Raw genomic sequence first — 245,104 nt, 5'->3', positions numbered from 1 at the left:
CCACCCATCCACCCATCCATCCATCCACCCACCCACCCATCCATCCATCCATCCACCCATCCATCCATCCATCCATCCCCCACCCATCCATCCATCCATCCATCCATCCACCCACCCACCCACCATCCATCCACCCATCCATCCATCCATCCATCCATCCACCCCCCACCCATCCATCCACCATCCACCCATCCATCCATCCATCCATCCATCCACCCATCCATCCACCCATCCACCCATCCACCATCCACCCATCCATCCATCCACCCACCCATCCATCCATCCATCCATCCATCCATCCATCCATCCATCCATCCATCCATCCATCCATCCATCCATCCACCTCTCTCCACTAATGGAGCCTTCCACGGGCCTCGTCTCTGGATGCTGGGCTCTCATCTGATAACATCTGTTGGGGCATCATCTGATAACAGGCTGAGTGTTTTCATCACTTAACCTCTCTGGGTTTTACTGAGACCTGAAGCCACCTCGTGGTCCCTGTGGAACCTGCTGAGCCGCGTTCAGTCGCAGCTCCTGGAGGCGAGCGCGTTCCTCCTCCTCCAGCAGCCACCTGAAGGCTGCTCCTTTCATTCCACCACAGATGAAGCCAGACTCCTTCCACTGGCTGTTGGGGAGCATCCAGGTTTGAAGACGGACCCAGATCCAAGCTTGAGTCAGGTCCAGCCCAACAGCCAGCCCGTTTATTCCCACGCCACAACCGTAAACACGCCAATGTTCACCCAAATCCAGCCAAAAGCAAATCAGCCCATCTCCTGGCTGTTGCAGTTCCAGTTCTGGTTCTGTTGATATCAAACACACACTTCCAGCCTGTAAACACTCCCTCCCTCCGCTCTGCTAATAAAGCTTCGGGCTGCTGCGGTTTATGTGTCGGCTGGAATGTCGCAGCAATTAACTCCCATACATGTGCGCCACGCCGCCATTAATGAACACAGCATGTCCCCCCGCTCCTCCTTCCACCATCTTGTGCCTTTTGCTTTTCCCTCTGATCGCCGTTGTGAGGGTTTGGAGCTGCTGCAGGTCCGGCCCGCGGGCCTGTTCTGGCAGGCAGCGCCGTGCAAACAATGCTGCTCTTTACAACAACTGAGCTGTGGAATATTTATTATTTGGCCGAGGATTCTGCGAGAAATTACGGCATTCGTCGGCGGCAGAGAAGGGGCCCCGGCGAGGTGGTGGTGGGGGGTGGGGGGGGAATTCCCACTTTCTCTGCAGGCTGTCTGATCAACATGCAGGTCTGGTCCGGTGTTGACTGACGGATCATCTCACTTCTTCTCTTTGAAAAATCTCCTGCTGTAATAACTCATCTGACTTGAAAGGGGTTTCCACAGATATCCTGATAATCTTGTCTCAGAGGAGCTCGTTCTTGTCTCGCAGGAATCTTTTCCAGAATCAGAACTTTTCCTGGACCCCGAAGCCATCGTGAGGAATCACACTGGTGAAACACAACCTTTTTTATTCTGAACTCTGACAGTTTCCCCCAACAATTAAAAGGTGAAGTTCGACGCCTCGCCTCAGGGGGCAGTAGCGAGTCACTGTGGACCCTGGATGACACCCTGAGACCACGAGGAGAACTGGCTGTTAGCATGGTCGCCTCGTGGCAACAAGGTCCCAGATCTGCGTTTGCTTGTTCTTCTGCACACGTGCGCGCCACAATAACATGAACTTCACTTCAGTGTGTGGACCCAGAAACCAGTTCCTACCTTCTCTAAACCGATTGTGCTGCTGGGGTTGTTGTTACGTGGTGGTTTGATTTGTATATTTGTGTTAAACCTCCAGCCTGAGAGTTTGTGGGAAGATCCAAACAGACGGAGCGAGCGAGGTGCAGCTGTGCGGCGCTGCTGAGCCTCGTTAAGCTTTTCACACGATTCAGCTGATCACGCTTGGCTCAAAACCCACATTAAATGATCGTCGCCGAGGCGGCAGAACCTCGTATCTAAGGAGGATTGATATTTAATGGCTGCGTATATCAGTCAAACTAAAGCTGCTACTTTAAAAAAAATACCGCTGAGGGTTAGAAAAAGACTCCGTCTGGGGCTGAATATGTCACGGGGCCACCCAGAAGAGCCAGCGCAGCCATTTGTCTGATTTCATAAGGCCTTTTATCGTCGCGCTGAAGACGTGCACGCGTGCGCCAGATGGAAAACGGGCCGTGTTTTTCCCCTCGGCACGGAGAGCCGGGCATCCTCGCGCTCTTCTCATAACAAGAGCCTCAAATGTTTTCCAGGCTGGATGGCAGCAGCCTCCGCGTGGCCCCGTCGGAGTCCTGGACGAGGTCCTGGACGAGGTCCTGGACGAGGTCCTGGCAGCGTCCCGTCCCTCCTCCTGCTCGGCCAGGGCCGCTGATATTCACGTCCCCGGTTTGCAGACAAAAGGTGGATGTTTTGAAGCTGTGGCTGCATCTAAATCTGCCAGAACCTGGAATATTTCGGACTTAAAGAGGACGTGTTGGACTATTGACCAAAGTCACAGCAGATGATTAAAGAAAGCCGTGATCCAGCCGGGGATCATGGATGACAAGTCAGGCTGGGAAAGGGAGGAGCAGAGCAGGCCTGCGGCACGTATGTCTCTGCTGGCCTGAATTACTATCATTATTGTAATGACTCTGTAATGTTTTCTTTCCTGGGCCAGTAATTGTTACCAAACCCGCTGCTCAGCGTTGCAGGTGGACAAATTGCCGGCGAGCGTTTTCTTTCACGATAGCGAGCGACGTGATCATCAGGCCTCGGAGCGAGGGCTCTCCCTCTGTTCCTGCTGCAGGAGCCGCCGTTTGGGGACGTTCCACCGCGCTGAGATTGATAAAGCGCCGTTTTTAAGCGCACGGCCTGTTTAAATCTTTCATTTTGTGAAGGTTCTCAGTTTAATGTGACGAGCTACAGCCTTGTCATGAATGCCTGCCATTCTTCCCCATTTACACCTCCACCACAGAAGGGTGGGATCCACATGTATTGACCCTTTTAAACTTCCATGGCCCATATAACCCATATAACCCCCCCTCACCAACCACCACCTGCAGCAAACTGTCCATGACTCTTAAAACCAGCCAGATGTTGCTCTCAGACTGGGAATCCTGGGACTCACCAGCAAATGGAATTCTTGTGACGCTGATGCAAATGATCTGTTTGTTTAAACTTGATGGTTTGGGGGCAACAAATCCTGCAGTCTAAACTACATTTCCCAGAATGCCTTTCAAATATATTCTGGGGAACATGTCTGGACTTGAGGGGAGAGGAGAGGAGAGGAGAGGAGAGGAGAGGAGAGGAGAGGAGAGGAGGAGGAGAGGAGAGGAGAGGAGAGGAGGATAGAGGAGAGGAGAGATGAGGAGAGGAGAGGAGAGGAGGAGAGGAGAGGAGGATAGAGGAGAGGAGAGGAGGATAGAGGAGAGGAGAGGAGGAGAGAAGAGAGGAGTCTGAGGCTTGTTCATCCTCACTGGACACTTTATTAGGTATTAAATGCAGAACAGCAGCCTGCTATAATATTCTTATAATATTCTCTGGCCACTTTACCACATTTTCTATGTTCCGGGAACATTTGCAGTATTTTCTTTAAACATTCACATTTATGCTAAACATTCTTTCTAAAAGCTGACAATGCAAATGAAAGGTTGTGCCGGTCCAGTGCGGCTCTCTGCAGGGTTCCAGGGTAGAATCACGTCTTTAATCAGTGGAATTTCATGCTGCATCAACACTGACACTACTGTCAGTTATTTGTCTAACCAGCTCTTTTCCTTTCTTCCTTCTTTAAGGAAGGCAAACACACATCAAAAGGCAAATTCCACCTCTTTTCAAAGATCAGTAATTGCCAGTATGAACACACACACACACACACACACACACACACACACACACACACACACACACACACACACACCTGATTTTAATCACCGCGCCATGACGTCTGAACACCAACAGCTCAGAGCAAAAGACCTGAATGTGAGAAAAGTTGGATATGATCCAGGATATTCTGCATTTTACTCCGGTTCCTTGATGACTAGTCCTCCAGACTAACGATCTCTCGCTGGACCAGTTGGAAACAAACAGCACAACAAGTTGTGAGTTTATTTTTTTCCTTCTTCTCAGTGAGCTGAGCAATAATAACGTCAGCATGAGGCGACCTCCAGATAATATAAAGCTAATCGTAGCTAAATGGTGCTAAATTAGCCTGTGTTGGGAAACACAGGCGTTGTTAGCTGGATTAGCTGCTTCCATGTAATCATCCACCGTTCAAATAAACCAGTTATGCTGAATATTGAGTTTCTTATTTCAAGTCCAATGTTAATAAAAGTGGCTGAGACTGTTCTTTAGCCCAGTTCGTGTCACACAATCCCCAGTTCCAGCATCTTTCACACATGTTTCTCCAGGCCGAGCCTGGCCTGTTGTCTTTGGCGTGCGCCCACCAGGCTGCAGAGTCACCCAGTTCCACCGTGCACGGAGACGTGTTTCTGGCCGGTGACTCATGCAGCTTGTGGAACCACGTGAAACCGCAGCTCCGCGTCCTTGTGTGAGTCTGCCAGGAGGCCGGCAGCACCGTTGGACCGTGCCTTACAAGTCTTTCCATCCCCAGCTAAACTTGCAAACAGCTGCATTTTCCATCAGAAGTGGTTTCTTGAGATGACGGCTCTTTCTGAGATCCTCCAGCGTGGGGGTTAAACGCGGACGTGGGGGGAGATATATGGCCCGTTGGCTGGTTTATGAGTAACAGACTTCACCTTCGCTCTTAAATGTGTCCAGCTCGATCAGCTGGTGGCTGAGCTGCGTCACACAGGGTCCGAGCCGTGTTTACCCAGCGACACCGCTGTCAGTCCCGGGGGTTAACTCACAGGTTCATAAACTGGATGAAGGCCAATAAAAAGGGCTTAGAGGGCTCTTTGTGTGCGTCGGGGGTAGCTCCCGAGCGCCCTCTAGCGGCCACAGCGAGTTCGGCTCTAAAGAAGGGATAATTGTGGGATGGAGAGCACCAGAGGGGGCGTTTATAGACCCCCAAAGCTAATGTGGCAATAATGTCTGATTTGCAACATTTACGTAATGATGGGGGGGGGGGGGGAGGAGAATCTGAATAAGCAGCGAGCAACTAATCACTTAAAATCAAAACGTCTCCTCAGCGACGCCGTCTCGGAGCTTTTCACGATGCTGCGCAGGCTAAATGGGTGTTTTATGCAAATCCTGCCGTATGTTTCATCTGCTTCCATCAGGAGCCGTCAAGTGCTCAAAGCTGCTAACGAATGATGGTGATGCGCCTCAAGAATCGGGGTCAGCTCCGCCCCCGACCTGCCAGCTCACCTGACCGGTCACCGCCAACGTCCAAACCTATCGTCCAAGTGTCCAAAACCACTTTAGACCGTTGTGCTGTAATAAGAGAGGTGATGGGAGGTTTTGCTCAGTTAGGGAGCTCCTGTTGAACTTTCCCCCCTGCATTATGGGATGCACCGAGTGTCCTAAACAGGGTACGCCAGTGTAAAATGGCGCCGTGGGAGTGGCTACTCAGGCCTGTAGGGGGCGCAGGCTGTACGCAGTAGGTGCTGCGATGGAAACTTTCAGGGAGGGAGTTTTTCTGGGTTTCTGGGACTTGTGGTTGAGGCCACATTAGTTTGGCCCGGCAGCAGTAATAAGAAATGCTCTCCGAGACGGTCCAGTGTAGAAGGTCCAGCCGAGCCTCACGTCACGTTAGAAGGGACCGCTCTCTTCCTCCGGTAGCCAGTTACTTCCTCTGTTCCACTTTCCCCCCTCAAAGTGAGGAATGGGTGCGAGCGCAGGCCTCCCAGCGTCCTCGCCACTTATCGCCGGAGCCATACGGTCGCAGCACAACCTGCATCCATCTCCTCTCAGATCCGTGCTGAAGTCACGCTAATCCCTCTGGTCGCGGATGTTCGGGATGACCGGCGCCGCCGCTGCCAGAGCTCAACCGTGACAAAGCCGCCAGATTGGGGGGCGGCTATCTGCGCCCGTGACGCGCGGTGCAGGAGGTTGCACTGAACTGGTTCACCGGCGAAGCGGCTCGGGCCTCCGGGCGATCTCTGCCGCTCCTCCCTCCAATGAGGGGGGAGTCCCAGGCGGCCCAGAGCGGGCTAACCACTATCTTGGATAAATGGGACAGATGAGGTGATCTTTTTTTGCCCGTTCTTGAGGGTTTTGATTGATGGGAATTCAAGGGCAGTGCAGGAATTCGTCCCTGGGGGGTTTACGAGGCTGCAGCACTGGATCCTGGACACTTTGTCCGCCTCGTTGGACCAACCGGTTCTGACTGAAGGGTCCAGTAATGACACTAATTTGGTGTTTACTGGCGAAACAGTGGAGGCACAGAAAATAGCGCCCCCTCTCTGCTGGTTGAGTCTAACTCAGTCTTTCACCTGCTGCCCCCGTGCGGCGAAATCTGGAAGTGCAACACTAATATTCAATAACGCAATTTTCTCCCACTTAAATTAGAATCTAATCAGCTCCAACAAACAAACGTGGAATCAGCAACAAGTCATGAAATGACTTCAATTAAACCTGCTTTTGTGTTCATTAGTTCCCATCCATTCATTTATCTCCTCCTGACCTTCCTCGTCTCTCATTTGGCCTCTCGCCTCACCTGAAGCTCAGTTTTCCACCTTGTTTTTCTTTTACTTTACTCGGAGACAGAATTCAGCTCTTGTTGCCTACAGAATGTACTCAGTTACTTTCAACACGCCTCACAGCACTCGTCAAGGTCAGTGCAGCTTATTAATGAGCGTGTAGCTTTGGGGAGTGTTAATAAAAGGGGAAAGTCGGTCCTCTTCAGACCCCAGGACATTGTCCAGCAGTTGTTGTGTTAATCACTTAGGCCTAATTAATATCATGCATATCATTAGTGTAATGAAGATTCAAATGCCAGCCTGCATTAATTACTGGTGTGGAAGTCATCTACAGCTCTACGGCGAGTGTTAACCTTCTGGCACTTCTAATTTACTTGACAAAGTGAGAAAATCACACAATTTAAGTTTTAATATAAAGTGAAATACAATTAGGAAATATGACAACTAGTAAACTTGGAAAATCTTTCCTCGTGTGTGTGTGTGTGTGTGTGTGTGTGTGTGTGCATGTGTGTGTGTGTGTGTGTGTGTGTGTGACATGATCCATGTGAATAGGACGATCTAGAAAAGCACCCCTAGACTAAACTTTCTATATTTGTGAGGACATTATCTCCATGACAAAACAAACCAATGAGTGACTTCCAAGTTGGCTAAATTATTCTTGTCTGTGCATTTTAATATTTTAAATGAGCAACTTGTCCTGCAGGAGGAGCAATTTTATGAATAAATATATAAAACCGGGAGGTGCCCATATTATGAGTATTTGGAACCTGTTGTGTGTTGCTGTGCACGATGATCTCTGCCGAGTGTAAAGACGGGGACGCCTTAATGAATCCTCCGTTTTAACATAATTAATTCACACACAGACAGATTGAGTCAAACTGTGATCCCCCGCAGCGGAAGTTAATTGTCAGGTTAGACAGTTTGCCAGCGGAGATTTGTGCTGTGAATTCTAATGATTTTCTCTTCTTTCCCTCTGACGGCGCGATGAATACATGAATGTGAATCTCACGCTTTAAATATAAAGCACAGCTCCACATCTTGAGCCATGTGGAGCGTTTTCCTGTTTTAAATGAAATGGATCGGGACTAAAAGTGCTAATAAATAAGGAACCTGTCATCTTTCGGGGGTGAGTTGATGGTTTTGTGCATATTTAATGATGAGCAGTGTGTGCTAATATTTACTGCCACCATTTCATCCATGTTGGTTCCGTTCCAGCGTTTTTGTTCCTCAGGCTGAAGAACTCTTAACGGGCCCCAAACACAGACGAACGTCCATCATAACCCACCTCCGGTGCCATGTTTTGATTGTCACACGTCCCAACTTCGACGCCCAAGTGTCAGAAACACCAGGTCAACAGGAAGTTTTGAACTTAGTTTGCAATCATTACCAGTGAGTCACGTGTTTTAAAATGCTGCGAGAAGCTGATGTCCTCACCCCTCCACGCTAAAGTCAAATTTGGCACTTTTTTAATTAATGAAATGAGTTCATTAGTGCTCTCAGGGTTAATGTGTTGTCCTACAGCAGATTAGTGCGAAGACACGGGCGTTTCTGGAGCCCAGTAATTAGATCACAGTGGGCGCTGCCTGCTTACGGAGGTGGAATAATGAAAAGTCGTCACTCTTCGCAGCAGCGTCTCCGATTACTGCTCCAGCTCGAGAGGAAAAAGCCTTCAGCATCACCTGGAAGAGCTGCTCAATTAATTCAGTCTTTTGCATCAGTTCAGCAGGGAGGCGCCTTTTGTTGGGAAACACTGCCACCCGCAGCATAGAGGTGGTACTGCAGGCGGTGGTTCTATAGCTGTTTTATTACCTCGGATCAAATGTTGCTACTCATATTTTTAAAGGGGGGGATTATGGCACAAACCTGTGCGTGGGGGTGTATTTGCAATCTTGAATCAACACCAGGAAATCAGAGGAGTTACAGCAAATGACTGAAATTGTCTTGCTGCATGTAACCATAGTAACTGACTCTTCTTCCAGGGGAGAATATTAAATATTTTGCCGAGAGACAAACAGAAAAAGACATATTTTCTTTTCATGTAGTGAAACGTGAAGTAAAAGATGTAAAAGCATCTGTGTGCTGCTGACTTACTGTAAAAGGTTCATTTGGAGGAAGGATAGAAATTGTGTGTTTATCCAGAAGCTACCTGGCGAGCACCAAAAATAGCTTTGAATTTAGCTGAACAACCGGGTAAACTTTAATTCCCAGAGCGAGAGGACATTTAAAGAGCCCTCGACAACGAATAATTCCAGGATTTCAGCAGTGATCGTCTGTAAATGTGGACGGATCATCTTACACGTCCACTCTTGTGTTTTATTAATTGTATTTCCAGAGTTAGAAGACAAACATCATTTCTATTATTGGTGTTATACTGTCGTCTTTTATTAATGTAACCGCCTTGAGGGGGTTTATTTATTTATATTTCCCAGTATTTACTGTTAAGCTTCAAAAATGAACATAATCCTCTTTGTTTGTCCCTCCCACTGGCTCGTTTCTGAAGAGGACAGCGTGGAGATAAGAGGGACATTACACTCCGCCAGCAGATCCTCCCAGACTCGCCAATTACCATGCAGAGGTTGTTGTCTTTGAGATAGGCAGCCGACGAGGAAGAGGAGGGATTATGAGGCTAATTCCCTTATAACTTTTCCCTCATTAATCTTTGTGGGGGGATATGAGACTCTTTAAATGCTAATGTCCACTAAAGATGTCAGCGGTGACATTTTCAGACATGTGAATCGAGTCGCCGACGTTATTTTCAGGAACTTCTTGCCCATTTAATACCCCCCAAATTAAATAAAACCCTTCCCACAAGGTCAGAGACACGTTTTCACACTCGGGATGGAAGGAAAGCACCAACTGGGACAAACAGGCGGTTTAATTTGAGCACGATTAACTCGACATGACAGTTGTGGACGTGATCGCGTCTCCGAGGGTCGACCAGAACACACCGACACACCCCAGCAGCTCAGCGCTGGCGCCGGTACCAGGGAGGACAGTTCCCCCCTTCACTGCAGCTGTGTGATGGAAGGATGAATCAGACCCTCTCTGCCTGTCGCCCCCTTTATCACCCGATCCGCCCCGTTTCTGAAGAACCTCAGGTCTTCTCAGTCTTCCGTTGCCCCGTCCCGATTCTCCGATGAGAAACGACCTTTGAATTCGACATCGAGTCGCTGATTTAAACATGAATCGATCACATCTGAGCACAGAGCTGAAGTGAAGGGCGGCTCCTGCCGCACCTCCACGGCACCTGGAGCGACGTGACGGCCCGTCCAGGCGGCCCGGGACGCGGCGCTAGAGGTTGGCGTAGTACCGGTTCCTGTTCTCGTAATCCCTGTAGGCAAAGTGAGCGTCCCTCTTGCTGTGGGGGATTCGACCGAAGGGCGCGTGGTCGTTGAAGCAGGTGTCGAAGACCTCGTCCACGATCTTCTCCGCCTCCTTCGGGCTGATGTTCCTCACCGCCAGGATGGAGCGGAGCGCCCGGCCTCTGACGCACGCCTGTCCGAGGAGGGGGAGGACGTTAGAGAAGGAGACCCAGAGACCTACCGGAGGCGTCCACGCACAGCTACCTGATGATGCTCCTTCAAACCAAAGTTGAACCTCGCGACCTCGTTGCCGAAAGCGCAGTCCCCGCTCAGGTTCGCGGCTCGGATCTGAAACGGGGGCGTGAAGACATTTGCTCCGCTCCGTGGAGGACAGAACCTGAACAAGGACCTCCGTGGAGGACAGAACCTGAACAAACCGCGAGACTCACCTCCGAACAAGCAAGATGTCTGAAATTGTTGAACCAGTCCACGTGGGCCCGGCAGTGGTCAAAGGCGTGAATGAGCTCGTGCGTGACCACCCGGTTCATGTGGGCCTGCTGGTGGATGTTGTTCTGACACAGGACGATCTGCAAGCAGGGGGCACGTGAATCATCCGTGACGGAGCCACGGGTCTCGGGTCCAGACTTTGGTTCTCACCTGCGAAGAGGCGGCGTCGAAGCCGCCGCTCACCGTCCCATCGCACTCCTCACAGGTGAAGTGTCGGTCATTTAACACGTTGCTGTGTTGGGGGGGACAGAGTCTTAAAGGTCTTCATCACGCAGCGTTTGACTGACTGGTTTATTATTATTATTATTATTACAGCAGATAGTCTCTGCAAGAATAAACAAGTCCTGCAAAGGTAAAGTGTGAAATCAAGCGCGGGGTAATTTATTAAACATAAAGCATACATACCATCCTGAGCTTTTCATGGCACTGAGGAGGAGCTGCGCATACGGACCTGAGGAACGTGCACACCACCATGACAGCAGCTCTTTATTGTTGACAGGAGCTAATGCTAACTGACTTAGCATATGCTAAATGCTGCAAACACGAAGCTCTAGTCCCGTCTACGTCCCTATAGGCATGTTTGCCGATAACATTCCCCATATTCAATGTGCACTGATGATAACGGGGGGAGAAACTTTGCAATACTCACTGGTTTCCTTTGCAAACCTGAGCATGACCTGACACTTGTGATTGAAGGTGAACAGGCTCTCGGAGAGCGAGGTCTTCGTCTGCTTCTCCTTATTCCTCGTAGGGAACAAGTGATAACCGTAATCCTCTTCTTGTTTACTCTTGTCCATCGTGGCTTCCAGTGGAACCGTCAGTGTTAGCATAAGTTGCCCTGGTTAGCTCTCGGGAGCTACAGAGAGGACATCGCGGTTCAGCCAATCACAGGACGGGCGAGAGGTCAAAGGTGACGATTTACGGTGGAATAATACAAATGTTTATTAGAACAAGAAAACAAAGACACGCGTTGCATTCAATTTGGATATTTCTTAAATAGGATTGAGTTAAATTTAAAAAATAAACTGCACGAAAGAACGCCACAACGAAGATCGTCTATTTAGAACAGACCGCTAACTCCGAGTCGAGTTCCAGTTTCAGACGATGGTGAATATTTGGCTGGTTTTAATTATATGCGACCACATGCAGTCAGTTGTTGTATGCATACGTGCCATTTTTAAATAAAATCTACATTTTCCAGAAGCCCAACATGGTTCGGGGGCTCCTGAATGTATGACAGCCAGACCTGGGACAGGAACACACAGATGGGGGAACAATTTGATATCCAGGAAATTAGAAACTCAAACTAAGGTCAAGATATCACAGGCTCAAATTAATTGGTGTTTGATCATTTTACCATCAACAGATTCAACACATGTGACAACAGTGTTACGACTGCTATCGACTACCTTTAGTCACCCCGGGCAACTCTAGAAATACAAAATACAGGGTAAAATTCTGGCACCATGAGACACCTGATTCTTTGTGCCTCCCCAGGAAGCACAAGTTGCACATTATTCCGTGTCTCTAGTGGTATGTTAGCCTGTGAATTTACCATTCAAACTAGGCTTCTATCCCTGGCTAAAAGGAAACGCAGGGAGAAAACACACCACTAATTGCTGGTGTTTGTCCATGACTTTCTTGATATAGAACATTTGTATGTATGGACATACACACTACCAGCCAAAAGTTAGGACACATTTTCTCATTCAATGTTTTTTCTTTATTTTTATTATTTTATTGTAGGAAAAATGTGATATAACATTTTGGATTCCTTTCAGTAGACACCCTTTGCTGTGATGACAGGGTTTCAAACCCTTGACCTCTGGATGAGCGTCATGAGGCGGTCGCATGAGATGGTTTTCACGTCACTTGTGTACTTTATCGAGGTTAATATGTGGAATATTTTGCCTTGTTCATGGAGCTGCATCAGAAGAAGGTTGGACAAACCGTGAAGCTCAAGGAACTTAGTTTTGATGCCTTTGGTGAGAACATACAATGCCACGAAAAATAGAAAAACCAATAAATAAGGTGTGTCCAATCTTAACGGGTAATGTGTTTATTGTGAATGTGGATTTTTATTAAGAATTAAACGCTTGTAAGTCGACCTATTTCATTCTCAAAGGTGAAATCGGTTTATTTGCGTCTCTTTGCGACCTCCAGCAACAGCCAATAGCGACGCTGCTTATTGAGGAGTGTGTTGCGCAACACTGCGCAAAGGATGCTGGTCGTCGGGCTGTCATGGCTACCTCCGTAAACACGTCGCTGTAGCTAACGGCAGATTTCCCGGGACTTTAAAGCGAGAATAACGTAAGGTACGTTTCCCCTATATCTGATATCTATAGAAAGACGCTACAGCTATAACACAGCGAACGGCGTCGCTCCATTTTCACTTCATTTTCTTTAGTTTTGAATCTCCGTTAGCTGGTTAGTTAGCTGCAGATGTATAACTGTGTGGTTTCAACAGTTTCCTTTCGGTTTCAGCACCGAACCCACTGCAGCAAGTAGCAAAAACTATCAATAAAACCAATGTGTCTTTCACAGGGGTTAGTATGTCCGGGACAAACAAAGCCATGGATTTGCATCTTCAGATGCGGCAGAATACTGAGGATTTGGTGAGCTTTATGAAGGACCTGGAGAGCTGGGAAACGGACATCAAGAAGAAGGACGAGGAGCTGCGGAAAGGAAGGGTTCAAGAGGGACAGGTTGGATTGTGCTGCCATGATCCATCATGTGCTGTATGTTCGGGATGAACCTAAGGTGTTCCTTTGGTGTCTGGTCTAGATGAAGCTTCCGCCTGTGCGCAACAAAGACTACAAATCAAAGATGAAGGCAAAGAAAAAGAAGAGCGAACCAGCAGCCAATGGACAAGCAAAAGGGGATGAGAACAAAAAAGATCCGAGGATAAAATCCTACGACTATAGCTCATGGGAAAAGTTCGATGTGGTGTGTGTTGATTTTAGACAGTGACTGAAATCTGTGGCTTCCTGGACTGATTTTAAAAATCTGATGTTTACAGGACAAAGCTCTGTCCGAGGTGGATAAGGAGGACAGTCCAGCGGATTCTAATGATTCCGACTCCGAGGAAGCTGCCCCTGATCGGGAAAAGGCACTCGCGGAGAAAGAAAAGGTGCGGAGAACTCTGCAAAACCAGAATAATGTGTGAAGCTGCCTAAGAACAAAGGACCCTTTTGCTCTCAGGGGAACGCGTTCTTCAGAGATGGCAGGTACAACGAGGCCATTGAGTGTTACACCAGAGGCATGGGCGCGGACCCTCACAACCCGGTGCTCCCCACAAACCGCGCCACCGCCTTCTTCAGACTCAAGAAGTGAGCGGAACGGACGGCGCCGTGGCTGGTGAAGGTACGTGGAAAGAGACGGAGCACTGCACTGAGGCTGTCCTTCACAGGTACGCCGTGGCCGAGTCCGACTGTAACCTGGCCGTAGTCCTGGACGGCAGCTACGTGAAGGCGTACGCGCGGAGAGGAGCGGCGCGCCTCGCCCTGAAGAAGTACGAGCCCGCGCTAGAAGGTGACGCTCCGTGAAACAGGTAGAGCGTCAGAAATGCGGAGCGCCGCCTGACATCTTCTCATGTTCAGACTACGAGACGGTCCTCAAGCTCAGCCCCGGCAACATGGAGGCGCTGTGTGAAGTGAAGAAGATCAAAGAGGTGAAGCCTGTGCCGTGTTGAGGGGGATCTCTGAAGGTTCCTTTCCCTGAATGGCTTTTGGTTCCCTGCTGGTTGTAGATTCTTGGATGCCAGGGTCCAGCCGGTGTGAGTGGAGCAGCACAGCCTCCGGAGGCTCCCGCTCTGGATCCTGATCAGCAGAGCCGCGTGGAAGCGCAGCAGAGACAGCAGGAGGCGGTTTTCCATAAAGACAGGGTAGGCTTGGATGTGTTCGACCTCTTTTCCCCAGTACAGGTCAATATACACTCAGAGTTTGGCTCCTTTGTGGTGTGAAGGCTGCATTTTCTGTAATTCCTGTACGTTTTTAGTATATTAATGCTCAGTCGCTTTCATCAGTGGTTGAATGTCATTAACTACAGTTACTCAAGTGCTTCACTGGGTCCAGTTTTTACTCCTTTAAACTCAATCAGAGCTTGTAGAAGGCGAGCACTAAAGCAGCGGTTCGCAGTGAAAAGTGCCTTTAACATTTAAACATCGAAGGTGACCCGGGTGTTGATCCTGTTCCTGTCAGGGAAACGCTTATTTCAAGGAAGGCAAGTACGAGGCAGCCGTCGAGTGCTACAGCCAAGGAATGGAGGCCGACAGCATGAACATCCTTCTGCCTGCCAACAGAGCCATGGCCTTCCTCAAGCTGCAGAGGTCAGCGCCAGCATGTGATCTTCAGGGGGACTTTCTTTGAAACGACAGGTGCTTGTTAAAAGAAGAGCCACCATGTGCCACAGGTACGAGGAGGCGGAGGAGGACTGCAGCAGAGCCATCTGCCTGGACGACTCCTATTCCAAGGCTTTCGCCCGCAGGGGCACCGCACGAGCAGCTTTGGGGAGACTGCAGGAGGCCAAACAAGGTCTGCTCCTAAACAGTGCTGCCCATATGGATCACGTTTGTACCTGAGTTTGCATGGTTGCATGTTCTAGATTTCGAGGAGGTGCTGAAGCTGGAACCAGGGAACAAGCAGGCCCTGAACGAGCTCCAGAAAGTGCAGATCGTACGTTTGTGCATCCCGTAATCTCCCAGTGGGATATTGGCTCTGATAATGTGGGGGAAAGGAGCAGCTAAGTTTACAAAGGGCAGCAACCATTTTAAAGATACTGAAAAATGATCAATGGAGAAGAATGTCTTTGTCCCTCATGTGTCTCTCTGTCAGGCACTGAATTCCAGCAATGTTCAGCCTCCTGACGGCACCCAGAGGAGGACAGTTCAGCCTATAGACAAACCAGCACATCTGCGCTCTGCTGTGAGTTCCCACCTCTCCATTCTAACATCACTTTCCCAGCTTAAACCTTATTTATTAGACTCATAAAAAGACTTAAGTAGGTTTTGGACTAAAACCTTTAATTAAAGCTAAAAAAAACACGAATGATGAAAGAAAGCAAAAATCCATATTTGTAGTACCTGCAATTGTACAGCAGGTGGCAATAGAGAGCTTTCGAATTCAGGTTTGTGGCTGTGGTTGAATATATATAATTTAGGATTTACTAGGTGTCAATTGCTGAATGTGTGACGTCCTTCAGAAACCACTGAGGAGGATGGAGATTGTGGAAGTGAGCGGCAGCACCGAGCACCTGCCGGCTGGGCCGAGGTCGGTCATCCAGGACGAGACGAGGGAGGCGGAGGAGCGCTCGTCTCCGCTGTCGATGTCACCCACCGCCAAGATGATCAAGATGGGGGAGCTTGCAGAAGTCTCCTCACGGTCACCTGACCCGTCAGTGGAACTCTTAACGTGTCGCTAAATATTAGCAGCAAATATTTCAGCCCATCTGTCGTGACTGAGATCATATTTTGTTATTTTGAGGATATAAATTCCATCATTTCCTCTGCTAAACACGTCCTTCGCTCCTCTTTCCCAGCGTTCTCTCTGGCACTCGGTCAGAAGGACCAGCGCAGGAGGCAGGAGTGGATCCCGCTCCCTCTCCGACCGACGCAGAGCTGCCTCCTCCACCCAGCAACAGCTTCCAGCTGGAGGCTCAGCTCCACACCATTGGAAACCAGCCAGAAGTGGTTTACAGATATCTGAGGGTGAGCAGAACAGGCTGTAACGGACGTCTCCAGACACTGGAGATCCAAGAGATGAGCCTGGAAAAGCTCGTGATGGAAACACATGAGGCAGCATTGTGATTATTCCCTGCAGCAAATCAAGCCGGAGGAGTATGGAAACATCTTCCGCAACTCTCTGGAACCAGACGTGCTCCACAACATCCTGAGGACTCTGCGGGATTTCTATCTGAGGTGAGTTTGAGGCAGCGCGCTCCTCTCGCCTACGGGTCCTGTGCGTTAACAGCAGTGTTGTGCAGGAGCGAAGGGCCGGCCGTCACCCTGGAGGTGCTGCGCAGCCTCGCCGCGGTGGGGCGCTTCGACATGGCCGTCATGTTCATGTCGTCTGCGGAGAGAAAAGGTGGAGTTCCTCTGGCGCGCTCGCTCGCTCGCTCGGCAGCCATCTTGTTTTTCTCCTCATCGAGCCTCATCTGCTCTGCTCTTTCCGTCCCACAGTGGTCTCAGACCTGTTTGACTTCCTCCGCCAGGCTGAACTGGAAGCATCAGTCGTCACAGCCTTGCAGAAGAAGTACGGGCTGTGACGTTTGGATTTTATAGGTGAAAATATGCAGCTATGTTCAAGTTTGAATAAAGGTATATTTGTTTTGTTTACAAAGTTGGATTGTTCGGAGCTTCTCCACGGAGACGCTGTGATTCCTTTAAGAATATATACATTAAGGAAAGGTTCTCTTCGAGCAAGCTGATCACGTGCTCTGTAAGTCAAACTCGACCGATGCCGCCCTCGTGTGGTGGGACACTGGTACTGCAACCAACCCCGGAAGTAACTTTACAATTGCGTCCCGATAAATTCACATTTAAACTTGTGGTTTAACTAAATTAATGAGATTCCCGATGAAGCGTAAGATCAAGCAGGGTTTAAAGACACCGGCCGAAATTTAAATGCTTGACGAAATGTCACCGCATTCTTTACTAAAAAAGAAAGATGTCGCACTGCAGAAACGGCTGAATTGAGGTAAAATCCTGCAAATTTAAAGTTAGAACCGCCGCCAGGTGTAAGTGAAACTGTAAGTGTGCGTGCGTGTGTTTTGGTGGGCGGTCCGGTGTCTCTTGCCCGTTAAGATTGTGGGCTCGGAATTCTGCGTCTTCCCCTGAACATGCCTTTTCAGCCTTTTCCTGCAGGTATGTTAAAACTCGTAAAATAAATGAATCAACCTGGGTCAGAAGTTTTCCATATCTTTAAGCTACGCGTGGTTCTTGGTTGTGGAAACAGCCACGGTCAGAGAGAATCATCAAAACGCACACACCAGCTGTCAGTTTAGTAAGAACATGGGCTGAAAGGCAAATTAACAACACATCGGGTTTATTCAAAGTAGAAACATCAACAACGACAAATTACGAAATGTAGTTCATTAATCCTAATTAATCACCCAAGAAAAGGTTTGCTGCTGCTGTTACCGGCGCCAGAGCTAGGGGTCTCTGGTCCGGCAGCATGAGCCACTCAGGCGGCGGCGCTGAGCGGCTAAGCTACGGTATAACTACCTGTGGATCCAAACACACGACACGCGAGTTGTCAGCTCACGCTACTGCTGCGCAGTGTATTTTATTCTTTGCACATGCGCAGAGCAAAAGCAGAGCATAGACTGTTTGCTTGGACCCACTGGTGTTAAAGCACCCTCTACTGGTGCAAAGTGGCAATGATTTCTGCAAACCGTATAAAGGTTCAAATATTAAAATGAAAAAGAGGGGGTGTCTGTTAACATAATAAACTATATGTGGCTATTTCAGACCCACTACACTCTCCCCTGCTTCAAGAGATGTCTCCAGACATCTAGAACCAAACTAACAAAAATATTAAAAGAAAATGTCTCAAAACAGTCCAATTGTCAACGTACAGTTATGTGTGTATATGTATAAGTGTGTGCCAGTGTAGGTGTGTATGTGGAAGCATGTGTGTGTAAGTGTGTGCAGGTGTAGGTGTGTATGTGTACAGTGAAGTCTGGTCTCGTCTGTCCTTCAAGTCTTGTGTGTCTCTAGCATGTCCACACTGCTTGTGCAGGGTAGAAACAATGTTCGGGGACAGCTGGGTAAAAGGAGGGTATGGGACATGGATTGAGGGGTAATGGGAGATGAGACATGGGGTAAGGGGCATAGGCGAACATCAGGTTTGCACCTGGTCCCCAAGACTGGTATGATGGTTGTCCAAGAGTGTCATATGTGAGCATTTCTCGAGGTCTCTGTGCTCGAGCTGACCTCCTCACAGGTTGCACTTCCTCCTCAGACAGTTCCACTGCAGGCTCATCATTGTCCTCCTGCTCTCTTGAATCAGCCTCCTCCGCAGTGTCATCAGTTATGATTTCTCCTTGCACTTCCTGAGCTGGTGGTGGAACAGCTGCCTGCTGGTCTGGTGTCTGCACTGGATCTGGGACGGTGACAGGATCACGTTGTTGTTCAGTTGACATTTCAGTATGTCTCAGTGGTTGAAACTCTGGGGCTATAGGTCGGAGCTCATCTGGTGGGTTAGACTGAGGACTTGCCGGTCTGACTCTCCTCCTGCTATATACTGGAATTGTTCGAAGGCAATATGTGTATTCCTCCTCTTCCTCAGAGTGTTCAGACTCCTGCTCCACTGTCTCTCTGTTTCTGTAACAGTCTGTCTGTCTTTGTCTCTGTCTAGGTGCGGACTGACTCGGTGGGACTTCTAAAGGCAAATCATTAACAGGTAGCAGAAGGTTGCGATGCAGCACACGGAGAGTGCGTTCTCCTGTTTCTGGTTGAACTCTGTAAACAGGTCCGTCTCCCATCTTTTCAACCACTTGATGAACCTTTTCCTCCCAATAAGCTCTAAGTTTGCCCGGACCACCCCTCTCCGACAGATTCCTGACAAGCACACACGATCTCCAGGCTGCAGTGTAATACCTTTCACATGCTGATCATAATACTTCTTTCCCTTAGCTGAACGCTTCCCACTGGTTTCTGAAGCAATTTTGTATGCTTCCTGCATGCGTGAAGCCCATTTCTGTGCATACTCTTGCCTGGACCGTGGTCCCTCTTCAGGTTTCAAGTCAAAGAGCAGATCTACAGGCAAACGTGGAGCTCTACCATAAAGAAGAAAAAATGGTGAATAACCTGTTCCCTCATGTCTTGTACAGTTGTACGCGTGGACAATGTGAGGTAGGTGATCCTTCCACTCTGTTTTTTTCTCCTCCTGCAGAGTGCGGAGCATCTGTAGAAGTGTCCTGTTCAGGCGCTCGACAGGATTCCCCTGCGGATGGTAGGGAGTGGTTCGTGAGTGGGAAATTCCTGCGAACTGCTGAAGTCTCTGGAAGAGACTGTTTTCAAACTCCCGGCCCTGATCATGATGTAGCTTTGCAGGGTACCCGAAGCGAGGGATAAAGTCATAGAAGATTTTCTCAGCTGCTGTTCTGCCAGATTTGTTTTTTGTGGCATAAGCTTGACCAAACCGAGTAAAGTGATCTACCAGGACTAAAATGTACTCATAACCACCTTTACTCTGTTCAAGATGTAAATAATCAATTGAGATGAGCTCAAATGGGGCACTGGTTGTTATAGAACCCATAGGTGCTCTCTCTGGTCTGTTTGGATGTTTTTGTTTAATACACTGACACTGGCGAATCACATAATCTTCTATGTCCTGTTGCATAAAAGGCCAATAAAACCTTTCTCGTGCTAAATGTATGACTTTATCAGCGCCCACATGTCCCATGTCATCATGCAGGTGTTTTAACACGGTGGCCTTCAGTTTACTGGGGAGAACCAACTGTTTCCTCTGTCCTGTCTGTCTGTACAAAATCCCTTTGTCAAGTCTGAGTCTGTTCCATTCGTGTACCAGTCTGCGTGTTTCTCGTCCCATTTGTCTCTTTCCTTTATCCTGAGGACTCCATCCATTTTTCTTTAGGTTTATCACCTCACAGATAGGAGCATCTTCTTTCTGTGCATCTCTGACACTCTCTGGTGTGATGACAGGGGTGCCTCCAAAGTGTGCGTCACTTACATCCGACTGCAGCTGTAATGCAGCCACCCACGGCACATCACCGTCTTTTACAGCTGTGTCTCCCTGCCAGATGGCGGAGACTACATCAGGGGACACTGTCTCTGTGAACTCTTTCAGGTGACCATCAAGATGCACTGGGTGTCTTGACAGGGTGTCAGCATCAGTGTTTGACTTGCCTGGACGATATTTGATGGTGAAATGAAAGTCGGCTAATTCACCCACCCAACGATGTCCGACTGCGTTCAACCTGGCTGAGCTCAAAACATATGTAAGGGGGTTATTATCCGTGTATACTGTGAAAGTGGGGGCGTAATAGAGGTAATCTCTAAATTTATCACAGATTGCCCACTTTAACGCCAGGAACTCAAGCTTGCTAGAATGGAGATGGTAGTTTTTCTCAGCAGGCGTGAGTGTCCTGGAGCCATAAGCAATAACCCGGAGCTTGTTTCCCTGCTGTTGATAGAGCACAGCACCCAGACCTTCGTTCGAGGCATCTGTGGGAGTACAAAAGGTAAGTCATAGTCTGGATAAGCCAAAATGGGTGGACTGGTTAACATATCCACCAGGCGTGATACTACAGCACTATGATCTGGTGTCCAATAAACAGGTGTTTTGGATAAGAGCTGACCACTCTTAGTATTTTTTGACTTAACCTGGTAGCTCTCTGGCTAGGCTCACTAGGACTCTCTATCAGCTGAAACAGAGGTCTTGCTATCCTAGAAAAGTCCTGTATGAATGTTCTGTAATAGCCTAAAAAACCTAAGAGGGCTCTGACCTCTCCCACATTCTTTGGCTCTTTCTCTTTCAAATGCTGAACTGCCTCAATATCTTCAGGGTCAATCTGAACACCTTCGCGAGTCACTAAGCGGCCTAAATACCTGACCTGGCTTTTAAACAGGTCACATTTTTTTGGACGTAATTTGATACCATACTCTCGCAGGCGACAGAGCACCCGTCTCTCAGATCTTCAACATGGTCATGAAAAGTCTTGGAAAAACAGAGAACGTCGTCCAAATATGGAGAACAGCACTCGTCCCTTAACCCGTCAAGAACTCCCCTACATCTTTGAAAAGCCGCTGGGGCGTTTGTTAGACCAAATGGGAGGCGGGTCCACTCATAAAGCCCCCAGGGTGTGCTAAAGGCAGTCAGATGTCTGGAGCTCTCATCGACAAACCCTTGATGGTATGCACTACCCTGGTCGAGTATGGAGAACCATGAGTACCCCCCCAGACTGTCTAACAGATCTTGGATGCGTGGAAGAGGGGGGTCGGGGATGGTTTTCCGATTCAAGCCTCTAAAATCAATACACAGACGCAAACTCTTGTCCTTCTTCCTAACACAGACCACTGGAGATGAGTAGGAAGAAGTAGACTTTCTGATCCAGCCCTGGTCAAGAAGATTTTGTACATAGTCCTTCACCTCCCTGTACAAGGGCTTCGGAACAGAGTTGTAGGACGTCTGCACTGGCGTGTCATCCTTCAGATGGATTTTCAATTGCAGGCTTGGGATGCACCCAATGTCACAGTCATCTTTGGCGAAGACATCTGACTCCTCATACAACATGTCTCTGACTATGTTTTGTTCATGTCTCTCCAGGTGCGACACATCAACAGGGGGATGCCATCTCTGTGTTGTTGTGTGTCCTCTGTCTTGTTTTTCTCACTTGTTCCTCTTTGTTTGTCTGTGCTAACCTGAGCTGAGGATGTACTAACAGTGTTAGGGGACATGGGTTCTAACCCACCGGGAGAACAGTTCACTGGTTTAACTTCAGTAACTTCCTCTAATGTTCCTAAAACTGTTCTCTTAGGGAGGTAGATGTCATGTTTAGTGGGGTTTTGAACAGGTATCTTGACAAATTTTGTGGACCCACTTGGAACATCAACTAAGGCCTGAAACAATCCAACCCCTCAGGACAGTTACTCACTACATCGGGTTGGAAGAGCATAACCCCACCACTTGGCCATTCCCTGACTCTGCACCTCACCTCACAAATCTGCCCTGCAGGAATGGTGGAACCCGTCTTCCCTGTTCTCACACTGCACTCTACAGCTGTCTCACCTGGGGTCAACATCTGGCAAGCGGCAACTAGGGCTTCGACAGCACTGTCATTTATACTTAAGGTTTCTTTTAATAAAGCAGAAATATCAACCTCACTTCTCTGTTCTTTGATTATCTCAACTAAAACATTGCTGCCTAAGAGAGGACAGTTGAGACAGTTCTGGCTGATTAGCATTGGCACTTGAATGGTGACATATCCACAGTGTTTGTTACCGATTTGGAGTTCAACATCTGCCCATCCATCAAAGGGGACAACTGTGCCATTTGCTGCAGAAATCACCAGCGGCTCATCAAGAGGGAGGGATTCAAGTGGCTGGATATTGACATGGGGGAGTGCTTCTTTCATCCAGCCTCTCCCCACCATCGTCACTTGAGCCCCTGAGTCAAGCAACATCTGGAGAGGAACACCATTGAGAGTACATGAGACCATACATCGCTTTCCTATGAGCTGTGCTAAGCGTTTCTTTGTTGGTGGTTGACACTGTGCTTTTGTTTTTACAGGACTTGCTGCCTTAGACATGCTGGGTTGGGCTGAGGGTTCCTTAGCTGTCACGGTCACTGGCTGCCCTTCTCCAGTGACCTCATCCCGTTTCCCGACGTCCTCCTTTGAAGACAGCCGACCGCCCGATGTCCAGCTTGGCCACATACGAAGCAGTGAGGGCAACTCATCTTGCCCTGCTGAACACAGTTGCTGCATCTGCCACGGGCTTCAGATGTTGGTGGCATTGGCTGGGCTGTGGCTGAGTGTGTGTTCACAGGGGTGGCAGTGTCAGCAGCCTCACCACTTGAGCCAGCTGTTTGGTCAGGGAGGACACCTGTGCAGTCAGTTCTTCAATAGCGGCACGGTTAGCCTGTAACTCAGTGTCAACTCTAGTCTGCTTAGTTGAGTCACTACAGTCAAGCTGAGCTGGGCTCACAGTCACTGGTCGGTTTTTAGCTACTGTGCCAAGGCGTCTGAGTCTCTCTGTCTCCTCACTGGTAGACTTAGTTATCTGGTCCAAAAGAAAGTCATCACTAACCTGCGAGTCTGTGAGAAGAGGTTTGAGATCATAACGAACATGGTTATTTTTCTCATTCAGACCTTGATACAAAGTGTGAAGAAAGGTGCCCTGAACCAGCTTTTTGTCGTAGCTAAACTCTGCACCAGGTTGTTGTGACTCAAACAAAACACGCTGTTTTAAACCCATTATCTTGTATAGGAATTGTTGAGGACTCTCTTTGTCCTGTTGTTTAGCATTATTTAACTCTTGAAAAAGTTCAGTGCTGCTTTTGTCCCTGATATGTGCGCGGAGAAACCGCTTTAGCTCATCAACAGTTAAATCACTTTTGTTTGTCAACATTTCTCTGAATGTACCTGGTTTGATTATTTTCATCACAGTGCGAATCACCTCTGACTCAGTAAAAACCTCCTGTATACCTTCTTCGATTTTTACAAAGGTTACTGTATGACATATCAGACCCACATCAGAGATTTGTCCACCATGTACTTAAATTCTCTGCGTGGGAGCAGAGCTGCAAAATCATTCACCCTCAATACCTGGTCTCCCATGCTGGATGACAGACTTACTCTACCATGGGGAGATCCATCAACGCCTGCGGTGAAAGCCCTGGTGACTGTGGAAGTGTCAAAGTTCCTTGCTGGCAGTCCACTGTCTCTTCGTGAAGGTGCTGGATGCATGTGAATGTCTTTGTTCATCTGCAATGGCTGTGTGGGAATGTTGTGGTTGTGTGGGGGTGGTGGTGGATTGTGTGACTGTGTCGTGATGATCAGAATGAGGTGAAGTGGATAGCTGCTCCTGGTGGGGTGATGACTCCTCCACTGGCTGTCCTGTCTCCGGCGCAGTCTGGCGAGCTTCACTTCCACCGGGGTCTGTGGCCAGCAGGTCACTCAGCATGTCATTCAGGATAAGGAGTTGTGTCATACCTTCATCTTCCATCACTTAATTTCTCACTCCTGAGGTAGTCCACAATCAGGTCATACAGTTCTGGTTCACTCAAATCTTTAACCTCGTGAGTTTTGCTGCCATCGTCTATTGAACTCACCACTGCCAATAGCTGGTCTGTACTCAAATATGAAAGATTCTTCTGGATCTTGAAGATCAGCATCCGCCGTGGGGTGACAGTGGCCATCTTGGCGTTACTCTGGTGACTTCCGCTCTCTGGATGACGCTCTGGACTGCAGCCTTCCCTGAAGCTTTGGGCACCGTTTCACGTCGTCGCGACACTCACTTCACTAGGCAGAAACGCTAATGATCCCGGACGAGCCCCCAAATGTTACCGGCGCCAGAGCTAGGGGTCTCTGGTCCGGCAGCATGAGCCACTCAGGCGGCGGGCGCTGAGCGGCTAAGCTACGGTATAAATACCTGTGGATCCAAACACACGACACGCGAGTTGTCAGCTCACGCTACTGCTGCGCAGTGTATTTTATTCTTTGCACATGCGCAGAGCAAAAGCAGAGCATAGACTGTTTGCTTGGACCCACTGGTGTTAAAGCACCCTCTACTGGTGCAAAGTGGCAATGATTTCTGCAAACCGTATAAAGGTTCAAATATTAAAATGAAAAAGAGGGGGTGTCTGTTAAATAATAAAACTATATGTGGCTATTTCAGACCCACTACACTGCCAGTATTTATTTGCCCAAGTCTCGTGTGCAGGGATGTGTGCGTGCGTGCGTGCGTGTGCACTCTCGCTGTTAAAGGGGCGTCTCTCTGGAGTCTCTGGCTGGTCTGAAGGTCAGTATTTCTGTGAACGTGTGACCTGCAAAACAGGAATAAAATGTAATTCATCTTTACCCCGCTCTCAACTCTCAAGCGCCCCCTGTGGCCGGGTCCGGTACTGCAGCGACAGGGGCGCCGCGTCTCCTCACGTTTCCACTGGTCCAGCTGCAGGTCGGTGTTGTCCAGGGTCTGATCATACGGCAGCGCTTCCGTCTCCTCATCAACGTCTCTGAACTCGCTGAAGAAATCGAGATCGAGAGCCTCGGAGGCGCTGACCCGCTCCTCGGGGTCCAGGAGCAGCATCTTTTCCAGGACGCACACGGCTGTGGAGGTCACACACACACACGAAGGTCAGTGGGATGGAAATCAGCGCACCACTGGGTCGGCACCAGGATCTCAACGTACCGTTTGAGCTGGATTTAGAAAAAATGGAGTGCAAATCTTTCTTGGGCACTTTGGGAAGACTCCTGATGTAGTTTTTGGCCTGTCGGAGAGGAAGTGACGGAAAGATTGTTGGATTTCTGAAGCACTTAAAGCACCGATTCTTCATATCTGTCCTTTTGTTTTTATTGAACCTTTAAAATAGATGGCTATAGTGGCCAGTTGATATCAGACGGCTAAGCTAGGCTAAGCTAAGCAACTAGTCTAGTTAATTCCAGTTTTCCAGGCTGGCTTCCGCTCATTTGGAACCTTGACTGGTTCTGAGATTTTCAGCTGGTGTTAAATGATTCCACCAGTTTAAGGTGACTCGATCCGGTTGGATGCTGGAGGAGTAAACACGCACATCTTGGCTCTGTAGCTTCACCACAAAGTCACCCGTCGGCGTTCCCGTGACCTTCATGATCTCCCGGAGCTGATCCAGGTCTGGGAGGAGTTTGGGTCAAGTGTTCTCACTCACTGATGGAAGAGAGGGTTCTGATCAACAAATTCTGGCTACTTCCAGTCCAAGGATACGGTCGTTTCCCTTAAACAGCGGCCTTCCCAGCAGCATCTCCGCCATGATGCAACCAGCCGACCAAATATCCACTGGAAAAGAGGGAGCATTATGGGATGGATCCACCCGGTTTTGACTCTCTTCCCACACATGCTACTGCATTGGGATGAAGGAAAGGTTACCAGTTTGTGTGTAGTGCATCCAGTTGAGGATGACCTCAGGCGCTCGGTACCAGCGGGTCACAACGTAACCGGTCATCTCTGCGTCCGCCTGCCTCGCCAGCCCAAAATCCAGGATCTGGAATAGCGGGAAAAAAAAGAGGCTTAAATGTGCGGCCACCTTTGATATTCATTAATTTAGCATACCTTTAGCTCACAGTCTGGATTTATGGCCAGATTTCCTGGTTTGAGGTCCTGAGGAAGGAAAAGAAAGACAATTCCAGACTGTTTCCACACCAATATTGATGGAATTCTGTTCTTTTCTCTGTTCCTGCCTGTGTGAAACAGAATGAAAGAAGAGAGAACAAAAGCCCCCACCCCCACAAATGTGTCTGAAAGGTTCACGCACCCTGTGGATGATCCCTGCAGAGTGGATGTACTGGGGAGAGAACACACACACACACACACACACCACACACACACACACACACCCACACACACACACACACACACCACACACACACACACACACACACACACACACACACAGGTGAAGTCAGTCCAACAACATCAGGATTAACAGAGACCAAACTAACCCGATGGTTCCGTTTCAGGCTCATTAAACCCAAACTAACCAGCTTTAAGCACCTGTTTAGAACAAAGCATCATACATAAATGAACAGGTGTGTGTTGCTGGGTCGCGTCACCTTGAGTCCTCTGAGCATCTGATAGACGAGGAACTGCACCCGCTCGTCCGTCAGCCGCTCCAGCTTCATCAGCTTCCCCAGGTCGGTGCCCATGAACGGCATCACCAGGTAGCTGCAGACAGGGAACGCAGGACGGGTCAGGACAAAAGCAGCCGACCGTCCTCCCGGGGACGCTCGCACTCACAAGTCCCGCAGGCGGTCCAGGGACACCTCGGCGGTGAAGACGTCCAGCAGCCCGATCACCTGCGGGAGAAGACGGACATGAGAGCAGCAGGAGCAGCGGGATGGGACGGAGCGGGATGAGGCGGAGCGGGATGAGACGGAGCGGGATGAGACGAGACGGAGCGGGATGAGACGGAGTGGGATGAGATGAGAGGGAGCGGGATGAGGCAGAGCGGGATGAGATGAGACGGAGCGGGATGAGGCGGAGCGGGATGAGAGGGAGCGGGATGAGACAGAGCGAGATGAGATGAGACGGAGCGGGATGAGACGGAGCGGGATGAGACGGAGCGGATGAGGCGGAGCGAGCAGCAGGAGCAGCGGGATGAGACAGAGCAGGATGAGGCGGAGCGGGATGAGACGGAGCGGGATGAGATGAGACGGAGCGGGATGAGGCGGAGCGGGATGAGATGAGACGGAGCGGGATGAGGCGGAGCGGGATGAGATGAGACGGAGTGGGATGAGACAGAGCAGGATGAGGCGGAGCAGGATGAGACGGAGCGGGATGAGATGAGACGGAGCGGGATGAGGCGGAGCGGGATGAGACGGAGCAGGATGAGGCGGAGCGGGATGAGATGGAGCAGGATGAGACGGAGCGGGATGAGACGGAGCGGGATGAGGCGGAGCGGGATGAGATGAGACGGAGCGGGATGAGATGAGACGGAGCGGGATGAGACGAGACGGAGCGGGATGAGACAGAGCAGGATGAGATGAGACGGAGCAGGATGAGATGAGACAGAGCGGGATGAGGCAGAGCGGGATGAGATGAGACGGAGCGGGATGAGATGAGACGGAGCGGGATGAGGCGGAGCGGGATGAGGCGGAGCGGGATGAGACGGAGCGTTACGTTTTCGTGCTTCATGTGCTTGAGCAGACGCAGCTCCCTGTAGGCTCGCTTGGCGAAGAGCTTGGACTGGAACGGGCGCTGCAGCTTCTTGATGGCGACCTGTGACCCCGAGCGCCGGTCCCAGGCTGAGCTGGAGGAGGCAGGAATACTCAGGAAACACGGATTCATGGAAAGCTTCACTTATTCTGGGCGCCAGTTCATCCAGATCTGCGCGAGTGGGGGGGAATTCTGATCGTTTTAATTCTTCCTTCCTGCTGTGGACGTGTGGAAACCTCCAAACATTCACTTTTCTGTGATGGGGGGTCGATCCTCCCCCAACAATGAGACTGAAGGGGGGGGGGGGGGGTTCTTTGTTGACCGTAACACAATGCATCCCAGGCCTCCGGGCCAGCTGTGCAGAGGGCCCCCACAGGCAGGAACGACTCGGGTCCAATAAAAGTTGGACTAAATGACAAAAGTCTCCTGATTTTCCGACGTTTCTTTGGGGGAAAACTTTTGTGACGCACTTTTTAAAAAAAATGCGCACAAAAAGCAAATTTTGACACGTTTTCTTTTAAATTTGTCCATCAGATGATTAAAAGTCAACTTGGTTCTTACCACACGGTTCCGTAGGCTCCAGTTCCGATCTGCCTCAGGTCCCGGTACCTCTCCGGAACCTCCCACACGGTTCGGTTGACCTCCTGCCGATAGAACCCGGTCCTGGAGCGCAGAGCCATAAACAGCGACTAACCCGGCTCAGCTCGGTCTCATCCGAACCCAGACGGGCTTTTCCTTTAACAATGACCCGCAGAACCGCAGCCTGACCCGCACACAAGCGTCTGCGGGTGCGGAAATTCCTCCAGATGAAGCGCTGGTGCACCAAAAACGCCCCCATCGCGCACGCGCACGCGCGCACTCACAGACAGCATCGGCCGCCTCAGACGGTCCAACCAGTCACACACATTTCACACGCGCGCGCGCACACACACACACCACACACACACACACACACACACACACACTGAGGCCCGGGGTGTGTCTCGGACAGGGATGACGGACCCCAGTCCTCCAGGACCACGATCCTACCGGGATTTGGATCCTCCCGGGTGGGAATCGGCCTCATTCAGGGCAGAAAACGCCAGTTTTCCACCCGGTAGGATCCAGATCCCGGTAGGATCGTGGTCCTGGAGGACTGGGGTCCAACACTCCTGGTCTAACATCAACGCGTCTGTCCCGATATTTATTATTTCTTTTCTGTATTTTATGAGCCAACAAATGTTGGAATTCTGATGTTGGTGCTCCTGCGGCGCGTTTGGGCCACACTTGGTGACGGTACCAGAGGCTGCTGCCGGTACCAGAGGCCTCCGGTGTGAGGAGTCCCGAGTGGCGCGCGCGCCCCCCCCCCCGTGTCTGTCTGTCTGTCTGTCTGTTCTCAGGCTGGGCGGAGCAGCTTCCAGACCCCACCCCCCCCCCCCCCCCCCCCCCCAGGTGATCTACACACACCTGAACATGATCTCCAGTTTGAGCGTGTTCGTCTGCTCCCAGCACCACTTGGTTTTGCCCCCCCTCGTCCTACAGCCTTTCAGCTTTGTCCAAAGCTCCTCTCTGGGTCCCGTTCTGGATCAGGTTCTGGATCCGGTGCCGGTCGTGTCTTTGGATCCCAGCAACGGCGGCAAGTCATCATCATTATTAATCTAATTATCTTTAATAGGAACTTAAATGTCTCCGCTGTGCAACAATGTCCTCACTTTGCTAGTAAAAGGAATATTTTGGAGCTCAAAAATAACAACTAACACACAGAGTTTGCTGTTTTATACCGGAAGCTGTGACTTGAGCAGATAATGATTCTTTGAATGGTGCGTTCAGGTGCAGCAGAACACGTCGGTGAAAGAAGCAACAGATGAAAAGTGGTTCCGGCGTGTTTATTCCTCAGCGGCTCCTCCGCCCTTCACCACGCACGCGCACGTAGGTCACATTTACATTCTGTTTGTGGTCACATATTCAGATGCATCACGTGCACAACCGAGCCAGAATGCACACGTCACTCACCGTGACGTTCACAGATTAGCATCTCTGCACACAAATGCTACATGGAGCGTTCCAGCCTTTACTGGGAGGAAAACAATAAAAAATCTCACCAAAATGGTAAAAGAAGGTTTCAGCGGCAATTATTCCCCAAATTATTCCACTTTTATAAACGATGTCAATCCTCTTAGATATCAAATTCAATGGATACAAACATTTAATACCATAAAAGCAGCCATTATTTAAGAAGACGATCCGTATTTTTAAAGAGCAGGGCACGTGTTTGGTCATTTTGCTTCTCGTTCGGGGGCATTATTGGATGGCGAAGGTCTCCTCAGGCTACAGGACAAGCTAACGTCTTTGAGTCCACCATCTTTAGTGGCTTCCCTCAGGAAACCCTCCGTTTGTATTCAAACAGGAGGGTTTAAACAGGAAGTTTAACGATATAACCGGCACATGCAACGATTAAACCTTTGATAACTAGAAAACAAAGTAAAAACTGCAGGCGGTGGTTAAAATATGGGAGAAGGGGGGACAGAAGCAACCAAATAAGGCAACTTGAGGAGTGTGGTCCCATCGCTCTGGGTGGAGGGAAAGGTTGAGGACTTCTCTCCCTCCAGACTGCTAATAAACTGCCAGCAAAGCTAGTGGATGACGACGGAGCACAGATGCTAATGTCAGCAGCGGGAGTGACACTGTAAACACTGTTCCGGCTTTGGCGGACCGGATATTGATTATGTTGCTAATTCAAAGCACAGTCGGTGTTTAGTACTGCAGGCAGGCGGGGAGGACGTCCATCGGGTCTGCGGGTCTCCAGCAGCACCAGGGACGCTGCTCACAATGAAAAGGACTCATGCAGTGATGTGGGAGGCTGAAGCTAAAGTGTTAGCCTTCCAGTAGCAACGCCGCATGAAAGCTGCGGCCGTTTCTGGCGTCACCTTCTCCCACTTCCTCCTTCCTCCAGAACCCATTGAACCGTCGCATGGGTGTGAGTGCAGTTCCGCTCTGTAAAGTCCACACGGTTCCCCTTATCGAGCCTCCGGAGGGGAAACGTAAAGAAGAAGCGGCTCTGGCCTCCTCCCGCTCGCCGCAGAGCTCAGTCGCACCCTGTGGAGTCAAAACAGGCGGTCAGAGCTGATGGGGGGCGGCTGTGGCGTCCCTGGTGCCGGACCTACCGCGGGCCTACTGCTCCACCGGGAGGCTGTCCGACTTGCTGCCGGAGACTTTGAAGCTGCTCAGCTCTTTAAATATCAACTCTGTTCACAGGACACAAAAACGAAGGAAAGGTCAGGTCAAAGGTCAGAGCCAGAATGGTGGCGTCTTACACGTGGAGCTGCTCAGTTTGGTCTATTTTCTCATTAATCACCATCAGAGATCAGTTAAATGTGCCAACTTCATTCTTGATTATTAAAATACGGGGCTGAAAGTGGGAGTTCCACCATTATGACAACGCCGTCGGCCATCTTGCCTTTCCACTCCTCTAGAGTCCGGTCTTTGCTCTCCAGGCTTTGATCGTAAGGGGGGGCTTCAGGCTCGTCGTCTGGATCGTGGTACTGTGAGAAGTAGGGGTGGGCCAGGGCCTCGCTGGCAGAGATCCTCCCATCACAGTCCAGAATCAGCATTCGCTTGAGGAGGTCGACGGCTGGCGGAGACACGGGAGGAGGTCAAAACCCAAACTTACTGAAACAACTCGGGGTTCGTCCCGACCGGAGCAGAGGCGCCACCCACCCAGAGGGTTCGCTCCCCGGAAGATCTTCTCCATGTCCTGAGGAGGCATGGACGGCAGAGACTGGATGTACTTCTGCGCCTGCAAACACAGATTCAGCTCAGCTCAGTGACGGTGATGGTCACTGAGACCGACGGTCCCAGGGACCGTCGGTCTCAGTGACCATCACCGTCGGTCTCAGCGACCGTCGGCCTCAGCGACCGTCGGTCTCAGCGACCGTCAGTCGTTGGCGCCCTCGCTCACGTGTTCAGAGCAGATCTTCTTCAGCAGCTCGGCCGTCGGCGTTCCCACCACCTCCATGATCCTCTTCAGCTGGTCAATGTCTTGACGGGGGACGAGTTAAAGACCACAGCAGTGCACGAGTGTAACGCTCCCACCCCGTCGGCGTCTGAATCCCACTAAGTCTAACACAACTGTCCACGTCGATGACATCATCGCTGCACGCAGGCGTCGGCGCGCTGAGGAAGGATACAGTCCGTTCCGGGGAAAAGCACTTTTCCTTTCAGCAGCTCTCCCATGATGCATCCCACTGACCAGATATCAACTGGAAGAGACGCCGCAGGGGTGTAAATGTGTTAACGTCTTCTGAGATACAGAGCTAACATCTCACTGTTGCTAATGTCTCACCTGGTTGCTAATGTCTCACCTGGTTGCTAATGTCTCACCGTTCTGGTTGCAAACGTCTCACCGTTCTGGTTGCAAACGTCTCACCGTTCTGGTTGCTAACGTCTCACCTGGTTGCTAACCTCTCACCGTTGCTAACGTCTCACCGTTCTGGTTGTAGTGCATCCAGTTCAGCATGATCTCCGGCGCTCTGTACCACCGCGTCGCCACGTAACCCGTCATCTCGTCGTCCGTCTGTCTGGCCAGCCCAAAATCCAGGATCTGCAGGACGGGAGGACAGACTTTGTCGTCAATGGTGAGTTCAAATGAGCTAATGAGGCCCCCGCGGGTCTCGACGCTCTCACCCTCAGCTCGCAGTCTTCGTTAACCGCCACGTTGCTCGGCTTGAGGTCCTGACGGGCGGCGTAGCGGGAGAAAGAGGAACGGTCAGAATGAAGTGGTCAACGGGCAGAGAAGGAGGCCAAAGAAGAGACTCACCCTGTGGACCAGTCCTGCCGAGTGGATGTACTGTTGGTGGGGGGGAGGGTGAGAGAGGTCAATAGTGCAGCTCAACACATTAGTCTCTGCCTAAAGGGGGGCGGCTTTAGTCCCATCCATGGAAACCAGGGACCAGCTCGGAGGAAAACTCACACGAACGTTTAAACATGATGAAAACGAAGAAAAACAGACGCGTGGCCTCAAGGTTTAATGGCGACGCGGCACCAGACGTGCACCAGAACTCGTATTCCACGGAGCAGCGTTACCTTGAGTCCTCGCAGGAGCTGGTAAATCAAGAACTGCACGTGCTCGTCGGACAGCTTCTGGAATTTCACGATGTTGTTGAGGTCGGCGCCCATCAGGTTCGTCACCAGGTAGCTGGAAGGAAAAGAGAGTGCGGGTCAGGGTGGGGGTGGGGCAGCTGCACTTCAGAGGAGCACATATTGGCGCTGCCATGGCAACAGCCAGACATCTCAACGAGCATGCGTTCCCCCAGGACCCCCCCCCCCCTCTCTGTTTAACGCCATATTTGCATGGTGAACAGGAAACGTGGAGGATTTACAGCTCGCTGAAGTCCTCCAACGCTGCAGCCGGCGTGAAGACGTCCAGCAGCCCGATGACCTGCAGAGACGAGGGGAGCGGATCAATGACGGCGTCCGTCCGTGCGTCCGTGCGTCCGTCTGCGTGCAGCGAGCACTCACGTTCTCGTGTTTCATGTGCTTGAGCAGCCTCAGTTCCCGGTAGGAGCGCCGGCAGTGGATGAGGGACTGGAAAGGCCGGGACAGCTTCTTCACCGCCACCTTCTGCCGTAAAACCACGTCGTAGGCGGAGCTGCAGAGACCAGAGGTTCAAAAAGATCAAAAACTGGAGGTTCAAATCGTTTTGGCTGGAGTGACGGCAGCGTTTTTAGCAACATGGTTAATGAACGGATAACTGGACTACAAATAAGGAAGTTCGAATTATTAATAAATCACGATAAAGTAGAGGAAAGGGTGAAAGACGTTAAAAATAGTGCTGTGGGTTGGTTTCCCCTGCTCATCTTTGATATGTACGATATGTAAATGTCCCCGTCAGAACACGACCTGCTGTCACAAGTTGCCAATATCGGCGCCAAAGCGGAAGGAAACGCGGCTGATTGTGAAATGTGCCCAAGCTGTGCTGAGTCAGCGAAACCGAGCTGGGTCAGAGTGGAAGTTTCAGGGCACCGAGCGCATATCTGAAGGCAGGAAGCTGATTATCAGGAAATAATCCTCCACCGAGAGCAAAAACTCCGACCGGAGCCGCCGAAGAGAAGCTGAAGTTTCTGACGGGTCACATGACACGGCTGGGAAAGGAAGAGGGAAAATGATCCAGTTTAACCTTAATATAACCGTTTGTTCCTTTCCTGTTGAACCAAACGCACAAGCAGACATCACTGTCCAGACCTCCTGCTGAGGCGGCAGACGCCTCCACAGACGCGACGCTGATCTGCTCTGATCCGGCGCCGCCTCGTCAGAGCTCCGATTTTTTGCTTTTCATCATTTGTCTCCCGATGTATTTTTAGATCCGGAGCCAAATGGAATACGTATCTGCTCTCCGAAGGTGTTCCTGGCTGAATCCGACGCCCCGTTCGCATGTTTGTTGGAGAGCAAAGGAGCGCCACAGCCTCCCTCTCTGAGGCGCACGCACGTATGGCAGACGAGCGAATGTGTTCTGTCATTCCACATCGGGAGACGTCGCCTCCAAATACCCTCAGACGGGGCAGCACAACGGGGCCGGAGGGTGAAAGGAGGCACGAGGGGACGTCGGCAGCAGGGTCTCCTCACGTCTGGGTCTCAGCCGGAACCAAAAGGAAGCCCGATGTCCTCCCAGGACCCGGAGCAGAGCTTGTGGAGCAGGATGTGTGCTCGCGCCTCTTATCAAAACTCAAACAGCTGCGTGTTAAATGATTAAACGGCCTCTTGCGTCTCCTGGAGAACCTCCCTTCCTCTCCTGAACCAGCCGGCTCTGATTTCCAGGTCTTCGGCGGGCGGCGGGGTTCCAAACGCCGCTCTATTAAAGGATTAGACCGTCGTTACGAGGTCCGCCACCCTTGGAGATCAATGACAGGGTCTATTTCACTGGGCACCCCCAGAGGAAGCATGCGGGGCGATCTTCACCCCTCTTTATGTCCCACTCCGAGGGCCCCCTCCCCCAGCCCACAAAGGCTGGAGATGAATGTTAACAATGGCGTCCCAAAGAGAGAAAACACAGACCATAATATCACAGAGCGGCTCCATAACAGGTCTCTTCTTGGGCTGATAACATGGTCACCAGGTTAAGTTGAAATCCGGCCTGAATGGTTCCTCCAACGGCTTCCGAGGCTCGGAGGGCAGCTCCAGCATCGGTGATTCCCGGAGCTGCTGATTCATCCCAGAACTCCTTCACTCTTCCGTTCCCAAGGCTGCTGCGGCTGATCTCCGTCAGGAAACGCCGGCGCCCTGGTGCCTTCTGCCATTAGTCTTGAACTGATACCGACTGGTGCCGCCGCCATAGCGCCATGGCAACAGGCTCCCACCACTGTATGGAGAATATGATCAATAGCCAAACTAATATGACGCTGACAGGAGACCCAACATCAATGTGAGCTGGCTCGGTGGCCCCCTGGTGGCGGGATGCAGCACAGGAAAAGGCCCCGATATCGTCGGTGACTGGAATATCGTAATCTGAGTTCAAAATTGTGAAATGACATGACTGACTCCTGAACTAGAGAAATCTGTAGGTTTCCATGGTGCCGCTGGTAAATGTTGCACAGTCCACTCCATCATAAGAGCGGCAGGAAATGACAAAGCCTCACGCATGACGAACAGGTTTGACTGGGATACTGCGGCCATTTAAATTTAAATTAAAGACGAATATTAACAGACGGGGGGGTTTGGCCACTGGGACTGTTGCTCAGCGTTGGGCCAAAATTCGGATCCCCTTAATTTTATGTTTGAGAGTGAAAAGTTACGTTTGAGGTTCAGGAATGACGTAAGAGCAGGAAGAGACATGAGATGGAGACAGACAGACAGGCAGGCAGACAGGCAGGAAGACAGACAGACAGGCAGAGAGGCAGACAGACAGACAGGCAGGCAGGCAGATTACTGCGATCTAACTCTCTCCAGAGATAAAACAGTATTGACTGATAAACAGCATTAAATGACTCTAATAAATGACTGAAATGTAAACATTGACAGTCCAATGATCCAGTTTAAACCGGAACCTCCGACGCTGATGGCTGGGAGAACCACGCCAGCCAAGCAGCGGAGCGTTGCTGCATTATGCCCAGCAGAAGAATGTGCAGCAGCCTCGCCCTGCGCGCACGGGCGCACGCGAACACTCACCACACCGAGCCGTAGGCTCCGGAGCCCACCGGCGTCAGGTTCTGGTACCGCTCCGGAACCTCCCACACCGTCTTGTTCAGCTCCTGCCGATAGAATCCCGATCTGGCGGACATGGTTCGACAACAGACGGACGGAGACGACCGGGGAAGAGAGAGACGCAGGAGGCGTGGAGGAGGACGCCGACGCTCTGCTGCCGCCGGAGCCCAAACTGATGGTGTACGCACACGCGCGCGCACACACGGCCCTTTCTCGCTCTCTCTCTCTCTCTCTCTCTCTCTCTCTCTCTCTCTCTCTAAAACGTATCAATTTTAATGCCACTTGCATTTATGTGGGAAGCACATAATGATCTCCACTGGTGATGGATTATTTAATGCATCCAATTAAAATATGTCCATAGTTCATTTAAATAAACATGAGATTACGCTCGGAGGTCGATCCATAGCTTATGATGAATCCGCCCGCAGCTAGATGCTATTATTCCTTATATCATTTACGTTTTGGAAATAAATAAATAGTAAGATTGTGATTGTTGGGAACAGTCGGGATCGATCCGGCGTGCGAACACGTTGCGTCCAGGTCGCAGTCTCCTCTGGGGGCGCGGGTTCGAATCCCACTTCTGACACAACCTTTTCAAACTTGCTATAATTTTACTGCATTACCATTTTTGGCAGAACGGAACTAGTGTTCAAGGAATATCTGTGCAAATATAATTATTCAATTTAGAGAAGTGAGTATCAAGTCAATTAGGACTCTGTAAACATGGACGTGCTGCTGAGGGGCCAGCAGGGGACGTGCTGCTGAGGGGCCAGCAGGTGGGGCCACAGGGCAAGAGTCGGAAGCAAGAGCAGAACCACTTTCAGTGGAGGGATTTGATTTTAATTTTATTTGTAATTCTACTGTTAGAACAGACATTTTCTGTTATGGTTATTGGATCATCACACAATATCTAATCTTTACCCTTAATCTATAATTGTGTTGTTTTAACATCTGCAACCACAAACGAGTCAAATTAAGGCTTGAATTTACATATTTTGACAGACAGTAAAGTACAGACTGCTGGCAATAAATGACCTAAAGTAACTGTGGTCCTGAAAGCGCCACCTATTGTTTCATTCATAAACTGCACGGAGGGGAAAATCTAAATTTTCATCATTACGGAACGAAATGAATCCAAGAGAAAGCCGCTTCTATCTCTATGGCGTTGTGCTCAACATTTACCGTAATGCCTCGTATACACAGAGCAAGTGGAATTCGCGGGTCTGCTGGCTCTGCTGCTTCTGCCGAAGTGTTGGCTGGCTTGACCGCAGTCTTTCCACTTTCCTCAACACCACAACCAGAATGAATCTATAAATCGATTATAATGTGTTTGTCGTGAGCGCGTTTCATGGGACATCTGCACACCCATTTAAGGAAGGAAGCAGCGCTCTGGCGCATTTAAATATGTCATTTCAAAGTGTCATTCACACGGTTTTGTATGCAAAAAGGATGTTTAAGCAATCACATCCCGCCCGCCTAAAAAGGTTGGGTCCTTTACCATCCTGTTAACGTGACTTTATATCCAATAACTGACCGAAACTTCTGGAGATGCGTGAAATTTATACAAAACTGGAGTGGCCGCCGCCTGGTTGGGATCCTACAGACATGAACAGTTGAGCCACCTTTCTGCCTGACAGTGAAACTACAGACTTCCTCACGCCTCTTCAGCGTGCACCTCCTCCCATTTTCGGTACTTCTCGTCAGTCTCAGCGCGCTTTTACGCGCAGCGGAGCGGCGAGCGCAGAGCGCGTCGAGGATCGCGACTTTTGGGGCTGTTTGTTGCTGCTGCCGGCACCGCAAGATGCTGGTCCTGGTGGCCGGTCTGGTCTTCATCCTCTGGGGGGCACCGCGCTGCTGCGGCGGGTTTACATTTGTTGGAGATATTCGCCACTACGCTGTTGCCACTAACACCGTGTACATCGCTACAGAGGACAGTTTGTTTCAGCTCAGCCACGACCTGCGCCTGATCCAGACGCTGACCCAGAGAGGGACTTTGGAGAAAGCCGAAAGGGTGGGGGACGAGCTGTTTCGCCGGGTTTCTGTGGCGGCTGGCGCGAACGCAACTTTCACTGTCAACGTTTTAGTGCCCTATGTTGAAAACAACACCCTGGTCACCTGCGGAGTGACTGACAACACGCATGGATACTGCGAGGTGCTGGACCTGCGGGACATTTCAAAGGTAATCCACAGAGAAGCGTTCCTGTTGGGGCCCCCGCGGCGCAAAAGCGCGTCCGTGGCATTTCTGGTGAATGTGAAGAAGGATAAAAACGAGACTTATATCCTGAGTGCCGTAGAGCAACGCAACCAATCCTCAACCACGAGCTGCACATCTGGAACAGGGGCCGTGATCCTTCATAACACGAACGACGACCAACACGGGTTAATCTTTTCACCAAATGACGAGTTTAGCCGCGCTGTGATCAAAACTAACAACGTGGAGTTTGTGGATGGATTTCAGAGGGGCTGGATCATTTATCTTTTCTCCAACGTGCCCTCAGGAGACAAGAACAACAAAGTGCGTCTGATTTGGTTGAAAGGTGAAGGAGAAAAAACGGAAATCTTCAAGTCTCTCAGAGGAGCCACTCTCACGTCTGCGGCCGATCAAGGCAGCCGACTTGTGGCTTCCTCCGTGGTCCCGGGTGGACCGCGGACGCTCTGGACCGGTGTGTTCAGCGGGGGGAGAGGGGGGACCCAACTGGTGCTGTTTGACATCAGCCCCGATCTCAAAGAAACGACGTTCGAAGATCCAGACTTCTGCTTCGTCCAAGGAAATAAAGCAAACGTGAGTAAAAGGAAGGCAGAAGATGTTTGTTCTGCAACATCAAAACGTCATTTTGAAACAGCAGTTTGCCATAAAAGAGGGAAAACATGCTTAAAAGGAAGTTTCTACACAACGTCAAACCTTAAGAAAGCGTGATTGCATGATTACAAGTTGCACAATTAGGTGAAATACAGCGTGAGTGAGGGAGGAAGGTGGATTTTGCTGACTGAGGCATGTTTTCAGAGTCAAGAACTGGTGGACGAAGCCTAGCTGAGAGATACTGAGTTGATATTTGTGTTTGTGTCTGACAGCCAAAGCTCCTGAGGCCAGTGAGGGTCCTCTTCAGGCAGAAGCACATGACCTCTGTGCTGGCCGTGAGACAGAAGGCCTGGATGGTTTTCTTCATTGGGACGGAAGATGGGCAGCTCATTAAGGTGAGTATAAAATACAACATTTAGATTAAAAGGAACAGACGTTTCGGCTCGCAGGGGACAGGTTTTTCCTTTTAACAGAACATATTGCAGAGCGAAGCTGCAGTTCCTCCAAAGCTCCTCTCAAAAGCCTCCATAGTAACTTTAATTTGGAGCCACGATATGACTGTGATGTGTTTAAGTGCAGCAAATTGACGTTTATCTGGAAGTCCTCTTGGCCAGAAAAAAACCATGTCCCTGCATTACTGTAGCTGGATAATGACCAGCCTGCTCCCCATTTGTAATTTCCTCTTCCATTTCTCCATCACATCGTCTCCTACCATCCTTTTACTGACCTCAAACAATAACTGGCACCCCCCCCCTCCCAATGTGACTAAAGTCTGTGAACACTCCACTTTAGCACTTTCCTTACAGTAATAGCCTCTTTCAAGCTGGGTTCCATCTTAGAAAGGGAGCATTACATCATCAGGACAAAGTGGACAAATGTGCCTTCCCACTGATAAATGCAGCATGTACAGCAACAGATGCTCGTTATGCTGGACAGAGAACTCATCAAAGAAGAAAGGGATGCTATTCAACCATAATCAGCCCGAGAAATCATCCTAAATGAGCAGATTGCTAACATCGGTCTGGCAGGTGGGCAAAGCAACACAACGGAGTCGTTCTAAGCCAGAGTGGCATGAGGATGATGCTGTTGTAGGTTATCAGCATTAGATAACCATAACCCTATCTGCATTAGCAGATAACCATTAGACTGTCCACAGCACCCGAACCTGTGTGGGTGGGTGGGTATTCACATGAAAATATCTGAAACTGGGTTGGTTGAAGCGGAAAACATCCCATCACAGCAGCTTTGTGTGGTTACATAGAGGAAGTGGACGTGGCACACACACACACACACACACACACACACACACACACACCCACCCACACATTTCCATGTACAAACAGAAAGCAGCATCCTATTAACTGTGTGTTTCATCGGTGTGATCTCATGTTTGGTCAAAGGAAACTTCCTGTATGAAAGTCTCTATCTTGAGTCAAAGTTCCAGAAGCAGCAACACTGTCAGGAACTTCACTTTTAACCTTGGTCACTCCAAGTGTTTCACATCAGTGTTTCACAGTTCCGACCACTCTCAGAGCCAGAACTAACTTCTCCTCACCAGCTCGCTGTGGACAAACGCTACCACGCGGCCTGTCCAAAGGTGCTGTACAGAGCCAACGACGACCGCCCTGTGTTTCCCAAAATATACCTGGATCAAGTGGATCACAAACATCTCTACATGGCTTTTCAAAACCAGGTAGGTGGATCCATGGAGGTGGTAACATTGGATCTCTGGTGCATTGTCTCAAAGAGTGGTTGGTGTTTTCAGGTGAAACGTGTCCCCGTGTCCACCTGTAGCTCGTACACCACCTTGCAGGACTGCTGGTCTGCACAGGATCCCTACTGCGTGTGGTGCAGCTCTAAAAACAGGTTAGAGACACGACGCCTGGCCTTCAGACAAGCAGAGACTCACTGAAAAGCTGCATTTTGGTGGTGAAAAACGCAACATTTTCTTTCCACAGCTGCACCTATGAAGAAGCCTGTGGAGGTTCAGCCTGGTTGTCCATCCCCGAAGAATCCCAGCACAAAATGGTGTCCTATGAAGTTGTGAAGACCACTGATGAGGTCCTTGTGACTCTTTTAACATTGTACCTCTTTGGTATATAGTGCACAGACTCAGGAGCTCATTTCCTTGTGCCTGGTTCCTCTCGAGGGTTCTTCCTGGAAAAAGGAAGCTGCTCCAGCCACTGGGGTCAGACTCTGGGTTTCTGCCTATTTCTCTGTTCAGCACTCACATCCTTCCCCCCTCAGATCACGATCACCGTCCTGGCTCAGGTGACCGTCAACCAACGCGCAGCGTCAGACTTCACCTGTCGGTTCTCCACAAACTCCGTCCAGTTAAGCTGCAGGACCCGTCCGACGTTCCCACAATGCACCTGCACCCTTCCGAGGGGCGAGCTTCCTGCTGAAGGTTGGTGATGGAGAAGATTTGTTAAATGGTAGCAAAGGAAGACTCCACCTCGCTCTGTATTCCTGGCGCAGGTCTTCCGGTGGTGGTTGAGATCACACTTGGAACGACACGTTTGGAGGAGCACATAAATATATTCAACTGCACAAACATCCGTGACCCTCCAGCATCTGTTGCGTGAGTGCAAAATACACACGCCTCATTTCATTAAATCAAAAGAATCCCACAAACGTAGCATGAACGTATGTGGTCGGAGAAAAATGGGTTTTTGACTTGAAAATGCATCGAGTTGAACTATCCAATAACTTGTTTAACTTGTTTTGACGGGTTATAAAGTGCATTGCTGCAACGACCACAGCAGGAAATGAAACTGGCTTATTACGAAACAGCAACGCTAGCCCTGATCCTTTGAAGAGCCGCTGGCGTGCGCCAGCATTACCTAAACTGTGGTGTGGTCGTCATGTTCTCCATTCTCAGGTGTCGCCAGTGTCTTCAGATTGGTTGCAGCTGGAGTCCAAACGGCTGTACCTGGGCAAACGCAGGAGAGCGGAACGTAAATACACAGTTTTCACTGAATTAGACCGCTGAAGTGTCTGATTTTGTGCTGATCCGATGAACTTCGCCCACTTTTCCCTGCAGGAGAATGTTTGTCAGAAGGTGGAATCAGGGCTGAACAGCACTGTGAGTCGGTGTCGCTCACCTTCAGCAGAAACTGGGCAATATTGGGTTCAAACTGACGATCTGTGTGTGACATGGTCAGGGCCCAGAGATCTTCTCCGTATCCCCGAATGTCGTGTCTTTCTATGGCAAAAACCACGCGGAGCTGTCGGGTCGGAACCTCGCCGGCGTGACCAGAGTGAGGATTCAGGCCAACATGGACTGCAAGTGGCAGGAGTGAGTCGGACTTTCACACAAATATTAACGTAATAACAATCAAAGCTGGTCGCTCCAACAGGAAATGCACATTTATGAGGCCCACATGTATAATGAGAGGACTTTTGAGCATAAAGACACCTTTTTACAATGTTTGCTCCCCTCTCTAATGCTCAGATCTCCTGTCTGGAGTAACACAGGCACCAGTCTGACCTTCCGCATTCCCAGCGCAGCCAGTAAAGGCGCCGTCCAAGTGTGCGTCGTCCTCAGCGACAACAGTTGCCACGGCGATGCCACCATCACGTACCAGTCGTTGCCATCTTGCAGCGGCATCACGCCGAAGAGCAGCTGGGTCAGGTGTGAAAGCGGCCACTGACATTATTGTTCAAGCAGCGTTAGAATACGAACAATAACTGAAGCTTTGTTTATTATAAAGTCTGTTTTTATTTTACAAGCAATCAGAGATAGTGTGTGTGTGTGTGTGTGTGTGTGTGTGTGTGTGATGTAGCGGGAACAGGGTGATCACACTGACGGGCTCCCATCTGGAGTTTGTGGATGGGGTCATGCACAGAGGCGTTCCACTGGATGTTCACCCTCAGATCAACAGCAGCCTCCAGGTGAGCCTGCAGGTCTCTTGTCATACGTCACTTTAGACTCGTTCACAAATGTTTCTGTTCAATCTGTTCCCGCAGATCCTAACGTACCACACACCTGAAAGTTTTGGGGCCCCCTCAAGAGACGTGCTGTTGAGAGTTGTCAATGAAACCTTGCCCTGCTCTAATATAACCTACCACCCAGACCCCGAATTCACCAGCTTCACCACCGTAAATATACAGGGCGGGGTTCGCGTCACCATGCAGGTAACGGCCAGCGCGTTGAAGCTCACGCTCACAGAGGTCAGCAAGACTTGAAAAGCTCACCTTGTGTTTAGAAAAAGGCCGACAAGCTGGAGATACAGCCAGAGGAGCTGTCCGTGTGGGGCATCTATGAAGGAAAAGAGCATCCCTGTGAGATGGAGACCACGGAGAGCACTAACCACTTTTTCATCTGTGAGATTCAAACACCACAAACTATTGCATTTAAGGAGTTAAAGGTAACAACACGCCTGAGTGTGTGAGCTTGGAAAAGTTCCCAAACCGGTGACCTTGTTACAGTTTCCGTTTATCTTTCACAGATCAAGTTTGGGCAGAAGACGGTGACTCTCAAGAGTGCTAGCTGGGCTCTGATACTGCTCGTCCTCCTGCTGATTCCCTTCATCGTAGTCCGTAAGTGTGTGAAGACTGGGAGAGACTGGGAGACACGCCGGCCGTCCACTTCTAAGGCTCTGTTTGATTGTTTGGACTCGTCCCTCAGTGGTCGCCATCGTCTACTGCAATAAACAGAAGAAGCTCACGGCTCAGATGAACAAGCGTATGGAGGAGCTGGAGCTGGACGTCAGGAACGACATCCGACAAGGTCTGACTTACACACACACACACACACACACAATCAGACACACACATGAAATCACCTCACCTCGCTCCCCCCCCCAGGTTTTGTGGATCTGCAGACAGAAAAAGCTGATCTGATGGAAAATGTCGGCACGATTCCCTTCTTAGACTACAAACACTTTGCCTCCAGGATCTTTTTCCCTGAGGTGAAGCAAAGCAGCAAATGTTGAAGTGACGTTCACAACTGTGAAACAAACTATTGAAAAGTTCCCTCCCCCCCCCCAGAACGATTTGTTGATGAAGGCGTGTATCAAAGACATCGGCCAGGTGAGGATGACCCCCCGCTGTGTTCCAGGTTGGTAGCACAAATCATCAGAGCTGTGATTGTGTCCGTATCAGGACGCCAGGCAGAACCAGCTTGACAAGTGTTGCCAGGGATTATCCAAGCTGCTGCAGGACCAGCTCTTCCTCACGTCGATGGTGCACGCTCTGGAGGAGCAGAGGAGCTTCACCATCAAAGACAAGTCAGTCACGCGCTCGGCTGTAGCTCCGCCGCCACGTCTGTGCTGTCTCTCAGCATCTCTCGCCTCCTCTCCAGGTGCGCGTTAGCCTCGTTGCTGACAGTAGCGCTCCACAACAAGTTGTCGTACCTGACGGACGTGATGGAGGCCCTGCTGAAGGACCTGATGCAGCAGAACAGGGGTGCTCAGCCCAAACTGTTGCTGCGGCGCACAGAGTTCATTGTGGAAAAGCTCCTGACCAACTGGATGGCCATCTGCCTCTACGGCTTCCTCCGGGTAAGTCGCCCTCCCTGGAGGTCACCGTTGGGCAGCGTCGCTGCGTCCACATCGGTGCTGTGCTCCGAGGGGTCGGAGCTCCTCGCTGCGCTCCTTATACCCACCTCTTGAAGCAGAAGAAGACAAGTAAAAGTTGCACAACAACAATCCAATTGTGAATATGAAGGTTTGGTTGGACAAATAGATCAGTTTCATGGAGGCCATGAAACTCCAGCTCTGCTGTGGTCAACTTACAGGACCAACGCTCTATTAGGCAGCCAACAAGTGGTGTTTGGGAAATTAAGGAAGTGCTTGTTTCTGTCTAAATATAAGTTAAGCAGTTGACATGAGGAAGTTGACAAAGGATTTCTGGTTTCTGAACACAGGAGAGCGTCGGCCAGCAGTTGTTCCTGATGGTGAGCGCTCTCACGCAGCAGATTGCAAAGGGCCCAGTGGACTGTGTGACGGAGAAGGCGCTGTACACCCTCAGTGAGGACTGGCTGCTGTGGCAGGCCCAGGACTTCAGCTCACTGGTACACACACATCTTCACATTTCCCAGACACTCAGATTTGTCTTTGATCTAACAGGTAACAGGTTCCGATGCCCCATGGGCATCTGGGTACAACAATATAGGCAACATCGAGCCTTCCATGACTGCTCAACAGTAGTAAGAAAAGAAAATGTCAGTCTCAGACACCTTTATGACGCCTTGTTCAAGACACATTGGCAAACTGAGAGTTGCCGCAACTGGTGCTTAACCACTTCCTCTTTTTGTTCACCCTCTTTATCCTTTAAAGCAGTTGCGTTTTCAGTGTTTTGCTCACTAACACGATAGTCAGTCCACCGGGGGGTCCCTGGAACGAGGCCATGAGCGCCCTAAAACCAACCAGGGCTCTTATTTCTTGCTGTCCTGCATGTGATGGGACCCTTTTTGGTGGCTGAAAATGCTACTATTTAAAAAATCCACCTGCTTTCGACGTATCAAAGTGATGCATTGACACACATGCCACTTTAAGGTGTGTGTTTTTGATGTTTGGAGGTGGAATAAAATGATGCCTCATGTTTTGTTGCAGTCAGAATTTTAAGAATCTTTTGAGTCTTTTGAGTGTAGCTAGGTGAAATTAAAATGGCCTAGAATGAGTGAAAACAAGTTTGGTTGATTAAGTATTGTTGCCAGGCACTTAAAAGTTAATATTCCATAAGATATTTATGTCATCAATAGGCAAGACCTCATTTAGTAGCAGAGTGGTTATGAGATAGACCTCATAACCACACAAAGAGGAATACTCAGTGTAACTCCCACCATGTGTTTGGAGGTTAAACACTACAAATACGTGTATATTTATAGTTTATCGACTCCTTCAAAAAAGCTGTCAACCTGCAGGTGCGAGGCGTCCGCCTTCATCAGTTGGCCATTAGAAGCCAGTTTCCTCTCAACCCTAACCCTATAAACAACTGAGCTAAAGCTAACCGCCATCGCATGTTTCCATTAGAGCCTCCATTAGTGGCAGAAACAAGATGGAGACTGATGCTGTTGTTGCTTTGCCTCAGCCGCACCTTCACTCCTGTATCATCTCTTGTATGAACCATTGTGACTGTGAAAAGAACAGAAATGAAGCCTTTTTAGAAGGTTTTTATGCTTGTGGCAACGACCGAGTTCAGCATCAAAGCCCAAACATCTGGTCTTTCTGTTCTCTGGGGGCAGAAGCTGAAGGTGCTGTTTGCAGTGGGCAACGATGGAGAGGTGAGCGAGCCTCTGGAGGTCAAGGCCCTCAGCTGTGACACGGTGGAGCAGGTCAAGGAGAAGATCCTCTCCACCTTTAAGGCCAAGTTTGGTTTCTCCTACAGCACCACCTTCAGGGATCTCTGTCTGGGTAAGGAACAGGCCAGGTTCTCCAAACGAGCCCTGAAATAGTAGCAACAGCTAATAGCACCGCTCATGAAGACTGTTGCTGCGGATCGTCTCTTCAACCATTTCATGTCCTTTATCCTTCTTATCCAGAATATGAGAAAAACGGGTCCTTTGTACCTCTGCAAGAAGTGGACGCGAGCTCGGAGGTGATTGGGGACGTGACGATGCTGAACACGCTCAAGCACTATAAGGTGAGACGTGGGGGGGTTGTGACCAGTGTCGTCACATGACCAGCTGGTCGGCCTGCTGGAGTCCTGCAGGGGTGGAGTTGTGCTCCGCAGGAGGTTTGTTCCTGCCAACACTGGCGCTTCCCTGGCCAACACATGATTACTATACGTTTTAGTTTCTGGATCTCGTCTGCTGGTACCCAATATTTAGGTCGGAAGACGCCCAGATCCAGATCCTTTCACGTTTCCTGCATCCCATCATCTGTTCAGCGTTGTCTTGTCCCCGAGATGGACAAGACAACGGCTGTTTTTTTTCTACGCAACATTTCCTCTGGCCAGAATCAAATTTGGACCAACATGATTCATTTCAGTGAGTTTTTTTCCCATAGAAGTGAAGTTTCTGGAGGAAAATTGGTTTGTAACTGCTTGATAATTTGATCAGTTGTTTTTGGGAGCATCACAGCGAGAGGAGATTATTGATTATTTCAGACAGGCCTGGAACACATCACAGATGTGCTTCTCAAACTAAAAATGTTGTCTAGTCAGCAGCAGACTAACCAAGTCTAGTCCAGAAAGACCTTCAGCTGCCTTGCTGACAGTCTTCCTGTTCCGTAAAGTTAATTTAAATCAAGGAGAAGCGTCTTAAAACAGACACAGGTTATTTCAGTCACCCCAGGAGAAACTGTTTCCAAGTTCCTGGGGTTACACATATCTACCTGGACAACTAACACAACACAGCTGGCCAGGAAAGCTCAGGCACGCCTATACGTCCCACCCCCCCATCATGGGCTTCTTCTTCAGAGGCACCATTGGGAGCATCATCACTGGCATTACTGTGTGGTCTGGAGGCTGCAGCGCCTCCTGCCGTAAAGCTCTGCCACGCATCGTGAATGCTCCTCTGCTCTCCCTCACAAACATGTTGCACACCCGCCTCACCCAAAGAGCCATCAGCATTGTTGAGGATGACTCCCACCCCTCACACCCCGACTTCAGCCTCCTGCCTTCAGGGAGAAGGTGCCGAGACCTTCGGGCCCGCTCCACCAGACTGTGAGGATGCTGAGCTCCATCCACTACCTCCCCCAGCTCCTGCCCACTGCCCCAGGACCTTAACTCTGATAAATACAATTGCACTCCACAAACCCTTGAAATTAGCACGTAGAGGGACATTTCTGTATTACTGACTGTTATTCTAGCCACCTGCCTCACTTCATTGTATTGCACTGTCTGTACATTCATGTTTTTGGCAACTTATTTACCCTTTTTTGCCTTATTTATATTTTTATTTTATGTTATTCTATTATTTTTTTAATTTTTCATTTCAGTTTTAAAGCACAATAAGCTAGAGAGAAGAGAAACGGTATTTAAGTTCATCTGTATGTTCAAAACATGGAGCGACTTGACAATCTTATCTTCTAATTTACACATTATAAGAATTGACCAACTTCTCAGAAATAAGGCGGATGTTTCAGTGGTTCCTTCTAATGGGGGAGTATCAAGGCCGACATTTCTGCATCTCAAATGTCTCTGCGCTCGTGTGTGCAGGTTCCCGACGGAGCGACCGTCAAAGTGCTCTCAGGGAAGACTCATCCTTTGAGTCCACAGAGAAGCGTGAGGGGTAAGAGGCTCAGGTCTGGGCTCCAAACACACCATCAGCTCAGCATTTACACCACAAATGGGGGGAAGTTCCGTCTTCAGGTCATAGACAGACGAGCAGAATGTTCCACCACACAGCAGCAACTTATTTGCTTTCTTTGTACTTTAATGTATTCAGTGTCTACTTCTACTTCTGCTCTTTTGATATGTCTTCATTCAGATGATGAGAACTTTTCTGGGAAATACTTCCACTTGGTAGGTTTTACCCTGGTGGAGGAGTAATTACCTCATCTATTGCTGCACGCTTGTGACGATCATGACTTCGTTTTTCTGTTTTACTGTAGATTGACCCAGATGTCGACGAGGATAAAAGAAAGAACCCGGAGAGGAAGAAGTTGAAGCTAAAGGAAGTGCACCTGACCAAGCTGCTCTCCACAAAGGCAAGAGGAACCGCTCACAGAAGTTTAGCCAAACCTCAAGACAGTTCTGTTCTCCTTTTAAAAGCAGCAGCACCTTCCATATCCTCCTCGTGCAACACGAGCAGGCTGCCACTAAAGTTGAAAATAACCCACCCAAAATGGCTCCTAAAGATCGCAAATTGGGCCTCAGCTTGTGCAATAGAAGATAAAACTCTCCAAATCAGATGCTTTGATGTTTGTCTCTGACCCTCTGATCTAATCATCACGCATCCTGGTTTTAACTCTTTAAGGTGGCGCTGCATTCGTTTGTGGAGAACCTCTTCCGATCCATATGGGGGATGCCCTACACCAAGGCGCCGCACGCCGTCAAGTACTTCTTCGACTTTCTGGACAGGCAGGCGGACGCCATGAGGATCACCGAGCCAGACGTGCTTCACATCTGGAAGACCAACAGGCGCGGCTGGGCCCTCGCAGGATGTGGATCGAGCCGATCATTTGAAGTCTAAAGTCCCTTTTCTCTGCTTCGGTACAGTTTGCCCCTCCGCTTCTGGGTCAACATCATCAAGAACCCCCAGTTCATGTTCGATATGGAGAAGACCCCAAATCTGGACGGCTGCTTGTCGGTCATCGCTCAGGCTTTCATGGATTCTTTCTCTCTCAGCGAGACTCAACTGGGGAAGGTAACGTGGCACCAGATACTCACCCAAAACCACAGGAGCGCAGTTCCTTAAATGTGACCTTCTTCCAGCACGCACCCACCAACAAGCTTCTCTACGCCAGAGACATCCCCATTTTCAAACAGGAAGTGAAGGCTTACTACAAGCAGGTCAGGGAGCAGCCGCCAGTCACGGCCTCGGAGTTCAAGGACTTCCTGCAGCAGGAGTCAAAGGTCGCGCCCGTTTCAGGGCAACATTTGAGGGGAAGCGGCGCCGCAGGAATCGGCAGGTGCTGATTTCTCTTTGTCATTTCAGAAACATGAAAACGAGTTTGACGATTCGGTCGCGCTCAGAGAGCTCTACAAGTTCATCCGTCAGTACTTCACAGAGGTCAGCCAAGGGCGTTGAGGCCACTATGGAGCCCTGCCTTCTAGAGTCCAGTCACTTTTAACGCTTTCCCACTTTCTCCATCTTTCCTCCGCAGATAAAAGAAAAACTGGACAAAAACGGAGCACCGAGTGAGCTGGTGGAGCAGCTGCATCATGTTAGAAACTCTTTTGATGGACTGCAAAGCTGCTCCTGGAACTGAGCGGCTGGATTGTATTTAATTAGGTAAATAAAGGCTCAGACGGGAAGCCCAGCGCCAGTTATTCCGTGGGTCAGAGGAGAGTTTGACCACGATGTATCCCAGCAGTCACTGGGGCAAGAGGCAGGAAGACCGGCCGAATGGGACCCCAGTCTGTCAAAGCGTGTGTGTATGTGTGAGGGTGTGTGTATGTGTGAGGGTGTGTGTACCCAGCCAGACAACAGGCCCATATTTTAGATCTACATCAGCTCAAGTCAGTGAAGGCAACACATTCTCCAGAACGGAGGCTGTAAAAATATCTGCAAAAATCTCCACTGTATGATTGTCTAATAAAGAAAAACATGAAATGACATCTGCTATGATTCTAAGTCCCCAACATACATATTTTTGGATATTGCGGTTCAACATAGCGGAACAGCACAGTTGATACTGCTGATGTTAAATTTAGATTGAACTCGAGTTTACAAAAAGCTTGAATGTGTAAGCAAAAGTGAAAGCTTTTAAACCCATGTCTTTTACTATATAGTGCAGTTAAGCATTATAGTGCAGAAAGATTTAACTCTTTTTAGATATTCTGGTATGTTGACTGTGAAAAGTCATTATTTAAAGCCAATAGTAATTATTTTAAAATCAAATTAGAAAACACAATAATCTATTGATTACTGGGAGTGATTCGAAATTATGATCTATACTTTTGGATATGACATGTTGTTGGTTAAACATTCCTTTTAAAAAAAAAAAAAAAGTGATTATTGCTCATTTGGATTATTTGATTAAATACATTAAGGGCTGTAAATGTCGCCCCCTACTGGTCACCCTCGGTATTAAACAGGTATAAAACCGTTTAAAATGCGAGCCGTAAACATAGATATTAATCTACAGAGCAATATGGAAAAGTAGCGAGGCCACTGGTGGAGAGGAACCATGCTGCTGTTCAACACAGATGCAACAGCTGCAGCAGCAGAAGGAAAAATGCAGCAAACAAACGGAATCAGAACAAGAGAAACCGGAGAAACGCAGGCTGCAACTTCCGGTTCTGGGTCCCCGAGTTTGGCCCCAGACATTAAACTGAGGTGTCGCCATGTTTCTCGCTTGTTTGTGAAATAGAATGAAAAATCACACCTCTCGTTAGAAGCCGATGCGAAATAAGCGAATGTGTTGTGGACAATGTTTTAACAGTTATGTGACGGATTTGAGCGTTACGACGCAACTGTTAAAGGGGAAAACACGTGTTGGTGGCGTCGGTGCTGATGCTTTATCACAGACCTGACTTGTGCTAATCATCTAGCGCATTAATATGCGTTGTAGAGCTTTTCAGAGACACGTTGATGCTGTCAATGTTGAATAATTTGTAGTGTGTAGTTCCAGCTCATGGAACACAAGCTGGATTAAAAGCTGCATTCTAATATGGTAAATATGTATTCATGTTATTCAAAGCGTCATCTTTCATTTCCCAACCGGGGTATTATTCATTTATGGTGATCTTTGGAGCCTGAGGTTGTTTTTTTGTTTTGTTTTTTTACAGGAAATTGGTCAAAGGCTGATCACGGCTTGGTTCCATGCCCAGATGTTCTGAGTGGTTTCTCTCTGTCTTCCAGGGCTGTTTGGAGGCTCCTTGGTTCTTCCTCCCCCCCCAAACAATAAAGCTTGATGGTGGGAACGAACCACCAGGTCAATGCAGATTATAATGTCAGAAGTGTTTTCACAGGCAGGTAATGAGAAGGAACATGACAGCTCGGACATTATATTGTTAAGAATTTTATTTTAATATAATGCTGACAAATGATTTTTCCTTTTTTAATCGAATTTTTCTCAAAAGCCCCAAAGCGCCCCCTGGCGGTCCCTCCAGGGTTCCGCGGCCTGTTCGAGTAGCGAGACCAGAAGAATTGGGTTTTTAAAATGTTCTTTTCTCCACTTCCAGTGAGTCGTGATTGAAGAATCCCGGTTACACGTGCACTGAAGGACAAACTTGATAAAATGAAGTCATAAATGACGATAACTGTGATGTACAGTTGAGCTTTGTTAGTAAGGAAGGTGGAGGTGGTCTTGGTGAGGTGGGGGCTGTTCAGGGCTGTTCAGACCACAGGGGTCCCTCAGCTGCTGCTGGAGGTCTCCCGATCATCCAGCCTCCTTCAGACTTCCGCCCTCTCCTGATGCGGCTCAGCCTTCACTTTATGGCTGCAGACACAGAATCTGAATTAATTTAGCTCATGTAAAGTCAGACGGATGTTGGATAAAGCATCAGAATCTTTACTCCTCAGCTCAGCGGCGGAGGCGAACGGAGCGGTGTAGGAGGCCAGGATCCTGACATCGCTGCTGCGGGGGTCCCCAAACAGAACACTTTCAAAGTCTTTCCTGGCTCGCAGCAGAGTCTTCGTTTTCATCTCGTACATTTTCTCACAGTCGGACAAATTCCTGAAGGGAGGAGAGGAGACGGAAGGTTGTTCAGACACAAGCCGTCGCTCGACGCCGCCACTGACTTTAACCTTAACGAGGGATTACTTTTTGACGAAAGAAACCTCGAGTTGCAGCTCCTCGGTTTTGGCCTCCAGCAGCTCGATTTTGTTCCGGAGCTTCTTCTCCTTGTGTTCTGTCATCGTCTTCCTCTGGAGGACACAGGACACACAGGGATGAAGGACTGGAGGCAGATGAACGCGTTACCCTCATTAACTCGAACTTCTTCTGAGCGGCTGCTGCTCGCTGCATCTTCTCTTTGGCCTCAGCATATTTCTGCTGCAGCTTCCTCTTCTCCTCCAGACTCTGGTTCTGGCTGTGCTGCAGCAGCCTGAGGGGGGGGGCAAGCAGTGTGTGGTGTGTGCTACGCTGGTGTGTGACTGTGGCTACGCTGGGTGTGTGGTGTGGCTACGCTGGTGTGTGACTGTGGCTGCGCTGGTGTGTGTGTGAGTGTGGCTACGCTGGTGTGTGTGAGTGTGTGGCTACGCTGGTGTGTGTGAGTGTGGCTGCGCTGGTGTGTGTGTGAGTGTGGTGCTGGGCGCTGTTGGTGTGGTGAGTGTGGCTGCGCTGTTGTGTGTGAGTGTGTGTGGCTGCGCTGGTGTGTGTGAGTGTGGCTACGCTGGTGTGTGTGAGTGTGGCTGCCGCTGGTGTGTGTGAGTGTGCTGCGCTGGTGGTGTGTGTGAGTGGCTACGCTGGTGTGTGTGAGTGTGGCTGCGCTGGTGTGTGTGACTGTGGCTGCGCTGGTTGTGTGTGAGTGTGGCTGCGCTGTGTGTTGTGAGTTGTGGCTACGCTGGGTGTGTGTGGAGTGTGGCTGCGCTGGTGGTGTGTGTGAGTGTGGCTACGCTGGTGTGTGTGACTGTGGCTGCGCTGGTGTGTGAGACTGGCTGCGCTGGTGTGTGTGACTGTGGCTGCGCTGGTGTGTGTGTGTGGCTACGCTGGTGTGTGTGTGTGTGAGTGTGGCTGCGCTGGTGTGGTGTGTGTGTGTGTGTGGCTGCGCTGGTGTGTGTGACCAGAGCAGCCAGGGTACCTCTCAGCCTCCTGCTGGCTCCTCTCAGCCTCCTGCTGGCTCCTCTCAGCCTCCTGCTGGCTCCTCTCAGCCTGGACCTGTGTGGTCCTCAGCTCCTCCCTGACTCTCTCCAAGCTTCCCTGTAGCTGCTTGTTGGTCTCTCTCAGCTGTTCTTGGCTGTTGGACACGCTTCTCAGCTCTTCCTCCAGCTTGTTGTTGCGCTGTGAGGTGAAGCGCCGTGATTACAGGCGTCCAAGCTCGTGTTGGAGCCTCTGAGGTGGTTGGTGTGCTTTTACCTGCTGCAGCTCACCCATCTGGACTTTATGGCTTTGATGTTCCAGAATCTGTGAACGCTGCTGCTGCAGTTCGGTTCTGGAAGACCCAAAAGATTTCCAGGTTATTGTCATTTGGGAAATTCTAGGAATACAATTAAGCCACAGCCAGGTTCTTAGGGAAAGACTAACTGCACCTGAGGTCCTTCAGCTCTTTGGACATCGACTCCTCCCTGTGTTTAGCCTGGTTAAGACATTCCAGCCACTTCCCTAGTTGGTCCTTCACTGCAGCGTCCGTTTGGGTCATGTGCTTCTCCAACTCTAACCTGACAACGGCGACGGTGGTGCGTAAAGAGCGTTTGGCTGGTGACGCTCGCTCAAACCAAGACTCACCGTTCCTTCTGCACCTGTGCAGCTTTATGCAGCCCCTCTTCGTGGACCCAGTGCACCTTCCTGCACATCTCCTCCTCCTTCTCCATCAGGACTTCCCGGAGTTGGGTTATTTCAGCTCTCAGCAGCTCCACTTCTGTCCGCAACACTGACGCACACATACGGAGGAAATGATCATTGGTTTTGATCCCATTGGAAAGACTCCAGACATGAACGTGCTCGTTACCTTCAGTTTGACCCTTGTAGGCCTCTTTCTCCTTCTCCAACTCCTGTTGAGAGAGCATAAACTCCAGCTGGAGGCTGTTCACATCCTGTTTGTGGGAAGACTTCAAGGTTTCCATCTGGAAAGAGAAAAAAGCAAAGTTTGCTTCTTCTGCCTGCCAGCCCCAACAGGAAGTGGCAGGAAGTGGCAGGTGCTCAGCCTACCTGGCAGGTGATTGTCGTGATCTGCCTCCCAGCTCCGTGTAGCTGTTTGCAGAGCCTGCTGTTCTCCTCGCAGCTCAGCTGCAGCTCTTTCTGCTTCGTTTCCAGCTGTTGGCGCGCTGACTCCAGCTTTGTCTGGCGGAAAACACAAGCGGTTGAGTTGCGGGAACAACCAGGCCGAGCCCAGATGACGCCGCTGCAGCCTCACCCCCAGAGATCTCGCCAGCTCCTGAGAATCTGTGAGCTGTTTGTTCAGAACTTTTGCAACGTTGTCTGCTTGCTGTCTCTTCGTCTCTCTCTGAGCGAGAAGCTCGGCCACCTCGGCCTCCAGGCCCTGGATTCGCACCTTCAGCTGGACTCTTTCCTTCATCAGAGCCTCCAGTTTTTTGTCATTAGACCTTTGATCTGAACTCTGGAGGCGAGCCGCCAGCGCCTCCTTATCTGTCTGCAGACAGGACATCTGCAGAACACAACAGAAGAGGCTCATTAAGTGCTGGAGAAGACAACTAAATGCTTCCTGCTCCAACAAGGATACCTCAGCCTGATAGCGAAGCCTCTGGGACTCCAGTGCACGAGCATGTTCCTCCCTCTGCTGGTCTGCCTGGGACTGCAGGCGGAGGCACTCGTAGCGCAGTTTATAGTACTCTGCTTTGTACTTCTCTATCTCCTGAAGAGACGGACACAAGGGTGCGTTTTAAGTGATGAGGTTCTTCCCGTGCTGTTGGCCTGCCGCGGTTGCCATGACAACGGGCCACGCTTCATTGTGAATGTGATGCCGAGGGAGAGGCGCCGACCTCTTCCAGTTGAAGACGCATCTCCCTGACTGGAGCGTCCATCTCCTGCTGCATCTGAGCTTTGAGCATCTCCTGCTGCAGGGGGCTCATCGTCTAGGTTACAGAGCAGCACCACAACAGGTGTCAGCAGAACTTTGTTCACAGGAGTCGTCAGATCCAGAAGGTTCATTCTGCCCCCTTGGAGACGTCTCCCAGCTTCACTCACCTGCTGCTGGAGCTCTTCCAGCCGCTTTGATTTGGCCAGGAGGCTTTTTTGGAAGTCCGCTGCCTGCAGCTTCATCTGGTGCTGCAGGGTCTGTTTGTCACTGAGGAGGTGTCTGATTTCATTCTGAGCCTGGAGGAACTCATCCTGCAGCCTGAACAATTGATGAACAGACTCACATAAACGTCCCTCACAAATGATCCCCTAAAACTGACGAATGGCCACATTTGCATGTTTTCTCTGGGTTCTTCAGTTTCTTATCAAAGCCCAGATGGGAAATTAGGACTATAAGGATGAAAATTAATAAAAGTGGAAGTTATTTTATTTTCTAAAGCCAAATATAGGCTCTGAGTTACCAGAGGAAATATTTGCCCAGATTTTTGTACTAACATGGTGGGAAAAAACTGAATTTCAATATATTCTCTTAATGTGCAACGATGATAATTCCAGTGTCGATGGTCGTTGGTGCTACCTGGTAGTTAGCTCCTTCAAGGTTCTGTAGTTGTGTCTCTCCTCATTTAGCACCTTCTGCAGCTCCTGTTCTCTCAGCCTGAAGTGACCAGTTAAACTCGTCCACTCGGTCCTCGTGCCATGGTGCAGGATTTGTGGAGGTTGAGATGACATCATGAAGGTCAAAGCTAAGATCAAAATCAACATAAACCAAACCAAACCTGAACCCTCCAACAGTTAACTGCAATTCCACCACTCAGTTATTAGCTTCCTGACTGTTTGACATTTATCAATCGAATAAAGAGTCACTGGTGTTGAGTAACAAAGACCTGGAGGTTACTTTATGCTGTCTTGATGTCTTTTCACTTTGATGTTGTGGACTTCAAAGGCCAAAGCTGAGGGTGCTTTGTGTCCCAGATCTTGCCTTCTGGGCCTGCTCCCCCCCTTGAAGCCACATTTCTGGGCTTCTTGGGAGGACCTGAAGCCATCATTCAATCCAGGAGCTTATTTTAACTTGACAGAGTTGCTCTCAGCTCAGGAGTGGCTCCAGTATCACCACTAATCGTATAATACTGGTGCTGCTGGTAGCTCAGTGTGTTGGGAGCTGGGCTGAGAAGCAGAATCCCGTACTGGTTAAAATGGCTTTGTTGGAATCTTAGAATTATTGGAAATGGTGCATTAAAACATTGATCTTTTTCCCTTTGATGTTGTGGACTGTAAGGACAAAAGCTTGCCTCTGTTCTGGACCTGCTCCCCCCTGATGAAGGACAGGACACCATTAACCAGGTGGAGGAACCTGAGGTGAACTTTGTGGAGCTGGTGCGCTCGTTGCTGTTGTGTTGAATATTTCTGCTCTCAAGGATTTGGCTCAAAATGAAATTCAGATGCTAATTTTGCCTGGATTATTCTTTGTGCCATGAAACTTTAATCCCATATAAACCGTGGAGCGTTGCTGCCATCATTTAGTTGAACCCAACTGCAAAGTAGTAACGCATTGCATTAAAGTAGTGTAGTAAAGTAACGCATTGCATTAAAGCTAGCATGCTAGTTAGCTTAGCATGATTACAAAAGGAGAATTTTGATTATGTTGAGTTATAGAAGTAAAATCTCATTCCATTTGCATCTTCCACTGAGGCCTTTTAGTTTGACTTTTTGGAGGAAGGCATCCATGTACTGACAAAACAAACTTGTACATCTGAAACTGAGCAAACTTTCAGACAAACATATAATAACACTTTCACCTGAAATGTTCCACAACAACATAAATAAGGCTGTAATTTAAACATCAAACTGGACGTGACTGAAAGCAAAGTGTTCAGAGCTGCGTTCCTCCACCAGATTAAACAGTTCTTCCATCAGAAAGCATCTGTTTTATGAGTCTGGTAGCAATCGGAAGGGAGGTCATCACTGAAGGATCCTGGGCCCGTTTTGGGGTGGTTCCACCATCAGCCGGTCGCAGGTCCTGCTGAGGGGCGGTCAGAGGTCCTGCTGAGGGGCGGTCGCAGGTCCTGCTGAGGGGCGGTCAGAGGGCTGAGGGGCGGTCAGAGGTCCTGCTGAGGGGCGGTCAGAGGGCTGAGGGGCGGTCAGAGGTCCTGCTGAGGGGCGGTCAGAGGTCCTGCTGAGGGGCGGTCAGAGGGGCGGTCCGAGGTCCTGCTGAGGGGCGGTCAGAGGTCCTGCTGAGGGGCGGTCAGAGGTCTGCTGAGGGGCGGTCAGAGGGCTGAGGGGCGGTCAGAGGTCCTGCTGAGGGGCGGTCAGAGGTCCTGCTGAGGGGCGGTCAGAGGTCCTGCTGAGGCGTTCAGTTCCTTCAGCTGCTGCTGCTCGTGCTCCAGGTCCTCCATCCTCCTCCAGAGCTCAGACGTGTCCTGATGCTGCTCCGCCTGCACAACAAACGCGTGGAGTAGAAACAATAAAGTTTTCTATCTATTAATTGAACCAGATGTTCTGAGTCCCATCAGAGGCTGGGGCAGGTCTAGTCAATCATCGGTGCAGAACTATGCAGACGTGCTCACTGGCATGTTGGCTAGAAGCTCCTCGGCTCTGGAGACAAAGGCTGAGGTGGAGGTCACGACCCCGGGGGCTTCGCTGTAGCCCCCCTCAAACAGGACACGTTGAAATTCCCCATGTCTTCGCAGCAGATCCTTCAGCTTCCTCTTATGAGCTTGTTCACAGAAGGACAAAGTTCTGAACAGGGAGAAGATTGTTGTTCAGCTGGGTGAAGAGATGCAGAGCAACATGTGAAACCAGGAATGACCCCATTAAACGTCCAAAACAAAAGACGCGATATATTCAAAAAATAAAAATATTCAGACGCGATTGTGGCGAAGAGACAAAGTTTTACTTCTTGGCTGCAGAAACTTCCAGCTCCAGCGTTTCCAGCTTGGCCTCCAGCAGCTGGACTTTATTCTGAAGTTTCCTCTCCTTGGTCTCCGTCATCGTCTTCCTCTGCAGGTCACACAAGCAAATGTCTTTGAAGGTTGTAGCGGGTCAGCAGCTCTAGAGCTTTAGAGGGGGGGACATTCTCTGGGACAACACATCAAAAGATGACCCGGTTTCTCCAGACGGGTCTGGAGGCTGTTTTTAATGGGCTTAAATCGCCGTGCGGCTTCTCTCGCTGGTTCATTTCAATTCTGATTTATGAAGAAACTCGACCTTCTTCTGAGCGGCTGCTGCTCGCTGCATCTTCTCTTTGGCCTCAGCATATTTCTGCTGCAGCTTCCTCTTCTCCTCCAGACTCTGGTTCTGGCTGTGCTGCAGCAGCCTGAGGGGGGGGGGCAAGCAGTGTGTGAGTGTGGCTACGCTGGTGTGTGTGTGTGTGTGGCTACGCTGGTGTGTGGTGAGAGTGTGGCTGCGCTGGTGTGTGAGACTGGCTGCGCTGGTGTGTGTGAGTGTGGCTGCGCTGGTGTGTGTGTGGTGTGTGTGTGTGGCTGCGCTGGTGTGTGTGAGTGTGTGAGACTGTCGCTGGTGTGTGTGTGACTGTGCTGCGCTGGTGTGTGTGAGTGTGGCTGCGCTGGTGTGTGTGAGTGTGGTTGCGCTGGTGTGTGTGAGTGTGGCTGCGCTGGTGTGTGAGACTGTGGCTACGCTGGTGTGTGTGAGTGTGGCTGCGCTGGTGTGTGTGAGTGTGGCTGCGCTGGTGTGTGTGAGTGTGGCTGCGCTGGTGTGTGTGAGTGTGGCTGCGCTGGTGTGTGTGAGTGTGGCTGCGCTGGTGTGTGTGTGGCTACGCTGGTGTGTGTGAGTGTGGCTGCGCTGGTGTGTGTGACCAGAGCAGCCAGGGTACCTCTCAGCCTCCTGCTGGCTCCTCTCAGCCTCCTGCTGGCTCCTCTCAGCCTGGACCTGTGTGGTCCTCAGCTCCTCCCTGACTCTCTCCAAGCTTCCCTGTAGCTGCTTGTTGGTCTCTCTCAGCTGTTCTTGGCTGTTGGACACGTTTCTCAGCTCTTCCTCCAGCTTGTTGTTGCGCTGTGAGGTGAAGCGCCGTGATTACAGGCGTCCAAGCTCGTGTTGGAGCCTCTGAGGTGGTTGGTGTGCTTTTACCTGCTGCAGCTCACCCATCTGGACTTTATGGCTTTGATGTTCCAGAATCTGTGAACGCTGCTGCTGCAGTTCGGTTCTGGAAGACCCAAAAGGCTCATTGAACATGACATTCCACTCAAACATTGCCGTCTGTTCCTTCTCCAGGTGTCAGCCCAGCAGCACCCTGAACACTTGCCGGAGGCGCTGCAGCTCTCCGGAGGCCGACTCTTCTCTGAGTTTGGCGCTGGAGAGCCGCTCCTCCCAGTCGGCCATTTGTTCCCTCGCTGCAGCCTCCTTCAGCGACGCCTGCTGCTGCATCGCAGAAAGATGGTGCTCCAGCTCCAACCTGACGACGGAGAAAGGCTTTTCACAGAGCCCAACAGGGAGGCTGGAACAGTGGAGCGCAGCTCCCTGGGAACAAGACTGACTTCTCTTCCTGTAACTCCACAGTTCTACGGAACTCCTCGTCGCGGACCGACTGCACCTTCCTGCACATCTCCCTCTCCTTCTCCACCAGGGCTGCCTTGAGTTGGGTTATTTCTGCTCTCAGCAGCTCCACTTCTGTCTGGAACCCTGACACACACACACACACACACGTGTGATAGGTGGGAAACATTGGTGGTTCTATAAACTCTAAATATACCTAAAAACTTTGTGTGACAGTTTATTCTTACCTTCAATCAGAGCCTGAAGTTTGTTTCTTTCCTTCTCTAACTCCCCTTGAGAGAGCGTAAATTCCAGTTTAATGTTGTTCACCTCCTGTTTGTGGGAAAACTTGAGGCTTTCGACCTGAAAGCCAAAAAAAATCAACCACCATAATGTGAAGTAAATGGCAGGAAGGCAAAATCCTGGCGAGACAGCATGAGGGTACCTGGCAGGTGAGCGAGGTGACCTGTCTCTCTGCTCCGTGCAGCCGTTTGGTGAGTTGGCAGCTCTCCTCATTGCTCAGCTGGAGCTCTTTCTGCATCTTTTCCAGCTGCAGACGCACCGACTCGCGCTCTGCCTGCACATAAACGCCTGATCAGATCAAGAATGCTAAAACAAATCTCTCAGTCAAAGAATCCAAGCAGTATTAGCGACAGCTTCACCTCCAGAGATTTCAGTGTCGCCTGAGACTCTGTGAGCCGCCTGTTCTGGATGGATTGAGTCTTCTCTGCTTGTTGGCTCAAAGACTCTTTCTGAGCGAGAAGCTCGGCCACCTCGGCCTCCAGGCCCTGGATTCGCACCTTCAGCTGGACTCTTTCCTTCATCAGAGCCTCCAGTTTTTTGTCATTAGACCTTTGATCTGAACTCTGGAGGCGAGCCGCCAGAGCCTCCTTATCTGTCTGCAGACAGGACATCTGCAGAACACAACAGAAGAGGCTCATTAAGTGCTGGAGAAGACAACTAAATGCTTCCTGCTCCAACAAGGATACCTCAGCCTGATAGCGAAGCCTCTGGGACTCCAGTGCACGAGCTGTTCCTCCTCCTCCTCTGCTGGTCGGCCTGGGACTGCAGGCGGAGGCACTCGTAGCGCAGTTTATAGTACTCTGCTTTGTACTTCTCTATCTCCTGAAGAGACGGACACAAGGGTGCGTTTTAGGTGATGAGGTTCTTCCCGTGCTGTTGGCCTGCCGCGGTTGCCATGACAACGGGCCACGCTTCATTGTGAATGTGATGCCGAGGGAGAGGCGCTGACCTCTTCCAGTTGAAGACGCATCTCCCTGACTGGAGCGTCCATCTCCTGCTGCATCTGAGCTTTGAGCATCTCCTGCTGCAGGGGGCTCATCGTCTAGGTTACAGAGCAGCACCACAACAGGTGTCAGCAGAACTTTGTTCACAGGAGTCGTCAGATCCAGAAGGTTCATTCTGCCCCCTTGGAGACGTCTCCCAGCTTCACTCACCTGCTGCTGGAGCTCTTCCAGCCGCTTTGATTTGGCCAGGAGGCTTTTTTGGAAGTCCGCTGCCTGCAGCTTCATCTGGTGCTGCAGGGTCTGTTTGTCACTGAGGAGGTGTCTGATTTCATTCTGAGCCTGGAGGAACTCATCCTGCAGCCTGATACCAAACAGCAAAGAGTCACCTTCTGAAGATCCACATTAAAAATTCCACCCACAGAAATCCTGATAGATACCGGTCAGTTTTGCTCTACCTGGTCGTTTCCTCCTTTAAGCTCTGGTACTGAGTCCTAAAGTTTTCAGACTTAATCCTCTCATCGATGAGCATCTTCTGAAGCTCTCCTTCTCTGCCCCCCAACTGAGCAGACAAGCCCAGCATGGCTGCAGTCCGCCCCAGGCCAGGCTGCATGTTCTGGGCGGACTGGTTCGGAGCGGTCGAAGACATGTCAAATCTGCAGGGAAGGAAAATCCGAGGAAACCAAACTGGAAACCTGCACCGAAATCAAACAGCAGTGCATGAAAGCTCAGTCAAAGAACAGACTGCCCCGTTGCTCTGTTGTCAGTTACTATGGAGGCTCCCAGAGGGCCCCAGCCACTTGTTGCAACCACAAGCAAGGAGCTCAATCAAGCTCAAGATCTCTGAACAGCTGCCAAAGATCCTCTTTCATGCTCCTCGGCACCACATTTACCAACCGGTGCTCCTGGATCAGAAGCAGCTGGATTAAACGGGAGAATTTTTAGGACTGAAAGAAGTTGAACACTGAGTAAAAACTAGATGAGCGGCTGAGTGATTTAATAACATTTCAAATAGTGAGAACAAAGTGCAACAAGGGCGGTGAAGCAACATCTGCATGAGCAGGTTGCAAGTGTAAACAGTCAGTAAACAGTGGAATTACTCCTCCGCTCACCATCATGATGGGCCTCCAAACGCAGCCTGTCACCTCACAGCTGAAATTATTTGATTTGAATCCGCTGAAAGTGTTCAACGCCAAATGTTTCCTGATCACGGCGCCGTGATTTCAAATCCAGGCGGGAATAAAAGTGCAAATTAATGAGGCTCCATAATTCCAGTTGGTTCCTGCTTACAGCAGCAAGGACACCGGCTTATTACCGACGTGGGGGTTATTATTTTACACATCTATAAATGTCTTTACGCTCTCGTTTATAAAGGTAAACCGCAGCATAATTACATAAATGTTGCCAGTTTAAACTTCGTATTGTCACCGAATTACACTCTTCTTCTACGCTTTCTAGTCTTCCGGTACTGTAGCCGCCACCGACAGCACTTCCGCCCCCTGCTGGCTGGAGGCGCAGCACAACTTACACTGGTGACCACTCACGTCCATAACAATCAAATTTTATTACTTGGACAAAATATGAAGCATTTCAGATCATACATCTCTCAGACATCAGTTTCAAGCTACATTCCAGGTTGCAAATAGTTATGGTTTGTTAATCGTTATTGGTTTGTGTTATTGTTTAAAAAGAGTCAAAGATAAATCTATTCTGCATTTTCAACTGTTTCACAACAATTTTGCAAATTAAGATTTTCAGTGGGATTACAAATTAAGACCAGTGTTACATTCCAGGAACAGTAGTCTCATATGAGCGATGCCTTTAATAAAAGCCTGACGGACATACCTTAGTTCAGGCTCATTAAATGGGGAGCGGCGCCAAACACGTGAACCCAAACAAAAGTCGGCAAACAGATTTTTTAAACAGAGTTAATGTGAAGTAAAACTGCAGCAGAGCCCAAAAGTGTCGTCACGATCCGTGAGAGAATGGCAGCAGAGATCAGTTATTATCAAAGGTTAAGCTTTAACAGTGGGCATATTAGTCAAGAAAACACCTCCCCAATGAAATCCCTATAAAAAGCTTGATCCTTCACACGTACGATTAAATACATAAAAAAATAAATTAAAAAATATCAAGGCTATAAACATCTGAATGGCGAACGAGGCCAACTTCCTGAGTGGGTGAATTATCGTTCTCGGGTTCCTTTTCAACTGGAGCTGCAAGAAAGTGAGACGAGATTAATTCACAGGGGAAAAAACGGCGTAAAATTCAGCTGACAGGTATCGCGGTTACCTGTCGGCGGCGTCCGGGTCGGCCTCGGCGCCGACGTCGGCTTTGGACGCGGATCCGCGCAATTTGGTGGGATCTTAGAAGAAAAAGAGAAGGCTGGGAAAAACACCCGGAACGAGAGGATGAAACGGAGAAAATTCATCTACCTTGAACCCAGCGGATCTGGGTGGCCGGGCCGTAGCCCAGCTCGTTCTTTGCGGCTATTCGGAAGACGACAGCGGGTCGGTTGGAGGCGGAGCAGTCGATGTGGGCGTTGTCCAGGTGAGCCTGGCCGACGGAGCAGGAAGTCTTTGTGCCGCGATAGATCCTAATAAAGGCCATCTGCCCCGGGCTCTCCTGGCTGCTGGAGCGACTCTTCTTCACAGCCATGTACATGGAATATTCCAGGATTCGGCCGGAGGGAGAGGACGGAGCTTCCCATGTGATTTGGACCGAATCATTCGCCTGTCCAGGGAACGAAAGAAGACACGATGAAGGATTGCTCCACTCTAAACGAACCTAGCGACCATTTATGATATCCAATTTAACCTTATCAATTTAGCACCATCTACACCTTTTAACCTGTCAAAAGAAAGTTATCACTGGATTCTGCTGCACCGATCATTCCATCATCAGATCCCGGCGGGAACGCCGCTCACATCCGCACCTTTGTGATTTTAACAGCAGAGGGCGCTCCGGGGAAACCAGGCTGGCAGGTCTTGAACTCGCTGACGGGGCTAAAGTTGCCTCGGCCAAAGCAGTTGATGCCCGCGACCCTGAACCTGTAGGTCTGCCCTGGAGCCAGCTCCTGCTTCTCTCTGCCCCGGTAGTCCTGCGGCCCAGGCAGCCTCCTCTGCAGCGCAGCAAAGCCGAGACAGTGAGACGGAAGAGGCGGGCGACCACGCGCCTGCGGCAGCGCCGCGAGCTCACCTCTTTGGTGTGTGAGGGCCGGCTGCTGGGGGCCGCGCCGGTCTGGTCGCCGGTGGCGGGAAAGAAGTAGTGGCTGACCTGCGAGTACAGCGCCTTGAAGACGCCCACGTCAAACCAAACCACCTCACCGGGAGTCTGAGGGACACGGAGGGAAGTTTACAGCCCCGGTCGGGACGAATTAGTCATGAGAGTCGGCAGATGAGCTCCAGACCTGGTCTGTGTCGGGGCGGAGGTCCGCTCTCTTCCCAGCTGGAGGCGGCAGCGCGTCTGTAGAAGCAGAGCGAGAGCCGGGTTAAGCGTGCAGCAACAGGCCCGGTGAGGCATCGACACTGGTCATTACCGCCTGACTGCTGCTGCTGCGCAGAGCCGCTGGCGCCCGCCAGCTGGCCGCCGCCTGCACAGACGGCTCAGTCAGACCCAGCGCAACAGGAAGCTTTTTTCACTCCGCTTCGGTTTGTGGATCCACTTACCGCTGAGGTGCGCGTCGCGGCCCTCCACTGCCCCCCTCCCGCAGCTCTTCCCTCCCTGGGCTCGATTCTCCGCTGAGCCGTTGGAGGATTTTACTGCCCCTTCCTGCCGCGACAGCGTGTCCGTAAGGTTAGAGAACCCCGGCTCACGGGGGCAGTTAGCGCTCAGCTCTATTTGCTCTTATAACTGAACATGGATTTAGGGATTTTCTAAGGTTTCACATCTACCTCTGCGTGTTTTTTGCATATTTTTGCGCCTTTAGGCTTCAGCTGCTCTGCAAATCTGAAAGATCAGAGAAAAGGTTCCATTAAACAGGACCTGACAGGCATTACCCTGAAATGTGCCCCCCCCCCCCACCTGCAGGGTGCTCATCCTTCCCCTCTGCTCCACTTGAACTGACTGGTTTGTCTGACGGCTCGGTGGTTGCGGCCCTGGGGGGACACGCCGGTTGGGCCTGAAGCAGGTAGCAGTCCGCTGCCGCCAGGGGGCGCCACGCGACGTGCAGCATGCTGACGGTAGATCTGATGAGCAGCACCGACTCTGGGGTTGCTGGTCGGTCTGAAGGCGACAATCAGGAAACGATTCTCACGCGTCCTCGATCTTCAGCGATGAATTGAGGGTGTGAAAAGCTCCTCCCCACCTGTCTCCAGGTACCACAGGTCTTTGCAGCACACCTGGGTCACACCTGGGTGGTTCCAGCTCTTGCGGTACCCGTCGCGGCCGCTCCAGATGTAAATTCTGGAGCCAACAGGGACAGCGCAGTGGCCGGCTCTGGCTCGGGGACTGGAGGCATATGGGTCTTCGCTCTGTGGCCCCTGGCTGTGCAGCTGGGATTCGGTGTCGTCGTGCTGCTCTGGGCCCAGATTCTGCCAGATCAGGGTGTCTGTGGCGGGAACACATGAGCTCAGGATGAAAAGTCCAAATACTCCGGGAGCATCGCACAAGAGAAGCCGGTTGCTGCACTGACCCAAATGCAGCACACTCAAGGATTTGGTGCAGATCCATTTCGTTCCTAAATCGTCGATCCGCTCTGGTTCTGGAGCGGGAATCCAGCCTCCGAACACGTACATCCTGCAGACAAAGACGGCGTCGTGATCAAAACTCGGACCCACGGAGACCGACCGCGCCGAAGTGCCTCACTTGTTTCCAACGACGGTGGCCGAGTGGAGACTCCTGGGAGTCGGAGGCGAGCCTCTGGCTGGGACGGCCGACCAAACCATCGAGTCTGGAGAAAAGATGAAAGGGTTTTCAAATGTTCCTCGTTAATGCTGATAACAGGCTGGTAACAGGCTGATAACAGGCTGATAACAGGCTGATAACAGGCTGATAACAGGCTGATAACAGGCCTACCAAGGTCCAGCTGCCACAGGTCGTTTAACCGGCATCCTTGCATCCCACCAAAGACGTAGAGTTTTGGAGAGCCGAGGCCGGTGTAGGAGACGGTGGTGTGAGACTCCCGGGCCGAGGGACCGCCACCCTTGGTTTCTGGGATGCTCCAGCCTCTCACCCCCGATGCCGCCTGCAGCTCTAACTCGTAAAAGTCGTCCAAGTATCTGAGGATGAAGAAAAATCTCACTTATTTAATTCTGAAGCTTTACAAACGTAACGGCGTACAGATTATACCCAAACTATTTGACAGTAAACCGCAGACAGAATCATGTGATTTACATTCATGGTTGTGCTGAAAAATGAGATTAAATCATTTGCTACATTTTATTTGCTCCAATTCTTAATCTATACGTCCTAATTAAACCTTTTACTGGGAAAACTGATGAAAGTTACTTGTTAAAGCAACTGTTCTTCAAACAAAACGATATTCTACGATGTCGCCCGGCGTCGCAGGGAGGCGTGAGGGGACGTCTTGTATGAAATCTCCCCAAAAACATGAAATATTTGACCGACCTCGGGATATTGCCGTTGGGGTCTTCACTGTCATTGGCCAGGCCTCCAAAGACGTAACACTTGTTACCAACAAGGGTGAAGCTGTGTCCGATCCGAGGGCAGGGAGGCGCGCCAGTCCTGGGTGCTTTGGGCTTCAGCTTTTTCCACAGCCAGCGACTCGCCTGAGCGATAAAGCAAAAAAGTCCACAAAGGCACCTGGACCAGAGTCGGAGCTCCAGACGTGTGATAACATTACCTGAAGTTCATACAGGCTGTTGCTGTACTTCCCAAACTCAACCATGCCACCAAAAACCAGAATACGAGTACCTTCACACACAAAGCCGTGGGCAGCACAGCCCGGCGGGATGTCACCTCTCACCGCTGGCAGAAACCACTGCTTTGAAACTAGAAAAATAGACAAAACATCGTGGTTAGACTCTGCTTCAGACATTTAAAGACTCAGTCCTGCTCGTCTCACATAGTTCCTCACTTTGAAACTGGTGCAGAATGCACAAAACTGCAAAATGTGCACCGTTGAATTTGAATATGCATCTCAGATAGCAAGTTAACGTATGTTTTTGACAAAGCAAACTCGACCGTACAGGTGCTAGCTAGCAAACGGACTTTTGGAGTCAACATGGGACTTATAAATAATGCATAGCGGTAAAACAAAACCAATGTTCGCCACAGACCACAAAATTAACAACAAACACTCGGGGTAAAAGTCCCTTTTGTTTGCAGTCGCTGATTTACATGCTAAAAACATTAGCTCCTATGCGGCTAAAGTTCTTTAGCTACCAGCTAACGTTAGCTCACCGGTGTTGTAGACATGGAGGTGTTCCTCTATCCCTTCGTTCCCGCCGCCGAACACAATGATCAGCTCACGTACAGCAACAGCGCGGTGACCGTGTCTGGACCGCGGTGTCACTCCTGAAACCGAATGGACTTTCCTCCACTGCGGATCCTCGACGTCTGCGCTCATTTTCCTGTTGGGATCCTGAAGTTTGGCGCTGTTGACGTTTCAATGGTGTGGGCGGGGCGAAGGAAGCTCAGCCAAAGAGGTCAAACGAGGTGTGACAGCTCACTCTGCGGGATTTTCACGAGAGGAAAGGAAAACTGTCGAAACTCATTTATTAGGATGAAAATCAAACATAATTAGAAAAGGCGCGCAACCCAAGATTCAAAGGTTCAAATATTTATTATTTTTGTGCAATTTTGTAGCAATGCACGATGAAAGGAGTGTGATTTGGATTCAGTTTTAGGATAATCGCCGATTTTGAAGTTATGGTCCGATATCGAGGTGCAGAAATACAATTTGTCACAATCTGCAAGAAGTAAATTTAAAAAGTTACGTCTTACTGTTGGTCTCCATGTGCTTTGTATTTACAATAACTATTTAGACATTGATAAGTTGCGCGTGTTTATCTATTTATACGACGTGCTCGGCTCGAACCATTGTCTCAAACGTAATGTAAAAAATGTATCTTGCACCCTTCTATCATTTTGTGTGCATGTGTGTGTACGTGTGTGTGTGTGTGTGTGTGTGTATGTGTGTAGGAAAAGGAAACCCTCTTTGCTCTGCAGGAAGAAGTGACGTCAATGTGGATCGGGTCAACCCGCTAGGCGGACATACAATATTTGTGTGTGTGTGTGTGTGTGTGTGAGAGAGAGAGAGAGAGAGAGAGGAGAGAGAGAGAGAGAGAGAGAGAGAGAGAGAGAGACGCGACACTGCGCCAGAGGAGGAAGTGCGCGGGTTCTCCGTCTGCGCGTCCTGACTTCCTCCGAGGCAGCGGACAGAACCCCTTCAGACGGCGGCGGCAGCACCACGACATGGAGCCCCCGTCGTAAGGAACTCGCACTGCTGTAAAACGCAAACATACAGTTCCGAGCGGAGAGAAACGAAAGAGCGGCGGCCGTCCGACAGCGGGGTAGGTGCAACTTCTGGTTTCCGGATATTTACCAGTTCCAAGAGATTTGTTTACCAAAGATTCAAAAGTAAAATCATCTAATCTTTGCTTTTTGGGGAACTGGTATCTTCGCCTTGCAGCCGTCAATTGGAAAAACAGGTTTTGACTGCGCGTAAAGCGGAGTAACTTGTGCGTAAAAGTCGCTAAAACCGTGCGTAAAATCTGAAGCCATGAATATGCTTCTTCTTGAGCACACGGGCGCGCAGAAAATAGGTTAGTGCACCAGCTCGTGTGGAAAAAGTGAGTCGCGGCTCCTTTAAAAACATCATCGTGGACTTAGTGGTTTGTCTGGACTTCGCAGTTTAATTGCCATGTGCTTCCGGATTGAAGCTGGCAGAAGACAACGTTTTAAAAATGACTCAGTGGTACAAAACAAAGAACTGTTTGAGGTCCAACAGAACCACCCCCCCCCCCCCCCCCCCCCCGATTATAAACACACACGCACCACAATCAACTCGGTTAAAGGATGTGAAATCCTGTTGTGGTTTAATTTGTTTCTTTAGGAATGAAAACCTTGAACGTCTACTTTTAGAGTGTAAACATGACAGACCTGTGACACTAAGTATGTGCGCGCGTGTGTGCGCGCACGCGCGATTCCTGCTTTGCTTTTATTTGGAAATGAATTTTTCCTCTAGAGCAAATTAGTGAGGTCGGCGGGTGAACACGGTGGTTTAGGATCAGGAATAGATGCATTCTCCAGACGTGTGCGGGTGCGCGCGCGCGCGAGAGAGAGGATGCGAGCACATGTGCGTGCGTGTGTGTTTGTGTTCCTGGTAATTCCCGGTAACAGGACGTCCTACCTCCCGGAGAGGGAAGGCCTTTCTCCGGGAAGACGCCCCACACACTGAATGACAGGAAGTCTTCATTTAGACAAAGAGACGGTTCTACCGTCCTTCCGCCTCGCTCTCTCTCTATCTCGCACACGCACGCGCGCACGCACACAGGCAGGAAAAGGGAAATGAGGACGTACGGTCACGCTGATGGGTCATTGTTTGCACTTTCCCTCGGTGGCGTCCATCCTTTCGGAGATTTTCGGGGCGTTTTCCTGAGTTTCAGGTCTAATGAACCTGGATGAAGTGACCCTTATTTGGGGGCAGGTGGGGGCTGTGAGAGAAGCATCCAAGCCAACACACGCCGTGCTTTTCAGGTAAATATGTCAGTTAGACTCTTGCTTGACTTGGCGCAGACCACTGACCACATCCTGCTTTATCACCATGGAAACATGCAAAAGCCAACCGAAGTCTGTCGCACACGAGAGCAACAGGACGTCCAAACGTGAACACGAGCGCGTTTTATGATTTCTGATCCTGATTTCTGTCCGATCCTCACGTCACCTGTGACTCGTACCTGCAGCCGTCGGGAGGACGTGGAATAAAATCAAGATTTGTGATCGAAGCTGTGTCAGAAAAAGACTGTGTCCAGTGTTGAGGGTTGGCAGGATGTTCCCGGGCGGAGGAAGTGGGCCGCTCGCCTCCGGGCGCCAGTTCTGTTTGTGGTTTTCGGCGGACTTCAGCGTCCGGTTCCCGTATGTGCAGACGTTGGCTCTTCCTGCTCTTTCCGGCCCACCTTTTCACTCTTTTCATCCCCGTTTTGTTCCCTTTTCCGCCGCTGCCGTGCTCAAAGGTGCCTGAATTCAAAATCCAGATGAGATTTCCTCATGAAGCGGGACATTTTGACGGGATTTCGGAATACCGCGCGTGTCCAGAACTCTTTCCCGCTTTCAGTTTTTTAAGCTCAGAGTTGAATATTGTGTAACTGAGCTGGTCTAACGACCTCTGGAACATTGTCTTATCTGGAGCGCTTCCTTGGAACTTTGACCTCACGTCTTGATCCGGTCCCGCAGATCGCCCCTGCCTGGTGGCCTCCTCCCATCATGGAGAGCTCCATCACACTCTGGCAGTTCCTGTTGCAGCTGCTGCTCGACCAGAGCCACAAGCACCTCATCTGCTGGACGTCCAACGACGGCGAGTTCAAGCTGCTCAAGTCTGAAGAGGTGGCGAAGCTGTGGGGGCTGCGCAAGAACAAGACCAACATGAACTACGACAAGCTGAGCAGAGCCCTGCGCTACTACTACGACAAGGTGCGTCACAGCTGCGCCCCTTTGTTCTTCGTGGAATAAAATCAGTTTACAAATGAGTTTCCTTCTTTCTTCCCCAGAACATCGTCAAGAAGGTGATCGGGAAGAAGTTTGTCTACAAGTTCGTGTCGTTCCCTGACATCCTGAAGATGGATCCCGCGCTGGTGGAGTCGGGCCGCTGCGGCGAGGAGGGCGTCTCCGCGTCCGGGGCCGAGGATGCGGGCGTGAGGACCCAGTACCTCCACTCCGGCTTGTACTCCTCCTTCACCGTCAGCTCCCTGCAGCAACACCGGCCAATCAAGATGGAGCCGAGGTCGGACCCCCCCGACGACGGCTCCTCTGTCATCCGATTCAAAACCCACCACGGACACTCCTCTCTCCCGCCGACCCCCTCCCCCAGCAGCGAGACCTCCGGTTCCTCCCGGCCGCCTTCGGAGCATCCTCAGTCGTCCCCCTGCCCTTCCTCCCCGCCGCAAAGCCCCGCCCACCCACGAGCAGCGCGGCAAAGTCACACTACACAGACTGTTGACCCAGAGCCGAGCGCAGAACCTCTGAACCTGTCATCGGGTCAGCGCCGCAGAGTTAGGTCACACAGCTCGACGACCCCCGAGAGGAGAGGGTTGGCTGATAGTTCACCTCTGAGAAGCAGAAAACCCAAAGCTTTGGAAATCTCAGCTTCTTCCCTTTTCCTGACAGGAAGTGACCTCGTCTCCATCGCCCTCAACAGCCCGGCCCTCCCTTCAGGGTCTGTGACCCCCGCCTTCCTCACCACGCAGGTACAGACAGAGAACCCGCGAGATATCAGCCACCGTGGACCAACACCACACACACACACACACACTCACACACACACACACACACTCACACACGCAGAGTTAGTACTTTTTTTGCTTGGTCTGAAAAATCTGACCCAGGTTCTTGCGTGAGTCAGGGGAGAAAACAAAACTGAGACAGACGACTCGCGTGTTGAAAGTCGGGCTCAGACAGGAGGAGGTGAGGGAGGGGGGAAGGAGGGAGGGAGGGAGGGAGGAGGGAGGAGGATCCTAAGTGAAGCCATATGTCCCTGACCAAAGCAGGACAGCATCCATCCAAACGTGTCTCCGCTCCTGCCGACACGGCGCGTTTGTGCCGCTGATGCTGATGTTTGCAGAGGCCGGAGCTCGAGCAGATGTTAGCAGCAGCTGGATGCAAACGGGCCTCATCGGTTGCCGGAAGTTTCCTTTGTTGAGTACGTTCATCAAGTTGAATAGATCCGAAAGCTCAAAAGTCCTTTGGTTCCTCGTCTCTTTACTGAAGGTCCCGAGCGTTCGGGGTCAGAAGGTTCTGAGCTCTAAAGCACGAGTGTAAGATGAATCCAGCACTAACGTCCTTCATGTTCTGCCTCGTAGACCCCCTCCGGCCTCCTGCTGACACCCAGCTCTCTCCTCTCCAACATCCACCTGTGGTCCAGCATCAGTCCAGTGGGGCCCCTCAGCCCCCCACAGCTGCAGAGCCATGCCAGCCTCTTTCAGGTGATATTTGCTTCTCTAATAGTGACCTGGGTGGGGGGGGGGGGCACAACGGGTTCACACTGTCGACCCAGACAGAGGTGGCTCTAAGCAGGAGGCCCAAGAAGCTCGAGGTTCTGGATGTTGTCGTGCTTGTCTGGCTTGCCTGTGGGGGATGGGCCCCCAGCCAGGATCCAGGCTGGGGGGGCCCAGGAGCCATTCAAAGCCCCAGTGGCCTAATGGATAAGGCACTGGCCTCCTAAGCCAGGGATTGTGGGTTCGAGTCCCATCTGGGGTGATTGTTGCTTTTGGGGTTCAAGTCCAAAAACTGGAATGTCCATTTCAGAGGACTGCCGAGGTGCCCTTGAGCAGGGAACCAAATGCTGGAGGGACTCAATATTGCGTCATTATTAATGTTTTTCTATCAACGTTGAGAGATTCTGAGAAACCTGAAGATCTTCGTTTCAATCATGAATAAACCAGATTTGGCTTCACTGCTCGTAACAGCAGAAATTTTTATACGTTCTCGTTAAGCTAAGAGGGTCCTGGGTTCTAGGACAGTCCTGGGTTCTAGGACAGTCCTGGTTCTCGGACAGTTCTGACCTCTAGGACAGTTCTGGGTTCTAGGACAGTTCTGGTTCTAGCACAGTTCTGACCTCTAGGACAGTCCTGGGTTCTAGCACAGTTCTGACCTCTAGGACAGTTCTGGGTTCTAGGACAGTCCTGAGCTCTAGGACAGTTCTGGGTTCTAGGACCGTCCTGGGTTCTAGGACAGTTCTGCCAAAGACAGCCGGGACGGGAGGTGATGAACAGAACTCTGTCTGCCGTTATAACTTTTTACAGTAAATCCCTCCCTCATAAGCACAGGACATTTCATTTGACACCACAGGTTTGCTTTACTGTGTGTGTGTGTGTGTGTGTGTGTGTGTGTGTGTGTGGGTGTGTGTGTGTGTGTGTGTGTGAGTGTGTGTGTGTGTGTGGGTGTGTGTGTGTGGGCGTGTGTGTGTGTGTGTGTGTGTGTGAGTGTGAGATGTTCAAAATAAGCTACAGATGTTTCCGTTTGGGTGTGGAAGAGAAGAGGGGAAGCTTCCTGTTGGCTGTGGGGAGTGGGAGGCTGCCTGGTGCCTGGTTGCCCCCCCCCCCCCCCACTCACATTTCTGACTCTATATTCTGGTTCTGATTCCTGACTCTATATTCTGGTTCTGGTTCAGTTCCCCACACTGCTGAACGGATCCATCCCGCTACCTTTACCCAGCCTGGACACTTCATCCCCTCTTCTGCTCGCATCCAGCTCCCACAAGTCCTGATACCATCCTGACCAGCCAGAACTGGGCCCGTCCAGGCCAAGCCAGACCGGAACCGGACGAGGAAAAGAGCCGAGCAGCCTTGAACTCTGTCCCTGGAGCCCAACTTGCTCCCATAATGGTTTTAGTTCTGAGCGGAAACCTGGTTTTCTCCGTACCAAAGGAAAGGAATGTTTAATCTCCAAAAAGATAAAATCAAGTTAAAAATGGCTGTAAAGCAACTTAGAAACTGCAGCGTTTTCTTTTTTTAGGAAATCCACAAAGACGTATTCAGAATGTTATATTAGGCCCGTTAAATGGTCCCAGAACCAGCCAGTTCTGGTCAATAGATCAATATTAGAATTTCAGCTTTTCTGGATCATAAATTGGCCACCAGGTGGCGCTTTTTTTACTTTGTTTTTTAGGATTTACACTAAAAGCAAATTTATGTGGACATCACGTAGTTAAAGGGTGGTTTTATTTGCCTGAATTATTGTTCCTATCCTTTCTTTTCCTCTTATCTAACCAGTCCTCGTTAACCAGCCCGTTAGTGACCTCAGAGGACGAATCTCTGGGTGACGCCTGGCAAAAACAACCTGCTAGATAGCAAAACCAAACATTTGAGCTCTTCGAGATGCTGTGAAGATCTTTTTCTACATTTTGTTTTGCACCTGGACCGAAATGCTTCAGACCGTCTGTGCCTTTGAGATTCCAAAATGTATTTTTTATGTTTCATGTCAAAGTTGATTAAAACCTTTTCTTGGTTAAAAAAAAAAAAAAAAAAAGCCCCTTTCTTTCTGTAAAATGACTTTTTTCCCCTCAAAGAACGACAAAGTGTTTCTGAAAAAGATTAAATTTACTTCTGACGGTTATGAGAAATAAATAGTTCCAGTAAAAACGTTCCCACCAAGTGTCGGTGTTTCAGCTTCACAACACAGCAGGCGTTCATGCATCAGGCACGCGCACGACTTCACCTTCACAGAAATTCGCTCAGATTTTTCCAAAACAAACCCCCCCAAAAACAAACAAACATTAAAAAGGTTCAGTTTTTACACATTTACAATCGTTAGCCATTGTAGAAATCTCCATGCATGTTACCGTTCGTTAAAAAAACGCTGTTGCACGTCGTTCCCAGCGGAGGAAACGCTTCAATTCAAGTATGAAGTGTGAAAAATATCATAGAAGCGTTCAGATATACAGCTGGACCAGAGGAAACGAGACCTTCGCTTCGTTTTAAGCTACTTTCAATGAGAAATGCAGGGAGTTTAGCATTAATATGATGAGACTTTCCTCCGGAAACGGAACAATTACGACCGTTGAATGGAAACTAACATCAGCTACAATCAAAGTGACAGACGAGCTTATTTAAAATTCTGTCCAGAATGCAAAAGTCTCCCGCTTTAACATCACTGCCACCTGGAAATTGTGCATCATGTGTTTAAAACATTCAGGAAGGGAAGGGAAGCCTTGCTCACACCTGTTGGTGCTCGTGTGCTCACGTTTGTGCATGTGCAGTGTACAAAATCAAACATCACCAAGTGTGCTGAGACTCTGAAGCGGAGGGAAAAGGCTGCTAGTTATGGTTAGCTCCTCATTAATCTACCACGCAGGCAGGAGGTGTCTCCAACTTTGTGCTAAGCTAATTCAGCACCCACCTGCTGCTAGCTTGGATGCTCCCCAGCCAGCGGCGTGTTCCAGTGCTTATTCTTTAGTTCAGTAAACATGCGCCCCCCCCACCGGAGATTTCTCAAATGGCTTCGTCGCCATCGTCACTGTTGCAAACGACACAGTTACATTAATTCAGCATTTCAATTTGAAATCTCTTCGTTTCCTCGTGCGCCGCCGCCGGATAAAAACACGCCACATGACTTGTTTCACAAGGAAAGGTCAAGAGTCACAGAACAATCTTAATACTGCGGGTAAACTCTCTGGTAACAGAACCAAAACACACACACACACACACACACATTGAAGTGCAAGTTAAAACACCGTTACTGCAGTGAAATCACCAAGGAAACGGAGCAGAGGGATGCGTTAGTCTTTGAGAAACACTGGCGGTTTTTAAGGTGTTTTAGGAAAGGCTTGCCCACTTCCTCCGGGATGTCACGTGACTTCCTGTTGACGATTCCTGTGTCTGCAGCTCAAATATGGTCCAGTTGCTTGGCCTGTTCTCCCAGTTTGGCCGGACTTTGTCGACAATGGTCCTGCATTTCAACCATTTTAACCATTTCAACCATTTTAACCATTTTAACCATTTTAAGCTTTCTGCGTGTTTTTTAAAGAAATCTATGTTTCTACAAGTGTTCAGCCTTCCAGCAAAAACACCAACCTGGGTCACAACGTGCACATCCGTGGACAGTCAAAGGGAAACAGTCACCTCGCCGACTGCTCAACTGTGTGTGTTCACATCATCCACACACACGCACGTGCACGCGTGCGTGTGTTCAATACAGTAGTGACTTAGCAGCAAAATATTCAACCTCACCTCCCCAATAAATAACACAAAGTAGCTTCAAGTCAGTCGCTTGTTCCACAGGGACAGAGTGTGTGTGTGTGTGTGTGTGTGTGTGTGTGTGTGTGGGTGTGTGTGTGTGGGTGTGTGTGCTGTATCCCAGGGGGAGGTGGGCCCATGCGTGACACTGGTGGGGCGCGATGACAGTAGTACTTTAGAAGAGCATGCTCTGCCGCCTGTTGATTTTGCTGTTTCCTGAAAGAAAAAGCCAGTTGCATTATGGGATACAGTCGCAGCAGTATTGGGTGGCTGTAACTACAGACTGGGAACCTCCTGCCATGACATCAGAAAACCTGCTGGTTTTGGTAAACGTCCCTATGGAGGCAAGCGTGCCGGCCCCTCACCTGCGTCCGGGAATGACGAGTTCCTGTATCCCAGGTCTTTCTGCAGCTGCACTTCCTGTAACGTGAATAACGACACACCTGCAACACAGGAACGCGTGTTAGCATGCGGCGCCAGGCAGAGAAGAAGACAGGCGTACGATCAGACGGGGTTCTGAGCGCGCTCACCCTCCGGCAGCGTGTGCACGTTCATCCCGAGCTGCCTGAAGTACGAGTGTTTCATGGAATCCTCAGCAGAAATCCTCTTCTTTGACTCGTACTGCGGAGAAAACAGGAAGTTAAGATTGTGCTGTGATTGTTGGGGAAGCAATCAGGGGTCCAATCAGATAAAGGGAGGAGCGCCGTGCGGTACTCTGCCCCCTGCTGGCAACATCTGGTACTGAAGGGGCAAAAGTCCGCAGCCTCAAGAAATTACGAGCAGCGATTTACTGCTTTGGGAATATTTATTGTCCGGAATGAAGCAGGATGCGAACTGCAGCTACGCCGCCGTACGTTGCTTCGCAGCTACAGAAAGGAAGACTCACTCTGAGGAAAGAGAGCAGCAGCTCCAGCCCTTCACTGTCCACCCTGCAGGAAACAAAAGGAGAAGAGTTCACGGTGGCTGACGGGAACGTGCAGCCGTTCGGATGAGGAAGGAAACGGATCGCTGCCTGTGTGAATGTTCCATAGGACTTCCTGTGAACACACACACACACACACACACACACACGCGCGCGCGCGCGTACCTGGGGGCGTGGTTGATGATGGGCTGCGGTTTGTATTTGGGGAAGTTGTAAGATTTGAACTCTTCGATAGAGGAGATTCCCGGCCAGTTCCCCTCCGTGGGCGTGCCTGAGGCCACAGAGAGCAGATCGGACGTTAGGAGGACGGCAGGAGAGCGGAGCGGAGCTCCTCCTTCACTCACCCAGTAACCTGAAGATCAGGTGGAGCTCGTCCTCCACGGTGGAGCCAGGGAAGAGCGGCCGGCCGGCAGCCATCTCGTAGAATATACAGCCGACGCCCCTGCAGGAGACCAACCAGAGACAAGCCCGTTCACCTTCACGTGCACAACCATCTACTGAGGGAAGCCCGTCTGCCGGCTCGTACCACATGTCGATCTGCGTCGAATACTCCGAGGATCCCAGCAGAACATCCGGAGGCCGGTACCAAAGGGTCACCACCTCGTTGGAGTAGGTTTTAGTGGGGACGGATTTGGCCCTGGCCAGACCTGCCGGACACACGAGGACTTCATCCATCCCATCAGGAAGCACTAAAGCAGCTGGTCATCGTCCCTAATCCAGCCGGGTCTTCTGTCCCACCAGGAGGACAGAAGACCCGGCTGGACCGGGTCGATGACCAGTCCCGGTCCCCTCTTACCGAAATCCGCCAGTTTGAGTTCTCCTCTCTCGTTGATCAGGAGGTTCTGGGGCTTCAGGTCCCGGTGGAGAACCTTCCTCTTGTGACAGTACGACAGCCCTCGCAGAATCTGGAAGAGGAAGATCTGGAAAGGAAGGAATGGGCATCATTTCCTGGGGAACTCCGCCCTGGCCAGGCGACGCCGTCGGGGAGCTCCGCCCACCTTCACGTTGTGCATGTTCATGATGTTCCCACAGTCGTCCATGTACTGCTTCAGGTCCTTGTCCTGCAGAAAGATGTGCACGGTCAGTCACGCGCACGTGCTGCAACCGCCGCCCGTCTGCACGCCGGCGCTCCTACCAGGTACTCGAAGACCAGCATCAGGCTCTTGTCGGTGTGGACGATGTCGTGCAGCGTGACGATGTTGGCGTGTTTGAGGTCCTTCAGTAGTGAGACTAGAGACAACAGAACCACTTACACACCGTCTGTACCGGCGTTACTTAGCGACGTTTCAGATTATTGGCGAGGAAGAGGGCGATGAGGCGGGATCACCTTCTCTGATGGCGGTGCAGGGGGCTCCCTCCTCGTGCTCCAGCCTGATCTCCTTCAGCGCCACCAGGTTGTCTGTGAGCTTGCTGCGTCCTTTGAACACCGTGGCGTAGGTTCCCTGAAAGCACCACGTGCACGCACAGGTTGAGTGCGAAGGGATTTACGGGTTGGATTGAGATTCCGGGTCACAAATTCCGTACCTCCCCCAGTTTGTCGAGCTTAACGTAGGTCTCCAACTTGCCGAAACCGATCTCCGACTGAGGCGCCGACGGGACGGGACGAAAATAAAGACATTAGAAACATGTCCCTGTGACATTTGTGACTTCCTGAGCACATTCTAGCATCAATGATCATCTTCTTCCTTTGGAGCAGCTGAAAATATCCAGCTAGCTTCCAAGAGAAGTTTGACGGGAGGACAAAAGCTATTTTTATGCCGCCGATTAACATTTTAAAGCTTTTTGCTTGTAACACAGGTTGGATCCGTTTTCCGGGGAGCCAGAGGAAGGCTGGCATCTCCACGTGCAATAAGGCTCCACTGACCAGCGACGCTCGGCGGGAGCGCCGGCTGAGCGGCTGGTCGAAGGGCGGGCTCCCGAACTGCAGCTTCTCCAGGTAGCCGTCGGGAATCCGGATATCGGCCGGCAGGGACAAGCGCTTGTTGATGTCCTGGGAGGGACAGAGAGACTGGGTTCATCTTGTGGTTCCTCTCATGGATCTGATAAGAAGCCCCCCCCCCCCATCGGAGGACCGTCACGACACCACAACCTGAAGCGCTTTGTTTGATTTGTGAGGAATATTCTGGAACCCTTATTTTTATAAACCTGCATCTATAAGGACACACCGGCTGGATTATAAATGCTACTGCTGATTTCTCCCATTCAGGGGTTTACATAAAGTGGGCATGTGATCGCGACGAAGTCCTAAAAGTGGCTGCCTGATGTGTGGACAGATAAGGTCCAATTCTCGGGCCAGTTGGTCCACAAATACCACCGACTCCTCCTCTCATACTTCATTACTGGAGCTCTTTGTCCTCCTCCGACGGAGCCGCCCGGAGAAAATGCCAGTGTTGTGACAACAGTGGATCCAAATGAAAGCTCGGATTATGTAGAGGTTTTCATCTTATGTAACGAGCACAAACAGGGAAAACATCACCAGATTCGTGAGCATAGGATCTATATTTGTAACAACCTTGTCCCCAGTTCAGTTCTCATCCTCAGAATTGACTTCGGGATGGGAAAAATATCATAAAATCTAATAATGTGCAACATCATTAGAGCGCTAATGTTTTTATTAGGGTGATGTTAGAGGCTCTTTTTCATCCATCAGCCAAGTTTTAGTCCAAAACAAGGCAATATGGTGACTTACGCTCGTCTGCCAGCAGGGGGCACTAGGCCCCCAGCAGTGAGGGTCACTCCCCTCGAGATGAACGTCCATAAAACACTTATTTGGGATGTTTAGATCAATGATCATTGATTTAAATAGCGTCTGCTACAACCAGTGCTCACAGAATCTGACCCCAACAAGCAACTGGAGCAGGAAAAACTGCCTTTTAATGGGAAGAAACCTCGAGCAGGACCAGGCTCCTGGGGGGGGCCTGCTGGCATCACTGGTCTCCAGCAGCAACGTGACTGATGAATGAACAATGGTTGAAATAAATGGCTCCGAGCGCTCGATAAACTTCACAATCCACACAAGAACCACTGTGTCATCGAAAACTAGCAGAGAAAACGGTTCCCCTGATGAGCATGAGGCTAATCATCAGAACAACTCAACCCAACCGGATACACGTGGTTACAGAGAGCAAAAGGAGGCTTGACCCCCCCACTGGAACCCACCCTGGATAAAATGCCCCTCCCCCCCAGCTGCCAACAAGGAGACGGCGTGCGTTCACCTCTCACCTCCATCGAGATCCGTCGATGTACGCGGTTCCGTAAACAGACCCCGGTCGGTGACTGCACCTCGTCTGAGGACGTTCCCGACGCCTGATCGCTTTCGCCGTCCGAGCCCATTTTCAGGTTCTCGTGTACGATATCTGGACAGAATGGAGAGCGCAAAGTTGTGAGTGGGCGAACGTTAGCGCTGTTTTCTGACTGCTCAGCAGGGCGCTGGCTACACTCCCCTGGCTACACTCCGCTAGCTACACTCCGCTGGCTACACTCCGCTAGCTACACTCCGCTAACTACACTCCGCTAACTACACTCCGCTGGCTACACTCCGCTGGCTACACTCCGCTGGCTACACTCCGCTGGCTACACTCCGCTGGCTACACTCCGCTGGCTACACTCCGCTAGCTACACTCCGCATCTCCTCCTAAAGCTCCGGGCCAAACAGAAACATTCTGACCGGCAAAGCTTAAACCAACGCAGCACAGCAGAGCAAACATGCTGATGTGCACGCGCACGCACACAGTTAATCAGTAGCTTCAGTCATTTTCCTCTGATCAGTCTTTAATCAATGTAAAAATAGATTTAAAAAACAAAAACCCAAAAACTGTTCTGTTATTTTGTTTCGTCCTACATGGAGTCCAGTGTGTGTCCCATTAGGCTAAAAGAATCTGACGACTTTAGCAGGAACCAGGCAGCTTTAGCAGGAACCAGGTAGCTTTTGCAGGAACCAGGCAGCTTTAGCAGGAACCAGGCAGCTTTAGCAGGAACCAGGCAGCTTCAGGACGCCGAAACACTGAAGCTAAAACCTGCGTCAGCACCTGGAACAGGATCAGTCCTGCAGTTCATAATATCCCCATCATAAGAGAGTCAAGAGCCCCCAAAAGCCTCATTCACACACAACAGCACGGACATGTCACCACCAGGCAGGAACGCTCTGAGAAAGATGAAGCACGGCATCCCCAGTTTCCATGGCGACCAGGTTTTTAGCCATTTGCTCGGCTGCTGGAGCTGTAAGGCTGAACTGCACCTGTTGTTGTCATCACTACTGAAAAAGGTCTCCATGTTTGGATGAGGACGTCTTAGCTGGGCTCTACCAGGTTAACGGGATCTAACATGACTGTCTACACTCAAGTCCAGGCTCTCTCCCCCCTCCAAACACCCGTCCTTCCAGGACCTCTCCAGAACCTCGCGCTCTCTTTTGGAAGCTTTGCATTCCTTTGCTACCTGCCTTTCTTCAATCTGCTGTCCAAGAAAATGATCTCATGCGTCCTACTTTCTCCCACGTGCACCTTCCTCTTCCTTCCTCTGTTATCTGGAGCGAGTCCATGTCGGCCCTTGTGCTCCACCTCAAGTTGCTACTTTTAAAATCCAATAAAACCTTTGTCTCCTGCCTCCTCCAGCAGCTTTGGCCACTAAGCACAGAGGGGAATCTGCGTCCATGTCCTATTTTACCGTCCTGCTTTAGATCCTTTTATGTAGGTCAGGGTCCAGTAGGAGGCCCCATCACTGCAGCACACATCCACAGAAATTAGGGCCACACACTTCCTGAGCTAAGGAGCTCTAGATCATGTTGGGACGCCAGAAGGAACCTTTATTTTGGTGGAGCAGCATGAAGCCATCCCCTGTATGTGACGGGACGCGTTTCATGGTGAAAATAACGGGCTCCGACTGGAGCTGCGTGCTAAACGGCGAGCGAGCCCGGAGGGGGGGGAGATTCTGGTCCTCGGAAGCGTACCGCCCCACTCTGACTGCTCCTCAGCCCTCCGCCGGAGATCTGCTGCAGCCGTGAATCATCCCGACAGCGACAGGATCCGACTTGCTTCTGAATGAATCACCTCGCGCCAGCTAGCGCCACTCGGGACTGAAGCCCACATCCGGCGGGGGGGAGAAGCCCTCCGCGGCAGGATGGGAATGTCGGAGCTGTGACACGATTCCTGTTTGCTCCCTTTCTCCCACCACTCACTTCCTTCCTACGCGTGCGTGTGCGAGCGTGTGCGTCTCACCCAGGCGGCTACCGTTGCGCGGAATGGCCATGAAGGACCCCAGGGAGCCACCGATGACACTGTGCGGGCGGCGGAGGGGGGGCTTCTTGAAGGACCCGGTGTACTGGTGCAGGAAGGAGTGCATGCTGTGGGAGGTGGGGGGGCGTCCGTTTCTCATGAAGGGCTCTGATGGGGGAGGAGAAAAGAGATCTGGTCAGACGTGCACATTTGGACTCTGTTTAACTCAGACAGGAAAGGCACGTGAAGGAATGTGGGTCGGACCCGCGTCACGAGAGCCGGGCTGACAGGTCTAAACAGCCCATTAGCCAACACACCCTCTGCCATGATCAAAACCGATCCGTCGGAACAAGAGAATCGACCTCGGCCACTTTTGAAGTGGCGCCGCCTGGCTGTGCTCCAGCCCGGCGGTCCCGCGGAGACGGGCAGAACGTTGCGTAAGCAGGAGATGTTCCACAGTGTTTGGACTCCTCATTCTCCACAGCACAGTGGATCCTCTATCCAGGGAGGGCGTCCTGCTCCCACTCCTCTTACGCAATCCAGCAGAAAGCTGCTCCGTTCCAGCCGGGACGCTCGTCCCCTCTTTATCCACACGGCTTCATTATTCAGACGCCCCGGGGATCCACTGGACCGGGGCACAGGGCGGCTTTCTCTTTCATGTGCCCACTCACGCCTGGACAGGAAGATCGGGACAATAATCAGAGCCGTGGAATTTCCTCCCCTGGGTGAAGGGTGGCGCTGCCCGACAGGATCGATCCGGATCCCCAGGAGGTGACGGGGGCCAGGAGGGAGGGGTGCAAACCCACCATGATGTCATCAGGATGCATTTGTGGTTTTAGTGAAGTGGGTTAGAAACGCTTGTTTCCAGCCTGGTCGACCTCCCCCGGTCCCATCCTCATTCTGACCTTTGAAACCCGCTTTTAGAATCGGAGGGAGAGTAGTTTGGGTTCTTCCCGTGCGCCGTAATTCCTGAAAGGAAGAGTCTGAATGGTTACCGCTGTCCTTGGTGCCCCCGTCCTCCACGGTCATCTGCTCCGCCAGCTCTGACAGGGACTCGTCGACGGTCTGGCTGGGGCGCAGCGTCAGCGACAGCCGCTTCTTTATCCGCTTCATCTTCTCCATCCCAGCGCGGCGCCTGGCCTGTGCAGGGGGGGGGGGAACAACAGGGACACGGACTTGAGTGCACGTGTGAGGGCGCCTCGTGCGCCTTCCTCTGTGGCGAAACCCGAAATATCCGCGCGCCTGAATAATGCAAAGCTGCTTTTAATCCGATATTTACCTGAATAAAGCATGAAGGAGGCGGGAAGAACGGACGAGCCACACACACGCCGACGCGGACGTTTGGGCCCACACACACTTTCACACCCAGACTGGGAGGTGTTTCATTAAGGGGGGGGATTAAGATTAGGACTCCGAGTCGTGTAAGTAATGTTCCAGACAAGCGCGCTCACACTGACGCGCGTCCAGGTCTCAGGAAACACTCTGGTCCGCTGGGCCGGGTCCAGCGTGTGTGTGTGTGTGTGTGTGTGTGTGTTGTGTGTGTGTGTGTGTGTGTGGGAGGGGGGGCACTGGATCAGGGGAGGAAATGCTGGGAGGAAGTGTTCACAAAAGAGCTGCACCCATCCAGCCCGGTACAGGACGCACTGGCCCAGAAGCGCCACCTCACCGGGGTCACGGGCCTCCTTCAGAACTACCTGACCCACCTGGGGCGGGATCCACCTCCTGCACGACACATGATGCTCGTGCACGTGTGGAGATCTGGATTTACCCTCAGCTGGGTGGAGGTGCTCTGATTAATGCCAGGAAAGGGGGGTAATAATGACTAATTAATTAGAAGACGCAGGAACTCCAGGATCAGCAGATGTGTGACATCAGAGGAGCGAAGCGGAACCCTCTGATCTCCACATATCTGCTGCTTCCAGCTCTCTTTGTCCCGCTCAGCTGGAGTCCAACAAAACAAAGCCATTTGTGTGACGTGCACGTGTGGGGGGGGGGGGGGTGTTGGGGGCTTGGGGGGGGGGGACGCTCCGTACGCGAGCTGACGGGGACGGAGGACGGATTCATCCGCGGCAGCATCTCCGAAAACTTCACCTCCAATATTCTGACCCACATTCCACCACCCCCCCCCACCAGAGCTCCTCTGCTTCACACCGAATGACTTCCAAGCATATTATGGGCTGTTAGAAGACTTCAAAGCTTGCAATGGGAGCAGCCAGCCGTCTAATAACCGGGCTACACACACCTTCCTGCCCCATTTGCATTAGATCAATGTTTTCTCAACCAACCTTGAAAAAATATCTGACGTAATGAAAATGAAAATCTATGAGAGCAAATGTGTTGGAGAAGGAAGCTGAAGGGGGGGGGCGGAGAATGGAGCCGATATCAGAAAACAGTCACAACAGAGTCTTTGTGTGTCGAGGAGCCACAAAATGGCCGTGACGCCTGAACGCGTCTGCTGAGAGGCCGTCGGGTCACCCTTCTCCCGGGTGACCCGACACGCCCACAGCACCCAGAGAGCCGGCGCTGACGGCCCGGCTGGAAACGGAACCGTCCAGGTATCAGCTAGGCTAACGTCATAGCAAGGCTAAAGAAAGGAGGATTTCTGGGGAAAGGTTCTTCCTTCCTTCTGCAGGTTTGTGTCACAGCAGCGTAACAGAGGTGGCGCTGGAGCGTCTGAGATGATGCTGCGGAGCCCCAAGAGAGTCCCGCTCACATGAGCGTCACAGCTGCTTTAAAATAGACCCGTTCTTCTGCTTCCTGGCTTCAGCGACCACCAGAGGACAGGAGAAGGTAGAAACACCTGTGTCACACACCTGTGGATCTTCGTGCCACCTAACACTCATCTCATCGGCCCTTTGATCCCACCAACACGCTCCGGTTCCTCCATATCTCCTCATTTCCACGGCTACTTTCATCATGAGGGTGCATCTCTAAGCATTTGGGACCATCAAACGTCTCCACTGGCTTCACAGCAGCTTCCTCATTAAAACCATCACCATAAACGTCTCCTCCACGCTCGTAAATCACCCGTTATCACGTCGGTCTTTGAGGAGCAGCCGCAGGTGACACACGGGGAGTTTCCCCTCATACATGGAAACGTTACTGAGGCAACAAGAGGAGCCTCCTCCAGCCCATAATCCCTCTGGCTGACCCTCACCAACCATTCCTGGGCCATTTCCAAGCTGCCATATTCAGCTAAATCCAGCTTTGGGCAGATTTTTGCAGCTCTAATCTAAACAAAACAGCAAGTTTGTGTTGTTGGGGTTGGAGTTGTCGGGCTGGGGGGGTCGGTGGGGGGGGGGGGGGGGCGTTCCCTTGACCTCAGGTCTGTGCAGCTCTGAGAACATCCGAACGGAGCCTCGGTGCTGCTGCTCTGGGTGCGTTCGGCTCAGAGACTCAGGGGGGGTTGAGGCGACCCACTGTGAGGGCACAATCATCCCAGTGAGGAGTTTCCCAGCTCGGAGGGACGGACGTGCACCAAAGAAGATGCTGGAGGGGCTCCAGAACCCGGAACACAGGAACAAGCACCATAACCAACACTAAGGGTCGGAGTTATCCCATAAAAGCATAAAAGGATCAGCTCAACAACACGAGTCAGCTGCTGCCGTTCTCAACCAATGGGTCTCATTTGTCCCATTATGTGCAGGTCCGCGAACGCACCACGGCCGGCACAAACACAGGTAAATAAAGTCGCTTCCACCACAACCCCGTCCGTTCAGCGAGACTGTGGCGTACTCTGTTAGAGCATTTCATTATTGATGCAACTGTCAATTATGGGATGTTTGAAAGCCGACCAACTGGGCAGGAAGCCGAGACGACCCGGCTGACTCGTCAGCGATAATGAAAGATGGAAGTTCTCAAATCTCCACTTTGAGCTCTTACGCAAGGACCTGACCACCACATGAACCTGGCACCTTTCAAGATAACTGGACCGCTGCTCCTCTGGGGGGGGGGCACAGGAACTGAGGGTGTCACGGGAGAAACGGCAGCGAGCACGCAAAAAACCACGAAAATCTCACGTGGTGGCATGACTGCCGTCCATCCTTAACAGTTTAACAAGTCTTGATGGGACATTCTCACACACACACACACACACTCGCCAGGCGCCGCCACTCCCCTGAGCACAGGCGCCAGATCTTCTGCCCCCGAGGCTTCTGGGAACAGGTGTCCGTCCCCCCAGGTGTCCTGGATGTAGATTTATGTGTTTAGGGCCCTCCACGTATCCCATCATCCTTTGTGATCACACACGCCATGAGCAGAAGCTATTAATGAATAATTAAGGTCATTATTAAGGGCCCAGCATGAAGGAATGAAGCTACTGGCCTCTCTTACAGCATTGATGCAGCCTTTCTTGTGCTATTTCACATGTAAAGTGTCCCAAAGCGGATCAATGAGGCTCTGAAGGTGTGATGCTCCCTTTATAGTGGTTAGGGAGCAGGGAAGGAGTGAAGCGGACACAGGAACCTAATTCTGAAGACGCTGTCCTCACCTGCAGCTCATACACCCACGGTTCCTGTAGGGGGCGCTCACAGCTCCGGTCCACGTCCCCGGGACATTTGACCCCACACTGGGCTCACTCCCAGTCTGACATCCCAGTCTGGCACCAGTCCAGAGCTGGGCCCCAACTGCTGCTTAAATCACCTGTTAAATGAACTTCCTCCTGTCACTCGGAGCTTCTGCAGCGTCAGAAATAATCTGATTAGAGCGGATTATCGGCACGTGCACAAGCACACCGTGTCACACTGAGTGTGATGCCCACAGGTGACAAAACATCACACGCAAGAACAAAAAGAGCCTAAAATAGACGCTTCCCGCCAGTGTGCATCCTCAAAAGGAGGCGAGGAATAATTAGAGATTCCTGGTTCCCATTAAAAACTCATCCAGAGACCAAACGAGTCGCTCTCTCACTCCTGCAAGGCCAAATTCCTTCAGCTAACAAGTGCAAAAAGCCCCAGATAAGAATCAGCAACGGTGGGAATAAGTGATCAAAGCTGCCTCTTCATCTTAAATTAAGTATCTCATGGAAACAGAGCATCATCAAACTCGACCAGCCTCATGGCCAGAATATATACGGATGTTATTTTTAGAGTCCGGTAACTTCGGCATCACTGTTTTCCTTCATTGAGCAGATATTTTTACCCGAGGTCGGTTTCTCTCGCAGCGTTGCTCCACTTTAAGGGCCTTCGAAATGTGCACGTGGGATTCAACGGCTTCGCTTCCTGAAGCAAGAAAATCAAGAATATTGGAAGCAGGAAAAGGATTCGACAGCAGTGACGGTGCGGAACCAGTGAGGTCCAGTCAAAGTGGAAACGCTGGTGGCCTTTTCAGAACCCTCCTGAGACAAACCCAGGGGAGAAAGTAACCTCACAAACAAACTCCAAGATTTAGCTTCTCACGTCGCTGTGTGACAGCGTGTTTACTCATCCTGAATAGCACAACGCTAACGCTAACACGCTAACCGTTCCCACTCAGCCTGTACAGCGAGATGGAATAATATACGGCACAGGGTCCAAAATACTGCATGGTTTACATTCTTTTCCTCAGCTGTGTGTGTGTACGTGTGTGCATTGACATGGCAACCAATGTGTGTATAATTGTGCGTTCGAGGTGAACCCAGCCCACACTCACTGTACTCAACCTGAAGCCCTACAATTAAGCAGACCCCCAAAAAAGCCCAATAATTGCTACTTTCCTGACATAATTCCCCCCCTCTGGCAGAGCCGGGGCAGGAGGAGGCTTTCCCACCAGCCCCAGGGGCTGCTAGCCAGACCACCTATGGCACTCAGCAACAATTGTCTACTTTTTTGGAGCCTTTTAATGATTATTGTTGAGGTAAAAATAGCATGTGTACAACAGCAATAAGGATGAAACGTGGAGAATGTCTGCACATTAAAAATATGGATGTTAGCATTCAAACATGCCAACAAAGCTGCTGACATACCAGCAACAAGTCAGAGGGCGAGTGCTGCCAGGCTGGTTGTCAATAGCAACCGTGATTTGAAGGTTGCTCGTCAGGGATCGGCGGCGCTTCGCCGGGACTTTTCCACGATTTAAGGGAGCGTTCCGGACGCCAGTCAGCAGCGTTCCCCGGAATCTGCTCCCGTCTCACCTTCACCCGAAGCCCAACGCCCATCGACTCTGGGCCGTCCTCCTGCTGCCAGCCACACGGCGTGCAGGCCCATCGATGCAGACGCTGCTACGTGGACGCTGGAGGTGGCCGTTAGCGTAACGACTTTACCCTCTGGGGGCGTGTCGCCTGCTCAAACATCAGCCCGCGTCTGCATGTGGGTCAATACACACGTTCAAAGAGCCGCGGCCGGTTTTTCCACATATAGGACGGAGAAACGTGAAGCAGGTCAGGGCAGGAAGTGGAGAAAGAGCCTAAAAGCATCAGTGGTGATTCGCGTTAGGGACGGACGAGCGACCAGGGATCGATACCACCGTCTGCTGCCGACGTGAATACAAGAGGACGTCGCCTCACGACATCATGGACTCACACGTTCATTGGGAATCTCGTCTTTGCTTTAGGTCAACACGGTGCCATTTAGGCGGAGCAGCAGCATCTTGTGTAAAACAATGTTGTCACATCTCACTGTTTCCAGGACAACAAGAGGCCGGAACATCTTTGGATTCACTGTACTGTTGTTGTTGTTGTTGTTGTTTAGAAAGATGCAACTGGCCCCAAAAATTGCTAATTTGTACTGTGAAAACATCATTTTAAATCATTGCTCTGGTCTGTTCTGCTGAACATTGTAACTCTTAGTAACGTGCACAGAAAAGTAGGATGAATGTAATGATCAAGATTTCAACAATATGATGAATGTCGAGGTCACGACCGATAGAATCCTGCATGTTTTCCTAAATATGCATTCAATATTAGCAAGAAGGTTCCTTATGATGCCTTTCTGCCCCCAAACAAACCACATATTTACAGACGATGTCAAAGGAAAATTTTGTTTTTATCTCACGAAAATGGCTCTTAGACACGCGAAAACTGAAGTAAAAACAAAGTGAGACTCGCTCTTAAATATATTAAGATTTATGCTCAATAATGTTATTCAAATGTCGTTTCCTGTCATTTCTTCACAACACTGTTCTTCGTCTTTTCATATCGCTCTATATGTAACGCCACGAGGTCCATTATCGGACACACGCGAGGGGCTGAAAAAACAACAAATGCACAGAAATTACCTGAAAATGGCGAATTCCGTCGGTATAAACGAGTCCTCGGAGCGGCCAGGCCCGGGCACTCTTCCCCTAGTTCACCCCTTCAAAAAAAACAACCTATAATACAGCTTCGCCCGTCTTTGTTTTTGAGTCACACGTTCCGACGGAGACGAGAATCCCCCCGGAACACCGCGGAGGTCGTTGGGCTGCGAGGACGAACCCGGGAGCCGGAGAAGGTTCCGACCGTGGCCCTGGAAGCAGCGAGAGGAGGTTTGGATGAAGATCTCTGTCGACACGGGGGACGGGAGGAGCAGCAGCAGGCTTCCGTCAAGCCGCGTCTGTTCCGTGACCCGCAGCTTCCGGTTTCAAAATAATCACACATCATTTTCAAAATAAAAGAGCGGGTCTTTCGGTGAACTGGAAGCCGCAACATCCACACAGTAATCTCTTATTTAACTGTTTTAAACACATTTAAAAGGACCTTTTTAGTGTCGAATCACCATGTAATGGCCAAAGTTGTACAGGTGAATTATATTATTGTGGAAATAAGACTACTCCACTGTAATAACATAAACAATGATAATGGATTATACAAATAAACAACATTTTATAATTTAATAGGTTAGTGTTTACATCCATTTTAAACTATCTGATGACACCAAAGGGCATAAAAGATCATTAACGAAAGCATCATTTAACGTTTCAAGTCAATAATCGTCATATGGTGGCGTGGCGCCCTCTGCCGGACAAAACAGCGATGTGCGGGTGATAACGCATCACAAAAACGTACTTATTATATGTTAGAATTAGAATTTGACTGGTTATAATCTGTCTACAATCCGCGCGTATTATATAATGAGGTATAAACGTCATTTTATTCAAGTCACGTGATACCGTGATACTTTACTTTCTTTACCGTGATACTTGATGGTGCGCTTGTTTTGCTCACCGCTCACCGATCTTTGACCCGTTACCCGCCCTGTCTTTGCTCTTCGTGCTGTGCGGAACTTCACGGACTCCACCGGAATCAGCCATGTCTCGGGCTGCGGAACGACTCCGGCTTCTCACCGCCCAACTGGACCGGCCGTGGGCCCAGATCGTATCTTTTTACCCAGCTCTGAATATGCGGAGGCCGCGTTGTCCGACAGCGGCGCTCCGCCACGCCGGTGCCCCGCTGGCGGGTCTCAAATGGAGGAGAGAACCGCTGCTGGAGGCGCCTCCAGTCTTTCTGGTGTGCTAGAACCTGCTGAGGAATTCACCTATTAACACCGGCAACGTCGACTGTGCAGTTATCTGTAATTATTTATGCGCATGTTCTGTTAATGAAAAAGTGGTCGGTGGTTTCCAGAGTCTTTAACTGACTTCGATCAGACCTCTGAGCCAAGTTCAGCTGCAGCTTTACGCAGCAGTTTTCCACGAAGATTCAGGTAGGAGCCTTTTTGGTTGTTGAACGCCTGATGTTTATCTTCAGTTGGGAGGTGACCCCGGGCTCAAAGGTTGCACCTCCCCATTATTATCTAATCCAGATTCAGCCCTCAGCGTCTCTCCAGGCCCTCCGTTCTTCCATTTGGCCCCATTTATTTGATATCCAGTCAGCTTTTGAGCAGAATGTCTGCAGGTTTAACAGCAGAACGAGCAGCTTTGTGCCACAAATGACTCCCTATTTGTTTCAAACCTGCTTGCAGACGTCTGGATTTGTGCAGTGACTGTTTCAACCCTGCTGCTTTATATTCTCTGTTGTTCACGTTCGTATCTATTGACAGATACACATCAGATACTGGTGTTCTAAGTCCGGAACAGCGACTCTTCTACGAGCAAAATGGCTTCATACTCATCAAGAATCTGGTGTCTGAAGAGGACATCGATCGGTTCAGGTGACGATCGGGGCCTTTTTGACCACTACAAGCACAAAAAGAGTCACTGAACATTTTATTTACTGAGGCAACAACCTCGATAAACACGTCTGTTGGAAATATTGTGTGTTTTCTTTAGGAAGGAGTTTGAGCGACTGTGTCGAGAGGAGGTCAAGATCCCAGGTCTCGTGATGATGAGAGATGTGGCCATCTTGAAGTCTGAGTTTGTCGCGGATCAGAAAGCGGTGTCCAAAATCCAGGACTTCCAGGAAGATCCTGAACTGTTCCGTTACTGCACTTTACCGCAGGTACGCAGTCGTTGATGCTTCGCTCCCCGTCCACCGACATTTCAATTAAAGTTTAACTTTGTGAACCTTGGTAGATTCTGAAGTATGTGGAGTGTTTCACTGGAGCCAACATAATGGCCATGCACACCATGCTGATCAACAAACCCCCCGATGCAGGTACTGATCCAGTTAGCACACGCGAGCCCTCAGCACCACCTAGCGGCCCGGAAGCGCATTACACCCCTGTGTTCCGTAATGGAACACATGGAATCAAAAGGAATTATCCCCAGTTTCATAACTTGGCAAACAAAGATGCTCTAGTTTTAACGCCATCGCTAAGTTGTTCCTCCGTTGTAGGTAAGAAGACATCTCGCCACCCGATGCACCAGGATCTGCACTACTTCCCCTTCCGGCCTGTTGACAAGATTGTCTGCGCTTGGACTGCGATGGAGAAGGTGAACAGGGAGAACGGCTGCCTGGTCGTCCTCCCGGGAACACACACCGGCACCCTGCAAGAGCACGACTACCCCGAATGGGAGGTATGTGTGCACCTGCTCCCCGGGGATCCTGGTTCCATCCACACGATCTCACCCTCCGTCACGCATCTGCAGGGCGGCGTGAACAAAATGTATCACGGAGTGCGCAACTACGACCCGCAGCACCCCCGAGTTCACCTGGAGATGGAGAAGGGCGACACGGTCTTCTTCCACCCGCTGCTGATCCACGGGTCAGGCATGAACCAGACGCAGGGCTTCCGCAAGGTTCTGCACCCACAATCCACCTCCTGGCCCAGGAGAGACTGGTTCCGGTTTGGCTCTGCTGATATTGACCAATGGTAAAATACTGTGTCACCCGTGTCCAGGCCATCTCCTGCCACTACGCCAGCGCTGACTGCTATTACATCGACGTGAAGGGAACCACACAGGAAAACATCGAGAAGGAGGTGGGCGAGCTGGCAGCCAGGAAGTACGCCGTGGCGGGCGACCTCACCTTTCAGGTGCTTCACGCTTCACAGCAACTTTTACCCCGTTACCAATGAAAAAATGAGCTTAAAATGTGAAAGATCCATGAAAACCCAGCACCACAAACATCACACATTGATACCATGCAGAGTAAAACATCATTTTACGACTTTAACAACCTTGAAATGATGCAAAAATCAAAACAAAACCTTGTTGGCTGCTTTATGAAGGAATAATCTTTAAATCTTAGAACGTTCTGCCTCCAGCGGCTCAGTCTTGTTTCCACTGACAAGTTAAAAATGGGAGAACTGCTTCCAGGATGTGGAACTGGCCTTCAAAATAAAAGCACTATTCTTACGAGCAGAATAAACAGGATAAATAATGAGCAAATCCAAAATTCTGCTTTTGTTCTGTGGCGTCGTCGATCTGACCCGTCGTCTGTTTCAGGACACGTGGGCGTTCCGAGGCCGCCTGGTGCAGGGGGAGCGGATCTCCCTGTGAAACCATCCCAGCAGCGCGATGAACATGGAAGCGTCCGGCTCCTTTAATAAAGCCACTCATGTTTCTGCTGCCACAGACTTGATTTTATAATGGGAATCGGTTCGTTTAATGGATCTTTTAATCCACATTTAGGTTCAGTTGAGCAGAGTGAGCGTCCGATGAGCTCACAGAGGCCTTAGGTCCACACAGCCTTAGCCACAAATATTTAAAAAATATTTGTTTCCTCGATCGTACTGATAAAAAAACTCTATTTTAATAATGCTGATATTAATAAATCATTGTAAAACAATGGCAACGGCCTGTTTCCGTGTCATCCTTCATCTGTGGCATTTAACCAGGATATTTGATGAATTGCACCCTGGGTAAATTTAGATGAATCATCCCTGAAGGTCCCGACACTTTGGATGCTCTGAAACTTGAATTTAAAAGCCAAGAAAGTTTTCAGCTGCTTATTTAGTCACATGACTTGATAGTCGCTGAATTATTGGCCGTTCTGGGAAGTTGCTCTGACAGTTAATTAACGAGCATCTCATCATTTGGATCTGAGTGAAAGCCAAAAGGATAAAAACGGACCTACGATTCCCTCGGTTGAGTGTGATTGGAGCAGGTTCTCGGATCTAAAGATGCTCCCCTTCAGTTGTTCCCTCTCCGTCAGAGTTGGGGAACGTCCGTGTTTCCACCCATTAACTCAGGAGCTTCGTTTTAACTCATGAATGTGTCGTTATAACCTCCAAATGCTGAAGGAATCTCCATCGATTCACTTTCCAGCTGTTTCCCCTCCCTCTGGGCATTTCCTCCTCCCTCTCACCTTCCTCCCTCCTTCACCTCCTCCTCCTCCTCCTCCTCCTCCTCCTCCGCTGGGTTCGTCTCACTCCGGAGCGACGTTCAGTCCAGCCTCAGCCTTCGAGATGTCCTGGAGTCCAGTCATGGGGTCTTTGCCGGCCATCGTCCTCATCCTCACCTGTGAGTACGGCTGCTCAGGGGTGGGAAAACTGGGGGAATCAGTTGAACAGCCACTTTAAAGGGATTTTTTAGAGCTTGACCGTAGGACAGGAGGACGGTGGATTTCGTATCTGAGCCAGGAAGCATAAATAGCAACGTTATTATTGAATTATTTGCATTTTTGTCCTCATTCTCCAGTTTGCAGCATGGCTGAAAACGCAGCTGTGCGTGACGACTCCAGAGCGCTCCGTCCCAGAGGTGATTCTCCTCTTCCTCTCTTTCCTGCTGTGTGTTCTCTCCATCCCTGCTGCCAATGATGCATCTTATCCTCCCGCCACCAGGGGCAGCGCAGCCCGTGTTCGTGGTGGGGTCAGACGCCTCCAACTTCTTCAAACGCCGCGGCCGCCGCTCGGGCCGGTACCACGCCGAGCTGTTAGGTACGAGCCCAGTTTACGTTTCATTGCACTGTAAAAAAAAAAAATCTTCACATTTAATATCACAAATGGTAAAGAGGTCAAATTCATTCAAAGCTCTGTTATCAAACTCTTTCCCGACACAAAACACATGTGGGTCAAAGTTCTGGTTAAAGTTCTGCAGCCTCCTTCTGTAGACTCACCCTGCTAATTAAACCATGACAGAACTCCAGGAAACACTGTAAAAACCACTGGCAGAAACAAGGGAATCAGCCAAAGTGTGACAGGATGAGGCGCTGCAAGCTCCAGCGAGGCCAGGTGGTCTTGTCATCCTTGTGTTTCTATCTTTGTGGGGACCTTCAGACACAGACTGACTCTCAACCCTCAAACACTCCTTTGAAGTTCCAAGGAGCAGCCAAAAGGTCCTCACTTAGCTAGTAGAATGAGTATGTTGGGACTCAATGTGTAGCCACACACACACACACACACACACACACACACACACACACACACACACACACAGGAGCCGTTAGCAGGAGTCACAGGCCAGTGTGGAGCAGTCTCACTCCCTCAGCGATACAATGAGTTCATTCACTTCTCCCCTGCTGTCGGACACACACCAACCACAACACACGAGAACGAGGCGTTTCTGAATCGAAGGTGCATTCCTGCGTCGTTTCATTTAAAAGCAATTTCGCTTTGGAAGAGACTCAACAGGGCTGCACCAGCAGAGCAGCAGAGCCCGTTCTTGGACAGTGATGAAGCGGTTTAACGGTGGAGCCACAGCAGCACCTGCAGAGACCGTTACCGGAGTTCACAGACCATAATATTTATATAAGCTTGTGCTCGGTGTGTAACCAGCCGTGGGTCGAGGACGCGGCCCTGAGGAACGCCAGGGCGACAGACTGTAGCTGAGGCAGGGCAGTCGGGACCTGCAGCACACGTTCATTAGCATAATTAGCAGAAGTGCTGGTTGCTTTGATCGATTCCGCCTCCTCATTGGGAGGACGCTGCTGCAACACACGCCGTCCGTTACACAGGTGACACTCCTGACTTCCTCCCTTTCTCCCCCCCCCCCCCAGCTGAGCAGCGAGAGAAGAGTTTTGCAAGCGAGCGGTGGAGGGAGCACAACGAGAAGCGGAGGAACGTCTACGAGAACTACGCCGAGGAGCAGCGCAACGGTGAGGAGCATGACCTCAGAGCCTGGGCGGCAGGTCGGCCACAGGCCTCTGGACCGCAGCAGGACGCTGGAGGGGTCCATTTGTGGTCCCCCCACAGCCGCCTGCCCCCCCCTGCGGCTGTCTGTGCGCCGCCACAGGGCCGCAACGAGCCTCCCCACACTGGGACACGCTCCCCATAAAGAACCCTCTGGGTTCTCCATAAACTGGAGGGTGGTGAGAGTCAGCCAGCGTTATTTTAGCCGCCAGATTATCTGCCCCTGTAAAGGCTGGTTTAGACCGACTGCTGCCCCCCGGGCGCCTCGGGGAGCTTTATTTCAGACTGCTCCCGTCCTGTGATGGCGTGAGAATAAACCAGCAGAGGAGGAAACCCCAGAACAGCTCTGAGGTTCTCTGAGGAAGCGTTTTCATTCCAGGTGGACCAAGATTGTGAAGGCTGTGCTAATAAATCCTGATCTGTGTCTCCAGAGCAGACGGAGCGATCCAGGGAGATGAGCGAGCAGATCCGGGAGTATCACTACGACGGCCTGTATCCTCGCCGATACTGGTTCCACTGAGCAAAAGCTGCTTCACACCAGTGCCCCTGACTGGTTTTCAGTCCGGCCTTGTTTACCAGGCTTTATGCTAGATTTGTCTCTTCTATCTCTTCATTTAAAGGTAAAAAAAAGTCTAGTTTAATTTGTGCATGTTTGTTTTGAGTGCATTTAAATGCAGAAACCTTTAAATCAGCCCGGGGCCGTGATTTTTCAGAAATGGCTGAAAGTCTTTAAGTATGACGAATAAAGTCTAAATCTCGAGTACTTGGTGTGGACATCTGGTATTTGCACTATTTATGGGGGGGGGGGGGGGCGGAGGCACGTGGAAGTGTTGCTGCAGAAGCCATCAGCCTTAAAATCTGCCCACATTCCTGACTGGAAATATTAGCCAGTTCAGAAAATAAAAGCTTGGAATGGGACGAGAGGCTTTCTGGAATTCCTAAGATTCAACAACTTGGTCACACAGCAGTGACATTTGTGACCTCTTGACCTTTTCTGTTGTCATGATTTCACACATCAACAGCATTGGTCTAAAATATGATTAAACTAATAAAACAGAAGAGACAAGCTTTCATTGTTCTGTGACAACAATCCTCGATCCCTAATCTGGATCCTGACCAGGAAGTGACCGAAAGTCCTGCTTTCACTGACATCATGACTTTCTGAACAGAAATAATCTCAGGTAATTACAGATATTAAAAAGCAGGACACTGGCACCGTGTTTCCCTCACGTCTGTCCTCGCGTTCCTGGATTTAGGTGTTGGGTGGATCCACGTGGACCAAGATTCCTCAGGGTCACGATCAGAAGAGCCTCCTGCAACACAGACGCTCATCAACCTTCTGAGGCAGTTTATTCAAGAAAAAAACTCATCTCACCTTCAGTATCTTCGTTAGCGTCCTCCAATTTTCTTTTTTCAGCGTCTGTGGGCATTTTGCCCCAAATAAACCCACCCCGGTCCTCAGTCTGTTTCTCTCCGAGGGGCAAAAGCGGAGGCCGCAGCCTGCGTCTCGCATCGTGCTGCCACCTAGTGGCCGCGCCCGCGCACTGCACCCAGTGGAAAACATGAAAGGCTGCAAAACGGCAGCTTTTTTCTGATTAATTCAGAAAACAGTTATTTGCACCGTAATTCAAAACACCGAGATGTGTATTGAATAATGGCAGCAACATGCATCAACTCAGCAGAAGCTCGCTTTGACTTTAAATGTCGCAATATTTTATTTTGTTCCATCAATTTCAGTGAAATCCAATATTACTACAGAGCTAAAAATTCCCAGCAGATGATAAAAACATAATTCAGAGGGACACATGGAGGGAACGCCGACCAGGAGCCGCTCAGCGTCGTCACTTGCTGTTGAGGAACTTGCCGTGTTCCTCTCCTCGAGGCAGCAGGAGCTCCGCGCCGATCTTGGGTCCAGTTTTCTCCTGAACCGACACACAGAGCCGATGAAGATTCCCGCAGATATTTTGCCGTTTTCACCAGATAACGATGAGAAATCTCACCTTCAGCATGCCGTCACGCTCCCATTTAAACAGCCCACAGTTGCTGGAACCACACGCGGTTGTCGTCATGTGACACTGAAGAGCGATTGTTATTTTATTTTATTGTTACTTTTCTTACCTGCAGTGCTTATTGGGCAGTCGGTCCAGCGCGATTGCTCTCTGTCCACAGGGACATTTAAAGAAACGCTTGATGGCATCGTGCCACCGTAACGCATGATTCTGCTCCACGCAACGATCCGCCGGCTTGAAGTAGGTGTAATTGCACTGGGGGCAAAAACACGAGCGCTCATTACTCCCCGGGACATTTGGACCTGATCCGTGTGAGTGCGACTACCTTCTTGCAGGTGACGGCGCGACACTTCATCTCCCGGATGCCCCTCATCTTCTCCTCCATCTGCTCCTTCTTCACCAGGATGTTGAAGTAGCTCTCCTGCAGCTGGTACTCCGCCTGGCGGAGAAGAGCAACGCGGGACCGAGGTCCAAATCACACAGCGGAGGACAGCATCCCAGACGCATGGAGCCCGGTCAGTCAGTCACAATATCTCACCGTCACTTAAAATTCGAAATGACGCTTGTTGGAATCTGAAAACGCTGAAAACAGTGTTTTCAAACTCCGGTTCAAGTGGATAAATGACATTAGATTGTAGGATTTGGATCCGAAGAGAAGCATGTGTCGCTAAAGAGTTGCGCGTTCGTACCGCCTGCAGCACGGCACCGTGGCGAGATTTAGCGTTGAGGATCTTTTGGAACTCCTCCGACTGCAGGTAGAGGAGCTGCTCTCGCCTCTTCTTCTGAGCTGGCCCCTCGTCTGTGTCACAGGGCGACTCTGCACAGGAAGGGAATGAAGAGCAACCTAAGACTCAAGCTAAGAACCTAAAATAACAGCAGGATGTTACCTTCTGGTGGGGCGAGGTTCTTCTCCACCCTGGTGCTGATTTCAGAACTGTCCCCCCTCTTCCTCTTCAGGGCGTTGGGGTCTTCCTTGGCCAGGCCCATCCCTTTGGCTTTTAGCTTCCTCAGGGCGGCCATCTTGGCGGCTGACAGGCTGAGAGAGCTGGCAGCTGGAGCCTGCGGGGGGCTTTTATCAAAGAAGAGAATGTCCTCCCCTTCAGAGAAGCCTCGTCCCAGTGTGGGGGCGTGGGGGGCGGCAGGGCTTTGAGTCCTCTTGGGAACCTCACACGCTGCTTTGGGGGACATCAGGGCACCCTTACCCTGCGAGGAGGAGGTGGTGGAGCAGGACGTGGTGGTGGTGGAGGAGGAGGAGGAGGAGGTGGTGGTGGAGGAGGAGGAGGAGAGGAGGAGGAGGAGGAGGAGGAGGAGGGTCGGGGTCCCGCTGAGTTCTGCAGAACCCTCTTCTGGATCTCCTCTGCTCTCTGCAGGCGTTTCTGCCGAAGCTCCTGCTGCTTCTGTTTCTGCTGTTTCAGTAATTCCTTCGCTGAGATGGACCTCAGAGGAGCTCCAGTTGCATCTTTAGAAGCTGAAGGCAGATAAAAGTATAATGAACAGAAATAACTGGTGCCGTTTCACAACTGCTGGCAGAATCCAGATGATGAACTGCCAGAAACAGGTCGTCGTTATCGAGGAAGGGAAGGACCAGGATACCCGTCTGGCTGCCCTGGGCCAGGTGCCGCTTCAGCTGCAGGGCCCCAGGCGTCGGCACCGACATCAGGCTCCTGAATTCGTTTGAACAACCCGAGACTTCCCCAGACTTCATAGCTACAGAACAACACAAACACCAAAAAGCATGAGATTTGTCTTTGCTACGTCTGTAATTCCGATGCATCGTTCTCTCCTGTTACGGAGCGTCACGCTAACACGCTAAACACACCAACTTCTGCCCCAACCCTCAACAATCATCGCTGATTTTGGAGTGAATCGGGAATCGCTGCTCCTCACCCAGACTTTTGGCCTGTGCGAGGAGCTGAGCTGAACCTTTCACGAACAGCGTGTCCAGCGTCTTCTGGACGGGTTTGTTTGGTCTGGACGCCGTCCTGCAAAACACGGAGCGGTGACTGAAGAGACAAGGCAGCAGCAGCAGGTTGTCACAGCAACACTCAGATCAACACTGATGCCACTGGATGCTGTGTCACCAGCAGAGTGAGAGCTCACAGGGAGGCGGCGCAGGCTGGCGAGGACATGCCGCCGTAGTGGAATCCCTCCTGACACAGACGCCCCCTCAGGCCGCTGCCCTTCACCTTATTGGGAGCCTTCCAGAAAAGGAAGACTGCAGCTCTGCCCTCTTTGAGCTCATCTTCTTATACTGGGCCTTGACGTGATACTGGCAGTACTGGCACTCGAACTGGAACAAAGAGGAGAAACAGGTGCAGGTTGTGTCACCACATCAGCGGTCGGCCGTGAGGTTGCAGGAAGACGTTGAGGGGCGCACCAGGTTCACTATTTGAGAGCATGGGTCTCCGTTCTTCTTCGCGGCCTTGCAGGTGCCAAAGTCTTGAGCTTCCCCCATGAGTAAGACCTTCTGTGGGTTGTCCACCGTCAGGCTTATCTGCTCAGTGAAAATACAGGACATTTTCAACCATAACATGCAGGAATTCATGGAGAAACTTACTAAATCTTTCATTATGCTGGTCTAGTTTAGCCTGTTGCTCGAGGGTTAAGGGTTAAACCCAAACTAGAGATGTTCCTTCCATCATCTACTGCTTTTCCCTTACAGGGTCAACAGTTGTGAGCGTCCTGACTCCGCCAGTGTCCACTCACCCCGTCATATCCATCCTTCTGCTTCATGGGGTTTGCGTTGAGGAGGCCGATGACTGTGCCGAACTCCGTCTTCCAGTGCTCTTTATGAACGTCGCCAAACAGGAGCAAGGACACAAACACGTCCAGGTTATGGAGGTCATTCAGCTTCCAGACGCTGAAGGTTTTCCCCTGCACGAAAAAGCACCACTGACTCCGAGAATCCAATACGCTGATATTTGGAGCGACACAAAGACAGCGGCTCCTCTCCTGCTCGAGAGCGAAGCAGGAAGCAGGAATACACCTACGCTGCTGTTGCTTTTCTGCGTGGTCTTGTTGACCACCACAGCAAACGTCACCCAGTCACTGTCTTCCAGCTTCTCTCGAGCCAAACGCTCCGGCAGCTGAGACAGGCGAATCATTCGTCGGTCAGCCATCTTGCGGTCCATCTCGCTGGAGGAAACGCGTGGTCTTCTGTAGTAGGAAGAAAGGCACGACTGACCCAAAACCCAGAGGGGAAATTCTGGATTTTCTTACACGCCAGGTCGAAATTCACGTCTCCGGCGTCCTCACTCACCTGAGTCGCAGGCCAGAGTACTTCTCAACAGCTACATCTTTTGGAATCTGTGGAAGTGAGGGGGCCTTTGGTGGTCCTGGAGGTGCTGCAGGCCTCTTCTGGGACGACGGGGGTGAGCGCAGAGGAGCAGCGGCCTCGCTCGGAGCCTCTGGTGGCTGAAAGGAACTGCTGAGCTTTATCTCCACCAGTGGGCCTCTGTCTCCTAAGGAAGAGGAAGTTATAAAAATACACCCAAATCATAACTTTATATGCCAAATAATATATATCTGAGGCACAAATCTATTTCAAGCGGGTTAATAAAATACAAGATATTACCTGAGGTGCTCGGTTTGGGTTTGTGAGCTACCCTCGCCCCGTGCTTGAAGGAGTTTGCACTGTTTAGTTCCTCGAGGAAAGCAGAGGACTCTTTGACGTTTGCTCTGGCTGGAGGGGAAGAAGATGTTGCTGGAAAGGAAACAGACTTTCTGATAAATACCTCCATGAACAGCTGCCGGTTTCTTTAGAAACTGTGCACGTTATGACCAAATGTGCACTGTTACCCGCTTGGGTCCCCGTCTTCTGTGATGCACTGGTTGGCTTGGCCCTGCTCTGATTGGGAAGTACTGGTGTGGGACCAGATGGCTTCTCTGGAGTCTGCCCTGAACCTGGAGACGGCTTGGAAACCTTCTGGGAGGCTTCCAGCTGCTGCTGCAGCCGCTGCATCTGCTCCTGCATGCGTCTGAGCTCCTCTGAGGACGAGACCTTTATATGCATTTGGACATACGGGCCAGAACTGTACATCGGGTAAGAAGTAGAGAAACGAACCTTGTAAATCCTCCCTGGACTTGTTCAGGGTCTTACATTCTTCTTCGCTGCCATTTTTTTGAGCTTCCTCTTCAATTTCAATATCGTCCACATCTCCAAAGAGACCCGACACTTCATCTCCTGCCCCCGTGTGCTGCCCGTCCTCCTCCACACTATCTTTATACTCTTCCTCCTCGTTGTCATCATCAAACAGACTGTCAAAGTCCTCTTCCTGTTCTAATGGGTTCTTTTCCTGCTCTTCAGTGTCAGCTTCACCTCCACAACCTTCACTCTCAGTCAGCAGGGCCGTCAGAACGTCCAGATCACCTTTGAGGAGACACTCATACGTTATAATGTTTGGATCTTATAAACTGTGCAGTAATATGGTTTAAATATGATACTCACGGTCCATTGTCGAGATGATAATAATTTCCAACAGCCTGGCACCAGATATGAAGACAGAGAATTTCTAATTATCACACAAATGAAAATAATGCAAGTCAGAACATTCTTACGGAAAATGACGACTAGATGAATATTTTAAACTCCACATTCTACATCACATTAAAGCAAAGTGCTGAAATTAGTGAACGTTGAGATTTCTACGTAAGTTTCCATAAAACAGAGATTAGTGCAACGTTTGCAAGTAGGACCATAAATGGTATTTCTATTGTATTTACTATGTATCTATATATATGAAAGATACTCGGTTATAACCTGTGATTTACCCATTTTATTTTAGGTTGAAGGTAACAAGTTTATGTTCATTTCCCTTTTTTACGCGTTTTATGCCATTTAGCGACTGCTCAAGCGCACTTACCTTCTACTGAACCGGCGTTACGGCAAAGGTCAAGGTTCAAAATGATCTAGTTTTGCAGTCTAACGTATAAATATAATCCAGTGATCATATTTGATTAAAAAAAGAAACATTAATCCGCGAACTGTTGTTGAGTCGAAGAGGCGAAAATCTAATCTGGCGCTAAACGAAGGACCCTTCTGTGTTGTCAAAGCCGTGGTGGGCGTCCAAAGATTTGCCTGAAGTAAAACACTGGCTTTATTAAAACCGTGTAGGTTAACAAACCATACGTTCTAGTGTCTTCTCGATTTATATTACAGTAACATTAGTGTGTTTAAAAACACTGGGAAAACATATTGAAAATCTACCATAAAATTTCTATTAAGTTCTTAATCCAGTTGTTTGGGCTGATTAAAAGATTTCATCTTCAGTTGTTTTCCTAAAATGTGGTCTATATATAAAGGGTTGTTTATGCATGGGTAACTTTTAAGCATGTATTAATTTAGGCTTGAGTTTTTTTCTATTGATGTTTATTTATATTGCGCTTGTGAAAATTTACTTAAGATTCTGAAAATTGCTGTGACTTTTGCTGTGACATTTGGAAGTTTTACAAAAATTTTACATTTTACTCAAAATGACATACTTTTTAAATGCAGGACTAACCTTTGGATCATTTGTTTAAAAATTGTGATTCACTGTCCTATTTTGGTCGTTATTGAAAAACACACATAAAGACTTTTGGGAACAGAATTCTCTCCAGTTTAATTCTTCATTCTTAACACACTGTACCATCTGAAAACACTTCATAAGCAACATAACAGTGCTGAACTGCTTTCACATTACCTTGCACAGTCTGTCACATCAATATATTAAAGAGTTAGATGCTGCATTTGAATGAATAAGTATTATTTGCAGATTATAATACAGTACATGCACTCATGTCGAGTGCCATCTTGGTGCACATTCATTTTCCCACTAAATCAAACTAATAATGAACAATATACACTTGAGGCAAAAAAGTTTTGAAAGACTATGATTTGTTCAAGACTGTAGAAAGTCACCATCCTTTGCTTTGATTTTCTAGAATTATCTTCAAAAAGTTGAAAGATAGTTCCCAACACTACAAATATAGTACAGCTCGGAAACAGAACGTGTGTCCCACGGAATATATGGAGGAAGACAGAGGAAGGTGCAAAAAGAGCTCTGCTGATGCTTTCATGATGGGGGACTAGTTGATGCAGTCCATGATGTGAATCTGCAGAGTGTCCAGATCAGGTAGGATCTCATTACACTTGGGACAGGCGTGTTCAGGAATGCCCACTGGATGTTGCCAGTCGGTTCCTAAAGATCAGGATCACAGGCTTGTTAAATGAGTCAAAATTACAAACATTCACCTAGCAAATGTGCACATCCAGTGAAAACTAGTCTAGATAGTAATTACACATGTCCAAAATAAAGGAAAGGCATGAATAAATATTGTTTTAAATATGTTTACCCTTATAAAAAGCTTTTATCTGACAAGTGTATGGCCAAGTGGGGTTTCCATGCTCAACTGTCCATGGTGGACACTTGCAACCTCTCTGTTGATGTTTCCAGCTAAAGCTAACTGAAACAGTTGGCATTCAGCTAAGCTAAGCTAAGCTAACTGTGTTGGTCAATAGACATTAGAGTGCAACCACAGTTGGCAGGAAAGCAAAGCATCTGCTCACCTCTTCCAACCAAAGAGGCACCAGCTCCGTGTGGATTTCCGCCCACATGTCTCCTCTGCATTTCATTCAGCCCCTGGCTGCAGAGAAACACAACAATAACCCGTTACAAAGGACACAACTAGAGGACGTATAGAAGAGGTCATTTCTGACATTATCGGAGAACATCAGGACCTCGAAAAGAACCATCTAACAGTTGTGGTCTTTGATTCCATACCGGCCCATTGAGTCCAGCTCCTCCTGCAGATGGGTGTTCTGTTTCTTCACATACTCCAGCTGTGTCGCCAGGCGCTCCCTCTCCTCATGGAGCTTCTCCCGTGCCGCTCGCTCTGCGTAGAAGTCTGAGGAATACACCTCCGCCTGCACACACAGCAAACACGTTCCCATGGGGTCAACGCCAGGTCATATGGAAAGATCGGAAATCAGGAAAAAATGTATGTTCTCGCCAACCTGGGCCTGGAAGACGGATATGGTTTCCAGCTCCTTCTCCTTCTGGAAGATCTCTTGCTTCATTTGATCAATCTTGCCTTGCTTTGTTGCAAGGGCCTCTTCAGCAGCAGTTAGCTGAACCTGCACCTTGTCCAGCAGCTCCTTCTGCACCATCTGAGTCTGCGGGGCCAAAAAGAAAAGGTCACTCCCTGGAATTTTGAAATATTTTGGGGGACTGTTGCTCACATAAGGCCTGTTATTAGTTGGGACCCTTAGCTTCAGTTAAAGCAGCTTATATTATGTATGGGATGTGGTCAGGTGTAACTAGAGCTTAGCGCATTGTTGCTTATGTGTTCATTAAAAAGCATAAAAGGTGGATTTTGCTAGCCTGTATTTGGCTGCAAACAATAGCTGCAGCACAGCTCAAACACTTTCATCCTGTCAAAAGGGTGGAAGTAGTGGAACCAACAACCAGTGTCAATCTCTTTATGACCTGATACTTAAATGAAGGTATCTGCTAGGCTAAATAAACGGACCTCTTTCTTCTTCTGTTCCTCTTTGAGCTCATTGTAGTCTTCGAAGAGCTTGGTATAGGCATCCTTCAGCTGGGCCAGGGTGTTCCTGTGAGGGGAGACCACAGCGATCAAAGTCCGCTGGGATTTTAACAGAATCAAGCCTTCGATTCAAGGTTGTGCCCGACGTTACTTTGACTGCTATTTTTAAAACCAGATTTCTAAAAATCCAATGAAAACAGGATGGAGAGCGTGTTGTCTCAGGCAGTAACGCCTCCGTGTGTGTGGCGAATCTTTGCTGCTCGGACCTCTCCTCTCCTGCCTTCCGTTGCTCCACCCGACACTGCGCTTCCATGCTGTCCAGCTGCAGCTTCAGCCGCTGGTTCTCTGTCTGGACGGCCTGTTTCTCCACCAGCTGGGCCTTCAGGGCCACCACATCCTGCTCCACCTCCCGACATCTACAAACAGGATAAACTCAGACACTTCCCCCCCAATTCCAGACAAATAAAGCCAACAGATGAAAGTCTTCTTCTGGTTTCACTTAAAAACCGCACAACCTGTCCTGCAGGTTCTTCTTCATTCCTTCGGCTTCATCCAGCTTGCTCTGAGCCTGCTGCAGCTCCTTGAACAGCGTCTTCATCTGGGATTTCATGCTCTCCACCTCCGACTGCGCCTGGAATGTTCGCCAACATCTTATCTCATCTCTTGTCTGATCTGACAGAAATCTTTAGTATTCCATCATATCCAGCGAGCTTTGATGTGAGCTTTGATGTGGTGTCAGTACCTTATCCTCTTTGCTGGGCTCGTCTTTGACCTCTGCTTCTGTTTGAGTGGATCTTTCTGTTTGACTCTTCCTCTCTTCCAGTTTTGCAATTCTGTTGAAAACATTTGATTCAAAGTGAAACGTCCAACAATCTTCCGAGGTTGTGCTACGAACGCCAACGGGCGGCGTGCGTCTACCTGTCGAGAGACGACTTCAGCTCGGTCTGCAGCAGCTCGGCGCGCTGCGTCTCGTTCCTCAGCGACTGCAGCAGCTGGCTCACCGTCGCCTCCGTGTCATGTCGGGACGCCGTCATGCTCAGGTCAGGACGTTTGCCGTGCTCCGCTCCGCAGGCTTCGCTTAAGCCATCGACGCCACCGTCCTGAGAGCAAATAACATCACGCACGCGTCTTCCAATACGGACCAAGAGGAAAACATGTCGTGAAAACATGTCGTGGTGAATATGTGTACCGAAACCCGGATGATCTCGATGAAAGACCCGTCGTCGTGCAAGTCTTGGTCAGCCTTGAGCTGCAGCTCGGAGTTCAACGCCACCAGGTCGTTCTTCTCCGCCTGAAGGCGTGCGACCTGTGCACGCAGCGCATCCAGCTCTGCGCTCTGATTCGATATCACCTGTGCACGACACCAAAAATCAACGACCCGGCATAATAAGCGGTGACAGAGCTAGCTTTATATCAGCCATTATTTCCTCACGTGCACGCCTCCTGCTGCACCCCCTGGTTTCCCGTCCTCTCCAGCTCTCCCGCTCAGCTCCTGGTTCTGGCAGGTCAGTGCCTCCATTCGATCCCGAGCCTCCTTCAGCCGACTCTCCAGAAAGTCCCGCTCTTCCCGCTGTTTTTCCCGCCACGCTGCCAAACCCTCGAAGCGCTCCTTCATCGCCAGGTTGGTCTGACGCAGCGACTCTGAGCAAAGGGCACATGTGAATTTACATAAATGTCCTGGGAGGATCAGGGGAACTGCTCAACGCCCCAGCAGACACCCACGCTCACCCTTCAGGTCTCGGTTCTCCTGAATGAGGATGTTCATCTGATGCAGGGTTTCCTCCAGCATACCAGGATTACTGGGAGAATGGGGGACCTCGCCGTTCATCATGGGGCCTCCAGATGTCATGCTGAGATGACACATCAATTAGGGTCAATAGAAGGACAGAGGAGAACGTTCACGTGGTTTAAAGCAGAGTCCGATGTTGTCCTGCTGCAGATCGCATCTCATCGGCTCTGCAGTAGATCTCAAAGATGCTCTGTGACCCAGCCAGGGAAGCGCCCGCTACCTGTCGCGCAGCTAAGGCGCAGCGCCGCCCAATCATGTGTTTGCAGCACCACCACAGGAAGATAAACATCTGCTTAGAAATTGGTTTCCTTTCATTTTCGTTTTCTTGACCACTTTTTTCCCTTTCAGGGTCACAGGGAGCTGCTGGAGCCTCATAGATGCCCACCAGGAAACAAGCCTAGCCCAGAGATCTCCTTGGAATTAAGAACTAAACTCCACATGAATCATTTTAATATGAGCAAAGTGTCAAAGTCTACAAAGATTTCATGATTTTAGAAGAAAATATGTGAACAGGTAATTAAAGGTACTAACTAAGAAAATCATCATATTTTGGGAAGCAAAAACAGGGACACCATAAAACAAGTCGTTGATTGATTTTTCTATGGTTTTGTGTCTAAAGAGGCTAAAGGAAAGAGTTTTCTGTTAATCTACGTGTGACATCTGATCAGTGACTCAGTGGTTTCAGCAGCCATGAAGGCTGGTCGCTTCTCTCTGAATAAGAGCTACTTTAAACCCGAACGAGACAATATGGTGCAATCTGCCGGCGGGTTATTGTTAAAAAGGGATTCTGGGAGGTCATTTCGACCAGTTCTTTTTAATCTCTCACTTTCTTTGGATGGTCCCGTCCCATTTAAAAGGTAAACAACTCGAAGTTGAAAGTAACTTACACAACGCGGATGTTGCCTCTGCCCCTTTCCCGAACTGCGTCATGTCGAACATTAAAACAACTTGGAGGGTTTGGACTCACCTGCCGTGAGCTGCTGAAGCGGAGACACGATGGGTGGAGGTTGGAAGGGAGAATAGAAAGAGAAACAAACGAAGAGCACACTTGTGCGTTTGTTTCTGGGCTCCTGGAACCTGCTGGCGATGCGGAAGCGCGAGCTGCTAATTAGTTTTCAAAATAAAATCACACCGCGGCGTGACTCAGATTTTACAGCGACAACAACGACCAAAAGGACAAAAATAATGGAGAAAATATTATTTTTAAAGTTCAAATCACGAAGCTATAGTTTGGCTGTAACGGTTAAGGTGAAAGATAAACCAAGAACCGAACTGCGACGTTGACGTCTTCTGTTGGAGCGTTTATTGTGAAGGTACGTTTCCGTGTTTCCTGTGGTGAGATAAAGCAATAACAGTGTTTAGCCTTTATATTGCCTTAAAGTGACGTCACAGGCCAGGTCTCGGCCTTGAGTGGAGCAGTATAAATGAGCTGTATGTGCGTTATAACACTCTGACTGACGATGGGTGTGTTTGCTCACCGCCCAGGGAGGGGCCAGTCACCTGACTGCGGGAATTCCCATTTTGCGTCCCCTTGGCCTTTGGAAAGACTGACGCAGGGATGTTTGCTCATTCACTTCACCTTAAAACGGGAGTAGAGACATTATTCTATTTTGATGAAACGCACAAATATCCAGTTAAAATATTTAGAAAACAGAAAATAAATCTGAGAATGTCACATTATTTATTTCACTCTGGCAAAGTGGGAAACACGTTAATTTATTAAACTCTTATATACAGGCGTGTGCCTAGTTATGTCCACTAGATGGCAGTGATATATCATTCAAACCTAACGCGAATAAATAAATATTCCATTCACAAGGCTCTTGTTAAAAAAAAGAAAAAAAGATCAGTGCCGGCATCATAAATATAAGAAGAGTATTTAAATGAGACTCACCTTCCGTTCCATCACTTTAATCTCAACCTTTTCTGAAATGAGACTAGACTAGATGACCAATTTAAGAATGATCACAAACGGGCTGTAAACACTGAGCCATTTCCCGGATCTATAACACTGAGTCTGTTGTGTTTGATTCCGATTGCGGGGCACAGTTTAAAATAATGAATAACACAACACTAATTTTGTCATTTTTCAGCCATGCGCTGCAACAAGTGCGCGTGTTCCCTCGTGAGAAGCTCAAATGTCCCACCCGTCTTTGAACGCACCGTCCGCGCTCCGGTGAGGCTCGTGTGGCTGCTGACACAGATGATAAAACCGCGACAGCAGCAGCAACAGGTTGGAATTGTTCAAGCTGAGTTTCGACAATATTAGTGGAAGGAAAAGGCAACTTTGCTTAGTTGTGTTTTTAAAGAGAGACCAGTGCTTTTAGAATATAGTGCAAGTAACACATGTATGCATTTTAACTTTTGGTAGCTTTGGAGCATCAAGGTACCTTTAACCTCAAAGGGGGTAATATTTTCTCAGCGACGTATCATCACATCATGCACAGTTTCTTAGAAGCTTTCCCACATTTCGGAATGTTTTCCGTGGTTCTCCTGACGGCGCTCAGCGTTTTAGCGCATCTGGACACTTTTACGCACGGGTGCCAGTTGCCCTCGGAATGGCGACCTTTGAGCGAGGGCTGTCGAGCCGAACTAGCGGAGATCATCGTGTACGCCAGGGTCCTGGCGATCCACCGGGAGCCTGTGGGCGGCGGGACCGGAAGCCTGTACAACTCGCTCCCGTTTGGGTTCAGTTATGGGTACGAGGGCGCAGAGGAAGGGCTGCTGTACTCCGCAGAGGTGGAGTTGCTGTGCGACCAGGCCTGGGGCAGCATGCTGGAAGTGCCCTCTGGATCAAGGCTGAATCTGACCGGGCTGGGTTATCTATCCTGCCAGTCCCACACAGTGATGGAGAACTACTCCTATTTCTTTTTCCTCAGGTGAGGCGCAGAGCCTGGACACACTGGATTTACGGTCATAGTTGCTCGGAACATTTTATCATCCGTTCACTTGAGGCTAAACTTTCCACATTACCAAGTTTTCTGATCTTCAGGCTCTTCTCTGCTGTTCCACTGTGTGACACTGACACAATGATATCAGGGCAACTATTACATCCCTTTACACATCCACTAATTGACCCTGCTGTTTATCTCCTTTCTAGGATGGATGAGAACTACAACCTCCTCCCCCACGGCGTCAATTTTCAGGACGCCATTTTCCTCGACACGAGTGAGAACAGGCGCACGTTCTCCAGCCTGTTTCAGTTCTCCAACTGCACCCAAGGGAGTCAGCCATTCCACACCTTCAGTCCGGAGTGGGACGTCCAGGAGGACAGTCGGGTGAGGCACACACTTACGGATTTTTTTTATTTTTTTTTAACTAACCCATGATCAACTCAGGACTCTCATGCAGTGTGATTGGGTAGCTGGTTGCCATGGTAATGCTGCCTCTTTTCCTTGGAAGACCCCCTGGGAAGAAATAAGATTAAAATGTATCTTTCATTAATTGCATCCGCCTCCTTGGTGTTTGGAGAGGATGCCAACAGACTTCATATCTTCTCGTTGCCATGGAGACAATAGATTAAAAGCACACAGGCAAACAGCAGGAAATCAGACATACGGTTGCTGACGATTTATGAATGTGAGCTGCAAGAGAAGTGTTTGTTTGTACAGGCACACGCATGTGTGTGTGTGTGTGTGTGTGTGTGTGTGTGTGTGTGTTCTGAGTACCAAAATTTGCATTCTACTAGCAAAGTGAGGACATTTTGGCTGGTCCTCACACTTCCACAGGACCACAGGAGGCCTGTGTGTGGAGGCTGATCACAGGGAGATCAAAGTGAGCCGAGCCACTCGACTGGCCGGGACACGTTGTCCGATTCCTCAGACGGGATCCTGTTTGTCAACGGGTCAGAGGTTAAATATCTGAGCCCGTGTGTGTGACTGGCAGCGCTGATCTGGGGTCAGAACCTGACCTGTGGAGATCAGAGGAAAGGCCTCAAAACCTCAAACCTCCATCATTTAGTAGCCACCTGTCGGAGCTTCAGTCCTGCAGCGCACGTTGAGCTCAGTTCATTCCCCAAAACTGGGCCGTGGCAACTGGACCCAGGGATCGTGACAATCTGCTCTGATGTCATCGAAACAGGGCAAATGTTGCAGGATGGGGGCAGATTTTAGAGCCAGACGCTGAAGTCGTGCTGCATTTGAGTCCAAACGTGCGGCTGCTTTACAGTTGATCTCATGTTGTTCGGAGCCATGTTCACATGTTCTATTGGTCCTGAGGATGGAGTAACAACAGCTGTGTAAAAAGGAGCCATTTCTGCTCCAAAACCTTAAACTTTGACGAAAGCTTGCTGCTAAAATGATCTCATTAAGCTTTTGGGCGTGACCTTTAACCCCACAAACATTGAGTGTATTTTACACACAGTTGAAAGCCCAAAGTGGCTCCTGATGTTGCGTGGTTGTCATGTCGCCATGTGTGATCTTCTTACTTTCATTTGACCTTCCCTGACCTTCCCTGACCTCCCTGACCTCCCTGACCTCACCCTGCAGCCTCACACATGCTTCACTGGTCAGGAAATGGATCTATACTGCAGTTATTTTAGAGTTGGTAGCAAAACCTCAGCAGCTACATGAGGAAACGGCAGCAATGCTGGCAGAGGTGCGTCTCTTCTCCCTCTCTGACCTCCAGGGGCCGACCTGTGATGTGTGGGGTCAGAGGTCAGCGAGGCAGCGGTTAAAGACACGGCTCGTTTCAAGGACAAGCGCTTGCTTGTCGAGCGTGTGACCTCCAGGCGGGACAAAACAGGTGGTTTGCTCTGAGAGCGGGAGGGACCTTCTCCCCTGTCCTTCCCTTCCTTCTTCTGTCAGCGTGGTGGTTTCAGCTCCATGGGAACCAGACCTCCCTCCAGAAGCAGACAAGAGACTTCCTCCATTTTCCTGCCAGAACCTTCAATTAGGTGGTGTTAAAGACTCCTCTTTTATCCTTAACCAGCCTTAACCATGACCAGGAGACTCCGGGAAAACCACTAATCAGCCGCTGAATACAGATGTCCTCCTATCCACTGAACTCTTTACATCTTCTTCTTCTTCTCTTTTTTTAGTTTATTTATGTGATCTGACTTGATACATCACAGAAAGTGACAGCAGGGGTTTTATAGGAGCTTTTTGTCATTAACAGTGGAATTTCCAGCCGTAACTGTCGAGTAAACACCTCCAACTACCTCTGACGCCTCTTTAAGTTTTTATACGGACATTTAAAAGGATTAACACACACACACACACACACACACACACGCACGCACGCACGCACGCACGCACGCACACAGACACACACACACACACACACACACGCACACAATCATGTTTTGTGTTCAGTGCAAGTGCTCAATTTGAGCCAAAATAAGTCGACTACGTTGCTACAATTTGTACAACTTTGTAGTGTTTTTGGTCACTTTAGTTGAGTTTAAGTCGTATTTTCCCCCCATTTATCTTTGACTTTCTATTAAAGTGGCCTTAAAGTCTGATCCTGAGGCCGTTTCGCTTCTCCTGCCTCCTCTCTGTGGCTCCTATCTCTTCATCACTTACCTCCTCCTCCTCTTTTTGTTATTGTTTTTTAAACCAATGCCCAGCAATCCTTGCACACACACACACACACACACACACACACACACACACACACACACACACACAAGCTGAAGCCATAAATTGTGTTGTGGGGTCTCACGCTGGGTCTTTATATGAAGAGAAAAGGAATTTACGAACCTAACTTCTTCTCTTATTGTGCTCCGTCTCCTCGGTGCGTTCAGGACAATCTGGGACAAACGCTGAGGTTTTAAACCTGCAGCCATGAATTTGAGGGATAAAAGTGAATAAAACATCAAGGCTACTGCTTCATATTAGATGTGCATCAATGACTTGATCTCAGCTCACGTGTTTAGGAATAATCACTTATTTCATAAAGCTTTTTTTTTTTTATTTGGAAAAAGCTTTAATTTTTCCAGTCAACAACTGTTTTACTGAATTTAACAAAGAGTTACAGAACTCTTTTTTTTAATGTATTTTATCCTCCTGGCGAACTAAACGCTGTTTGCACAGATGATGTTTAACAGCAGGCAGGTAACAACCGGATGTTTTGACAGGTGCTGAACGTTTGTGTGTGTGTGTGTGTGTGTGTGTGTGTTGGGGTTCCTGCGGAGAGACGCACCGTAACCATGGGAAGCTGTCAGTCTTCCACTGTCATGTAAAAGGGAGTGTGTGAATAAACGGAAGGGAATGTCTCCTCTTCCCAAAACCAGCAGCTTCACATTATTTCCTCAAGAAATCATGTCGGATTTCTGCCAACAAATCCACTCCATTAAAATAATAACGATAATAATAATAATAATAATACTTTATGTGTGGATTTACCTTTTTAAGAGTGTTTCAGAAGGTAAATCAGGCAGACAGAATTATTTTTCTTTCCTGTGAAACACACAAAGAGCAGCTGCTCCACTTCCAATGAGATAATCCGACTTCTGTTATCGGCTTTGGGAGGACGGTCGGAAGAACGTTGGCTAAACATCTCCTCGGCTTCTGCAGAGCGTCCCTGAAACACACGAGCGTGCTGCCTGCATTACTGTACGTCTGAGTTTCCTCGTGCGCCTGAACGCGTCACCATACTTAACACATGTTGTGATCAGAGCAGTGACCCCTGCTGACCCCGCCGGCCCCGGGTCGGATCGGCTCCGCTAATGAGATGGAAAATTAGGGCCCCAGAAACATCAAAGGGCACGTTTCACACACTCACCTCCACCTGGAGCTGATGAAAACTGGCTGTGTTTATTTAAAACCTTTTTTTGTCGTTTTGTCCAACATTTACTCTTAAAAGATGTTGTTATATGGAGCCAATGTTCTATCAGAACTTGTGTATTTCTGGAATATGCATTAGTTTGGCTCTTTTGCATCACATTCAATGTAAATTCTGTAATATCTAGTTGTTCTAAGCAGTACAAACTCAAGTGTTGAGTTTATTAAATTCACTAATAGGGGAGATTTGGTTAAAATTCAGTGCTATAGGTTGAGAAAGGTGCAGTAAGCCGAGTCTGTGCACGTCTTCCGTGACTGTAGGTGGAGAAATGGAAGTGCTGGTCAGCATTTTCTTTTTCAGTCCTCCCTCCAAGTGTGCAGGGATTTACACTAATATCAAAGATTCCTTTTCTCTGAGAGGCTGCAGGGAACATCCACAGCAGCACTGCGCCCTGGTGCTTCTGGTCTTGTGTAATGACGACCGGCTGTCCTCTCCCCCCCCAGCTGATGTGCTCCTCGGTCCAGGCGGCGCTGTTCGAGGAGGAGGAACGAGGCCGGGAGCTGCAGGAGCGCCTGGACGCCGTCGAGCGGAGGAACCGGCAGCTGAAGGAGCGCGTGCGCAAGGTGAAGCGCTCCCTGAGGAACGCCCGCAAGGCCGCACGCAGGGCCGAGCAGGAGGCCCGGGAGCTGCGGGAGAAGCTGCGGGCCGCCGACAGGATGGCGGGGCGTCACCTCAACACCATAACGCAGGAAGAGCCGCAGCCGGGGCGCTACACGAGCACGGCAACACGCCAGCGGACGCAACTTTAACTCCCCGGCAGCCAGACTGGAACGAGCGGATGGAGAGACTGCTGGGCAGCCGCCACGCGGGGACTAGCTCACCGTTGTAGGAAGCTTCTGCACACTTTGAATAGGTCTGAAGGTTTCAGCGTCCACTCACCGATAGTTAGGACAGATGTTGGACAGGAGGAAGAGCACAATGCTGCTGCTGCTGTCGTGTCTGAAGCCATCGCGAGTCAGAATTCGGCAGGAATCCAAATCTCTCGAGAAGAACCTTTAATTTGACGCTGAACATCCAATAATGATCATTTCCAAAGCAAAACTGTGGAGGGACGTGAATGAGATGAGCAACGATGAGCAAAAGTCCCCAGAAAGGAGCAAACTACAGTATAAACCCTTGCTGATGCTAATTATCTTGAGGCTGATGCAGAATGTAGCCGTCATAGAAGCTTTTTTGTGCTAAGCTGCATTTGCTGAACCTTTTTTATGTTCTCGTTATTCTTAAACTCTGTAATTATACTTTGGATCGTCTGGAGATTTGTAACAATAAGTAAATCACATCAGTTACTCAGTAAAAAAGAGTCAATAAACACACAGAAAAGTGCGTCTGTCTAATCAAATGATGACGTGTCTGCCTGAAGCTAACGATGCTTCCCTTGTAACGAACCCATTATTACCCTCAACAGCGCAGTTTTATTCTAATAATACATTTTATTTAAAGGCCCTTTTCTAACACTCAAGGACACTTTACATGGTACCATTTGGGGGTGTGAGGGTCATTTGGAGCTGAATAAAAGTGGTTAATAGCTAATTCCTAATCCTGTATTTTGAATAGAGGCAGATTAGAAGAGAAAAGGTTCAGTCAAAAGGTTGAAGAGCAAGAAAACAAATCAAAATAATGAGCTGAAAGACGCAACTTGAGTAAAGCCGACGCAGGAAGTTCATCACAGTGAGCAACGCACCATTTCTTGCTTGTTTTTCTGGCTCTAAAGTCCGATTCGATGCATGTCAGCGTGAACACGGGGGGTTTGGGGGGGTCGACGTCGGCTATTAAGGTTTGGGTGAGTGGAGTATAAAAACAAACAGCTACACACACCCAGACGTTCAGCTGGGCCACGCAGCATCACACGGAGAGTGTAAAGAGAGGCTGAGGTCAGAGGAGCCGCTCCGCGTGTGTGTGTGTGGTGTGTGTGTGTGTGTGTGTGTGTGTGTGCGTGTGTGTGCGTCTGCTCCATCAACTGACTGGAATGTGTCTGTGTGGGCACCAGTGTTCCGAACAGCAGGGCGCCGCTGAAGTATTCCTCTGATTTAGTGGAAATGTCCAAAGGCTGGAGGTAGGGGAGGTATCACAAGACCGCGGCGACCACGGGGAGGAGACGGTGGCGAACTAATGAGGCCGGTGGAGACTGGAGACGACACACACGACACAAACGACTGTACAAACACACCAGTGAACAAATAAATGACACAAATGTGTTTTGGGCTTTTATCCCATCAACACCTGTGGCACCGTCCCAACGCCGCCCCGCTGGGTCCGGCGTTCCTCTCTGATCAACACGTCAGCGTCGGACACGCTGGATTTGTTGACACGAGTCAACAGGAAACAGAAGGATTATTATTATTATTGGAATCGGCCTCTGAGTGTCTGTGAGGCACCGGGAGACGAGCGCGAGCGTCTCAGACGCTGTTTAAATAAAGCTGAACCGGATCGGTGACAGAGGGCAGCTGATGCTAATGTGTCTCCTGCTGACGGAGGACAGGACAGAGGACAGAGGACGAGGACAGGAGACAGGAGACAGGAGACAAAGACCAGGTGCTTACGTCATACATGCAAACACGTGTGTGATCGCTCCATTCGCACCTCAGTGGCCACCAAAGTCCTGATCCTGAAGCTGGAGGACCCATAAAAGCACCGGGAGGACGTCCGGAATTACAGGTCCAACATTCATGAGACAAACTTTACTGTGAAGAAACAGCGCCCCCCCGCCGGGCGGTTGGAGTGCTGAGAATTACTTCACCAAAAGAGTTCCCTGAATGCATCACAAAAAAAGACATCACAAAAAAAGAAAATTTGTAATTTGTTTTTATTTATTGATGTTGGGAGCTATCTTCTCAGTTACCTAGTTACCAACCACATGTTGGTAAAATGACTTTTTTTTTAAATGTCATTTTTGTGTAATTAATCACGGTTTACTTTACGTGCCGGAGCAGCATGTTGCTACTTTTACAGTTCATAACTTCCATTGTTCTTTTTATGCAATAGCACAAAATAAGCAGCCAAACCAACTGTGAGCTCGTCTGTGCCCTCACGTGCACTCTTGAGAGACTCTTGATTCAACTACACACTTGTCTACATGCTGAAATGTAAACTCCGATCATTTTTGCCCAGCGTGTGTGTGCGGAGCCTGGATTTAATGCTCTAATAATGTGGAATAACCTCCGAGTGGGAGCCGCACGTGCTCCCTTGTTTGCACCATCTGTCTCCTGCCCGCCCAACATCTGCTGCACCACAGGCCAGCTAACGCGGCGGAGAGCGTCGGGATCCACGGGTCCTGCAGTTTGTTTAAACAAACACGGAGCTGAAGGACACGTGGCCCCTGTTCCCAGAACGGGCGCGAATGAGGAGCCCAGCCAGTCCTGTTGTGGTCATTCAGGATTTATTCCAGGAGAAAAGACAAACAGAAGACAATCAGCGGCTCCGGCCGCCATCGTGCCAACTCTTGATATGTGCGCGTGATTGTCGAAGGCGTCTGACACACAAGCCCCGTCGACACAAAGGTCGAACCCGTCCTCATCAGCACGCCGGCCGCTGCGGGCCTTTCTCGCCAGGACGGCGCTCAGAATGCCTGTTAGTTGTGGTCACATGCAGGAGAGTAAATACAAGACAGGCCGCGGACGGGGACACGCGCGGGCCGGGGACGGGGACACGCGCGGGCCGCGGACGGGGACACGCACGGCCGGGGACGGGGACACGCGCGGGCCGCGGACGGGGACACGCGCGGGCCGCGGACACGCACGGGCCGTGGACGGGGACACGCACGGGCCGGGGACGGGGACACGCACGGGCCGTGGACGGGGACACGCGCGGGCCGCGGACACGCACGGGCCGTGGACGGGGACACGCACGGGGACACGCACGGGCGGGGACGGGGACACGCGCGGGCCGCGGACGGGGACACGCACGGGGCGTGGACGGGGACACGCACGGGGACACGCACGGGGCGTGGACGGGGACACGCACGGGGACACGCACGGGCGGGGACGGGGACACGCACGGGCCGGGGACGGGGACACGCACGGGGACACGCACGGGCCGGGGACGGGGACACGCACGGGCCGTGGACGGGGACACGCACGGGGAGACCCTGGAGCCACAGCAGCGCACGTTTGAGCCTGACGAGCCGTTCTGCCAGGCGGACGCCGTCAACAACAATACTCACAAAACCATTAAATTAGCTGATTAATGCACAACAGTGACGTTAGCAAAACGAAGCTTAATCGCCCTCTTGTGGCAGGATGCAGTTTTACTCCAGTTTTAACACAAATTGCTGTAATTTGAAGGAGGACTCACTACAAATAGTCTCTGTCCTCTTTAAATGCTTAAAGATCCGTTTTTGATGTCAGTTCGTTTACATCCCACTTCCTGGACACTGTAACTACGGCAACGTGGCTAAACGTTGATATGGAAATCAACACATCTGCTCCTCTGGGGTTTTTCTGGAATACACAGTCAGATTAGAAGAAGAGAACCTAATTTTCTGCTAGATGAGCTTAATTTCCGTTCAATATTGTTTCACCTTCTTGCCAGTTTACAAGTTGCTTAATTAGCCATTTTGATGTTTTTAATTTGAGTTTTGTGGTTTTCAAAGCCAAACCGGCGGTCTGAATTCCAGAGATCAGGAGCGGCTCATCTCTGCTGAGCACAGACTGTGAAAGTGACGCGCTGTCTGTGGCGCCGGCGTCTCCACCGTGTTACAGATCACAGACACAAACACACCGGGAGAAGTCCCAAACGCTGAAGCGGAATCCTCAACGCCGTTCGCCTCATGCTGGCTTCCCCCTCTCCAGCCGCCATGCGGTCCGACGGCGAAACGTAAGAAAAACTCGCCGGAAAACGGTTCCAAAGAATTTGAGCGGGTCGAGGTCGTCCTCAGTCATGGCGGGAATTCTTTGGAATCCTTCCTTAAGTTTGGTGAAAAGAAAAGCCTGAGTTCAGGAAATAAGAGTGAGAGCCACAATGAGGAGGGGAAGACAGGCGGCGCTAGTGGGCCGCCGCCAGGCCGCCGCCAGGCCGCGCTGGACACACGATGAGAGCAGGAGGAGGGAGAAAAGGGGAAAAAGCTGCTTTTTTAATAAACATTGAACATTCCGTGGAGGATACAATCAACGTTGACAAACTCCGGCTCATTCACTCTCCTGTCAATATGTCAAAAATGGTCATCGGACTCCACGATGTATTTACAGCGGCATCAAATGGAAAAATTCATCCAGAAAAGTTGAACAGCAGACATCTATACATTCCCAAATGTTCCGAACGACGTCACATTTCATGAAGCTTTGACACGTTGGCTAATGACTCCTCTTTAGTCCTTGAATAATACTTGAGATTAAAAGTAAATTTCTGCACAATCTGACGGGGGATCAGCGTCTCGCACGTCCATCTGAGGTCAACGTCCAAGGAAAAGAGCGAAGAGATGCTGTTAAAGATGCATAGCCGTCGATGGTATATGCATACTGGGAATGGACAGAGGAAGGGGGACATTGCAATAAAGCCCTTATGTAGCTGGAAACCTCATCAGTAACACAAAGATAATTAAGTGTAACCCTACACACTCCACCAATCTCCTGTCATTTAAAAAATAAACTGCAGCTAACGAGCACAAAGTCACACAAACATCGTTTTGTTTTTCCCTTCAGACAACAGAAAGATTGCGACGCTAACACCAACGCAGAGCGACATTCAGCATTGTGAAACAGTAGATCTGTGTTAGTGCGTTAGCCTGCTACAGAGCTCCGAACCCAACACAACAGCAAATGTGGCTGACTGCAGCAAAGCAGCAACTCAAACGTGACTTTTGTGTATAAAAAAGGTCAAGAACGTCGACTAATCTCCGCTTAATCCTGAAAACAAAACCAGGCAACATGACGGAGCTAATGCTAACATGGCTAAGCTAGAGTAGGTACATTAGTGATGGAGAAAATAGGAATTACCGAAGTGTCCTAAATAAAGAGCGGGATTGGAGCAAAGTCAGACTATTTTTACCATATTTTTAACATCTCACTCAGCTCCAAAAATGGCAACCGATTAGAAAAGGATCCATTTCGCTCTCGATCCACTGGCAGAGTTCAGCCCTTTGATTGATTCCTCTGGCTTTGCAAACAGCTTCTTATCAAACAAGATCTGTTTGGAACCAATTTGGCCCCACGAGGAACCAAATTATCTCCCTTCTCCACTTTGTCTGGGCTACGATTTTCAATAAAGGGATCAGCGGGATTGCATCCGATCAAACAGGACAATCTGATATGTGCTAGAACAGCCGACACGTTCCGGGTCGCTTGGAAAAAGGCCCTCAGAGTCCACAACGTGGTCTCAGACTCCAGTCGGAGGGGCTGTCTCACCACAAGTGGATGGTTCATCCACGGCGTGCTCTTATTGTGGCGGGTCGTTGGGATTTGAAACTACAATGAGCGGAAAAGGAATGCAGTCCTAAGCTGTGAAACGGGACACACCAGGCAGAAATTTAAAATTCCCACCTTTTCCCGTGCAAACTGCTTCTTCCCGCCTCATCGGGCCGGACGTCACCGAGCGGACAGCCTATAGAAACGTCTAAAGATCAAAGTTAACCTCTGCGAGGATGTTGTAAACACAATATTTGGCTCGTTACGGAATCCGTGCGGGGGTGCAGGAGGACGGCGGGAGTCCCGATTCTTTGACGTTGATGCTACGAGAAAAGCCTCAGCGAGGTCACCGGTGATTCGCCAGCTCACAGTGCGGCCGCAGTTTTCCCTGAGCGCTTCTCAACTGGGCGCAGCCTGACGACGCCATCACGTGACATCATGGCTTCTCTGGAGAGGAAAGGAAGGTCGGGAGGCAGCAGCTCCTGGACCAGCACGGGACCTTCTGGACGCCTGTCGCGTTAAACTAAAGCTAAACTAGCAAAGGCCCTGCTTCCTGTTTTATACACGCACGTCCCTTAAAGGGTGATCGTTGTTAAAAAAATCTTATAAAGTAAGAAAACAATAAGCAACTCAGTATCTCCCAGATAAGGAGTTGTGCAATGCTCCGGTATCTCTTATCCCTGGCGAGCACCTGACCTGTGCAAAATACGTGAAGCGCTGACACGTGCGTCAAATCTCAACAGTCTTTAAACTTTAAAGCACAAACAAGCCGACCAAAATGATTAAAGGTGCGAAGCATTGCGCCAAATCAGGGGGGTGGGGGGGTGACCTGATGAAAACGGTGCTGTAGTTCCCACAGCGACCACTAGGTGGCGCGGAGCGCTGCATGACGCGACAACTGGCCCTTCTTTATAACTAATTTAATTTAAATGACTAATTTAATTTAAATTACTGGGATACGTTAAAGCGATCGGTTCGCGGGAGACGACCAATTCCTTATCACAGCGATTGTAGTGACGCGAGAATGAATTTGACGGTGACGTTCTGTAAAATGACGGCGCTCAACACAACCGTGATGAAAAAGTCCAGTTGCCATGGTGACTAATTTGAGAAAAATGCTTAAAAAAGGCCAAGAGCAGATCGGAGGGAATTGATGCTGTGTGACATCAGCTACACCCACCATGACCCTCCAGTGACAGCAGCCGTGGTCATCGTGGTCGCCACGGTGACGCCCACAGCAGTTGGCGGGTGTGTGAAGGGTGTAACAGGATTCAATGGGTCGGAGTCCTCTGCTCTCCCAGGAGCAGGGCGGGGAACTGGCTGGGAGGACTGGAAGCTTGGCGATGGACGAGCCGACAGGAAGAGGCCTGGACGGCGTGGAACCCTCCTCCTCGCCCGTCAGGCCACGCCTCCCCATCCCTGCTTCACAGCGCCGTGGCCTCCCAGCTGGTTCCCCGGGGGACCTGGCGTCACTTGGTCTCCGTGAGCACCGGGGCGGGGACCGCCGAAGGGTGTGGCCGGTTCAGCTCCACGCCGGTGGGGCTGGACGAGGAGGCAGCGGACGCCAGACTGCAGAGCGTAACCGGAGGGGCTACACCTGAGTGGGAGGAGCCAGATGAAAAATGAGCGAGGGTTCCCGGTCGGCCGTCCTCTGTGTGCAGCTCACTTACATTCCTTACGAGCAGCTGCTACGTTGTTGCTGTCTAAGGAAGCAGGCGTGTTCGGGCTCTGCGGCGTCTGGGCGGCGTTCTGGGGCGGGGCTAACTGGCTCTGGTTCCCCTGGGCTGGCCTCGGCCGGCTCGGCGTGTTGGCGTCCGCGCTGCTCGCCGCGCTGCTGCCGAGCTGCAGCCGCCTCATGTGGCGGACCACGGCGGTGGCGTTGAAAGCTTGCTGATGAAGAGAAAAGAATGATGAATGCGCGGCGGTACTCACGGCGAGAGCGTTCACGATCATCGGAACGCGGCGGGCGACACGAGGCGGAAGCGGCGTTCCACGGACGGGGAGACGAGCTCCAAGCAGCATTTACCCTCCACTTGCTCTTGGCAAAGTTCTTTTTGATCTGCCTGCTGACGGACTCGTGGATGTTTTTGCAGAGCGCCGTATCTCCGGCGATCCTGACACACACACACACGCACACACACACACACACACACACAACACACACACACACACACACACACACACACACGTTAGGCCGCTGCCTTCCTTTGTGGCTCCGTGCGCAGCGGCGTCCCTCACCAGGGGTGTCTGAGCGCCTGTTCGCAGGTGAAACGCTTGGCTGGATCTTTCTCCATCAGGTTGGCGATGAAGTCCTTGGCTGAGGGGGAGAGACATTCCAGGTGACATCATTCGTTGGTGGGGGGGGAATGTGAGCAAGAACAGAGAGGATGGAGGGCGTGGGGGCTCACCTGAGTCGGAGATGTCGTCCCAGTACGGAGCGTCAAACTCGTAGTCGGCTTTCAGGATTTGCTCGAAGAGCTTGGAGTCGTTCTCGTCGTAGAAGGGGGGGTAACCACAGAGCCTGGGGGCAGAAGGATCAGCCACACGCTCCCGTCACTCGCTCCTCGGGATCCCCTCTTATTACTGAGTAAAGGTTATCCTGGAGGAGGGAAGCGTGGGCCGATCCGTGCTCGGTTCCACGTCAGCTCCTCGCTTTTCCCTTTATGTTCAGCGCCGCTTCATCACCTCATTAGTCTCAATCTTTTCCTAAAAACTCGTTCCCTGTCGAGCTTTTCTCCTCGCTCGGCCCTCAACATCCAGAGCTGCCGTCCTTACTTCACTTTAATCCTCCAATAAATCTCCTCCGTTATCTCTCCCGTCTTTGGCTCTAGAAATGAGGTCACCGTAGAGGTCACGGCGTGGGCGCCGGCAGATTACCACGAGAGCTCCCCAGTCCGTCCCACTGCCTGACCAGTGCTCCCAGAGACACATGGCAAGAAGGACTTTGGACAGGACTCAAAAACGTCCATATTTGACCGTAAAAGTCCACGTTTTATGATTCAGCTCCAGCCAATGACTGACCACAGTTGTGATTTAACACATTCATAGACAGTAATTGGCTGCGCTGAGTTAATTGGGTTAATGGGATTACTGGTTTGCCACATCGGTTAATACAACTTAACTCACTTCCAATGTCGTCCCATCGGAACGAGCCAAGAAAACCAACAACACAGCTGCTGCTCAACAACACAGAATGTCTACACTCTGCTTGCCGTGTGTAAATAAAGGTCTTTGATTTTCCTGTTTGGTTCAAGACCCACCTGACATCCGGCCAACAGATGATTTATGCCACCGGACGCTGGCTAACGCTAACGTTTGTCCTTTGTGACAACTGCTGGTCTAAAATGCAGCCGTGAAACTGGACAAAAAAAGGGCCACACACACACGTGCACACACATGCACGCGCACATCACCCCAGGTGATTATCATGGCTGATTACCTGATGTGATCTTTCCACCTGAGCGGCGGCTAAAAGCTAACGAGGGCTGAATCCCGGCGCTAATTGTGCTAATTGTCAACAGGAGGATGAGGAGTAAGTTGAGGAGGAGAAGGGAGAAAAATCCTACCTTGCAGCTCAATGTCCATACAAGGCCACTCACACGGGAGTGTGTCTGATGTCGTAATAAACACACACTGAAGCCGATGCATGTGCACATGTGACCTTTGACCTTATCAGATTCCATCCACAGCTACTCTCATAGCTGAAGCATGACCAGGACCCACCAGCTCTGTGAAACAATGTGAATGTGGTTTCCACCGTTTTACAGCTCGCACTGCGTCACCACACTCTGCTCCTATGTGTGTGTGTGTGTGTGTGTGCACGAGGCGAGACATTCTGCAGTGTGTGTGTCACGCTGCCCAGAAGCAGAGAGGCATCATCCATCTCCATAAACGTCACTGCGAGTGTTTCTATCAGCCCACGTGCTGCTGGCTGCTCAATGTGCTCCGATGGGATGTTTTATAGCATTTTCCAGCCAAAATAAAAGCTCATTTTAGCCAAATTACCCATTCGTTACAAGACATTAATGAATGTTTTGGGGGGGCAGACGAGCTTACAGGATGTAGGCGATGACTCCGATGGACCAGCAGTCGACTGCCTTGCTGTATGGCTTCTGGGCAAGAACCTCTGGAGCTGAAAATGGAAGGAAGAAAAGTCTGTCTGGATTGTTTCACTCTCTCTTGCCAGCTTGTGGTGCCGCTGAGGTGCTTCATCTCTTTTCAACACAAAAACGGCCGTTTTACGAGGCAGAAAACGACGCAGACTCTCCACATCTGTTCCAATTAAAGTCACACGTCGGGCAACGTGCAATGTTCCGCAGGAGGCCCAGATTCTAAAGATCCTGAAGATTCTAAACACTGAAATTGTGCCCCGCTTCAACAGCCAAACCAACCAGAAACCGATACGATAAACGATACTTTAGAGGTTTGAGAGGGAAGACGAACGTTTTGTTCACGAGTCTACGACCACGCGGCACCGCCGATGGATTTTAGGAGGTTTGTGAGGCAGACTGGCCTCCCTCTGCAGCTCATTACCGGCCCAGGACAGAGCAAATTACTAATGACAGTGAGCCCCCCCCCCCCCCCCCCCCACGCACTCACACACACGCACACACACACACATGCACTGGGCTGGATGGAAATAGACCTGGCACAGATCGGAGAAATATCACACAAATCTGGGGCAAAGTCTAAACTGCCCGAGTGTTTATGTGTCTATTCTGACTCATTGTGAGTGTTTGTGTCAGTTTTCCAGACACAAAATGGACATTTTTACACTCTGAGGTCATCGCGTCTATAACAACTTCAATAAGAAGTCAAATCTGCTGAGCCAGAATAAATTCAATGTGTTTTTTTTTAACTTTTAAACTTAATCTATGCTATTTTTAGACTGCTGCACAAGCTGTTTGCCAGGATGAGTATAAATGCAGAAAATGTGTCGCTTTACAGTCTTTTCTTTCCCAAAAATCCACAATACTGATTAGAAAACGCCGTTCCAGACGCCATCACACCCGAAGACGCTGGTTTGGATGGAAACGTGTCTGAAAATATTCCAAAGATCCAGAAAGATTTAGGTCAGAAAAGATAAAGAAGAGTTGTGAAGAGCAGCTGGACTCACCTACGTATCCTGGTGTGCCACAAGCAGTGGACATGACGTTTCCGGTGCCCTCCATCTTAGAGAGACCGAAGTCGCTGATCATGATCTTTGACTCGTCTTGGGAATTAAAATACAGCAAATTCTCTGGCTGAACACAAAGAAAAGGGGGTGAATTACAGAGTTTCACCCTGAGCAGCAAATGAAATACATTAAAAGATGTTAAAAATCATAAAGTGACTTTTTCCCCTTCTCTTTTTATACACACTGTGCTGGTTTATGAGAGTCTGTTGGACCAGCACCCTCCCTCAAACACACAACCAGCTCAACTCTGGCACAAAAACACAACTCATGTGTCAAAGCGGGGTTATTACTGCACTAAATCATAATGGGAGAGAGAAACAACAGTGTGTGTGTGTGTGTGTGTGTGTGTGAGCGTGTGTGCGTGCGTGTGTGTGTGTGTGTGTGTGTGTGTGTGTGTGTGCGTGCGTGTGTGCGTGCGTGTGTGTGTGTGTGCGTGTGTGTGTGTGCGTGTGTGTGCGTGCGCTGCCTGCCTTCAGGTCACGGTGCACGATGCTCATCCTGTGCAGGTAATTCACAGCATCTAGGACTTGTCTGATTAATGTGCTGGCGTCCTTCTCGGTGTAGAAACCCTTTTCCACAATGCGATCAAACAGCTCGCCACCGGAAACCCTGCAGCAGAAACAGAGGCGTGCGCGTGCGCGCGTGCACGTGTGTTAATATTCCTTCAGTAGTGGTTCACTGGTAAGAAACTGAGCAGAAAATCATTTTTTAAAAGTTCCAAATGCTTTGCATGTTGTTATCTCACATATTGCATCATTCATTTCATCTTATGTTACTTTGCTTCTTTATTTCACTGATTTTTACAGCATAAAACAAACGCAACATGAAACGTACATTTTGATACGAGAGCTGACAGCGCCCCCTACCGCCACCAACGCGCATATCACATTTGATTTGGACTTGGACGTATTAATTGTGATAACATGCAAATAACTGGGCTATAACTAGTTATACTAGTTTGGATCAGAGTACCAGTCACTTCTGCAGTGTTCTCACAAACGGCAAGTTTACATTCAACAAAACAAAAGGCACACAAATTTGCTTGCATGCACTAACATGCACTAACATGCACTAACATGCACTAACATGCACTAACATGCACTAACACGCACTAGTGGCATCAGATGTGTTGCTGTATGATAGCAAACACATTCCTTTAAAACGGGTGAGGTTTAGGGTTAGTCATCACAGCAACACATCAGATTAAAGCCTGCAGTAGTTAAGCTCTAATGAAGTGGGGGGGGGATAAGGAGAGAGGAGAGAGAGAGAGGAGGAGAGAGAGAGGGAGAGAGAGAGAGGGGAGGGAGGGGGAGAGAGAAAGGAGAGAGAGGAGAGGGGAGGAGAGAGAGAGAAAGGGGAGAGAGAGGAGAGAGGAGAGAGAGGGGAGGAGGAGAGAGAGGGAGAGAGAGGGGAGGGAGAGGGGAGAGAGAGGGAGAGAGAGAGGAGGGAGGGGGAGAGAGAAAGGAGAGAGAGGGGAGAGAGAGGGGAGGGAGAGGGGAGGGAGAGAGGGAGAGAGAGGGGAGGGAGAGAGAGAGAGGGAGAGAGAGAGGAGAGAGAGGGGAGGGAGAGAGGGAGAGAGAGGGAGGAGAGAGAAGAGAGAGAGAGAGAGAGAGAGGGAGAGAGAGGGAGAGAGGAGAGAGAGGGAGGAGAGAGAGAGAAAGGGGAGAGAGAGAGAGAGGAGAGAGAGGGGAGGGAGAGGGGAGAGAGAGAGGGAGGGGGAGAGAGAGAGGGAGAGAGAGAGGAGAGAGAGGGAGGGGGAGAGAGGGAGAGGGGAGAGGAGGGAGGGAGAGGAGAGAGAGAGAGAGAAAGGGGAGAGAGAGAGGAGAGAGAGGGAGGGAGAGAGAGAGAGGGGAGGGGGAGAGAGAGGGAGAGAGAGAGGGGAGGAGGGAGGGGGAGAGAGAAAGGGGAGAGAGAGAGAGGGGAGAGAGAGGGAGAGAGAGGAGAGAGGAGAGAGAGAGGGGAGGAGAGAGGGGAGGGAGAGAGAGAGAGGGAGAGAGAGGGGAGAGTGAGGGAGGGAGAGGAGGGAGGGGGAGAGAGAAAGGGGGAGAGAGAGAGGAGAGAGAGAGCAGGGGAGGGAGAGAGGGAAAGAGAGGGGGAGAGGGGAGAGAGGGAGAGCGAGGGAGGGGGAGAGATAAGGAGAGAGAGGAGAGGGAGAGGAGAGAGGGGAAGAGAGGGGGGGAAGAGAGGGAGGGGGAGAGAGAAAGGGAGGGGGTGGTGTGGTGGGGGGGGTTCAGAATTAATTGCTAATCCCGTCACTGTTCAACAGGGGCAGTAAAGTCTGTGAATGATGTGTAGTTGCATAAGATCATGGCAATCAGACACCCACACAAACACCAAAACACACACACACACACACACACGCACACACACACGTTCACTCGGTATGTGAACACACAATCACGAATATTCGTGCCTCCGTTAAAACAAAATGACAACCGTGAAAGTCTCGCATGCGAAGGCACAGATCAACGCGTGCACGTTAGACTAAAAACACAGTGGCCACAACATCAAGCAGCAAAACAAACTAAAGGCTTAAGAGATGTCAGACGATGGCGTCTCTCGGAGCAGATTGAACACAGGAAGGTCACCTTGAAGGTCACCTTGAAGGTCTGTGGCAGCCTGAGCCACGATTGCTCCAAACCAGGGAGATTATCTTGATCAAAAATACATTTTTGCAAGGATTCACTGCTGCTTTTGTAGGTTAAACCTAGTTCAGGATCTGTTTACACACCATTTCATTTCCATTGATTTACACAGCTGATGTTTCCTTTTCAACCGTCCTCATCTACAAATGTTAAAACAGGTTCTCCGCTGGCTCTAGTCTAGTGTTCCTAAAGACCTCCACAGTGTCAACAACAGGACTGGAGGCACCTAAATGGGCCACAAGTTCATTCCAACGGCTCACAAAGACCAAAAGTCTTTTTTCCTGACTGCTGGGTTGTTTCATTCCTATTACATTTGTTAATTATTTGTTGTTTCCAGTAGCAGCAGGATCGATCCAGCGTCCACATCGGTTGCATTGATTTCCATAGCTGCTTCCCTAGCACCAGGTTACATAATACCGGCTGTGATGGATGAGAACGACGGAACCTGCCCAGCTGCCCTGATCCCAACTGGAGCTATTCCAAAACCATTTCTCCTGGATCTCTCTCTCTCCATATAAACGTACGTTTCATCTTGATTAGTTATCACTACTGAAACGCCAAAACGAGGAAGAAAAGTCTTTAAAGCAGCTGTGTGCCAGGAACAGCTGGCAGCGCTGGAAACGGACACGGAGCTACTCTTCAATGACTTTTCTGGTTCTTTGACCACTGAGAGATGCACCAGGAAGCCAAAATACATATATAAATGCAACAACTAGGCTAAAATATCTGGCTTGATTGACAAAATACATGTAGAAAGATGGTTATTCTGCCGAAGTGTTGTTGACAGTAAGAGGAGCTAAAACATGACCGATAAAGGGTTCAGAGTCCTAAAATCCCTCATTACATCAGGCTCCACTCAGGAGACCTGCGCATGAATGTCCCATTAGGTCAGACAGTAAAGTGGCCGATGGCTGCGTTCAAAATAAGTGCTTTCATTAAACACACTGAGCGAGACTTCAAAACCTTGTCACAAATCTGACCTCCGACTGGAGAGTGAACCCGAGCCATTAACAGATGGCTGGGAAAAAGTGCTCCACACACGTGGGGTGGCAAGAGATGAGGGAGGGGTAAAAGATGAGCAGGAGGCTTGCACTTTACAATAACAGTCCGTAAAGTAACAGTCCATAAAGTAATAGTCCGTAAAGTGACAGTATGTAAAGTGACAGTATGTAAAGTGACAGTCTGTAAAGTAATAGTCTGTAAAGTAACAGTCTGTAAAGTGACAGTATGTAAAGTAAGTCTGTAAAGTCACAGTCCGTGAAGTAAGAGTCTGTAAAATGACAGTATGTAAAGTAACAGTATGTAAAGTGACAGTCCGTAAAGTAATAGTCTGTAAAGTAGCAGTCCATAAAGTAAGAGTGTGCAAAGTGACAGTATGTAAAGTAACAGTATGTAAAGTGACAGTCCGTAAAGTAACAGTCTGTAAAGTGACAGTCCGTAAAGTAACAGTCTGTAAAGTGACAGTCCATAAAGTAACAGTCTGTAAAGTAACAGTCTGTAAAGTGACAGTCTGTAAAGTGACAGTCCGTAAAGTGACAGTCCGTAAAGTAACATAAAGTAAAGTAACAGTCTGTAAAGTGACACTCCATAAAGTGACAATCTGTAAAGTAACAGTCCGTAAAGTAAGAGTCTGTCCACTAGATGATGAGCAAGCAATATTATTTATTTATATAGCGTCTGTTACAATCAAAATTGTTTCTAGGCGCTTTACAGAATCCCAGGACCTGACCCCCAACAGACAACAGTGGCAGGAAAAACTCCCCTTTAACAGGAAGAAACGTAACGTATAAATAAATTAAGAGTAAGCAGTATGGAGGAGGAAAATCACATTAATTAAAAGTACAATTGCAAATTTGCCAGGCATCGTAGGAGTTGGCTGACCAAGAGACCGAGGTCGTTTCTTAATTTACACCTCCACTAAAGGTCCTTCCTGCTGCCAGCGAGACACTGGATACGTCAGCGGTTTCAGTCACAAAGTCTGAGCAGATAAAACTTTGCGATTCAAAATGTTCGTTCCATCTCCCGGTGAAACTACAACAAAAGTATCTCAGCATCAGACTGCTTCTCTCATTTGTTCTTAATTTAAGATCTTTTATTTCCTGTTATTAAAGTGGACCGACCTGGAGCAGCAAGTCATTGGCTTTAATGAGCAAAAATGTGTCCGTTGGCTTTAAAACAGAAATAAATATTCGTTAATGCTCATTAGCTTTGAATAGATCCTGTGAGATGTGATAATTAGCTCATCGACAGCATAAATCCCGTTAAATATGAGCGCTGTCGATCGAGCCGCTATAACGTGAACGGGTCTGACTCAACAGCGCCCTGCTGGGACGTAAATCTACCTCATCGGGGGAAACTCCCCACTGTGCAGCAGCGCCAACATCCTGTTGCAAAGCTTCCATCCTCACACTGTCACCACCCGCTTCCCCCCATAACTGTCGGCCATTTTGTTTGCGGGTAATATGGCGTTCGGGGCCGTTTCCAGCGTGCGACATCACAGCAGTAAATGCTCTGTTTTGTACAGCTGTGTTAAAGATGCAGTCAAAGCAAAGAGCGGATGTCGCGTGAATGTACGCGGACACGTCACACAACAAAATCATATTTTAAAGAAAATCGAAAGAGACGGGTGGAATTAAAGCAGCTTGAAATCTAAGAGTTTACCGTTGCCACTGAATGCCAATAAAAAGTACATTCATTTAAAAAAAAGAAAAGAACTAAAGCACCCAAATAAGAGAAGATGGAGAACAGATAATCCACTGGCATTAGGTCGTAAAGCGCTGTTGCGTAATCCTCCGCTGTGACTTTCACCTGAACTTGACTGAAATGTTTCCGGCGTTAGTGCCAAACTTGACATCCAATATCTTACGTAACCACGGCGTGAAGCTAGAGCAGGTTAGTGGGTGAGGACAGGCGCACCACAGCGGTCCTGGGCGCCGGCGTTGCGTCTCGGAGGGGAAAGGTGGGCTTTGTTCTGGTGGTCGTCAACTTTGAGAAATTAAAACAAGATTTCTCCTGCTAGGAAACACAACTGATCTTGAGGTTTACAGAATCTTGCAGAGGAAGAAGTCGAACTCACAGCTGCATGATCAGGTAGAGGTGGTCCGGACTCTCGTAGATGTCTTCCAGCGCCACAATGTTCTCATGTTTGATCCTGCAAAAGCAAGTAAAAGCATGTAGGAACCTGTACGACAGGCAGCAGGGAACATCCCAGAGTGAACGGCTGAACTCTGACCATGTCACAACCGCCACTCTGTTCCTGCAGAACGCACGGCGGGCGATGTGGCCACGGAAGATGGCGCTCACGGTTGGGAACCAAAGCTTTGCACAATTATTACCATTATTAAGTCCCAACATAGCTCGACCAGTTTAGCCAGTTTGCAACTGAAGAGCAGAGAACATGTTGAAAAGGTGGAGTAAACTCCTTCACTACTGGAGACATGGGCGGGAATCATGTCCCCACTAATACAGAAATGTGAGTGTGTGTGTGTCTGTGTGTACTGTCCTCACACCTAGAATGTGTTGTGGGTTAATCGCCTTTAACATTGTAAATACAGGTATTTGCTCTAGTCCATACCACCCACACACACACACCCACACACCCACACACACACGCACGCTCACAGGAGCTAAGCCGTGGCGCTCACACCTGACTCGTGCATGCAGGTGAGCACGTTGAGAGGGGATAATGCGCACGTCTGCGAGCGCTGCCCTGATGATAAAGTGCTGGGAGCTGGAGGGAACATTGAGGAAACCCTCTCACATTTCAGCCACTCTGCACCACTCAGCTGCTCCCATTCAGGGATTTCTTCATCTGTCCTCTCCTACACACAGAAACACTGAAATCCAACAGTGTTCCGCAGCTCTATACACAGTAGAATTAGCTTAGCCTTGGCTGATATTTATGCTGTTCGATGGACTGGAAATGAATCTGAAACCCTTTTCTTCTCCTTTCTGGACCTTGAATACTCCTTTCTCATTTGAGAGGCTTTTTATTTCTACAATCAGGTGGATGAAATGCAAAGATTTAACCTCTGTCCAGGTGTTTAGCATCTAGGACCTCCGACTAACTCGTTGATGGAGGAATAAACCAAAGCCTTGATGGTCATGATCCAGGGGCCAACGTGGGGTAAAGTGGTCTGAAGGAACAGGTGTCTTCGCCTCATTAGCTTTCATTCCTTTATAACGGCCTCTGTGTTGTTGCAAAGTTTCCTCCGCTACGAGTTAATTGTAGGTGTATTAAAATTGGGAGAAAGTCAGACATCGACAGGATTTAAATAATAATAAGGTTTTATGGCCAATTAAAGCAAAAAATGAGTGTAGCAAGTTGGAAACAACCTTTGATTTAGGAGCAGCATCCAGGTTAGTCTGTGAAGCCATCTTAGAGCACGTCCTGCTGGGCGACGTGCGCTCGGCTCGCTGTCTAATCACACTCATTTATCTAACTTAATGTCTTCTTCTCTCACGACTGTACACGAGCTTTAATCTCGCTAACCTTGTATGCTACAGCTACATTAACAGAGTAATCGCATTTAGCAGCATTGTTCCACAAGGAACAAGGCTGTGGCTTTGGATCGTGACCTGGGGGTGGGAGTTCGGGGTAGCGCGGGGGGGCGGCTTGGACCAGAACGGAGATGCAGGGTTGCCACGGTAACCGGAAAATAGAAGGCTCATGAGGCTAACTGAACTCACCTTCTCAGCACAGCGATCTCGTTCTCGATGCTGCTCTCTTTCCCCTTCAGGGCCTTTTTAGGGATGCACTTGACGGCGAACATGCGGCCCGTCAGCCTCTCCTGGGCCAGGACCACCTCCGAAAAGGCTCCTCTGTGGGGACAAAGACATCCATCGTTCACCAGCAGATCAATAACATTAGAATGTAACGTTTGCCGGCGTCCTCCTGCTCCTCCTGTCAGCTGTGCAGAAGAGAACCTGGTACCAACCGAAAAATGGTTTGAAACGGGTCCAGGTGACATCGCCTTTCTTTTGGAACAGGTTCCTCACACCTACAAGCTGCACGTCTTCCTCTGGCCCCCTCAGAAACGGCGCCTAAACGAAGCCTGGGGGGGGCTGAGTTATCGACACAAACCTTTTCCATTATTTGGTCTTTTCCAGCGCTCAGTCGGGACATGGCAGCATGTTTTTTATCCCTTGATGGTTCAGGCCAACACGCCAGCACAGCCGCCAGCAGATGAAAACATCTTGATGTTATCGCCCGCCCCCCCGAAGGCCCCCGAGCCACAAACACTGTTTGTCCTCCACCGCTGCCTCTAAAATACCCGGAATGTCGGACAGCGTGAAAATGGCCGCCCCAGCGCGGCTCTGCTCCCTATATTAGCAAACACCGGTGCGAAAGCGATGCCTCGTGCACGTCTGCACAGTAAATAGAGAAGTAAACGATGTCGGATCATCCAGGGAAACTCACATTTCATGCCGACTGATTTGATTTATTCACCGTTTGGATTTCATTTAATACAGATTCAGGCTGCGATAAACACTCAGAAGCTAATAAAGCGCCATCGGAGCTGCTGGGTGAAACAACAAGCTCAGACATTTCCTCCTGTTTATTCGACTAGAGCGACACTTGAGAATAATTCGCAGTTTTTATTATTGTGCATCAGTAGGAATTACGTGACAGTAATAAAACAAAACAATTAAAATCCAGCCATCTCTTCCCGCATGTGTAAACAGGTGTGTGTGTGTGTGTGTGTGTGTGAGAGAGGTAATGATAAATGAGGATGAGCCTGCTGAAAGTGAATCTGTCCTAACTGAGCTCTGTTCATCCTCAGATATGTCACACTAGTGTAAACTTCCCCTCCTCTTCTCTTCCTCTCTCCCCTGCAGGAGAGGAGAGAAAACCCAACACACACTGATGGTGAACCTCAAAGTGGCTCTTTTGGATGGATGGATGATGGATGGTGGATGGATGGATGATGGATGAATGGATGATGGATGAATGAGTGTGTGGGTGGATGGATGGATGGATGGATGGATGATGGATGATGGATGGATGATGGATGAAGGATGGATGGATGATGGATGGATGGATGAGTGTGTGGGTGGGTGGATGGATGGATGGATGGATGGATGAATGAGTGTGTGGGTGGATGGATGGATGGATGGATGGATGATGAATGAGTGTGTGGGTGGATGGATGGATGGATGATGGATGGTGGATGGATGGATGATGGATGAATGGATGATGGATGAATGAGTGTGTGGGTGGATGGATGGATGGATGGATGATGGATGGATGATGGATGATGGATGAATGGATGGATGGATGAGTGTGTGGGTGGATGGATGGATGATGGATGGTGGATGGATGGATGATGAGTGTGTGGGTGGATGGATGGATGGATGGATGATGGATGAGTGTGTGGGTGGATGGATGGATGATGGATGGATGGAGGATGGATGGATGGATGGATGGATGGATGGATGGAGGGAGGGATGAGTGTGTGGGTGGGTGGATGGATGGATGGATGATGGATGAATGAGTGTGTGGGTGGGTGGATGAATGGATGGATGGATGGATGGATGATGGGTGGATGGATGGATGATGGATGTATGATGGATGATGGATGGATGGATGAGTGTGTGGGTGGATGGATGGATGGATGGATGAGTGTGTGGGTGGATGGATGGATGGATGGATGGATGAGTATGTGGGTGGATGGATGGATGATGGATGGATGATGGATGTTTGCTCAGTTCAGTGCAGCAGTAAATCCTCCGCTGGTGTCACACAGCTGCCGTGGGGCCAAACACAAGTGTATCATCACAGAAGTAAACACAGTTTTTGTGTAGCTGCTCACCAGGAACACACACACTCACACACACTCACACACACACTCACACACACACTCACACACTCACACACTCACACACACACACGCACACACACACGCAGCGATCATGCTGTAGCATCATCTCAGCTCCACATACGACAGATGGTCGTGATGACGTCAACAGGAGACAAAACAATGCATCGGTCTGCTGTTGCCGTGACAACACACAACAGCTCCATTGACGGAGAGACACAAATGAGCATCTTGACATGTTCTGCTGTATAAAAGCGCTCGTGTCACACGAAGACGTGGACAAAGGCCACACAACAGCAGCAATACTTGGATTTTCTTCTGTCTGTGGAGATTTTCCAGCTGCCATTTGTCCCAGTGTCCAGAGACACACACATTAGGGTTGTTACCCTGTGTGTGTGTGTGTGTGTGTGTGTCCTGTTCAGTGTTTTCTTGTATATTCCAAGTGTATGAGCTTCTGCACCATTCTGCTCAGGCAGAAATAACCCGGTAATAACCCAGTCGTGCTGAAGCACCTCCACTGGTACCAGAAGTGGGATTGAGTTCCAGCGCTAATCCAGATAAAAGCTAAATGGTCCAATAGAGAAGCAGAACCACTGAGGGGACATCATTTTAGGTTGCGCGCCAGGCTGTCTGCACACATTATGAGGAGTGTTTGCTAACGTTCTGCCACACAGGACAACATGATCCATTTAACATTGATTCCAGCAGTAATGAGCGGCTGCTACGTAGCTGTGGAGCAGCCCCGCGTCCTCACGGCCGCTGTTGTGACCACGGGCGGCTGAAATGACTGTGTTTAATGGCCTCCCGTCGTCTCGAGTACGACAGAAACGAGAGGACGGAAACGACATTAACGACACAGTGGTTGTAATAACTCATTAATGACACGGTCACATGTGCCGAGTGGGTTTTTACAACAATGTCAGAGGTTTCGCTTCCATCAGGCTTTCTTCACCTCTCAGATTCCAGGTTAAAACTGCTCAGCGAGCCGGGCGTCACCTGGAGTCACCTGACCGGTGAGTCGGGCGTCACCTGGAGTCACCTGACCGGTGAGTCGGGCGTCACCTGGAGTCACCTGACCCGTGAGCCGGGCGTCACCTGGAGTCACCTGACCGGTGAGCGGGCGTCACCTGGAGTCACATGACCGGTGAGCCGGGGTGTCACCTGGAGTCACCTGACCGGTGAGTCCGGAGGTCACCTGGAGTCACCTGACCGGTGAGTCGGGCGTCACCTGGAGTCACATGACTGGTGAGTCGGGCAGGTCTCCTCCACTACTTTTCAGTCCCTTCTGTCTCGGGAGTCTTTCATCTGCTCGGTGATCAGACTTAAAGCGCTTGATTATTTCGTTTGGAATTTTGGATCTCGGAGTGCAAAAGTCTGATCCTCTCTCAAAGGCAGTGGAAAACGCTGGGATAATTAAGTAATTATGGCTCCGAGCATCTGCTTCGATATTTATCGGCTAATTAGCAGCGCTAGCGAGCTGAAGGTGAAGCCAAAGCGCCTCGATCACCCCAACTGTGACCTTCCTTCCTTTGAAGTAGCCCTAAAGCTGCACGCGCTCCTAAAAATGGGCCTGGAACAACTTCCTGTCATAATCTCTGGAGATTTCATTCGTTATTTACCAAAAGTCTCCATGTAAACACGACCAGCGCAGCCGCTGGTCGGCTGCTCCTCCATTTGTGCAGCCAACAAATGTTCAGGAGCAGCCGTACCTTTTTGACCCGCAGGTGGGAACCTGCTGAATGAAGTTGCTATGGCAACAGGAGGCGCGACCGTACGGATTTTATTACATCTCACAAACGCAGGGGAGATCTCAGAGTGAGTTATATGCAAAGAAAAGCGCACGTCTCTGCAGCGACCGAAGGGAAAGGGTCCAAGATCTGCCTCCCTTATGTCTCCTTGTGTTTTTAGAAATGTGAGTGTGTTCCTGCCTTTGGTGCAGTGTGTGGAGGCTTAAATAGCACCGTTGCCACGGCAGCAATTAGGCACCAATTATAGACTATATTCTCAACATGGTTCTGACAGCAGAAGAGGAGGACGTGAGAGAGAGAGAGAGAGAGATTCCTGCAGCCTTTTGTGTAATTAAGAGCAAAAAAACCTGGAAACATTGAAAAAGTCAAGACATTCTGGTCCCACCAATTACCCAGAAGGCTCCTCTCCCCCGGCAACGTGAAGTGAAGCCAAGCTCTCTGGTCCATCATCGTGCACCATCGTGCACCATCGTGCCCAGCGATGGCGATGCTTTAACCACTCAATATTTGGAATATATGGAAAAAGGGACAAAAAGGGCAGAAGAATGAACGGAGGACCAGGCGCTCTATATAAACAGGCACCCAAACCAGCTGGTGTGATACGGATTCGCCATGGCAACAACCCTGACTAGGGAGTGCCAGCAGAGTTCCCTTCTGTTGACATGAGTCACCATGGAAACAGCCGGGTTGGGCGGAGCTCCGCTCATTGAAGCGTGTTTATGGTTGTTTTGGCTCTTCTTTCATTACGTTCTGCTTCGTCTTCTGTTACTTCCTGGAGATTTGGGGTCAAACAATCAGAACACAACGACGGAGGCTCCGTTTGTTACATCGGAACAGTTTCAGGAAACAGGTTGTGACGTCACGCAAACACGCTGCCAACTAGTGGCCCGGCGTGGGAACTGCAGGGGTTCCGTATTCGGATGGACTCAAAACTGCTGCACGACTGGCGCAAATTAAACCAAATACATGCAAAAATGGTGCAAACGCCTTTGCAGGATACAAATGTAGATAATTCAGTGTCCGGTGAGCAGCTGAACTCTTGCGCTTTTGAACAGTTTTAAGCTAAACAACCATCGTTTAAAGCCTTTCTTTCAGGTTTCAGTGATGGCAGTAGTGGCAGTTGATGACTAGAACTCTGGTGCAAAGATCCTGGCGACCCCCAACGTGCGCCGGAGCTCCGCAGCGTCTGCAGAAGCCACGAGCGGCGTCTCGTCCCAGCGTTCGCAGTGTGAAACCGACCTGCTACAAGTGTAAAGATGACGTGCTTCGTTGCTCAATACAGGCGTGTTCGTGCGTGTTCCACCCTGGTGAAATCAGACACCCCCCCACCCCCCCGCTGGCGCCCTTTACGTGCATCTCGTTCACACTCCTAACTGTGCTAACCGCCATCACGCCGCTGCAGGTGTAGCGCGTTAGCGGGGTCGTGGTTCGGGGGGGCCGTCGCTCATCTGTGGTTGAAACCGTCCAGAGTGTCTCGGGGGGCAGAAGAAGGTCAAGGTGAACAGGAAGAAACCTGGAGCAGGACCGGACTCTGAGTGGGGGACCCTCCTGCTGATGGCTGGGGGGTAAAAGAGGAGGCGAAGGGGGCAGTTTAGGAGCCATGACCAACGATATCACCCCAACATCAGGGCTGAGGTCAGGAAATGAAAGAACTTTGTTCCTCCAATGAACTTGAACAGTGTCGAGTTATGCTGCTCCAGAAAAACACACACACACACACACACACACACACACACACACACACACACACACACACACACAGAGATTTAAGTACAGTGGTGGGACTAAAAGAAAGTAGGTCTGAGGTGAGCCACTTATAAGTGTGTCACTCATGTGAACAACACAGCTTAGCCTCTGTGTGTGTGTGTGTGTGTGTGTGTGTGTGTGTGTGTGTGTGTCTAAATGACCTGTCCAGAAGACAGAGTGGCTCCTGCTGCACTGCTGCCGTGATGTTGGGAACACTCGTCTGTTTCCACAGCAACCTTCTGTGTGCGCCCGCCAAATTAAAAGAACTTTGCAATTTGATTGATCTGGGATAAAACTCAGCTGATGTAAATGAAACTCATCCAGGAACCAACTGAACGCTCCAACGTCCGAGGGCCTCCGCCACCCAACTCAGGCCAAACAGAAGCTAAAACACCATCCCATAAAAACCCAAGTGAAATTTTTAATGGGTTTACCGACCACGAGGCCGCAGCAATTATTGCTTATTTAACGACGCTGCAGCGGCTCTAAAGATAAGAACCAGTATGTGAGGAGCATAAAAATAAGAAATGGGCCGAAGATCAGCAGAGTCAGCGGAGGCCTTTCTCATTAAATCAGCCCAACAAAATCCACTGACCTTTGACCTTTCCACGCAAACGAGGAGCAGAAATTTAAAAGAAACGGAAACATTCACCATGTGGATGCCCTGGAGAGGGCGGCGGTCCGCAGTGGTCCAAAGTCTGAACCGTTTATTATTCCAGTCCCACAACAATGAACAGAGAAAGTGGAATTTATCTTTTCCCATCTAATTGCAGTTAATGGTGATTAATCCGCCGCTGCCCTGTGATAAATCATTCGACAGCCCCACCGTGAGATAATAAATCACCAGCACTTTGGGCCTGATTATTCAGATTAGCGGCCCCGCTCACGGCCCCGCTGGCGGCCTGATCCCGAAGTGCTGACACACGTGCGATGCAGCAGCTTTCAGAGCTGCGATGACAGGAAACGCGCCTCATTGGGCGCCGCAGCGCGCAGCGGAGCAGGCATCTGCCCGGCTCGGCAGGAAGAGTCGGGAGTGCGAACCGGTTTTTACACGCCCTAACAACAGCAACAGGAGTTGCTACAGCTGCGAGAAGACGGCGCCGATAACTGACGTGCTAACCGACGGCTGCGCTGCTAACAAGCTGTGGGAGGTGTGGGAGTGGGACACGACCACGGTTCTCCTCCCAGCACGAGGAGACGAGCTAGTCCTGGCTAATGCTAGCTGCTAACAAGCTGTGGAGGTCTGGGAGTGGGACACGACCACGGTTCTCCTCCCAGCACGAGGAGACGAGCTAGTCCTGGCTAATGCTAGCTGCTAACTCAAAAGGACTGCGGTGAAATCACGTGATTATTCTAATACTTCCCTCCTGGCAGGCTGGGAAGCCACCAACATCGCATTTAATTACAATCCCCCTTTTTCACTATTTCCGTCTCTCGTCTTTCGCTCCAGTAGCTTTAAAATTCCGCACTGGCGCCGTCAGAGGCGGTAAAAGCTTTGAGGGGAAATATGCTAAGCTGCTTTCTGGCTGTCCTTTATGCTGAGGCTTCACGCCGCAGAGGCACCAGACGATGTTTCCAGCTAAACGTGCTCATTTGTCCCTCGTACCTCCGCACATTCGTTCAGCCGTTTCCGAATCCCTGCAGGAACTTTGATGTCCTGCGTGTTTTTGACCTTGAGCGTCGCTAACGAGGCCGATGGAGTTGATGCGGAACATTAAAGGCAGGAGGAGAAAACAGCACCAGGAAGGATACAGGCCACACAGTCAGAAAGGGAGCACCAACATCCCAGTAATGTTGCCTCCTCACGTCCTCACAACGCCACCGACCCCCCCACCCTCCGGCCCCCCGACCCCCCCACCCTCCGGCCCCCGCCGGCCCTGCTCAGGTTCATCACAACAAGCAACACTTGTTTCCCAGCAGGCCGCAGCTCTGATTTCCACCCAAACAGCAGATGTTGTTGTTGAAGCTCTTTCGAATTGTGCAACGGGCCTGAAAGCAAATCCCCCACTCAGGGGCATTATCACCCGTTCTCCGGCTGACCCACGGCACCTGCATCCATTTTGTGTTGCTGTAAAGCTCTCGGACCTCGGCGCCGTCCCCACGTCTCCGCTCATATCGCGTCAGTGGGTCCGACTTCATCTTTGTGCCACAACACTGATCTAATTTTGGTAAAATAATGTGGAGCCGCCTCACGTCTGTGCGGATGAGAAGCTCCGAACGGGAAAACGTGAGCAGACAATAAACGCTTCTCTCGTCCCAGCGGGAGACTGAGGGCAAACAAAGGTGCTTTTATCTGCAGCTCAGGGCGTCAAAAGAGGACTGGAAAGGTCAAATAACCGTCGAACAGATGAGATCACGTCCTCTCCGTTTGCTGGAGAACAACCGCGCCCCCCAAAGGAGCTCGCGATGATCAAAGCTGCTGCGAGCAGATCAAAGCACATCTTTGGTCACTGAGTCAGGCGCAAACATTTCAGCATCTCGTGTTCTGCTTAAAACCAAAGGCTCCGGCGGCGTCGCCTGAGCAACCGCCTCTTTTTGCCCGCTGGTTTTATTTCTCGACGTTAATGAAGAAGCTCAACGCGGAGAAACTGCAAAGCGCCGCGCTTTAGGAGGTGGAGCTGCTCCTGATGGTCCGAGTGAACGTGCTGATCTCAGCACGACGCCGCCGCATGATGCAGCCGCCGCATGATGCAGCCGCCGCCGCATGATGCAGCCGCCGCATGATGCAGCCGCCGCTTCACGACGCAGCCGCCGCCGCATGATGCAGCCGCCGCATGATGCAGCCGCCGCCGCATGATGCAGCCGCCGCATGATGCAGCCGCCGCATGATGCAGCCGCCGCATGATGCAGCCGCCGCTTCACGACGCAGCCGCCGCCGCATGATGCAGCCGCCGCATGACGCAGCCACCTCATGACGCCGCCGCCACCGCATGACGCAGCCGCCTCACGATGCAGCCGCCGCTTCATGACGCAGCCGCCGCCGCATGATGCAGCCGCCGCCGCATGATGCAGCCACCTCATGACGCCGCCGCCACCGCATGACGCAGCCGCCTCATGATGCAGCCGCCACCACATGACGCAGCCGCCGCATGATGCAGCCGCCACCACATGACGCAGCCGCCGCATGACGCAGCCGCCACCACATGACGCAGCCGCCGCATGATGCAGCCGCCACCACATGACGCAGCCGCCGCATGATGCAGCCGCCACCACATGACGCAGCCGCCGCATGATGCAGCCGCCACCACATGACGCAGCCGCCGCATGACGCAGCCGCAACAACATGACGCAGCCGCCGCATGACGCAGCCGCAACAACATGACGCAGCCGCCGCATGACGCAGCCGCCACCACATGACGCAGCCGCAACAACATGACGCAGCCGCCGCATGATGCAGCCGCCACCGCATGACGCAGCCGCCTCATGATGCAGCCGCCACCACATGACGCAGCCGCAACAACATGACGCAGCCGCCGCATGATGCAGCCGCCACCGCATGACGCAGCCGCCTCATGATGCAGCCGCCACCACATGACGCAGCCGCAACAACATGACGCAGCCGCCGCATGACGCAGCCGCCGCATGACGCAGCCGCCGCATGACGCAGCCGCCTCATGACGATGTAAGCTGGACGTGGATGGTGGAGGCTTAAAATAGAGCCCTGATCCGATAATGGACTGAAGTTTATGATTAATACTCAGAGGTCTGGACACACGTGGGAGCACAAACACACACACACACACACACACACACACACACACACACACACACGCACACACACACAAACATACACACACACACACACGTAACTTTACATTAAATGCAATTAGCCAACAGCTGGCGAGCGTGTGTGAAGCAGCGTGACCTCATCTGGCTTTAGCTCCACCAGAGAAGGTCGGCGACAGCAGCGCGCCCCTCGGCCCGGCGCTGGGATGGAGGGAGGGCGCGTGGCGGCGTGACGTCACCACCAGCCGCCTCGACCAAAACAACCACGGCTCGATGACTGTGGCGGCAAATGATAGGCGCAAATAAACAGGCGAGCGCAGGAGAGGAGGAAAAGCTGGCAGGAAAAGAGGGGAGGACGGAGCAGATGGACAGATGGACGGAGAATAAGCCTGCTGGCGTGCTGCGAGCGGCAAAATCCGGTCGACACATGCGAGCAACAAAAGTCAGTTATTTCATCAAAAAGCGCTTGGTTGTCAAAGGGGGCGTTGTCATGGATACGGCCGTCCTCACACGTGGAGCCCACAAAGTGAATTCTCTTTGGTTTCAGAGACGTGCGCGACCTTTAGCCTCAGAAATGTGCTCGTTTTACTGGATTAAAAGCATCAAATTCATCTTTTGTCGCACAAAAACGGCAAAAAAACCAAAAACTAACCACAACCGCGAGTTGGGGTCAACAAACTAAAAGAGAAACACAAACGAGGGAAGACACGTGGAAGAGGGTTAGCTAAAGATACAAAGAGACGGTCGGGGGGGGGGGGGGGGGGGGCAGCAGGGAAGTAGAACATCAATTAAGGGCAGAATGGCCTAGATGCCACAGTCACATTCCCACAATGCACCACCATTATAGCTTTCACGTGCACGCTGGCCCCCTCACACGTCCTTTCACCCCGCCAGCGCCTCAAACACGGGGCATTAATGGGTCTGGGGGAGAAGATGAACTGGGACACTACGGATTAAAGCAATAAAACGGGACCAGGAGAAGATAAATGGCGCCTGCCAGCACCAGAAAAGCGGAGATCAGGTAGCGAACACACACTCATGCACGACCGCAGGGACACACACACTCACAGTGGCGTGTGACCCACGCGTCCGTGACATCACATCCCATCAGGTCGCTCAGAAATGCTGACGCGAAACATCCAGTCAGGCCACTCTTAATTCCCCTGCTTGCTGCTGGCCCTGAACGCACCACGCCACCTCGTTAGGCCACCTCGTTGTTGTTCTGCTGATGCGGCCGGTGCAACGATCCGTCAGCAGCTTCGGTTAATGAGTGACGGCGAGGCGGCCGACCGGGCCGGTCCAGTTCTGCCCCCCAACCTGTCGGCCTCGCTGCGACGAGCAAAAAAGCTGACGCTGCTGCCACGAGGCCTCGGTTCACCACCGCCTCCACGCGGAAAAGGGAGCGGAAATCAGTGATTCCGTGTTTATTATGGGACAAGTGTCGTCTTCCAGGAATAAACGGACAATTTCTGGCCCGACCCGATGACAAATCAAGAGGTCGTTGGACCATTAGAGACCACAGATGATGTTCATCATCGTGTTGTTGACGAACGCCAGGAGGAGGAGGAAGAGGAGGAGAGGAGGAGAGAAGAAGAAGAGGAGGAGGAAGAAGAGAAGGAGGAGGAGGAGGAAGGGGAAGGAGAAGAGGAGGAGGAAGAGGAGGAAGAGGAGGAGGAGTAAGAGGAGGAGGAGGAGGAGGAAGAAGAAGAGGAGTAGGAGGAAGAGAAGGAGGAGGAGGAAGAAGGGGAGGAGGAGGAAGAGAAGAAGAAGAGGAGGAGGAAGAGGAGAAGGAGGAGGAAGAAGGGGAGGAGGAGGAAGAGAAGGAGGAGGAGGAAGAAGGGGAGGAGGTGGAGGAAGAGGAGAAGGAAGAGAAGGAAGAGGAGGAGGAGGAAGAAGAGGAGGAGGTGGAGGAAGAGGAGAAGGAAGGGGAGGAGGAGGAGGAGGAGGAAGGGGAGGAGGAGAAGGAAGAGAGGAGGAGGAGGAGGAGGAAGAAGAAGAGGAGTAGGAGGAAGAGAAGGAGGAGGAGGAAGAAGGGGAGGAGGAGGAAGAGAAGAAGAAGAGGAGGAGGAAGAGGAGAAGGAGGAGGAAGAAGGGGAGGAGGAGGAAGAGAAGGAGGAGGAGGAAGAAGGGGAGGAGGTGGAGGAAGAGGAGAAGGAAGAGAAGGAAGAGGAGGAGGAGGAAGAAGAGGAGGAGGTGGAGGAAGAGGAGAAGGAAGGGGAGGAGGAGGAGGAGGAGGAAGGGGAGGAGGAGAAGGAAGAGAGGAGGAGGAGGAGGAGGAAGAAGAAGAGGAGGAGGAAGAAAGAGAAGGAGGAGGAGGAGGAAGGGGAAGGAGAAGAGGAGAGAGGAGAGGAGGAAGAGGAGGAGGAGGATGTAAGAGGAGGAGGAGGAGGAGGAAGAAGAAGAGGAGTAGGAGGAAGAGAAGGAGGAGGAGGAAGAAGGGGAGGAGGAGGAAGAAGAAGAAGAGGAGGAGGAGGAAGAAGGAGGAAGGAGGAGGAAGAGGGGAGGAGGAGGAAGAGAGAGGAGGAGGAGGAGGAAGGAAAGAAGGGGAGGAGGTGGAGGAAGAGGAGAAGGAAGGGAGGAGGAGGAGGAAGAAGAGGAGGAGGTGGAGGAAGAGGAGAAGGAAGGGAGGAGGAGGAGGAGGAGGAGGGGGGAGGGAGGAGGAGGAAGAAGAGGAGGAGGAAAAAAGAAGAAGAGGAGGAGGGGGAAGAGAGGAGGAAGAAGAAGAGGAAGAAGAGGAGGAGGAGGAAAAAGAAGAGGAGGAGGAAGAGGAGGAGGAGGAGGAGCTCAGCACAACCGCTTTTCTTGGTCCGACCCTTCAGAGGGGGCGACTTCCCCTCAAAATAAAGAAAATGCTGGAGGACACATTTCTGAGCTCCCTCCCTGAGGCTCCTCAGGTTGCTGGACGCGCACGTGTCACCACGGGAGCAGCAGCAGGAGCTCTGGAGCACGTTCACGCCACCAGGCGGCTCTGCTCGTGCTGCAGAAATGGGACGGGACGGCGGAACTCACGGTCACGGCCCGTCCTCCGCTCACCTCCGCTCACCTCGCTCACCTCCGCTCACCTCCGCCTCCTCTAAAGTCCGACAATGTTCAAAGCGGAATCACAACGTGTCCCTCGTGCCTCAATAACTGGGTTTTCCGTCCCCAACAGCGGCACGAGCAGAAAAAACATCAGTTATTCATTTCATTTCACATTTCAGATGCGTTTAGAACTAGCATTAATTAATCAGGTCATTAGAGGAATATTTTGGTTATTTTGTGATATAAAAACACACGAACTTGATATTTAAATCAATTCAAATGACCTGAAGTGTTGGTGTTGAAAATCACGGAGCCAAATCGAAGCATTAAAGTCCCAAATAGTTGTTTCTGTGTGCGATAATAAAGTGTTCTTTTAGGGCTGGGGGGCGAGTTAATACTCACGTTCCCAGGACCTCTTTGAAATCAAAGATCTTCTTGATGTCGTCCACCTGCTTCTTCCACGTCTCTCCTCTGCCCGGGTCTCCGTTCTCCCGAGCCATGGCGCTCCTTCACCGGCCCGAGAGCCACCGACAGCGGGGGGAGGATGCGGGGGTGACGCGAGGGAGAGACGGGGACTTTCAGCTGTTTCTCCGTCTGTTAATGGACGCTGGCAGGTTCGGCAGGCTCGGCAGGCTCGGCAGGCTCGGCGCTCCCCCTGGGTCGGACTGGTCCCGGTAGTTTGGGTTCCGCTGCTGCAGGACCATGTGAGTCCTCCTGCAGGTTAGCGCGTCCCTGCTCCTCCCCCTCCTCCCCCTCCTCCCCCTCCGGCAGGTTGGCAGCAGCGGTCAGAGACAAGAGCGGCGAACAGCACATCCGGTCTGACCTTTCAAAATAAAAGCCCAATTTAATTCACATCTATAGAAATGCAGCTGGGACTTCAATCGCTTGTTATTGTTACATATTCTATATTGTTTGTAGCTGTAGTTGTTGGTGGATATTTGGAGGGTTTTACTATGTGGGAATGGTTATAAAGACTCCTTTATATATGTCACATATGTCGAAGTCACCCAGTTAAGTCTGGATAAGGCTCCTTATCTTCTGAATGTATGTGAAAAAAGAAATCATGTCTTCTGTCCATAATTATTTGTTTGCAAAGAATTGAACAAAACTAACGAACATCACAGGATAGATGTGATAACAAAGTTTAAAAAAAGAAATTCTAGAAAAATGACAGTAGTCCACTGTCGATCTACATTGGACCATGACACTGAATTTAGCTTCTATGCCCAAAATCTTTAAATATATCTTTAAACCGATGTCGAATTTTGAATTCATTTAGAATGTAAATAGTGTTTTATGATACCGCTGTATTTTACAGGCGCGGCAATTTTTATTCTGTGCTTTTATTTTGAAGGCCCAGTATTCGCACTTTCCTCAGGAAGTTGGGTAAATATGCGAAACTTTACTACCAACCTGCGACCGTTTGGCGTCGCAAATTACTGCGCTTTCTCGACGCTGTCACGGTTCTCATTGGTCCACGAGCGCGTTCACGCTGGTCCAAACTTCAGAGCTGCTGCTCCAGCCAAAAACACAAGTTTGTGCCTGTTGTCGTGGAGCTGGCCGGATGTTTGCGATGCGGCCTGACCGAGACGCGCAGAGGGCGCCCGTCCGGCCAGGAAGTGGACGCAATGCGGAACCATCCACCTGCGGAAAGATCCGTGGTGCTGATGCAGGAAAGACCCCGGCAGCTGCAGCACCGGGATCAAAGAAAAGTTTCGGTGTGCATCGGTGCGCACGCCCTTCCACGGTCTCTCGCTCTCTCTCATCCACGCACGCACGCATGCACGCACGCTCACAAACACGATTGCAGCTGGAGCAGCTCATGAGTATTCTGGCTGCAAACTACTGCAGCTCCTCTTCTGCAGACCCCCCCCATCCTGAGTCAGCAAATCTGCCCTTCCACATGATGAAATACCCTCCCCACGTTTTCTTCCAAACACGGTCCCCATGTAGTTATCTGCAGCCCTGCCACTAGGTGGCTCCAAAGTCCAAGTTAAAGGGCCGAGTCTCGTTCTGTGTTCCTGACATTAAGAACCTGCAGCCGCGCTGAAACGTACTGCAGAACACAAGAGATTTAATCCCATTAGAGCATCGGCGGCATTAAGAGTTTAGTGACGAGAGGCAGCAAAATGATTCAAATGTTGAGTTTTGGGCGGAAGCACAGGTGAACCCAGGCTGGGGCTTCATTTCTGCCCGGCAGCTCCTCCCGTCTCTCTGTAATTGCTCCATCAATCCAACGAAGGGGAGACACAGAAAAGGAGTAGCTGCACAGCTCATTTAGCTGCCGGCCTAACGAGAGCGGTTGCATAAAAGCACAATCAATTTCTAATGTGCTGCTTGGCAGAGCCCAGACGGACGCGGCGAGTCGCAGACAACAAGTTTAATCGGGTTTTTTTTCCTCTTTTCCGAGGCGGAACCGCAGCCCAGAGCAGCGCGTCAGCAGGGAAACGCCGAGCGCCGCCGGCAGCTTGGAAAAATGAGCCTGTCAAAAGCGTTCAGGGGAAATTGGAAGGGAGAGATGAAGGAGCGACGAGGGCCAAACAGAAAAAAGAGAAATAAATAAGGGGGCTTAGTGATGAAGGGCTTAGCTGTTAATTAAAGAGCTCCAGCAACTCACCCAAGAGACGCAATTTGCAGCAAAGGTTCATTAACTATTATAATGAAGTAGAAAAGCAGAGATTTGATAGAGGAAGTCAACACTAAACTTTTGTTACAAGTAAAAAAAAAACGGCTAGAGGACAACAGAGGTGACGTCACACACGTGAGTTCTGATATGCAGCTGTGAGACGCCCCCCCCCAGGATGAAGCATCCATGAAGAGCCTGAAAGGGAGGGAAGGAGGGAGGAGGGAGACGGAGCGGATGGTGTTCGAGAGTCACTTCATGCAAGGGTTGTTATGTGGAGGGCCGCGGCCTCCAGCAGCAGCTAATCTCCAGGCTTCAGACGAGCCGCGTCACTGCGGGGGGGCGTCCCCCCCCCTCTCCTCCTCCTCCTCCTCAGAATCTTCCTGTTGGCTTTTCTTCTGCGGAGAGGACGGAACAGCGAGAGGAATTCAATCAAGGGAGGAAAATAGTTCCTCCTGACATGAACGAAGTGTGAAAATGGCGATTTAATTTTCTGATAGTGTCAACGACTGCTGCAGGAGGTGCTGGAGCTGCTCCAGGGCTAAAATATGGACACGTCTGGTCTGGTTTTCCAACTTAAGCAGATTTTAACCCTGTTCATCATTACTATCTCAACCAAAGGAACCATAAAGTGCCTGCTCTACGTCTGTTTGCATAATAAGACGGCCAATATGGACGCACGTCCAAGTTCCAGTAGAAGGGAGATTACCAGTTTGAGGAAGTCGATGAGTTTGTAGGCGTCTTCTCCAGTGGAGAGGTCCACAAAGTCTCGGGGGATTCTGTAGCTCAGGCAGGGGCTGGGCTGAACCGTCACCTCGCTGGTCGCGTAGCGAAACGCCGGACCTTCCTGCTCACAAGCACCACATGACAACAGCTGTCAGAGCTTCCGTGCACGCTCAAACAGCAGGGTGCACGTGCGCTCGCCGACCTGCTGCTGGGTGAGGTCTCCAGACGTCAGCTCCTCCCAGCTGAACAGCAGCGAGTCGGTCACCTCTCCAAACGGGTTCAGGTCGATGAGCCACACCCTGCCCTGAGACGAGGGACCCAGGTCAGCGTGCGACTCACGTCAGTGTGTGTGTGTGTGCGTGTGTGTGTGTGGCGTCATCGGCGTAAATACCTGGCTGTCTCTGTAGACGTCGAAAACAACTGCAAGGCAAAATTAGGGTTGAAAAAGAGATGCTGGGCTTCTATCAATCAGAGGAAAGGAAGCAAAAGAAGGAAACGCTCACAGTCTTCATCCAGGAAGTTGTACTGGATGTGCTGGCTGAAGAAGGCCTCGACGGCCTGGCAGATCTGCTCCTCCTGCTTCAGAATGTGCTGGTAATACTGCGTATAATCCCTCTGGGAGACAGCTGGGAGCAGAGCGAGGCGCCGTGAGTGCAGCTCCAGTTGAATGGTATAATTGCTTCTAAATTAGCCCGCAGAGCACGAGATCAGCCCGAGCACGCTCGGATCACAATTCTATCAGCTTCCTCCCTATCTGACACGCTCGGCCCGGTCCGGCCTCTCACATCGAGAGGGAGTTCATCCACGAGAACTCAGCAGGAGCCGATCAGCGTCTGCGAGGATGTCTGACAACCCAAATTACACATCAGGGAAGAAAAGCAACCCCTGCAAAATATGGACTCAGATACCATCGTATATGCATAACAGGAGAGGATTCACTGTTGTGGTCACCGAAAATTCGGACTGATCTCATTTGTTTCTGCACATCAACCATGATTGAATGAATGAAGGTGTTCTGGGCCCAAGTGGACGAATATATGGACCCAAACTAACTCCAACCTTTCCATTACCTAGAATGTGCTGCCCAACAACCAGAGGCTCCATTTACTCATGGAGCCTTCAATAAAGTCTGCAGAGCCGCTGGACTGTGTAATTTAAAAAGGTCTCAGAACGATTGGTTACAGGCAGAGAGCCGACACCACCACCACCACCACCACCACCACGACGATGATGATGATGATGATGATGGTAACGCGGCTTCTCCCATTTCTTTTATTACCGATCAGCTTGTTCTCTTTGACAAAGCAGCGGAACTCTCCTCCTGGAATCAGCTCGCTCCACTTTCTCAAAACCAGCTGAGGACAGAAGACGAGAGAGGAGACGGGTCTTTACGACGTGAGCAACAGCCCAGCGCGCTTCAGAGGACCGGAAGAAAGATACCTCATAGTTGATGGCCGGGTCTGGGGAGTCCTGGTCACTGCACAGGAGAAACCTGCACAAGGAAACCAGCGTTACACACATAAGTAAAGATTGAAACGGCTCCTTTTCGCCTGCGGCCAGAAACGTCCGAAGCTTACGGCTGCGTGAGGTCGTGGGTGATGAAGTCGGAGCTCTTGAAGAGCAGGAAAATGTCGCTGAGGCTGTGACACTGCAGAGAACTGTTCAGCGCGATCCAGTTGGCATCCTTGAAGGCACAAACAAGCAAACACCTTTTACTTACAAACCACCTCTTTGATTAATAATGTGCTGGGTGAAATGGGGTCGTGTTTACCCGCGGAGCACTCCAGTTGAGTTTGGGAAAGACACTCCCACCCAGGGCATTTATTGCCTCCAACACATGAGAGGAGAATTCTGGGAACTCTGGAGCCTGACAGATACAGAGAGTGATATCGAAAGATGGCCAACTTTGTAGATGGTGATATATTCAAAGACAGGGGGGAAATGTTGCCCCACAAAGGAGCAGAGAAGCATAAATTTGGGAAGTTGACGCTTACTGTGACAGTGGTGGTTGTTTCATCATCTGACCACTAGAGGGGAGCATTGGACGAGACAGGGTGAATACGAGTCCACAAAGTTTTAACTGTGACAGGTTATCAACACTATTCTAAAGTGCAACCTTATAGTTTAGTAGACTATAGAATTGTCTTTTTACATTAAGTAAAATAAATGTGATGAACAATGCACATATTCTAAAGTTTCAACTTTAAATAAACACAAATGAAAACCAACTCTCGAGGGTTGCCTTTAGCCATAGATTATAAAATCTTGATGCAAATAATCAAAAGTCATTTAAATCCAAGTCACAATCATGTTACCGACACGGTGCTGGTGTGTGCTGGCTGTTCCTTTGATGCATTTCCTGCTGTAACTGTGATGAAGCGATGCAACAAAACAGGGAAAAGGATCAAGACCAAGTTTACCTGAATATCTTCTTCTGCATTCAGATCACCATTCAGATCACTATTGGAATGTGTTTGCGTGTCGTGATCACTGAAAGGAAACAACTAATTAAAAAGGCACAGAAAACGACCAATGATCCAGTGACAGTGGTGTCCCACGTTTCACCAAAGAACAGCAACTCCTCCAAAAAGCACTTTGTGCAGGGTGGACTCACCTCCCAGCTACTACCAGCGTCCCATCGTCTAGTAAATAGTCTATTACATTCTGAGGCAGTGGAAGAATCAGGCTGGAACAAATAATGATATTGACACACGTAACTACATGAATATAGAATACAAAGCAGCCACGACTCAAGAGAGACAAACTGAGCAAGAGGCTCTTAAGAGATTTATCTAAATATCTTCTGATGGAATGAGGCTAGAAAATAGAGGTGGTAGCTATACCCTATATCTGAAAACCAGTATTAGCGTTGGCTTAATGCAAATGTGTCATATATAAGGCAATGAAATATTAACAAAAATGTGAGGGAAAGTTGAGCCCAATTACCTTTTAATCGTATGTTTCTTGAATATCGGATACCATACCGAAAACTGGCAATTGACTACTTGCTCCTTCTTCATGCTGCAATATCCTGTGGAGAGTCCGTCAGTAAATGTCTTCCGGAATCGTGATATTTGTAAAGGATTTAGGCTTTATAAAAGCCCAAATATTTGGTGTTTATCGTCACTTATATCCACTGTTTTGATTTGCGTCATTATCACAGATGTCAACTTTAAACAATTAATTTCTACAATAAATCTTGATTTTCACGGGGGGTGACATTTTCCAGCGCACCGGTGGGCGTGGTATAAGGAAAATCGCTGAGCATAATCATAGATGGTTTATTTAACAGATGAGTCACTTTGTGGAAAAAGCAGATATTCACATTAGGCCTATTACAAATCAACATTTACTTAAGCAACTTTGATTTTGTTTTCCATCGCAAGCATAATTATTTATTTAAAGTAAATATTGTGATGAAAAATTGGTTAATTATTAGCAGTTTTTCTTCAGGGACATTTCCCAGAGCCGGAAGATAACGTAAGTGTGACTCCTCTTAAATCTTTTACCATCTTTACTGCTATTGAACGCGCCACGGTGATTTCACGTGAGTTAAGTTTAATTTGTCCATGTTAACTCGGTTTCAATTTATCTAAAATACAGACGACGTCGCAGGTAGTACTTGTAGATATATATATATATTTTACGCATCAGCTACGATCAAACAAACGGCAGGAAAGCGTACGTATAATAATGGAGTAACTCATGATCGAAATGTGTCGTCAGTCTTCATTCAGACTTCAGTCTCATTGCTCAACTCCTGCTAAATTGTATTCGTTTGGTATAAATTTTCTGAATTTCAGCTCCATTAACAGTGAAAATGAACACAGAGGAGGCCACAACCAGCAATGCTCCACATATAGTGAAAGAAGAGGTTGGTGCTGATTCTTTAGTTTATTGTAACGTGTCAGCGTTTGGGTCCAGTCACGCCACATCATGTTGGGATGGATTCTTTTTCTTTGAACGATGCTAAGTTGTGCTATTGGTACATATTATTTTCCGTATACCAGCTTCATTAAATTTGTGTTTTTGGCCTCGTCAATGCTTTGAGGTAAGCGTGAGTAAATCAGTATCTTCTGCAGAGCTGCAACTTTATTGAGTTTTAGTCTGAACTGAGCAGTTTGCACCCGAGCACAGCAGCATTCTGCATATTGCGTCTGGTCATCTGGGGGATTATCTGCAGGTCATTGCAGCAGGGAAATGGGTGACGCTGGAGAAAACGACGTACATCGATCCTGCCGGGACCACCAGGTAATTAATGAGATGACGTGATGCATTTTCTGATTCAAGTCTCACTCTGTCGTCATCCGTGCAGAATCTGGGAGACCACGAAGAGGACCACGAGACAAGCTAACACAGAAGCGGATGGTGATGGTCGCTTTCCTCCTGTATTCTGCCCGGGGGCTGTGTTCATCCTGTATAATCTGCGATGCCTTGCTCCCCTCAGGCGTGGGAATCATCGCCCTGCTCAAGCGAACGCTACACAAAGACTGCGTTGTGATGGTGAAGCAGTTTCGCCCTCCTCTGGGATGTTGCACTCTGGAGTTTCCCGCAGGTCTAATACCTTCGTCATGTATAAGTTGCCAACACCTCCGGTCATTTTTAGCCTTGATTTACGTGTGCGTTTGTGTAATTTCTGACCTTTGAAAAACATCCTCTGTTTGGGACTCAGGCTTGATTGATGAGGGTGAAAGTGCAGAGATTACAGCTCTGAGGGAGCTCAAGGAAGAAACCGGATTCAAGGGGGAAGTGGTCGGGGTGACCCCAGGTATCATCGCGTACATTATTTATCTTTGCTTGCAGTAGAGTCCGCCCAGTGTGTCTCTTAGCTTGTGTTCCGGAGGGGTTTGGGAATTCCGCCCTGAGATTTACGGCCTTTTTATGTGGACGACAGTGACCTGCCTGGACCCCGGCCTGTCTAACTGCACCACCCAGATCGTCTTGGTCAACATCAACGGAGATGAGGCTGAGAACATAAACCCGACACAACAACTGGGTAAGCAACTTGGTAGAAGTATCTGGAGTAGAAATGACCACGGTTCGGAGGGAGGAAGCCACTGGGAACATTTTGATACTTTTGTATTGAATTAGTTTTAAACTACATGAAGACTTGCATGAGTGACTTTGCTTGTTCTGCATCTTGCATCCATTCACACCGCAAATTGTCTTTTATTAAAATGGATTTAAAATCCAATGTATGGTCTTTGATCACATTAAAATAATCTCCTTTGTCCTCTTATTTTGCAGGCGATGGAGGTAAGAGGTCCTTACGTCACAAATGTTGGAAGCTGCCCTCGCAGCTCGTCTCACAATCCATATCGTCCCTTTGCAGAGTTTGTTGAAGTCGTCCTTCTGCCTCTCGACGAGTTCCAGACCAAAATCGACGGCGAGTCTCTGTCACGTTGCCACGTGCGCCCTCACGACAACCATGCTGACGCGTTCCCTTTTGTGTTCTCATAGATTTACTGAAGAAAGAAAAAATCCTGGTGGATGCCAAAGTGTACATCTTTGGCATGGGGATGGCTCAGGCCTTCTTTAAGCCCAAGGAGGTGCCCGTCCTTAAACAATAAACACAAGGAGATCAGGTTGAATCCAGCCTCTCGAAGGTTAGCAATGTGTTGGAGAGGCATCTGAGAAGGTTTGGTGAAGACATCCGGAAGAATTTGTTACATGTGGATCCTTTCATATTAATCAAGTGCATTTAACAATCTTTAAAATCTGATGATGGTGACAGGACAACAAATTAAAGCCTTAAAATACTCTTTCCACTTGGGAGGATTGATGACATTATCTAACCTCAGCGTGAGTCTAATATAATGTTCTTTGTAGTTTTGTAATCTTCAAATGATTCCTGAAGCCTAACAGCAGCAGATTGTTGCCCTGTTTTCCAAAATAATCTGTTGATGTTGGTAAATGTTGGAATACAGCAGTTTCAAAGCTTCAGGTTACAATTCTTTTTTCTTTTTTTTTTTTTACGTAATTACTGTTATGGGATGGTCTTGTGAATTCTGAGGCCTGGACTTTTTTAGGGTTACAAGCTTTTTTACATAGGTTCCAAGGTACCAGTTACACCTAGTAAGTTTCTAAAGATCCATTTCTTGTTTCTTTGGGATTAGAAGCAGTTGTAGTTGCAGGAGGTTGTTATTTTTATGCACTGATCGATTCCTTATACTGACTAATGTAGCATGAAAAGCAAATTTAATGTAAAGCATTCCTAAAAACGATTATTCGTGTCTACTGGCCATTAGGGTTCATTTTTGTCATTTGGAGCTTCACCTGATGACGGTTGGAATTTTATGTATTGTGATTTAACTATAGAGAAGCTGCTAGTCTTCACCAGCATCAGGAGGGGATCCCTGGTGTACTCGAAGGTTTAAGAAATTAACAAATTAACATGGAATAATAGGAATGTAATTGCTGTCAATTTAAAATTAATAAATGTGATTTTATTTGTTTTTCTGGTTCACACTCATTGAAGAATGTCAAATGTTTGTTCAGTCTTCATTTAGTCACTGCTCACTTTGTCATTTATTGCTTTTGAAGGCAGTAGTTCATAAATGTATGTGTTGGTACCTGTTAAAGGTCATTACAGAGTTATGCTCCATGAGAAAGGGAATGGAGACCCACCTGAGAGGGCCTGAAAGCATGGTCAGGGGGGAGCAAGGACACAAATGACCCTGAACAGTCGGGAGTAGAGGAAGGTGATTGTGGATCCTGTCAGCTGGTGCGAAATCAGCCGCCTTCACGTAGACTTTCAAAACAAGTCCAACCCCACACCATTAAACATCCAGGGACCCGACATAGAATGAGGTCAAAGATTGATTCTATTTTATTTTGTTTTCCCGTCTCTCCTAATCTACCGGTATCTTATCTTGCCATCGTTGCGGGAAAAGCAAATGTTACTCCAGTACACTAGGTGGCGGTATTGTACCAATCAAGAGCGACCGGAGATAAGCTGGCGTTACATACTCCAGTACACTAGGTGGCGTAGTGAGCTCTATGTTGGGTTGTACACCACAAAACCCGCGAAGAAGAATGACCGCAACCATTAGAGCCATTTGAAACAACGCCAGTCTGTTTTAACATTGCTTTTAAAGTTATAAAAAAATAATGTTTACATTCGCGGGCTATTAAAGTGACCACAGCCCTTTTTACTCTATGGGAAAGTGGAAACTTTGCGATGGAGGAAGCGATTAAAAGTAAGCGATCAGAACCTCCGGTAAACCCGTTTATTAACGACATTATTACATTGTGGCAGGACGAGCAACGACTGGGACAGAGCAGATGGTTCGGACGTCTTTATTCAGCAACCAGACACGACTGGAACAGCGCAATTACTAACCACGCCCATCACCCCACACGTCACCTGGTGTGAGACACGCCCCTAAGTGTTCGCCACACAGCCCCCCCCTCCCCAAACGAGAATAAATAAATAAATAAATAAATCTTTTACATATAATCAGCCTGCCACAAGGGCTGCGACATCCCTCTTCTGGGAACGCAAAGGAGCCGTAGGCAGGAGGAACAAAGCCAGCTGTAAATTAGAACCACAATCAGATGAGACATTCTGGACCATAGAAAGAGGACGGCCCCACGGGGGGCCTGAGCTGGCAACACATCCTGTCCAACCAGCAAATGCGCAGGCTTCAGTCTATCTAATGTGAGCCGCTCTGACCGACCACCCATAATCAAGCAGGAAACTCTTTGCCCCCGCTTTGAGCCCCCAGAATGGGCCATCGTACGAAAAAGGGGCGTTGTCAATTCCGTCGGTACAAACAATCGCGGTAAACAGTCGAGCATGGGGGCGGGGGCCGGAGCGGGCCGAGCCGAAAAAGAACTTCTGGCAGGAAAGTTACAAGGGGGAGCACTTTCTAGCACAAATTCCCCTGGAACAGTAAGCGGTTTTTCCAAAACCAATTCTGCAGGAGAAGCATCCAAATCCTCCTCAGGAACGCAAACCGAGCAACACCCAAAGTAAATGATCCACCCAGCTGTCCTCCAAGAGCGCGGCACCAAAGCAGCCTTGAGTGAACAGTGGACGCCTTCACATAGCCCGTTAGCCTGAGGCTGGCGCGCGGTAGTGCGGTGAACTTGAGTGCCCAATGACCTAGCCAGAGATGACCCGAGTTCCGAAACAAACCTCCCCAGTTGGAGGTAACGTCGCCGTCTGAGAATAATAATTATATTGTTATCATTTAAATGCATTTGTATGTTTAGCACCTAAGTGCATGAAGAAGAAACAGAGTGTTTCTCACCTCTCTTGATTTAGTACACTTGTCCAGAGCACCAGATTTACTGTGAGGTTGTTATCTCAAACCCTAAAAGCATCTTGGGAGGATTCCACATGGGTAATGAGCTGATGTGAATAAAGGAAGGAGGTTTGCAGAGCAGCAGCAGAGCGACGGAGGGTGTTCCAGAGTGAACTGCTGCTCGCTCTCCCTTGCAAGGCTACCTGTGTTTGTGTCTTTTGTTGATTCACGCAGGGTTTTACTGGGTTGCTCCGTTTCAACTCGAACAGCCGCAACGTACGACCCGCGCAGAAAGAAATGCTCGAACGACGTCTGCCGGTGTCGTGGAGGAAAGAGGGACCACCTCCGGCCACCTGGTGGTCCGATCCACCCTAGTGCCTGCCCGAGGTGTGTCAGGTGCTCGTCTGCCGATGGACTTGTTACCAAAATGTCGTCCAAATAGACGAACACAAAAGGTGAGGTCACGCAATACCGAGTCCATCAACCGCTGAAAGGTCTGTGCTGCCCCCTTCAGGCCAAAGGGCGTGCACAGGAACTCAAAAAGCCCAAACGGAGTAATCGCAGCGGTCTTGGGCACATCCTCGGCACCCACCGGAACCTGATGATAGCCGCGCACCAAGTCCACCTTTGAGAAATCGGTAGTGCCTGCCAAGCGAATGGAAAAATCGGGGTAACGGTCAGGGGCTGTGATGTTAAGACGACGAAAATCGCCACACGGCCGCCAAGTGCCGTCCGCCTTGGGCACCATGTGGAGCGAAGAGGCCCATGGGCTGTTAGAGCGCCGCACAATTCCCAAACGCTCCATTGTGGCGAATTCCTCCTTCGCTGTCCCCAACTTCACAGAAAACGGGGATGAAGTGCTCCATTCCACGCTTCGTGACCACCATGGAAAACGGGGGCGTAGTAAGCGATGGAGAAAAAAAATCACCCAGAAATCACCGAAAAACATGACCCACAGCAGCAAAACTAGCATGTGCCAGCGGCCCAGGTCCCCCCGTCACACTGGGAAAGGTAGCAAAGGACACAGCGTCGATTAAACGTCGGTTAGCAACATCCACTAACAGACCATGTGAACACAGAAAATCTGCGCCAATAATGGGAACAGTAATGGAGGCTAACACAAAGTCCCAAATGAAACTGCGTCCAGAAAAACAAACAGTCACTGACCTGGTACCAAATGTCTCAATGGAGGAACCATCAGGCGCAGTCAGCTGGGGTCCTGGATGGATGACAGGTTTGCGCCACCTGGAGGGAGGAGGCTCTTTTGGCAGCCAGAATCCACCAGGAACCGACAGGGAGTCTTTCACGAACAGCTGCTCTTCCTCCTCCGGGAGGAAACTCCAGCCACCATCGCCTGGTCTGTGTCTTCTGGTACCAGCTGCCGGGAATCCCCCCAACACGCTCTGCACGGAGGATCAGGTCCACCGCAGATTATCCGCCCTTTCCGCGGCGGACTGGCTGGACCTCCGGAGCAGGAGCTCCTGGAGCGGGGCCCGCAGCAGCTGCATGACGCGACCACCAAATGATGTCTGGAGTCGTCCTCGGTGGCTCCTCGCAGGTGGAACAGCGCTTCGACATGCTGGACCCACGGAGCCGGGTCGCTCTGCCAGAGGTCGGGCAGCTTCACGGACGCGGTGGCTGCGTGAGCCGGGGCGAGAAGAGGAGATGCCCTCGTCTGCTGCCTCGGACATGTTCGAGCAGATGTTTGGACGTGTTTATTCAGCAACCACCAGATGCTCCTGCTGGCGCGCCAAACAGTGCATTATCTAACCTGGGCTGGCCACGCCCACCACCCCAAACATCACCTGGGTGGGAGACACGCCCCTAAGCGTCCGCCACAATGTCAGACATTCAGGTCATATTAGTCCCTAAAGGTTTAGGAAGCCTCAACTGCACTGTCATAATGAACTGACTTTAGCTTTTACTTTCATATCATATTCAAGTTTCACTTCCCATCCAAGCAGTCAGAATAAAAGCCTTTATGATAAATAAAGAGAAATACAAACGCCTCCCTTATTTTGGTCACAGAGTTCCATGGTTGGTCAATGAGACTCACCAATAGTTTAAATAATTCCGATGTAATAATAACCAAAGGTGTTGTTTCCTGTGGAGCAACATTTAAATGCGGTTGCTCTAAAAAGCATGATATTATATTCTTATATTATATCATAACGCAGCAGATTGTGAAGGGTTGAAAGGAGACGCAGAGGCTGTGGGTGCCCCCACTGAGCCCCACACCGTCACACACAGACGGGACAGCTCCGCTCACGACCACGGGCTCTACCCGGGACGTCCAGGCGCCAGACGCGTGGCAACCTGCCGTAGATGAGCTTCTCAAATGTGTCGAATCTCAAACACTTTCAGTCTCGTCTCACATTTTCATCTGAAGATAGTGGCACACACACATTTACTACCTCACACAGATAGGGCACACAAGCTGCAACACGTAGACGCGTGAAGCCTGGACTGGCAGAAAATAAAAATGTTGAAATTCAAATTCTCCCCACTGCTTGAAAGCTCTTCTGTTCCTTTGTTCTGGAGAGCTTTCGCTTCGGTGCAAAGATTGGCCATGTGGGGAAGATTCTTGTGGGAGGAAAAGCAACAAGGTAAAGCTGCCGTTCTCCACCCTATGGAACGGTCGTCGACCTTTAATAGACAAAACGGTCTTCTCTAGCTTGTCAAGCAGCCGTTAGAGCATTAAACTGAGTCTTTTCCTTTCCAAAGGTGGCGTGTGTGATGAAAACTGATCGTACCAAACGGTCCCCGCAAACTGGCGTCAGCGTTTGCAAGGGGAAGACGGCCATTTTGTCCAGACGCAACCCGATGGCGTTCAACTGTGCGGTCTCGCTCCCCACTGCGAATCCGTCCTGTCGGGTCCACTTGGTAGGAGTGTGTGTGTGTGTGTGTGTGTGTGTGTGTGTGTGTGTGTGTGTGTGCGTGTGCGTGAGTGAGTGTGTGTGTGTGAGTGTGTGTTGAAGGACAAGATGCAGACACATTGAAGCGGAGACACATGGAGGCTGTACTGTGCTTTAGGGCCTGGAAGGCGTCGGCCTGGACCGGATCTCGGACCTCCGGCACCTGCTGCAGGATCAAAAACTGTAAACAAAACTCCACGACTGCGAAATAATAAATCAAACACACACATACGCCGGACAGACGGAGGACCCGGAGCTGGAGCCAGCTGGAAAGGTGCTCTGAATGTGAGTCCCGACGAGCCGGGACGTAGAGCTCCGCTGAGTCCAAGGTTTGGATTATTGCAGATGGGTCAGCGCCGGTTCTGGCCTCCTGGCTGTCATGATTCTAAAAATAGACTGTTGGAGCTGACAACCACATGCCCAGCAAGACCTCGTTGCCCTGATTTGTTGCTTGAACCAGACTTGATGTGAGGGACGGTCCCCAACGTTAAAGGTTTGGAGTTTGACAGCGTGATGATCACTGACCACTTCATCAAGGTTCCAGCTTCCCGTCACAGCCTGGACGTGCACGGCGGGTGCACGCTGCGTCTCCTGGCTTCCCTTTATTTCCTCCTGTGCTGCGTCTTCACGGACAAGATTCCGCCTGAGGAGTGGAACCTGCTGTAGGTAGCCGTGACTCGTGCCCAGACCCCGCTGGTCACCAGCAGCAGCGTCCGCCACCTCCTGAAGGGCCGGGGCCAGGTCGCACCGTGACCCACGGACGGCGCCTGCGTGTTTAAGAGCTTAAATCACATGTCTGATGCTTCACACTGTTGCACAATTAACCCCACGTGAAACCGCAGATGTGCGCTGCATCCTGTCCCGTGGCGTCGCTGCCTCTTTGCTGTTGGAGTCTTGTGTCTTCTGGAGGTTTCACAACAGTGATTTGTTGCTCTTCTTTTGCAGCATCAGCATGTTTTGGTTGTAGTTGCTGGATTGAACTTTTCCCAACATCAATCAGTGAGATCGCTGCAAAAAACTAACTTAGTTTATCCAGTTAATGAGTCAGAAACTGTTCTGAAGAGATGCCTCATTTGCCAACATCTGCAGAACAACTGGAAGCGTTTCTGATCGTTTAGAGGGCTCTTGTCTGGACTCCACCATGATGACCTGCGTCAGAACGCCGTCTTCCCTCCAGATGTTCCTCTTTCATCGCCTCGCCTGCTCGTGCACGTTGTTCAAACGGAAACACTTATGCTTGCTCCCGCAGGCTGACGGGTGTTTCGGGAGAAGTGTGTGTGGGAATGTGTGTGTGAGAAGTGTGTGTGGGAATGTGTGTGTGGGAATGTGTGTGTGAATGTGTGGGACCATCATGGCGGACAACGTTCCCAACATGGCCCTGATCAACCAGCCATTCCGACCCTAATCCCAGAGTATTGGGAATAGTCGTAAATGCTTTTTCTTTTCCTCACTTTTATTTGTAACTTGTGCATTTAATGAAGCTGTTCCATGTTTTGACTTGATGTTGGAACATCCCACCACACTTTCTAACCCCACTCATTTCCTAAAGAACCTTGTTAGGATCTGCGGCAGCGAGGCAATTAAAACATTTTCCTGTTGCCTTGATCCAATATTAATGTGTGTTTTTCCCTCTGTCAGCTGAGCAGCTGCTCCGCATCAGTCCTGGGAGCTGCGGAGCCTTTTCAGTCATTGCACAACTCCAGACGCTCGCTGGGACAGAACACAGGCGTTGTGCTCGACCTCTTGACTGTGGTCAAGGTCCGAACGCTGGAGCTGAGGGATGTTGTGCGATGTTAGCTCACTTCCGACATGTGGTGGTGCCTCCGGGGTTCTGGCTGAGAGGCGTTCGCATGCTGCCCAGCATTAAGCAATTACAAATCAAACAGGAAGTAGAGACAAACCCATTAAATGCAGGGAATAGTGCAGGGCGCTGGGATCCAGATGAGGGTTATTTTAGGCTGTGGGAAAAGCCCCTTTTATTCCAAAGTCTTTGCCAGGTTCAGATAAAACAGCTGGAGAACTTCTGGCACGCTCCGAAACAACAAGAGGTCTGAATGTGGGTGTGACAAACGCAGATTCCTCCTCACCTTCTTCAGTAAATATTTTCTCTCCAGCTAACTGTTCATCCCAGCCAGGACGGGAGTTTGACAGCTGCCCAACACTAACGTCCACATAACATCTGTCCTGGCAGAAACAAACATCTGTCCAGATGGTCCTCCTTACGACGCGTCGACAGTTCCAAGAGCTTCTCTGTGCCACAAGCGAAGGAAATTATTGATCCGCCTCAAGTGGATCATTGTTTATGGGAATCTGTTCTGCTGGTAACGGCAGCGTCACACCTGATGTCCTCCTGTGGTTAAAAACAAGAAAACTGGTGAAATTCTAAACAAACGACAAATGAGCATATCACACACACACACACACACACACACAAATACAGTATATATATATATATAGAGAGAGCATATCACACACACACACACACACACACACACACAATACAGTATATATATATAGAGAGCATATCACACACACACACACACACAAATACAGTATATATATATAGAGAGAGCATATCACACACACACACACACACACCACACACAAATACAGTATATATATATATAGAGCATATCACACACACACACACACACACACACACACACACACACACACAACAAATACAGTATATATATATATATATAGAGCATATCACACACACACACACACAAATACAGTATATATATATATATAGAGCATATCACACACACACACACACAAATACAGTATATATATAGAGCATATCACACACACACACACACACACACAAATACAGTATATATATATAATATATATATATATATATATAGAGCATATCACACAACACACACACACACAAATACAGTATATATATAGAGCATATCACTCACACACACACACACACACAAATACAGTATATATATATAGAGCATATCACACACACACACACACACACACAATACAGTATATATATATATATATATATATAGAGCATATCACACACACACACACACACAATACAGTATATATATAGAGCATATCACACACACACACACACACACAATACAGTATATATATATATAGAGCATATCACACACACACACACACACAAATACAGTATATATATATAGAGCATATCACACACACACACACACACCACACACACAAATACAGTATATATATATATATATATATATATATATATAGAGCATATCACACACACACACAACACACACAAATACAGTATATATATAGAGCATATCACACACACACACACACATATATATATGGTGTGTATATATATATATACACATATATATATATACCTTTTATAGCAAAAGGAGATCATTCCGGCCAGCGCACAGACAAAAACCAGTGCAAAACAGAGAGACACAATGTGTGTGCTGTTGAGATCTACCAAGAAAAGAGCAAAGGTCGCGCATGAACACAACATTTGGAATCATGTTCAACAGTCTTCAACACACGCGTGTGTGAGACTCACGGTGGTCAGACACGTCCGAGTGCAGGCTGGTCTCTGTGGGAGCCCCCCCGTCGCTCGTGGCCGCTACTGCTCCGCTCGTTGTTGCTTCAGGCACAGAAGTGGAGCTTCCAGCTGAGGGACAATCAGAAGCAAAAGCCGATTTCCTTCTTGTCGCCTCTCGTGCAGCAGAAATCAGAAAATAAATATGAAGTTTGCGGTAAAATCCATGCAGATTTCGATCTTTCGTAACTACGTATCGGTATTTGGTCGCTCACCCTTTTAAAACCAGCCTTGCTAACATGTAACAGTGAACTTTTCTCTGCAAACATCACAGCAGCGGACATGAGGGAGATGAAAAGTCCCATTATGCATGTGTGTTACAGCTGAGACGTGGGTTCTTTGGCTCAGCTCTTAATTGACTGCGCCTGGACTCCTGACTTTAACGACCCCAACAGTGGGCTGGTTCCACCACAACATCTAACCCAGCGATGCTCCCCCTGACGGGAACCCTGGGTCCTTTCATTCCTTTCACTAAAACAGGAGTTGTGATGCACCTGTAGCAGCCTGACTGATGAATATCAAAATTTTTTTAGCCTTGAACGGTCCAGGAGGGCGCGAGCCGCTGCGACGGCTCCGGTGAGCACATGCTACAGCCCACTCACCCACCATGTTTCCCACTAGCCTGGCATCATGGAAAAGGTCGTTTCTGGCACACATTACTGCAGGAAAAACGGAAGACTTTCTGGGAAAACGCCGCAGTATTGAGGGAGTGGCAGTAATGGAAGGTATGTTGCTTGGCATGAAAACGTGCACGCCCCTCCTCTGACGGCGAGGGTTGGAAAAGGCCGTGTTCTTGGGACTGAGCGACGGACAGTAACACTTCCACTGAGTTCTGGGGAGGGGGGGGATTACAGGAGGCTCTTACTGGCTGCTGGAGGAGGGCTGGAGGGCTCTCCGCAGCTTCCCGGTGGGACACCTAAAAGGCAGGAAATCGTCATTATTAATAAGAGTTTAAGAGACACTTAATCTCTCTTTTCTTGGATTGGTCCACAATCTGTCACAAGACCTCAGAGGCGAGTAAAGAGACCCAGCTTACATATACAAATGAGGTCGGGCAGCGTCCATTCGACCCAGTGGGCGGTCTGAATACATTTGATGAGGTTGGAGGTCCCCGCCTTCCGCTTGTAGCCGGCCTTACACTGGTAGCGGTACCTCTCACCAACCTCGAAGCACTTCCTCGGAGGGGTTTCAGTCAGATTCACAGGTGGAATTTCCGGGCAACATATTTTATCTGAAAGGACGTAAACAAGAAGAGAACAGGTTCCGGCTTTTACCCGCTCGGTAGTTTGGGACCAAAGAGGCGACGGTTTGAGTTCTACTGTGTAGCATTATGTTGCACCATGATTTGTTTAGCTTTTATAAAGAGGAATCGATGTGTCGATGGCTCTCTGTGGCGGACCGGCCCGGGAGGTGGACCCTTCTCAGGTCAAGACCCGGTGCAGACAAAACACGGAAGGCGAGGGACCCTTGAGCAAGGCACCGAACCCACAATTGCTCAGAGGGCCCTGCTATGAGGTGGGGACTCATGCAGGGGTGGCCCCGCGGCCACCCGAATGGAGCTGGGACAGACTCCAGCAGCTCCCGGTCTACAAAACCATTTTATTATGTTGTAACAAATCAATAAAGCAGTTCGGGATTTTCTCCACTAATTCTCACAAATTTTAAAATGAACACACACTGTCTCTTTCTATTTATGTTTAAGACGGGTTATATATACAGTGTGTGTGTGTGTGTGTGTGTGTGTGTGTGTGCGTTCATTTGTTTATTTATTTGATTTTGACCATGAGGTTGAATTATTTATCTACAAGTACTTGTGCTGCTTCTGGATAACGAAACTATTTTTCAGTCTTTAAATCCCTTCAAAGTCTGCCCTTTAAGGTCGCTTTAAAATAAAGAATCCTAAAGGCAGCTCTGGGTCGCGTCGACGTCGTTGGCACTTACCGCTGTGGCACGTTGCAGGAGTCGGGAAAACCCAATAAATCAGGACGAAAAGCGGCGCTAAAGAGGAGCCCAGATCCATCTGACAGCTACCTGCGGAGGCACAACAGGTCGGCGTCGGTAAAAGCGTTTCGAGACGTGCGTCTTCTGCTCCTACTTTCACTTTCCGAGTGATTCAGGGTGCATGACTGTGGACGCGCCGTCAGCGCCGACGAGGAATGACACGATCGCGCTCCAAGTTGCGCGTTTACGGGAAACACTCCAAGTTCATCGCCCCATGTCGCGTTACAGCCGCGTTTGCATGGCCACAAAAATACACACAAACGCATGTTGCGGCATTCTATAAACGTATTCGCGAGGCGAATAATGACTTACATCGGACGCTTCATTTAAGGCGAGTTTATTCCGCGATCTACAGCCGTTGGGCGCAGTAGCGACTCCGGGCCGCCAGGGGGCGATACTCGCCACCGCCGAGCTGTGGCGGCCGCCTCTGGTTGTTATTGTGCTTCCGTCTCTGTCCAACGAGGAGCTAACACCGAAACAAGCGTGCTGCAAGGGTCCTTAATGGTATAGATCACTATCATATGGAGCTTGTAGATGTTTTCATGTTAGGAAAGTCGAGCTAATTAACTGCACACTGGTAATGAGTCCTTCTGAAGCGTAGAAATATCGTTGATAAAGTGTTAGCCGAAGCTGGCTAAATGAATCAAACTACTTACTCATTTTTAAGCAGCCTTAAAAGATGCCATGTTCGCGTGAAGTCACCGATGGAAATTACAATAAAATCCGTCAATTGGTGCTTAACATGAAATGATTCTGCAGGGAAACTAAGAACCGACGGGCACAATGTCGCTGTACGATGACCTCGGTGTCGGTGCCAGCGACACAAAGACCGAAGGCTGGTCCAAGAACTTTAAGCTGCTTCAGTCCCAGCTGAAGGTGAAGAAGGCTGCTTTGACCCAAGCAAAGGTGAATACAGCCTCTCACTGCACGCAGCACACAGAAAAAACACCCAAATGACACATTACAGACCGGAATCACAGTACCCGGAGAAGTGGCCACCCCGTTTCTGGTTTTATAAAGTGTGTGTGGATATCTGGACACTCAATGATCCCTTGGTGGCCGCTGGTGCTGAACATGTGGCAGAAGATGTAGCCATGCTGCATAGGAAAAGCAGGTCTAAAGGTCCTCTTTTTATGTGGATGTGACTGCGTGTAGACCCAGCGGGTGAAGCAGACCACCGTCTTGGCCCCTGTCATTGACCTGAAGAGAGGGGGCTCCAGTGATGACAGGCAGATCTCAGAAATGCCTCCTCACGCTGCTGCCGGAATGAAGGTGGGTCTTTGCCAGCAGAGCCGCCTGTTCAGGCCTGGAGGATGTGCACGCACTCTCCATCCATTCCATTCACACCTGTATCCTGTCTTAAGGACACCGTTCCCAGTGGCTTCTCCTCCAGTGACGTCCTCATCCCATTGGCAGATGAGTATGACCCCATGTTTCCCAACGACTACGAAAAGGTCATGAAGCGACACAGAGAGGAACGCCAGCGGCAGAGGGAGCAGGAGCGGCAGAAGGAGATTGAGGAGAGAGAAAAGTGCGCACGAAGCCCGAAACTGAGGAATTCAGAGTAACGCAACACAAACGACCACATGACTGACCTTCACTATTCAGGGATTGGAGATGTTGGTAGATATCCGATGGGCAAAGTTCCCCTTTGAAATGTGAGTCTGACTTGTTGCAGGAAGAGGAAAGACAGGCACGAAGGTGGCGCTCCCAGTGGTTTCTCTCGTTTCCCTGCAGCCGAAGGGGACTCCGACGAAGATGAGGACTACGAGAAGGAACGGAGGAAACGAAGTGAGCAGATTTGACCTTTGAACATTTTTCTAGTCATCACCAGTACGTTGTTACAGAACCTTAACGGCGACGTCTTCGGTGTCTCACAGGCATGGGGGGAGCAGCCATCGCACCACCTTCCTCTCTGGTGGACCGTGAAGGTGCGTTTATATCCCCGTTTTAACATTTTGTGTGACGTAAACAGGTCATTGAAGAAGATGCCAGATTAAATTCTGTGAAAAGATGCAGAAACAGATAATCTGGGTGCCCAGGCAGAACGGATACAGGAAGTTTCCATTACTCATCAGATGGTCAAGAAATGATGAAGAAGTTTGTGGTTTTGATGCAGCATAACCTCAGACTCTGAGCAGGTGAAACAGCAGATTATGGCCTGTTCATTTTTTTTAAATTTTAGGACTAATCTGGATGAAATGACCCCATCAGAGATGCCTTTTGTTTTTTAAATCCCCCCAGAAGGGCCTCTGCCCGACCAGACCGAATACTCCGAATGTCAGTACTGTTAATCTGGCAGTAGGGGGCAGCACTGGCTCATTTATACCTGTTGGCCTTGGGTCCAAATGAGGACAAGTGATGGAGAGATAATCATTCTAACGTAATATTAACGGTTTTAGGCCCCTCGTCATTCTCTTATGAGGATGAGGCGCCTTCAACAAGAGGTGCAAAAGCTGCCATCCCTCCGCCAATGTTCGAGGACCCCGATCGGCCACGTTCTCCACCCGGACCAACCAGCTCATTCCTGGCCAATATGGGGTAGGTGGGACTCCCAAAAAGCACGTAAACACAAACAGGTTTGTGTCTGTTTATGAATCCATTCTCCGCCCTTGTTGTGCTTCCTCAGAGGCACAGTGGCCCATAAGATCATGCAGAAGTACGGCTTCAAAGAAGGCCAGGGCCTGGGGAAGCACGAGCAGGGCCTGAGCACCGCCCTGTCGGTGGAGAAGACCAGCAAACGAGGCGGAAAGATCATCATCGGTGATGCTGCGGAGAAACGTAAGTCGAGCAGCTCGGCTGCTTTTAGCTCCTCCGGCTCCACTTTCACACCTGCTTCCGTCGGCGACATGACCCGACTCGTGCTGGGACGGCTGTTTTACCATGACTTGTGTGTCTTCTCTTCCATTTTGTGTGTGCGTGTGTGTGTGTGTGTGTCTGTGTGTGTTGCCGTGCACCTGTGCAGTTGGGGCCAGTCATCCGGGCGCTGCCGAAACTTCAGCTGGAAGCTCTGCAGGTTGGCAAATGCACACGTTGGCTTTGTTCCTTTGAGCCAGGCAGCAGTCAGTCTGCTTCTCAGTCGCTGGAATAGTGACAGTGGTGCAACAGCAGTGACCTTGAACGACCCTGCTTGTATCAGCAGCGTTTCTTCACACAATAAGGGAAGCGAGATGGCGACAGAAAGAACACGGACCAGCATTGAATCCAGCTCATACACAACGATAACGCTTAAATGTTTCTCTATCAGCTCTCTGAAGAATCTATGGAGGAATAAAGTTAAATAAAGTTAAGCTGCCTTTCTGTTTCTAACCAGCCGATGGCAAGAAATCTGAGGCCAACCCGCTCACGGAGATCCTGAAGAACCCCACGAAGGTGGTGCTGCTGAGGGTACGTTGCTCTGATCCTCACGTGATTCTACAGCTACATGAAGCCCAAACGTTGTGACGTAAAGCAGCGGCGCATCCGTCAGACTTGATGTTCTCTCCAAGCAGGCATGTTTGTTTTACAGAACATGGTGGGCCGGGGGGAGGTGGACGAAGACCTGGAGGAAGAGACAAAGGAAGAGTGCGAGAAATACGGCAAAGTAGTTAAATGTGTCATTTTTGAGGTGAGAGCAGGACCCAAATGGAGGGAAATGTGTTTGGACCGAGCAGGACGCTCACAACGGTGCTTCACCTTTCCAGATCGCAGAGGTGCCCGATGACGAAGCGGTCCGGATATTCCTGGAGTTCGAGAGGGTGGAGTCGGCCATCAAAGGTGAGGAAAGGCGCCCCGCACGACCACGAGGGTCAACGCAGCGGCGGCGCCCCTCGGGGGGGGGGGGGGCGACCTGCGTCTCCGGCCAGGTGGACCCCTCCCTGCCTCCGCTGATTCATCTCAACCTGATTGTCCCGTCTAATTCCCGAATTGTGTAACTGCTCTCATAATGTGGGTGAAGGTGTGTCCCCCTTCTAAATGGGTCGGCCCAGATCGTAAACCTGGTGAGACTCGGGTCCCTGTGGTGTTATATCACACATGGCCCAGCTATCCGGTACCACCAGCCGTGGCACCGCGCTTCCAGAGCTCTGAAAGCAGGACAGGCGCTCAAAGAGGAATTCAGAGCGGCTCCGCCACACGAGTCAGAACCAGAACATGCATCCTGCGCTGGTGCCGCCTGTATGTGAGTCCACACTCTGACCTGAGCTCTCTGGCCTCCACAGCCGTCGTGGACCTGAACGGACGTTATTTCGGGGGACGCGTGGTCAAAGCCTGCTTCTACAACCTCGACAAGTTCCGGGTTCTGGATCTGGGAGAGCAAGTCTGAGCCAAGTCATCATTACTTTGTACATAATAAAACGGGGTTTTTTTTTTTAAAGAATTTGCTGCGACTGAAGCGTCTGTTTGTGAATCCATCTTGTTGAAAAACACATTACTGTCAAATAAAGTGGATAAATAGCTGCTTTCCTCTCCTGCATCATTCCACTCTAAACTAGAGGAATGTTGAGGCTCTAGTGTGAACATCCTGCTTCCATGAGGTTACTGTTAAAAATCCAGAGTCATCCTGACTGAGGACTTCAGAACAGACATGGACTTGACCTCCCTCCTGTTACGGCACTCTTCTCCGCAGGCGCCCAGTTCATCCCTCAGCGGCGTCCCTGAGCCCCGCTGTCTTAACTTAGCCCTGATGGATGATGGGAAGGGTTTGGGGACAGCCAACGCAACCTCAATCGCACATTATGTAAGTGCACCAAGAACCCTGGAGGTTGTGCACACGTCAGAGGGAGGCGCTCCCCCCGGAGCAGGTTTAGTTCAGGGAAATGGGTTGGACGGAAAGGAATGGAAGGAAATGCTGCCGACGTGGAGGCGGAGGTCAGGAACAGGTCTGAGGGTTCCTAGAAGGGCATGAGAGAATCCTGAATGTTGCTCGGGTAACATGGTCCAACTACGCCTGCACCTGTAAACCTCCAGAACCAGCCCGGTTAAGGTCTGTCCTGCTAAAACCAGCTGGAGTGAACCCTCATGTGCTCACCTGTGCACCCCCCAGCCCCAGTTTCAGGACCAAAGGACCCTTCACCTTTGGTCTAAAACTCAAGGAGGCTGTGGTTCAAATCAAACTAGCATGTTAGAACGAGGGTGTGTTGTATTTAAAGAGCCCCCTCATTGGCACCTATGGTTGTTCTGTGAGTTCTGATTCACACACCTGGGATCAGGTTCGGGTCATAATTTAGTGTGGAAGGAAACGACGACCTGCAGACAACCCTCACAGGCTCCAGGGGAGTCCAGAGTCCGGCCAGCACCCGTCTGACTCCCTCTAACTGAGGGTGAAGCCACAGATTGTTCCAGCACGGATTTTTGCATTGCAACAGTTATGATTTATATCAAAGTTGCGAAAGGCCTGAGCTGAATCAGACTGGTTTTATACCAGCGCCGTGTTTCCCTCCGTGTGTTTGAAGAAGTTAACGTTATCGTCGGCCCTGTTATCGCCGCTGGCTCTAAAGCACACGACGTTCACCGCCACCACAAACACAGACCAAACCCACTCTCACCTTTACTGGGTCTCCACCAGAACTTCCAGTCCGACAGCTGCCCCGACCTTGTGGGGCATCATTTGCACTTGTTTACAGGCCTTTTGTCTCTGAGGAGGATGTTGGACACATCAACATGAGTTTGACCTTCCTCCATCGCTCGGTTCTGGTGCTGAGCAGGAATCTGTGACCAAAACACCACGAAACAGGAAACAGAATGTAAATACAGAACGAAGAACTTCAGAAGGACCGGGTGAAAAGAGGTCGCGGTATTTTAAGATTAACAGCTGTAGAAAAATCTGAAAACAGAATCGGTGACAGTGATAAAATGTAACACTTTTGTACAGTTTTTTCTTCATTTTTGAGAGAACATTTTCTTCTTAGATTGCAGGAAGTCATATATTTTAAACAATGTTTCCACATAAAAGCCACTGTTATCTAGAAGTGACAAGACGACTGATCTCCTGGAGAAGGTTGATCTGAGTCCAGGAGTTGCTCGTTTGAGGATCTCCCAGGGTGGAAATAATGAATGTTATTGGAACAGTAGAGAACAAGCTGGAGTCTTACACGCCTTCCTGTTACGCTGCGTTCAACTCAGGGATAAAAAGTTTTCTGACATAATTAGAATACACATAGTTGCTTGTTTAAATGTTATTTTTTTAATACTGCGGTGCAAACCTGTTGATTCATCCATTCATAATGGAGCAAATGCCGTTTCTATGAGATTTCTCTATGAGTTAGAGCTCTGCTTCAGAACGTTTCTCTTCAAAATGTCGTTGCGCAGCTTCAAGTCATTTCTGAACTACTTCTGCTTTTGGAGGTTTGACTGGAATGACCAAATATGAGCTGTGTGACTAAAGAGGGGACGAGGCATCCTGCACGTTTGCTCCTGAACATCACGTAGATGCAGCCAGACGAACACTAATGGGGCAGTCAGCAGATGAGCGAATGGAACACGGGGCACATTCATGGCTGAAGTAATGAAAGGTTAAAGTACATCGGAAGTAAAGCAAAAACATGTTAAACGGTGGTTCTTCCGCCGCGTTCTCACAAGACGGTAAAGAATGCGGTAATTAATGCGGCGGCGGGCAATGAAATCACCGCGTCCAAGGATTTAAGGCGATAATAAATATAGTGCACTACATTATCGTCCACAAGGGGGCGACACTGCCGCCTGCCTGCTGGTTCACGCGCCTCCGCTCTCGCGACTGCATGACGACACCGTGGTTACGCGGTTTCCCGGCGAGCCACGCGGGGATAAATACCGGATGTGCGCCGCGGACCGGCAGATCTGTGACGCGCCCCGCTCTGGTCCACTGCGTGAAAAGGCCGGTTCGTCACTCAGCGGCACCGACTCCGTGTCCTCTTTTGTCCGGATATTAGCGGCTCGGTTCTCATCTGCTGCTCGGCTCGTCAGGCACCGAGGAATGCCAAGAGAGCTGACCCAGAACAGGATCCAAAAAATCTGGATTCCCAATAAGGATGGCAAGCCGGCTCCCCGGCGAGGTAAAAGCGCCGCGTCTTTTCACAGAATGACGGAATCGTCTCGCACAGTTATTTCTTAATATCATATAATACAGTCCAGTTCATAATGTTGACGCTTTTAAACCGCATTCCATCAATTTTCTGCGAAACTGAGCGAATATTTGAGCTAGCTCTGGTTTAGCTACGATGCTGCACTTGTCTGTTCATTGATCGGCACGGTCCGCACGTCATCTTCCTGCCGTCACCATGGTTACCGTGGTGACCCCCACCCCCCGGCCCGAGAGTTCAAATAAAGCAACAAGTCGCAGATGGACCAATGAGGAGTGATGGGATTCTTTTAGAACATCACCTTAAAATCACTGATTATTCAATCGTACGACGAAAAGTATCTGAGCTAATCTGAGGAATAAAAGATTTCCGGTACTTTTCTGCCAGGAAATTGTGCAAAACTAAAGTTTAAGTGGCGCGATGGCATTGCGAGCTGTAAAAAGGAGAAGAAATGGTTTGGAAATGTTGACTGTAACCTGTTTCCCAACTTAAGAAGCAGCGTTTCGGGGCGTAAATGAGCTCTCAGCCAGAGTCTCTGGTCGTGTAAACAGCATGTAAATTAGGGTGAGTGTGTAAAAGCTCCTGAAAATAGCCGGTCCCAGCTGGGGTCAGACGGTTCACAGCAGAGTGGGTCAGTGTGCAGGGGAGGGGGGAGCCGGCGGCTGGCAGCAGTTCTGTGTCGGCATGTGGAAAAGTGAAGATCCTCCGAACACAAACGGGCATTAAATAAAGGCTGGAGGTGAACTGCAGCCTCCTCCTGCTTGGAGCTGCTCATTCTGTGCACGGCGGTCTGTCACCGCGCCTTAACCTGCTCTCCTTCCCGGCAGCTGGCGCCCCCCACTTCGCCAACCCTCCCACCGTCATCGTGATGGTGGGCCTCCCGGCTCGCGGCAAGACGTACATTTCCAAGAAGCTCACTCGGTACCTGAACTGGATCGGCATGCCCACCAAAGGTAACTATTGTGACGCGCCGCCCCAGTGTCTCATAGTTTCGTCCTACAAACGGGACGCAGAAACATTTTGTGCTCGTTTTCCTCCCTGCGCCGTTGTAGTCTTCAACGTTGGGGAGTACCGCAGAGAGGCGGTCAAGAACTACAGCTCCTACGACTTCTTCAAGCCCGACAACGAGTGCGCCGTCAAAATCAGGCAGTAAGTCCAGCGCCCGGCGCTGTCGTTTGGCCGTTTCTGGGTTTGGTGGGGCAACTAACGAGCGTGGCCTCTTTAGGCAGTGCGCCTTAGCCGCCCTGAGGGACGTCAAGTCTTACCTGAAGGACGAAGGAGGACAAGTAGCGGTGAGTTCCCCGTCCTGGTCTGGGGGCCTAACGATGCTGCCGTTCCACAAGAGCTAACCTGACTCCTTCCAGGTCTTTGATGCCACCAACACAACACGAGACAGGAGAGCCATGATCCTCAATTTTGGCGCCGAGAACGACTTCAAGGCAAGTGTCGTCATGACGACCCTAGACGTCGAACGCTCCCGTCTCCAGGGGGGAGGAAATCTGAACGGTGCTGTTTGTGTGTGCGCAGATCTTTTTCATCGAGTCCGTGTGCAACGACCCCAGCGTCATCGCGTCCAACATCATGGTGAGGCGAGAGCGCCGCGCCGGCGCCGCCGTGGGGAGGCGAGCGGGAGCGTTGCCCACTGACCAACCTTTCTCTGCAGGAGGTGAAGGTGTCGTGTCCGGACTACCGCGACTGCAACAAGACCGACGCCATGTTGGATTTCCAAAAGAGAATTGAATGCTACAAGACCAGCTACCAGCCTCTGGACCCCGACCAGCACGACAGGTAGCCGCCGGGGTCATGTGACGTCCGCCGGGTCGCCCTCGCAGCGACGCTCATCCGTCTGCTCTCCACCCAGGGACCTGTCCTTCATCAAGGTGATCGACGTGGGGCGGCGCTACCTGGTCAACCGCATCCAGGACCACATCCAGAGCAAGATCGTCTACTACTTGATGAACATTCACGTCCAGCCCAGAACCATCTACCTGTGTCGGCACGGGGAGAGCACCGACAACCTGCAGGGGCGTCTGGGAGGGGACGCAGGACTCTCGCCACGGGGCCATCAGGTAGGAAAGGGAACCACCACGGGGAACAACGCAGTGGATCACCGTGGGGTTCTGACTCGGGTTTCTTCCTGCTGCAGTTTTCTGTGGCTCTGGCTCAGTTCATGAAGGAGCAGCAGCTGAAGGACCTGAAGGTTTGGACCAGCCAGCTGTGCGGCGCCATCCAGACCGCCGAGCACCTGGGCGGCGCGTACGAACAGTGGAAGGTTCTGAACGAGCTCGACGCCGTGAGTATCTGTCAGATGGTTGCTGGCGCCGCCCGTCGCGCGTGGTCCAACCTGATCGCCTCGTCTCCTAGGGTCTGTGTGAAGAGATGACCTACGACGAGGTGAAGGAGAAGTTCCCAGAGGAGTTTGCTCTGCGAGATGAAGACAAATACTACTATCGCTACCCTGCCGGAGAGGTACACACACACACACACACACACAGTTCTTGCCTTGCTGTGAGATGTTCTAACAGCTCGGGTGACTCCAGTCCTACCAGGACCTGGTGCAGCGGGTGGAGCCGGTCATCATGGAGCTGGAGCGGCAGGAGAACGTGCTGGTTATCTGCCACCAGGCGGTCATGCGCTGCCTCCTCGCTTACTTCCTGGATAAAAGTGCAGGTGGGAACTACCCCTCCCAGAGGGTCTAAGTCTTCTCCACTGGACTCCAGCTAATTTCTTTCCCCTGTCCCTGGTCTGTCCAGAGGAGATGCCCTACCTGAAGTGCCCCCTCCACACCGTTCTGAAGCTCACCCCAGTAGCTTACGGGTGCAAGGTGGAGTCCATTTATCTGAATGTGGAGGCAGTGAACACCCACAGAGACAGACCAGAGGTACGTTGTGGAGGATCCTGTGGTTCCTTCTGTTTCAACGTGCTCTGAATCCCATTTGATATTTGCAACAGGAGGTGAAAAGAGGTCCTGGCACCTTGATCAGGAGGAACAGCGTGACTCCTCTGACCAGCCCCGAGTCCCACATCAAGAAGCCTCGCATTGACGAGCTGGACGAGCCTCCCATCCAAGAACTGCCCCCGTCGGTGGCCTCCCTGGCCCTCTGCAGCCCCTCGCACCCGTCTCTCGCTCTGACCGGACAGGTAGAGCTTCCAACACCTTCCGTATCAGAATAGAAAACTGAGTACACTCGGGCACTTCCCGTCAGTCCCGTCGACACGGACGTATTGATGGGAAGAGCATTCCCACTCCGAGAGGCTCTGACACCATTTGCACGCATGTTTGCTCATTTGTGTCCATCCTCTCTTCTTCCTCTGCCAACGTCTGCACCTTTCAGCACTGGCTGGGCAAAGTTTGCCTGTAAGTACTGACTGGGTCCAGTCTTTCTACCCCTACGTGTGTGTGTGTGTGTGTGCGTGTAGACGTCCCATCTCTAACCCCCCCCGACGGTTCCACTCGCTGGGTGCAGCCGTCAGGAAGCGCTGCAGAGATGTTGCAACAGTTTCCGCTCAGACGCGTCACGCTTCCTCCCGTCAGCTGTGTTCACCCTGTACACGCTCGCAGTGTGCACGTGCACCAGCGTGCACGCTGGCCGTCCTGTTAACGTCTGTTTATGTTTGGCCTCTCTGCATTAAGGCGAACCACCTTCCAGTATCTGAAAGTGATTTCGCTCTTAGTCTTTCAAAGGTAAACACACCGCAGACGCTTGGTAGCCGTCGGCAACGCAGCAGCGGTAGCAGCTGTAGCTGTTGTAGCTGCTGTAGCAGCTGTAGCAGCTGTAGCAGCTGTAGCTGCTGTAGCAGCTGTTGTAGCTGCTGTAGCAGCTGTAGCTGTTGTAGCAGCTGTAGCTGTTGTAGCAGCTGTAGCTGTTGCAGCAGCTGTAGCTGTAGCAGCAGCTGTAGCTGTAGCAGCAGCTGTAGCTGTTGTAGCAGCTGTAGCAGCAGTAGCAGCAGCTGTAGCTGTAGCAGCAGTAGCAGCAGCTGTAGCTGTTGTAGCTGTGGACTCGATTCAGCCGGAAGTTTTTATAGCTGGAGATCACGAGTGTTTCCTGATTAAACGTGCCCTGCTCGTTAGTGTAGCAGGAGGCCATAAATGAAGCTGGCGCGTAACCACGACGACAGGGGAAACGGCGGCCAGTAATAGTTTTGCTGGCACAGTGGAAAAGCGTGGATCCCCGCGAGGATTGTCGCTCTGATTCCGAATCAGCAGAGGATTAACTGGGAGCAGACGCTCACACACTCGGCCACCTTCGGCTCTATAAATACGTATAAAGAAACGCGGAGGTGACGTAACGGGTGGTTTAGGGATTAAACCTCCTGGAGAACCAGCAGCAGAGGTTTGGGTCTGATGTCCGTGTTGAACCCGGCGTTTCTGTGTCCACAGAACCTGAGGTGAGAATCATCTGGAGCCTGACTGGATCTGACCAACCCAACTGACACCTGTTCCCCACCTGCTCAACAACACGGATCAGCTCCCATGCTGGGACGGCTGAGGACCAGTTCTGACTGTTCCCGCTCCAGAAAGGACTCATTTTGTTTGTTTTGTTGCTGTCCTGTTAAATTATTCACCTTTAAACAAACGTCCTCTCAAAACAAGACGTTCAGGAGCGAACCGGGGCTCCTGGGGGCTCCAGCTCCTGGGGGCTCCAGCTCCTGGGGGCTCCAGCTCCTGTAATCCCAGTTTCTGGGGCTCCAGCTCCTGGGGGCTCCAGCTCCTGGGGGCTCCAGCTCTTGGGGGCTCCAGCTCCGGGGGCTCCTCCACACGGTCTTCTCCACGTTTGCACTGTTGAGTCCAGCTCTCCAGTCTCCATTCTGGGCCCCTTCGGCCTCTGGTGGCCCCTCTCTTTTGGACCCTTTCATGCTGACACACCTCGACCCTGCGACTGTTTTGCACATGGGGACACGGCTGTGCTTCTTTCTGTGTTTGTCACGTTTCTGGTTCCTCCTGACGGACCATGAGTGCCTGTAGAGCTTGTTTCTGCAAGCCTGATGCTGCTCCTCTACTCCCCCCCCCCACCACGTTCGGAGGAGCAGCAGAGCTTTGGACCTAATATTTCCACATATCTTTTCTGAATTTTACATTTCAGTTTGAATATTTAGCGAGTGTAGAGGTCTTTATTTTCAAGGTTTCTTGATTCCTGTTGGCTGCGCACAAATTCTAAACACCTCTATTTTTATGACGATTTGCTGTTGACAACAATATTAATAATGTCGTGTACAGAAACGTATTGTATGGGTGTAACTGGGGGTGACTGGAACTGACTGGTCTGAGTGCTGAGTGCTGACTCCAGATACTTGAAATGTTGATCAGTTTTTATTTATTTCTATGTATCGTATGATTGATCGATCGACTGTAGTTTGTTTTAATCAGTTTTGTTTTGCATCTGCTGGACCAATAAATGAGCTCCAGGAAAACCTTTGGTTTCCGTGGCGTCCCATTTCCCCAGCGTGTTCTGGCGCTGCCGCCTCCGTTATCTCCTCCATTCATAAGACCCGTGAGTCACAGTCACGCTCTGCTCATCGGACCGCGCCGGTCACCTTCCGGGTCGCCCCACCTCGGGGGACCGTTCGCCCACAGTTCTGGCGGCTTTGGAGCCCATTTCCCACCTCTCAACACGTTCTACATTTAGGTTTAAAACTCACCAAGCAGGTGTATAAATACACGTTTGTGGCGCCGCGGCCGGAAAACCCGGAGCCAGAAGACAAAGCCGGTCCAGCAGCTGGTCCAGCAGCTGGTCCAGCAGCCGGGGGGGCCGGCGTGTTTCCTCACTTCCTGTCTCTGATTCATCCAGAGATGGGATCTCATCCGGTCTGACTGGGCCTGTTGAAGATGACCAATAATGAGTTTAAACGGATTCATGTGGGTTCAAGTCGGAAACGAAAGGCTCGACCGTCTCGATCTGCATTTTTTTTTAGAAATTAATTCCATTGTTGCAAACTTTAACATTTTATTAGCGAAACACACACCTGCCCTCACGAGTCTCCAATTCATTATTAAGGTTTATATCAAGTACAGACGCTAATATCGGCCCGAGTCGACCTTCATAAATACTTGTTTGCATTAAACAAAGAGAAATAAGTTTCTTTTCGCCTCCACTGACCAGCAGCTAAAGCTGTGTGTGTGTGTGTGTGTGGTGTGTGTGTGTGTGTGATCTCTGTGGGAGCTGCTGTGTCAGGCATACGAGCGCTTCACAGGCAGCTTTAAGCCACGCTCCACAATTAGCCACCTAATCGTGCTGACGAAGAGAAGAGCAGCGACCCAGGTAAAGAGATTAGCCCGTGGAGCAGCCCCTCGCTGTGCTCTCAGAAGGAACATTAGAAATATTCAGACACCAGGTGACGTTTCCCTCACATCTGCAGCCAGACTGAACCGCTGCCAGGTCGGTGTCCCATGACTCAGCTTGTTCTCTCCCTGCTGACAGCTCCTCTTCCACATGAGCCGATCATTTGTCCGTCCTTTTACAGCTCAGATTAATCTTGGCCCCTTGTACCCTACACACACACACACGCACACACACACACGCGCACACACACGTGTAGACAGAGACATGTTTGTTTGGGCCGTATGGACGCAACAGATTCCCATGTGTGGAAGCCCATATCAACGAGGAGCACCTGAACGCCTCATCGTGTAAATATTAATGTGTTACCACTAATAAATGTGTCGGTGCTGCTCGACCCAAACTGAAGCCGATAACGTACATATGAAACTTTTACATCAAACACATCAAATGTGCACTTTCTGGCTTCCATAATGAATCTAGTTTTTGAATCTAGCCTTTTCCTGTAATTGGAATAAATACGTACAAAAGATGAATTTTATCGAGGGCATCTGTGGAAAAACACTTTCCTCAATCAATGTTTCAAAATCCAGATTGAGGAACGTGGCCGAGTGAGATGAACCTGAGCTCATTGCATCACCTTTATGCGTTTATTGCTGTACCACAGAAGTCAAACATTCCCAGCAGGAACGCTGTGATCCCACAGGCTCCTGGGTGGAAGTTTACAGGCCCCAACACCTGGAAAATCTGTGACCCTGAAAATGACCCTGAAGCAGATCAGTTCCACATGATCTAGAATCACGTTCAGCCCTGTTCAAGAAGCTAAAGTCAACCTGCAGGAACCGGGAGTGAGAGGCTGTTCCTTCAGGACGAAGGTCAAAATATCAAAACACGCCCAAGACGAGTCCACTGGAGAAAATCTCCAGAGCCGGGACGTTGCCAAGGTGACCACAGAGCGCATCGGATTTTATTAGACGACTGACTTCCTGCTGCTCCGGGCCCGGCTCTTAATTCCTCGTCAACGTAATGAGTTCGACTTCACTAATGGGATCGTTGAGTGAAGGCACAACATTAGCAAGGGGAGGAGGAGGCCAGGGAGGGAGGGCGAGGAAAGGAAATAAAGGTCAGGAGATCACAAGGACGGAGAAGAAGAAGTTGGTCAGAGATGAGGATGGACCAGAAAAGGTCTGTGCGGAAAGTCACGTCTGCCCTCCTTCCACCAGCCATCCTCCACGTTCCACATTCCCTCCCTCCCACCTCCCAAGTTTTCCAGAGTGTGTGTCGGGCCTCACGTAGGCCCGACACACACTCTGGAGCGGGACGACCTCCAGGATGGCGGTGCCAGTGTGGGCAGGAGGTGACACCCAAGTGTTGCTGCTCCTGCTTCCTCCACTCTGCTGTCCTGGTGATGATGATGACGAAGAACAAAGCTTCTGGAGGAGTAATCTGGGGTCTCCTCAATATAACTGGAGCACTTTTCTAATTAAGATCTACTGGAGAACCCAAACAGCACAAAAAGATGGATTTATGACCCCGACTGAAACCGCACGCCTTCGCTGCCCTCTAGTGGTGGGCTGCTGCACAGCAATGGCCCCTCATCCTGCCGGGTCCAAAGCAAAAGCTTCACCCTCTCATTCTGCTCTGTATTGGGTCACAATAGGGGACCCTCCCGCTGGGCCGGCTGGGCCGGCTGGGCCCGCTGGGCCGTAGCAGAGCTGCTGCGCCCGTTTCCAGGCCTCGCGTTGGCGCTGAAACCCACACTTCCTGGAGAGGCCACAAACCTTCCCAACAAAACAAACTATAAATACAAAGCAGGTTTTCAGTGTCCTGCTGCGAGGTGGACGGGCTTAGGTACCAGTATTACCAGCGGGGGGGGGTTTGTGTACCAACAAGGGCTCGCTGTTCACGCCCCGGGCTTTCCAAACCGGTTAAGAACCTTACGCAACGGCAGGAGCTGCCAGGGTCAGAGGGTCAGTGACAGTGCTGCTGGGACACAAACAAGCTTCGGTTTCAACATCCTGTCCTGAACTCACGTCGTTGGGGAATTTAGACGAGCAGAAATCACATTCTTGCTACAGATGAGTGTCATCACTGGAGCTTCCGTCCCGTGGACGGTTGGACGGGTCTCAGAGGTGCTTCTGGAGGGAAAGTCCACCCAGGAACCTTAACGGGGTGAAAAGTGCTGCAGAGTCTCGCTTGTTTGGCAGGAGTGACTTTGTTACGTCTGATTCTCAGCTTACATAAAGGGGAACAAATCCCCAAAACAATCCGATTTATTGCGAAACGCTCGATTGTTCCGAGACAATGCGTCATTGTGAGGACGCCGTGGTCCAAGTGTGTGAGTCAGAGCGGAACCTGCAGATCTGTTGCAGCCATTCTGGAGCTCTTCAGCCTCGGGAGCCTCTGAGCCCCGGCGAGGCTGCTTGGTGCCACCTCAGAACCACCTGAGAAGAACCTTTCCTGGAGACCCGTGGCCCCTCGGACCCCTCGGAGCCCTCGTCCTCTCTAAGAGTCTTAACCAGGCTCCTTGACAAACCCCCCTGTCACCATTTCAGGGTGTGAACTCCACTTCTGACCTCAGCACATAATAAAATCATGTGTTGAGATAATTGCTTTAGTCTGATTCCATATCAGGTTAATGAACTGGCTAATTAGATGATGTAAACAAGACTTTATCGGCTCCTCCCGGTGCCACCACCTCCACATCAGCACCCATAAGATCCATCATCCATCTCAGTGAAAGAATGGACAATCCCAGGGAGCCATGAATGGGGCGTCTCCATGGTAACCGCCTGACTGAATCATCTTGGCCACTGTTGCTTCTTCTGGGGTCACATTCATTTATTTCATTGATCCCAAAATGGGAAATTCTCGTGTTACAGCAACACACACACACACACACACGCACACGCACACACACACGCACACGCGCACGCGCACACGCACACACACACGCACACGCGCACGCGCACACGCACGCGCACACGCACACACACGCACACACACACACAGTATGGTATAAGATATAAAGCATAAACAGAATAGTGCCAAAGTCTAAAATAAAACCATATAAAGGCTATACAAGAGCACCAACAGGGAAAGTGCTGAGTCAGCCTTCAACAGGGAAAGTGCTGAGTCAGCCTTCAACAGGGAAAGTGCTGAGTCAGCCTTCCTGACCTCCACCAGCCTGCGAGAACTTCCCCAACATCTTGCTGCACGTGTTGAAGAAGCTCGGCTTCCTGAGGAGCTTCCCCTTCCTGTTGATGTTAACACCCAGGTGTGTGAAGTCCTCCGCCTCCTCCTCCTCCTCCTCTCCAGTAGCTGTGAACCCCCCCCCCACCATGTCTGGTGTCACTGATGCCTCAGGTGATTGTGTCCAGCCCCCTCCACAGGTACCCACTCCCTGTAGTCCCAGTCCCTCCCCCCACTGAAACACCCAACAAGGTCTGTGGTGTCTAAGGTGAAAAGGAAAGGGGACAGATCAGCCCCCTGTGGTGCTCCAGTACCAGGAGCCACCACAGGGGACAGATCAGCCCCCTGTGGTGCTCCAGTACCAGGAGCCACCACATCAGACAGAGCACTCACAGATCCAGGAGATAATGGTGTTGACACTCCTCCCCCATCAGCTTCTCCCCAGCAGCTCCTCCCCCATCAGCTTCTCCCCATCAGCTTCTCCCCATCAGCTCCTCCCCCATCAGCGTCTCCCCCATCAGCTTCTCCCCCAGTCTGAACAAGGCTGTGATCTTGAAGTGCTCCAGCTCGTTGGCTGATGTTCTCCCCCCCCCCCAGGCCTGTTGTGTGTGTATCGCTGGTGTTGGCCTACAGAACATCCAGGGTTTGATCACCAACAGTCAAAAATAGACGTTGTTGATGTTTGTGGGATCATTCTGCAGCATTTCAGGAGCTCCTCAGCTTCCATCATGACTTCACCGTCTGAATGTGACGTTTGGTTGTAATTAGCCAGAACATTGACGGTTCTGAGGGTTCTGAGGGTTCTGAGGGTTGTCAGGGGGTCGATGTCACGCTGACATCAGGACATCAGTGACACGCGTGGGGGGGCGTTGAGACCTGGAAGCACCGGAGGACAAACAGGACCTACCTGCAGAGCACGGTCCAGGTCCAGGTCCAGGTCCAGGTCCAGGTCCAGGTCCAGGTCCAGGCAGGAAAAGAAAGGTTTGTGAGCTGCGATGATTCCCCAGGCTCCTCCGGCTGGGCCGAGAACCGGAAGACAAAATTCCACTAACAAACATTCAAGGAATGAGAATTAGCAGGAAACAGAGTTTTCCATAAATGTCTATCTGTCTCTCTATCCATCATCCACCCACCCATCCATCCATCCATCCACCCACTCATCCATCCATCCATCCATCCACCCACCCATCATCCATCCATCCATCCATCCACCCACTCATCCATCCATCCATCCATCCACTCATCCATCCATCCATCCATCCATCCATCCACCCACTCATCCATCCACCCATCCATCCATCCATCCATCCATCCACTCATCCATCCATCCATCCACCCATCCATCCATCCATCCATCCATCCAGTCTTTAGCTGTGGTGCTCAGGTGCTGGACAGTGTATTATGTCTATGAAAGTCCTCACAAGGATAGGAGTACATAGATGTGTGTGTGTCAGTCATAACTATTATTAATCCGTCTGAGATCTACTTGTGCTTCCAAATGAGCCATGTAATCTCTTCAGAAGGTCTTTCCGTCCACCACACTGCTAACATCCTCACACTCACATTGTTGGTCTGAAGCCAGCATTGATGGTCACATGACTTTCTGACTCACGTCCCTGAGTCAGAAAGTCATGTGACCACCAGTCGCAATCTTACATCACTGATCCTCTGATATGTTGCAACCTACCGAAGAAGCCAGGAAACAAAGTTATCTACTGTAGCCTTATCTTTTTATTTCTCAGAATATTGCACCCTCAAATGACCTTTTACAGCAAATTACGCTGAACGATGATAAACGCTGTGAATAGGCGGGGGCGCCCCCTAGTGGAGAGGGGCCAGAACACACCCAAACTAAAGGTGGAAATATGGCTCGTTAAAACCAAAGTGTGCACGGCGACGCCTTGATTCAGCAGAGGTCCAACCGTGTTAACTAATCCTACCACAGCCCGTTAACATAAACTGGAATAAAGGAATGAGGAGGACATCTTTGACCTTCTCGATTCTTCATTTACAACTGGACAGTTGTTAATTATCAACTCTTCTCAGCTCCAGACTGCTTTACCTCTCACCGACTGACTGGAGTCACATGTTTTACCTCGAAATGAATGATGCCAACAGAATACGAGCAGTTAAAGTAGCTTCTGGGTCAAGCTGGGATTCGGTTCTGACACGGGAGGTCCGACTGAACCTGCCTCTCTTGACTTGTGAGGAATCGGCGCCCTCTAGTGGAGAAACATTAGAACCTCTACTTCAAGTGAACGTTATCCAAGGTAGTTTTCTCTCTCAACTGGACTCTTTCTTCTCTTTCAAGACGTTTCTCCTATCCAGAAGGTTCTGCACTCCCTGGGGACAAAGCTTGAAAATATAGCCCCTGTGGACCATTGGCATGTTAATGATCTGGGTGGTCACCGGAGAGTCGTTGGCAGGGTCCTTGGTAGGGTCCTTGGTAGGGTCGTTGGTAGGGTCGTTGGTAGGGTCCTTGGCAGGGTCGTTGGTAGGGTCGTTGACCTAGTTTTGGTAGAGGTGTCTCCCCTTTGTCTGCTGGATCACATGGTGGTGAGTCTCCAGGTCTCCTGGAAAGGTGTGAACGTTTGGTTTGTTGTTGGAAGGAGTGGAGGACTGCATTGTTGTTGGGTGACAGGAAGTGCCTCCGCCCACCACCTCTGTTTAAGGATGGTTCTCCAATTTGACATGGAGAGGTTCCTTGACCCCCCTCTCAAACCAGCGGTCTTCTCTGGCCAGTATCCATACCGGGCTGTCCTCGGAGGAGTGCCCACTCTCCTTTAGGTGTAGGTGGACTGCTGAGTCCTGACCTGAAGAGGTGGCGTGTCGGTGCTGTGCCTGGCCCTGTACCCGGAGGACAACGTAATGTTGTTTATGCTGTACAGTGCCAGGAGGAATGGAAGAAGAAGAGAGGTTTTAAGGTCTGTCAAGGAGCCGAGATCACGGGTTTATGAACCGTGCCAAACAATCCCAGTATGGAACACTAGAGGGGGCTATAGGACCACACGCTGCAGCCTGGAGCAGGTCCAAGCACGAAGAACGGCTCCTCCAGGAGCAGGTCCAGAAGCAGAGGAGCGGTCTGCTACAGAGGAGGACAGGCAGGTTCATGGACCAGCTGAAGAGGGACCAGAGCCTGTCCAACAGGCTGAGGACAGTCTGCTGGTTCTGGTGGAGATGACCAGGCTCTGGGAATTCTGCATGGTCCTGACGGACGGGCTGGTGACGGAGCAAACCCTGTGATGACGATGATGATGATGATGATGGTGATGATGGTGATGATGATCATCACCATCATCATCATCATCATCATCATCACCATCATCATCATCATCACCACCATCATCATGTCAGGAGGAGTTTCTGTGGTCGTTGGCCTCAGCTCCCTGCAGAAGGTCCTGGTGGTGGAGATGGTTCACAGAGAGTAAAGATGGAAATAGAGGAGCAGGAGTAGAGCAGGAGGAGCAGGGCAGGAGGAGCAGAGCAGGAGGAGCAGGGCAGGAGGAGTAGAGCAGGAGGAGCAGAGCAGGAGGAGCAGGGCAGGAGAAGCAAGCAGGAGGAGCAGGGCAGGAGAAGCAGAGCAGGAGGAGCAGAGCAGGAGGAGCAGGGCAGGAGGAGCAGGGCAGGAGCAGGGCAGGAGGAGCAGGGCAGGAGGAGCAGGGCAGGAGCAGGGCAGGAGGAGTAGAGCAGGAGGAGCAGGGCAGGAGCAGGGCAGGAGGAGCAGGGCAGGAGGAGCAGGGCAGGAGGAGTAGAGCAGGAGGAGCAGGGCAGGAGCAGGGCAGGAGGAGCAGGGCAGGAGAAGCGAGCAGGAGGAGCAGAGCAGGAGGAGCAGGGCAGGAGGAGCAGAGGCCCCAGCACCTCCTCACGCCTGAGCAGATGATGTTTAATGATGATGTTTGTGTGTTGAAAGGTCGAAGGCTGCTGCGTTCACATGACGCAGGAATGTAGAGAGGTGAACATTCCGCACGTGCTGCATCCATTCTGGACTCTGATCTGGGGAAAAGGCCCGCGTTGCCGTAGCAACGGTGGCGCCACCATCCTGCAGCATCAGGCCTGGAGGAAGAGCAGCCTTCATCCATCCATCACACCCTCTGTGAGCTTTTAAAACTGTCCTTTTAGCAAATGAGGGGAAGGATCCGTGTTTGTGAGGCACAGGGTCCGTTTCCATGGTTACGAGGATTCCTCCTGCTCCTCACATTTAACGCAACGTTTCCTTGATCGAGTCTTTGCATCATACAGATGTGATTTAGAGCCACTGCTGCGCTTCTCTCCTCTTTCTCCTGACGATCCCATGATGAAGAGCCCCCCCCCCCCCCCACACACACACACACACAGGGGGGGGGGCTCTGACCTCCAGCTCCCAGAGAGTTTCACTGTTGCTCACGTCTATTTGGGACCTTTGTGGAGGAAGACAGGAAAAACCAGGAAGTTCGATTGTTGCTGTGCAGCAGGAAGATGCTGCAGACACACACACACACACACACACACACACACACACACACACACACACACACACACACACACACACTGATATATGATATCAGGAACTATTGTTCTGGACCTCTGCAGTTATATAATTGTCTTTATGTTGTGCTGTTTCCCAGTTTAGTTCCCGTCCACGGTCCCCTGGAATTCCCCTCCCTCCCGACAAAGACGCTCTTTCTCCCGCAGAATTCCCCTCAAAGCTCCGTGTCAGGATTCACTCCCCTCCAACAGCTAACGTGGTGAATCGGGACGCGTCAGCTGGTTCAGCCACCAAACCTCAGCGCTCGCACCAAACCAGGCTGTTGCGTAACAGGACAAACACAGATGTGTGTTCAGCCGAGGGAATAAATTATGGGATGTCAATGTTATTCAGATCATTAATCATAATCAGAATTATTCCCATTATCATTGCTGCAACACACAATGATGCGGCGCCTGTGATGGAAAAACAAATGGAATAATTGTAATAATAGTATAGCTCCCAAAATGATCTGATAATACACTGCTATTACACTGCTATTACACTGTTATTACAACAACAATAAAAGTACTACTACTACTAATAATAGTAATAATGAGTCCTGAGAGGTTAGAGAAACCAGCACACACACACACACCCTCACACTCAGACACACACACACACACACATTCTCACACACACACACACACACTCACACACACTCACACACACACAGACACACACAGACACATTCTCACACTCACACACACACACACTCACACACACACACACACACACACACACACTCACACTCACACACACTCACACTCACACACACTCACACTCACACTCACACACTCACACACACACACACACTCTCTCTGCACTGTTGCTTGTTCTAAAGCCCCTCCAGTCTCTGGGAGCTCTGGGAATCTGCAGACTGTGTCCGTCTCTGTTCCAGTACTGTGGCTGTAACTGTTGGGTACAGTGTTGCTACTGTAGGTCCATGTCCTGATGATGTCCTGATGATGTCCTGATGACGTCCTGATGATGTCCTGATGACGTCCTGATGACGTCCTGATGACGTCCTGATGACGTCCCTGGATGTTTCAGACCCTCGCTTGATAACACCTTCATGATGATGGATGGATGGATACCCCACTTCTCCACAGATGTCCCCCATCCTCCACAGATGTCCCCCACTGTCCCCCAGATGTCCCTCTGTCCTCCAGATGTCCCCCACTCTTCCACAGATGTCCCACCGTTCTCCAGATGTCCCCCACTCCTCTCCAGATGTCCCCCACTCCTCCACAGATGTCCCACTGTCCTCCAGATGTCCCCCACTCCTCCACAGATGTCCCCCTAGCATCAGTCACCCATCTGTGTTGACGTCAGGCTGCTGGGACAAGAGCCTGACTATGGGACTATTAACAGGCTGTGCTGCCACCTCAGCTCAGGTTATCACGGGGGGGGGGGGGGGGGGGGGTCTGAGGAAGAGCCTCCTCAATTAGAGTTAGTGTCCTCAGCTACTGAGGACAAGTTGGACGTGATCATGAGAATAATGAGGCCCCTGAAGTACCTGCTGTCGCCAGTCTTGCCCCTCCCTCTGCTGCCAGCGAAGGCAGATAAAGAAGCTAAGCTAAAGGACCTGTTAGCTAACCCCCCCGGCTGCTGCCCCCCCCCCCCCCCGGCTGCTCCCTGGCCTCTGATTTATGCTGTTGACTTCAGCGGCGAGTAACAAATGGTGCAGCGTGCACGGATCTGTGCACGGGGATCTTATCAGAGCGGCCTAATGAATCATATTATCTGGGTGTGTTGGTATAGCTTGTCTAGGGAGGGAGAACACACACACACACACACACACACGCACACACGCACACACGCACACACACACACACACACACACACACACACACACACACACACACACACCACACACACACACACGCACACACGCACACACACACACACACACACACACACAGAATCACCCGGGAGGTCAAGGTTTGGGGCCTGACCCCGACCCTGACTGGGGAGGAACCAGATTAGGGGTCTGGTGTGTCCGTGGCTCCCAGAGACCCGGGAGGCCACAAACGGCCTCTGCTGGTCCCACGAGACCCCTAGAACGTCTCTGGAACTTCCTGCCCCATAAAGATGCTCTCCGGGCGCAGCCGCATGTAGCGGTTAGCCGCCCGTTGGAACGCAGGAAGGGCGAGGTCGCCAGCTCTTCGCCGTACACGCCGAAGCGCACGGCGGAGGCGATTACGCAACGCCACAAAAGGGCCGTTTGTGCGAATTTCGACAGTAAAGGGGCGGTTGGGAGGAGGCCAGAGTGATTATTAGCCTCACAGTTTTACTCTGCTCTTATGTAATCGGTGAGACTCAAAGAGTCTTTTGACGCCGCGCTCGCCGGCCGCGTCGCCCCGGCTCCGCACGCACGACGCTTTCACGGCGGCTCAGAACAAAGGAACCAACGGTACCTTTTCACCGCAGCAGGAAAGCCCCCGCTAGCAGCTCACAAAGGTTCCTGACCTCGGCGGTGCCCAACAGAGGCCCGATTTATCCCAAAATATGGAGAATGGCCCACGAGAGCGGCGGCGTCGGCGTCGGCGTCCACACGCGTGCGGCGTGTGACTGGGTGAATGAGCAGTGATGAGCGCATTAACAGCATTAGCACGGTGGGATGGCAGAAGGGAACCGCCTCCCAGGGGACAAACGGACCTAAAGAAGCTTGGCTGGGACGTCCCGCCAGCCATATTTGACCTTGTTTAAACTTGCGTTGTCATTACTATTTCATGCTTCGCAGACAATTTTGTCCTTAAACAAGCGCCCGTCGATGTTCCTGAAACGGTTCCAGAGGTTCTTTTAACTCCTCCCGTACTCAGAAACCTTCTGATTGCTGTTGCTTTAGCATTTTAAATCTGCTGTTCTTGATGGAACGATCACATCCCGTCAGCACGGCCTGCTATTATTGGATGTTGGGATCAACCAGAGGGACGTGGGGAGCGTTTGCGTAACGTCGTTAGCCCTACAAGGATTTCCTTTTTTCAGATCCAAGCTCCCACTTCAGATTTGTTCCATTTGAAGCTGCTGTAACAAGTTCTTTTCATCGTTTTACAACCTGATTTTACACAGGAACGAACGCTGTGGCTCCTTCGGTCTGCACACCAAACAAAGCAGCACCAGTGGTTGTACACACCAGCCCCATGCACATGCTCCTACAGCTAGCATAGCTAATACATAACATGTGCGTCGGGAGGAGTTGAGGCCAAAGACAAGGTTTAGACCAGGTAAGAATGTCCCTAAATGTCCCACTTTGAGAGCGCGGTGCTACAAGCTAAGGTAATGTGGAGTCGGGGACGCTAAAAAGGTGACAGATTCAGATTCAGGTCCTTTATTGTCCCACACGGGGAAATTCACGCTCAGAAACGAGGGACTTCTCTTCCAAATGAGTGATTAAAGCTGCTCTAAAGCACCGCCGGACAAACCGAAGAGGTGGAATGTGGCAGCGCCCACCGATGTTTGGCAGCCGCTCCCGCATTAGCCGCTTTAGCATTAGCACGCTTGGCTAGGAAGCAGCTGAACGCTGAACATCAACATGGGAAAGAATTTCGGATATTCCCAGCAGCACATTATTCATCTTCCCATCCGTCTTTTTCCATTTCCCTGTTGTTGTGAGGACAAAGTGGAGAGGACAGGACAGGACGGGACGGGACAGGTGGAGAGGACAGGACCGGGCAGGACAGGTGGAGAGGACAGGACAGGAACGGACAGGTGGAGAGGACAGGACAGGGCGGGACAGGTGGAGAGGACAGGACAAGACAGGTGGAGAGGACAGGACGGGACAGGTGGAGAAGACAGGACAGGGCAGGACAGGTGGAGAGGACAGGACAGGTGGAGAGGACAGGATGGGACAGGTGGAGAATACAGGACAGGACGGGACAGGTGGAGAGGACAGGACGGGACAGGTGGAGAGGACAGGACGGGACAGGTGGAGAAGACAGGACAGGACGGGACAGGTGGAGAAGACAGGACAGGACGGGACAGGTGGAGAGGACAGGTGGAGAGGACAGGACAGGACGGGACACGTGGAGAGGACAGGAAAGGATGGGACAGGTGGAGAGGATAGGACAGGATGGGACAGGTGGAGAGGACAGGACAGGACAGGACGGTGGAGAGGACAGGACAGGCAGGATGTCACGTACGTCCAGTGAGGGTTCTAGAACATAAAGGAGCCTATAGAGACATGTTGTCCACCGCAGACGTCCCACCCGTGAGACAGCAGGCAGCCATGTGGGCGAGAACTCGATACCCGAACCTTTTGTGTCCGGCTGAAACGACGTGAGATAAGAGCTCCGCTGAAGGACTGTGGAGGCCAGAAAGCAAGAGGGGCGAGAGACAGAGTCTGAAGTATGAGCTGTGTCTATTTATGGTCTGGTTTAGAGCAAATTATGGGATGTCCTGTCATGTTTACTCCACTGTAATCTAGTTATGGGCCTTTGCAGGAAAGAACAAGCCGTTAGTCAGATGATGGAGAGGAAATTCCCGCCGGATTCAGAAAAATAACTCCCGATTGTTCCGTCTCCTGTCTGGGATGCAAATGGTGTAATTGATCCAGACACACTGAGGGGGGAGCTGGGGGGGTCGGAATCAGGTCCAGAGGACAAAGAGGGCCGGGAGAAGAACCTGGGAGGACCGGCAGGTTTAACATGACACCACAGAAAAGGACGCAGACATGCAAATGAAGAGGAGACGGACCTGACAAGTATAGCTAAACCTCTTCCCAGTTCAAGGCCCCAGTCCTCCCAGTAAAGACAACCCAGGACTCCTGGTCACAACCCCTCAACAGGCTTTTACCAGGGACCTGTGGTCCTTCCAGGAACCCACCAGGATCCTCCTGGACATACAGGACAGCCTGGACTTGAGTCTCTGTCCTCCTCATGGGAAAACTGTGACCTTGTGTGTGTGTGTGTGTGTGTCTGGAGATGAGACAAGTCAAACACGTCGGGAGTTTGGCTTTCCCCTGACCTTGAACCTGACCTTGAGAATAACCAGCGTCCCTGCTAACGTGGGCGTGCACGTGCACGTCTTCATGCTCTCCTGCACGTGTTTGACACACATGTGTTCACTTTACTACCTTCATTAGCTTCTAAAAGTGTTCAGATCTGATCATTGATGTCCTCACTAGTATAAACATTCCTAATTGTTGCTTCCATCCTTCCCATCAATCTTTCTCCAAAAGCCCGGAACGTTTTTGGGACGCGTCTTCAGGTTTTCCCTTAAACTGCCTTTTATGGACGGAGGTTCTGGTGTGGAAACAAGGTTTTTAAGATAAGAGAGAAGAGTTGGGAGTTGAGCCATTAGAGGGGGGACACGAGGACATGACTGGACATTACAGCAGCCAGTGGACATCGCTGGACATGACAGAAGCCAGTGGACATCGCTGGACATGACAGAAGCCAGTGGACATTACTGGACATGACAGCAGCCAGTGGACATTACTGGACATGACAGCAGCCAGTGGAAACTAGAAAATTCCATACGCATCATTTAGACCAGAGGTCGGCAACCCAAAATGTTGGAAGAGCCATATTGGACCAAAAAAACAAGAAACAAAGCTGTCTGGAGCTGCAAAAAATTAAAGCCTTTTATAGGGCTTATAATAAAGGCAACACATGCTGTAAGTGTCTATATTAGCTGTATTAGCCTACTTTCCAAATGATTAGTAGGCTACAAATACATAATGAGCATTCATGATTAAATGTTTATTTTCCCTGCAGCACATCCTGGAGAGAATGACGCACCACATGGCCACTTTGCTGTACGATGGAGCTTTAAGTTTAACTTCCATTATAATGAGAGGTTGAAATTAAATATTTATTATACACATTTATACAGCATTGGAAAACTTTAAGAATGTTTGTCACGTTTTTCCTCAGAAAATTATATACAGAAATTAATACAGAAATTATATTAAAACAATTTCCATTTTCATATTTTTGAAAAAGCTCCAAGGAGCCACTAGGGCGGCGTCAAAGAGCCACATGTGGCTCAAGAGCCGCGGGTTGCCAACCCCTGATTTAGACAATAGAGTTTGGAATTTGGGAGTTTCATATCATATTTAACTTCTAAACACACTAAAGTATTTTCCCCCCCCCCCCCGTGATAACTGCCCCCATTGTTTCCCCCAAACGGGCATCTTCTTCTCTCATAAAACAAAGTTCAACAGTAAATGTAGAGTTTTGTTTGCCAACACAAAGTAAAAAAGAGCCAAAATAGGTCAAAGACTCAAGAAAAAGAAGGAATTATCTAGTTGGATGTCCAAGTTTTAATTTGTCTGACATCGAACAGGCGCTGCAGACATGTGACTGTGATTATCGGACTCTTTGATGTGAATATTTGAGAGGAATCAAAGACAGAGCTTTCATGGCTTTGTTTTCTGGATAGTAATAACACGTTCGTGCAGGTGGCATGAAGGTTTGCATGTTTCCCAGCTCCCCGTCGGTCTGCTGCCCTCAGCGCCCCCCCCCATCTGCTCCTGTGCTGCGTCTCTTTGATGGGCACTGACGTTTACACCTGTATCATTTAATTACATCTGCTCATGAAGCCGCCATTCAGCTCAGACCCTCAGGCTTCATCTGCTGCTGAAGCTCTGGATCCTGTTAACAACAGGATTACTTTGTGGGTTCATCACTATCTAGAGGCAGAAGCCTTTGTTATTTATGCTGGTGCTGGATGTGCTCTTCCCGGTTCCAGACCCCCCCCGCCCAAATCTCCTGGGTGTTGTATCCCTAACCCTAACCATAACCATTACGCCTAACCCCTAACTCTAATGCCAATCCCAAACCCTTAACCATGACCCCTTACCTCTAACTCTAAACCTAACGCTTACCCCTAAACCATAAGCCAGGCATGTCCAAACCCAGTCCTCTTGGGCCACAGTCCAGACGGTTTTTCTGTCCTACCAGGCTGAGAATGCATTCAGTGGGATAGAAAACCCTAACCCTAACCCTAACCCTAAACCTAACCCTAACCCTGGATTGTGGCCCTCAAGGACTGGATTTGGACATGCCTGCCATAAGCCCTTACCCCGAACTCTAACCCTTATGCCTAAACCCAAACTCTAACACTAACCCATAAACCCTTACCCTTTACCCCTTACCCCTAACTCCTAACAATAACCCTTACTCCTAATCCCTAATGCCTAACTCTAACCATAACCATTACGCCTAACCCCTAACCTCTAACCCTAACCCTTACCCCTAAACCATAACCCCTTACCCCTAACTCTAACTCTAACCCTAACCCTTACCCCTAACTCTAACCCATAAACCCTTACCCTTTACCCCTAACTCTAACCCATAACCCCTTACCCCTAACTCTAACCTTTACGCCTAACCCCTAACCCTAACCCATAAACCCTTACCCTTTACCCCTAACCCTAACTAACTCCTAACACTAACTCCCTAACACTAACCCCTAACTAGGTTTCAAATTCCCTTCACAATTTTGGATATTCGCCGTTTCGGCTGTTCCCTTCACCGCAGCACCGCCTCTTGAGCACGACGCAGGTCCTGGTTTATGAAAGCAGCCTTTCTTCACATTAACTCACACAGCTAAATGTGTGTAAACCGAAAGATTCTCAGAACAAGATCCACTTTCAATGCAGCGAGATTGACAGCACCTGCCTTGTGATTTCACCTTACGTAACGTCAGCACAAAGGAGGGTTTAGTTGGGAGCAGTCGTGGATCCAAAGAGGAAAATGTCTGTGAAAGATGAGATGAAAGAGCCGTTAGAGAGGACTAAAGCCAGGCACCACATCCTGGAACCCTCTGGACACGCTCTGGAAATCGATCCATCACACTTCTATTAGAATTTCCCATTGTTCTTCAAGCTGGTGTCCACCACCGACCCTGCAACACCCCCACCTCTAAACGACAGTTTGCTACTTTTGTTACAGCTTTTAACTGGGTACCAAACTCATCCCAGTTCATCCCGCTGCCCCCGCAGAACCTCATAATTACACCAGACAACCGGCAGGAGAATGGACCGCTTAGTTCTGAGAGCGCCCCAATGACTCCCAATAACGGTGTGATTGTTGAAGGGATTCCTGCTGCAGATTCCTAGCAGACTGCATGAGCTAACATTAGCATTGGACTGGTTGTACTGGGACAGAGTGGTAAATGGACTGGTTATACTGGGACAGAGTGGTAAATGGACTGGTGATACTGGGACAGAGTGGTAAATAGACTGGTTATACTGGGACAGAGTGGTAAATGGACTGGTTATACTGGGACAGAGTGGTAAATAGACTGGTTATACTGGGACAGAGTGGTAAATGGACTGGTTATACTGGTAAACTACATACTCAAACTAAATTCTAGCTCCTTTTACACTTCCTCCATCTGATGTCAAATATATATTTATCAAATGTGCCAATGCTGAGTCTTTCTTTTGGTAAATAGTCAGTCTAGACTAGGGAGGCGCTGATGGTTCTGGGTGCTGGTTTTATCCTGTTCACACCTGGGTCAGACTGTTGAAAGTAGGGCGGCGCTGGAAAAGCTCACTAAGTCAATAATGTGCTGAAAAGATATATGACAATGTGACATAAAAGCTTTCACTGAGCAGCATGAAGGTAACTGGCTCCTTTCTTTGGTGACGACAAAGAACGGGGAGTTCCCTTTGCCTCCAGGCTGCTGCCGTTGAAGGGTGACGGTGGAGTGCAAAGACAATAAAGTGCTTTGAAAAGCGCCTGAAGGCATCAGCAGTGAAAGCGCTGCAGGACACAATGGGGCAGAACCACAGGTATGAAGAAGACATAGCGGAGACGTTTGTCCACTCAGTCACCAGCTTTGTTCTGAGCCTCAGGAGCTCCTTCTTCCCACAGCAGGAACTGTCCCAACTGTAGAGGACGTTCCTGGGGGTCCAGCTCTGGTGGCTGCCTGACTCGTAATGAGCTGGCTGTGTCCTAAAGTCACTCACTATTTAGGGAAGAGGGAGTCACTCAAAGTGAGTGCGCTGCCCTCACCTGGAGGGGCTTTCAGTACCTTGCTCAAGGGCGCTTCGGCAGTGCTCTGAATGTGTCCTGGCCCCTGCGACCAGATTTTAATTTCTAGTTTTGCAGCCAGGGTTTAACCAGCCCGCGGTGCCCTGCAGCCCAGCCTCCTACCAGTTAAATGTGCATTCACTAGTTCCTCTCTGGCCTCCCACGAGTCCAACGAGCTCTTGGGGTGTGCAGAGACCCCAGGTAACCATGACAAAGGTGCTGCCGCGGGCTACAGGTCTCAGCTCGGTAAACCTGACCTGTTAACAAAGGACTTGTTCTTACTCCCTTAACCATAACGTCCTCCTCAGCTCTTCCCAGCTGGCTTAAATAATACATGACCAACGCTATTAAAGGCTTTGAGCACAAAGGCCAGGCAGCACATAGTCATGCTCCCCTCAGGGAAGGGGGGTCCACCCAGTCCCACCCAGCACCGGCCCCCAGATGGCCCACATCAGTCACCCTGAGGTGACAGGTACAGGACAAAACAACAGGTGCTTTATGGGAAACACCTACAGCAAAGCTACAGTCCGGCCTGAAGAGCGCGTCCAGACCCCCCCAGCAGCCCTGAGATGCACATACATGTGAGTCCAAGGACAAGAGGCTGGTGGGTGAGGACATGGAGCCGGTCCCTTCCTGTTGGTCTTGGTGGGCCCTGGTGCTTGACTCCCTTCCTGTCTCAGGGACCTCTCCCGCCGATTGCCGACTGTTTTGTCACCCTTCTCACGTAGCTCCCAGCAGGCTACACCCTTTTCCTCCCCATTGTGCGGCGCCGCCGTTCTCAGCGTGCAGTCGGTGCCCTGCTGTTGAATCGCACCAGCACACGGCTGCTGCTGCGCACGGCTGCTGCGCATGCGGCCGTGCGCAGCAGCCGTGCGCAGCAGCCATCGATGCTTCCACAGCTCCGTCTCCTTTAAGATGCTCTGCTCAAGAGGAGAGGAACGACAACCAAGTCGCCCTATTTCAGCCAATATTTGCATCAATAACTGATTTTCCAGCATTTGTTTCTGATGATAAATGCGTCTTAAAGATTAAGATTCCTACCCCCCCAACACCCCCCCCCCCCCCAGCTGGCCAGCTGCCTCAGCAGGTAAACTACACCTATGGCTTTAAATTACCCTCCCCCCTCTCTCCTCACCCGTTCTTTCTCACCCTAGGGGGTTAGCATATCTGCTCCTAACCACCGTTAGCTTAAGACACATATTGTTAATGAGTTAATGACACCCTAAAAAGCCAAGCAGGAAGAAGATGAACGCCTCCTGAGGCCTTGTGGCTGTGAGGGGGTATTTGCATGGCAACTGCCCCCTTGTTACCCAGTTGTGGCCCGTGGGCTCATGTCAAAGGTGAAGGCAGGAGGGAAGCACAACTCCTCCTGGAACCACCTTCAAAGAAAATAGCTGCACTCTGGATCAGGTCAAACCTGCTCCGAGCTGCGTGTTGACAGTAAACAGCTGTTCAACTATGGGATGGTTCCTCTGCACCGACCGGGTCACGTGGGGCGAATCCCTGCGGAGGGATCCAGTTGCTTCCACGAACGTCCGGAAGCGTCGCACATCTGCCGATTTTAATCTGGTTCAGTCACTTTTATGACGACACCAACAACAGTAACCACTCAACAAACCTGCCGCCTCCATCTGCTGTACGTGCACTCCTGGAAATTGGCGAGCGCGCACGTATTCAAACTAGCCAGCGGCCGCCATTGTGTGGGTCTGGGACTGTAAGGAAACCTGGGAGGGGCCGCTAACCCCCCATTGTTGCTGCCTTCAGACCCTGCTTCAACATCTGGGTGGTGTTTTCATGTTCTGCTCATCGTTGAGCCTTCAGCAGCAGGTGACTGCTGGCCATCCCGTTACCATAGCTAGTTACCATAGTTAGTTACCATGGTTACGTCTGATCGATAGACACGTGCGACCTGTTTGGGGTCTGTTTTACAGCGGAGGGGGAGGCGGCCTGGGGTGGCGTCGCTCAGCGCGTGGTGATCTTAGAACCGGTTTGGACTTTATTTGAGCAAGTGTGGTTGTTATTTATTGTTTTTAAGCAGGTTTAATCCCCTCTGCAAAACCAACAGAAGCTGATCGTTATTTCTTATTCTTTTAAAAGATACCGATCATTAAACTAATAGCTTTTGTAATTAGTGGCACATTTGGGATTTGTTTATTTAGAAACACACACACACACACACACACACACACACACACACACACACACACACACACACACACACACACATTATCTTTCTGTCTTCCTCAGCGTTTGCCTGCACATATGCTCCACAGTTGCCTCCTCCTGACATTTAATCTGTGTGTGTGTGTGTGTGTGTGTGTGTGTGTGTGTGTGTGTGTGTGTGTGTGTGTGTGTGACCCTGAGCCAACATCTGAGCCAAGGAATCGGGAGGCCTGAAGGGAAAATTAAAAACTTGGGAAAACTCCATGGGAAAACCAACTGTGTATTTAATAAATACTAATTAATTTATAATTAGTTGAAACCAATTTGTTTGGGTTTTGTGGATTCTTTGAACTGATCCACTTGAAAGGGAACAGTGTAAACAAACCTTTTCTCAGCTGCTTGACCTTTGCCCTTTCCCTTCACACCTTTCTGCTCTCACACATCCACACTGAAGCCGGCAGGAAGGGGACAAACTGGTTTGGGGGGCGACCAGTTGAAACCAGACTGGTTGGGGCCTCCTTCAGAGTCACCAGTGATAACTGGGGGGGGGTGACTGGGGGCGCCACGGTCCAACACGATCGTGCACGGCTGTCATTGCTGACATGAGCACGCGTGTGGCGTGTGCCGACATGGCTACAGTCATTTAGCCATTAGCTACGCAGGGAATCTTTGTTCAGCAGCAGTTCTCCTTCAGCTGGACCCAGCAAGCAGACCAGCATGGCCCCAGGTCCCCCCCAGGCTTGTGCTAATGGTTCTGATCGGCCCAGAAAGAGAAGCGACTCCAATCCAATCCCGTCTCAGGGAACACTGGTGGTCCCAGATGCAGGGTGGGGGGTGGGGCAGCCTCTGTGTTCCCCACATATCTCCATGTCTTAGCTCTCCTCTACCTCATGGTGCTCCTAATTACCCCGGTTGTCCCCCTGTCCAGCATCGGTGTTCCCTTGCTCCTCATCTTGGTCCAGTCCTGTCAGTCAGACCTCCTGGTCGGAGCAGAGCTCTGGTCCATCCAAAGGTTCTGGTCTTCCTGGTACTGGACTGGTGGTGGAGCAATCTACGGAGGACATGGGTTCAATCCCATCTGCAAACCACATGTGTCCCTGGGCAAGACGCTGACGTCCAAAACTGCATTTGCACATGCGTGCGTGATTATTCCAAACTCACACCTGGTTGTGGGACATTTTCCTGGACATTTGTTGGACATTTGTCCTCCTTTTATCCTCCTTTCCTCTCCAACAACGGCTCATCCCTCCTCCTCTGCCCCCTCTTCAACTCTCTTCACCTACATTTGTTCCTCCGCCCCTCCCCCACCAAACTAATTTGGGCTTCTTTCCTTCCTTTCCGTCACCTTCGCTCCATCGCCCCCCCCCCTCCCCCCCACAGAGGACGATGAATAATGCAGCGCTCTGCTCTGTAGATCAGCACCAGCACTGGGTCCCCTTTTCTCCGGGATCTTATTTTTGAAATGCAACTTTTCCAGCCGTGGGATTTTAATGGGATTGCTCTGCTGGGGGGCAGGCGTGTTATAGTCCTGGGGAGGTCCAGAGGCCCACGTGTGAGGACGTCTCCCGACCATCTTGTTCTGATGTCTTCCCGCCAGGCTCTGTGAACACAGTCCACTCCCCGAGGACCGGTCGTCCTCCATCAGCCCGTGTCAACCCCGACCGACACACCGGCTCCCTGTGAGGTCTGTGCTCCACATACGTGTGCACGGTTCCACTCCAGGGGCCTAATTGTTGCCACGCATGCACACATGTGCTGGGCGTGGAACCCCTGCTCTGTTTATTTGTCTGAACGTCTCGTAGGCGGCAGAGCGGAGCAGAAAAGCCCGTCTCACCTTTCCTCTCCGTCCTCTCCGTCTCCCATTTTCTCCATTTCTTCCTGTTGTCCCTCGGGTGTGTGTGAGCAGCTGACACCTGTCTCTGAGTGTAGGTTTACGCTCTTATTGGGGGGTAATTAAAGGCGCGTGTGCTGTAGTCAATAGGTGCGTGTCCGTCGACAGGCCGGGTTCATTGTCCTCAGAGCAGGAAGCCACATGTGAGGCCGCTTGGCCGTGACAAAAAACATCGTTCCATCAATTATCTGTGTTGATGTTGACAACAAAAACGGTGTTTGTTGTGGAGGACGGGGGGCGCTCGATGTTTGAGAGGGAGGGCTGGGATCACATGGAATCTAGCGGGAAAACCAAACGAATCCGCCGTGTGATTCAGGACATTGGGCCATAGAAGGCCAAGACCCTTATCTGAGGATGTTTGGACCGTCCTGTTCTAGCGTCGTGTTTCAACCACCGTCTCCAGTTGAACTGTGGAATGTAGTCGTGTAGGGGCAAGTCCTATTTATTTGTGAGGGGGTTAAATGGAGAAGACAGAAAAAACAAAAACAACACAAAAACTGGAGGTGAACAGTAGGAACATCCTTCCCATGAGAAGCTGCAGCTTTGACCCTCAGAACGTCTTTTAGGCCATTTGGTCACTGTGTGTGTGTGTGTGTGTGGTGTGTGCGTGTGTGTGTGACACACCCCAGGCAACACCCCTCTCCCCGTTGGACACCGTTCTGACCCGTTCTGTCCGTACAGCCTCTCTGCTGTGCTTCCGGCCTCATTTGTCCTCTTCTGTTTGACATCAGAGGTGTCCCCACTTCCATCTTGTCCACTTCCTCCCCACCTCTCCGTGCCCACTGCAGTTCTCTTCCTCCGCCTTTCCGCCCATCCCTCGCTCCTTTCATATTTGATGACGTCTCTGCCGTCCACGACAATGGTTACGCAGTTGTCGGGTCATGTGGGGGGAGCCGGGGGACCTGCTGCAGATGTGTTGCTTAAATATTTAACAGCTACTTTTACGGTGACGATGCTGAACGTGGGGATACGGAGCTAGAACATATGACTAAGGCTTCGTCATAGAGGGGGAAGCAAAGACCTGCAGACAATGTAATTAGGCAACATCCGCTAGCGACGTTAGCATGCCGTCTAATAGGCGCAGCAGTGGGTCTGTTAATGAGGCAGGCATGCAGGAACAAACCCTGAACAACTCATCCGTCCGTTCCAGCGAACACCGAAGCTCAGACTTCCAACAGGAAGTTGGTCCAGCCGGATCTGAGAGCAACATATTTACTCTGCAGGTCAAAATAAAGCCGATTGTGCTAGCAAAGGAGGCTCAGGGGGCAGGAGGTGCCGTACAGGGCCTAAGAAACTCCACCTTAGTCATGGTTACTATGACTACAACCCCGAAGCAGCAGGAGGTGGCTCCATGGTTGGAGTCTTTTGGACCGCTTTTCCCCTGTTGAGGTCGCGGCGTGTACGTATGTACGTACCCAGGGTCCACGCCTGGATGAGTTGCCAGTTCATGTCTGGGCCCGATGTGAGCATTTGTGGGCTCGGTGCCTTGCTCCAGGGTATATCGGCAGTGCTCTGAAGGTGTTCTGCCACTTTCCCCTACCCGTCATCACCCAATTATCAGAACCTCCTTCAAATACTCTGACGACACTCGTTTCGTTTGATGTCGTTTCGTACGTCCTCTTCTGCCGTTCCCCATCACCATAGCAACCACTCCTAACAAAACACTCATGGCGTCTCCAGGTGAAGCAGCTCTGGAAGGGCACCAAGAGCCTCCGGTGCCAGATTATTCCTGGTCCTGTCCTGGTCTCTGAACCACCTCGGCTGTTTCTGGACCCGTTTCTCAACCAACAAACTCAAAATAGAGCTTTCTTCTGAGCATCGTTGACCAAACTCCCGGGTCCCTCTGGCCAGTCTGAGTAATTCCAGATTAACCAAAATCTCTTTTCCACAAGAGGGCAGCACATGTTTATTATCTTTGGAATTCCAGCGTTAACAGAACCCTCGAGATTCGGGGAACGTCTTCACAAGCCAAGTTGGTCAATTAATCCTGAAGTGAGTCAATATTGAGTCCATCAGGATTCGGTTTGCTTCAGTTATTTATTTATTTATTGCATATTCAACGAATGTTAAAACCACAAAAACTCTAAAATACCGAAGCAACTTGACAAGAATCTGACAAAAACAACAAGAACTTTTCCTTCACGCATTCGCACCGGTTTCCTCCGGTCAGCCTGAGACCTTTCAGGCGTCGTTGAGCCTAATTGGATATTAATCACTTAATTTTTGCTCCAGAGTGCCGACTGCGCATCATTAATCCACTGATAATACACACCTGCCCATAATCTTCATGTCAATCGTTTAACTCACAACGGAGCTTAATGCTTTAACCCACTTGCCTTAAAACGCTCGCGGTTACGGGAGCTGCCAAAGTCCTGTAAAGTCGTGCATTAGTCACGCACACACACACACACAGCCCGCACACGCACGCTCCTAATTCGGTGTCCTAATTCATGTCAACAGCCTTGTTCCGCTGACAGACAGTGGCAGCGTGCACGCAGAACTGTACAGCGACGTGCGCCAAGAGCCATCTGTTCCGTAAGAGAGAGCGCGGTGTAGATTATGTTGTCCAGAGAGAGAGGGAGGGAGGGGGAGGGGGGGGGGAGAGACAGAGAGAGAGAGGGGGGAGAGAGAGAGAGAGAGAGAGAGTCCCGGCAGTATTACGCACACCCTGATCCTCTCCACAGCAGTTTGCGCACCGACTGGCGGCGCCCTCCGCAGTGAGAAGTTTTCGCCAAAGGATTCTAACTAAAAATTAATCTCCTTCATGTCGGCTCTGTTGGATCCCAACCCGTCGATGCTATGGTTACGTTTATTACGGTAGGGGCTGTTCATGTGTTTGAGTCTGGTGATTGTGGTTATTTGTGGAACGGGAACTGACTGACACCTACTCGCGTCGTGTTCTGTGCGCTCAGGAGTTTTGAAATGGACCCAAACGACCCAAATTAACTGGTTAATCTGTTAAAATCATGTGTCAGGGCGCTTTGGAGCTGCTGGAATTATAAGAATGACGCCTTGGAACTTTTTAGGAGCAGGTTTTGAATTGGTGTGTGAATTCATCCGAGTGCTCCAGATTAAATATTTACCTTTTGCATAAGAGATGAGCCGAATTATAGGTTCATCTGGAGCCGCTTCCTTCAGGGAGCCGGAGCTTTGCTGGGGAACAGGCAGCAGCACGAGGCCGTGCGCGCGCGGACTTTCGAGGGGAACAGAAACTTAGTTACCCGTCCTTCAGCGCGTTGTGTGCACAGGTAGTCAGAAGGGTTGGGTCCCTCCAAAGCTCGCCTGGGCCAACAAACATGAGAGACATTTTCACGCATAAGCCAACGCAGCTCTGCACGGCGTGCACGGCGTGCACGGCTGGCACATGCACGGTTCAGATGGTCAGCCTGTACCTTTCAATTAGGCCCCTTAAAACTGACGGGCAAGTCGATATGTCTTTAGTTCCCCCCTCACTTCCTGTTTACCTGGGGAAAGCTCACTGGTTCCGTGGAAACTCCATCCTCGGGGCCTCGTTACGCGCACGGATCGTTCGTTTTCTCCACCCTCCGCGCGCCGGGACACCGTCCGACGCTGTCGGTGGTCCCGCTTTACACCAACTTTAAAACTTGGAACTGTGATCCTTGAAGTGCAGTAAAAGAAGAGGGTCAAAACGCCTCAACTTCCTGAGAACAAAAGTAAAAGAAAGAAGGAACTTTTCTTGGGATTGTAACTTCTTACGCACGCGGATTGATGCCTTTATCTCAACTGCTGAGGGGAAATTTCTTTACATATGAAATCATTTACAGATTTGGATGTAACAAAGACAGAAACCCCGAAGGAAGGCGGGCGCGCGCGCGTGGCCTGTGCACACGGGCGCAGCTGGGCGTCGGAGCGGTGCTGCTGGCTCCGCTCGGTGCCACATGAGGCCTGGACAGCGTCGCGTCTCTCTGTGCTCGCTGCCGCGGGATTCCACTGAAATGTCCGTGGGAGTGCGCGGACGGGGCGCGCACGCCGCCGCAGCAGCTGTTGCAGCAGCAGATGTGGCACAAGGGAGGAAAAAGACGGATCTGTAGCTCTGTTCCCCCTTTTTGGGCCCTGGAGCCAAAAGCTGCCTCCCAGGCAACTTGGCAGCGCCGCTGCAACAGGTCGGTTTCGATTTTAAGGAGAAAATCCCGAGTAAAAGAAGAGATAAGGATAGAAAAAAGGCAAAATGGCTCCCAGGTGACTGATAAGGCTGTTTTTATCCTTCTTTCCGTCCACTTTCTCTTTCATCAGCGCTCCAATGACAAACATCTAAGCATGTTGCTATGACTTCATCCTCAAAGCCCAAATTAATGTGATCCACCATCTCCATTCTGGTTCCGTTTGTACCTGAAAATCGCTGGAAAAATGATTTCCATTGAGTTTAGTGTTTCAAATTTGAAGGGTGAGTGAGTTGGAATGTGGGAGCGTGCACGTTGTTCTAGCGCTTCTCTACCACATGACTGGAAAAACAATTTCAAAAGCAGCCTGAAGGATTCCAACGCTGCCTAAACTCCAGCGATGCCCATTTAAAATGAGGCAGCACCAACAGTTCGGAGAGTGTGTGTCAGATGTTTCTGCCCCCGGCACATGTGAGTGAACCCTCCTGGTCACCACATCACCTGGTCCTGGTCCTGGTCCTGGTCCTGGTCCTGGTCCTGGTCCTGGTCCTGCCTGCAGACAGGCTGCACCCTCATCGCTTCCTTTATGGGCCACCAAGACCTGAAGAATGATCAAGGAGCCTGCAGCTCGTCTCTGTGCTCCGAAGCGCTCCAGATGTTCCTGCTGTGGCCGTCGGTGTCTCCTCCATCTGTGGAAACCGTCCCATCACTCTTAAGGTCCCACTGAATGACTTGTCAAGTGCGGCTCAAGTACTTTTCCAACACATGTCCCGACTAAAGGGTCAAGCACCTGAAGGGTTTCCTAACGAGGCTCCTGGGTGCTGGAGTCCTCATAAAGCTCCGTGAGATCCTGCAGGGCTGCAACATTTCATCCCAAAGTTGCGACCGAGGCACCAGTGATTCGCATGTTTGCTGGGTTCCTCTCCTGCTGCTGCAGCTCCGGGCAGCTGCCTGCACACACACGGTTTACACGTTTCCCCCCGTGTTTACATTCTTACGGCCCGTTTCGGAGCACGGAACACAGAGCAGAACATCCCGAGCCCTTCATTCATTCGCCTGTGACCCAAAGGGCTTCACAGACAGATCTGAGCAGCCTCCTCAGGCCCTGCTGCAGCTCCACATCATGTGGTTTAAGGTGAGGCTTCCTGAGAGCTCGGTCATGTGACCGTCCCACCTCTTCTCTGGCTTCTAATCTCCCTCAAGCATGTCTTCAGCTCCTTTACCTTCACAATCTCCCATCAGAGTTTGATACATCTGAAGCTGCCGGCTGGGTTGAAACTGCTGGATCGGTTCTGTTTCCTGTCACATCTAACCTAGAATTGTGTGTGTGTGTGTGTGTCCCTGTGTGTGTGTGTGGTCTGCAGCTGATGGTGCTGGCTTGTGTTTAAGCATAGATGTCCCACATGGGACGGGAGCTCCACACGGATGTTCCAGGAAGTCCTGAACGAGTAAATGCAGCAGATTGAAAACATACGTTTGTAGAAGTCACCTGTACTCGTTGTTCCCTCAGGTTCCCTGATGGGCCCTGATTGGATGCAGTGACGGTCTTCCAGCAGGGGGCGGGGCTTAAGTCTGCTGCATCTTCTACTCCGGTCTTGGGAATACTTTCTTGGTTTCTCCTTTTCTGAATTCTGGAGCCACAGGGCTCAGATACGCATCAGGATAGGTGGACTTGGGAACCCGGTGGATGAGGTGTTTGTGTTGGCAGCACAGAGAGGAACCCGGGTTTGGGCTTTGACGGCCTCCTTGTCTAGGAAGACTGGGTCCTCCCTGACGCTGCAGGTTAAGCGCAGCTAAATGCTTAGTGTCACAGAGAAGCGTCAAACATCAGCTCTACAAACAAGGAGACGCGGGTCCAGCGCCAATATCAACACAAGACTTCTATTTCTTTTGGATTACTGTTGCATGATGGGATTTGTTGTATGAGGGGTGTGAGAGCTGTACACCGACATCCATGAATAACAGAAGGCTGGATGTGGCCCGGAGGGCCCGAGTTTGAAATCTGTGCACCAGACAGAAAATGAGCCCATCTGGCATCTCCACTCCTTCGTTGTCGGAGAAACTCTGCTCCTCTTGTGTTTAAAGCTGCAGAGGCAGAACCGGGCTCTGGATTTCACCCCCTTCCTGGAAAAGCTCCCTGGGTTTTTATTGAGCATCCTCACGACCAGAGACCGGCGCTGATTAACACACTTTTCACCGTCGTTGGGAATGTTGCGTCATCACACCTCGGAAAAGTGACCCCCCGCCCCGGATGGGTGCGCTCCCAGAGGGGAGCTGGCTCCCACAGGGGCGCAGGCTCCCACAGGGGCGCTGGCTCCCACAGGGGCGCCGGCTCCCAGAGGGGCACTGGCTCCCAGAGGGGCACTGGCTCCCAGAGGGGCGCCGGCCCCCACAGGGGCGCCGGCTCCCAGAGGGGCGCTGGCTCCCAGAGGGGACCCGGCTCCCACAGGGGCGCTGGCTCCCACAGGGGCGCCGGCTCCCAGAGGGGCACTGGCTCCCAGAGGGGCACTGGCTCCCAGAGGGGCGCCGGCCCCCACAGGGGCGCCGGCTCCCAGAGGGGCGCTGGCTCCCAGAGGGGACCCGGCTCCCACAGGGGCGCTGGCTCCCACAGGGGCACCGGCTCCCACAGGGGCGCTGACTGACCTCCTGAAGGCGTCAGGGTGCAGGTTAGCGTCTCCAGACACGCTGGTGACTCTCACCACTGAGGGAGGGCAGCGGTTGGTGTGTGTACACACGGAGGACTCTGTAAACAGCGCAGAGGGAGTGGAGGCTGGACGTGGGGAAGAGCGCTGTGATTAGGGATTCTGCTGATGACAGCCCACGTTGTGCACAGGCGCAGCGTGACGCAGCCGTCCGGTGTGGGCGGTGATCTCGCTCCCTGCGTCTCAACCTCCAGACAAACACTTGTGCCATAATTGTCCTGAATGAAAGAGGAAGCTCTCGTAATGCGGAGAGACACTTGGCAGCACCTCAGGATCTTTCAGCAAGACGCGGTCAACCGTGGTCGAGTGTTTGGAGGCAGCATCGGCCTCCAAACCTCTGCTTTAGGGTCCAACACGAGGAGACCACAGACTCTGCTCTCACGTTCCAGACCTGCTAAGAATGGGATGGTTTGAGTTCTGCTGCAGAAAAGATGCAAGAATGCTGGGATAATCCTCCGGGTTACATCATATGCTACCGTTTGCCTCACTTCCTGGGTTGGAGGGATCCAGTTGGACCTCGTGGCTGCCAAGTTCAGGCGCAGCGATTCACGAGCAGCGGTCTGGCGCTGATCTGGGGAATTCATTGGCAGCTCGCAGAATGTGTCCAAGAATGAAGAGTCAGGCTGAGTGAATCACCCAAAAGTCATCTCCAGTGAATCCGCCTTTCGTGATGTCATCCTCTAAAGGAGCTCCCAGCCACCCAGCAACGCGCTGTGCTGGTTCCTGTTGACAGGTTCAGTTTAGCAGGACACACTCCATATGTTAAAGGTTTAAAGATAATATAATAACGGGGAGGCCGACGGGGGCCATGAGGAGAAGCTGCTGAAAGGTTGTCAGGGAAATGTTGGAGCCGGAGATTAACGTTGGGTCTTTGGTTACAATTACAACATTTTTCTAAACTTAATGCCGCCATTTTTCAGCCTGTCTGGAGCCGCGAGGCGTTCGGGTGCATCTGCAGCCGCCAGGGAGTGAAACAACCGTAGCTGATGTGACGTGTTGCTTCTCTACAGACAGAAAACATCTGCTTGCTGAATGCACAGGCAGGAAATCCCGGTGTTAAAGATCTGAGGTGGGAAGACACAGAAACGGCAAAAAGGCCAAAACTCCTTTAGTTTCAGAGGAAAAACAGCTCTTTAACAGCAGGTTGGTGTTGAGCACGTTTCAAAAATAAAAGTCCTGGAAATGAAAACACCTGAACTGGTATAACCTGATCAGAACCTGAGCTCAACCCCAACACATGGCCGCTCTTCCCTGAGGGACTCAGCGATCAGGATTTAAATCCTGATCTCCTGGAGAGATGTTTAGGCAGTGGCCCAAAATAACACCACGCTTTCTATTTTGGGCCGACGGGAATGAACCTGGACTCACTTCTGAGCCAGGACACACTCGGGCACATCAAACGTTTGAGGAAGACCTGATTATTATTATTCTTATTATTATTATTATTCTTATTATTATTGAGACTCAGGCGGAACTGATGAACGCACAGCAAAGCTGCTTCCTTGGACAGGAAGTGACAGATCGCCACGTCAGGGTGAGGAACATGTGCATCACCCGCATCGTAGCCTAGCGCTACAGCTAATTAACAACATCCAACAGGCGGATGTTCACATACGGGAAGGTGGTTCCAAACGCTCCCAGGTGGCATCAGGAACATCACAATGGCCAAACCAGGATGCAGACCTGCTCCAGTCTATTCCTGTGTGTGGTTAGCTGGGGTGGACGGGTTATTAGAACCTTTACCGCTCTGGTTCTGGCGCTCACACACGACTCTGGGACCTGTGAGCGGACCGTGTGGCCGCAGGAGCCCAAGAGAACGCCTCAACATCCACCCAGCTGGCTACAAAGTGCTGCCACTGAGGGTGGCGTGTGTGGCCCGGCGCCTGAACGCACCAGCAGCTGGCTTCACTCTGGGTCCGTCGCTGTGGTTGAGGTGTTAAGTTTCAGATCAACAGTCTGACACAGAACCCCGCTGCTCCACGCTGACCTGGTTCGGAGGCGGGCCGGGCTACCAACACCTTGTATTTGGGGGATCTTAGCGCAGAATTAAAAGGTCTGTGTGTTTTATTCACATAAATCCACTTTGAGGGGAAGAATAATTCCTCCTCTGGGTCACGGGGGTGCTGGAGCTCATCCCAAACAGCTCCAGGGGAATGCCCTATGGGGGAAATGGGCACGAGGAGAACACCATAACCGCACATAGAACTGCCCCGAGCCGGGAAATGACTCCAGAACCTTCTTGCTGTGTGTTGCTGCCCCGGCTGCTCCACAGCTCTGGTGACAGCCTCTGCGTAAAGCTTCTTTTCTTCTTCAGAACTTGTTGTTAAAACCGCACTTTTCCATTTTGGGAGTGATCGTGGCTGAACTGGGCTCATCTCAGCTGCTGCTGCCGACACCGGGCCGGTCCATGTCAGACATCTGGGACGCCGACTACACACGCTCACAAGCCTGGAAATTAGGGAAAGTCATTGGAAAACAATGTTTCCCAGCCTCTCAGTTCAGGGGTCACACGTGTAAGTGGCTGCGTCCGGGTCTAAAAATACATCCTGAGCAATGACACACTCTGGGAACTGATCCGAAACCTCTCCGACCGGCGCCGATCAGTGACGCCACCGTCCACTCGCGCCGTATGCATGTGCCAAAAGGCCCAAACACGCTTGCCTTTGCTTTCTCAGGCTGCCTTTAATGACACAGCTCACACACACTTTCACTCAGGAGCTGCCGGCACACACACACACACACACACAGATGCTAAAAGGTGAGACCACACTGGAGCATTAATTAGTTTTCTCATGGCTTAAACGCTCTGAAGGAAGACTCGCCGGCACGGAGAGGGAAAAACAGGGATAATTCACTGTTATGATTGGAATTCCGCCCTACCCTTAAATTACCACAACACCCGGGGGGGAAGTCAGATGGAGGTGTTTGCAAAAGCAAGGAGAAGCTTGCCTGTTTGGGATTCCACAGAAAAAGGCAGGAACCTCCAGAGAGGGATAAGTGTCCGTGACGCTAAGCCCCTTTACCGGCGTTGGCTAACCTGCAGCTAAAGCTAACCGCTGCGTCTCGCTGGAGCCGAGCCTCCTCTCTTTCCGGCAGACGTAATTGGCCGACGACCAGCAGAGACTTGCTCAGTCACTCTGCTCCGTCAACAAAGTCCCCAGGGACCTTTGAGAAACAGGTTGCTGCATTTTCTACACACGTTATGCCAATTAAAATAACGCAGAGGCTTAATCCAGCTTCCTGAATTCTACATTCCTACTGTTCACCGAGATATTAACGATGTTGCTGCTGTCTCGTGACACAGGAAGTGAGCAGCCAGGTAGACTGTAGGTTAAAGGCCACTTTATGTAGCTACTGGCGCATCGTTTCCACCCTGCTTCCTTGTGCAGGTGCAAGGTCGGACCCACGGAACCTGGGAACCTGCGCGTGTAGCATTAGCTGATCTGAATCAGAGGGTGTGAGCGGCGTGCGCAGGGCGCAGGAGTGGCGTGACCTGGAGTGTCCCATCACATCAGTCACGCTGCACAAATAAACGTGCACGTCTTGGAACACTCGTGTGTGAGATGAGGCCGTTTAACCGGCGGTTGTGTGCGGCGAGGGGGGGAGTGGGTCTGACCGTTTATACATTTAATTACCACTAAAAGGCGTCTGGAAAACGCTGTAAACGCGCAGCTTTTCCTGCCCGTTAATTTGGCTTTTACCAGCGGCAGTAAACGCCACGCCAGCCTCACGCCAACCTCGAACCCAGTTCCGAACAGAGTCCACGGCCACGGGGACGCCGTTGGCTCCGTTCTGGCGTCACATCTGCGACGCTGGGCTGGTAGCCGAGCTGCAGACGTCCACATCTGTGACTGTCGCCGGAACATCTGGACTCAATTGGAGAGCTTTAGAGTTCAGACGTTGGTGAAAATCCCGTGGGAGGATTTGCCGGGTTGGCACGCTGCTAAATGTTAAGCCCCGTCACTAAGCTGCATCGTTGTTGGGGTCTCCTCGGTAACCTTCCAGGTTCTACACCCGTGGTTCCCTGACCCGCCCGGTGGTCAGGGGCTCGGGTTTAGCCGATCCTTTAGGGACTGTGTCACCTTTGACTGACAGCTGGACCATTTGTGTGGCTTTAGGTAAATACCTGGATATAATGCTTACGTAAATGACCCGATTTCGAAAGTCACGTCCATTTTTTCCCTCTCTGAGCTTTTTTCCTCCCTCTCTCCCTTCATCTATAAAATCAATCTGAGCTTGTTGGTCGGACTTAATCCCCTCTTTCTATTTTATTGATAGAACTCATAGATTTGTTCCCTTTTCCATCAACTCCTGCTTATTCCTCAGGGCTCAGAGGGATCCTAGAGACTGTCCTAGAGAGGCGACCCGTCCACCCCAGAACCACTCACGCACACTCAGCGTTCATCTAGAAGCTAACATGTTGGACTGTGGGAGGAGACCGGAGTCAGTTTGGACCCACCAGTTCAGTCGGTACCGTCATAAAGGAATGCCAAAGGTCAGGTTGAGGGTCATGCACGGTCTTTTGAAAGGACTCCAGGACTGCGTGCTCATGAATGATGTACTGAAGAAGCTTGGCGGAGCTGCATTCACAGCTCCACGCTAAGAAGCTCTGCTCCTCTAAAAGAGTGTGTTGTGTAAGTGAATAAGCAGCAAACACACTCGTTAGCTTACTCAAAGCGCAGCTTCAAACTTCGGGAGTTAAGCTGATTTTGGGATTTAGGGGATCTTTTGGCCTTTAGCTGCAGCATCTGCGCTGATTACCGACGCCATCGCTACACACCCATTCCAACATGCTAACGTGAGACTTAACTCAATTTCTGTGTGGAAAGAAGGATCCAAACCTTTTGGCTACACAAGAGAGGACGCCAGCGATGCTCCAGAGAGCTTTTAGGACCTCTTCTCCAGTTCTGCTTCATATTGTGTGTCCAGTGTTTCCTAATCAGTGATGTTCTGATATGATTACAGGGGTGGACGCAGTAGTCAAGATTAGCATCTCATCAAAGGGTTCTTCCAGTTTCTGTCCTTTATTTGTACCACAAAGAGGAACTACAGTAGTTTCTACCCTGTAGGAGTGGAGGTTCCTTCCGAAAGGTTCAACATGAGTGCATGTATGAGATGTGAGGGGGCCTAATCTGTGACCTGATCTTAATGCTTTACAGAAATATACAAATCTAAATCATTGTGGACTTTCTGTGGAAGATCTGCGACCAGAGGGGCCTGAGCTGAATCTGTTGCTAGCTTAGTTGCTGCCATGGATTTTGGCATTTTATGAAATGTGAGAAGGCAACAGGACTGAAATGTAAAATCTCCTGGATCTTTAAGTGACAGGAGGCATTTAGGGGATTTTAGGGCCTGAAACATCTGCGAACCAAAGCTGTGACTCCTCCATTATATCACCGCTAGCTTCCTGCTGCCTCCCTGCACACACCATTAAGGCCGTTTACACAGTATCTTTGAGCAGGGTTAACGTTATCTGTGCGAGTGTACTACTTGAATTAAAGCTATTAAATTAAAACTACCCACTAGTCAGAGGCCCTCTGGTGGTAGGCTGCTGTAGTAGCTTAAATGCATGTATTTTATTGAAACCTCAGCCAGGGAAAAGTGTGCCTCTAGTTCCCCTTAAAACATGGCAGTGCTGCATTTAAATGCACTTTTCCTGCACTGGTTTAGGTCAAACTGAATAATTATCATGGAACAATTTTAAAAGTTCTGTAACCAGGATTATTTTAGCTTTCAGGTGCTTTTTAGGACAATCGACCAAAGAATCTAAAAGATCTGTCCGATTAATTACTGATTAATTGCTGTTTTCATTGGTTAAAAAGTAAATCATTGGTACTGTTCATGTGGCTAAATTCTACTCGATCCTGCATCTGATATGTTGATATCGATATCAGCAGAAAACAAAGAGAGAGTTGATGAGAAGAAGTCACGGAAATCTCTCCGCTCACAAGCAAAACCAACCCGGATACGACAAATACCAGTTTTTACGTTAGGAAAGCAGCCTGTAAGTCAGCCGTTTACATCTGCTAGCTGCTAATGTTGTGGAAGGGGTCCATTTTACAGCAGCCAACACTCAGCTTCAGCCTCCATCCTCCCTGAAGGGGCGGAAGTGGCGGTGCAGCTTCAGATCCTGCACAGGTGTAGCTGCGGATGTACGTGCACAGTTTCTGCAGGTTTGGGTAACAGTTGTGGACTTGGACGGACGTCGGTGCGTTTCGGACCGGGACGTCCGGATCGGGTCGAGACACAGCCAAGTAACGAGTTAAGCGGCCTTCGCCAGCAGTTCTGTGTTTGTTGCTATGGGTACATTCCGGTTACCCGTTTATGGGAGCAACATGATGTGAAGGCTAACTACCACCATGTGGATCATCTGTCCGCTCCAGCTTTATTCACTTCTGTAGAGAAATCTATAAAATGCAGGTGTGAAGCATCTGGTTCAGGAGAGTCGATGGAAAAACACCAACCTTCATCTCCGGGATGTTAAACTCAGTCGGGTTAACAAGACCTGCTGTCAAACATAACACGTCCATGTCATATGTCTCCATAGCAACAAACAAGAACGTGCACTCCCTTCCTCCCAGTCCACACGGCGAGACACCAAAGCCGTCTTTGTGACCTTATATTAACGAATGTGTTGCCGCTTTGATCCCTCCATTGAGAGAGATTATCTACCTTTGTGTTTTTGGGTTTTATTCCCGTCTAATCTGAGGATTTTGGAGCTCCGGTTCTCTGAGCTGCCCTCTTAGGACCTGCCATGTCCTCAAATGTTGCGTCGGTCAAACTTTAGCACCAAAGGAGGCCGATACGAGCCCGAGCGCTACCGTAGGACCTGGTGGTTCTTTAGAGTGAACAGGTGGAACCGTGTTGCTGGTCAAAGTTCACCTTCGCCTCCTTGTTTTGTTTAACAGCCCCATAAGACGAGCATGAAGCTCTCTAGCCTGTAGCTACGTTTGGAGCTGCACTTTGGAGTTTTTCCCGACATTACGCGGCGCCAAAGGATTTGTCCGGTTGCAGATGGAATCAGGTCCCCGCTCTCAAGCACAGAGAGTAAAAATCTTTTGGGATGAAAAGGAAACTTTCAATTTGTGGTTCAGACAGACTCTTACTGCTGACGCTAAGCGAGGGTGCCAGAATACATTTAACGCACATCGATATTAAATTAATTAGAGTCACGATGTGCAAGTGGCGTTCAGCGAGACAAAGCCCCCACATTCCAGTTTTACCCAGTTCTGTGCCTATTTTCAGGCCTCGGTACCATCTGAATGTCACATGAACTTATATTGTCCTTGAGCAATTCTGCGTCTAATTGTGAAGGAGCCAGTGGATGTCTTGTAAACACGCTCGCTGTGGTGCCACATTCTCTCATGTGGAGCCAAAAGGTCGTTTTCACAAGTGCTTCACGTACACAACATGATGCTGAGATTTACTGTCACGAAAAACAAGTCGGTAAGTGAAGGAAGGGCATCATCCGACAGTCCCCCGCGGCTCCAGATATTTCTTCTTGTCCCGACCTGCTCCTTCAGTATGCACATGCTACGCTAATGTCTCAAACAGCCCAACGCGCCACTTTCTGCCCTTTTAGACCGAAGGGAAAGAACTTCCGCGAAATCGGCCATCGCGGCTTGGAACTGATGAGTTTGGGCAAATCTGGGTCAACGGTGGTTCAATCCCATTGAGGAATTGAGGACAGAGTTTGTTGTCCAGGTCTAAACCGTCACCGGGTTTATTTTGTTGTGGTCTGATGGTTTGGCACGGATTCTCCGAGTGGTGCTCCAACACCGCCATCGTCCAAGTCTTGATGGTCATGTGACTGATGGTGGGTGGAGCCTCAGGGCTGATGCCAAACCTTTGCCTCCGTCTGATGGTGGCTGATTAGCTGTGACGTGGTCGACCTTTGCTCCCCGCTGCAGCTGCCTGTCTTCTCCGTCCAACTGAGCTTAATTAAATGCGTCCTAGTTTAATGGGGGCGTGTCCCCAGGAGGGTAAATATTCTCCCCAGAACTGCATGGACTCAACCTCCACCTCATGGTCCCTTGCACCCCCAAGCTCTCCGCCTCTTTTATGTGAACGTTTAATCTCCAAAGCAAATAAATGCTCCACGATTCTGTTAGAGGGCAACAGGTAGCTGTCCTCACCTGAGCGAAAGTGCTGGCATTCAACCCTCTTTCAGTCTGGGATAGCTCCATATTTGGTACGCTGTTTCCATGGGGATGTGTTTGTGGCATTTCTAAATCTCTCAGACACCATCACAAACCAAGTGGCTCCTCATTTACATCATTGGTGGGTCAGAAATGATTTGCTGCATATCACTTATAGCAAAAGACAACTTGATGAACTGATGGTACCTCCACAGCTCCAGATGCAGAGCCTGGACCTTTGGTCTTGGAGATCTAGACTTTTTTTGACCTTTTTTGGATTGGGGTGTTGGTTTTGTGAAGAGTGACAGTAATTGTCTCTTCTTATCTCTGCAGATCTTACAGGTGAATCTAGTGATGTCCATCCTGCTGTATGTGATGGTCCTTGTGTACCTCTATGGTATCCAGGCAAACAACATGGACAGCAGCCAACAGCAGTCGAGTGCCGACCCTCTGAATTCCCTCATCATCCAGCTTCTCCAGGCGGACTTGACCAGGGGGAGGACCAGGGGAAACCAGAGCCAGCAGAGCAAGAGCCGGGACCCGGAGCCCCAGGACGTACTACCGCCCATCCTTGGAGCCAGCCTTCCCTTGGAGGAGGAGCGAGGCGGCGAGGAGCAGTGGGGGGTCGGGGGTCACAGTGATGGAGTAGATCAGCATCTGGTGCTGTTGAACAGTGAACTTCTGAGGCAGCAGAAGAGGTACAACTCACCGAGGGTGCTGCTCAGCGACCGGCCGCCGCTGCAGCCTCCGCCGCTCTACCTCGCCGATGACTTCGTGAGCGGGGACCCGAGTAGCGGGGCTGCGGCCAACAAGACGAGAAAGAAGCGCTACGCTGAGCACAGGAGCTACCGCGGGGAGTACTCAGTGTGTGACAGCGAGAGCCAGTGGGTGACGGATAAAACCCAGGCGGTGGACACCAGGGGGGACACCGTCACCGTCCTGGCCAAATTCAAAACCAGTGCCACTCAGGACATCAAACAGTTTTTTTACGAGACGCGCTGTCGGACGCCGAGGCCGTTCAAGGGCGGCTGCAGAGGCATCGACGACAAGAACTGGAACTCGCAGTGCAAGACGACGCAGACATACGTGCGAGCCTTGACGAAGCTCGGGAACTCGCTGGGCTGGAGGTGGATACGCATCGACACTTCCTGCGTCTGTGCGCTGTCGCGTAAGCACCGCAGGACGTAACGGCGTTAGCAAACTCCTGAGGACAAACTCCCGCGGGCTTTTAACCTTCCTGTGGAGGATTTTATTTCCTGTTTGGAACGCTCGGCACCACAGATTAACAGGAAGACCTCAGTCCTTCAGATTATATTTCACATTAATGGGCTGCAAATGGCCGCCGTTACACAGGAACATCTGACAGAAGGGCGGGGGGGGGGGGGGGACTGTACATATAAATTATTTAAATTATATAAAATGCATGTAGTTTATACATGTTTATCGATCTCTATACGATGTATGAAGATATTTGTGTTATTTATTGAGAGAAATACAATCAAAAGGAAAAAAGTTTCTAAAAAGAAGGAAACATGCTATGAACTCTCTTTAATACGGGGGGGCAGCAAAGGTGCTTCACAGTGAGACTTTCCATGTGCCTTGACCGGTGTGGCTGTAGAGGCAGGACTCACCTGTCCCACGGACCAGATGTATGACCAAAATATGGGGGTCGGACCAAACTATAGTTTTACGCTCACCGCACACACAACACTGTTCTGTTGTAACACCATGAGTCCCTTCAGTCGTCTGGATGATTCTTTTTTTTGGACAAAATAAAAGTAGAACTTTCATCTTTTGGAATCTGCTGGAAGGTTTTTGGAACTATTTTATCCACCATTTTACGCTCACTTGTTTAATCCATCATCCATCCATCTGACTACCGCTGTACCTACCCATCCATCCATCATCCATCCATCTGACTACCTCTGTACCTACCCACCCATCCATCCATCATCCATCCATCTGACTACCTCTGTACCTACCCATCCATCCATCATCCATCCATCTGACTACCTCTGTACCTACCCATCCATCCATCATCCATCCATCTGACTACCTCTGTACCTACCCATCCATCCATCATCCATCCATCTGACTACCTCTGTACCTACCCATTCATCCGTCCACCCATCCATCCATCCACCTACCCACCCATCCATCCATCCATCCATCCATCCAAACACTTTTATTTTGTTCCCAAATATTGTAAAACCCTTGTGATGCTGGAGAATACATAAAACAATTACCTCTCACATCACATTTTTACAGTTACTTATAGAACATCCATCTCTGGATCCATATGTGAAGAGGATCCAGAAACAAGTTCTCCTGGAAACTCTTTATGGGTAATTTCACACCTGAAGACCTGCTGAACTTCAGAAAGCTGCTCAGCAGGTTTTGATGTGTGTGACAGCAGGAAGCCATCAGCAAGGGCTTTCATTTGTGTGTGTGTGTGTGTGGGGGGGGGTCAGAAATATACACCTTAAAATAAAGCTTGTCTTCTTTGAAGCGTTCCCCCCCAGGTCACGTATTAAACTAAACAAAATAGAATCTGGACGTAAGCGTGTTAGAATGTGGAAAGAATTTTGGTTACACTTGGGAAAGAAACAAGGACGAAGAAGGTTTAAAAGTCGTGAAAATGAAGGCTATAATTTGGAGGGATCGGCAGTTTTAATGCAGTCAGGTGGGAAAAGTGACGCCGCTGTGTGGATGTGAAACGCTCGGGGGGATCCGTGGCATGTCTGACTGTCAGGGGTCAATACAAGGTTGTTCATCATATATCTGACAGATCTTCTCCAGGCTTACGCTGAAGCCACCAGGAACGGTGAGGATCCGTCTCATCAATAGTGCTCAAGTCTGCTCCTGATTAACTCGCCAGGCTGAACAAATGCACACTGTATGAAATCAACCAGATATTTATCAAACTGGGTCAGTGATTTAGGGACGCCGTGGGCATCAAAGACCAGAGAACAAAAGAAAAGAGAACGTTACTGCTTAAACGGCCCGCTAACCCACGTTATTTCACAGAAATTGTCCCGCTAGATTGCAAAATTTAATTATCTGCAGGACGAGTGCAGAACAAATTCAGCAAGAATTGAATTGCACTCCTACAATGGCTCCCACTGTCTGCAGGTATAATCAGACAAATATTATAGTAAGGCCCATTCAGCGCTGCAGCCTAAAGGTCAGGAGGAAACAAGTGCAAGTGGAAGAGATAATGTCTGTCTGAGGACTAAAACAGGACCGACTCTATGCTGCAACAAAGAAACAGCCAAGGCAACTGCAAGCAAATGGCCGGAATCTCAAATGCTACATGCTAACTAGCGACCGCCTAAATCTAAGTGGGAAGGACGCCGCTCGAGCCATGAGACAGGAAGCGAGCGGCGTCGGAGAGACCAGACACGCAGCATAAATACAGTGGGAGCGAAGATGCAAACGGAAAGACACAATAACACGAAAAGACCAGAGGCAACGGAGCCGACAAAGCTAGGACTCATTATGGAATTCCTGGGAGGTCACTGCAGAGATGTTTTAAGGTGAAAGGAATGCTGCCTTCAAGGTGTGACTATGTTGCCATGACAGGATACGTTACCAAGCGAGGCGAGCGGTAACAGCTTCCTGCTCGGCTATCGGACCCTCGGGCCTGGACGAGGCTCGCTGAAGGCCAGGGCGAGCGAGGCTCTGCTGCCGTCAGCACATCCACGTCGTTCAGCGATGGCGACACGTTGTGTCACCTCTAACGAGCAGGAGGATTTAAGGAGCAGCCACGCTGACCTCAGCATATGGTCGGGGCATCGATGCAGATCTGGGCGCGAAAGCTGGAAGCTCCTGTTCCACAATTTGAAGTTTATCACTTGTCCGCTGCAGCAACGGATCGAACAGGAAGCTAACGTGGTGGTGGCTAACGGGGAGGACCACAGACCACTTCCCTCAGAGGACCACGGACAGCCAAAGGTAGTGGGCGCAGTTCTTTCACCGTCCTTCAAGAATCGACTTCAAAAAGGGAAAAAGATCTATAGCGTGCCAAACCCATGCCTTTGTACACGTTCTGCAGGTCACTTTCCACCGTGCCCCCTGGCGCTGTGATTCTTGGGCTTCGGCTTATATCCTATTACGTGTTTGACACATGAAAAGATGAGGGATCACATAAGGGATCAGGTAATAGGATTCAGAGGGATGACAGGTGTAAAGGAGGGCTTTTCCCGTCAGTCCTGCACGGATCCTTAAGAAGGGTGTGTGTGTGTGTGTGTGTGTGTGTGTGTGTGTGATTCTATATCCTGGACTGGACTATTGGTGCTGCTCTGAATGCACATGATTGGTTATTTCTCCTGACGGGGGCTTATTTGGGGCGAAGGCACCTGAGTCACATCCTGGTTTCACGCGAGCCCAACAAAAGCACATGGAGATCACCTGACCGGCGTGAGCCGCGATAGGTCGGTTTTGTGTGACACTACAGGATAAATATTTTCGTTTGAACCCTTTTAAAATGCAAAGTCGCTGCCAAAGACGACACAGAGGACTGAACTTGGGACTCCGGCCGTCTGCGTTGAAATGAGGGAATAACACAGTCAAACGTGGCCTTCATCACGTGAGGGTCCGGTTAGGGGGGCAGAACTTTACCCGATGCTCTGAGGATTAGAGCTGCTTTAGAGGACCAGGCCAGAACCACAGCAAGTCCTTCGCTCAACAAGACATTCCACAATCCAGCTTTGAGAAATCCAGCAAGATCATGTATTTAAACCCCGACCCTTCCAAGACGCGACTCCTAATATGGGCAGCAGGGACGCATGACTGCCCAATATAGGCATGTTCTGCCAGCGGTCAATGTATGCTGAGACCTTCCACAACTGCTGAGGAACACACATTTCGGATCTGCTTTTTATGGCTAAAATATTTTATTAGCCGTTAATAGAGGCGGACAGAAATGGGTTGCAGTAACTCTGTGGCTCAACAGCTGGTCTCATGGAGCCCAAGCTCCAGGTTCTCCCAATAGCTTCCAGGTGCAGGGTTTCTGTGGGCTACATCAGCCCAGGTCTGTTCCAGGCCCATATGAAGCACACGTGTGTGGAAGACGTGTCGAACACACACACACACACACACACACACACAACAGATCCAGGCTGACACACACCAAAGGGGATAAGAGAGGAGGGAATTGGAGACATGAGGTGACGGACGGATGCATTTTCTCAGCTGAGAGGCTGGTGTTGGCACTGGACACCCACACATGCACGCGCACGTGCACGTCTTTCGGAACACAATGGGCGATCACAAGATTGATCGTTTTCTGAAAGTGCTCAGAGCTGCAGCAGCCGTGCAAATGTGTTGATAAGGAAATCCAAATCAGCCCAATGAAGAACAAGTCTGGGCGTTACAACCCCTCACAAAGACCCTCTGTGTGCTTCTGCCTCTCTGCCCCCTTCAGTTGCCCCGAGCCACGCGGATCTTCATGGGAACTAACTGGATGTGACAGGTTCCTGCCGTTTAAGGATGTTTTTCAGCATGTGTCGGCTGACCTCGGGCCGCTGGCAGAGCCCATCGGCTCCCAAATGTGTTGGAGAGCCAAGGTCCTGATCAGGGTTTAACACTGTTGGGGTCTTTCACTCTCATTTGGAAAAGAAGGGATGAGAATTTCTTGTCAGCTCTGTCCCACAGGGCAGCATTAATAGGAGTGGAGTCACTTCTTCTCCTATCCTGTAAAAATAAGAGCTGCTGAGTGAAGGTGTGAAGGGAATTCAGGGAATATCGGTGTCGTTTTCCGAACTCTTCCTGGATTAACAGAGTCAACACAACACGCTGACCCGAAAATTGACATTATGGTGTAAAGTGTTGAAACAAGGTTCTTCTTTTCCTCCACTGGTCCAACGTTGGTGATATTTCACAGCCTCTATGGGTTCGGCCCCGGGCTGATGTTGTTCTAATCTCTCCAAGAGGATGTGAGTGTTGCTGTTTGAGGGTTTATGGTCTGAGAACCCTGTCGGAACCGTGAACTCTGGGCTTGGGTGGGGAACAGAGACGCTCGCGCCGTCCTTCCCATAACTCTGAGATAATGTTATTCTGGTGCCTGCTGAAGTGGAGTCACAACCCGCTGGATCTAAATACGACCTTGTCTGGTTCTCTCACAGCTTCGGCCATAAAACCTCCTGTTTATTTTTCCAAGGAGGGAAAAAAGTAGCTTTGGTCTTGAAGGCAGATTGATTACGACGCGGAGCATCGCTCAGTTTTTATGAGCAGGCATTTCCCCCATTAATCACAGCTTGGCTAGCAGTCAAAGTCAACATTCATATTCTCGCTGGATGATAATCTGATCTAATCTTATCGAGATTCTGGGTAAATACCTTTTCCATTAGGCAGCATTTTTACAGTAATTCTGGATCCTACTGGTCACCCCCAGGTCAGCGCTGCTGCTCTGGGAGCGATTCATCCACCACAGATAAACTGTGTGGAAACGCGCTGAGGCTCCATCCTGGTGCCGCTGGAGAAAGACCTGCAGCACCAGGATGGAGCCTCAGCCTGGGTGTTTATCCTCACCCCATCTGACCTACAACACAGGGATTATTCTGGGACAACTATAAAACCTTTTGTACTGACTAATAAACTTGGATCAGAAAGGCCCGATAACTCATCCAGACCAGCTGAATGTTCTTCAGTCACCAGAGAGCTACTCTCGAATGCAGACGTCTCCTCTCCCATGTCTTCCCTCCTGAGGTCCAGACTGGACAATAGAGGAGGACTCGGGTAAGCCTAATCCTCCAGAGGTCTTAGTGTGGGAGGGATCAGGAATTAAAGGCACAAGTGTGTTGAGACATGAGCGTACGACGGGTCACGCCAGGTCGCCTCGGTGGAGCTGTGAGCACGAGGACAGGCGAGGTCACGCGTCCCAACCCTGCTAAGGGCCGTTAGCGTTAGACCACACATCTGGACTCCCGCCCTGGTTGGTGGATGGAAACGGAGACTCCGAGGAGCCGCCACCGACTTAAACCGTGACAAGAACTTGAGTCGGTGAGTTCAGAGGTCAACTGGTGCTGGAACAAGTGGATATTTAGGGCTGATGGTCGGAGCGAGGCTAAACAAGGCTACAGCTAGATGTTCAGGCCCAGGGCAGCAGGTTTTAAATACACATGTGGAAAATGGGTCGTAAAAGGGCCGTTTTGTCGCAGCTTCCTGTTATGAGCAGGCTGACGAGTGACGTGAGGCCTTCTGGGACGTCGGGGTCAAAGGTCACAGCTTGCGGCTCATTACAAGAGCTGTGCAAGTACGGAGATGGCGAGCAGGGATGAGAGCGTCTGCGGAACATATGGACGCCACGCGTGTCCGGGGTTGCGTTTACATCTTCCCTGAATGTAAATGGAATCCCCCGAGTCATCAAACGACTCGGCCGTGTTTACATTTGCAGACCTGTTGTTGTTTACCAGTGACAGATGCACATTTCTGTAAAACATACAGAAAATGTTCCTACACGTCACGAGGAATGTGGTGTGTTCCTCGTCAGAAGCAGGAGAAATAACTCAGCCTGGACCCCCCGCCCCCGCCCTGCTGCCAGACCTGTTTCCCATTAACGTGTCAACGTGATGACAGAGCGGGTCCGATGGAAGCTCGGAATAGCTACTGTATGTCCAGGAGAACAGCAGCGGCCGGGCCGGCTTCAGGAGGAGCTGCAGCGACCCCTGAGCAGAACAGCTGCTGACAGATGTGCTGACCGCCTCCACAACGAGAAGCTACAGAGAGGGGACGACCCAGAGGTGCCACCCATGAGCCCAAACGCACCGCCGAGTGATGCAGTGCTGGGTCACATGACCCGGCCTCCACCATCACCCCAAGGGTTAGTGCTCAGCACCTCTGGGAACTCCTTCGGGAATGTTGGAAAACCACCATGAAGCCGAGGAGAGAACACCTGGAGGGCCGTGAGCCGAAGGATCTGGTCCTTTGGAGTTCTGATCTCCTCGATCTGAAGATGCGATGTAGGAAATATGCCGGACAGGCCGAGGACGGAGGCGAGGCTGCGCGGCGAGACCGGCGATGATGCCGTGGGCGTCACGCTCACAACCTCGTCGGGACATCCGGGAGGACGGCCGGTGACATTTCCCCCTTTCTTGGGGACTTCTACACAAAAATAGGTGATTTTTTTTTAAGGCCAAATGAATTTTAAAGGTTTGAGATCATCAATAACCTCCATTTCTGCCTCGATCTTCAGTGTTTTCACTCACGTCTGATTTGTTCTGCCACCTTCACCACGGAACTTCAGCCGTTGCTGCGCCGCCACAGCTCAAACCAAAGCACATGAAGCTGCCACTTTTATCTTCTACGGAACTACAATAACAATATTCCCACCTGAAAACGTTTGGGGAAAAACTGCCGCAGCCTGGTGCCGGTGCATCTCTGAGGGTCAATAACGTTCTGCTAGCTTGATGCTAACGGCGTAAAGTTTCCATCACATCAACCCTCATGTGATAAGGAGCCCTTATTGCCACCAGCACACGTGCACAGGAGATGGTGCGGGCCCAGGCCCAGGCCCAGGCCCGGGCCCAGGCCCAGGCCCAGGCCCAGGCCCAGGCCCGGGCACAGGCCCGGGCCCAGGCCCAGGTCCCGGTGCCGGTGCCGGTCCGTTTTGGTGCCCTCCAACAGCCTGGTCTGGCCCATTCAGGTCATCACTTCTCTACCGTGCAGGTCAGTTACTCACTCACTTTGGTGACAGCGGGCGGCAAGAACGAGCAGCTGCTCCATCGATGACCTTTTCATTGAGCGACAGGCTCAATGAGGCTCTTCCAGCGAAATCAAAAAAAAAAAAAAACCCTTCTTCATGGAATCGAAAGTGTGGAAAACACACAACCGTGAGTCAACGACCGCAGGGCTCACGCGTCACGCTGTAAACACACAGGTGGTGAGAAGCAGGGTACGTTTGATTCAGGCAACACACACACACACACACACACACACACACACACACACACAACACACACACACACACACACACACACACACACACACACACACACACACACACACACACACACACACACACACACACACACACACTCAGATTACCCAGCTCCTAACCACCCTAACAAACCCTGAACTCAACCTTGAACCTTGAGTCTGAAGGTTTGGGGACCAACCAAAATGTCCTCACTTTGCTAGTAGAATGAGTATTAAGTTATTCAATCTGGAGTAAACACAGACACACACAGACACGAGTGTTTTTGTCTTGAGCAGCCACCAGATTCTCACAGGAGTGTGTGAGGGCAACAGGGGCCATAGGTGGTTGTCTGTGTTTCTAACCCCCCCCAACACACACACACACACACACACACACACCACACACACACGCACGCACACACACACTCTGAGTGGAATCGCTCTCACCTCAGTATGGAATGTTCTATCCTCACACACACAAGCATAAATCTACTCTGTGACTCTTGATTATGGGATATGAACTCATGCACCCAGACACACAACCTGGACACACAAAGAGCTGCTGTAAGAAAAGACGCTCACCAGCACACACACACACACACACACACACTCGCACCAGCCAGGATCCCCTCAGAACCGCGGCCGTATGGACACTATTCACCGTTCCAGGCATGGCTGTGGCGTCCAGGGAGCAGAACCGGTTTCATGCAGTGATCTACAGAGCAGATTCCCCTCGGATTAGCTCAGCAGATCTCCAGTGTTGATTAAAGACAAAGCTTGATAGAAAAAAAACAATGTGTGTGAAAATAAAAACATACCCACACCAGGAAGTAGCTCAACTAAAATAAAGACGTGTGCGAAGACATGAAAGCCAGAGTGAAGCCAGATGCCTCGCTAACGCTGGGACGCTACAACAGGACCAGCAAATAATCAATCGGATTAGCCTTCATGCTAATCTGGAGCAACGCAGCGCTCAGCCAGTCCAGCAGATGGAAACAAGCTGGGACACAACTGGTCGCACATCCAAGACAATTCATTCAGCATGTGCTGCCCCTGAGGACGTGTGTGTGTGGGTGTGTGTGTGTGTGTGTTGAACATGACTGGAGTCATCTTTTAAACATTTAAGTGCTCATGGCTATTTTGGAAAGAATGTCTCAATTGTTCAGCTCTGTGTGTGTGTGTGTGTGTGTGTGTGTGTGTGGGGGGGGGGGGGGGTACATTAACTGTTCTGACTTTCACCCCATATGTGAGAGAAACACACAAATAAGCACACACACAAAACAAACAAAGGCCCAGGCAGCGTCTCTCGGTGTGGACATCCCGAGCGTCTCCATCATTGGACATGTCCCCCCACCCCCTCCCACCCACACACACACACACACACACACACAGATGATGTTTTACCAGGAGCTGCTGATTTGTGGGCTCATCTCCAGCCTGGCTGTGTGGCTCACGGGGAGTTCTGGTTGACCCGCTGAGGTCCAAAATAAAAACAGGGATCTGCAGCCTGTTTTTACTCTGATCAGCTTCCTTCCTGTCACACAAGCCACTGAGGAAGTCTGTGTCATTAACACGAGTCAGCCGGAGCGCCGCAGCGGCCCAGCCCGGAGCGCCGCCCAGCCCGGAGCGCCACAGCGGCCCAGCCCGGAGCGCCACAGCTGCCCAGCCCAGAGCGCCGCAGCGGCCCAGCCCGGAGCGCCGCCCAGCCCGGAGCGCCGCAGCCGCCCAGCCCAGAGCGCCGCCCAGCCCGGAGCGCCACAGCGGCCCAGCCCGGCCCGGCGGTCTCCAGGCAGCAGAAGATCGTCCAGGCTGAGGAGACGCTCGGCTACAGGTTGCTAGGCAACAGGAGCTGCTCAGGCAGCCCCCTGACACTGAGGCTTCCTGCATCATTGGTGATTTATGGCAGTTTGAGGTGAAAGGCTTTGATCACTTGGCACGGAGGAGGCACGACAGCCGTTGGCCAAATGGATCCAGTACCGGCGTGGCAGAGTGAGGAGTTCAAAGCTTTTATAGCATGTCTCTAATCAGGATTTCATGTTGTGCTTGGCTTCCAATTGTCTTGAAAATTCCCTTCAATCATCGGAATTCAAGACGGCTGATGTTTATTTTCGCGTGTCTTGAGTGAAACTCGCTCCTTCTTCCCGTCAACGTGAGCGTTTTAGCGCGTGGAGACATTATTGATGAGGTTTTGGGTTCTGGTTCCGTTCCTGCAGGAGCTCCAGGGGGAGGTGCTGATGGAGGAGTCGGGGAGGAGGCCAGCCAGGCTGCTCCCCAGGATGGAGCGCAGCAGTAGAGCTTGCCTGGAGACAAGCTAACTTAACTTGCTTAGAGACGCTAACAAAGATGCTAAGCGGTTTCCCTAGCATGTGTTGGCGTTGATAAAAGACGTATTCATGCTATAATGATGCAATGTTGCAATCCATTATCACACAGATAAAACTATGACGTCTTTTAGCTTCCTTTCAGGATAAAAAAACAGGGTCATAAAAACATGGATAAAGGAGTGGTGTCAACATAACGGATTACCCTGCTGGCCCGACCGATTCACGTCTCACAGCAATGCGTCAATGCTACCTATTCAATCATTATGAAGCAGGAATTTCTAAACCAGCCTCCTCACTACGATTCCAAGACATTTTACTCAAACGTGATGATGGGAAGAGTTTAGACTGAACAAACAGTCACCAGCACAGAAGCACCGACAGAGGACGGAGCTGCCGCTTCTAAAGAACCAAGTCTCAAAACAGCAGCAACACCGACACACCCGTCACACATTTACCGTTTGCACAGATGGCCTGAGAATCAGACACACCCACCTGTGTGTGTGTGTGTGTGCGTGTGTGTGTGTGTGTGTGTGTGTGTGTGTGTGCGTCTCGAAGAGTGCACGCGTACGCATAATTGCAGGGTTTTGCATTCATAGCTTTGCGTTCATGTTGTGTGTACAGACATGCAGCAAGTATGCTAGCTGCTCCACGTTGTGCTGGATATGCAAATACAAGGTGTGTCCCCGTGGGGGGGGGGGGGTCTGAGCTGAGAGTGACAGCAGAAAGAATTCAAGTCACGGGTGTGAAGACAAAAGGTGCAGACAGGGAGGAGGGAAGGAGGGCGATGAGGTGGAAGACAGGTTTCCATTGAGTCAAAGGGACGTCAGAGGTGTCCGACCTTTTCCCCGTATCAATGCTAGCAAAAATGATCATTTCAATAACCTGGGAGCAGCAGGTGAGCTGGTTCCTGGCTGCTAGCAGGAAGCTCTAGGACAGTCCCCACTCTTCACCACCAGGGGTCAGGTTGGAATAAACTGGGCTAAAAGGTCCCGTTTGATAGCAGGTATGTTGGTTCAGAACCATGGTCAGCACCACCGTCTGCACCAGTGTGACCATCATCAAGGGATAATTAAAGGAGACCAACCAGTGAACGACATGCTCAACCAATAGCAGCCGACTCGCCCAGAACAAGGATCAACCAGCAGGTCTCACAGCTGGAACCGCTGGAATTTTTAAAGACATTAAATTCAACTGTGACCGCCGGCGAAATTCAAAAGGTTGATAATGATTTAAAAGTCTGAGAGAAGGTGGGTCTGGGCCTTAAACCTGTCACCAGGAGGTGGGGAAGGACCACATGATGCCTTCAGGCGCCTCAGTGGAACAGGCAAATATGTGACCAGTGAAAAACACGGAAGATTGAGCTTCACAAACCTTCAACGTACTGAATAAACAAGCTGCGGATGAATATCTGCTCAAATCTGAACTCTGCTGCTGTTGGCCACACCAACATCTACGTTTGTGAAGTGTCGAGTTTTGTCTGAGTCTGTCAGAGAAGCCGAGAAGAAGAAGATGATGATGATGATGATGATGATGATGATGATGATGATGATGATGATGATGTTTTAAATACTGAGGAAGATGTGTGTCAATGCGATTTTCGTGTTAGACGGAATGTTACAGAGAATGATTTGGACAAAATACGATTTTAACACACAATCTTCTGCACTTACCTTTTTTTCTGCTCCACACTGTAAATCACCAGACAGGAAATGATGTCACGGCTTCATTTCCGGACTGTGTGAAAACTTTAGAACCCGTGTAAGTGTTTCTCGTTATCTCCGTCTATTTCTGTCATCAGTTCAGCCAGAATAGTTTTAGCATTAGCCTAGCATTTATTTTAGCGCTGAATCATCGCTGCTACCACTAGGGGGCAGAACCAAAAGGATGTTCTTAAATACAAAACACACAAAGTTCTTTTCCATCATGTTGCTCTGGCAACCTTACATAACCTTTAGTTTGATTAACAAAATTAGGAGCTTCCTGCCTCTTATTTTAAGAAAACTTTATTGCCTTGTTGCAATGAAGAAATAATCTATTATTTGAAAAAACATCTGTAATTTTTGGAGATTTAAAACAATGCAAGAGATGACAACAAGTATTCAGTGATGTTTATGTCTGCAGCTGGTTGCAAAGTGGGGGAAGATTAAACAGCCTGGCCAACACTGCGAGTCCATGAAGCTACCGTAGCTACGGTAGCTACGGTAGCTTCGGTAGCTACGGTAGGTATCAGGCATCCCATCATAAAGGTCATGTTGCTCTTATTAGTGCGGTTGGACGTGACATTCCTTCATATAACATACTCAAACAGCGCTTATATTACATGTTTGTTTAATGTTTTGACACTTTCAACGAGCTAACATCAAAGTCTCCAATGTTAGCCTGGCTGAATTTCGCTGAGTCATATAAACTACTGAAATGGGATTGTAAATTACAACTAATCTGGGCCTACCATCATCTTAATGCTTTCTATAATCCTGGACTAATACAGTAACCACAGTCGACTAGTAATCCTCAACAAATCGCTACTGAAAGGATTTCTGTATTTATCATGTTTGTGATGTATAGAACAAGAGCCAAATAACTTTAAAAACATGCTCAAAGAGGCTTGGACACATTTTAAATGTAAAAACATGTAAAGCAAATCCAAACAAGTGGAAAACTAGCCGTGGTGGCATCGATGTCACCTTTACCACATAAAAAACAACTTTAATATGCTTTAATTAATATAGGTTAGCCTTAAATGGGGCCTCATTTGGGTAACCCCGCCCCCTCGAGGCGCTGACCAAAGCCACGCCCCTCGCATCAACGAGCACGAGCCTCAAACGCCGGTTTCTGAGTAGCAATACTAAACTAGCATTGCAACTGTAAACTAGCCGACGTTGGCAACAGGATTTATTCGTAGTGGGTTATTACAGGTGATCGACTTACCTGTCAAGCAGACATGTTGCTCGTTCCGCGTGGCTCGTGACGTCCTCCACCTCTGAAAGTCCCCCTTGTTTTGACTCGTTATCTGTCCAATTGTGTCTCCTTAGCGTTTGTTGCTTCTTCACTCTGCTAACGTTGGTTTTTCATCCCCAGAAGTTGTTTCATCGTATTCCACCATAGTTTACGCTCCCCAAGTTTAACGTCACACGTCACCGCGAGGCCGCGAGAAATGATTGACAGCTCGCCGGCCACGCCCCCGGTCTCTGATTGGCTGTTGTCGCTCATTTGAACAGTAGACGCATAAAACGGGGCCGATTTTTGCACAGGTGATTTTACTCAGGAACTACTGCCAGGTCAGAGTGACAGTCTGCACAAATATGACGAAAAGTGATTTTTTTTCTTTTTCAAATTTGCAAACTCCACCTTTAAGAAGGACAGTGTTAGCTAGCTAACAAGCAGAACTTACAAAGTCATTTAGACATCAGTGGAATAAATGACAAGAAAAAAAGAATCTGTTGACGGTTCCTTTAAGGTTTCCAACAAGGCTGGCCGAGGTCCGTTTCCGTGGGATACAGTTGTGTGTTTGGCCAGCGATAGTCTTTATATTAGCTACTTACCTCCAGGAATGTAGAAGTGTTCCATAATGAATGATGGGATATCTGTTGCTAAGACTTCACTCAGACATATTCACAGTTTGCAGAAGACTCGGCTCCTTCCGTGCACTCAGGAAACATGAAGTGCAGTTAGCAGCAGCTGTAGATCTATACAGTAAATATTTAGCATACAGACCATCTTATTATTATTATTATTATTATTTTACAGGTAAAACTTGAACTACAGTGGCCCAGCGAGCCACATTGGCATGTGTAATGTTCATTTCATGTACAGGAGACTGCTAGAAAGGCCTGTGTGTGCTTTCGGTACGAAACACTGGGTTTAGCTGCTACAAATTCTGTTTAAAAAAACAAGAAATACAACAAGAGCAAAGCAAAGAGAAGCCCTCGGCTGTGATCAGACTCTACGGGTCTGTTGGTCGTGGCCCAGCTCACCTCAGATTTACTTGTTCGGTCAAACACAGTAGTTATTGCTTGTCTACGCTATGAAGCAAGTCGGCCTCGCTTAGTGACTCATTTGTACCAAAAAGTAAAAATTATTGAACTTGATCAGGAAAACAGTCGGAACATGGAGGTACAACACACACACACACACACACACACACACCCTTACACACACCAATGAATTCACATTTGTTCAAAGTTAGGTGGCGTTTTAAGACCACAGCAGGACACGGAGGTACAGGCGGACACTGGACCGGACCGGACCGGACTCATGCGCAGCACCCTGACGGATGTGCCGTCACACCATTGTCTGTCTGGAATTCTCGTTGTCGCTCCTGGGCTGTGCTGGGACGTTCCTGCTGAACTGGCTGAAGCTGGCCGCCCTGCACCTGACCCTCTGGCCTTCCCCGTGCCTGTCCGAGCTCTGCGTCAGGCCCGGGGGAGCGTACTGTAGCGGCCCGGGATGAAGGAGGCCTGGCTGGGGGGGTGGGTCGCCTCCTTGGAGAAGAGGCTCTGAATGAGCTGGAACTTTTCCTTTTCCTCCTGTAAGAAGACGTCCACCAGGAGCTTCTTCTCCCGTTTGAGCTGCTCCACGATGGTTTTGGGAACGTCAGGGATTATCCAGGCCACCACGAGGCTGAGGAACATCACCAGATTCTGGAGAAGATGGGAAGAACGGAGAAGTGTGAAAATGTCACTTTCATTTAAAAGAAATAGAAACAAGAACTGTCGGGAACAACCACCGGATGCTGTGCTCCTCAAGATAGACTTAAGCTAGCGCAACATGTGGCGATGGTAAAGTTTGTTGATATAGTAAAGATTCAGGAAAAATGGTGGGCGGAGCCAAGACTGGAGCTACAAACTCCACCTCAGCCTCTCGGATGAACTTTAATGAATTCTTTCGCCACGAACCAGCCTGGCAGAAAGCAGCCTGGCAGGAAGCAGCCTGGCAGGAAGCAGCCTGGCACACGGACGGAGCGATGTCTTTATCCAATGAGCTGGCTGACAAACGGAGGCATCTGGAAATGTTTCCACTCAGGTGTTGGGATGGATCTGCCAGATTAGGAAAGGCAGGCCCACCTAGCTACCCTCCTAGTTTCCCTGCATGTTGTGTTGCAGCAAAAGAATAAACGGAGATATTCCAAAAGGTCCGGTACCTGGAAGAGGATGACGAAGGCCAGTCTTGCTGCCAGGACGCACCAGTAGTGCTTGGAGAATGCGTATGCATCCGGGGACCAGGGCGGCTCTCTGTAGTCTTTATACCTAAACCAGACCAAAAAACAGGTCTGATCACAGAGCCTCTGTTGGCACATTTAGACGTTGTGACTGGAAGGCGGCTCTCCGGGTGTCATGACCCATCAGCAGCCCACGGCAGTAGTTCTTGGTGCTACACCAGGCACAGACACCATCTGCAGAAGGAACTACCCTTCAGAACTTCTAGAGAAGCCTGGGAGCTGGTGGACATGGTCCTCCTGGAGTCCACCTACAAAGATCTTAATAAATCCCAGTGCTGGAGGTTAAAGGGGAAGAGTTAAAGCTGCCACAGATTATTGAAACATAATTCCTCCTTCTGATGTCCACCTGAGTCGTGGCTTTGGAGATAAGGTGATTAAGAGGCTCAACTTTTGACGGTTTTAAGTGGGATGAAGAAATGGGTGAGCAGTGAAGAAATGAGGCGGGCAGCTGTGAATGTGCTGCCAAACCTCAGTGATGAAGAACGTTTCTGAAACTGGGTCTGGAATTTTCTGTTATCTGGTCCGGATTTACACAACCACTGAGCGATGGTCACATGACTCTGCGAGCAGATGAGAGGTTTTCATCTGAGCTGCATGTTTGTGGGATGACAGAAGAAACCTGAACCACGACAGGGGAACCCAGGAAGGAAGGATCCCAGGGGACAGCTTTGTCCGTCCGGTGGGACAGAAATCCTGGATGGGACCTCACGTGGAGATCTGAGTCTACATACACCATTTCATTAAGTCCATCCATCCCCCCTCCATCCCTCCCTCCCTCCATCCATCTATTCACCATCATCACCCATCCATCCATCATCCATCCACCATCCATCCATCCTCATCCATCCATCCATCCTCATCCATCCATCATCCATCCATCCATCATCCTCCATCCATCCATCCATCCATCCATCCATCCATCCATCATCCATCCATCCATCCATCCATCCATCCATCCATCATCCATCCCTCTCTCCCTCTCTCCCTGATGTAATATTTAATATTTCTGTATATATTTATTTGTCATTCTTATCCCACAGATTACGTAACGACGACACTGTGCTACAATAATGACTCCCAACACAGAACATTCCACTCAGGGTCAGAGAGGATCCATCTCCCCGTTGCTATGAGAACATCTTTAGTGAGGACTCTGTCTCCTCCCAGGTCGCTGAGAGCAATTAAGATTTACGGACAAAGATCAGCAATGTTCAGAGTTCTGACTATAAATAAAAACGGCCGTGGGTCAAAGAGTGACTGTTGGACATCAAATGTGCTGTCCGATAGGCAGAAATTCGACCGGGTCAAGCAGAAAACTTCAGTTCCAAATATGGAAGCTGGCGATACGATCGAGCCATGTTGACGGACCATTAAATGCAGAGGGAGAAGAGGAGCGAGCGCAATGGGAGTAAATCTCTTTACAGCTACAACATCAAGAAAGTCATGATGAGACACAACACATGATGGTTCCGTGGTTGCTGGTCACGGCCGGAGCAGCAGCAGGACAGGCTCTGCTTCAATCGTCTCTCACATTACACGTTATCTACATACGTCCACGTGAGATTCATGTATGGCAGGAAAAGAAAAAGAGGAAAAAGAATCATTTTTACAAGCTTCCCCCCCAAAAAAGCTGTTATTATCGAGGTTAGCGTGCAGGCTAATGGTGAACACACATTTCTGGGGGAGCCTTTTAAAACTAAAGTGTTGGGGACAATTCTGCTGGGGATAAAAGGGCGAAAGAGTCCACGGTGTCAGCTCAAGTGCTCGATGAGCCATATAGAATTATTAAAAATGAAAGGGCGGATTGTGTGTGTGTTAGCGCGGTCTTGTGCTGTCTGATTCCTTCTCCTTATACAGTCATGAGTGAGGAATGCTGGCTGTGAGTCTTCCTTCCTGTCTCTCTGCTTTGATCTGGGCATCTTTCCCTCTTTCAGTGCCAGACGGTTCCTGCGTTGTCGCGGTCCACTTTCACACGGACCCTGTTGTGCATCAGAACCTCTGCTGCTGCCACCTCTCACCTAAATCGCTCTGGGAGGAGCCGAGCATGGGGTATCAGAGGACACGGCTGTGTCCATGTTTGGGTAGAACCGTGCAGCTTGGCAGCAAACGGGGCATCAAACTTGGCTTTTTTTTCCTTCTGAATGTGATTATTGTGCGTGCGTGGCTCAGAATCCCATCCAATGCGGAGCCTCCCGGGAACCCGGAGTCCAAACAAAGGTCAGACGGTTCCCATCTACGGACACACAGACACACACTCAACGCTCCGCTCAGGTAACGCTCTGAAATGAATAAAAACCTTTCTTCCTTTCCACCGTCTAATATGTTTCCCGGAACTCTGAAAACACTCATCGCTCCACAGTTTATTGCCCAGAGCTCAAACTCCCAGCGGACTATTTCAGAGGTGTTCAATCAGAACCCCGACAGCTCCCTCAGCCACGCCATCAGCTCTACTCTGTCTCAAGTCAATTCCCAAATCAACCCCAGAGGCGTTGGTGTTCCCTCGAGGCTCGTGGACTCTAACTGGACTTCCTGGGGATGTGATGGGAGTTAAATCCAAACTTCTGTCAGTACGGAGCAGACGTATGTCGGTCCCGGCCCACAGCAGGTCTAAACACAGCCTGACTCCTGATCAGGAATGAAAAGGTCGTTCTATACAATAGTTTCCAACAATAATAAAATCAATTGGACTTGAGCTGTAGCCTAAACGGAACCAGTCGCCCCGGCCTTCAGACAGAACCAAATCCAGAAGTCTCTCAGGTGCTACGATAAAAGAGGGGCCCCTGAGAACACGGCTGCCCCCCCCACGGCACACGTGTTCTCTAGAATTCCATCATTTGTTATAACTTGTTCCTCAGTTTGATCTCTACACAAATAGAACATTCTTATCAGCACCGTCTCCAACGGGACATGACCACATTTTAAAAAAAAGCAAGGCACAAATTCTTCTTTAACAGTTGGGAGAGGAGGAACGTGAGTGTGGGCATGTGGAGTAAAGCTGTGTCCATCGGTGCAGAAACACTCTTCAAATATTTAACACCGCTGTGGGGGCCACCAGCTCTTTCCCCATTTCATTTCCCTTCTAATTTCCTCGTCTCAGCTGTATCTGAACTTGGGTCCATGCGAGCCTTCAACGCTCCATTTGGCTCCTCTGTCCCCAAAGGAAATGGGTCAGGACAAACAAGGAATCCAATTCTGACACGCTTTGAATGACACAGAGCCCAGAGGCGCGCCCATCACACAGGAAGCTAACACAGCACGCTACGCACACGACGAGCGCCTTGAAACGCTTCCCGCCTAATTGATGCCCATTAGCCTTCAAGGACCTCAGTCTTGGGGGTGTTATCGCGCTTGAGTCATGACGTACGCCGCCACATTCACACAAAGGCTGCATTATGGCATTGTCATTCTTTTCTGTGTTATGTAACAGCAGGTTGCCCTCCACGGGCGCCGCTTCATGGACCGCTCCTTCATATCTGGGAGACGCTCGCCACTGGCATTCGCAGATAAAAGCTACGATTGTGCGGCGTTGTTTCGGGGCAGATGACGTCCAGCTTTGGGGAGCTGCTCCAGCAGTCGTGTTAGCGTGCGCTCGCTCAGAACTGGACGGTTCTAAAGCCTGCAGAAGGAATCGGATGCAGCTATCATTTGGTGGGTGCAGGTGGTCATTTCTGGCCGTGGCCGACGCCTCGCTGTGGGAGGAGTCAACTCACATCGACGCGCTCCTAATGTCACGTGTGACTTTCAGGTGGTTTCTTACCTGCAGACAGTTATGTTCCCGAGCTCCGAGTTCTCAGGGGCCGTCCCTGGTTTGAAATTGGACACGTTAAAGTGGGAGAGAGTGTGGTCGATGAAGCCGTGCATGGTCCCAGTCTGGCTGAACATGTACTGGTACACCAGTCGAGGGATGAAATCAGACGTGAAGGAAATCACAAAGGCCTGAAAAGGGAAAGAGACGGACAGGCTGTGAGGGAGGCACACTTCCGTCAGGATATTTGAAACAAAAATGCACTCTTGGCCAGCCGCCATCCCATAAAACTACCAAGAGGAAAAATGATGAGAAGCTACAGCTATCTGATCTAATATACCTCCAATAACACTTTAACCCTGCAGATCCAAAGATACAAGCTTTTGTAAAAAGGCTGATTTAGTTGGGCTGGTTTTGCTCCCAGCGCCCCTCAGATTAAAGAGATTAAAAAGAATCTTCTGTTGCTTGTTTTTCAGGATCTTCTACAAATCTGTGCAGTATTAAAAGTAAACTGAGCAGGATTTAGGAAGAAAACATGGACAAATCCAGGTCAGAAAGTCCTGACTCCCCAACAGTGTCCGTTGCTGTCATGGATCACCACGCTGAGGCTGCACAGGTGTGACTCTGGATCACAAGGCCACGACCCGTGAGATCAACTAAACCTCTACAGGGAACAAACACAGCCAGTAAAAGAAGAATTATGTTCCAGAGCTCTTTGGCTTCGAGGTTTGAGTTATTTATTCTCTGTTACCCTCTAATGACCTTGTTCTAGTTTAAACACAATATTTAAAATGTCTTTCTACACACATGAAACAGATCTAAATCTAAATATTTAATAATGAATTATGAATAAAGTGTCTGAGTAAACTGGGTAAACTGCCACCTAGTGGTCATTATGCAGAATGCACCCGTTGTCGCCACACTTACGTTTATGATGACTGAGAATTTTCCCATCCCGCTCAGAATGTTGTACCAGATACCTGTAGACGGGACAGAGCAAAGGGCCCAAACTGCTGAGAGATCAAACTGATTTTCTGAGTGAAGCAACAAGAGCCTCCAGCTGACAGCGCTGATCTCCTGACAGGCGTCACTGAAGTGAAACAGAGCCGACCGCCCGAAGGCGACGCTAACCAGTCAGGCATCGGTGAAGGGTCCCACCACAACATATCCAGTTCTCTCTGATACTACCATATTATCCCGAATAGATGCTCCAACCTTACCGATGTCTTTGGCGCGTACGGCCACCGGCCGCCGCAGCTCTGTGACGAACTTCTTGGCGTCCAGTCTGATCTCGATGACATTGTTGAGCAGAGCGAAGAGGGGAGCGAGCGGGAAGGAGGCCACAAACAGAGACACAAATCCGAACTGGATGACTGGCGAAGAAAAAGAAAACAACCCCCCCCCCAACAGATTAGATGAAAAGAGTCACTTTATTGGCAGTTCAAGGCAGCCTCAGAGGGGCTGGTCCCACCTTGTCCTGACATGCATGTGGAGTGGCTATTAGTGGAACACAGTGGAACACACCCCGTGGGTCTAGAAGGACTACAGCAAAACACCTTTGGAGCTGCTGGGGGCTGCTGGGGGCTGCTGGGGGCTGCTGGGGGCTGCTGGGGGCTGCTGGGGGCTGTACAATGAGTCCTTAAATGTTAATGAATCAAACACTGCGTCAACTGTGGCAGGATGTCACATTTGGCCACGATAAGGGAGAAAGAACAACCGCGGGCTCGTTTCTGAAGTGTGTGGCGTCTCTCGTTGACACTTTAACAGCAGCTCCAGGAACAAACATTTAAGCTGCTCCAAGTCACGCCGGATTGACACATGTGAACGGGCGGCTGCTGCGGCCTGGAGTCCCACTGTCTGTCAGACGCCCCATGTGGCTGCCTTTTAAGGCTAAACACTCCATAGCAGGAGCTAAACTGGGACTTTTTTATGATTAAACAGTGTGTGTGTGTGTGCGTGTGTGTGTGTGTGTGAATAGTATGGCTGTGTGTGACTCGGAGGGTTACATAAGTGGCTCTGATTAGACAACTTGATGATGCGGTCAAGAATTCAAATAAAAGTGGGCCTGATTTATTGGGCCTGATCTCAAATTCTTTCTTTCAAACCTTTTTGCTCCCAACAAACAAGAAATAAGACGATTCTGGCAGAAGTTCTGGTCGGAGCGACGCAACATCAGCACTGTGGGAACGGGGATTTCCACCGAGCCTGGAGACTGATGGCTTCACCTCGTGACACCAGGCACACACACACACACACACACACACACACACACACACACACACACACAGGTAGAAGCTAAGTGTGTGATTTACACACTCTAGGGTTCCTTCAGTCCTTCGGGGTAAGAGAGCGGAGGTGCTGTCTCCTCGTCGGCGTGTTTTTAGGTGCCTTTGTTTCCAGATCTGAGGGATGGACTCTGGGCGTTGTGACCACGGCTGCGTGCAACAATCGTGCGCTTGTTTCGGCCTCATTCTGCTGCTGTGACAGTCAGCAGTGAGTCAGCAGCCTGTCATCACCTTCAGCCTCCCACTCCATCAAGGGCGAGAGGCCGCAGCGGGCCGTCCGGGTCAGAACCAGCCGTCCGGGTCAGAACCAGCCATCCTAACAGCACTGGAGTACCACAGGGCTCCGTCTTATCTCCTTTCAGATTTACTCTTCACACTGCAGATTCCATACATGGACAGACATCCTGGCTAACCCTGACCCGAGCCGCCATGGCAACGACCCGGGCTAGAGGGCGCAGGTCCAGTCAGTGGTTAACTGGTTTGACTCAAGTTTCTTGAAGATCAATGTAGGAAATCCTGAAGAGCTGATTATTGATTCTAGAAAGAAAAACAAGAGTTCCTCCCAGATTAAAATAGTGGTGTCCTATGAACACCAGGATGCTCAACTGGACCATAAAAAGGGTTAAAACCGACTCCATGTAGGGTTTTGGGTCTGAGACTCAGACTTGTCCACCAGCACAAGGCTTGGATGGGAGGGTAGAAGTAGCAGAGTAGAAGTGTCCTGTTTCTGATGGTTAGGGTCAGGAGGGCTGGATCAGTTACTGCCCTTGACCCAGAGTCTTTTCAGGACACCGTTGAGAAGAGAACTGAGTTGGAAGCTCAGTGATGACTGGAGCATTGTTGGGGTCGGACTGGGCACCAGTGATACTTCTCTAATATCTCTTCATCTTTAACAGGCCTTGGTGGTATTTTAAAAACTAGGATTTTTCCCCTTGACCAAAACAGTTTCAGTTGAGAGGGATCAATAAAATTTACCCAACCTACCCTACCTTAATCTAACCTAACCTACCACAATCTAACCTACCCTAACCTACCCTACTCGAACCTACCCTACTCTAACCTACCCAACCTACCCTACTCTAACCTACCCTACTCTAACCTACCCTACTCTAACCTACCCTACTCTAACCTACCCTACTCTAACCTACCCAACCTACCCTACCCTAACCTACCCTACTCTAACCTACCCAACCTACCCTACCCTAACCTACCCTACTCTAACCTAATCTACCCTACCCTCCCCTAACCTACCCTACCCTACCCTAACCTAATCTACCCTACCCTTATCTACCCTCCCCTCCCCTAATCTACCCTCCCCTCCCCAAATCTACCCTAGCCTCATACTAGCCTACCTGTTGGCACTAATGGAACCTCGTTTCTGTGTGTTTAGACCACTGATTAAAGCTTTATGAACTCGTTTAAATGCTGGTGAGGTCGTTCCACACAAAACTCCACATAAGTTAATGACTCTGTGTGTGTGTGTGTGTGTGTGTGTGTGTGTGTGTGTGTGTGTGTGTGTGTGCGTGTGCGCGTGTGTGTGTGTGTGTGTGGGTAGACTCACTCATTTCCATGTATTCGGGGGTGAGGCCTTCAAAAGGAGCCAGGTCGTGGTCCAGGTTCCACTGCTGGGGCGGCCTCTCCTCCTCTCTCTCCGCCACCGCAGGACTTTTGTTCTTCAGCTCTCGAAACAGTTTCTTCAACTTCCTGTTAGAGGAGGATGAGAATGATGAAACAATAGTGCACATCGGCGTTAATGTGGAGCGATGTGGAGCGATGTGGAGCGATGTGGAGCGATGTGGAGCGATGTGGAGTGTTAATGTGCTGACAGAGGAACTGTGAAGAACCACATCCTGCTTCAGGTTCTGATGTTGCAGACCTGCCGTTCATTTTAAACCAGATCTCCGCTCTGGTCTCTGGAAATGTTGGTGGTTTTATATTTAGAACGTCTAAAGATAAGTCGGAGAGGTTGGGCATCACTTTAAACATGTTAAAAGATGCATGTTTAGACTATGTTCCATGCGTGTACACGGTAAAGTGTCCACGTGGACACTTCACTGGTGCTTTGCTGAGTCTGGTGACGTCAGAGGTTTGTGATGGAGGTCACCTCCTTGTTCACCATTTTAAAAACAAAGACTGAGACTGTTGGTGCTGTGCTGGTGAGATGGATGGAGGATGGATGGATGGATGGATGGATGATGATGGATGGATGGATGGATGGATGGATGATGGATGGATGGATGGATGGATGGATGGATGGGTGGGTGGTGGGTGGATGGATGGATGGATGGATGGATGGATGGATGGGTGGATGGATGGATGGATGGATGGCTGGATGGCTGGCTGGATGGCTGGCTGGCTGGCTGGCTGGCTGCTGGCTGGCTGGCTGCTGGCTGGCTGGCTGGCTGGCTGGCTGGCTGCTGGCTGGCTGGCTGGCTGGCTGGCTGGCTGGCTGGATGGCTGGCTGGCTGGCTGGATGGATGGATGGTGGATGGATGGTTCAAGGCAGGTGCAGCAGCTAAAGGGCAGCTGGTTCCAGGTGTGAGCGGTGGTTGCCATGGCAGCTGGTTCCAGGTGTGAGCGGCGGTTGCCATGGCAGCTGGTTCCAGGTGTGAGCGGCGGTCGCCACGGCAGCAGCAGCACAGGAAGTGCGTCGTGCCGAGCGTCTCCTGAACTTACGGGATTCCGATCTCGAAGATGTTGTTCTGGATCAGCTGTTTTCCCAGCATGATGATGCTGAGCTGGATGCAGAGCTCGATCAGGCAGCCTCCTGGGGCGCACTGGGACGGACACAGGTGAGTCAGCGGAGCGTTCACACCTGCGCTCACATCAACACCTGACCACCAACCTCCTCCATCCGGTAATCGTTGAAGACGTACACGTAATTCCCAGGCCGACCCGCAAACCTGCAGGGAAGCAGAAAAGACCCGGTCTGTGGGAGTGTCCTCGGCGCCGTGGCGGGGGGCGTGGCTCTTACCGTCCCTTGAAGAACGCCACGTAAAAAATGGGCGCGTAGGCGTTCATGAACTTGAGCAGGAAGGCTTTCAGGATGAGACGCTCCTCAAAGTTGGTTTCTGTTTTGGGAATCTCTGGGAAGACAAAGTGAGCAGAGGGAAAAGAGTTTGACAGGTTTCACCTGCATGATGGACCAGCATCAGCACTGGGAGCACTGGGAGCACCGGGAACACTGGGAACACTGTGAGCACCGGGAACACTGGGAACACTGGGAGCACCGGGAACACTGGGAGCACTAGGAACACTGGGAACACTGGAATACTGGGAGCACTGGGAACACTGGGAGCACTGGGAGCACCGGGAACACTGGGAGCACTGGGAACACTGGGAGCACTGGGAGCACCGGGAACACTGGGAATACTGGGAGCACTGGGAACACTGGGAGCACCGGGAGCACTGGGAACACTGGGAACACTGGGAGCACTGGGAGCACCGGGAACACTGGGAACACTGGGAGCACTGGGAGCACTGGGAACACTGGGAAAATCACCTCTAATGCTGTTCTGATAGGCAGGAAACTCACAAGCAGCAGAAGTAGGTTAAAATGCTGCTGACACACCCACCATCACTCCCCCCTCCCTCCTTCCTTCTCTCCTCCCTCCTTCCTTCCTTCTCCCCTCTCTCCCTCTCTCCCCCCTCTCCCCCCCTCCTTCCTTCCTTCTCTCCCCCTCCTCTCTCCCCCCTCCCCCCTCCTTCCTTCCTTCTCTCCCCCTCCCTCTCTCCCCCCTCTCCCCCCCTCCTTACTTCCTTCTCTCCCTCTCTCCCCCGTCCTTCCTTCCTTCCTTCTCTCCCACTCCCCCCTCCTTACTTCCTTCTCTCCCCCTCCCTCTCTCCCCCTTCCTTCCTTCCTTCTCTCCTCCCTCCTTCCTTCTCTCCTCTCTCCCCCCTCCCTCTCTCCCCCTTCCTTCCTTCCTTCTCCCCTCTCTCCCCCCTCCTTCCTTCCTTCCTTCCTTCTCTCCTCTCTCCCCCCTCCTTCCTTCCTTCTCTCCCCCTCCCTCTCTCCCCCCTCCCCCTCCTTCCTTCCTTCCTTCTCTCCTCTCTCCCCCTCCCTCTCTCCCCCCTCCCCCTCCTTCTCTCCCCCCCCTCTCTCCCCCCTCCTCCTTCCTTCTCTCCCCCTCCCTCTCTCCCCCCTCTCCCCCCTCTCCTGGGGGGACGGCTGATGGGCCGACTGGAGCATGAACACATCAAAGTTTGATGGGGAGGCGGAGCCTGTGTGCGTGTCTCCCCCTCCTCCCCCCCCCCCTTCCCCCCCACCTCGCCTGTTTCCCCGTCCCGGTCACAGGAAGTGGGCGTTCCCTACCCAGTTCGGTCAGCCACAGCGCCACGCTGCCGTAGATCTCGTCCAGGATCAGGATCACCACCAGGTTGATGATGACCGCCGTCGCCGTCACCGTCACGCGCACGTTGGACTTGGTCTCGGGGTCGGGGCTCATGGCCATCAGGGCCGACACCGTGATACGGTAGATGATGACGCCGAAGACGGCGGAGAAGGTCAAACCGAACTGGGAGACAAGGAGGAAGGAAAGGAGACAAGGAGGACGTCAGAGCAGAACCGGAGCAGAACCGGAGCTGCTTGGTGCTGACGGACCATGAAGAGGATGGAGGAGACGTTGATGACGTATCCGGCCACTCGGTCCTTCCAGGTCAGCTTCTCCGCAGCAGCCTGGACACAGGGACGGAGGTCACTTCCCAAAGGCCCGGAACCAGTTCAACCAGATCAACCAGTCAAGCCAGGTCAACTAGTCCAACCAGTCCAACTAGTCCAACTAGTCCAACTAGTCCAACCAGTCCAACCAGTCCAACCAGTTCAATCAGTCCAACCAGTTCCACCAGTCCAACCAGTCCAGCCAGTCCAGACAGTTAAACCAGTCGGACCAGCACCACGACGCCATGTTCTAGTGGTTCCAGAACAGCTGGTTCTTCCTCTCCAGCGCTGCTAAACTCAAACCGAAGCATCTGCTCGCCTCCGCAGGAGCCCGACAGCACAATGGCCCCTTCAGCCACGTCAGAGACCTTCGGGTCAGGGAGCAGCTGGGAACGGTTTCCATCAAACTGGGCCAAACCCACTTTATCTAAAGAAGAAGTGAGTTCATCAATAGAAACCAGCACGTCGAGGTCATGGAGGTCATGGTGAGCTGAGCCACGCCTCCCGTATGGCCACGCCTCTCCAGGACGGCGTTCCTATTTATTGTTCCCTTCCCAGGATAGAAGCAGGAACATCTCTACAAGCTAAAGCTGCTCCTGTGCAGACGCGAGGCTGTGCCAAGTGTTACATGGTTAGGGTTAGAGGTTAGGAGACGTTCGGAGACGTTAGGAGACGCTAGGAGACGTGAGGAGACGTTAGGAGACGCTAGGAGACGTTAGGAGACGTGAGGAGACGTTAGGAGACGTGAGGAGACGTGAGGAGACGTGAGGAGACGTTAGGAGACGTTAGGAGACGTTAGGAGATGTTAGGAGACGTTAGGAGACGTTAGGAGACGTGAGGAGACGTTAGGAGACGTTAGGAGACGCTAGGAGACGTTAGGAGACGTTAGGAGACGTTAGGAGACGTTCGGAGACGTTAGGAGACGTTAGGAGACGTGAGGAGACGTTAGGAGACGCTAGGAGACGTGAGGAGACGTGAGGAGACGTTAGGAGACGTGAGGAGACGTTAGGAGACGCTAGGAGACGTTAGGAGACGTGAGGAGACGTTAGGAGACGCTAGGAGACGCTAGGAGACGTTAGGAGACGTGAGGAGACGTTAGGAGACGCTAGGAGACGTGAGGAGACGTTAGGAGACGCTAGGAGACGCTAGGAGACGTGAGGAGACGTTAGGAGACGCTAGGAGACGTGAGGAGACGTGAGGAGACGTTAGGAGACGTGAGGAGACGTTAGGAGACGCTAGGAGACGTTAGGGAGTGAGGGACGTTAGGAGACGTTAGGAGACTTAGGAGACGCTAGGAGACGTTAGGAGACGTGAGGAGACGTTAGGAGACGCTAGGAGACGTGAGGAGACGTTAGGAGACGCTAGGAGACGCTAGGAGACGTGAGGAGACGTTAGGAGACGCTAGGAGACGTGAGGAGACGTGAGGAGACGTTAGGAGACGTGAGGAGACGTTAGGAGACGTGAGGAGACGCTAGGAGACGCTAGGAGACATTAGGAGACGTTAGGACGTGAGGAGACGTTAGGAGACGTTAGGAGACGTTATTTAATGAGCTCGCGTCTCCTCAGACTCAACATGTTCCTCCACGACAGGAACCAACCCGTGGTGTGATCACTCGGATCCCTCCTGATCCACCTGGAATCACACACACATCTAAGAATCACATCTCCTCCCATCAACACACAGGCTGACGAATTCTCCCACGCGCACAGAAACAGCGAACACGCCGGTGGGCGGTGATTCCGGAGCAACCGTGTAGCAACAGCCCCACCGTGTGGCCATAGAGGCGCATTACAACGCCAGCAGGGCCCAGTATTACTGGAGATCAGGAATACTGGGACATTACTGGACAGATGGACTCGGACTTTCAGGGAATCCTCCTTTGAGACCAAAAGGCAGCCTCTCAGGAGAAGGATGCATATGCCACATAAAGCTATGTTCAAGCAGAAATGTCCATGAAACACGTGCACTAAAGTCCGTGCAGGCAGACAACAGATGACCAAGAAACGGGGGAAGAATCTCAATTATTAATTTAAAAAAGGCTTTTATTCGCCCGCTCGGGTCATTTGTAATCCAGTCTTTTTGGGGAAATTACTAGTTTATATTAATGTCCTTTTATAATTTTGCTAAATATAACTTTCTGTCCAATTTCCGCATGTCAGAGATTTTCCTTTCTAGTCTGAACCATCACCAGGTGAAAGTGTTCCCATTAATGCTTCCAGATCGGATCCTGGAGGGGAACCAGCTGGAGGAGCTTCTCACCGTCTCTGTGCAAGTTGTTGTTTTTCTCATTGTAATTGTAACAATGCAACAATCAGAACCACGTTTCTGTAGCTCGCTGAAGGACAACAACACCTTCGGGAGGGAACTGCGAGGTTGAAAGACGCGGTGGGAGGAGGACGTCCTTCAGGGAGGTGATGGCAGTAAATGGGTCAGCTGGTATATTTGGCTGCTGACCTCCGCTGAGGGAAGCCCAATAAAACCCATCCACAGTCCTCACGTCTGCTTCCTTTTCTTTGTCCTCGCGTCCAAATATTCCATCCCAAACACCGTTTTTGAGGAACCTGACGTTATCTCCGCTACGTGCTAACGTGCTAGCACGAACCGCCTCCTCTGTGTTTGTGGGCGCCCGAGCAGGAAACGGGACCCAATCCTGGACGTCTCTCCAAGACCAACCTGACAGACCTCACGCTGCCAGGTCTGCACCGACGCGCCGCGAGCATGTGTGAGAGGAGGAGAAGACATCTCTGTCGCCATAGTGACGCTCACTAAGCTTTGGTCTGGCTTCCGGCCCAGCATGCCTCACTCCCACTCAGCTGCCCTCCCTGCTATTCTCTCCATCCTCCACTTCTCTCAGCCTCTCTGTGGAGTTCAACACCTCCCTCTCGTTGTCCTTTTCTCTCTTTGACTCTGCATTTAATCGTTCTTTCTTCCACAGGCAGTTGCTTCCAACGCCTTTGGCCCGATGGTGCCGCGCTGCAGCATCAGTGGGGGCTGAAACAGCCGCACCACTCAGGGAAGCCCCGATCAGCTGCTCCCATCCCATCAAACACCTCAGCAGCACATTTCTGGATCCTTCACTCCTGAAAGAGCTGAAGCAAAAGCTCGGCAACAGTCGTTAACACGAGGCGGTGGAAGAGACGAGCGGAGATTCGCCGGGGAACTTCCTGTTCACGCTTCGCCTAACGGAGCCGTGAGCTGTGTTTTAGTCGAGCATTAATCTGCTTTTATTAATGTGTCTTTAATTAACGTCTAACACACACACACGATAATCCTTTATTAGCATTAGCTTATTAGCTAGCTTATCAACATATTAACTCAAACCAGGTTTGCTTTCAAGTTGGGGTGTGAATAAAAAGTGGCGTCTGGTAAAATGCCCACCCCCCACCCTCCCCCCACCCTTCAACCCTCCCCCCCGCCCCCGGAGCTGCAGGGGGTCATGCACCAGGTCACAGAAGACGTTTAACAACTGGAAACACGGAGAGAAAAGTGCAAAAGCCCAAAGTACCTGAAGAGCCCCAAGCAGAGAGACCAGAGGATGGGACAGGGAGAAGAGAGGAGACAGCAGCCGGCCGAAGGGCAGAATGAGGGGAGAAAGGAAGAAAGGAGGCAGGAGGCAGGAGGCAGGAGGCGAGGGGTTACCGGCGGTCCCGCTCCCATGGTGGACAGCAGCTTTTGTCTCCATCTGTCCTTCCCTGTCACTGTCCCATCCTCCGGCTTCTGCGGCTGCAAGACAAACGCAGCCTTTTTGTCTGCGGAACTGTGGACGCTTCGATTCACAGCATCACTCAGGGACTCTGGGACATCCCAGCGTGTCCCCGTGTCTCTGTCCACCCGCGTCCCCGCTCCGTCCGCCCCCTTTCACGACCAGCCTGGACTGGACTGACTGGACCGCGCAGGCTCACACGCCCCTCCACCTCTTACCTCCGTCTTTCTCCTGGGTTTTTTCTTTTTCTGCTTCCTCTGTCGCTTCTGAAGCAGGACGGTTTCGTATCTGGGCCGGGGGTGTTCCTGGGGACACAAAGGGACGGGACTGGGAGCGTGAGGACACGTCACAGCAGGAGAGCAGCAGAGGACAGGACAGGTCACCGTCTCTACCTCGTCCTCTTCGATGCCCGTCAGGTCCCAGCTGAAGCTCAAGCTGATCTGCCTGCGCTTCCATTGCTCCAGGAACAGCACGGCTACACACACACACACACACACACACACACACACACACACACACACAGGCGTGCAGAATAAATGAGGAGCGTGAGGGACGTCTCAGACGGAGCTGTCCAGCTAATCTCACCCCACAGAGACATGAAGATGGCGAAGAAGACGGTCCCGGGGTTGTCGAACAGGTGTGAGGCTCTGGCGGTGCCACAGGCGGTGCTCAGGTGCCAGTAGTCGCACGCTCCGTCGCACAGGGGACACATGGTGAAGTTCAGACTGTCGTCGCACATTTCCTGACTGGGAGAGAGAATCCAGGGATAAAAAGGAAACCTCCCAGCCTGCAT

The 245,104-nt window shown here is 50.4% G+C and overlaps 23 protein-coding genes, 4 long non-coding RNA genes and 1 other non-coding gene across 43 annotated transcripts in view; 12 read left to right on the top strand and 16 right to left on the bottom strand.

The window, feature by feature from the left end:
* Positions 1–3,378: 3,378 nt before the first annotated feature.
* On the top strand, positions 3,379–8,639 carry LOC130519368 (uncharacterized). The gene is made up of 3 exons (XR_008948289.1): positions 3,379–4,066; positions 7,593–7,694; positions 7,784–8,639. It is a non-coding gene; the product is annotated as an uncharacterized LOC130519368 (long non-coding RNA).
* A 786-nt stretch (positions 8,640–9,425) lies between these two features.
* atp23 (ATP23 metallopeptidase and ATP synthase assembly factor homolog) lies at positions 9,426–11,421 on the bottom strand. Its single transcript, XM_057022710.1, has 6 exons — positions 11,027–11,421; positions 10,783–10,828; positions 10,528–10,609; positions 10,320–10,457; positions 10,135–10,218; positions 9,426–10,063 (listed from the first exon to the last, which is right to left on the bottom strand). Exons 1-6 carry the CDS (start codon positions 11,205–11,207, stop codon positions 9,860–9,862), a joined length of 735 nt encoding a protein of 244 aa, XP_056878690.1. The 5' UTR covers positions 11,208–11,421; the 3' UTR covers positions 9,426–9,859.
* A 1,117-nt stretch (positions 11,422–12,538) lies between these two features.
* rpap3 (RNA polymerase II associated protein 3) lies at positions 12,539–16,712 on the top strand. Of its 2 annotated transcripts, none has more exons than XM_057022647.1 (17): positions 12,539–12,687; positions 12,922–13,082; positions 13,162–13,323; positions 13,397–13,507; positions 13,579–13,706; positions 13,787–13,908; positions 13,977–14,047; positions 14,126–14,260; positions 14,577–14,704; positions 14,788–14,909; positions 14,980–15,050; positions 15,210–15,299; positions 15,577–15,767; positions 15,913–16,081; positions 16,194–16,291; positions 16,357–16,457; positions 16,553–16,712. In XM_057022647.1, the coding sequence occupies exons 2-17, from the start codon at positions 12,930–12,932 to the stop codon at positions 16,636–16,638; spliced, it is 1,938 nt and encodes a 645-aa protein (XP_056878627.1). In that variant the 5' UTR covers positions 12,539–12,687; positions 12,922–12,929; the 3' UTR covers positions 16,639–16,712. The 2 variants fall into 2 exon arrangements, with proteins under 2 accessions (XP_056878627.1, XP_056878626.1); XM_057022646.1 differs by having other exon boundaries at positions 12,542–12,692.
* A 688-nt stretch (positions 16,713–17,400) lies between these two features.
* mapk12b (mitogen-activated protein kinase 12b) lies at positions 17,401–28,660 on the bottom strand. 2 transcript variants are annotated; one of them, XM_057022699.1, is made up of 13 exons: positions 28,307–28,660; positions 27,710–27,839; positions 26,828–26,886; positions 26,644–26,755; positions 26,346–26,375; positions 26,144–26,191; positions 25,961–26,075; positions 25,799–25,870; positions 25,629–25,708; positions 25,250–25,328; positions 24,994–25,167; positions 24,751–24,884; positions 17,401–17,506 (listed from the first exon to the last, which is right to left on the bottom strand). In XM_057022699.1, the coding sequence occupies exons 1-12, from the start codon at positions 28,423–28,425 to the stop codon at positions 24,820–24,822; spliced, it is 1,083 nt and encodes a 360-aa protein (XP_056878679.1). In that variant the 5' UTR covers positions 28,426–28,660; the 3' UTR covers positions 17,401–17,506; positions 24,751–24,819. The 2 variants fall into 2 exon arrangements, with proteins under 2 accessions (XP_056878679.1, XP_056878680.1); XM_057022700.1 differs by lacking the exon at positions 27,710–27,839 and having other exon boundaries at positions 28,307–28,440.
* LOC130519330 (uncharacterized protein K02A2.6-like) lies at positions 17,592–20,713 on the bottom strand. Its single transcript, XM_057022688.1, has 2 exons — positions 19,184–20,713; positions 17,592–18,476 (listed from the first exon to the last, which is right to left on the bottom strand). The coding sequence occupies exons 1-2, from the start codon at positions 19,926–19,928 to the stop codon at positions 18,088–18,090; spliced, it is 1,134 nt and encodes a 377-aa protein (XP_056878668.1). The 5' UTR covers positions 19,929–20,713; the 3' UTR covers positions 17,592–18,087.
* Positions 18,704–19,362, top strand: LOC130519361 (uncharacterized). The gene is made up of 3 exons (XR_008948283.1): positions 18,704–18,845; positions 19,010–19,174; positions 19,269–19,362. It is a non-coding gene; the product is annotated as an uncharacterized LOC130519361 (long non-coding RNA).
* A 931-nt stretch (positions 28,661–29,591) lies between the features above and the next one.
* On the bottom strand, positions 29,592–36,053 carry mapk11 (mitogen-activated protein kinase 11). Its single transcript, XM_057022696.1, has 13 exons — positions 35,885–36,053; positions 33,242–33,371; positions 33,103–33,161; positions 32,807–32,918; positions 32,541–32,570; positions 32,408–32,455; positions 32,210–32,324; positions 31,912–31,983; positions 31,683–31,762; positions 31,442–31,520; positions 31,182–31,355; positions 30,889–30,969; positions 29,592–30,820 (listed from the first exon to the last, which is right to left on the bottom strand). Exons 1-12 carry the CDS (start codon positions 35,995–35,997, stop codon positions 30,896–30,898), a joined length of 1,086 nt encoding a protein of 361 aa, XP_056878676.1. The 5' UTR covers positions 35,998–36,053; the 3' UTR covers positions 29,592–30,820; positions 30,889–30,895.
* Positions 35,981–49,887, top strand: plxnc1 (plexin C1). 2 transcript variants are annotated; one of them, XM_057022593.1, is made up of 31 exons: positions 35,981–36,100; positions 38,993–39,115; positions 40,279–40,413; positions 40,486–40,586; positions 40,679–40,781; positions 40,968–41,127; positions 41,199–41,301; positions 41,602–41,677; positions 41,764–41,805; positions 41,885–42,018; positions 42,175–42,354; positions 42,506–42,614; positions 42,690–42,857; positions 42,929–43,090; positions 43,172–43,262; positions 43,351–43,452; positions 43,530–43,633; positions 43,713–43,754; positions 43,827–43,951; positions 44,026–44,224; positions 44,590–44,736; positions 45,910–46,078; positions 46,207–46,307; positions 47,826–47,898; positions 48,097–48,131; positions 48,221–48,316; positions 48,586–48,749; positions 48,828–48,975; positions 49,044–49,184; positions 49,267–49,341; positions 49,436–49,887. In XM_057022593.1, exons 1-31 carry the CDS (start codon positions 35,996–35,998, stop codon positions 49,538–49,540), a joined length of 3,618 nt encoding a protein of 1,205 aa, XP_056878573.1. In that variant the 5' UTR covers positions 35,981–35,995; the 3' UTR covers positions 49,541–49,887. The 2 variants fall into 2 exon arrangements, with proteins under 2 accessions (XP_056878573.1, XP_056878572.1); XM_057022592.1 differs by lacking the exon at positions 35,981–36,100 and adding an exon at positions 37,030–38,702.
* A 1,392-nt stretch (positions 49,888–51,279) lies between these two features.
* Positions 51,280–62,134, bottom strand: LOC130519308 (centrosomal protein of 83 kDa-like). The gene is given in 17 exon segments (XM_057022642.1): positions 51,280–51,715; positions 51,792–51,952; positions 52,040–52,143; positions 58,178–58,286; positions 58,803–58,981; positions 59,057–59,132; positions 59,232–59,381; positions 59,464–59,608; positions 59,710–59,824; positions 59,907–60,038; positions 60,124–60,375; positions 60,451–60,495; positions 60,497–60,586; positions 60,714–60,806; positions 60,919–61,069; positions 61,164–61,400; positions 61,818–62,134. Coding segments are annotated over 16 exon segments (2,004 nt in total). The 5' UTR covers positions 61,355–61,400; positions 61,818–62,134; the 3' UTR covers positions 51,280–51,704.
* LOC130519328 (centrosomal protein of 83 kDa-like) lies at positions 53,602–57,164 on the bottom strand. Its single transcript, XM_057022686.1, has 8 exons — positions 55,551–57,164; positions 55,082–55,232; positions 54,877–54,969; positions 54,618–54,749; positions 54,291–54,542; positions 54,086–54,217; positions 53,886–54,000; positions 53,602–53,807 (listed from the first exon to the last, which is right to left on the bottom strand). Exons 1-8 carry the CDS (start codon positions 55,733–55,735, stop codon positions 53,659–53,661), a joined length of 1,209 nt encoding a protein of 402 aa, XP_056878666.1. The 5' UTR covers positions 55,736–57,164; the 3' UTR covers positions 53,602–53,658.
* A 116-nt stretch (positions 62,135–62,250) lies between the features above and the next one.
* Positions 62,251–67,901, bottom strand: hcfc2 (host cell factor C2). The gene is made up of 17 exons (XM_057023099.1): positions 67,069–67,901; positions 66,509–66,657; positions 66,274–66,434; positions 65,722–65,924; positions 65,512–65,596; positions 65,339–65,442; positions 65,012–65,254; positions 64,704–64,929; positions 64,599–64,653; positions 64,374–64,548; positions 64,244–64,297; positions 64,115–64,170; positions 63,904–64,038; positions 63,641–63,826; positions 63,141–63,438; positions 62,998–63,070; positions 62,251–62,921 (listed from the first exon to the last, which is right to left on the bottom strand). Exons 1-17 carry the CDS (start codon positions 67,232–67,234, stop codon positions 62,912–62,914), a joined length of 2,379 nt encoding a protein of 792 aa, XP_056879079.1. The 5' UTR covers positions 67,235–67,901; the 3' UTR covers positions 62,251–62,911.
* Positions 67,902–67,941: 40 nt separating this feature from the next.
* On the top strand, positions 67,942–73,968 carry elk3 (ETS transcription factor ELK3). Of its 5 annotated transcripts, none has more exons than XM_057022689.1 (5): positions 67,942–68,180; positions 70,063–70,299; positions 70,377–71,072; positions 71,685–71,807; positions 72,995–73,968. In XM_057022689.1, the coding sequence occupies exons 2-5, from the start codon at positions 70,093–70,095 to the stop codon at positions 73,088–73,090; spliced, it is 1,122 nt and encodes a 373-aa protein (XP_056878669.1). In that variant the 5' UTR covers positions 67,942–68,180; positions 70,063–70,092; the 3' UTR covers positions 73,091–73,968. The 5 variants fall into 5 exon arrangements, 4 of the variants coding, with proteins under 4 accessions (XP_056878669.1, XP_056878671.1, XP_056878670.1 ...); XR_008948280.1 differs by lacking the exon at positions 67,942–68,180 and having other exon boundaries at positions 70,377–70,877; positions 70,993–71,072; positions 72,995–73,106; XM_057022691.1 differs by lacking the exons at positions 67,942–68,180; positions 71,685–71,807 and having other exon boundaries at positions 70,377–70,877; positions 70,993–71,072.
* trnar-ccu (transfer RNA arginine (anticodon CCU)) lies at positions 72,009–72,081 on the top strand. The gene has a single exon. It is a non-coding gene; the product is annotated as a tRNA-Arg (tRNA).
* cdk17 (cyclin dependent kinase 17) lies at positions 73,904–89,209 on the bottom strand. 3 transcript variants are annotated; one of them, XM_057022662.1, is made up of 16 exons: positions 88,881–89,209; positions 81,693–81,857; positions 79,702–79,835; positions 78,344–78,469; positions 78,004–78,060; positions 77,807–77,921; positions 77,615–77,709; positions 77,478–77,540; positions 77,276–77,399; positions 77,006–77,126; positions 76,824–76,921; positions 76,645–76,750; positions 76,444–76,486; positions 76,088–76,178; positions 75,923–76,000; positions 73,904–75,773 (listed from the first exon to the last, which is right to left on the bottom strand). In XM_057022662.1, exons 2-16 carry the CDS (start codon positions 81,847–81,849, stop codon positions 75,733–75,735), a joined length of 1,449 nt encoding a protein of 482 aa, XP_056878642.1. In that variant the 5' UTR covers positions 81,850–81,857; positions 88,881–89,209; the 3' UTR covers positions 73,904–75,732. The 3 variants fall into 3 exon arrangements, with proteins under 3 accessions (XP_056878642.1, XP_056878641.1, XP_056878643.1); XM_057022661.1 differs by lacking the exon at positions 88,881–89,209 and adding an exon at positions 82,685–82,864; XM_057022663.1 differs by lacking the exons at positions 81,693–81,857; positions 88,881–89,209 and adding an exon at positions 82,685–82,864.
* A 585-nt stretch (positions 89,210–89,794) lies between these two features.
* On the top strand, positions 89,795–92,754 carry phyh (phytanoyl-CoA 2-hydroxylase). Its single transcript, XM_057022702.1, has 9 exons — positions 89,795–89,955; positions 90,228–90,283; positions 90,620–90,730; positions 90,849–91,017; positions 91,092–91,173; positions 91,354–91,535; positions 91,608–91,757; positions 91,859–91,993; positions 92,406–92,754. The coding sequence occupies exons 1-9, from the start codon at positions 89,890–89,892 to the stop codon at positions 92,457–92,459; spliced, it is 1,005 nt and encodes a 334-aa protein (XP_056878682.1). The 5' UTR covers positions 89,795–89,889; the 3' UTR covers positions 92,460–92,754.
* Positions 92,755–96,719: 3,965 nt separating this feature from the next.
* Positions 96,720–102,103, bottom strand: mcm10 (minichromosome maintenance 10 replication initiation factor). The gene is given in 20 exon segments (XM_057022735.1): positions 96,720–96,951; positions 97,030–97,072; positions 97,148–97,293; positions 97,364–97,477; positions 97,728–97,855; positions 97,926–98,258; positions 98,348–98,506; positions 98,632–98,745; positions 98,926–99,020; positions 99,139–99,238; positions 99,241–99,328; positions 99,416–99,532; positions 99,745–99,912; positions 100,029–100,194; positions 100,298–100,499; positions 100,613–100,741; positions 100,837–101,025; positions 101,102–101,407; positions 101,486–101,549; positions 101,901–102,103. Coding segments are annotated over 19 exon segments (2,685 nt in total). The 5' UTR covers positions 101,493–101,549; positions 101,901–102,103; the 3' UTR covers positions 96,720–96,870.
* Positions 102,104–102,612: 509 nt separating this feature from the next.
* On the bottom strand, positions 102,613–107,550 carry optn (optineurin). Its single transcript, XM_057022659.1, has 13 exons — positions 107,322–107,550; positions 106,294–106,415; positions 105,998–106,206; positions 105,755–105,916; positions 105,484–105,665; positions 105,308–105,398; positions 105,081–105,196; positions 104,832–104,981; positions 104,548–104,632; positions 104,033–104,191; positions 103,800–103,942; positions 103,586–103,662; positions 102,613–103,217 (listed from the first exon to the last, which is right to left on the bottom strand). Exons 2-13 carry the CDS (start codon positions 106,412–106,414, stop codon positions 103,105–103,107), a joined length of 1,608 nt encoding a protein of 535 aa, XP_056878639.1. The 5' UTR covers position 106,415; positions 107,322–107,550; the 3' UTR covers positions 102,613–103,104.
* Positions 107,551–108,195: 645 nt separating this feature from the next.
* On the top strand, positions 108,196–114,460 carry ccdc3a (coiled-coil domain containing 3a). The gene is made up of 3 exons (XM_057022706.1): positions 108,196–109,233; positions 109,455–109,632; positions 113,581–114,460. The coding sequence occupies exons 1-3, from the start codon at positions 108,794–108,796 to the stop codon at positions 113,884–113,886; spliced, it is 924 nt and encodes a 307-aa protein (XP_056878686.1). The 5' UTR covers positions 108,196–108,793; the 3' UTR covers positions 113,887–114,460.
* On the bottom strand, positions 109,436–114,148 carry LOC130519369 (uncharacterized). Of its 2 annotated transcripts, XR_008948290.1 has the most exons (5): positions 114,017–114,148; positions 112,699–112,876; positions 112,496–112,625; positions 112,054–112,129; positions 109,436–109,761 (listed from the first exon to the last, which is right to left on the bottom strand). It is a non-coding gene; the product is annotated as an uncharacterized LOC130519369 (long non-coding RNA). The 2 variants fall into 2 exon arrangements; XR_008948291.1 differs by having other exon boundaries at positions 112,496–112,876.
* A 3,723-nt stretch (positions 114,461–118,183) lies between the features above and the next one.
* Positions 118,184–145,116, bottom strand: camk1da (calcium/calmodulin-dependent protein kinase 1Da). Its single transcript, XM_057022736.1, has 11 exons — positions 144,758–145,116; positions 131,986–132,117; positions 130,373–130,447; positions 125,122–125,260; positions 124,592–124,718; positions 123,532–123,607; positions 121,884–121,996; positions 121,714–121,792; positions 121,502–121,589; positions 121,146–121,365; positions 118,184–121,072 (listed from the first exon to the last, which is right to left on the bottom strand). Exons 1-11 carry the CDS (start codon positions 144,853–144,855, stop codon positions 120,945–120,947), a joined length of 1,275 nt encoding a protein of 424 aa, XP_056878716.1. The 5' UTR covers positions 144,856–145,116; the 3' UTR covers positions 118,184–120,944.
* Positions 145,117–146,720: 1,604 nt separating this feature from the next.
* cdc123 (cell division cycle 123 homolog (S. cerevisiae)) lies at positions 146,721–150,948 on the bottom strand. The gene is made up of 13 exons (XM_057022701.1): positions 150,651–150,948; positions 150,319–150,390; positions 150,125–150,194; positions 149,699–149,731; positions 149,476–149,571; positions 149,282–149,388; positions 149,145–149,196; positions 148,984–149,059; positions 148,208–148,330; positions 148,096–148,124; positions 147,907–148,008; positions 147,688–147,825; positions 146,721–147,376 (listed from the first exon to the last, which is right to left on the bottom strand). The coding sequence occupies exons 1-13, from the start codon at positions 150,722–150,724 to the stop codon at positions 147,308–147,310; spliced, it is 1,041 nt and encodes a 346-aa protein (XP_056878681.1). The 5' UTR covers positions 150,725–150,948; the 3' UTR covers positions 146,721–147,307.
* Positions 150,949–151,165: 217 nt separating this feature from the next.
* nudt5 (nudix (nucleoside diphosphate linked moiety X)-type motif 5) lies at positions 151,166–154,159 on the top strand. 4 transcript variants are annotated; one of them, XM_057022723.1, is made up of 9 exons: positions 151,166–151,251; positions 151,508–151,578; positions 151,888–151,955; positions 152,020–152,072; positions 152,152–152,259; positions 152,377–152,472; positions 152,599–152,700; positions 152,952–153,090; positions 153,165–154,159. In XM_057022723.1, the coding sequence occupies exons 2-8, from the start codon at positions 151,525–151,527 to the stop codon at positions 153,044–153,046; spliced, it is 576 nt and encodes a 191-aa protein (XP_056878703.1). In that variant the 5' UTR covers positions 151,166–151,251; positions 151,508–151,524; the 3' UTR covers positions 153,047–153,090; positions 153,165–154,159. The 4 variants fall into 4 exon arrangements, with proteins under 4 accessions (XP_056878703.1, XP_056878704.1, XP_056878705.1 ...); XM_057022724.1 differs by having other exon boundaries at positions 151,248–151,385; XM_057022725.1 differs by lacking the exon at positions 151,166–151,251 and adding an exon at positions 151,301–151,319.
* il15ra (interleukin 15 receptor subunit alpha) lies at positions 151,586–164,755 on the bottom strand. The gene is made up of 8 exons (XM_057022721.1): positions 164,390–164,755; positions 163,485–163,679; positions 163,314–163,364; positions 162,410–162,520; positions 162,234–162,321; positions 159,101–161,218; positions 156,893–159,034; positions 151,586–155,648 (listed from the first exon to the last, which is right to left on the bottom strand). The coding sequence occupies exons 1-6, from the start codon at positions 164,466–164,468 to the stop codon at positions 161,140–161,142; spliced, it is 603 nt and encodes a 200-aa protein (XP_056878701.1). The 5' UTR covers positions 164,469–164,755; the 3' UTR covers positions 151,586–155,648; positions 156,893–159,034; positions 159,101–161,139.
* Positions 164,756–164,795: 40 nt separating this feature from the next.
* Positions 164,796–168,886, top strand: rbm17 (RNA binding motif protein 17). 2 transcript variants are annotated; one of them, XM_057022685.1, is made up of 13 exons: positions 164,796–164,953; positions 165,209–165,355; positions 165,605–165,721; positions 165,814–165,980; positions 166,128–166,240; positions 166,330–166,380; positions 166,852–166,990; positions 167,079–167,230; positions 167,415–167,465; positions 167,763–167,836; positions 167,958–168,056; positions 168,133–168,205; positions 168,649–168,886. In XM_057022685.1, the coding sequence occupies exons 2-13, from the start codon at positions 165,233–165,235 to the stop codon at positions 168,750–168,752; spliced, it is 1,263 nt and encodes a 420-aa protein (XP_056878665.1). In that variant the 5' UTR covers positions 164,796–164,953; positions 165,209–165,232; the 3' UTR covers positions 168,753–168,886. The 2 variants fall into 2 exon arrangements, with proteins under 2 accessions (XP_056878665.1, XP_056878664.1); XM_057022684.1 differs by having other exon boundaries at positions 165,814–166,013.
* LOC130519363 (uncharacterized) lies at positions 166,306–171,360 on the bottom strand. Its single transcript, XR_008948284.1, has 3 exons — positions 171,219–171,360; positions 167,407–170,137; positions 166,306–166,452 (listed from the first exon to the last, which is right to left on the bottom strand). It is a non-coding gene; the product is annotated as an uncharacterized LOC130519363 (long non-coding RNA).
* Positions 171,207–176,898, top strand: pfkfb3 (6-phosphofructo-2-kinase/fructose-2,6-biphosphatase 3). Of its 2 annotated transcripts, XM_057022654.1 has the most exons (15): positions 171,207–171,459; positions 172,314–172,439; positions 172,539–172,635; positions 172,712–172,778; positions 172,851–172,925; positions 173,014–173,070; positions 173,150–173,274; positions 173,348–173,555; positions 173,633–173,779; positions 173,851–173,955; positions 174,027–174,156; positions 174,240–174,367; positions 174,439–174,627; positions 174,822–174,844; positions 175,868–176,898. In XM_057022654.1, exons 1-15 carry the CDS (start codon positions 171,222–171,224, stop codon positions 175,872–175,874), a joined length of 1,722 nt encoding a protein of 573 aa, XP_056878634.1. In that variant the 5' UTR covers positions 171,207–171,221; the 3' UTR covers positions 175,875–176,898. The 2 variants fall into 2 exon arrangements, with proteins under 2 accessions (XP_056878634.1, XP_056878635.1); XM_057022655.1 differs by lacking the exon at positions 174,822–174,844.
* Positions 176,899–201,157: 24,259 nt separating this feature from the next.
* ntf3 (neurotrophin 3) lies at positions 201,158–215,262 on the top strand. The gene is made up of 2 exons (XM_057022708.1): positions 201,158–201,318; positions 213,796–215,262. The coding sequence occupies exons 1-2, from the start codon at positions 201,301–201,303 to the stop codon at positions 214,648–214,650; spliced, it is 873 nt and encodes a 290-aa protein (XP_056878688.1). The 5' UTR covers positions 201,158–201,300; the 3' UTR covers positions 214,651–215,262.
* A 12,677-nt stretch (positions 215,263–227,939) lies between these two features.
* LOC130519298 (anoctamin-1-like) overlaps positions 227,940–245,104 on the bottom strand; it is a 28,595-nt gene continuing 11,430 nt past the window's right edge. Inside the window, 16 exon segments of the mRNA XM_057022603.1 lie at positions 227,940–229,123; positions 229,126–229,342; positions 229,843–229,948; positions 233,678–233,856; positions 234,593–234,645; positions 234,886–235,038; positions 237,512–237,654; positions 238,627–238,727; positions 238,796–238,853; positions 238,925–239,036; positions 240,263–240,464; positions 240,551–240,625; positions 244,248–244,331; positions 244,530–244,616; positions 244,704–244,786; positions 244,897–245,057. Coding sequence (XP_056878583.1) covers positions 228,984–229,123; positions 229,126–229,342; positions 229,843–229,948; positions 233,678–233,856; positions 234,593–234,645; positions 234,886–235,038; positions 237,512–237,654; positions 238,627–238,727; positions 238,796–238,853; positions 238,925–239,036; positions 240,263–240,464; positions 240,551–240,625; positions 244,248–244,331; positions 244,530–244,616; positions 244,704–244,786; positions 244,897–245,057 — 1,954 coding nt within the window. The 3' untranslated portion in view covers positions 227,940–228,983.

Source organism: Takifugu flavidus, chromosome 22, assembly GCF_003711565.1.
Source record: "Takifugu flavidus isolate HTHZ2018 chromosome 22, ASM371156v2, whole genome shotgun sequence".
NCBI lineage: Eukaryota > Metazoa > Chordata > Actinopteri > Tetraodontiformes > Tetraodontidae > Takifugu > Takifugu flavidus.
This window is presented reverse-complemented; position numbering and strand designations above follow the sequence as displayed.

What these genes read in the sequence shown, in the direction of transcription:
- atp23 (XM_057022710.1), bottom strand. Translation starts at nt 11,207, where the DNA reads ATGCTAACACTGACGGTTCCACTGGAAGCCACGATGGACAAGAGTAAA. An exon ending in CAGGTTTGCAAAGGAAACCA is followed by an intron (nt 10,829 to 11,026) that starts GTGAGTATTGCA and finishes CACGTTCCTCAG; the next exon opens with GTCCGTATGCGCAGCTCCTC. An exon ending in GTTTGAAGGAGCATCATCAG is followed by an intron (nt 10,064 to 10,134) that starts GTAGCTGTGCGT and finishes CTCCTCGGACAG; the next exon opens with GCGTGCGTCAGAGGCCGGGC.
- rpap3 (XM_057022647.1), top strand. Translation starts at nt 12,930, where the DNA reads ATGTCCGGGACAAACAAAGCCATGGATTTGCATCTTCAGATGCGGCAG. An exon ending in GTACGAGCCCGCGCTAGAAG is followed by an intron (nt 13,909 to 13,976) that starts GTGACGCTCCGT and finishes TCTCATGTTCAG; the next exon opens with ACTACGAGACGGTCCTCAAG. An exon ending in TCCTCACGGTCACCTGACCC is followed by an intron (nt 15,768 to 15,912) that starts GTCAGTGGAACT and finishes CCTCTTTCCCAG; the next exon opens with CGTTCTCTCTGGCACTCGGT.
- LOC130519330 (XM_057022688.1), bottom strand. Translation starts at nt 19,928, where the DNA reads ATGGGACGAGAAACACGCAGACTGGTACACGAATGGAACAGACTCAGA. An exon ending in TACAAGACATGAGGGAACAG is followed by an intron (nt 18,477 to 19,183) that starts GTTATTCACCAT and finishes TCACCGTCCCAG; the next exon opens with ATCCAGTGCAGACACCAGAC.
- mapk12b (XM_057022699.1), bottom strand. Translation starts at nt 28,425, where the DNA reads ATGGCTCTGCGCTCCAGGACCGGGTTCTATCGGCAGGAGGTCAACCGA. An exon ending in AGATGCTCAGAGGACTCAAG is followed by an intron (nt 26,376 to 26,643) that starts GTGACGCGACCC and finishes TTCTCTCCCCAG; the next exon opens with TACATCCACTCTGCAGGGAT. An exon ending in GCTGTTTAAGGGAAACGACC is followed by an intron (nt 25,709 to 25,798) that starts GTATCCTTGGAC and finishes AACTCCTCCCAG; the next exon opens with ACCTGGATCAGCTCCGGGAG.
- mapk11 (XM_057022696.1), bottom strand. Translation starts at nt 35,997, where the DNA reads ATGTCCGCCAGATCGGGATTCTATCGGCAGGAGCTGAACAAGACGGTG. An exon ending in TTGGAGGACTTCAGCGAGCT is followed by an intron (nt 32,919 to 33,102) that starts GTAAATCCTCCA and finishes TTTTCCTTCCAG; the next exon opens with CTACCTGGTGACGAACCTGA. An exon ending in ACGAAGACTGCGAGCTGAGG is followed by an intron (nt 32,325 to 32,407) that starts GTGAGAGCGTCG and finishes CCCGTCCTGCAG; the next exon opens with ATCCTGGATTTTGGGCTGGC.
- plxnc1 (XM_057022592.1), top strand. Translation starts at nt 37,722, where the DNA reads ATGCTGGTCCTGGTGGCCGGTCTGGTCTTCATCCTCTGGGGGGCACCG. An exon ending in CCCAGGACTTCAGCTCACTG is followed by an intron (nt 44,737 to 45,909) that starts GTACACACACAT and finishes CTCTGGGGGCAG; the next exon opens with AAGCTGAAGGTGCTGTTTGC. An exon ending in CACATCTGGAAGACCAACAG is followed by an intron (nt 48,750 to 48,827) that starts GCGCGGCTGGGC and finishes GCTTCGGTACAG; the next exon opens with TTTGCCCCTCCGCTTCTGGG.
- LOC130519328 (XM_057022686.1), bottom strand. Translation starts at nt 55,735, where the DNA reads ATGTTGATTTTGATCTTAGCTTTGACCTTCATGATGTCATCTCAACCT. An exon ending in TGCGTCTTCAACTGGAAGAG is followed by an intron (nt 54,750 to 54,876) that starts GTCGGCGCCTCT and finishes CCGTCTCTTCAG; the next exon opens with GAGATAGAGAAGTACAAAGC. An exon ending in TCACGACAATCACCTGCCAG is followed by an intron (nt 54,001 to 54,085) that starts GTAGGCTGAGCA and finishes TTCTCTTTCCAG; the next exon opens with ATGGAAACCTTGAAGTCTTC.
- hcfc2 (XM_057023099.1), bottom strand. Translation starts at nt 67,234, where the DNA reads ATGAGCGCAGACGTCGAGGATCCGCAGTGGAGGAAAGTCCATTCGGTT. An exon ending in CCCAACGGCAATATCCCGAG is followed by an intron (nt 65,925 to 66,273) that starts GTCGGTCAAATA and finishes CTTCATCCTCAG; the next exon opens with ATACTTGGACGACTTTTACG. An exon ending in TATGCAAAAAACACGCAGAG is followed by an intron (nt 64,549 to 64,598) that starts GTAGATGTGAAA and finishes CAGTTATAAGAG; the next exon opens with CAAATAGAGCTGAGCGCTAA.
- elk3 (XM_057022689.1), top strand. Translation starts at nt 70,093, where the DNA reads ATGGAGAGCTCCATCACACTCTGGCAGTTCCTGTTGCAGCTGCTGCTC. An exon ending in TGCGCTACTACTACGACAAG is followed by an intron (nt 70,300 to 70,376) that starts GTGCGTCACAGC and finishes TTTCTTCCCCAG; the next exon opens with AACATCGTCAAGAAGGTGAT. An exon ending in GCCATGCCAGCCTCTTTCAG is followed by an intron (nt 71,808 to 72,994) that starts GTGATATTTGCT and finishes GTTCTGGTTCAG; the next exon opens with TTCCCCACACTGCTGAACGG.
- cdk17 (XM_057022661.1), bottom strand. Translation starts at nt 82,811, where the DNA reads ATGGAGAAGATGAAGCGGATAAAGAAGCGGCTGTCGCTGACGCTGCGC. An exon ending in AGCTCGACAAACTGGGGGAG is followed by an intron (nt 77,922 to 78,003) that starts GTACGGAATTTG and finishes TGGTGCTTTCAG; the next exon opens with GGAACCTACGCCACGGTGTT. An exon ending in TCGACGCAGATCGACATGTG is followed by an intron (nt 76,922 to 77,005) that starts GTACGAGCCGGC and finishes GGTCTCCTGCAG; the next exon opens with GGGCGTCGGCTGTATATTCT.
- phyh (XM_057022702.1), top strand. Translation starts at nt 89,890, where the DNA reads ATGTCTCGGGCTGCGGAACGACTCCGGCTTCTCACCGCCCAACTGGAC. An exon ending in GAGGACATCGATCGGTTCAG is followed by an intron (nt 90,731 to 90,848) that starts GTGACGATCGGG and finishes TGTTTTCTTTAG; the next exon opens with GAAGGAGTTTGAGCGACTGT. An exon ending in CGGGCGACCTCACCTTTCAG is followed by an intron (nt 91,994 to 92,405) that starts GTGCTTCACGCT and finishes CGTCTGTTTCAG; the next exon opens with GACACGTGGGCGTTCCGAGG.
- optn (XM_057022659.1), bottom strand. Translation starts at nt 106,414, where the DNA reads ATGACATCTGGAGGCCCCATGATGAACGGCGAGGTCCCCCATTCTCCC. An exon ending in GTGCAGCAGGAGGCGTGCAC is followed by an intron (nt 105,917 to 105,997) that starts GTGAGGAAATAA and finishes TGTCGTGCACAG; the next exon opens with GTGATATCGAATCAGAGCGC. An exon ending in AGGAACAGAAGAAGAAAGAG is followed by an intron (nt 104,192 to 104,547) that starts GTCCGTTTATTT and finishes TTGGCCCCGCAG; the next exon opens with ACTCAGATGGTGCAGAAGGA.
- ccdc3a (XM_057022706.1), top strand. Translation starts at nt 108,794, where the DNA reads ATGCACAGTTTCTTAGAAGCTTTCCCACATTTCGGAATGTTTTCCGTG. An exon ending in TCCTATTTCTTTTTCCTCAG is followed by an intron (nt 109,234 to 109,454) that starts GTGAGGCGCAGA and finishes TCTCCTTTCTAG; the next exon opens with GATGGATGAGAACTACAACC. An exon ending in ACGTCCAGGAGGACAGTCGG is followed by an intron (nt 109,633 to 113,580) that starts GTGAGGCACACA and finishes CTCCCCCCCCAG; the next exon opens with CTGATGTGCTCCTCGGTCCA.
- camk1da (XM_057022736.1), bottom strand. Translation starts at nt 144,855, where the DNA reads ATGGCTCGGGAGAACGGAGACCCGGGCAGAGGAGAGACGTGGAAGAAG. An exon ending in GGAGTCATCGCCTACATCCT is followed by an intron (nt 121,997 to 123,531) that starts GTAAGCTCGTCT and finishes TTCTGCCCCCAG; the next exon opens with GCTCTGTGGTTACCCCCCCT. An exon ending in CAGGCGCTCAGACACCCCTG is followed by an intron (nt 121,590 to 121,713) that starts GTGAGGGACGCC and finishes TGTGTGTGTCAG; the next exon opens with GATCGCCGGAGATACGGCGC.
- cdc123 (XM_057022701.1), bottom strand. Translation starts at nt 150,724, where the DNA reads ATGAAGAAGGAGCAAGTAGTCAATTGCCAGTTTTCGGTATGGTATCCG. An exon ending in AAACAACCACCACTGTCACA is followed by an intron (nt 149,572 to 149,698) that starts GTAAGCGTCAAC and finishes TGTATCTGTCAG; the next exon opens with GCTCCAGAGTTCCCAGAATT. An exon ending in TCAACTGGAGTGCTCCGCGG is followed by an intron (nt 149,389 to 149,475) that starts GTAAACACGACC and finishes TGTGCCTTCAAG; the next exon opens with GATGCCAACTGGATCGCGCT.
- nudt5 (XM_057022726.1), top strand. Translation starts at nt 151,525, where the DNA reads ATGAACACAGAGGAGGCCACAACCAGCAATGCTCCACATATAGTGAAA. An exon ending in CACATATAGTGAAAGAAGAG is followed by an intron (nt 151,579 to 151,887) that starts GTTGGTGCTGAT and finishes GATTATCTGCAG; the next exon opens with GTCATTGCAGCAGGGAAATG. An exon ending in GATCCTGCCGGGACCACCAG is followed by an intron (nt 151,956 to 152,019) that starts GTAATTAATGAG and finishes TCATCCGTGCAG; the next exon opens with AATCTGGGAGACCACGAAGA.
- il15ra (XM_057022721.1), bottom strand. Translation starts at nt 164,468, where the DNA reads ATGGATCTGGGCTCCTCTTTAGCGCCGCTTTTCGTCCTGATTTATTGG. An exon ending in GCCCGACCTCATTTGTATAT is followed by an intron (nt 163,365 to 163,484) that starts GTAAGCTGGGTC and finishes CCTGCCTTTTAG; the next exon opens with GTGTCCCACCGGGAAGCTGC. An exon ending in ATCTCCTTTTGCTATAAAAG is followed by an intron (nt 161,219 to 162,233) that starts GTATATATATAT and finishes TTTTAACCACAG; the next exon opens with GAGGACATCAGGTGTGACGC.
- rbm17 (XM_057022684.1), top strand. Translation starts at nt 165,233, where the DNA reads ATGTCGCTGTACGATGACCTCGGTGTCGGTGCCAGCGACACAAAGACC. An exon ending in CTGCTTTGACCCAAGCAAAG is followed by an intron (nt 165,356 to 165,604) that starts GTGAATACAGCC and finishes GACTGCGTGTAG; the next exon opens with ACCCAGCGGGTGAAGCAGAC. An exon ending in CGAAGGTGGTGCTGCTGAGG is followed by an intron (nt 167,837 to 167,957) that starts GTACGTTGCTCT and finishes TTTGTTTTACAG; the next exon opens with AACATGGTGGGCCGGGGGGA.
- pfkfb3 (XM_057022654.1), top strand. Translation starts at nt 171,222, where the DNA reads ATGTGCGCCGCGGACCGGCAGATCTGTGACGCGCCCCGCTCTGGTCCA. An exon ending in CAAGCCGGCTCCCCGGCGAG is followed by an intron (nt 171,460 to 172,313) that starts GTAAAAGCGCCG and finishes CCTTCCCGGCAG; the next exon opens with CTGGCGCCCCCCACTTCGCC. An exon ending in GATCGGCATGCCCACCAAAG is followed by an intron (nt 172,440 to 172,538) that starts GTAACTATTGTG and finishes GCGCCGTTGTAG; the next exon opens with TCTTCAACGTTGGGGAGTAC.